Source organism: Sciurus carolinensis, chromosome 3 (genome assembly GCF_902686445.1).
Source record: "Sciurus carolinensis chromosome 3, mSciCar1.2, whole genome shotgun sequence".
Classification (NCBI taxonomy): Eukaryota; Metazoa; Chordata; class Mammalia; order Rodentia; family Sciuridae; genus Sciurus; species Sciurus carolinensis.
The window spans coordinates 171743496-172021117 of NC_062215.1; the positions used below are offsets into that span (position 1 = coordinate 171743496).

The 277622-nt window shown below is 40.2% G+C and overlaps 4 protein-coding genes across 18 annotated transcripts; 3 read left to right on the top strand and 1 right to left on the bottom strand.

Moving 5' to 3' along the window:
* Positions 1-15921: 15921 nt before the first annotated feature.
* Positions 15922-150521, top strand: Col4a3 (collagen type IV alpha 3 chain). The gene is given in 53 exon segments (XM_047546603.1): positions 15922-16510; positions 83081-83137; positions 84994-85083; positions 88712-88756; positions 89338-89382; positions 89961-90023; positions 90679-90732; positions 91512-91538; positions 91908-91985; positions 93647-93709; positions 93829-93864; positions 95326-95367; positions 95580-95657; positions 97241-97303; positions 97667-97726; positions 99421-99465; positions 100361-100414; positions 101281-101322; positions 102878-102962; positions 104397-104432; positions 106017-106181; positions 107237-107329; positions 107812-107907; positions 109775-109845; positions 110526-110708; positions 112574-112742; positions 115721-115813; positions 116423-116524; positions 118430-118527; positions 119271-119421; positions 119771-119884; positions 121391-121558; positions 122871-122960; positions 123280-123414; positions 129495-129593; positions 130519-130608; positions 130924-131063; positions 132950-133076; positions 134188-134268; positions 134660-134758; positions 135216-135263; positions 137449-137634; positions 138122-138252; positions 141370-141442; positions 143740-143811; positions 143902-144027; positions 144992-145090; positions 147244-147456; positions 148023-148200; positions 148320-148434; positions 149615-149787; positions 150436-150487; positions 150489-150521. Coding segments are annotated over 53 exon segments (5013 nt in total). The 5' UTR covers positions 15922-16423.
* Positions 150522-159293: 8772 nt separating this feature from the next.
* On the top strand, positions 159294-217045 carry Mff (mitochondrial fission factor). Of its 15 annotated transcripts, XR_007107852.1 has the most exons (15): positions 159294-159468; positions 162560-162671; positions 163463-163641; positions 164924-165144; positions 166723-166892; positions 171669-171757; positions 174199-174273; positions 178866-179024; positions 182456-182488; positions 183968-184027; positions 187238-187322; positions 191064-191197; positions 196768-196803; positions 214162-214256; positions 216944-217045. XR_007107852.1 is itself a non-coding variant. In XM_047546554.1 (12 exons), exons 3-12 carry the CDS (start codon positions 163604-163606, stop codon positions 191193-191195), a joined length of 1062 nt encoding a protein of 353 aa, XP_047402510.1. In that variant the 5' UTR covers positions 159295-159468; positions 162560-162671; positions 163463-163603; the 3' UTR covers positions 191196-191901. The 15 variants fall into 15 exon arrangements, 14 of the variants coding, with proteins under 14 accessions (XP_047402510.1, XP_047402515.1, XP_047402511.1 ...); XM_047546554.1 differs by lacking the exons at positions 196768-196803; positions 214162-214256; positions 216944-217045 and having other exon boundaries at positions 159295-159468; positions 191064-191901; XM_047546559.1 differs by lacking the exons at positions 196768-196803; positions 214162-214256; positions 216944-217045 and having other exon boundaries at positions 159295-159468; positions 178983-179024; positions 191064-191901.
* Positions 194874-207912, bottom strand: Tm4sf20 (transmembrane 4 L six family member 20). Its single transcript, XM_047543904.1, has 4 exons — positions 207686-207912; positions 201766-201890; positions 197684-197884; positions 194874-195911 (listed from the first exon to the last, which is right to left on the bottom strand). Exons 1-4 carry the CDS (start codon positions 207866-207868, stop codon positions 195653-195655), a joined length of 768 nt encoding a protein of 255 aa, XP_047399860.1. The 5' UTR covers positions 207869-207912; the 3' UTR covers positions 194874-195652.
* Positions 217046-217548: 503 nt separating the features above from the next.
* On the top strand, positions 217549-227999 carry LOC124980702 (uncharacterized). The gene is made up of 3 exons (XM_047546569.1): positions 217549-217683; positions 217775-217817; positions 226306-227999. The coding sequence occupies exon 3, from the start codon at positions 226457-226459 to the stop codon at positions 227165-227167; it is 711 nt and encodes a 236-aa protein (XP_047402525.1). The 5' UTR covers positions 217549-217683; positions 217775-217817; positions 226306-226456; the 3' UTR covers positions 227168-227999.
* The last annotated feature ends 49623 nt before the right edge of the window (positions 228000-277622 follow it).

The following is a 277622-nucleotide window of genomic DNA, read 5'->3' on the forward strand; positions in this document are numbered from 1 at the left end:
GAGCCCTGTGCCTGGGTGTGACCCTGAGGAGGACGCGGGCAACTGGGGGCAGGCTTTCACCCGGAAGTCCCCTTCTCCCAGTCACTCTATTGGAATTCATGATAATTCCAATAAAGTCCAGTTGACATTTCAATGTAGTAAATAAGTAAATTAGGGAAAAATATAAAGGAGATGTTATACCCAGGGAATCAGCTTTTAAATCAAGTTGAACTTGTATTGACAACCACCGCTGTTAAATGAGTTCTTATCGCTTGGGACATTTGTAAATAGGATATGTCGCATCTTACGGCAGTTCTGGTGGCCACGGAAGCTCATTAATACTGTGGGCACCTTTCACGGAAGCTCTGACTCAGAAACGTTGGATAATATGCACCAGAGCCTGCAGGCAAAGGGGCCCGCAAGGGGTCCACACATGTCAGGTCTGAACCCCATTACTATCCCTTCACCCTATACTCTGTTTTTTCCCCTGAAGTAGATATTAAAAAACAAGATCCTTCTTTCTTTTAAAAATCATCCACAATTAAGATTCCTTTGCATTTTCCTTCATATCGACTCCACATGACATTTCTGAAATAAACAAACTCCTTCCCACCACCCACTCTTCCTTCATTTCCCATGAACATGTTCATCACCTTCAAAACTTTTCATCTTCCTGTTAGTGAAGTCTGAATCCTCAACACCCTTTCCAGTCCTACTTGACAATCTCACGTGAGCTTCCTACATCTGCGGCAAGACATCACCGCAAACTCCAAGGTTTAAACACACAGATCTATCATCTTGTACTTCCCAGCATCAGAAGCTCAACGTGGGTCTCAATGGTGAAAATCAGGGTGTTTCAGGGTTGTGTTCCTGAGCTCAGGGAAGAATATGATTCCCTGTCTTCCCAGGTTTTAGGGGCCACTCACATTCCTTGGCTCATGGTCCCTTCTATCTTCAAAGCAGGCTGAGCGTCTCTCTTGCTGCATCCCTCTGGGCTCTGCTATAGCTACATCTCCTCTGATGCTGATCTCCCTCTTTGATGTCTAAGGACACTGTGATCATACTGGGCACACCTGGATGATCTAAGACCATCTCTCCCGTGTCAAGGTCTACCGACAGGCAACCTTAATTCCATCTGTAACTTTAAGTCCCTTTTGCATGTAACATAACATCGTCACAGGCTCCAGAGATTAGGATGTGGCTGTCTCTGGGGGTTGTTAACCTGCCTTCTGCACTAGAGAAGAGCTTTGTCCTGACTCTACTGGTTTCAGGAACTTGCTGCCCTTGGCCTATAAGCCTTCTGCTATTCAAACCCAGTGAGTAAGAGAGCAGGAACCCAGAATCTTCAGTTGTGCAGCTTCCCACTGGGTGTTCTGTGGTGCATTGCAGGGAAGGTAGAGAGTGTTATCTTCAATAATAAGAATGAGTCAGGCTTTACATAGCAGGCATAACCCCCAGCTTTCTGGAACAATTTGGCTTTTTGATGCTGAAACATTTAGATAATCTACACCTATAAAACTAACACTTAGGAAAAATGATTTGATAAAAAGCAGGTGATCACACAGAGGACACTCACCAGGGACCTGTGACCAAGGACTTGGTCCATCTCAAAGAGTACCTCAAAAATACCATGTGCACAGGGGCTTCGCAGGCCAGCTGGGGACGAAAAACTGCCGATCTCTTCTCTTCTGGAAGACTCGCTGGCAGGTGAGGTTCTGTGTCCTGGATTAAAACCTGCATGTGTTAAATGTAAATATGTTTCTTAAAATGCAGTATGCATTATAATGTTGAAAGTAATTACTTGCATTATTTGTAGTAATGGAGGTGTTTTCTAAAGGGGAAACTCCAAAGATTTTTTTTTTTTTTTTTTTGGTGGTGCTGGTGATTGAACCCAGGGCCTTGTGCATATGAGGCAAGCACTCTACCAACTGAGCTATATCCCCAGGCCTCCAAAGATTTTTGACATAACCATCTTTCCTTAGTGATGGGTAAACTGAATAAATGTCAATTTTTATTCTTAGAAATATGAATATTCTAAAATCCTTTCTATGTCACAAGTATATTTTTGATATGATGATACATATTCGTATAAAATAACTGCTACATTTGGCTAAGTAGAATTTTCTTCTATTTGATCTAGAAAATTCCAAGTGCTTTTTTTTTTTAACTCTTTGAAATTAGGAAAGGAAATTTCTAGTAAAAAACTATATTTTGTACACTTATAGCAAATACAAGTAAGAATATTTTTATGTAAAATGATACAATCTTTCTATGGAAAACATTTCCTCAGAAAGCCAAACATAGAGTTATCAAATGATCCAACAATTCTGTTTCTGGGTATATACTCAAGATAAATGAAAACACATGCTCATATATAATTTTGACATGAATACGCCTAACAGTCAAAATGTGGGAATAACCCGATATCCATCAACTTACGAGTGGAAAAGCAAAATGTGATCTCTCCATATAATGGAATATTATTCAGTCATGAAAATAAGTGAAATATTAATATGGGCTACAATGTGAATGAACCTTGAAAATATTGTGCTAAGTGAAAAAAGGCCAATATTTTATGATTCTATGTATATAAAATGTCTAAAATAGACCAGTCCAGAGAAACAGAAAATTGATTAGTGGTTGTCAGGAGAAATGGGGGGAAAATTGGAAAGTGTAGGATTTCTTTTGGGGATGATAAAAAATGTTCTAGAATTTAGAACATGGTTATGGTTACACAGCACAAAGACGTAATAAAAACTGTTGGATTATGAACTTCAAAAGAGTTAAAACGGTGAATTTTATTTTGTGAATTTTATCGCGATAAAAAAAAAGAGAAAATATTTTTAAACTTGACTCAAAGAATCCTATACTTTGATCAAAGATCTCTTTGGCCCCAAGAATAGAGATGTCTCATATTTTAAAATCTTTGGCTTCTTTGAAGACCTGTCCTTATTGGAACTGGTAGAGAAAGGAAATCAGGAGTGTTAAATGTTGTAGGCTATTTTTAAATTTCCGGATAAAGCTGAGTAAATTAATTCAATGCTGTATTTATGGAACACTAGTTTTCTGAGTAAGTGGTAGAACCACATTCCATGATGCAGTTTCAAAACCAAATAGAAACAGAATCACTCTGAATACCTAGATCTTTTCTGCCCTTAAATTCACAATTTTAAGTGCCTTTTTTCAAAAGTCACATTCTAAAAGCAAGTCTCAATAAAACTATTGTGTTGGAAGGAAAACACAAATTGGTTTGAGTCATTCAAATTATATTCAATAATTTAAACAAACTGGAAACAGTCTAAAATTGAAGAAAGCCAGAGATCCTCATATTTTAATCCAAAATTAGGTATATGGTGCAATTAATCTCTACACATATCCACACATATTGTGATAAAGGGTGACCACAGTCACCTTCGAGGGAAGATAGACTGATACGGTCTAACCCTGGGAGTTTCTCAATACATTTTAATTGAAAGCATGCCTGGGTCAGTCTGCAGAATCCCAGTGTGTCTCCATCAGCCAGAGAGAGTGAAAGGACAATGGATGCTGAGAGCAGCCTGTGCATTCTCAGCAGCAAGAATTTGGTTGGCACATAAACCATAGGACAACGGGCTTCTGCTATTTATATAAGCCACAGGCTTATCTCCAGTGCCCTTGGTGCCTGCAATATATAGTGAGTGCTCAATATGTATTTGTTGGATGAATCAACTTGTAGAAGACACACGGGACCTTGGAATGGGAGTATATTTAATGGGGCAGTTGTTAAAGACCATAAAGAAGGCTAACTTTGAATACACTTGAGGTGGTGGAGAGAGGAATCATACCCACCTTGGGGGAAGTGAAGAGAAACTGACACTTTCTGATTATTTGTAGGGCCCTCTTCAGAGCATTGCCTACATCAAGTCAGTTACCTCTTTTTTTTTTAGTTCTTTTTTATTATTTATTTAATTTTTTTATTATTTATTTATTTTTTATTTTTACAGACTGCATTTTGAGTCATTGTACACAAATGGGGTACAACTTCCTCTTAACATGATTTAGGAGAAGTATCATCTCCATGGTACAGGAAAAGCAAAGGGGGTCAATTTACGTACTTCGTGCAAAGTCACAGAGCCACTAAGTCACTGCAGGACCAGGGCTTTTCTGTCTGGTAAATATCCCTTCTCCCCAGTGACGCTTTGGCTTGGTGGCCTTCGAATCTCTCTCCTCTTATCCTCCCATAAGAATTTTGAAACTATGCACCCTGCCCCTCTTTTTCTTCTTAAGTTAACATTTAAAAGCTTTCATCTTCTCTTTAAATAGTTGCAAAGCAAATGATTTCTGAAGTGTCATTAATGGTGACCTTGAAAGTAATACTGTTCCAGCCTTATTTTGATTTATCCAGTGGATCATAGTGCCACAGCAATCTGATTTTCACCACTGTCAGATTAAAAAGTTGCACACGAATTCTTTAACGGGAATTTCATGTGGCTCATTTTTAAATTTTGAATTCATACTTCCATGTCACTCCCACACATATATTTTAATGCAACATATTTTATACTTGAAAATCTTATATCGATCACTCATGCTTCTCTGCAACAAAACAGGTTTATAAAATATTTTTAATTTCCCAGGATCATATGTCTCTAAGTTTAATTTTTTTCTACTGAAATTGGTCTTTCATTATAATTATTAGCAGTATATAATTCATCAAAAACAAAACAACTTAAATATTGATAAGCAATTATTAACCAACAAAAGAATTTTATTGGAAATGCAGGCTCTTTTGTTTCTCAATTAGTTCAGTTAGCTCTAGGTCAGCAGGTCTTCCTACTGGAAAGACACAGTTTCAGCAACAAACCTATTTCCTTCTTTATTTCCAAAGCTGTAGGTTCTGGGTAATCTTTTCAACAGAAGTTTTAAATAGAATTTGTTATTAAAATGTCATCTCTTCTTTAAACTGTTCATAGTTGTATACGACAGTTGAAAGTCTAGTCACCACCACCACCCCACCCCTGCCACCCCAAATTCATGTATTGAAACCTAATCCTCAGTGTGTTGCTGTTAAGACCTGGGGCCCTGGGAGGTGACAAGGTGGTGAGGGTGGAGCCCTCTGCGGGGTATTTATGCCCTAGAAAGTTCTGGGGGACCTTCTTTTCTTCTTGTTTCTGCCACATGGGAATGCAGCAAAGAGGAAGCCCTCACCAGACACCGAATCTGCCAGGCCTTGATTTTGGACTTCTCAGCCTCCAGAACGGAGGGCAATTTCCATCGTTCTGCCTGAGGCCTTGTGTGAGAGCAGCCCGAATGAACTAAGACACATATCAAGGCTAGAGTCGTCTTTCATTATCGAGAATTATTTTTGAATTAACCACCAGCTGTAAACCTTCCATAGTGATGAAAGCTGAAGTTGGAAACAGTGACCAGGGACCGATGGAGCCAGTAGGTGGAGCACTTCCTGTTTGGATGGCCTTCCTTTGTCCTTACAGATGGCTCTTCAGTTCTGGGACAAAAGCAGGGTGGCAGTATCTGGGATGGACGGGTAGAGGAGCCTGTGTTTCTTTTGAAAAGTAGGAGAAGGAACATTGTAGAACTTTGACGGAAGGCAGAGCAATACTATAAAAGAATGTACACAGCAGCTGAGCATCTGAAAATAGGCTCTTTTCATTAATTTTCCATAAAATTAATTACATAACTCTTGAGACTCTCTTTGCTTCTCAAGGATCCATGTACCTCAGTTTGAAGATCTCTGTTTTAAATGAGCTGCCAACAGTCAAAATCTGTACCGTTCACTGTTTCAACTGGAACAGACCCTCGCTGACCATGACCGTGTGCTTACTCCATGCATGTCTAGCCCCCAAACAAACTACAAAGGAGTCACAGAGAATTTTGACCGTTTTCCTGCCTACAGTGCAGCTATTAGGTCACAGCTGAGCAAGCCCCCGTCTCGCTGTCAGCCCGACACTGGGAACAGCCATAGGCACTGTGCTCTGCAATTCACAAAATGCGATCACGCATGCTATCCACAACCATCTACGAGCAGCTTCTTTGTTGCAACCACCTGTGTTACAAGCCTAAAAATGTTTGCATCCACCAAGATTTTGACTGCACTGAACAAAAACACCCCATCACTCAGAACAGCATGCTCTAACCTACATTCCCACAAATGAATGGCTTTTGTCATGTGGGATTAGAGGGGATAGAATGTTTCTGTTCAAGTTTATCACTATTACAAAAAAACAACCCAAGTGCTATGCCACTAAAATGTATATAAACAACAGCTTTAGGAGATTGCCTACGTAGGAAACTTCTGGAGAGGTTTCAAAGGACATGCTTTATTTTGCCAACTGTTAATCTCAAGAAGGGACCATTGTCTACAGCTGCCCCAGGGCAGCTCTGTGGAGGCACAGCCAGGATCTTGACACCTGGTCCCGTCTCCCCAGCCACCCAGAAAGGATGGAGATAAACCACTGGACCAAAGGCAACTCCATGCCAAGTGTGGCTCAGTGACAGACAACCCTGACTCTGGGCTGGGGAAGGAGGTACACCTAGAGACTAAAAAGAGAGGCAGAGGAGGGAGGGGGAGGCATCAAGAGAGGCTCAGAGGTAGAGGCCAGCATTAGAGGGCTGGGGCAGGACAAGGCCAAGTGCAGTCCTGAATTTAGAGGAAACAGATTCTCTGAGCAAACATAAAATGCTGTTTTCAGTGAGGAAAATGCAAAAAGAGAAGGATGATTTCAGGAGAGGATGAAAGATTGCTGAGAGCGATGTAAAGTCACGGAGTCCAGGCGCTTTCCTTAGGTGGGCTGACCTGTGAGACCCGGGTGGACAGGAGACACCACCCTATCAGGAAGCTTGCTTCTCCCCTCTGAGAGGGAAGCCAAACCTCAGCACCTGGGCCTTTGACCAAAGCACCTGTTCACTGACCTCAGTAAGGTCCACAGGCTCTTTCCCACAGAAGATAGACAATAGTAAGTTCTAGTATGAATGTTCAGCGAATGTCATCTTGCTGTCTTCCTCTGATTCCCTGGGATTATTTTTTCCCTTCACTCCTTTATGTAAAGTCCTGGACTCCAAGTCCCCTGGGACTCCTTAGGAGTCTCTGCCCAGAGTTAGAATCTCTCCCAAATGCTAGTTTGGGGAACAAGAACTGAGATCTTCCAAATCCTATCTCTACCAGGGAAATTTGTTTTCCCTGCAACATGATCCTGAGATGAAATACACCCTGCTGGGGCTCTCATCAATGGAATGGGGGGATGGCCAAGATGGGGTGCTGGGGCAGCAGGATGAACAGGAGACTGAGGATTGGACCTTTCCCGTCACAAAAAGCTAACAAAAGTTTAGTGTCTCTTCTCTCCCAAGCAACATGAAATCTTTGAGTTCTGTTTAATGATTTTTTTTTTCAGTAAAATAATCTACTAACTCAGTGACAACATGTACTTTCCTTTTGATCTTCTGACACTGAGCTATCTGAAGACTCTTCCCAGGAATACATTTTTCTGATGGTCTGAACTCCTATTTGATATACCTTTCTCTTTCCGAAATAGAATTCCTTAAGGTTCAGGTCTTATAAAGAAATAAGCAAAGACCTCGGAGGTTAGGAAACTGCTTCCCAGAACACATGTTTTGTCACCTGGCTTCCCTGGGCATTTGCCCTCAGTTCCTGCACTTTCCCTGTTCAGAGTTAAGTTGACCTTTTCCCAGTATATAAGCTGGTTACTTGGTTTTGCTTTCTTTTCTTTAAAAAGAAAATTGTTTTAAATTTATTTTTAACTGATACATAAATACATAAAAAATCATACTGCTGAGGTACTATGTAGTATTTTGATACAGGTATACACTGTTTACAGTTTAAATCAGGCTAAACATACCTACCCCCTGAAACAGTTATCATTTCTCTACGAGGAAAACCCTTGAATTATGTTCTTGGAGCTTTTTGAAATAAACAGTACATAACTACCATCTATAGTCACCCTACTGCAAAAAGCACACCAGGAATTCCTACTCCTAACTATAACTTAGCACCCAACCTCTCGCGTCCCTTTGCCCCATCTCTCCCAGCCTCTGGTAATAATCCCTCTACTCTCAACTTCCATGAGATCCACTTTGTTAGATTTCATATATGAATGAGATCGTGTGGTGCTTGTCTTTCTGTGCCTGGCTTGTCTACATAATACTCTCCGGTTCCATCCATGTTTTGCTCTTTCTAACATCTCATTTGGGTTGATTCTACCGGCAGACTTTCAAAGAATTTAGTGTGGTTTGAGCTCTTTAGCAAAAACCAGTTCATCTCATCACATAGCCCCAGGTTTTTACTACCGGTCGTGAGTCTGTGTGGTCCAGGGGCCAGGCATGTGGCTGGAGCTTCCTGTTCTCTGAGAGGCAACAGAAAAAACTTGACAACTACTCAACTAAATTCTTGAACACTACTCTGAGTTCCAACTTGAACAGAACGCTGCTGGCCTGGGACCAAGCCCGCCCCAGCTCTCTTTCCCTCCAGATTCCATTGAATTGTCAGGGGACTGCGGAATCCTCAGTTGACACCGGATGGAGTGAATCCTGGAGTTTGTCACCATAGCTCAGCTACCCTACCATTCTGGCAAAGTAGGCTTCTATTACCATTCTCTCCTTGAGGTCTCCTCCCTTTATCAACAGAACATCTGACAGCAGTCATAAAATGTCACACTTGGGAATCACATGAAGGGGATGCATGTTCCAAAAATATACGTCTGATTTTCAAACCCAGACAAATCTTTTAGCTCCGAGTCAAGAATGACATTGAGCTATCTGAAGACTCTTCCCAGGAATACGTTTTTCTGATGGTCTGAACACCGATTTGATAGGTCTGAATACCTATAATTGAATGACATTCTTGACTCATAATGTTCTCACATCTCTTATAAAAAGACTATCCTCCCAGGTTTCCCTTGGTCTGTGATTGTTCCACCCTGGGTAAGGCTGGAGAGCCCAGCTAGACTCTCTGGACTTTTCAGATTTCCCAGAACTGCCGTTAGGATGAGCTCTGGCGGTAACTCCTGACCACTGCACTGCCAGCTGTGAATCGCGCCTTTGCTCTCCCCAGTCCACATCCTGGAGAAGGGTGTAGGAGAAACGGGCAAAACCCGGGTGGGTCTTGGGAAGGCAGCAGGTTGATTTAGAAAGGAAGGAAATCTGGGGAAGTGAAAAAGAGGAATATGCTATGATCACATCTCATAAAGCACCTGTGAGCCAGCTGGTGTGTTTGAGATGGGCTCTGGCTCTGCTGCCCAGGCTGGCCTCGAAACCCTGGGCTCAGGGATTCTCCTGCCTTGGCTTTCCAAATAGCTGGCTCTACAGGTGCCCACTGCCTGTCCTAAAGTATCTTTTAAACACCAGGAGAGAAAAAGAGGGATGAATCTGCAGGTAGTGTGAAGGAAGAAAGCAGACAGAAGGACAGTTCTAGGCAGAATCACAGAATTCATTTAAATGCACTGAATACACTAGAAAAAATTGGCATTGGTTTCATCAGTCAGTGACAGCGGCTTCCTCCCCTTCTCCTCCCCCTCTTCCCCCTTCTTCCTCCTCCCTTCCTGCTCTTCCTCCTTCTTTCCTGATCCCTCTTTACTTCCTCTGTCTTCCTCCTCCTCTTCTCCTTCTGCATCCTCCTTCTCCTCCTCCTCATCCCGACCATAAGAAATGGCAACAATATTTACAGAGGGCTACCTAGATGGTAAGTTCCATGCTAAGGGCTTTACACAGACCTGCAAACTTCACAGTGGCTCTGGGTCACCTGATTTCCTTTTTCCACAAATGAGTCACACAGTAAGTGACATTACCAAAGCCTTCCTTCTTAACCACTACACAAGGCAGCTTCATAACTTATAAGAATTCATGAGTGAACTAACCCAGGGAATGACAACGTTAGCCTCTAACCGTAAGTGAAATTGTGTATTGATGCAAAGACACCTGTTCTCTGTGAATTCCCGGATGGAGGCTTTTGTATTTGAAATTTCAAGTCTAGAAACTCCTCTGGGACAGGTGGAGGACTTCAGGCACCATTCTGCATAGGATTTGGGAAAGTCAAATGTTTCAGTGCTTTAATTGTTTAAGCAAAAGCAGGAAGAGATTTCATACAAGCATCCAAAGGAACTTTAAGGTCAAGAAGAAGTATTGGGGCAGGGTAGAAAAACAGGACAGCTTCGCCCTATTAGGAGGGGAAACGAAACGGTGCTCCTGTGAGTGAGTCTCGGGTCTTTCCTAAGAAGAGCTTTGCCACATTTTTCTCATGGCTGCACTGGGGGCTTCTGCAGTCTCTTAGCCTCCCTTGCTTCTGGTAGGAATTGATTCCTCCAGCCCTAAAATCTCCATAGTAGATCTGTCCATAAAAGACAAGACTTGGAACTGAACTTCAGATGGCCACTCTGGAGCCTATTAAAAGATTCAAGAGCATCCCCCAAACCTAGGCTTCAGAGCTATGCCATCCCACAGTTTACCATGGGCCATGAAAGCACACGGAAACACCTAAGAAATAGAGTCTAGGGTGTGGACTTAGATGTCACTGAGTCACTGAGAAAAGCCAAAAAGTGACTCTGTGCATGAGACATTGTGTGGACAGCTCGGTGAAAAAGTTGACAGCAAAAAAGGTCACAGAAACAAGGGATCCCTGGGGCTATAATTGTGGCTCAGTGGTAGAGTCCTTGCCTAACATGTGAGGCACTGGGTTCTATCCTCAGAACCACATAAAATTAAATAAAGTTGTTAAAAGAAAAAAAGGATTCTAGAATTAAAGTGAGGGTCTCTTCCTTTCCTGAATCATGGAAACAGGTTTATTTATTTATTTATTTTAACTTCAGAAATTTAAGCTAGAAAGAAATCTACATTAAGTTTTTACAGCAAAAGAAAGCACACACATAAGTGTAAAACTAAATATAGTTAACATATATAAAAACTGTAAGAGCTGGGTACAGTAATCCCCAATGGCTCAAGAGAATGAGGCAGGAGGATCATAAGTTCAAAGTCAGCCTCAGCAACTCAGCAAGGCCCTAAGCAACTCAGGGAGACCCTATCTCTAAATAAAACATAAAAAATATAAAATTTTAAAAATATTTTAAAAAGAGCTAGGATTATGGCTCAGTGGTTAGGCATATCTGGGTTCAATCCTCAGTACCCACACCCCCTCCCCAAAAAAAGGACAAAACAAAAAAAAAACTGTAAGGAAAGATTTCTAAATTAAAATCATTAACAAGATAATAATGTGTAAAATTTGAAGCGATTCTCTGTAAACTAGTTTGGAATTAATGAAAAAAATTATTTCTGATATCACTTTCAAATACTTAATTCCACATAAACGTCTATGTATGATTATTAATTCAAGAAATACCTATCAACTTCTCACTTTGTGCCAACTCTCATTCTAGACACTGTGGGAACAAAAAAAAATGAATTTGATTTATCTGAAGTGATATGGTGTATGTGCACGTATGTATGTGCATATTTTAAAACTATAGTTTTAAAAAGAACCTCTGTACTTGCCCTCAAAAGCTGTGTAATCCAGAGAAGTCAATTACCTTACCCTTTCTCTGTGCTATTTCATAAAGGTCTGCATAGGGGTCTTCACAGGATCATGATCTTTGATCTTTTTATTTTCCTTTGCTTTTTTATGGAATTTTATTTTTTAAAATTAAAAAAATTTTGTTCTAAGCACATTAGTGCATTATAATTATACACAATAATGAACTATATAGTTACATATTTGTAGACGCATGCAATATAATAACATAGGTCTGTCAATTTCATTCCCTAGGACCTGCCCTGTGATATTTGGTCTAAATCTTCAAGCAGGGGTAGGTGCTTCCACAGACATGTGGAAGTGACAGATGGCAGGGAAACCAGTACAAAGACAAGAGTCTGGGGGTGTGTACCATGAACTTGAGAAAACATGAGGAGCTCGGGTGACTCATGAGGTAAAAAGCAAAAGAGTCGACTTGGGACCACTCCATTCTATCCTAAGAAGTGTGCAGTTATGTGTGAAGGTGAAGCCCAAGTATGTGAAGCCATGCGTGTGGAAAGTATCACTAACATTCACCACCCACATCTGGCACATGGCTGGTTTCCTTTCCCAGTCCCTTCCAGAATGAAATATGCTCACAGGACCCATTTGGACAATGAAGTGTGAGTGGAAGTAGTCTACATCCTATGCAGGGAAACTTTCAGGACAGTTTTTGATTTGGCACATTCTCTTCCCCTTCTGAGGCAATCATAGAAGATGCTTAGAGTCATGCTGATCATGACTGTGAGATTTTAAAATTTCCAGGAGGTTCCTGAGTGATTGTAAGCAGAGCCCCCACCCCCTCCACCCTGCCCCACCCCACCCAATCCCACCCTACCCCTCTGCCCTGCAATGAACAGGTAGTGTGACGGAGGAAAAAGCAGTCTGGGTTTGGAGGCGTGCTTGTTACTGCCCCAAAAGGAACCTGTCCTTCCTGAAACACGGTGCAATTTAAAATAATAGTTCTGAAAATAATATACATAGAAGATGGATTTCAGAGAACCTGCAGCCACAGCAACCAGCTAGAGGACTCCCAAAATCCACAGATGATAAACGCACGCACCCGGGCTGGCTCTGTGAGCTTAGAAAAGCAGCAAAGGAGCCCAGAGATGTGAGGGCAAGAGCTGACATGAATGGATCCTGACTCTGAGATTACAAGAGCACCAAAGATCTAATTGTTTCAGAGGTGATGAAAAGAGAAAGTTCTTGAAAGAACAGGAATGATTAACAGGGAGATAAAGTAAGAAAAGATTAAAGAAGGAGCTACAGGCAGCCTGGAGCAGATTCTCCCATGAAAAACAGGGGCACATCCCTGTGCTACAGAGGCTATAGGAAGGTCAGGAATTTTGGAAGAAAACAGACCTGAGTGTGACTAGGGAGTGAGTTTGACAAGTCATTCGCCTTCGCTCATTCATTCAACAACAGAAAAATACCAAAAAAGGCTCCTGCCCTAATGGCTTATGCTGAAGTATAGAGAAGCAGACATATTTGAACACTATGCAGAAAACAGGATATTGTGATTTTTAAAGGGGTGCAAAAATAACTATATAGGGCTTGTCAAAGACAATGACCAATTCATTTTATTCAAAATCCTTATCTGATGTCAAAATCAAACACAGACATCTCTGTGTTTTCAAAAAGAATTGCTACCCTCCCTTCCTTCTTTCTCTCCCCCCACCCCACTTTAAGAAGCCAACTGTGAAAAAAAACTCAGTTTTATTGACCTCAAGGTTATTTTTTTAAAAATCAAGAATTTTGTTTACTTAGGAAAACAGATAAGCAACCAAACATTATAGTAAAGTTGGGTTGCATGTATTGTGGGAGGTGGATTGATGATTAAGCGTGACTTTTAGAAAAGCCAATTCTCAAAGCTTCTTGTACATATGAATCACAAGGTCTTGGAGAATGTAGGCTGATTCAGCGGTTCTGGGGTGGGACCTGAGATTCTTCATTTCCAACAGCTCCCTGGGATGCCAAGGCTGCTGGCCCCAGGAATGCCAAGGCAAGGTTCCAGATGCCTTGAAGTACGTCAACCTCGAGGAGCTAGCAGGCTGTGCCGGGCTCTGACTCCTTTAGTAAAGTGCTCAGGAGCACCTCTCCCTTGTGCCACCCTTTCTCATCATGTCTATCTGTCCTTCCTTATGCAACTGAAGAACCAGATAGCATATGTGATTGTCATGTGAAGACCAGGGCAAAGGGCCTCTGATGGGTCATTAAATTCCTACAACTCCCTGAGGTGTTACCATGCCCAGAGAGGTTAAGTCACACCACTGAGTGTGGGAAGGATTCAAAATCAGAATCCACTGCAGAGACCAAGCTCTTCATGGCTGCCTCCTCACTCTGTTTCCATCACACTTCCTTCCTATTCTGCTACTGCAGCATGAATAACTGGCAGGTGATTGCTACCCCCCATTCCAATGCTGATAAAGCCAAGTGTGTTCTCCCATCAAGTGACATGGCTTCAAGGAAAGGCAATGCAAATTCAAATTGAGAAATCTTCTGGGATCCAGCAAATAAAAGGAACAATTAACATTGGGATGGAGATTGTTTTTGTTTTTCAGGAAGCAATGTTGGTTTCTAAAAGATTATCATATGCCTTTCAGAACTGTCGGACATTATCACTGCCTCAACAGGGCAGCTGCTTTTCTACTCCACTGGGATGACAGAAAGTTCCATACAAACCTTCCCTACTGATCGGGGAAGTGACGGTGCACCACACTGCAACATCTATGGTCTAGACACAAATTCCAGTGTTCCTAAACCTTAATAAAGAGTTTTCTATCTGTCCTTTTCATTATTCTACTGAGAAGAGACCTTAGTTCAATGTGGTTAGCTAAAATATGAAAGTAAAAGCATGGCTTTCAGACTTGACGGCACGTGGTATCTCTAGGAACACTGGTAGCTGAGTTCTCTAGAGTCTGATGTTATTGGCTTCGGATCCACTGGGTATCAGAACTTTTAGAGAAGCCTCAGGATATTCTAATGCATAGCCACAGTTGTGATTCACTGGCCAAAAAACAAAAACAAAAACAAAAACAAAAACAAAAAAAACCAGAAGACTCTTTTCACTCTGTGGTCAAAATAAATAAGTAAATAAATAGCGGGATAATGTCTTCACTCCCTGTCAGGGTTTTGCCTATTTATATAATTATATATCTCTAAAATCCTATTAGACATTGATTCTAATTGCAAGCAAGTGGTTCCCTACAATCAGTGACCAACCAGAGTTCATACTGGTGTTTGATAACCAACCATCGCAGATGTCAGCAATACTCCTTCAAAGCAAGGGATCTTACCTGGGAATGGAATTCAGATAGTTGGTGAATTTGGATGGGGAAAAAAAATGACATCTTAATTTTCACTAATCTTTCACAGAAGTTCAGCATTCCCTTCAGTTACAAATATAGATAACAGGCCACAGTAGTATTGGCAGTTCTTGAGAGTTTGCAACCACTCGTATCTTTATGTTATATTTCAGTTTGGCCAGTTTTCTCAAAATATCCATTACAGTTGTCACTCCAATATTACAGTTGCTTAATAGACCTGCTCTTAGATCTAGCTATTTAATGCAACAATAATGATGCATAGTTGTTATTATATCATAACTTTGGTACCGTACTTTGATGACTGTATTCAGCAAAACTGATTCTGATTTCATTGTACTTTATGCATTTAGCAACATGCTTCTGAGAAGAGCTCTAAATTTTTCAACCACTGTGCCAATTTGGTTTATGGCACAGGAAAGAATAAGTGCCCTGCTGGAAGACGAGTCCTAACAAGATAGATGCAACACAATTGCGTCCAAGGCCTCCTCCAACAAGAGCCTCTCAGGAGGGAGACATCGTGGACCAGAGTCCGGTCTTGTTTTCCCCTGCATTTCCGCAGATAAGATGTAGCCTGAAAAGCCAGTTCGACTCAGTGGAGAATAGGATGGGCTTTCTCTTTCCCCTCAGCTGCCTCTTGCTCTTGGCATTTTGGAATGCCCCGACTGCCAGGCTGGTAACTCGAGCCTCCAAATTAATCAAAACACACAGCGCCCAGTTCAAGCCCTGGCAGACAAGCCTGGGAGCTATACAAGCTCTCCTCTGGTGACCCCAGGGCCCAGAGCCACTACTCCCCAGCCAACCCATCCGCACCCCTGTCACCCTTGGATGCCTAGACCGCCCACCGGGTTCTTCCAGGCAGGTGGCCTGGGCCCTTGGCCTCCGATTGCCCGCTTGCGGGCGACTTACCTGGGGGGTCGCCTCCCAGTCCGCGGGTGGAACGAGTACCCCCGGCTCTGCCTAGCCCGAATCCACCCGCGACCCAGCAGCCTCTTCACGGCGCTCTCACGGCCAAGTCTGTCTGGCGGCTGCAAGTTGGAGGTGGGTTGGAGAAGGGAAGGGAGCCAGACGCACGCGCGCGGGAGCTGGGAGCTAGCGGGGCCTCCGGAGTGCAGACGCCCGGCGCGCCTCCCGCTTAATCTGGGCAGGGCCGGTGGCCACTCCCTCCACCCTGTGCAGCCACCTCCCCACCGCACACACCCCCCAATTCCTCACCTCCGACCCGCACCTCCTTACCCCACCTGGGCCCCGGGACCTTTGGAGCATCACCTCCTGAACCCCTATCCTGAATGGGCGCCCACCTGCCCCGCAGTCGCCCAGCCCTTTCTCGCTTCCTGGGCACGATGCCCAGTAGAAGGGACAGTGCCTGGTGAGTTGGGAGGGAGAGGGACGAGGGCGGGACCTGAGCCACTTCTTCCCTCCCTTGGAGCCACAACCAAAGCCTGGGTGGGGAGGGACGGACGGCGCGGCTGAGCCCTACAAAACCCGTCCGGGAGGGCTGGCCCAGCGAGCTGCACACCAGGGGCTTCCCAGCCCGCACCGCGCAGGGGACGCGGTCGCCTGAGCGCCTGTGGGTCCCTGGACACACTGGAACCCAGAGCCGGCGTCCACTATGCGCCTCGGCTCCTTGCGGAGGCCGCCGGCCCTCCTCCTTCGACTCCTGCTGGTGCTCCTGGCGGCCGCGCCTGCGGCGAGCAAGGTGAGTGCGAGCTGCGCGCCCCCCACTGCCGCGCCCGGATCCTCGCCCCGGGTGTCCGCGGGCCACGCGGACCCCACCGGCGGGGGCTCTGTCCTGGAGCGGCTGCGTGGCCACTGGCGTAGCTGGGGCTCCACACAGGTCCCGACCGGCAGCGCGCAGAGAGCTGCCAGTGGATATGCCCCGGAACAGGTGGACTGAGCCGCACTGGAGGAAGAGGCGAGGAGGGGGCTTGTCCAGGCCGTTAGGAGACGGGGATGAAAAGGAAAGTTTTCCAGAGGTCAGTAAGAGACAGATCTGTAGATGGATCTATCCAGCCATAGGTAAGGAGATGACAGCCGGGTGACACCTGAGAGCACCGGATGCAGGGATGCGCACGTGAGGTTGGTGAATCACAGCAGGCAGCGGTGGCTGCTGGAAGCACGGAGGACTGGGAGGACAGTCCCAGCCCCGCTGCATCCCAGTTATGACCTCACCCTCACTCTGACTTTCTGGGGTTTAGTTTCCTCCTTGTCAAAATTTGGCCTTGGGTATTCCATTGACTGTTGGGAAGCAACACCACTGAAAAATTAAGAAAGAAAAATTAGGATAAATTAAGCAATGTCACTGATTTGATTTCCATTCGCAGTTGAAGTGATACTGGGTTCATTTAAATCCACTCCATAGTTCTTATTCCTTAGCATTGAAAATAAAGTCTCCTCAAAACTATTACGCCTCCTAGAGTTGTCTGACTCTATTTTAATTTGTGGAAGTGAAATTTAACTTTTCAGAAGCTTTATGTTATTTTTACACTTAAAGGTTAATTTGGGTGATAACATATTGTTTCATTTCTAAAGATGAGCAGATGTTTTACAGATTCTGTGATTGATAATGGATTGGAAACTAACGATCACATTTTTACTTGTGTGTTTCAAGAAAACGTTTTAGAACCTATGACCTCCTATAATCCCAGTTTTTTTTTTTCTATTTAATTTAAGACATTATAGATGCAACCAAAACTCTTCTTTCATCTACCCAATTTTCCCAAAGGTATCCACTCTTCCACTTCCATTTTTTTTTTCTGAGTTTCTATGCATTTACATACACATATATGAACAAACAGTATGTTTATGTTTTTAATGTAGTATGATTTCATGCTACATATATGTATATATAAATGTATCTTTTGCAACTTATAAATCTATGTCAGTGTTTAAGATCCACCTCTTTTCCATTTTGCTTTGTTGCATAGTTTTTCCCAATATGCCAAGTTAATTGAACTATTGCCCTATTGATTTACATTTAGGTTATTTAGTGTTTCACTTTCTAAAGGATTTTTGTAGTTCACTTAATCTCTTCACGTACTTGGCTTTAACAGAAATGCATTTTTCACAGATGGGGAATGTCCAGTCGGGGTGGTTAAATACTGCTGGGCATGATGGATACAACTCATGCCAATCAGTGAGGATTATCTACTAGCTTCAACTAAGAACAAACAAATCTTGAAAGCAAAAGATCTAAGAGGACTGTATGTTGTGGGAAGGCCTGGAAAAGGGTTTCTGGACTCAGAAGAAAACGAATGAGATTGGGGAAAAGTGGAGGAATCATATTTGTATAAGAATCAGCCTCTCACCATTCACCTGCAGACAAACCATTTTAAATCATATTGTTGTATGCACTTACATTTTGCATGTAGAATTTCTGTTTTGAGTTTGACCAAATCTTGGCACCTTCTTGCTTTAATTAATATCATAATCATATTATAATGAATCTATATTATTTTTATCATCATTTAAAGTAAGTCTTTGTTATAAGCTTCAAGGATGATCATCTCCGTTGCATCTGCTGAAAATATGCCATTAAAACTGTGAAATGGGTCTTTCCCTTGTACAGAAAAGGAATTAACAGTTAAGCAATAAGTGGGTGACAAGTGCTAACATGACTTCCTCCACAAATGCTGATACTGATCAGGACAGTTGACCACTTTGGGACTTAGTTTCTCACCTGCAAAGTGGGCCACCAGGCAGGGTGATAAGAGAGGCACCCAAGTCAGGGGAAAACTTCAGAGCCGACCAGCTGTTGGCATTCCAGAATTCAGGCCCCGCTGTGTCCAATCACTTCCAAGGAGAAGCTGGGAACCTATTTTATATTAGAAATGTCTTCAATTCTATGTATTAGCAAGTACTTATTTTTTAAAAATCCATCTTGAGAGCCAGACACTCTATAAGCGAAAGCCTTTGGGCCATCATGTTTATCATCTTGGTGCTAGTTTGGTAAGACTACATCTTGCTCTAAATTTCTCCAGTTTTAAGCACTGAACAAAACAGGAAGACAGCAGTGATGTTGACCCTGCGAGCGAGTTTAGACAGGGTGGAACTGTCCGCCCACACAGTCTGTCCTGGAGCACCCAGAATGAAAACCTCTGCCCCTGGCTCAGCTTTGGCCCCAGGCCTGGCTTTCCGCACACCCTCAGGTTTTACAGCCATCTCCCGCCAGCTCCCCACCTGGGACTGCCAGGCGCTCTGCTGTTGCCCCAGGTAATCTGTGTGGCTGCACAGGTACAGAGAGCCCTCTTTCTCTCTGGGTGGGTGAGGTTCACCAACTGAGATATGAAGGGTGATCCTTCCACTCTGGGCCGTCAGTGCCAGGCAGGGCAGGACTGTGAAGGGCAAAGAGCAAGAGCTGGCACACAGCTCTGGGGAGGATGCTCTCTCACCTGATGCCATTTTAATTTAGGAACTTCTGGCGGACTCAGAGTCATTTCAGACAAGCAAAAACAATGCAACATGCACCGTGTATCTGTCTCTGAGATTCAGCAAATGTTAATAAACTTTGGCTTCTTGGCTCAGATTTCTCTCTTCCCACACACAATTTTGTACTTATGCTGTGTGTGTGTGTGCGTGTGTGTGTGTGCATGTGCTCGCTCAGTCCCAGGAAAAAGTAAATATTGTTTGATCTTTCTAATGTAATAAATAGGTTCACCTTGTATATACATATGTCTATGGTACTTGCCTTTTAACACTCATTATTATGTCTCTGGGTCCATGCTGACACATATTGATGTGATTTATTTGTAGAAATAGCTGCTACATAGTATCCAGTTATATAAATAAAGCCATTTACTTTGTTATCCCCCTAAACAGGGTATTGGTCTTCACGTTCTCATTTTACAAAGTTGCAATGCATATGTTTGTATATGTACCATCAAGGCAACCAGAATTGAAATTCCTAGGTGGCTCATAGAGAAGTATATTTTAAATTTATTGGGAACTGCCACTCTGATCTCCAGAAGAGTTGTATCAGCAATGAATCAGAGTTCACATTTCCCTACATCCTTGGTAAAACTTGGTGTACCTGGATGTTGATGAGTGTAAACCGAGAGTTTGTTTGACTGAGTTTGTGAACCGTTTTAGAACTTCATTGGCCATTTGTATTTCCCTTTGCATGAATTGCACATACCACTTTCTGCCTATTATCAGTTGTGAGCTTTACCCTTTTGTTGCCAATTAGTTGGAAGTTATTTATATATTTGGATACCAAGCATTTGTCATTTAACTGTATAGAAATCATTTTATTCTGATCTTTGGTTTATCTTTTCATTTAGTTTTTGATACTTTCATGTGTAAATGCATTCTTTTTTTATATAATCCTAATCTCAAACTTATCAATTTGTCTTTGATATTTTGTCATTTGCACCTCATTGAAGAAATTCTTTCCTGGGATTCTGATGATGTTCTCCTGTTTTGTTTGTTTTTTGTTTGTTTGTTTAAAAAGAGTTTTACAATTTAAATTTTTATTTATCCTGGAATTATTTTCTACTTATTGAGTATGACATTACCTTTTTCTACATAGATAACAAGTGATCCCAACTTTTTTTACCAGCTAGAATATGCTTTCCTTCAGCTCCTCAGTGTTACATCTGCAAACATGTATATTCTGAGCACTGATTCACATGGCAGTTAATTAGTAATCTCTCTGTTCTGTCCTCCCCCCCACTCCACCCCCACTTTTTGCCTCTGCATTGATACCATACTAGTTCTGATTACTAACTTTATGTTAAACCTATACCTGGTAGGACAGAGTGGTTATCTCTGCTATTATTATTTTCTTCTAAATTGTCTGGTTTTCTTTCCTCTGCTCCACTGACTGAAGTGTAGCATCTGCTTGTCAGTTTCATCTCCTTGTGTCATGTAGCTGAAGACCTTCATTTTCATTGCTAAGTAGTACTCTGTTGTATGAGTAAAAAACATGTATTTTTCCATTCTGCCATTAATTAATGGATTCAAGGCAGAGACCATTACAAGCAATGTTGCCACATGCATCTTCATTTAAATGAGTTTATTTTCTTTCAATGTTTTAGTATTTTTTCTTTAATTTCTAATTATTTGATATTCTTGGTGTTATTGTAAATGACATAATTTTTAAATTTTAATAATCTATTAAAGACATAATAAAACATGGTTGAAGTTATAAAAAAATGTGTGTATATATGTATATATATATTTGAGATTATTTGAGATTGTATATACATATATTTGAGATTATGTATATATATACATATATGTATATATTTGTATATTTGTGTATATGTATATGTATATATGTATATATATTTGAGATTATTTGTAATATATATAGATGTATATATATATTTGTATATATATATTTCATATTGCATGTATGTGTATATATGTGTGTGTATGTATATATATATATATATATATATATATATATATATATATATATATTTGAGATTATTTGAAATTGACCCAGTGATACTTCACCACTGAGCTACACCCCCAGCCCTTTTTAATTTTTTGTTTTGAGATAACTTCTCACTAAGTTGCTGAGGACCTTGCTAAATTACTGAGACTGGCTTTAAACTTGTGGTCTTCCTATCTCAACCTCCCGAGTCACTGATATTACAAGTGTGTGCCACTGTTCCTGGTTTGAATTCTATACTTTGATCAAGCAACTTTGAAAAGTTCAAATGCACTTAAGTTTAAAAAATTTCTGCCTTAGCTGCATCACACAAATGTTAATAAGTAGTATTTTAATATCACTAAGTTTAAACTTTTTCTCTGTTATTTGTTGTGATTACTTTGTCCTGTGGGTTTGGTGTTTATTCATCTTCATGTATTTGTAATTTCCAAATACATGAAGATTTTCTAGTTATCCTTTTGTGACTGAGTTGTGGTAATGATTATATTGTGGCTTCAAAGGTTTCTATGTAGGTCGAGGTTTTTGATCATGTCATTAAAATTAGTGGGTGTGTGCACAGATATTTAATTTGCAATTCGGTTTTTAATCAAACCTTAAAAATTCTCAACCATCACGTTTTTTAAATCTCCCTTCCGTATTCTCTCTAATCTTGTCATTCTTGTTAGACATAGGCTGGGCCTCTTCTTTCCTTCCAGTTCTCCTAACTTCTGGTGGAGAAATAAGATACCTTTCATATGCTGCTCAGATATTCTTGGCCTCCTCTTTATGGAACTGTGGAGCTATGGGTCCTTCCCTCATCTCCCACCTTGACCACAGTGTGACTGTCCCTCAGCTTCCCTATTATATGCTAGAAGTGCAGGGGTTTAATGTCTGTGGAGAAAATCTTTCACCATGGGAGATGGCAGCCATTGAATAAATTCTTCTTCTATGGTAGAACTGTCCTGAGTGCAAAGTGTCACTCAGACTCTGCAACAGTCCCTTGAGACCAGCATCATTTTTCCTTGATACCGAATTGTATAGTCCTCATCAGCTTTATCTCAAGGGCTGCATCCTGAGGCTCCAGGCCCAGACCCTTCCCCCATGTTTTAATCTCTTTTCCCCCTCCAGGCCACATGCTGTGAAACCTCTTTATGTCTGTTTTCCAATTCTTTAATTCTCTCTTCTGCTCTTTGTAACTGTCAGTGGATTTTCAATCAACTGTAACTTTTCAATAATGATAAAGCACTCTAAAATGATTTGATGTACATCATGACCCAAGTCTATTAATTAACAGCTCTTAAATGTCCCTTTACTCATCTTAAAGCAGAAGCAACAGATTTAATCCTCAGGAATTTATGAAGATCAAGTTATTTAATACAGATAACACACACTTCACCATACCTGATAAAGGAGTCATTCCGTTCATGCTGTGATCATTGTTATTCATCCATCTCAATTTTAATGACTACTCTTATTTCTAGAAGTCCTCTTTGGAATCCATCTGTTCTTTTTTTTTTTTTTTTTTCATGTTTTTCTCCCCATATTTTTATTCCTTCTTCATGCTCTTAGTCATCTTATGAATATCTATATTATTTTTCTACTTCTTGTTCTATTATTTCACCATCTGGAGTCTGTCTTGTCTCTTCTGTTTGTTGACTCTTTCTCATGAGGAGACATTGTGAGAGAGAGCCTTGGAGAAATAAGGCTCCTCTGTCTTCACAGCCTGAACCACTCATTCAGCCTCACAGCTCACAAATTGGAGCTTGTCTCATTCTGGAGACAAAAACACAACGTGATTCTGTGGCTTCCTGGGGATTTCTCTCTAGTAAGATGGAATTACATGGTCTGGAGAGAGGAGCATCTGCTTTGGTCTGGATATTTGTATCTTCTCAAAAATTCATGCATTGGAGTATAACCCCAAGGTGATTGTGTGGAAGTAGGACCTTTGGGAGGTGAACTGAATTAGTGTCCTTACAAAAGAGGCCCAAGGACCCTTGTCTGCCCTTTCCAATGTTTGAGGACACACTGAGAAGGTGCCCTCTTTGAAGCAGAAAGCAGCCCTCACCAGAAACTGAATCTGCTGGCACTTTGACCTTGAACTTCTTAGCCTTCACAACTGTGACTAATAAATGTCCGTTGTTTATTACCCAAACTGTTTAATACCCAAACTAAGGTATTTTATTATGGCAGCCTGAAGGTACTAAGACAGGGTCACCTCCCATCCCTCTCTTGCTCACTTTCTCCAAACATACTGCGCTTCTGTTTGGTGAAGCAGGGGTCAAGATCAACAAGGACACATCCACTCACTCTCTCCCCTGACTTTTGCAAGGCTTCTGCTCCTTGACTATTTCTGTGAGGTTAGAGCAGTTGTTTTTTCATGCCTGATCCTTGGAAAAATTGTGAATTAAGGGAAATTTGTCTTCATGCTTCTCTTGCACTTTCTGCTATATTACCCAGAACATGGCATTGACTGCCAGGTATTAACAGCAAGGAGTGTTAGCTCTGCGAAGTGTTGCAATTGACTAAAGCATGAGAGCAGGACAGCGTTTGACTCTGGTCTGGGAATGTCATGCGTCCTTTCATCTGAGTGGAGCTGACCATACTTGTGCTGTGGTCTTCAGGCAAGAAGCCAGCCATCCATCATGGAAGAAAAGGTATTCCAAGATCAGGAAAAACACATGGTCTTCTGAGCAATTTTGTTCCACCAAGTTTATATCTGGCTTCAGCCTAAACTTCTTAGTCATAACAGATTTTTACCACAGGTCATTTATTTCACCTCTGCTTTCAGTTTGAAGGACTGAGAAAACTGGGATTACATCATGCTCTTAGTAGAACAGGCATTTTCCTGAGCTCATGATCTTGGGTTGTCTTCATCTCTGAAAACCTGGACAACCTGAAGGTTTGTGGAGAGACTTTGAGACTATGTGGGTGAACTCTGAGCACCTGTTAAGTGTGTAAGGGCAGATGGGCCCTGATGGGAACCCACCTAGGGTGGGCATATGGTGCTAGTATGTTTGCCAACACCTTCAAATAAGAAACTTGAGGCCTTAATAACTAGTGTGGATGATGGAGAAAAATCCCCATTTGCAGTGTTTTGTAGCATTAATCTGTTAGTGGCTGCTAGTCACAGTACTGTACAGTGGCTGGCTTGAATAAACACTTATTTCTCACAGTTCTGGAGGCCAGAAAGTCTAAGATCTGGGTGCCAACACGATCTCGTGCTAGTGAGGATCTGGTACTAGTGAAGGGTTGAGAAAGACAGTGGCTCTCTGACTTTCTTCTGAAAAGGGCACAGATCCCAAGATGAGGACTTGGCCTTCCTGACCTCACTTAACCCTAATTACTCCAAAGGCCCCATCTTCAAATACCACCACATTTGGAGGCACAGGTTCAACATACGAATGCTGGTGGCATATGAACATTTCCCACAGCATTCTGTCCCTTATTTCAAGGCTTATTGCAAACAGGGAGTGTCTTGAAACCCTCTGACCAAAAAAGTGATGAGAGAAGATTTGTCTAATGAAGCAGTTGAAGCTTGGTTGACCTTCTGTAAAATCATAGTTTATAACCTTAGTTTTAATGTAGTTAGTTTCTGTAATAAAAATTCTCAACATTATACATCAGTAGAAATCAGGAACAATTAAAAAGTATCAATATAAAGAAAACTCTTTGTTTTCCTTAGCAAAAAGAACTAGAAGTGCGACTTTGTTGTGACAAAATAAGTGTAAATCTGGAAGAAAGCAGCTTATTCCAAATTCTGTTTGTCTCAGGAGATCTCTGGCTATTGTCTTCTCAAAGCACCCAGGTCAGTCTTTCCGTTCTTCCTGAATTCCTCATGCAACTGCTAGTTAAGGTCGCCAGCTTCAGTACATTTTCTAACCAAGACTGAATTAAATTGTAGAGGCTATATAATGTTCCACCTCACACACTTTCAGAACTCTGGGTATATAGAAGTACAATGTGAGCCATCCCTATGATCTACATATGTCATTTTTAATTTTCTAGTAGCCACATTAAAAAGTTAAAAGACAGGTAAAATTAATTTGAATATATATCCCAACACATCTATAATATTATCATCTCAATGTGAGATGATACAACATTGTTGAGATATTGTATTGTCTGTGTATTAAATTATGGGCTGGAATTGTGGCTCAGTGGTAGAGTGCTTGCCTGGCTGGTTGAGGTCCTGGGTTTGATACTCAGCACCACATATAAAGACATAAAATAAAAGATCCATTGACAGCTAATATATATATATATACATATATATATATATATTATATATACATATATATGTTATAATATATATACATGTATATAATATATATATAATGCATATATATAAATGAAACACCTTTCTTAATAAAAAAAATTATTGGTCAAATGTCATTAATGTCCAGTCAGGTAAAAGGCTTAGTGTCATTCCAAACAAGTTAGAAAAAGGAGCTATTTTTAAAAATCTGAATATGGTAATGAGCACCCAAAGTGCTCAACAGAGTGACTGGTACCAGCCTTTATATTCTATTGATTATAACTTCATTACTCTTATTAACAGAAGGTAATAGGACAGGACATGGACCAGGTGCTGGTAAATGGACAGCCGCCCAGTTAACAGATAAATGTGTACCTAGGGACTGAGGTGCTGCTGGAGAGAACAGGATGGAGAAGGAGCAGTCCTGACCACAGGGAGGGTGGCTGGGCAGCCTTTCTGAGGAACAGGCACTCAGGCTGAGGCTGCACGTGGAGACAGCCTTGTCCAGCGCTGAGGGATGTGGTCCAGGCCACGTCCTCTCATAGATGGAGAGAGGCGAGACACTTCTGATTTTATCCTAGGTTGTCAAAGAATAAAACTGAGAACTTAAAAATAAGAAAATAAAATTTAAAATTTAAAAGTTGAGCTTATGTATTTGCAGCAAAGGGAAGGCTGGCTATTGTCTTCTCAAAGCACCCAGGTCAGTCTTTCCGTTCTTCCTGCCCTTACACACCTAACAGGTGCTCAGAGTTCACCCACATAGTCTCAAAGTCTCTCCACAAACCTTCAGGTTGTCCAGGTTTTCAGAGATGAAGACAACCCAAGATCATGCATGAAGGAATATGCTGAGGGTCTTGTTAGATGTACAGTGAAGAAGCAGCAGCATGTCAGGGTACCACAAACTGGGTGGGTTCATTGTGCTTAGTTTAATTAAGGATTGAAAATTTGTTGCACAGTGTGTGGACTACACAGCTTTTCATTACTATAATAAAATATCTGAGGCAGGTAACTTCATAAACAAAAGAGGCTTATTTTGGCTTGTAATTTTGGAAGCTGAAAGTCCAAACAACATGGCTGGCACAGGTTCTGGCAAGGGCTCCCTTTGGCTGCATCACCTTATGGCAGGAGTGTGTGCTTATCCCTGCGTGTGGTCTCTCTCCCTCTCCTTATAAAGCTACCAGGAGTCAATCATGGGGAATCCACATGAGTGACATAATCTAATCTAATTGCTTCCCAAAGGGCCGTCTCTAAGCACCATAGTTGGATTCTGTTTCCGACCTCATAATCCCATTAACATAAGACTTTGTGGATGAAGATCTTGCATGAGTTCTGGGGGACAAATCATATTCAAACTGGGGCTAGTCTAAGTCTGCACACCTGTATGTGGGCTGATTATGATATAATTTTAATGTTTACTCTCAACAAATTAACATGTTAGCAAAAGAGAGACAGCTCAGGACACTTAGGCCATTCACAAGACAGCTGTTGCTTTGGTAATGACTTCACAGTGTGGCTTGGGAGTGAGCCCACACGTAAAGCGTGTGATAAAATGTTCCTTTGTTCTTGTCAACATGACCCTGTTATCCTCTCCGCAATCTCATCGGGATGGGTCTGAATTTGCTGAATGTGACTGTGAAGCCCAGGGCAGGAATTCTGAACTGAACCAAAGAACCCTTGTCTCAACTAATGTAGGACCAGGACAGAGAGGTTCTAAGGCGGAAAGATGAAACCCAGTTAAAGGAGGTGGGAGGAGGGGAAGAGCCCCTCGGAAGGAGAGGAAGGAGGGGGTTCCATCCAGATCCACAGAGCCGCTGCTCAGCCTGTCCCTGCTAGTAGAGTCTGTGCAATTAATTTGATAATCATTACATTCACAGAGAATAAGATTGAAACTCCAGCTCTTTGTGAACAATATCAGAACTATCAAAATGTATCCACACATCATGTTTGGTATTTTATGTGTATAGACAAAAATGTGCACATACATATATCTAAGGAGTATTTCATATTCTCAGCATTTTTTATTAATCATTGCAGTGAGCAAATTATTTTAAATAGTGCAATCTTCAGAGCTATTTAAAATAGAGTCACATAAAATTATTTAACCTTTCTGGCAGTAATTTGGGGTAAGTTAGGAACCTTCCACTTCTAATCTTAAAGATCCATGTTTGTTAATTACATAGTCTCTCTTAATTGGTTTCTTGGAGGAGTGATCCCAATGTTTAAACATGAGTTTGAGCATATTTAGAAACATTCAGGAGATTTGTCATTATGTAGACAAAACAGTCAGGTCACTGGATTTTTCCCCTCACTAGGATATTTTTGTTGTTATATAAATTTCCCAAGGAAAAAGTTGTATAAGTGGGAAGTTGATAAATCCGTCAGAGTGTCCCTTTGTATCAAATGACAGAGTACATCTGAAGAGATTCAAAATAGGGCAAGATTTTTGTTTGTTTGTTTGACTGGGATGATAGAACAATTTTATGCTGTTTGTTTATATGTAATATTCAAGTCCTGGCTTTAAAAAAAAATCTGTGTGTGTTGTACAAAATTTGGAAAATGAGTCAAAATGTATACAAATAAATAAATAAATAAATAATTTATAATCATAATACTCCAAAATTGATTACTGCTAACATTTTGGTCTCTTCCCTTTCAAAATTTTTTTTCATTCAATTTTTTCAACTAACAATAGACTAATGAGAATTTTTTTTTTTTTTAATAATATTAGGGGTTGAACCCACAGGCACTCTATCACTGAGCTATATCCACAGTCCTTTTCTTAAATTTTGTGACAGGGTCTTGCTAAGTCAGAAAGATTGGCCTTGAACTTATAATCTTCCTGCCTCAGCTTCCCGGGTAGCTGGGGATTACCAGCATGTGCCACTGTACCTATCTCATTAATTATTTTAAATATATTTTTCAAATGTCTACAGAGGACTTCACTGGGGGTTGAAAGCATCCTTTATCGAGTAACTCTCTCTTATTGGATATTTTATTTCTAATTGTTTGAAAATATTGCTAAATAGCACTTTGTGAAGAGAAACGTTTACTAAAATCATATTTTAATGATTATGCATGCAGATATTTTCTTACCAAATGTCTGACTTGTGCATTTCTGAGAGTTAGATGATAAACTAATATCATTCCTGATCTGCAGATGAGTCTGATCCAAGGGTACTCATCAGGTTAATGGAGGAAACAAGTTTTTAATTGGGAGTTCTAGTGCTTAGGAATATTCAGTAGAACTCTTTCCTACCAAAAACTTCCCAAATAATTGAAAGAATACCAGATGCCGTTTTTGTTCATGGTATTGGTACCAAAATAGACAGGTAGATCAATGGTACAGAATAGAGGACATGGACACAAACCCAAATAAATACAATTTTCTCATACTAGACAAAGGTTCCAACAATATGCAATGGAGAAAAGATAGCCTCTTCAACAAATGGTGCTGGGAAAACTGGAAAACTATATGCAATAGAATGAAATTAAACCCCTTTCTCTCACCCTACACAAAACTCAACTCAAGATGGATCAAGGACCTCGGAATCAGACCAGAGACCCTGCATCTTATAGAAGAAAAAGTAGGTCCAAATCTTCAACTTGTTGGCTTAGGATCAGACTTCCTTAACAGGACTCCCATAGCACAAGAAATAAAAGCAAGAATCAACAACTGGGATAGATTCAAACTAAAAAGCTTTCTCTCAGCAAAGGAAACTATCAGAAATGTGAAGAGAGAGCCTACAGAGTGGGAGAATATCTTTGCCAACCATACTTCAGATAGAGCACTAATTTCCAGAATCTATAAAGAACTCAAAAAACTCTACACGAAGAATACAAATAATCCAATCAACAAATGGGCTAAGGAAATGAACAGACACTTCACAGAAGAAGATGTACAAGTAATCACCAGATATATGAAAAAATGTTCAACATCCCTAGTAATAAGGGAAATGCAAATCAAAACTACCCTAAGATTTCATCTCACCCCAATTAGAATGGCAATTATCAAGAATACAAGCAACAATAGGTGTTGGCGAGGATGTGGTGAAAAAGGAACACTCATACATTGCTGGTGGGGTTGCAAATTAGTGCAGCCACTCTGGAAAGCAGTGTGGAGATTCCTCAGAAAGCTTGGAATGGAAACACCATTTGACCCAGCTATCCCACTCCTTGGCCTATACCCAAAGGACTTAAAATCAGCATACTACAGAGATACAGCCACATCAATGTTCATTGCTGCTCAATTCACCATAGCCAGATTGTGGAACCAACCTAGATGCCCTTCAGTTGATGAATGGATAAAGAAACTGTGGCATATTTATACAATGGAATATTACTCCGCAATGAAGAATGATAAAATTATGGCATTTGTAGGCAAATGGTCGAAATTGGAGAATATCATGCTAAGTGAGATAAGCCAATCTCAAAAAACTAAAGGATGAATGATCTCGCTGATAAGCGGATGAGGACATATAATGGGGGGTGGGAGGGGCTAGCATTAGGTTTAGGGTTAGGTTTAGAGTTAGGCGAAGGAGAGCGGTAAGAATGAAGGAAAGAAGGACTGTGTAGAGGGAAAAGAGGGGTGGGAGGGGTGGGGGGGAGGGGAAAAATAAAATAAACATCATTACCCTATGTAAACGTAAAAAAAATAAAAAAAATAAAAAAAATAAAAAATAAAAAAAAGAATACCAGATGCTACTCTGCTTATTATTTAAATAACTAAATAATATTTGAGGTAAGATTAATTTTTAAAATGCTTTGGTTATCAAGGATGAATGATTCTTGATACCCTTTTCCAATTAAAAACATCAATTACTTTTATTTCCTAAAATATTATTTGTCTCTGTAATCTAGAAATAGTTTAACCTGTTTCCATGTTGTTGCCTAGTTCTTAGCACCACAGTTGGCATTGCTGGCCCTATGTGAGCATTTGTGGAATTGGACCAATATTTTATAAAGCACTAAAACTGAAATGTCAGTGAAGATTTAGTAGCTCCTTTAATCCTTTGGCATAAGAATGTAACATTTTTTTTTTCAGATGAGATATTGACTATTGCATTTGTTAATTCAACTATTCAAATACTTTTCTACATTTTAGTACACATGGGGTACAGTGCTGTGCGCTGGGAACAGGGCGGTATCACAAACATGATTCTTCCTGTTCTTGCAGGACATGCAACTGAGGGACTCAGTGAGCATGCAGACAAAATTTTACATTGCACAAGAGAATTAATAGAGAAAAGCAAAATCAGAGTAGAGTTTAGAAGGAGGAATAAGGATTGGTACGTGTACAGAACAGTGAAATGGCAGCACTTTCTTTAGCAAGCTTAGAAGTGCAGTGGAGCCATGAAGTAGTAACACTTTAATGACTTAAAACCATAGTTTATCTTCCAAAGTAAAGTACTTAAAAAGGTCGACCGTGAGTTCAGAAAACAGCAGGCAGAGCTAGCGGGTGGACCTCACGCCTCTTCTAGCTCCTATGCAGGCTCCTGCTCTTCTTGGCTATGAGCAGCTGTGCTCCAAGGCTCACACACATGAACTGGGCTCTTCTCATCATGCCATCCAAGCCCAAAGCAGATTCCACAATCCCTTCCAAAAAGTGATTAAAACTAAGAACAACCCTATATCTGAAATCTCATGAGATAAAGTTCCCACGGATGGGAAGCCAGATGATGTGTCCCATACAGGTAGCAAGGCTCTCTAATTGCTGAAGATAAGGCTGGCAGAGACCAACGGGGGGATTTATGGAGAATGGCAGGTGCCAGTGTTGTGGCCATGGAACTGTTCAGAGTTTCCACTCGCTACAACCCACACAGGCCTTTCAGAGACTGAATACTCAGAGCCCATGTGACCTGAATGGGCAGCATCCCCAGACCTTTGAGGGCAGTCATGCGGACAAAGCCATCCAAGGTGTCCAAGACAGGCGGCTCAGAGCCCTTCATCATGTGCCAGAGAAAGATACTGCTCTGACGGTTTGGGACAAGTCACTCAAATTCCAAGACTCTCCATTTCCTCAATCATAAAATGTGGCAGATAAAATCTGCCCCCTTGTTTCCAGAAGTAATACAATTGAGCACATTTGCACACAACCAAGCATTCCACAGATGCCAAGTATGACCGAGACAGGAATGAGTTTCAATATCAGAAAAGCAATCGTCCAAATATGTTTCTTATACTCATGTAATTCTCCTGTTATTTTGTGACCTAGGACTTCCTGGAATGTATTAAGGAGTTTTTTATTTTCAAAAATATTATTCAGAGCATTCTTTACTGCTGGTATTTTCTAATAACTTTATTTGAAAACATCAGCAGAAATGACATCCCTCCCTTAACACTGCACCCACAAAAATGGGCAGTTTATTTACCTTGCACCATCCCATGTAATACCGATGCTGAAACTCAGCCAGTGATTTCAATGATTTTATGGTGTTTACTGAATACCTCAACTAAAATACTTGCTAATTATAGAGATGTTCCTGGGTTACATTTACTATTAATGATTGTTTTCTTTCTTACCTTTAAAACATGGCTCTCTTTGACCTATATTTAAAACAGAAGCCAAGGAACCTGCTTTGGTACAAAGCCTCCCTCAAATTGCATTTATTTGCAACTAGGTCAACAAGAAGGTCAACAGTGTCAATTCATCTTGTACACATTCACAGAGCAGCTTAGGTACCATGTCCTGGGATGAGGGAACTCTTGAAATAGCCTTCAAACAAAGGAAAAAGCCTTGTGAAATTTCAGAACAAAGCCACTGGAACCGAGTGTCGGACTGGGCGTGAATATTTTTTATACACTGACCTTCTTTCCTAGCAATACAAGTAATGCAAGTCATTTGTAAAGATTTGATTATGTGATAAATGTAAAAACAAACAAAACCAAAAGTTACTTCTGTTGTAAGAACTAGGGGTAAGAAATGTTGGTAGTTTGATATATTTGTATAAAAATTGAATCTTAAGGCATAGGGAATTTGCCTGCACATCCCATATTTTCTAAATAGACCCATGTAGTTGAATTATTAATTGGCCCCAACTAGTATAATGCTTTTTTATACCACAAATTCTACCTGTCAAATGCCTTTATTAATACTGATAGCAAAAAAGTGGAATTACCCCAAATCTTATCTTGTTAATATAACTAGAGTTAACAATTTTTAATATATAGTCTATCTTCTTTTCTTAGTAATGAAATGTGTGATTTGCTGGGAACTGAAAATTGAAGCTTAAAAAAATTTCCCCAAATTATAGCCAGTTTTTCCAGTGTTGATTCTATAATAACCTATCCATGCCCCATTGACTTGTTTCGGTTCTACCCCAAAATGAACCAAAGAAATATTTTAGATGGAACCAGTATTTTCCTAGAACTCAGATCTTACAATGGAGCACACAGCCTAATGGTCACAGATAAAACATGGAGTTTTCTGGTTAGTTTCCTTGTTATGGACCTGGAGTCAGCCAAGTGTCTGATAGATAAAAAGACCCAGGTCTTGTCAGTCCATCATTGCAAGTGCCCTCCCCTCTCATGATAGCTAGGACTCTGTAATGAGTAGGTTCAGAGACCTTGCACTGGCCACCACCCTCAGACATTCGAATGGGCTCAAGATCATCCCAATCATTGGAAGAGAATTTTCAATGTGTCAAAGAGCAACTTTCTCTTTTTCTGTGTCACCTCACTCATCCCATCCCCTCTTGCTCCTCTTGCCCATTTTTATGACTTCCCAGCAAGGGACAGTTGAGCATAGAATCTATTAGACTTTTCTCTAGATTTCTGGAAGGTGGACCTGGTTCAAATGATGCATCTAATGGTTCAAATGTAACACTAAACTGGCATCCTTATATAAAGTTGAGCAGTAACTTGATAATCATGAGAATGCATTATAATCTTAGAAGTAGATTGTATAATGACTGCATCAAAATCTCAGAAGTAAGCATAGTGTGAAACAAAACAACCGCTACCACCCCAACAAAAACAAACCAGAGTTGAAATGGAAAAGACACCATGTACCAAGGTTTTGCAATGGAGGAAAATGTAGGCAATTTTGACCTGCCCCTGTTGAAATAAGATATCAATCTGCCTCCTCCTGAGCTATCATGTATATAATTCAAAACCTTTTCATGTAAGCAAGTTAGCATCTGCAATGTGTTTAACATATTATAATATGAAAACAGGAAACTAATACCAAATACCCTAGCATCCACCAAATAACATATTGTAAATGATTTACTTGGTCATTGGTTTCAATAAAGTCTACCTTCAGAAAGCAGCAGAGAAGTTTCCCTGATGTCTGACTTCTTTTCCTCTGAGAGAGCTGTGCTTTCCAATGGGCTAAATCACTGACTCGGTCTAAATAGACTGGGCTCTGTGTTGACTCCTTGTTGTCATTATAAGCTTTTCTTGACCTCTAATTTTCCTCTATATTCAAGATGAAGGACAGAGCATTTTGTTTCTGACATTGAAATTGTAGTTGCTAAGCAGATTGAATACGAGGGTGTTCATCGTAGCCACCATAGCAAGCTGCATGCCCGCAATCCACTCTGGTGGGCCCAGCGATGCATTAGAATAAAAGCAAAGGACAGTTGATCCCAATCACACTTCCTCCCTGAACTCTAAGTCCCTCGTTTCTCAGTATTTTTAATATGAGGACACTTTTCTCAGGCTCAACTTTGTCACAGAGCCAAACTCACTTGGGATGAACTTACAAAGTTCATCCTTGTATAACCCACACCACCAAGAACGAGCTCTGTAGTCAAGTTGTTAAGCTGATTTCCTTATCTGTAAAATGGAGATAATGACACCAGCCTATGGGCTTGCTGTCAGGATCAAATGCTTGTAACTGCTTAGCAGGTGCCAGGCATGTCTAGGAGTTCACAGGAGTGGGTGGCAGTATTTGGTAGTATTTGACCAAGTCACCCTTCAGTTTTCACCTAAAGACTTGGGAGTCAGAACTCGTTCAGCTTATGTTTCATCTTCTCTTACCACAAGCAGTTATACCGTGGTGATTTCCATGTCCACATACCTGTACTGAGAGAGCAGTTTAACTGCTCATTTTTAAAATGAGATTCTGATTTAATTTTAATTTACCAGTAGAAAGAAATGTGAATTAAGTTAAATTAGAATTATTCCATATGACACTTAATTCACTCACCTTGGGTTTGTGAAAAACCTGACTTTGAAGCAATTTCTACATGAACAGATTCTCAGTGTTTCCACAGGAAGCAAAGGAGCGGTTTGCTGTATGTTTTACCAGTTTTTAAAGTTTGGAATTATATCGCTAAAGATCTTAAATTGCTCTGCTTAAAATTAGTATGGGGGGTTAAAAAAAAAAAACTCAGGGTAACCATGGCAACCATAAAAACAGGATGATTTTGGAGAATTTTTCAAAAAATTGTGGTCCAGGAATTTCACAACATGGCGATCACAATTATTAACAATATATTGTATTCTTGAAAAATGCTAAGGAGTAGATTTGAAGTGTTCTCCACAAAAATGAAATCTATATATATATATGTCAAAAATCCTGATTTAACCATTATGCAATATATATATGTACATATATGTACTCCAAAGCAACATGTTATGCATAATAAATTCATACAATTTTTATATGAATTCAAAGAAGAGAAGAAAATGGTGCACTGGAATGGTTTTTGGTTTAAGACTTCAAGTCAAATCAAGAGTTGGAAAGCAGACGGGAAGATTGACTTAAATTGGGTAGATATTAAACTTGGCCAGCAGGACCCCAAACTAAGAGGAAACAGTCTGCCCAAGGCCAATGGGCAAGCAGATGGAAACCAGAAATACCGGAAAACAGTGCTCTGAACATCTGCTCTTTTGTCCTGGGTGCCACCTCAGTTTTGGAAACTACCCTCCTTTCATGCCTGTGTGCCCCTTAGCCCACAGGTTGGGCACGTGACCTAAGCCGAGTCAGACTAGTGCCCTCTCCCAGAAGTTTGAATCCTGAACTGACAGAGCAAAGAGCTTATTCATCCTGACAGCAGTGCCCTGCACAAACTTTGTTAGTTCTTGTACCTTGATCCGCACAACAGCCCTGGGGCTGGTCTTTTCTGAGGCTTGTTTATTTAGCTTTTCTTCAATATCCGTGGGCTGCCCTGTGTCATTCCAACAAATTCCTTTTTTATCATTGCGTTAGCCTAAATCATTCCTGTTGCTTACCATCTAAAAACCCTGGCAAGGTGTCAGGAATCCACACAATAGTCTGGCAGCAGAACTGGTGGGTCAGCAACGTTCTACTCCAGCCAAGGAGCCTCAGATTAGCATGTGAGGACAGAGGTACCCCAGGAGGGACAAATGCAGGGCAGCGAGTGCACAAGGGTAAAGCCTTGGGAGGAAGCTCCTCCCACGGTCACCCGAGATGAACTGGGGGGTGTGAGAACTGAGTTACTGATTCTTTATTGCTTGTCACCAAACTCCAAGTATTTCCAGTTTCATAGACATCTAGTGAGAGTGAAGGTGTTAGCCCTGATAAAAATCAAGATTGAGCCAAGGAGCGGTGACGCACACCTCTAATCCCAGCGACTCAGAAGGCTGAGGCAGGAGGATGGCAAGTTCAAAGCCAGCCTTGGCAAAAGGGAGGCGCCAAGCAACTCAGTGAGACCCTGTCTCTAAATAAAATACAAAATAGGGCTGGGGATGTGGCTCAGTGGTCGAGTGCCCCTGGGTTCAATCCCTGGTACAAAAAATAAAATCAAGATTGACTCAATCAATCTATGAAGAAAAAGCAATGGTAACTATTGAAGTATCAGCTACTCCCTAAAGGTGGAACTTGGAATTGCCACTTGGCCTATAATGTTCCTAGAGGTGACTTTGATTGCCAGCTTGGTGTCAGCTTCAGCTTCTACTCAGCCACGGCGCTCAAGAAGCTATGATCCTTACTTTTATCTCAAGAAGGACAAGTCAGTATTTTTGTTCTATTACTATATTTTGGTATTTATTTCCAAGTTTATTTTTATTACCTTCTACTTTGTTGGGCATGACTTTTCTTCTCCATGAGCAATAATTTATTTAACTGCTTCAAATAACTTAAAATGTGAAATAGCAATGTATTTAATTAATACAGCAAAATCTGAACATGCTCAGAGTTCACACCTAGAACCAAACAAAACAAACAGAACAATTTAAGTATATAAAAATAACTAATTTTTTCATTAGGCACATTTTGGAAAAATTCTCTCTAAATCTGTGTACACATTCTTGACCTCTGCCTTGTTGGACTTTTGACATTGGTTTTAATTTTTTTTTTTCAGAAGTGGATTTGGTCAACTAAATTATAAAAAATAAGAAGCTCCTGGCTAAGTGCAAGGTTTAGTTGATTATTTATTAAGCAAAGGACGGTTGCTTTCAGGTACTTTGTCATTGGTCTCTTGGCAAATACCCCAGAAATTTAGCATGTGGTGCTGCTGTTCCCTATGCAAGATCAGATAAAATCTCCATATGGACTAGTTAACTTTTAGCTGTGTGAGAAAAAGAGCAATCTTACAAAATGTTCTTCCTCTTTAATATAAGGCAAACCAGTCACTACTCCTGGGAAAGCATTGTCAAATGCAGGTTTAAGGTAGTATGTTCTTCTTCAAATACAAAGGCAACAAACCCTTCGGTGAGTTTGTTCTACAGTGCATCAATTCCCCCATGCCCATGACCACCTTGCTATTTTAGTCTCTTGTAAATATCCAACCCTGTAGAGTCCTGAGAGTGAGCCACTACCTCATTTGAATAATTGTGATCCCTAAAGAAAACTGTACTTTCCTGTCAACAGACAGGAGAGAAGCAAAAGAACTGAAATGAGGAAAGAAAGCCTTCATCCAGCAGTTCACAAACATTTGTGTGAATAGCAGTCCTTTAGGGAGTTTATTTGACCATGCAGATTGCCTAGCAAAATCCCTAGGGATTCCGGCTCAGTAAGTCTATAGTGTGGCCTCGAAATCTGCACTTGACACAACCCAGTCCATTGTAGTACAGATGGTGCTTGGAACTCTCTTGTGGAAACCTTGCCTCAGACTAGGGGAAGAAAGGAAATGCCTGCCTCTCTTGACATTGCCCTCTGGGGCCTGGATTCCAGACCCTGAGTCCTTGGAAGAGTTTCCAGATGCTCAGGGAATTGCATCTCTTACAGGAAGTCTGCCTTGAGTTGAGCAGGAAGAGTACCCAGCAGAAGAGCAGTGAACTGTAATTTGTTCACCAGAAGGGTTGGTCGTGTGGTAGTTATTCTTCTGTCTAAACTTTATTTTTCCCCCTTGAGGTAATGGGTGGTAGACAAAGGAGGTTATTTGATTTGGCTTGATTTTTTTTTTTAATATTATAACTTTGCTTTTCCTACAAAAAGGATTGGAAACAACACACATGTTCGCCAACTGAAGAATACATAAATAGTGATGCTTTCTCAAAAAGGAATAGTGCATGGAATCAAGACTGATGAACTATCAGCATGGATCCATGGGGACAGGGGAGGCAAATTTTGGACAGATGCCTACAATATGATTTGGGTTGATTTTACTATGTCTGCCTTCATGTTTCTTTCATACCCTCTGCTATAGTTTGGATATGAAATGTCTCCCAAAGTTCCATGTGTTGAAGTCCTGGTTGGAGACCTGTGGCACTACTGGAAGATGATGGAAACTTTAGAAGTGGGGCCTAGTGAAAGAAAGTTAGGTCATTGGGAGCTTGCTTTAAAGCTGTAATGTCTCCAAGGGGACACTGGGACCCTGGCCCCTTGCTGTCTCTGTTTGCCTCTAGCTTCTTCTACCATGCACTCCTGTCCTGATGTGCTGCTTCACCGCAGAACCAAAGGCAGTGGGGCCAATCTACTAGGGCTTAAACTTCCAAAATCGTGAACCAAATAAACTTTTCATCCTGATAAGTTGATTATCTCAGGTATTTTATCACAGCAATAGAAAACTGACTAGCACACCTCTCATAGAGCAATTATGAGAACTGAATGAGATAAAGCACATTCCTTAAGGATACAGCAAAGAAACCAAGAAAAACAGTTGATGTTAGGGTCTTTTGATGGTGAAGTTGGTGAGGACTGTCCAATAGTGATGATCACCATGACACCATCATGTTGGTTCCCCAACTGGGAATCCAGGAGAGAATGCAATGTCACACTCCACAATCCCAAGGTAGGCCCGTGTTAAAGTGGCTTCTGTGGTTTTGCTCTCCTGAGACCACAGTAGTGCAGGAGCAGCTAATATTGAGACACACTTTGAGGAGTCTGAATTTGGTTGACCTAAGATCAGCATTACAAGGCTGTCTGTTCTCACAGCGAGGTGCTTCCTCCAGGCTAACCTTGGAGGATGCCCAGCTTGGTTTCATGGCGTCCTTAAGCTCTGCTATGTGTAGATGTTTAGATTGGTGTGCCATGGTGGAGAGTGTAGACCAATCATTTCTGAGGGCTATACTATCAGATGAATATGCAGGTGCCATGACTTAGTTTCCCCACTGTTCTTTCAACAGCAGGAATTAGAGCAACTCAGAAGAGGTTTCTGCTTCTGCTGTTCCTGCTCCAGTGTCTTCAGGGACACCGCTGGAGACTATAAAAACATCCTGTCAGGCTGGGGATGCGGCTCAGTGGTAGGGCACTTGCCTAGCATGCGTGAGGCTCTGGGGTCCGTCCCCAGCACAACAAACAAACAAGCAAACAAAAAACTACCCTGTCTTAGTCTGCTTAGACTACAGAAACAAAACATCAGAGACCGTGTAGCATATAAACATCAATGTATTAATCACAACCCCAGAGGTCAGAAAGTCCAAGATCCAGGCACTGGCAGATTCGACATGTGTTTAGGGCCTGTTTCCTGGTAAATAGACGTCACCTTCTTTCTGTGGTTCCGCATGGCAGAAAGGGCCTATTTTAAAGTACACTAATCTCCACCCTCATGACATAATCATCTCCCAAAGTCCCCACCTCCTAAGACCATCCCCCTGGGGGTGAGGATTTCAACATGTGGATTTGAGGAGGGTACCTGGCTGTTCCTTCATCATTTCCCTTCATAACTCAACGCACAAGAACCACCTTCATATGGACTACATAGATTTAATTAGCCCATAATTATGTTTACTGTTCAGTTTTGTTTCAGACAATATGAAATGCATGTGAATCTATGTAACGGTGAATCAAGTAAAAATGAGAGTTTATTCAAGTGAGTTAAAGAAAAGTGGACCTAATTTAGTTGAGTATGGAAAGTAGCGTTTGGTCATCATCTGGAACATACTGCACTCCACACAACAGGTGCATACTAGAAAAAACTCCAGATAAACATCTGTCCCCAAATCAAACTTTATATTTAAATTATTACATATTTTTGAAAGAAAACTTGAGTGCACCAATAAGCTTTTAAGAAGCAGATGTATATTTAAGCATGTACTATAGATTCATGCACTTAGCAGGAAAATAAAATAATGCGTCAATCTTCGCCAAAGAGCAAACAGGGAAAATTTCATTCTCGATGATACTGTAAAGCTAGGTATTTGTCAGTGGTAGAGAAAATGTCTCCTGACACAGCGAGTAGACACTTCTTAGAACAGCTCCACCCATCGGGGTTCTCCCTTTATTGGGGAATTTCCAGATATTTTTAGTCCACACTGCAATTGTGGGTTCAGAGCTGTGCATATCTCCTGGCTTTGTAATCCAGAAAATACTCCACAAGTGGAGAGCTTCCTCCTCAGGACAACCAAGTACTTCATGCATCTTCTTCATCTGTCTGGATCCCAGCAGCCCTGCAGATAGTGACGGACGGAGTTGCTAAATCAGGTCTTCTACAAACGGAAAAGCGGCGGGAGGAAGATGAAGGTCCCTCTGCACTAGCTGGGAGGAGGCCGGTAACCCGGGCAAGACTTTCGAACAGTAACGGGCTTTGATGGTGTGGCCGTGGCAAAGGAGGAGGACAGCAGCTGAACCCTGAAGGGCCTGCACGCTGGTTTGCACCTGGACGTCCTGATGAGACTTCTTCCACGGTGGGGGACAGAAACTCGGTGCTCAAGAAGTGGAGTCACACACCTCATGAGAGAAACAGGGATGGACAGCGAGGCAGGCTTCATGGACAATGAAGTTATTTTAGGGATAGGCAGGTGCCATGACTTAGTTTCCCCACTGTTCTGTCAATAGCAGGAATTCAGAAACGTTCTGGAACAACTCAAAATAGGTTTCTGCTCCTGCTGTTCCTGCCCGAGTGAGTGTTCCAGCTTGTGGCTCCTCCTTGCCCTTCCTCGTGGCTTCTCTCACATCTTCTGCCAGTCTGCCCTCTGCCTCCTCTTACTTCCCGCTCCCACTGCCAGCACCTGGTTCCTCCAGAGAGAATCTCACTGGTGCCACCTCATGTCACCTTTGCCTTGATTCTGCATTCAAGTCAGGGCGTGCCACAGGACACGGGACCAATCAGCTGTGCCCGGGGAGTATGGTTCTCAGCAAATACCCAGTCACTCTCCATTATTCTATTTTTATGAGGTTCATAAAAACAACATCCCCAAACCACTTCTTTTTAAAAATTAAAGTAAATGTTAGTAACTCCAGATATGATCTCATTTTTCTACTCCAGTGTAAGAACGGTAAGACCAAATCTAGCATTTTAAAAATGATTTCTTTTTCACTCAGTTGTTAAAGGACTTGTAAAAAAAAATTGTTTTCAGTATTAACATTGGAATTTTTAAGTATCTGGAGTCAGAAAATGATAACTATTTGGACATTGTATCTTTTTTATCCCTAGGAGATTTTTAGTCTGGTCCCATTTATAAGCAGATATTTAACACTGAAAAGGGACCCCAAATAGCCTTTTCAAAGCTCAGCGATCCATTGTGAGGCATTGGCTTAACACAAAATACTTTTACATAACCCAAGCCACCAAGAGGGATATCCGGTCAGCTATTTTTAAAGCGCTTCTCCCCCCCACACCACCACATCTCATGTAGCAGAGTTACAGCAGTTTGCTTAGAAATTGGCACAGTTTCTGTGATTCATGAAATCAAACCCTGAATGAAATGTTTTTAACTTGTTTAAAACTGGAACCATTTTCACTCATGCACCACCATAGCAAAGAAATAACTTTCTGAATTAGACACACATATATGCAGGTAGAATGGAATTTTTTTATTGATCTGTATAAGGTATTATGTACTGGTTTGCAACATGATTACTTTTCTAATTGGCTCATTAAATAGATATTTATAGAGCGTGCATTGTGTGCTAGGTGTTACGTGATCACTGGAGATAAGAGAGTGAGGAACATGGACTTGTCCTCACAGAGCATTCAGTCTAGTAAGAGTCGGGACCAGTAAATAGGTAATTGTCTTGTCGTATGATAGGAGAGGAACGTGGAGGTGGAGAACGTCTGCTGAAGGAACACCCGGGGGGTGTTAGAGAACCCTCCCCAGAGAAACCACTGTACAAGACAAGAACTGAGATTCCATTGGGAGGGATGGTGGGAAGAATGTTCTAGGGAGAGAAGACAACCTGCACAGTGCTGGGGCTTCCTGTGCAGCCAGAGAGAAGCCAGAGTAGCTGAGGCAGAGAGCCAGAGAGAGGAAGAGGAAGGGAGCCCGGGGAGGCCAGCCAGCTCATCTGCAGGCTAGCATTTTAGAGTTCGAACTTGATCCTTAGGGGGGATGGGGGACAAGGAAAGTCTTGAGCAGGAGAGAAACACCATCAGACTGAAGCTTGGGAAAGGGCAACCTGGTGGGAGGGTAAGGAGTGCATGGAGCTGAGCCACAGAAGAGACAGGGGGAGCCAGAGGTAACAAGCGACCAAGAGAGAGACTGATGGAGGTGACCAGGGAGAGACGGGGTGAACAAGGGAGAGATGGGGTGGTCCCAAGGAGGAAATGACAGGGAGTGGAGGGAAGCAGGTGGGTCCTCAAGTTTAATCAGTGTAACTTTCAGTTTAATCATATCAATATAGTCAATATAAGTCAGTGCCCTCACCTAGGGACTTACATTCCATTCACATGACAAACCCACATCAGGTCCGAGATTGTCCATTTTACCATATTAGTATGCATTCTTGTTATCAAGTTAGAAATTAAAAAGCCCAGAATTCCAATAAGCAGCCGTGTAATTTTAAGTAACCTAAAACTCTCTATTCAAAATGGTGTGAGCAAATAAGTTATGAGTTACTCTCATAACTTAAAAATCCAGAGGTTGTGAGGTTTTCAGGTGAGGCGGATCCATGGTTCCAATGCTGTCAGCAAAGACAGGGTCCTCTCTGTCTCATCTCTTCACATGATGTCTGTGACCTCCTGAGGTTGCTTTCCCCCGGTCTCAACAGCATACTTCTTTGTGCATATTGTATCTACTCTGAAGAGAAACCATCCTTCTCAGTCATCGTCCCCACCCAAAGCCCAGGAAGTGTCATTTCCCAGAAATCCTTAGAAAAAAACATTTTTTGAATCACATGTTCTAAAGCAGTCACGGTGGCTCGAGAGATGGATGCACTTTTACCAAGGGGAAGAAGGAAGGATGTCAATTGTGTGTGAGCGTGTGGTGGGGAGATATCTTCTACATTCAGAAAACTTCCCTTTGCCTCTTGTATCTTAACCGTGGTTTTTCATTGACAGATAGTTGGATTATTTGCCAAGCTAGGAAATATTGAAATAGAACATTCTTGATGCAAGGTGCATGCCAATCCCTCAAGAACTAGAGGCATGTTCAGGAGAGCCATGAGTCTCCCTTCCTGCCGCCCTGGTCTGTGTCTCCATGACACCTTCTTACCTTCCCTGCTGGCTGTGCAAACACACCAACTCTCTTCTGCAGATCCTGATGCCCTTTCAAAACATGGACATACAATAATACTTCTCACAAGAGTCTGTGTACATCCTGAAAAGCTAAAATGGAAATACTTCAGTCTAAAACAAACACATAAATAATAACAAATGGATTTTATATATTGAGTAGAAACATGTGTTTAGTATTTCAGATTGAAATATATGACAGATGGGGTATCTTGTGTATTCTTTGAGGTTGAGATGTATGATTAGTTAATCTAAAATGTCTCGATCTATGGCAAATTTATGTGTTCATTAAATAAAATGTGCAAAATCTCGAGAGTTTGAAAGGAAAAATCATGGTTTCACTACTTAAAGACATTAACATCATTAATGTTTTTAGTGTTCTACACTTTTATTATGTATAGGATTTTAAAATATAGATGTAGCAACAGAAACAATTCTGTATCTTTTTTCTTACAAAAATATACTACATAGTAATATGTTTATGGTCTTGGAAACAATTTAACATTCAAGCTTTCTTAACCACCTTATTATTTTAACTAATGCTGCTGGGATCACATTTATATATGACACCCTGCTCTAGCTTGAGAATTATATTCTTTGTACACAGAAATGAAATTCCTGTGTCAAAGATGCCAAAGTTGGACTCCTGGATGTGTAAAAAAGACCCATTTTCTGGGCTGGGGAGATAGCTCAGTTGGTAGAGTGCTTGTCTTGTCCTCGGTTTGATCCCTAGCACCGCAAAAAAAAAAAAAAAAAAAAAAAAAAAAAGATCCATTTTCTGAACTCATTCATGCAAAAAAATAAAAATTAAGTGGTGAGGAGGTGAGAAATAATGTCAGCTAAGAAGGATTTTGAACATCAGTCCACAAAACCTCTCTGCATCAGAGCGCCATGCAAAAAGGATGCAAGGAACATGTCAATTGGCCACCAGGGAAGATGAAGGGACAACAAATGAGAATGCTCAGATTTCAAGGTCTGCCAGATAACTCATCTTGGATATGGCTAGAATTTTACACTATTGCCTTCAGCTTCAAGAAGATTCAGTGTGGTTAACTTTTCAGTGGAAGTCGACCATTTGCAACTACAGGTGAAATATCAGGTTACTTCCAGCAGAAATCACCTTCCTAGTCTGGTCATTGCAAAGACTAAACAAAAAGATTTTTTTTCATAACTTAACTTCTGGAACACTAATAATAGTAAGAACTTAGAATATCAAAAATGCTTTTACAAAGTCAAAGACCTTCAAATAAATTTGGCAATTTCTTCAAGGGAAATCCCCTTATTAAAAATGGACTAATGAGAGCTATGGAGAATGAAAAAAAAAATCATTAAGAAAAGAAAGAATTTGTATTTGCTTAAATTTCTTTGTGAATAGGTAACAGTTAACTTAGTCAGTCTCTAAAGCAAACCTTTTGAAGGAAAGAATATATTTGCTCTAAAATCAAGTATTTATTTTTACCTTGGTTATAAGATGAAAAGCCAGACGTGCTTTGGGCATGAGTATTCATGTCTGTTTTTCTTTTTGTCAATGCTGTGACAAAAATACCTGACAAAAACAACTTAGAGGAGGAAAAGTTTATTTTGGGATCATGGTTTCAGAGATTCAATCCATAGTTGGCTCACTCAGAGATGAGGCACAGAATCATGGCAGAAGAGTGTGGCAGAGGGAAGCTGCTTAGTTCCAGGCAGCCCAGAAGCAAAGGAAAAGCCAGTGGAGTCAGGGAAACAAGATATAATCCCCAAGGGCATGCCCCCAGTGACCTACTTCCTCCAACCATGCCCCACCTGCCTACAGCTACTAACAAGTAGTCCATTCAAATTATTAATCCACCAGATGAATTAATCCACTGATACATTTACAGTTTCAGAATCTAATCATTTCACCTCCTAACATTCCTGCATTAACAGGAGTTTTGGGGGAACACCTTATATCCAAACCATAACAAGTTACATTATACCATTCAGATGCAAAATGTTTTTGAATCAGATGGCAAATTTCTCCCAGACAGTTATTATTCCAGGTTCTGATTACCTACTTCATCTCGAACATCTTGTCCAAACCTAGTTACAGAATTTTGTTAAAGGTCTGCTTGTATCTGGTTGTAACCTCTTGCTCCTATCATTTAGTTTCATTTTTCTTGTGTGCATAATGCCTTTAAAATGTTAAACAAGATTTAGCATGCACTGTCACGTTTAATGTGCTCATTTAATTTTTCCCAAACTCTGACAAGGGCAGGATGAAAACCAACCTCAGTCCTCAGTTTTCTCATCCACTCTCTTTACATCTCAGCTCACTGTGGGATCAAGGATAGAGTGAGTGTAAATAAATGCGATCCATTGTCCCAGGGTTGGTATTGGGTTGGGAAGGTCTCTAAGACCCTCAGGAATGGTCAGTGCAGAGACTGCATGACAGTCTCCTGTGCCCCAAATCCTCACTCTCTGCAAGTGTCCCTGTCCCTGGGACTTGGCTCAGTGAGTGCTTGTGATAGCTGTGGTCATGGGGTTTGAGAAGCAGTGAGCTAGGTGTACCCTGGAGGGCCGGGAGAGAGGTTTGATTTGTCCTCTGGGTAGTGAGTGAATGTAAATAGAGATTCTTGACAAATTAGGTACTCCAAAATTAGGATTTAGGAAAGTATTTCTGAAACTTTTTTTTTTTTTTTTGCAGTTCTGGGGATTGAACCCAGGGCCTTGTGCTTGCGAGGCAAGCGCTCTACCAACTGAGCTATCTCCCCAACCCTCTGAAACTTTTTATAGTAAAGAAAGTTTTATTTTGTTTTGTTTTGTTTTTAAATTTCAATTCCTTTTGGGGCTAATACAAAATATGATAATAATGAATTATATAAAGAATAAAAAGATATTAAAATAAAAGTCCAAATGTTTTATTTTACATTTAATCATCATAAAGTTTCTCCATCAAATGGTTCCAAACTTTCTAAATGCTACCTATCAATTTTTGTACTTAACCTCACCACAGACAGGTGAGAAACTGAGACCTATGCTTTGAGTTGAGTGGGTTAGAGGACCTGGATAATGCAATGAGTTAGCACCACCTGCATGTCTTATTGTTTCTCCTACATACAAAAACACATCTTTTTTTCCAGTGTTCATAGAATATAAAAGTTGATCATAATTTGATTACAAAGAAATGATGAAGGAATTGTACAAATTAGACCAACTTATAGAATTAAAAAAACAAATCTGTTTACCATGCAACAAAATTAGAAAGAAAAAAAAGCCTACCTATGCATTTTAAAAATCTTTCTCCTAAATAACTGTTAGTTTAAGGAGAGACAAGATCACAAGGAAGGGGATGTATGTAAACAAATAGTGTTAATGAAAAAAATTGAGTAAGATTATATGGGTTATATTTAAAAAGTCTTCTGAGGAAAATACTTAGCAATTGCATGGTCTGTGTCCCATTAAGAAAAATATGACATATTCAAAGTCAGATAATATGAGTAGATAATTTATCTGTAGAGACTGTTAACAAAGGTGAAGTTCAGGAAAGCCATCAGAAAGAGGGTAGCCATCAAATTGCTTTCCCTTCTGCTTCCTCTCCTGCAGTCCAGAAAGTGGTTTTGAGTTGGTCACCACCTCGAGGGTCATGGGGGCAAAGGTGGAGGGACCCAGGAGCTCACGGCAGCTTCAGGGGGAGGAATCCAGGGAAAGAGAGCCCATGACCTTGCTCTTCCCTCTCTGCTCTCTCTTATCTCTCGACAGAACCTGAGAGTTCTGAAGCTCCTAGTTATGGGACTCCTCTCTTGGCCCCTGCAGTCAGCCTGGAGCGGGAGCAGGGTAACTGTTGCAGCTATGAGCTCGTTCTTAACAAAATGAGCAAGATGACCGCAGGGGACAATCAACTTAGGAAGGTTTTTGTGTTTTTAATCAAACATAAAAAATTAAATCAGAAGGAGGAAATGAAAGAAAAACATGAAGTGAGTACAAAAGAAAATAGGAAAACTGAAATTCATAAATAGCTAGATATTGGGAAAACACTCAAAATAGAAAAAAATACTAAGAAAAGACTCTAATACTCAAAATAAGAAAATGGAAACAATGACATATACAGGTGACAGTAAGAACAATTTGCACTCTCCACACTAATGATTTTGAAAATATGGATGAGTTGAGATGATTTTCAATTAGACTATCTATTATCAAAATTAAGAGACAGAAAATCTAAATAATCCAATAATCTTGGAAGAAGTAAGAAAATTCTCTCTTAAATACCCTTGAAGGAAAGTCCTATCCCAAGGCTGTCACAAGTGATTTCTTCTCCATTTACAGAAATAGTTAAAGGTAGGCTATTGAAGGGTTTAGTTCATAGACAAACATGATAGGCATCCTCATCTTTTGTTTCTACTTTTATTATTTTACAAAGCATCATAAACCAATCCTGGAGTTGAGCAAGACAGTACAGAAAAATAAAATTGTAATCCAATTTCGCATATGAAAATGTTCTGCATAAAGCATTACCAAAATAAAACAATGAAATAAAAATTCGGTGTATTCAAAGAAGAAATCATCAGACCAAGTAGTACTATTCCCGAAATGCAAAGTTGTTTCAATACTTTTATGTATGAAATTGACCGTGTTTAGGTCAAAAGAGAAAAACATAACCTTATCCCTAAATTTACTGGAAAGCATTTGGGGAAAGGCCTGGCGCAGCTCAATAGTAGAACATGTATCTAGCATGCGCAAGGCCCTGGCTTCCAGCTCAAGCACTAAAAAGAAGGAGAAGAAAGTATTTGGGGAAAATTCTGGTCTTTTCTCATAATATACGTGGGCACACACACACACACACCATGGAAAAATAAAATTAGGAATGTAATCACAATAGGTAATGCTTACTGAACCACCTACTATGTGCAGATATGGTAGGAAGCAATTCCACATGCACAAATCAGAATGTCCCCAACACTCTTAGTACTCATGAAGAAGTGGCAGAGAGAGGTGAGGCAAAATACAGGTGAGGCAGGATTGGTGGGTGGTGGAATTAGGAGGCTAGTCCAGCCATCCAGCTAGGAAACTCGGGCAGGTGACCCCTGAGTGTATTCTCTCCCATGTCCTCTGCAAGGTGTGGAAATCATGTCAATAAGGAAGTGAACAACTGAAATGCCCAATCCCTGGGACAGGGCCCTCGTTTGGCTTTTCCTCAGGTAAGTGAGGCCCCACCTTCGGCATTTTTCTCTTGGAACAGATTTAACTCAGTTCTTAGCTATCTATGTGGGCCATCTTCTGTAAGTGATCGCAGGGACAGCTGTCTTCAGCTTATTGTAACCACTAGTGTCCCAGGAGCGGAGATGTGTGTTTCCTGCATCAAGATTTAACTGCACTGGACTTTATGAATGGCTATTAGTGTCTGGTTAGAATTAGGTTCTTAACCTTAAATGTCAATTTTTAAAAAAATTATCACAATGTTTGTTTGAAATTTAAATATATCATTAATGAAGAACACAAGCCACTATATCCCAGTACTAAACTATATTTCAAATGAATCAAAGTTGAATGTGTTGCTGCAAATACATTGGTTATGTTAGCACTTCAAATGAAACACGAGATAAAACATCCTTTTTTAAGACAATTGTCCAATAGTTTCTTCATTCATTCTTTTATTTGTTCTTTTGAGTTATGACTGACAATATATTTTGATATATTATGCACACCTGGATAACATGTTATTCTAAGTAGGATCCCAGTCTCATGGTTGTACGTGATATGAAGATTCACTGTGGTGTATTCATATATGTACGTAAGAAAGTTTTATCAAATTCCTTCCACCGTCTTTCCTATTCCTATCCCCCCTCCATTCATTCTTTCTTAATAAATATATTTATATAGCAAGTACTCCAGGCCACAGGCTAGTACTGGAGATATGAAAAAGAATGAAAGAAAGAAAGAAAGAAAGAAAGAAAGAAAGAAAGAAAGAAAGAAAGAAAGAAAGAAAGAAAGAAAGAAAGAAAGAAAGAAAGAAAGACCTCTGACCTCAGAATTCTCATCATAGTGGTAAATGCAAAAGTTCTGAAAGTGACTGTAAAACTATAGCAACTGGGTAAGTTTTACAAAACAGGAGGAAAGAGCCTGTCGAGCAGGGAGAGAGAGATATCCCTTTTTAATGAAAGGGAATATTTAATGAAAATATTCCTTTTCCCTCTGGCCATTTAAAGTCATTGTAATTGTGTGTTGAAGGCAAAGGAGAGTCAGTGTAAGGTTTTGAGCAGGAATCAACAGGTTTGCGTTTTTAGACAGGTGCACTCTCTGGAAGGGGAAGTGAATGGACTAGAGAGTGCAGCAAGTGGGGTGGCCCCACTGAGTCCCAGGAATCCAGACAGGTGGCCTGGGACTCTTCCTTCACTCCTCTCCATCATCCGCAGGAATGTGACCTTGAACCTCCTTCTCTCCTGCACTCCCCACCCCCACCTAAAAATACAAGAAAGTTCACAGAAGGCCTAAAACAGGGCTCACAACACTTAAAAATAAGACGCACAGCTGAAGGGTTATTTTAGTATTCTATAGAAATGATTTTTCTCTGTTTCTTTGTTAATTTTCCAGAGGGGAGTACCAACTGAATTCTTTGAGGTTAGGGAATTGTGATTTTTTTCCTCATTCATTTTCATATCTTCAGTACTAGCCTGGACTATTTGTTACATAAAACAGAACTAAGGAATGACAAATTCAAGTTAGGCACACAGAACAGCACACTGGTCGTAAGTGGAGATGGGTAAGCTGCACCACTGAGTGAGATGCTTAACACAAGAAAATTTGCACATTCCACTGGAGGATTTACCTGTGGAATTGCAAACTGAGAGTTTTCTAGCAGAGTTAGTCAGCAATTTCCTGGTCTGTTTCTCCTCCACCACTAGCCCCAGGAATGGGTTGTTTCTATCACTGTTCCCACCTGGAAATTTTCACTGCTGGAAATTCTTGCCTCTGGCACACAATTATTCTAGAAAAAGAAGTCTTTTAGAAATTTAAATACAACCTAGTAATCCATGGCCTGTTGTAGTTCATTTTGGCAGACTCAGCCTGCAACTGCAACTGGATCAAACAGATTCAGGGTTTTATCTCTAATCTGAAGCATTCCAAAGGGATTGATTTGAAATTTCCCTGAAGTCTCTGCAAGTCTTCAGTTTGAGAAATGACCCCGAGTCAGGCTAATCCTTGCTTCAGTGTTCCTGAAATGTCGCCCACGACCCACAGGGATCACCTAAGAGACCCTCTTAAATACTCAGATTCCTGGGACCAGCCCAGACTAAACATTCTCAGCCCTGGCTCCTGTCCAGGTTTACTGAGTCAGAATGAGGGCAGGTTGTGGACAGGGGAAGTTCAGAAGGGCCTGTGCTTTTAACAAACTCCTGGGATAATTCTTATGCACATAACATAAGAATGTTAGAAAAGTCTGAAAGATGGTCATGCCTTCAATGGTTTCTAATAGGAAGGTTGAACAAAGTGCTTATTCTTATATTTACACGTTAATTTATAAATGTTTACTCACAACTTTGAAGCTAGCATGCTCGCTCTGTAGGCAGATGCACACTGTGAGCTCATCACAGAATGCTAGAAAAGGAAGAAACCGTTGAATTAATCTTGCTCAATCTAAGAAAGCCGAGGACCAGAGAGATGGAGGAAGCATTTTCCAGGTGTGCACAGCTCAATGCCGGCAGCAGCTGTCTGTCACCTCACCCACTTCTTTCCTCCTGTGATTGGATGTAGATTGAAGAAAATGCAGAAACACAGGCATGTGTATGTATATACAGTTGGAAACCAGGCTTTCTTATTTTTTTAATCCACAATTGCTTTCCACTAGGACATTCTTCAAATCCCACTGAATTGACAAAGTTCCCCCCCCCCCTTTTTTTTGGTGCTAGTAGTGCAAAGCACACACTCTGCTATTCCATTCCATGCTGGTTCCACACAGATTTTCAAGTCCAAATTTTTCAATCGTTGGTCCTCATCTCACCTCTGTTCTAAACTGCTAACTCCTTCAATGCACCATGGGAATTTTTCATAGTTCCAAATAACCTGTGGCACACTATTGGTGCTTAAAGAGTGCATGTGGATTTAATAGTCTCCCTATTTTAGAAAATAAGAAAGGTGCTGGTGGACATTTCTAGACGTGCTGGGGCTAGGACTCACAAAACTGCTCAGACTCACAAAGCCATCCATAGCTGACTCTTCAGCAGCACAAGAAGAGCTAAAAGTTTTCAGGTCTCAACTATAAATTTTAGACGTTTACACGCAGACTCCAAAAACAGGCATTTAATTTCTCTGTGATTTGTGCCTGTAAAATTGTCTTTGTTACCAATCGATGATGTCAATTCACAGTAAAAGGTTATGGCTGCATTGTTCAATTACAAAGGTCAAAACTCCTGAACTCTCTGCTTATTTTTTGTTTGGTTTTACTTTGGATTTTTTTTTCCCTAAAATATTATCATGAAAACATTCAAATATTCAAAATGTCAAAGAACTGTTCTTCAATGTACTTGATTTTAGAAATTATATTTCTTACATTTAATTTTAATGTAAAATAATGAAATGCCTAGGACAGCTTTAAAAATAGTTTTACTTAGCCTTGTATGATGGTACAGGCCTAGGTTCCCAGGTACCCAGGAGGTTGAGGCAGGAGGATAGCAAGTTAGAGGTTAACCTGGGCAACTTGTTTTAAGATAAGAATAAAAACAGCTGGAGATATAGCTCCGTGGAAGAGTGCCCCTGGGTTCAATCCCCAGTACCTGAAAAAAAAAACAAGTTTTACTTTTACAAATACATTTGTTTTAATCAGATTAAGATGTTATTTCAATAAATCTTTTTTAGAGCTGCTCATCAACTCCAAGAAGAAAGAAGAAAGTAAGAGTTGAGCAATATTTACTTAGCATCCATATAAAGAGGAAGAGAATATTTTCTGTGAGAAAAATGCTCTTATTTATAAATTCGTGAATAGTTTTAGGACATGAAACTTTTCCACTGAGGAAGAAAACAAAATCCTCTGTTGCTAAAATTTTGCATTAGTTTAATCTAGGTTGACATAGTTAAGTAGAATCAAAAAGCAAAATCCAAAAGTATCCAAGATATTTTGGGTTGAAAAGGCAAATCTGTCAGATCCAGAGTTAGCATTGTGTTTTGGTTTGTCCTCTTGGTCAATGGTTTTAGTTCAAGTCTCAGGCACCTAAAGAATGCAAGCCCGGTATTCCTTTCCATTTGACCTTGATTTCAATAGACTGTGAAATCCAAGGTGTGAGGTCGTGTGTTTAGAGAAACAAATAGTTCATTCTAAAAACTGGGAAGTACCCGATGTTACTACAGACACTGACCAGAAACTACCAAATCCTTTTCAGCTATAAAACAGAGAGGATTCTGAATGGGAGGAGAGGTTTAAAAGCATCTACAGTTATGAAGTTGCAATCCTATGTGCTTCTCCTATGGAATTGAATGACTCTTGTCTATCAGAAAGGGATGACCAGATTTATTGTGTCTGAAGCACCTCCTGATCCCAAAGGCATTGGTCTAGTTTGCCATTGTTTCGACATATTCTTCAGACACGGTGGAATGAAGTATCGGCTAAAATAAAAATACCAAATGGAAACTACAGTGCACTTTAAATGCCAACCTTTAACCATTAACCTGAGTGCTGGCAAAAGGACTTCAAGTGATGTTTCCAGTGGCAAAGTTCCTTCTAGCAGGTTGATTCCAAGGCTGGTTAGCAGCACGGAAATCCAAGTGCCGCATTTTCCAGCAAAGTGTTGCTGATATCATGTACTAAGAAAGTTTCATTGGAACTTTCTATCTCAAATGTATCATAACTTTGCAGGAGGGCTGGGATCAGGGCTCAGTGGTGTGGAGCTCTTGCTTAGCATGTGCACAGCCCTAGTTTCAACTCCCAGGACAGGAAAAAAAAAAAAAGTTGTAGAACGTCAACACCGTAGAATGCGTCAACGTTCACGTGTTCTAGCTCATCTGTGTTCACAGCACGGAACGGCATGATTTGTACTTGTTCCCAGTTCCTTGTGGCAGTTTCCATGTCTTTTTTCATGTTTGATTGTTCTCCCTATCAAATGATACCATTTCCTACTTTAGATGTTTGTTGAAACCCTAACTTTTATAGTGAGAGTTGTATTTCTTTGGCACCCAAGTTTGCTGCCTGTAGACCCTGGTATGTTTTTCTTTTCTTTTTTTCTTTTAAGGCAGCAAATACTATAGGAGCAAAGCCCCATTTTATCTCAGAGTTTTTATTTTCAGCAACAATATTCCACAATGATTTCCCACATATCAAAGACATACATTCTCTTAGAATACAAGTGTCTTGAGAATGGGAAATTTGTCTAATGTTCACTGTGGGAGGTAAATATAAATACATAGAAGCTGGGAGCTCAACTGTGAGGGTGACCAGCCCCTCGGCAGCCTGGAGCTCAGATTGCATTCACAGCATGGGCATGAAGTGGCACCTCCATAGCCCTCGCAGACCTAAACCACCTGGATTCCAATCCAGGAAACCAAGCTTCATCATTTACGAGGCGAGGGACTTCAGGAAATGAGCCTCTCGGTTTCTCCACCTCTCATGTGCTGCCGTGGATTAAATGAGTTTTTAGAAACAGTATCTTGGAACAATTCCTGCCAGGCAATGCCAGTGCCGTCCCACCTGGGGTACCCTCTATTGCTCTATTCTTCTCCTTTCATCTTTTTCTCTCTGTCCATCTTAAGTCCTTCCTTGCTTTTTTTTCTTCTCCTTTACCCTCTCTGCTTCTCCTTTACTAGAATCCTGCCTGGGACTCTCACAACATTAATTAATCCTTCTGGTGATACTTGAGGTTAGACTCCAGCATGCCTGCAGGGACCCAGGCAAATGTTTGCTCAAAAATACAGACGCTTTGAGTTTCTGAAGACAGAATTCCTAGTTGCTATTTTCTCTCTGAATGCCTCTTTCTTAGCTTAATCCTATTACCCAACAACAGCCTAGCTGGACACAGGACCAAGTAGCCAGGGATTTTCTAATTCTATCCCCAGACCTGCCTCGGCCATGCTTTCTCTAAAGCTGCTCACGTGTAGCTCTCCTATTTAGACAGGAAGACCTAAGATGCTCCCACACTGGGTCTGGATCCTCAGAACCAAAACTCACAGTGCCAAGTGCTCTTGCGAAAGTGCTTGCACTTGTAATCACAATCTCCAAAATCAGGCAAGTTTTTAATATTCCCAACTCACTTGACTAGATGACTGGTCATATGTATACCCCGTGCATGCACTTGCGTAAAGGTGCAAAAGCAGAGATGGAAAAAGGGATTCATATGTCCTTCTGGTTCATCTTCTAAGATGGGAAAAGTGAAAATAATGGAAATGTTCAATTAGATTCCAAATACAGAACAGAGTTTCCTTTAGACAGAAATGTAAATTTGGCAAATTTACAAAAAGTATATAATACTTCCATATGCTCTCTTGAAATATGAAGGACTGATAAACTTTCTTTTATTTCAGTTATAAGTAAACTTATCTATATGTTAAGATAAAAGTTACTCAAAAATGATATGTGAGGTTATACATAAGTTATTTAGGCACTCCATAATGCATACATGTTTCAAAACATCATGGTGTATACAATAAATATATACAATTTTGTCAATTAAAAACTTAATTTTGGGTTGGGGATATAGCTCATTTGTTAGAGTGCTTGCCTTGCATGCCCAAGGCCCTGGGTTCAATCCCCAGCACCGCAAAAAACAAAACAAAACAAAAAAAAAAAAAACCTTAATTTTGCCAGGTATAGAGGTGCTTGCCTGTTATCCTAGGCACTTGGAGACTGAGGCAGGAGGATAAAAAGTTTGAGGTCAGCCTTGGCAACTTAACAAGACCCTATCTCAAATTTTTTAATTTAAAAAAAAAGGAAAGGAGCCAGCAGCGGGGGTGCAGGGACTGGTTGGAGTTGGAACTCAGAGGTAGAGTGCCCTTGGATTCAATCTCCAGCATCACCAAAATAAATGAATACATAAAATAAAAATCAATAATAAAAGTCTGTTGTTCCAGATTGATGATAAATGTAAAGCACAAACTTGCTATTCCCTGTGACACAAGAGAATTTGTTTTTAATGTCTAGGGATGCACAGTGCTTTTATGTTGTTCCATAGTTATATAATTGATATTTTTATATTCAACATTGTTTCTATAGTTGCAAATAATCCCAGGCCTATGCATGTTTTCTTGACAACATACGTTTATAGCTGAAATTACTACTGATTAAAATTAAAATGATTTGAAGCAAATAAATTGCTTCAAAAATATTTACCAAGGACAGTATTCCTTCCCACAATTCTTGAAACTGATGTAGATATACAACTTAACAAGTATCGTTTATGGTCTACTAAGTTTTAAGTTTGAAATGCTGTCTTAAGAGCTTTGTGAACTTTAAACATCAGTAAGACTCAGCTTCTACTTAAAAGGTACGTTCATTTTCTTAGACAAGGATCTATGTCACTAATTAAAACAACAAGATGCCAATGTCACAAGAGAAGCGTCTTGGTGAGTCAACGCTTCTTATTGGGGAGCCAGAGCACAGACTGCCTGAGGCTTCAGGTTAATGGTCCAGCTCTACCATGGAAAACCACTGGGAAGCTGCGGAAGGACTGGTGGCTGAGTGCAGCCTCCAGAGACTTTGACTCAGAGTTCTGGGTGTTGCCTGGGGCAACGTAATTTTTAAAAGTTTCTTTAGGTATGGGGCTGAGGTGTGGCTCAGGGGCAGAGGGCTTGCCTAGCAGGCCTGAGGGCCCGTCCAATCCTCGGCACTGGGATGGCAGAGTTCCCCCAGGCGATAATAACACTGCCGTGATCAAAGTTTCAGAAAAATTGGAAAATCATCTAAGACTCTGGTTATGAAGAAAGAGTGAGATCTCGACAGGCCAGGAGAGCTGCAGGAAGACAGCCCAGTGAGCAACTCCACTAAGTAAAGAGGAGGACATCAGGGAGCAGGAGGAACTGGCTAGTCCTTCTGCTCAAAGTGAGAGTCACAAAATCACACCTGAGAACCTGTTTCACCTGGGAACCTGTTTTACCAAGAGCACATTCTTGGGACCCTTCCCAGATCTAGGAACTCAGACTCTTCATTATAGCAAGATCCCTGGGGATTTGAATACATGTCAAGGTTTGGGAAACTTGGGATTTGGTCCCAGGTGCTATAGTTTCTATCTCAAATGTCCTGCAAAGGCCCAGGTGTTAAAGGTCCCAACTTGGTACTATTGGAATGTGGTGGAAACTTTTAAGAGGTGGGGCCTAGTGGGGCGTCTTGGGGGTGTGCCCTAGAAGGGGACATTGGGATCCTCTTCTTCCTTGCTTCCTGGCCAAGATGAGGTGAGCAGCCTGCTCTACCACGTGTCCCTGCCGTCATGTGCTGCCTTACCACAGGCCCAAAAGTACTGTGGCCAACTGACCATGGACTGAAACCTCCAAAGCTGTGAGCCCAAATAAACCTTTCCCCTTTTTAAGTTGATTATCTCAGGTATTCTGTTACAGGAACAGAAAGCTGACTAAACACAAGGTAATAATAATGATGACAACCACTCGCTTTCACACACCTAGTATGCACTTTGCCACAATAACTCATGGAAAAGGTGAGCCTCATACCAATCCATGAAGAGATAGTCTTCATTATTACTTCATTTTGCAGATGAAGGAGCTCAAATTTGCAGGCTTGGTAGTTTGCTCAGTTAGAAAGTAGTGGAGCATGAATTCAAATCTGTCTAACTGCTACAAAGCCCTTGCCTGGCTTCCCTGTAATGGGTGACCACTTCTGTGTATAAGAAAATCCAAGGAGACACCCTGGAAGGGGAGGGATTTGTGATATACCCCAGTGGGAAGGAAGCCTGAGGCCTAGGTTAGGAAGAGCAAGACTGAGAAGGGGAGGCACTACCCCATGCCCCAAGCCAGAGCCCAAAGGACAGCCCCAGGGGCTTGCTTCCTGCACCCCAGCTCTCCTGTCCTCTCTTGTCTCTCTTGCCCTGCACCTGTTACCTGTCCCTTCCACCACCATCTTTGGTGATTGTTCCTGCTGTCTGCTACCTCTTCCCCAAAGTGTTTAGAATCCTGAGATCTTTCTAGCCCAGTTCCAGCCCATGTGAAGCCTCTGTGATCTGATGTTCTGGGAACCCCACTTCCTCCAAGTTAGGACATTAAGTGACATGACCCCTTCTCTTGTCCTGCGAGTTACATTTTTATATGAGTATGTGCTGACCAACCTTCAAACGCCTGATGGGATGAAGCTGGTGATGAGGATGACAGGCAAGTGATTTAATCCCTTTTGCCCCCAGTTTTCTTGTCTGTAAATTGGGAAAAATAATACTATATACTCTCAAGTTTGTGGTAGGGATCTAGAGTTACTACAAGTGCTTAATACAGTGACAGGCACCTAGGAAAAATTCTGTCAGTCTAGCTACCTTTGGTATATTGCTGAGCCAAACCCAACTGATGTTAACTGTTGTTGCAGAATGACTCTGTAAGTATCTCTGTAGGTTTCTATCACAAGCATTGCCAAGCTGCTCCCCAGTGTATAATGCAGCATACAGAAGAAAGGACGTATATATTATACTCACAGTATAGAGAATAAACACCCAGATGTGTACAAGCAAACACATACATACCAGTACATTTGGAACTCCAGTGTTATCTGCCAAGTATGTTCCTTTCCATGGCCTCCCCACCACCAAATGCAATCTGGAATTTTATGTTAGTTAATTTCTTAATAGTTATACCCTATGTGTATTTATTCCTGAGTAAATAAGTATACACATACATGTATTTGTTTTGTCTATTTTCAAATGCTACTTAATAAAATCATACTGCATGTACATACTGTATGTACTTTATTTTTTCACTCTAAAGAAGTCATCTGTTCATTTTCACTGTTATGCAATATTCCATTCTAATCAATACAATGAGATTTAATTTTCTATTCTACCACTGAAATCATGTGTGGGGTGTTCCAAATTTTACTATTACAATCAGCTCTACTGCGAATGTTCATGTGTTTGTCCTGGCACACACGTCGGGAGTTCTTTACGGAATATACAAGGTGTGGAACTGCTATGGGGGAGGGAATGGATTGATTTTTCTCCATTAGGAAGTGCTTCACATTGGAAGCAGATTAGTCTCACCTGCAGGAAACATGTTCAGCTTACCTAGTCTTCACCAAACTTTGGCCTTCCAGACTTGATTTTTGCCAATTTGGAGCCCACTTTAAATTTTTGCCAAAATGGTTCATGTGAATTCATACCTGAATTTGGATTAAATATGTCATTTTTCTGATTATGCATGACATTGAACATATTTTTATGAATTGTTTATGTTACCTCTTCTGTAAAATGACTGATCGCATCTTTTTCCTGTGTCACTTGCCTTTTTCTTGTTGATTCCTTGGATGCGAATCCTTTGTATTGTATACATGTAGCAAATATATCACAGTTTAGGACTTTTCTCTTCAACCCCCTTTTGGTATCTTTTGAGAAACAAAATGTTTTATTTCAATATAGTAAAATTTATCAAACTTTCTTCTCTATAGTTTATGCTTTGGCATCTTTTCCTACCTTGAGGATATAAAGATACCCTTGAAATTTCCTTCTCAGAGCTTAAGTGTTGTACTGGAGTCCATTTGGCATTGACCTTGTCTCAGGTCTGAAGTGGGAAGACTGCGTTGTTGTCTGTATGAATGACCAGTGGGCTCAACCATTGTCCGAAAGTCTCTCCTCTCCCTAGGGACCTGAAGAGCTGTATCTACTGTCTATCAGGTTCCCATATTTGACAGGTCTATTGCTACATTATCTACTGCCCTTTCAGCCTGTTTGTCCATTTCTCCACCAACACCATGATGTCCTGATCACCCTAGTTTCATAGAGTAAGCCTTCCCATCTAGGCAGACCCCTCCCTGGCTCATGTATTTAGATAGACTTTGGTTATGATGGGCCCATTGCCCTTACGTGCCCATTTTAGAAAGGTGCTTCACACTTGTCCTGTCTCTCAGTCATCCTTAATGTACGTTGCTCTTGTTTTACTGCTAAGAGAACATTCTCAGTCTCACTGTGAGGCTGTAGCATAAGACAAGCACCCATGATGGAATGAAAAGTAGTTGAGGGATTTCAAAGTGATGATATACCCCTTGCTTGATTGTCTTATTGGAAACTACAAGCCTGTTTTAAGCAAAACTCAAGACCCTTGCAGTAGGCATGGTTCTTGCCCTGATCAGGGTAGCTTTGGCCATTGACAAACAAATCTACTTTGGTCAAACTTTCTTGTTTGACATTTAAAAACTTGTAAACACCATAATTACTTCCTTTTATCCTAACCCAACTTGACTTCTTCCAAAGCAAATCAAGGTCATAGTGCTGAACTTTGCAGTGAAAGTTAGGTCTCTTAGGTTTTCTTAAATAGTTAAGTGTGGGCCGAAGCACAATCTAGAGTTAAGTTAAAAGAGGTGTACATAGAGCTAAATTATGGACTCAACCCAGATGCCCATCAATAGATGAATGGATTAAGAAATGGTTGTCTATACAATAGAGTTCTGCTCAGCCATGAAAAGAATAAAGTTATGTCGTTTGCCAGTAAATGGACAGAACTGGAGAATATCGTGCCGAGTGAAATAGGCCAAACTCAGAAACTCAAAGGTGCAATGTTTTCTCTCACATGTGAAATCTAGAATAAAATAAAGAAAAGGGAGGGGATAGGATGAGAGAAATAACCAATCAAATATAAATTAATAGACAAGCAAAAAGAGGTCTAGTAGAGTAGGGGGAGGAGGATGAGAGAGGGAAAGAGGGTTGGGAGGGGAAAATGAAGAGGTAAAAGGGAGCATCATGAACTGAAATCGGTTTCCATGCACGTATGAGTTTGTTGGGATGAACCCGACTGCTGTGTAGAACTATAAAGCTCCAATAAATAAATAAATAATAAATAATCTAAAAAAAAAAAAAAAAAAGAGCCACGTGTAATGCAGTTTTACTTATTAGCCATAGGGAAGAATGAAATAATGACATTTGCCAGTAAATGGATGGAAGGGGAGACAATCGTGCTAAGGGAAATAAGCCAGACTCAGAACATCAGGGTTGAATGCTTTCTCTCCTATGTGGAAGCTAAAGCAAAATAAGGGAAAGAAGGCGGTTGGGGAGGGGATCAGATATGACGTATCATATGTTACATCACAGGGAATATCAATGGAGTAGAGGAAGGAGAATGGGACGGGGTAGAAATAGAATGAATTTAACACAATCTTGTCCTATTCACATGTAAGGGCACCAAAGGGAATTTTGTCTCTATGTCCATGTAGAAGAAAGGAAGTTCAGTGGAGTAGAGAAGGGAGAATGGGGGATGGAGGAGGGAAGAAAAAGAGTTGGGGAAGAGGGATTGAGAAATCAAATTCCTTTTATGTATGATTTTGTCGAAATGAACTCAAATACTATGTCTAATTACAATGCTATAATAAAAAATTAAAGTTAAAAAACAAAGAAGAAAAAGCCATGTATATGAAGGTAGAGAAACTCAGAGATCAAGGTCACACAGCCCAAGGTACCAGCCCACATTCTTCTGTGATCAGTCTAAGGTCACACAGTATGAAACACAACTCTGTCCAGTTCCAATTCTTTGTACTCAATAATATGGGTTGGCAAACTTTTTCTGGAGAGTCAGATCAGAAATGTATTGGGTCTTGGGGGCCAAGAGGCAATGTTGTCAATTCCCACAGCAACTATTCCTGGCAAGATTCTCTTTTTGTTATTATTGATTGACACATAATAATCTAAAGATTTTTATAGCTCAAGGGCCACATAAAATCAGACTGCAGACAAAATTTCCCTAGTAGGTGGTAGTTTGTAAACCCTCCTCTAAATCACATCTTAGAGATGTAAATTCTTATATTAGTACTTTTGGTGATCAAAGGCATATGAAAATACAGTTATAGTCCCAATACAATAATTGATTATGATTGAAAGTTGAAACTGTTCCTAGAAAGAAACTAACTCTGTACTTCATGCATTGGAGCTCAGTTCTGAGGACACTCAAATAAATTGGGAATATGGTCCATTTCATCTTACACATATTGAGAAGTTCATTAGCCTCAGGGACATTTTGGTACCATGATTGCAAGACCACAAAAGGTAATTGACATGAGAATTCTTAGTAGTTTGGTAAAATACAGTATGGGTGTGCAGTCCCATATGTAGACATGAAGAGAAAAGAGGGTTTTAATATCTATTATTCTCTTTCTGCGTTTAAGGATTAAAAAGTTTGGTTGAACTATTCTTAGAACTTCTTCAAACCAAGTGTATGTACTTGTGAGCATATCAGACATTCTGTTAATACTTCAGCATTCTACTGGAGAGATTTTCTTATCTCACCATTTGTAATTTCTCTGAATTAGACATATGTCATTTCTCTCCAGACATTTTCAAGGAAGTTGTATGGGTTGTTTTTTTGTTTTGTTTTGTTTTTGTCTTTTTTCATTTGTTTGTTTATTTGTTTGTTGGTATCAGGGATTGAAACCAGGGTCTCTTAACCACCGAACCACATCCACAGCCCTTTTCTGTATTTTATTTAGAGATAGGGTCTTGCTGAGTTGCTTAAGGCCTCGTTAAATTGCTGATCCTGGTTTTGAACTTGAAATCCTCCTGCCTCAGCCTCCCTAGCAGCTGGGATTACAGGGAAATTGCATTTTCATGAGAGCTCAGCATCTTAATCTTTTCTGTTTCTTGCTCTAAATGCAAGTCACTAAAAAGCATGGCCTAGTGTGTCTTTTCCTGTATTTTTTTTCCTTATCCCTAAAACAGAACCTGTAAAAATACTTCACAGTCCTAATGCTATCTCTGGGCACACGACTGGCTTTCCATTCTTCAAATACCTGCTCATTAGGAATTATAGACACTAGCTGTGTAAAGTAAAAAATATCTCAGAGGTTTGTGTGTGGAGGACTTGAGAATTGCCACCCAGCTCTTTGAAATGTGGTCAGGAGGGTACCGTCAGCCTCCTTCTCATTTATGCCAGGTACGATGTTCTGAAGAGCCTTCTTGCAAATGCCTAAGACTCGTCTGGGTGTCTGGTTTAAGAACTTTCTTATCACATCCTTACCTATGGACTACCACAAAAATGAAAAGTGTACCTGGCAATATTTGCTTTTGGACTGACTCATTCTTGAATGTTTGAACTTTATATTGTATATTTTTTGGTTTCTTTAATTGGCTCAGAATGTATGTGTGAAATGAGACATGAACATAAATTAAGCCTAAAACATAGGTTTTTCTCAGCAATGCACTTTTTAAAAAAAATGTCAGGTGTCGATAGGCCTTTATTTTATTGGTGTATTTACATGTGGTGCTGAGTCTCGAACCCAGGGTCCCACACGTGCCAGGCAAGTGCTCTACCGCTGAGCCACCGCCCCAGCCCAGTCAGCAATGCCGTTTTATCTCATTTTTGTGGACAGGGTCACAGTCTACCATTCCAACTCTATCATCATCATTTCCTTTATAAAAAAAATCAAAAAGTGATGTTTCTTTTGAGTTATGAATTAATACACACTCAAACGTTTTAAGATAAGCCAATAAAATATAAAGTCAAATCTGAAAGTCTCCATAAGCCCATCCCCAGAAATAACCATTTTAAATCATTTAGCATTTTAACCATTCTGTATACATACTTTGAGAATTCCCATTCCAATGCATATGTAACATGCAAAAGCAAGGTTCGTGCTGCTTAGCAGTCTACTCTCCTCATTTTATGAGCTATAAAGTGAAAGAAACCCAGTGCATGAAGAGCTAGCTCATCTTTCTTGTGTCACTGTACCATTTCACTGGATGGATGGCTTTGCTCTAATGTTTGTAGCTGACCCCCTATCAGGGGTCAATTAATAGTGCCTCAGTTTTCCCTAGCATCCCAAGTGCAGGTATGCATATTATGACCTTAGCTTTCAATAACAGATATTTATAGTACTCTTTGGAAATTTAATTCTAAGAAAACAAAGTTTTACAACTGCAACATAGATGAACCTTGAGAACACTATGCTAAGTGAAATAAGCCAGTCGCAAAAGACAATACCGTATGATTCCATGTATATGTGGTTAACTAGTTAAATTTATAGAGACAGAAAGGAGAAAGGTGGTGGCCAGAGGCTAAGGGGGAGGGGGATTGGAGAGCTATTATTTAATGAGTATGGTGTTTCATTTTTGCAAGATGAAAAGAATTCTGGAGATTCCTTGCACAATGTGAAAGTACTAAATGCTATTAAACTATACACTTGAAAATGTTGAGATGGTAAGGTTTATGTTGCACATACTTTGCTACAGTTAATTTTTTAAAAGCAAGGGCATTTAAAACATTAGTGCATGTATATTATTGTAACATTTGCTGATTATATAAATACCCCACTTACTTCCCTAACAATTTCAAACACTGGGCAGAGCAACAAAGACAAGAAAAATACTACAAAGCTCCTGAACTTCACTTGTATTTGAGGTCCTCAGACCTTACTCAGAGTCTTTTTATTCTGAATTCATAAACAATTATACTGAACTTTGGTTGACTCTTTTCATTTTTTGTATTTTGGAGGGAATTGAACACTGGTCCTTGCACATGCTAGGTAAGAGTTCTATCTCAGAACTATAGCCCCAACCCTAATTGCCTGATTTCTTAATTCGTAGTATATACGAAACTGAAGTACAGAAGTATCAACAGCTACAGACAGGAAACCAAGAATAGAAAGAAAGGAAGGGAGAATGTCTAAAACCACAAAAAGACTCCCTCAAAAAAACAATAAGCATATTTAACAATTGAAACAGTGTGCCATCCTAAGAGCAAGTGATACAGATTCAGATATTTCTATACATGCACTAGTGTTGTTCAGCAAATATTTATTAAGCGTCTGTTATGTGTCAAGAGTTCACTATGGTATGAAACTGTGCACAGCATCAGTAAAGGTTTAGAAAAGGAAAATTCTATCATTTGTGGTCAATTTAAAAAGAGAGAGCATATGATACAATGACAGGTGATCACAGTTTGGGCACTTTAACAGTAAATTTCAGTTATCCAGAAGTTGGACTTACTGAGAATACCTGGTGTTTCCCAACAATCCCGGGTCCACGTGTGATTCTCATCTAATAACTGTATATGGCTAGTGACCTTACCTACCTACATGGACTTCAACCTCCTTGCTCTTGTGCTGAACAGGCAATTTGTAATCATATCACTCACCAGGTAGCAGTGTATGTTCACCAGGAAGGCATATTTGCTAGTTTTAAGCATTTATGATAGCTCATTTTAATCATATTTCCTTGACTACTGTTCTCTTTTATTGGGGTATTTGTGCCAATAGCCATGGTTGGATAGATTTGGAGCTATAGAAAAATCTGATATCAAAAGAAGAAATGCTTGATGTGCTATTGCCACATGATGCCAATTTTTTTTTTAAATCTCCCTACTTTTTTTCCAGGGAAGCTACAAATTGTGAAAATTATCTATATGCCATTTAAAAAGCAGTTTATTTTTGTTTTCAGTAGTTGAATTCATTAATAATTAGTTTTTCAAGAAAAAAAATGTGTTTATACAGAATCCTTCATTTCCATAGTCTGTGATGGAACCTAACTATTTTTCAGGAATGAAATCTGGAGGGCTTAAAGCTAAGCATTATTTTGGACACTACTGGCTTTGCTTGTTTCATTGTGCATAAAGTGCAAACAAGACTAAGCATGCTCGAGGAAGAAGAGACTCGGCACCGCTGTCGTAATCATATTCATCCATTAAAATGCATAAAGTCCCAGAGCAAGGACAATTTGGAAACACCTGAGCATGCTGCATATTAACACTGGAATGACCATGGTACAGGCCACAGTGCTGAGGCTCTTAGGAGCCCTCACTGCCCAAGCCACCAAAAGAACAGCTGCACTATCTTACACATCTGATTATTTTGAATTTGTCCTAATTGCTAAAACCCCTTTGAAGGTTTTCTCAATGCAACTGCACATTTGAAAGGATGTTAGGTAAAAATACTGCTTCTTATTAGGATATGATACTGATTCCATCTCTATCCTAAGAAAACTAATTAAGATGTGCTTTTGTTGTTCTTTCTGTAGTCCATCTTCCAAAACTAACAGTGAAGCAAGCCTGCTATGTTGATCCAACTGGAACAACCAAACTCTATTTTAGCAATGACAACAAAACATTTTTAATATTAAGGAAAAAAAGCAAAGCAAAGCGAATATTAGGAAAACATAAAAACTTAATCATCTCAGAGAGCTCCCCAAAGATATATTGACATTCAGAAATCTGGTGACCTGAAATTCAAAACTTTGCATTTGAAATTATCTTATATGGGTCTCCTTGCATTTGGGTTCTAAAATTCAGAATGAATAAAAACTGCTTTTTCATATCCTTTTGTATTCCTGCAAAACAGATGTTACCACTGTGCAGATTCTCTCATCTTCCAATCTACAGTGAAATACCATGGAATGCAATCTCCGTCCTCTGACCTAGTATTTCCATCCCCTCTGCCTTTTCCACCCACTCTGCTTTCCAGTTTCTGATTATTCTGTTCTTTGTGCCTTTCCTACTGACAACACTATGCCAGCTGCTGGATTTCTTTTCCCCGTTGCCAATCCTAAGGACTCTGGTTATTTCTCCCTTGACTTTCTCATCTGCTTCTGAGTTTCTATTTATTTGATATTAGTCATCTGGACAAGAAGAAAAATTCAGTCTATCATCAACATGTCTAAAATATCCAAATGTTTGTTTTTCCAGAGCCATAGCTTTCTTTTGCTTATTTATTTTTATATGACGTCTCTACAGCTGTCGTCATTTGTATTTATCTGCTTATCTCTCTGCATAGTCTGTTTTCAGTGACATGAACCATTCTGTTTTTCTTAATATTTTTCCAGTTTCATTTTTCATCTTCTTTGGTTGCTTGATTAATAGTTCTATATCTTAAATACAATGGAGTGTTACTCAGCAATAAAGAAGAATGAAATTATGGCATTTGCCAGTAAATGGATGAAAATAGAGAACATCATGCTAAGTGAAATAAGCCAGTCTCAGGAAACCAAGGATGAAATGTTTCCTCTCATATGCAGAAGCTAGAGCAAAATAAGGGGAAAGGGTGAGAGTGTATCATAAAGATTTAGGGAAGATGGGTGAAGTAGAAGAAGGAAATCAAGAGACGGGGAAGGAGGGATGGGAAATGAGAAGAAACGCAGAATGAATTTAACAGAATCATGCTGTGTGAATATATACCACAGTGAAGTCCACCTTTATGTGTATGTATAAAGCACCAATCAAAAATAAACAAGTGGAAGGAAGATCAGTAGAGTAGAGGAAAAAGAACAGAGGGAGGGAGGAGGGAAGGAAAGGGCAGAGAGGTGGACATGGGGGAGTACAAAGGAGAACATCAGATTCCATGCAGGTATGGTGGTGTCAGAATGAACCCAACTACTAATATATAACTACAATGCTCTAATTTTAAAAAATAATAGTTGTGTATCTTATGTAGTTAAATCATTGACACCTGTGACTTCTCGTATGTATTCAGCACCCTGTAATCTTCTTTTTCCCTCAACATCTGCCCAGCCTCTTCTCTTTGTGTGTGATTGTAACCCCAGTGATGTTATCTCCATCTGCGGAGAGTCCAAATTCCCCAAGATGCCTGTACCTCACTGGGGTGTGCATTTCCTTGGGGATTCCTCCTGCTTTTCTGGACCTGTGGAAGACTGAACCTTACCAACATCTCAATTTCCTCAATTATTCTTCCATTAATGGACCAGAGCAGGATGGAAGGCTTCTTATCCAACTTCCATTGATATAATGAATTTGGCTGAAGATTCTGAGACAATACAGGTACCTTCAGCTTCACTGGCACGTGGTGATTTTGAAGCTGTGATAGATGTCAGGGTATTTGGACATGATTCTTGATTGTTTTTCACAGAAAATTCCACCCTCTTGCTTGTTTTGATCATCTGGTAAAACAAACCTGCTTAAATCCCATTGCCTCCCTGCAGCCAAATGTACTGTTCCCTCGCTCCCTGCTGGTCTTCACTCCGTCCAGAAGTCACCTTGGCAGGTGAGCCCTTTTCTCACCACCCTATGTAATCGTTCATAATCTACCGTGGTTTTTCATTTGCTACTTTCTGGATTCAGTTTTCCTCAATGATTATAAACTATTTAAAATATGCAATACATATTATGTATTTATCTTGTCTGTTTTTCCTCCCCATAGAGACTAGAATGTAAACTACCATGCATCCCATGTCTAGAACATTGCCTGGCACACAGTAGGTACTCAATAAATATTTGTTAAATGAATGACTAGATAATAGCACTTAGGGACTTGTTGATATGCTTGAAGTTGGAAACCAGTGGGGGAAAGGTAGTTGAGGGGAAATGGTTTTGAGGGTGAGACAGTGTGACATCATATCACTGAGCATGGCAGGACTGGACTCAGCATCCCTGTTTTTAAACCGCTCCCTAAGTACCCTCAACCCAGGGGGCTCCCACTGCTCACCTTGCTCCTGAGGTCCCCACACCCTGCCACTGAGCTGGCTGTCCTTCGAGGGTCTCCTGCACATTCGTCCTTTCCGGGACTGTCTCTGCTCCCCTTACTTCCTGTCCACTTTTAACACCGTGCAAGTTACATGTTCCTTGGCCCATTCGCAGGCCAGCGCTGGCTCCCGCCCCTCAGGCTATGACAACAGGGCTCTTTTCATAACCGACAGGACCCTTCAGTCGTGGGTGATTAAGAGGACAGTTTCCTGCCTGAGAGAACTGCCCCTCTGCACCCACATGTGAACTGGTACCCTTGCCAGCAACATAGAAATCAGCAGAATGTGGCTGTCTCTGAGAAGCCAAGTCAGGTGATGCAGAAAGGCACGTAAACAAATAACGGCTGGGCCATCAGACACCCTTCCTAAGAGCCTTGTGCACAAGACAGGTAAGGGCAGCTAACCACCGTGAGATTTAGGGAAGTAGTAGTCTTCCTGAAAGAGGTAACTTTTGAACTGTGCTGGAATGAGCAAAACAGCCAAGCAGAATAAAGGCAGAGCAGTGGGCACTGCCAACCAAAATACCCTGTGGAAAAGCCCAGGAATGTGGAAGAGGGTGCAGGTGTCACTGGCAGGAAGAGCACACACGGTGCCATGGGGACCAAAGGCCTCAGGCCAGGGAAAGAGGGCAGCAGAGCACAAACAGCCTCCTATACCACACCAAGGAAAATAGATGTGGCACTGATTGCTGTGGGTGACAAAACTCTTCATCAAGGTGACATGATCTAACTTGGATAGTTTGCTTAGTGTTGATCATTAAGCCCACCTAGGCTATATTTTTAAAAATAAAAATTCTATTAATCATTTCATAAATCTCCCAGAGGTTAATATTAATCATTTTTTAAATGAATCATAGTTTCCTTCCATGCTCGCTATGTGAAGGTAGTTCTCAAAGTGAGGTCTGGGGAACCCTAACTGCTGAATCTCTGGGGCTGCCTGTTTCAAGGGCAGATTCTAGACCTTTCCATCAGACCACTCACTGAGGATGGGATCTCAGAGAAAAGAAGGGTCCTGGGGGCTCCAAATAACTTAGGTATATTAAAAGTTAGGGACCACTATCCTCTTTTAGGAATGGTGGAATACCATGAAACTAAAGAGAGGATTTTTTAAAAAATCATAATTCCTTGTGAATTGATGCTATCGGATACACATATTACTCAAAACAAGTGCAAAAAATACCATCCTGAACATTTATATCTTATGTTTGAAAAACAAATTCAGAGTATCAGGTTCTCTTCCTGTCCTTTATGGACAGTTATGGTGGTCATTCATTGGCTATGTCTAGCCCCGCTCAGACTGTTAGATAGAAAGACAGCATCTACCGCCCTCCACTTTTAGGAGAAGATATTTTGCATAGTAATGAGCAACTTGGACAGGAATCAAAACCAAGCCCACAGCAGCCACACTGAGCTCTCCTTCCCTACGGTGAACTTCCTGGAGACAGAGCTGGCAGGTTGGTGGGATCTGGCTCTCTGGGTGGGAACAGTTAACATGCATCTTGGCTCTGTGCTTTGAAGTTTGCACACAATCCTTCCCAAATGTTCATCCAACCAAGGGAAAGTGGAAAGTTCCAAGCTTCAGATAAAATCTGGACCACCTGGAATGAGGATAAGACAGATGGCCTCAGAGACCTCCTTCAGTTTTAAGGTCCTGTGATTTTTAGCAGGGGTCTCTCATTGGCCACACCCATAGCTCCCGTGACCTCTGGGATTTACCTGTGTTCACAGAGAATTGTCAGCTTTAAGGTTTTCTTCATCAAACATCTCAATCATTTTTCCTTAAAATTTTCCTATGTTTACTCTTACTATATTTTTTTTCTACAAGGAAGTCAAATGAAGTAGTTTTCCAAATGGAAGAAAAATAAGATGAACTTAGAATACCTTTAACTTGAGGAAACAGTCAATAAATTATAGGCTTTTACAATGTAAAATAGCAGGAAATTTTATGTTTTCAAGATGAACTTTTTACTATTTTGGATGAATTTCTTTTTATTGATCATTTTGATTTTTAGAAAAATGATAATGGGTAGATTTTCTTTTTATTGGTGTTTTTAGCAAATATGACATGCACATAATAAAAAAATGATAAAATGCTTGTGATATTAAAGGCTCAGAACAAAAAACCAACTCCTCCTTACTGCTCCTTCCCAAGTTCCCCTCCTTCCATAGTGGCAACTGATTTCAACTCTTACAGACATTTTTCTCTGTTTATTTACCACCATATTTCTGAAAAACAGGTTTATAGAGCTCTTTCCAACTTGCCAATTTTTGCAGTTATCTCTTGACTTGTGTGGTAGCTGAGACTCACATGATTTGCTTCTCTTCCTTGAATCTTTCCAATAGTCTCTTACCACAGTTTTTGGTTAAATCAGGGTGTGTCACAGAGGAAATTGTGTTCACTCCCAAGCCACCACTTTTCACATCTACACTATCTTGACACTACAGTTTCCTATGGTCACACTGTCACACAGCCTGTTTACCCCTTGATTTTCTTGGTGTTCTCCCTGTGGCCCTCACCCAATGGCTCCCATAAGGCCAGCTTGGCATTGACTTCCTGGGGACAGTCATTCTGAGTTAGGTCCTGTCTCCCAGATCGCCTTTCTGCTTCCTGGCCCAGTCCCTCTTCTGGTGGAGCACACCCGCTAGCTATTTACTATCCAGATGTGCTTGGAAGGTTATCTTTCTGATTCATCACATATCTAAAAATGTCTTCATGCTTCCTCAAACTTGAGGAACCATTTGATTAACAACAAAGTGTGGACTGAAAATCAACTTCCCATAGAATTCTGAAGCTTTTATTTCATGTCTACCTGGTGATATTGCTCTTGGCACATCCAAAGCCATTTTGATTCCAAGTCTTTTGTGTGTAGCTCTTGTCGTCATTTACTTTTAGAATCTTCTCTTTGTCCCCAGCATTCTGTAATGTTATGATGATGTGTTTGGTTGTGTGTGTTTGTGAGAGGAGATCATTTTGTGCCTATTGATTTGAAAATTCATTTTCTTCACTTTAGAAAATTGTTTCTTATAATAACTCTTCAGTAATTTCCTTCTCTGTACCTTTTGTCTTTTGTCTTTTTGAAACTTCTCTTGGTCAGACACTGACCATTCTGGATGGATTTTAAAATCTTGGTGCTTTTTATTAATTATTATTATCGTTCACCTCTGTTCCTTCTTGTCCAGTTTTCTGGGACTGTTTCATGAACTTATTTTATCTTTATATGACCTAGTCTCAGAAGTGACATATTGTCACATCTGCCTTATTCTGTTGGTGGCCCAGGCTGATCCCGACACTGTGACTACCAGAGACTCTGGATCACTGGGGCTGTCTTGGAACCTGTCACCACAGGCTTGTATTCTGACTTGTGTTGTCTGCTTATTTGCTGCTTCCCTTCTGTGTGTACCCACCTCTGGGCGTGCTCTCTCCTGGGAAGCTCTAGCACCAGCAATTCAAATGGTATTATATGGTGTTTCTTCAATTGGGGGTGCGGCTCAGTGGTAGAGCACTTGCCTAGCATGTGCGAGGCCCTGGATTTGATCCCTAGCACAGCAAAACACAAAACAAAGAAAAAAAAAAAAAAAAAAAGAAAAAAGAAAAAAAAAAAAAAAGAAAAGAAAAAACAAGCAAATAAAGTCAGTACTTTTTGGTTCAAGACCTAACCATGCACAGGAGCCAAACTCTTGGAAACCATAGTTGGTTTCCAAACTCAGCCCAAAGACTGGTGGCATTGGCCCCACCCATCACTTTATTTCTGTTCCGTTTTACTCTCCAGAAACATTCATCTTGTTTTTGAGTTTGTGTCTTTTTTCTTTTTTAAAATATATTTCATCTTTCACTGGAGCAAAGGAAAAGAGTGGAAGTGCTCACAATCCTACTGTTGCACCTGACGTGAAAACTCGGCTTGCCATCCATCTTCCAAGCATCAGTTGACACTTTTCATCTGCTTCTGTCTTTCTCACCTGTTTGTCTTGATGGTTGGTGCTTTTTTATTCTCTGTCCACCAACGTTTCTTGTTTTCAAAAGGAGAGGACACATATAAATTACTTAATCAACTCTTTCTGGATTAACTCTCGCACATATAAGGGAGCCTAGTTTTCCTGTTTATTATTCCAAGTGATATTGCTACTGGAGCCATGTCCGCGTTTCACAACAATGCAGCCTGAGTTTTCCTCGGAATCTGAAGGAGGCATCTGCAACAGTGGCCTTGTCTTGTGGCTGACCCTTGGCATCTTGGCACTCTTCTCTTTGTGTTTATAGGTTCACAGACACAAATGGATGTTTCCTTGAAATGTCTTACATTTCTGTGACTGAAAACAGGCTTCTAAGAATTTCTAGGAACTCTCCCAGAGTCCAAAACGGAAAGATGTAAAACTTTTGCACAGCATTTGGTCCTTGTTCCTGACCATTGCTGTATTTAGCCAAGTGAACTTGTAGAAGAGGGGTGAAGCATCCGGTCATTCTCTGCATGGACAGACCTAAGCGTGGCCTCACTGGCAAGAAGCAGACCCTGGAGTCATCCGGAGAACCCTGAAGGACTTGGACCAGTGGTTAGTTAACAGAAAGTGCTCCTTCACAGATCATCAATGGAAAGGGGCCAGGCAGGCTTATATACAAAGCACACATGCTTTATTTCTTTTCAATAACATTTTCAGAGATGTTTTCTAAAAGACCTGTTCCTGTAAAGAGGTAAGCCAGATGTGCAACATGAGGGGCTTCCAGGTACCCCCACACCTGTCTCCACTTACCAGCCTGGAGTCTTTCTATCATTGGGGCATTTGTGGCAGTTTTTATGATAAAAGGTATTGATCCCTGAAAAATCATGCCAGCTACAGGTCACACTTTAAAAAATTAACATATTAGCATCATGATTTTGTGTGAACTTCTCTTTCACCTCAGAGAGACAAAGCAAATAGTGGCTGCTATGGTTTGGAAGTGAGGTGTCCCCCAAAAGCTCACATATGAGACCATGCAAGAAGATTTGGAGGAGAAATGACTGGGTTATAGCCTTAACCTCATCAGTGAATTAATCCCTGATGTGTAACTGAGTGGTAGCTGGAGGCAGGTGGGGTGTGGCCATAGGAAGTGGATCATTGGGGGTGTGCCTCTGGGGAATATATTTTGTATCTGGAGCTTGAGTTGCTCTCTCTCTGCTTCCCGATCACCATGTGAGCTGCTTCCTTCCGCCATACTCTTTCGCCATGATTATCAGCTTCACCTTGAGCCAGAGGAACGGAGCCTGCCTTCTGTGGACTAAGACCTCTGAAACCATGAGCCCCTCAGATAAACTTCTCCTCCTCTACAATTGTGCTGGTTGGGTCCTTTGAGTTACAGCAGTGAAAAAGCTGGTTAAAACAGTGGTTGTCAGGAAGGGATAGGGGAAGGTGAGAGACTCCACTTGAGGCAGTTCAGTGCTTCCCTGCACTGGCCAGGGCAGACTTTCACCCGACGGAGAGAAGTGAGAAAAATGAGAAGAGTGGAGAGATTTTTTTTATGAAACAAAAGTTAATTGTTTCCATCTTGAAGGATCATCTTTTATTCCATGAGCATTTACTTGCTTCTTTTATAGTATTTTAATTTTCTTTTCTTATAAAATGTGATCACAGTACATAATAGGTTTCCTGTTGACTGGCAGATGGGAGAGTGGGTTGGCTCGTTTGTGTCTGGAGTTGGTCATTGCCCATATGTAAAAAATGTGAATAAGACAATCCTATGTTGGTCTGCATTTTAAAATGTTTTTATTTCACTGCTTTTTCTGTGAAGTTCAAAACATTAGAGACTTCTAAATTATGTGGCACACAGGGTTCTTCCAATCTCCAAATTGCATTTCCTGTGCCCCCCACAACCCTGAACCAGAGTATAGTGGAAGAGGGGAGGCAAGTAGGGAAGAGATGGAAAGAAGAGGGTGATTCCAGTCTGCAGTTCTGAGATAGAATCCATCCCTCACTGAAGTTCAAAGGCAATTCTTGTTTTAGTTTCGATCTTAAAGTTTTAATCCAGCTTTTATACTGACACAGAAGGAAAATGTAATGAGCATCATTTATCCCAGGGGTCAGCAAACTTTCCCTGAAAAGGACCAGATAGTAAAAAATTTAGACTTTGTAAGCCAAGAGGCAAAATCAAGGATATTATGTAGATATCTATGTAATAAGAGAGAAAACAGATATTCACAACATTTTTATTGATGAAACACAAACTTCTCCTTTAGGACATTGAAATTTGAAGTTTATATTATTTTCACATCACAAAATATATTTTTATTTATATATACATATATATATTTATTTATTTAGTTGCAGATGGACATACCTTTATTCATTTTATGTGGTACTGAGGATCCAAACCAGTGCCTCACCATGTACTAGGCAAATGCTCTACCACTAAGCCACAACCCCAGCCCCTCACAAAATATTTTAAAATTTTGTTTCAACCATGTAAAACTCAAAAACTGTTCTTAGATTACAGGCCACACAGAAATGGGCAGAGAACTGAAAGTGGTCTGTGGGCTGCCATTTGGTTAATTTCATGAACCACCACGTTACACTTATGCTTGGGGGCTTACAATGCATCATTGAGGACACAGTGACAGGGTGATGAGAAACATAGTCTTCTTCCCTCCGTGCCATGGTGGCCCACAGAGCCCGTCAAGAAAACCAGCATGGTGGCTGAGAACACAGCTCTGAGTCAAACTGCCTGGCCTTAGACCCCATGCTCTGCTGCTCCTTGGTATCCCAGTTTCCTCATCTGTCAGGTGGCCTCAGCTGAGTGGAACAGTGCATAAGGAAGAGCGCTGAGCACAGAGCTGGTCACGGTGCTCAAAATGCACACACATCACTACAACCACGATGAGCGTTTTCCCTGCGGCACCCTTAGCAAGGGCTCCTGTAGAGCCTATCTACCTCACACGCATGGTGACAGCCTCTCAGTTCTTCTGGATTTAAAACCTTTCAGGGACCAGAGAGAGAGAGAACTATTTTAAAAGCTTGAGTGCACGGTCACAGGTGTGCCTACCACTCCTTGCAGTAGGTTAGACAGGCAAAGTTTCCCCACGTATATTTCTGAGTGTACCCCAAAACTCTGATTGCCACCGTCTTTGTCAGAGCCAGTAATCTGCATGCTTGCTGTCATCCAGAAAATCACAAACGGGCGGCTGGCTCAGATGTCTAGACTACTGATGTCTCTCTGGACGGGAGTTGAAAGATGGGAAGTGGCAGTTGCCGTGAGATGTCTGTACTACCCAAGCACCCAAGCGAGGTGAGGGAAGCTTCTGGGCGGGACAGGAGGGGCACTGCAGCGGGCAGCTCGGGTGTCCTTCTCCTTCAGCCGGGGCAGGCTGCCAAGCCTCGAGGTCTGTGCTCCAGGCAGACGCGGCGTGCAGGCGGCCTGCAAAGCACGGCTCATGGAGCCTGTCTGGCACGGTTTGGCCCACACTGGTCAGCTCTTCTTTTCACACACAAAAACTTTTGCCCCTGGCGATTGGCTGGGCAAAACGTGCAGGGTCAATAATCATAATGCAAAATCAACAGACCTGCTCAGCAGGGTGTTAACCAGCTGTGAATGGTGCCAACTTCCCCTCCTACTGAACCAGGCTGGCCTGGGTGTGGGGGAGGAGAGCTTGGGGAGAGGGCAGGGGAGGCCACCTCTGCTTCATGAGCCTGCACAGAATGGGGCACACCATGTTTGGAGAGTAGAAAGGAAAAAAACAGCCAAGATGCTTTGGAAGTCATTTTCTGGACTACCTATGAACAACAAAAATATATTTACTTACTTAGATCTTGGATTAGTTTTAAGAGTGAAAAAGATAATTTTTTACTGATGCCAGTGTTGGGGCAGGTACAAAATTGGGAGACAGTTCTTACATGTGGTTCAGTGAAAGTAAAGAGCTCTCAACTCGTGAGCATTTGAGGAGCAACAGTCCGTTGATAAATCAGTGATGCCCATAGTAACAGACATCAGTAAGTATTCTATATACCTCTACTCTGCCAGCACATTACCTGTGCTTACCAGTCAGACCCCATTTTCAGGATATTTTACAGCAAGTGTCCAAAGTCACACAGGTGATTCGACTGAGCAAGGATTTAGACCCAGGAAGTCTGACGTGGAAGCTGGAGCCCTTCATGCCTCTGCCCACTGCCTGCAATGTTCGGGTGAGGCCTTGGCACCATGAGTTGAGATAAAGGCAGTGCTTTCTGCCTTTGTAGAGTATATTTGATTGGGTATCTGTCATTTATAAGCATCAAGTACCATTGGAATCTTTAACCAATATTTTGTTCGATGAATAAAAACTAATTATGGTGTCTGTGCTGGTGTACAAATTGAATGTGATTAATCCACTCTCTACTCAGCGTACTCTAAAAACACTTGTAACAAATACTAGTTAAATCACTTGTAGCACAGCAAAAGTAATTTTCAGTCTTTTACCCTTACTCTTTGAGTGGGGGCCATTTCTCTGGCACTGGACGAACTTGAGGAGGAAATGTCTGGAGGCACGTGGCTGGTTCAGACTGACCACAGGAAGGATCAGGAGGTCTCACGCATATCCTCTGGTATAAGGTGTCTTAATGAAGAGGGGACCAGGGGCTGCCACACTGACAGGGACCTTATTGATGCACAGAGATCTGTAGGCAGTTTTGACAGAATCTCAAACCCTCACAAAATGTTGCAAGGGAGATTTTATCATCTTCTTTACAAATGAGGTAACTTGGAAGGATTAAGGAATCTGCCCAAAATTCCAGATAGTCGCTGGCAAAGCTGAGAGCAGATCCTGCACGGGTGATCCATATGGACAGAATAGGTCCATACGTATGTGACCTGTGATTTCTGAAATTCTAAACCCTTCTAGATTCTCTGCAGTGAGTTTATTTTGCATTCTAAGTGAGGTTGCAAAAAACTGAAGGCAACTATTAAAAAAATTATGACCACATGGTGAACTATCTAATATTTTAAAAAGTGCTAAAACATCCATATAATCCGAAATCAAGGAATTTCAAGGAAAAGAAAGCCACAATATCACTTTTTAAAGCTTTCTGCTCGTGACAAATGATTTCTTACTCCTCCGAGGTGTGATCCAAGGAAATTAAGAGGCACTTTATGGTTGGAAAAAGAAAAATCATTAAAATGTTGCTTAAGAAATATCCATCAGTTATGCTTCCTGAGTAGCCTTAGGCCATACTGGTTTTTAAGTGATTTAGCATTGGAATACTAATTAATTGGTTATATCCCATTAAAGTAATTATGGTGTTTCAAAAACAGGCCCCCCAAAAAAGTGGACCAAAATCAACATGAATGAAAACATGGCCCCTGTATCATTTGGTCAAATAATCTATTTGAATTATTGAAACATATCTGCAACTTTTAAATTTTATGTAAAGAAAAACAGCATAATGAAGAGAATTTACTGGAGTCTTGGGCCACTGTCCTCTCCATCTGAAATCATTGGATCATCCAAATGACTTCACTAGGCCTGGTGCCAGGCTCCACAGATCACACAGGCCTGGTTTCCTTTCTAGACCAGCAGCTGAACAACTGCCAGCCAGCTGCCCTGATTATAATTTTGAGTTCATTCAATCAGGTGGAGGATCTACATGTCAGCAAAATAGTCACATACTCTGAAGTCCTCGTCAGCCCCATTGTGCAGATGTATAGGCAGGCCACGCCTTGCCAATTTAACTGAGAATTAAAGCTGGGGCAATTTTGGAGCAATTCTGCTAACCAGGACGTAGAAAGACAGCTGTAGACCTGGCTTCAGAGTCTCATCAACAGACCAGGCCACATGAACATGGATGGTAGGGTGACACATAGGAACAGATATGGCAGGTCTTCTCACAAAGACTCGCCATTTGATTGACAGCTGCGTGGACTGGAACTCTCCACACCTTCTATGCAACAGGCTCAGTGAGAACTCGGGCTTTTCCCCAGCTCATTAGCTCATGCCTGTACCACACCCAGGTTTTATGATTGCCAAGGGTTAGTTCTTTCCATTTTCCATGTGATTGGGTTCCAGTCAGTTATAAGTACCAAGTACCATTAGGATCTTTAACTTATATTTTGTTAAATGCAGAACAAAAGAAAGAGAGATAGAGTGGACATATCAACAATTAGTGAACCTAAAGAAAAGGGTATAGAAGTGTTTATTGTACTGTTTCTCAACTCTTCTGAGGGTTTAAATTTTTCCAAAAATATTTTTAATTAATTTCTGCCAAGTATGCTTTTCATTACAACCAAATAATTCCATTAAATATTAATAACGGTTTGATTAAATACAGGTGCATAGAGAATTTTGTTTCTGTGGAAACAAGAAAGATGAGATAAAATAAGATTGAGAGAAAAACTGCTATTCAAATAGGTATGGCTGAGACAGTATTGAAAAGTTAGAAAAAACATGGATTAATATCTGGAAGGACTCTACACTAGATTGTTCCACAAATATCTAAAAGACACCAAAACTTGGAATTGTCAAGGGTGCATTGTGGGTGTGATTTATCAAGAATAAAGGGGTAGAACTCAAAGTAGCAGACCCATTCCCAAAGAAAAGACACAAATGAAGCATCTGTGTGCACTTATATATTTTAAATTAAAATGTCTAGCGTTTATGTATCTCTTGGCTTGTTTATTTATTTATTTATTTTTCTTCACCTTGACCAGCTTTTTCAACCATTCAACTAGCTGGTGCCAAATGATCAAATAAGACTTCTACCTTAATGTGAAAACAAACCAAATAATATAACCCAAAGCTCAACATGTTGCCCCTTAAAGTTCAAGATCCAAACTGAGGGACAATAATGGAAAATACCAGGAAGGGTAGTTCTAACAGAAAATAAATTAAAAAATAAATAAAAATAAGAATGGAGAAGCGAATAGCTGCATGTGGTGATAAGTCACACTCTGGGCAGGAAGGGAACGCAGAGGAACGTGAGTTCATACCAAGTTCTGAAACTACCTGAGTGGGTCCTAAGAATCCTGGGGAACTCTGAGAGATCTTGTTGATATCAGATCACAGGTAGGTGGAAAGCCTTAACTGAGAAGAAATCTCAATACCACATCTAAGATTTGCTAAACACTAAACAGCTTCTCATTTTCTATAGTCATTAAGGATCTTGTATAAAACTGAAGATCTTACTTAAAATGAGAAACTTGAAATTAATTTCTTTATTTTATGAATATTGCTGTAATTGAATAAGAATATACTCTTTGAGGGAAGTGAATATAGAAGTATTAGGGTAAAATGTCAGACTGTGTACAGTCTATTTTTGAATGATTAGGCAAAAATGTGGTGGGGGGCATGAGAGAGAAAGAGGTGCAGTGGTTGGAACATGTCCACAATGGCTGAACCTAAACGAGAGAGTATGTAAGTACTTATTGTGTTGTTTCTCAACTCTTTTAAGGTTTAAATTATTTCCAAATGATGTTTTTAATTGTTATGGTGTGGATGTGAGACATCCTCCAAAAGCTCACGTGTGATACAATGCAAGAAGGTTCAGAGGAGAAGACTGGGTTGCAGTCTTAATCTAATCAGTGAATTAATCCCCTGATGGGGATTAACTGAGTGGTAATTGAAATGGTAGGGTGTCGTTGGAGAGGGTGGACTTTGGGGGCGTGGCTTTGGGGTATATATTTGTATCTGACAAGTGGAGACTCTCTCTCTCTCTCTCTCTCTGCTTCTTGTTCACCATGTGAACTGCTTCCCTCTGCCACACTCTACACCATGATATTCTACCTCACCTGGAGCCCTAAGGCATGGAGCTGGCCTGCTATGGACTAAGACCTCTGAAACCATGAGCCATTAAGTAAACTTTTCCTCCTCTAAAATTGTTCTGGTCAGGTCTTGTCACAATAGCAAAATAACTGATTAAATCATTAATATAAGCAACCAATGAATAATTAGCTTTATGTTGACTTCAACATGTATTAAAGTAACCAAACTTCTAGTTTAATCCTTCACCATCTCAACCATAATTGCTCATAATTCATACATATAGGAAGAATTTTAGTCATGGCAACTATTGTAGTTAGCTTTTTCTCTGCTGCGATTAAAAGACACAACCAGCACAATTGTAGAGAAGGAAAAGTTTATTTAGGGGCTCACATTTTCAGAGGTCTCAATCCATAGGCTGCAGACTCTATTCCTTAGGTCTCAAGATGAGACTGAACATCATGGCGGAAGAGTGTGGCAGAGGGAAGCAGCTTACTTAATGATCAGGAAGCAAGGAGAGAGGTATCCACTTGCCAGGTGCAAATATATACCCCAAATCCATGCCCTCAATGCCCACCTCCTCCAGCCATTCCCCACCTACCTTCAGTTACCACTCAATCCCATCAGATGGTTGATTCACTGATTGGGTTAAGACTCTCACAACCCAATCGTTTCTCCTCTGAACCTTCTTGCATTGTCTCACATGTGAACTTTTGGGGGACACATCACATCCAATCCATAACAGCAACCCGGTACAAACATATAGTTCATGTACTTTAAAATTCCAAGTCCAAATTCAACATAAACAAATTAGTAACTGTGCACTCACTCCCTGACCCATTCACTCATTCCTGAGTGTTGGTTCAGGACATATTATATGGCAGGGATACTGATGCAAACAAGACTGTGTAACTCCTCTCCTGGGACATACAGTCTTCAGGAAAAGTACGCATTATACTTATAACCACAATGATACGTGAGCACAGTAAGAAAGGGGGCCATGTCCAGTGTGGAGATGTGCAAACACTGATTTACTCAAGTTGAGACAGAAAGATTTCTAGTAGGGAATGGTGAATATGACTTACTCCAAGAAATAAAATTAAGCCTGTCCCATGACCTCTACAAATTCTCAGGGGTTAGAAGGTTGCCATCTGCCCCTCCTTTCTCTGACCCTGGATGCTCAGCATCCAGGTGCTAGATGGCATCTGGGAGACAGAAGAATCAGGATGCTCATGGTCCATTTGAAACAGTGGCCAGCGCTCTGGGTACACTTCAGCTCAACCTCCCTGCCCAGGTTGAGCTTACTTGCCAAAGAATGCAGTGCCCTTGGGTGCAGAACTCCAGGTCTCCTTGCTGAGGCTCTGCACTGTGGGGGAGCAGCACACTCAGCCCTCTCCTCCTGAGACCAAGGTTCCAAGGTCACTTAACCAGCAGCAAAAACCCAAAGGTCTAGTCTTCAAGCAACTTCTGTCTGATCCCAGTGACAAAAGCATCCCCAGGCAAAGAGGCTCTCAGGTCTGACTACTTTCTTGCAATTGCAGAGCAAATATATCTCTTTATGTGCATATATGAATATGTCACATTGAAATCCACGGACATGTATAATTATAATGCATCAATAAAAACCATTAAAAAAATCAGATCTTTGACAGCCCTCCCACACTCATTCAGCGAGTCAGAGCAGGACTGAGAACTTGCATTCCTGACAAATTTCCAGGTGATGCTGATGCTGCAGGTCTGGGAACCCAAGCTTAGAGAACAACTGCCTTAAATACTTAAATATGTGACTGACATGAATGCAGACATTTAAAAATCCAAAAAGGCAAGGTTGGGCGAAGTCAACATACGACTTAATGACCCCAAATATCTAGGAGGAAAATTGGAACTATTTGGTCTCCTAAAAATACCAGATACCTTTAGAGACCCTTTAAGAGACTATAGACTCTCCTTCTCTATCAGTTCCTTTCCTGGCATATAAAGTACAATAAATAATCTGGTGCATAAGTGCACGCCTACTTCCCAGCTACTCAGGAGGGTCAGGGAGGAGGATCCCAAGTTTAAGGCCAGCCTGGGTAACATAGTGAGACCCTATCTCAAAATAAAAAAATAAAAAAAAGGCTGGGTATGTAGCTCAGTGGTAGAGCAACCTGGATTCAATCCCCAGTACTAGGAAGGAAGAAGAAAGGAAAGAAGAAAGGAAGGAAAGAAGGAAGGAAGAAGAAAGGAAGGAAAGGGAGGGAGAGAGAAGGAAGAAAGGAGAGAGAGAGAGAGAGAGAGAGAGAGAGAGAGAGAGAGAAAGAGAGAGAAAGGGTGGTGAGGAAAGGGAAGAGAAGAGAGGGAAGGAAAAGAAAAAAATTACAATGTATATAAATGTGAGGATCAATGATGAGTGTGTGAAATTCACTATGCAGTCTCTTCTGTGAATGGTGGAAAAAATTCTCTGCTTCAGAAATATCTCAGGAAATTTCTTTCAAAAATCCCTACAATTAGTTAGCATATCTCCTAGACTTGCCCTGCCTCTACTATCAATTAATATTTAACATTAGCTTAATACACTTAATATTAAGCAGGAGAAAAAACAAGGAAAATGGTTAATACATAACCATAGAATATATCATCTGTGTCAAAACACATATTAAACACACTTTTAAAACTATTTTTCTCTTCATTTCTCTGCTGGCAGGTATGTTTTTTTTTTTAAAACTTAACCTTTGTTAGAGTTAATGTGTGCAAAAGTATTGAAGGCTGAGGTTGTAAATGTGTCAAAGGAACCAGATAAGGGCTGGGGTGTGGCTCAGTGGTGGAGCTCTTGCCCAGCATGTGTGAGGCACTGGGTTCAATTCTCAGCACAAAATAAAAATAAATAAATTGCATAAAGGTATTGTGTCCATTTCCAACTAAAAAAATTTTTTTTAGAAAAAAGGAACAAGAGTTCCCCATCTCACTGCTGAATTGCTGTTGTCATTAAAAAAGAAAAAACTTTTTGACACTAGCATTAGTGAATTAGTTTGTTCTCTTTAAAGACGTAATAGGTATTGATAATCTTTCCTCAGTTTCAAATATTATTTCAGGAAGACAAAAGTTTATCCCCTATGGAAGATACTGTGTGTTAAATAGCTACATATACATTATGGTATACACATTAGGCACATGTACACATACACAGTGCACCTATATGCACACACAAGGATAACGACATGTTGAATCTGAGAATTTGCCTTTTTTTTTTTTTTTTTTTTTAATTAGCTTTCTACCTACATCAGTGGCAGTTTCATATGGTTCATTTATTATTCTGGGGGAAAAAGGAATAACTGACTTTTTCCCACAAATAAATTATTTTAAACTCCTAAGTACAATAAAAAATGATGTACATTCATCTGACATTTTGCTATAATATAACTCTCACTTTAATGACTTTTACTTTTGTTTGTTTGTTTTTGTGGTATTGGAGATTCAACCCAGGGCCTCATATGTGCTAGGCAAGGACTCTACCACTGAGCTACATCCCCAGACAAAATTGAGGAATTGTCCAGGCTGGTCACAAACTTGTAATCCTCCTGCCTCAGCCTCCTGAGTACCTGGAATAGTATCCACACCCAAAGAACAAAGAAATGTTTGCTGTTGCCCTATTGAGGACCAATCAAGCTGTCTTAAAACAAACCCTTTCTATTTTCTTCTTCTTAGGGCTGTGTCTGTAAAGACAAAGGCCAGTGCTTCTGCGACGGCGTCAAAGGGGAAAAGGTAAAAAAATAATAATATTTTATCTTCTTGTTATAAGTGTCATCAAGTAATTAATTCATGCGTCTTCAGTGGCAGAAAGATCCTCAGTGTGTGATTCCATTTCCCAAATCCAATTTTACAGTAATCGGATATATACATTACCTTAAAAAAAAAGAAAGAAAGAAAGAAAGAAAGAAAGAAAGAAAGAAAGAAAGAAAGAAAGAAAGAAAGAAAGAAAAGAAAAGAAAAAGGAAAGCCTTCTAGGAAGATTCAAAGAACTTGCCTAATCCTGGCAGCTAGATTGTAATTCTTTGGGCCTGTAAAAACTAAGTAGCAAGTTAGCAGGGAAAAGAAAGTTTACAAGAATCGTCTATAGTATACACTATTTACAATGTTGCTAAACACAAGAGAAGAAATGAAAACAACTTGATTCACTCACTTTAACATAAAATAAACATTGAAGCCTGCAGATGTTGTCCTGCAGCTTTGGTACAAGATCTCCCCCTGGTGGAAGAGTTCTGCCTCAGCACTCTAGTTGAGGCCAAAATTCAGCAGAGGGAAGTAGAAGTAGCTCCATTGCAGAATTCAAGAAAAAAAGAATACCGTGAAATCTCATTAGTTCGCTCCATTAACTTGCAATTTGTGATAATTAAGACAGAAGAAGAACTAAAGTTTTTTCTTTGTTTGCAAAATGCTTTCCTCTGAGACACTAATTATTTAACAATATTAAAGGGTGACTATGTAGAAATTTTTTTAAGAAAACATGTTTAAGCTCTTTAGATAAAACAATTCACATAAGTTTTATGCTTACTATAATACTTATTACATTTAGTTTAAATCATTTTATAATTCACGTGTAGTTTTGTTTTGGCTCTTTCCCAAATCTATGAATGTAGTATATTCACTTTCGTGTTGGAACATACTCTCTCTGTGATTCATCATGCATTGAATCATTTACTGAATCCCAACTGTTTACAGGATGCTATTCTAGAATGTATGAAAATGAGTCGTGAGAGGAGTCTAGCACATTTTCTTTTTATTGGATATGCAAATGCAAATACACTAATGTGAAATAACTAAGCTTGATTTTTTCTTTTTCTCTCCCTTCCCCCTTCTCTCCCTATCTCTTTGCCAATTGTGTGACAAAATTGACCAAGTCGATCAGTAGTCTTTCCTGTTAGAATAATCCCAGGATCTGTGTCCATGAGAAGATATTTGTTGATAAAACCATCTGATGGCTAATCAGGTCTAAAGTCCTTTGATTCACTTTTACCAGGAACTTTCCCATAAAATCTTCTGACTTCTAAAACAAAAATTCTTCAGCCCATGTTTTGGGGCATGCTGCGCTTGATATCTCTCCTGCATCTCCTACTGACTAAATTGCTGAGGCTGGCCTTGAACTTGCAATCCTCCTGTCTCAAACTCCTGAGCTGCTGGGACTACAGGCATGTGTCTCCACACCCAGGAGTGCGTCTTCTGTTTTTTAAGCTGCATGATAATCTTGTGCACTCTCAAAACATTCTTGTGCCTTACCCTCACCCTCTCCATCTCCATCAAAAACATTCGGCTAACTTTGATTTTTCCAACTACTGTCCCCTCAATTGTTGACCCCCTCTTCCTGAATCTTGTTCCTGCACAGCTCCACCATTTGGGAAAAGAAGTTTCTATAAGACCAAGTGCCGGCACTCTCAAGCCTGCAGACAAGTGCCAATAGCTGGTAGCTTTCTAATGACTCATTCTGGGTGCTAATTATTAGTTAAATAATAAACAACATGCAAAATGTCATCAAGAAATCATAAAGAAGAGAACATGATGGTCATGGGAGTGTTAGTTGTTGGATAGTTGCTGTTCTGTGTCTCTTGTTTTGGTTTTAACAGGGGGAGAAAGGCTTTCCTGGACCCCCTGGTTCACCTGGCCAGAAAGGATTTCCAGGTCCTGAAGGCTTGCCTGGACCACAGGGACCCAAGGTATGTCTCCTGTGGGCTTGGAAAATTCTCCGTCCACATAACCCTTCTTCACGCACAGGCTGCTGAGACAGTGAGGATCCACAGGTGAGTCAACTGGTTGATGCTGATGAATTCCTGGTCTCCCATCAGCTGAGCCCTTGGAAACTCAGCCTATTCAGGACTATTACAGTAACATCATGATCCTCAGCTCCCCACTCAGCTTCCTTTGCATCGCCCACCTATGCAGTTTCTACACCTGCATCTGCTCGACCTTGAGAGGTTGTGCTCTTTTCTCTTTCCATTCAGGACCTATCCCCATCCATCCACCTGCACCCCAACCCCTGGGATTCCCAGGGAACCTCATTCCAGGACTCTGCAGCCTGACTTTCCTCTTTACACTGACTTTTCTCTTTCAGTCCTGAGACATGCAGAGATTTTATCAAATTCATACAAACCTGCCGCTAGATTTTTTTAGGTCCTGTGGCCAGAGGAGTGCCACCTCTCCCTGACCTTTGTCAGCTTCTTGAAGGGATAGTTAAACTGCCGCTCACTCCTTCGCCAGTGATAATTTGCCTTTTGCCCTTTTCCCCTAAACATATCCCTGCAAAAATCACCAACGACCTTCAAGTGGCTACTGCCAAAGGGCGCCTCTGGGCCTTTATCTGACTGGAACCCCTCTGCTTTGATTTCAGTGGCATTGATCCTTCTCCTCCCCTTGAGTCATTTGTCTGCCTTTGCTTTTGGAATCCCCCTTCCCAGGTTCTCCACCTACCTGACTCCCAATCCATTACTTCCCGGGTTCCTCTTTTGGGTGGGGGAACTGGTCCCTTAAGCATCAAGTTCCTAAGAACCTGCTGCACTTACATTCACCACACATTTTTATCCTAAAGTCTGTCGAAGATTTAGTAAATACATGCATAACCACTAGATCTGCAGACTCTTTTTTCCTGCTGGGGACACTAACTAGACTTAAACCTGGACTCTTACACATTCACTCTGCCGATGACAGGCTGTGAACTAACCAAAAAGTTGTAAAAGATAATGATAATTCATCTATACAGAGTCTTTTAAAAATTTGATACTGCATTAGAATATGTACTAGGATCATGTAAAGAACATGTAAATGACAATAACGTACTGTATATTGACTCTGTGCCATTTGTTCCTAACTGAGCCTCATTCACTCCTCACATTGACCCCAAAAGTCATGGCTATGGTGACTCATCAGCTCCTAATAGTGTCTCTACTTTATAACTGAGGAGACAGAGTACTGAAGTAATTTTTCCTGGGTCACACAGCTAATAAGTGACAAAATCAAAATTTAAACCTGCTTTTATATTATTTTTCTCATATCAAACAATCCTTCAGCTGTCTGCATTCCAGCTGGGTGTCCTATAGTTCAGTTATAATGCTGCATACCCAGAGTGAGAGCAGACTTCATGGGTTAAGGACTCAGTTCCACAGACTACCCCTCCCCAATTTAGATGTCAGTCACAAGTGATGGGTCCCCAGGTTGCCTACACTTCTTTTCAACATTACTACAGATTGGGGGTTCCTGTGCCCCGCTTCTCAAGTTTGATGATTAGCTATGACAGCTAGTTGAACTCAAGGACACACTGATGTCAACTGGCCAGGAACAGCCAAAGAAAGAGCTACATAGGTCAATGTCCAGAAGGGTCCCAAGGGCAGGAGCTTCTGTCCCTCTTCTTTCTGGAACAGAGATATTCACTAACCCAGAAGCTTTCTGAAGTATCCACACTAAGGGGATTCTCAGGAAGGGCTCCTTTCCAGACCTGACCTGTCATTAACTCTATCTTCAGTCCCTGTCCCTCCTGGGAAGATCAGCTAGGGCTGAAAGTTCCTCCCTTCTAACCATAGCTGGTCTTTCTGGTCACCAGGCCCCATCCAGGAGCCCACCAAGAGTTACCTCATTAGAACAAAAGACATTCTGTCACCCAGGAAATTCCAAGGGATTTAGAAGCTCTATGCCAGAAACTGGAGTCAAAGACCAAGAACTAGGACAAAAGATGACCTCAGCATCCATCACTCAGGAAACAAGGAGAGTTTTTAGAGTTCTGTGCCAGGAACTGAGGGCAGAGACCAAATATGTACTTCTATGTCACATATGGTGACCAAATCAAACTCTTGAAACCTAAGAAACTAAATCCAAACTTCCAGTTTACAGTAAAAGTGCAAAAGGTGGCTATTTTCTAGGAATTCTACCATTTCTGTGTCTATCATTTTCATGTATGTGTTCTCTTTCTTCATCTCTCCTTTGGATTCTAATTTTGAAAAGTTCAGCTTCTGGGCAGACTCTGAATATTCCATTGACTTGCTCTAGGGCTTGAGTTTGGATTTTTCCTCCATCTCAGTGAGTTTACCTTTTCAGCCTCCGACTTAGGTCAGCATAGGGCTCCCTCCTTTTTCCCCAGTTCTCTACGCCTAACTCTACTTGAGGCTCTTCAGTCTTTCTTTAGAGATGCCCCATTCAATTAAAATAATAGTTGATAACACATGGTTCTTGGTTTGGTTTACATGATGTGCAAGAATTCCATAAAATTAATCTAGAAAATGGGTCAGTCCTCTTTTAAAGCTTACTATAACCTCAGAAGAAAATCTAACCAAAGGTAGATAATTAGAAAATATTAACACCTGAACAAAAAGATTTTTTAGACTTATAAGATACCTTTCTTAATTTTAAATATTTTCTGCATGAGAAAATTTACAACAGGGAAGTAAAACCTTTAAGTCACCCTTCTGCCTTCCTCACAAAACAAATAGCATTCTGCAAGAAAGGCAACCACCTCGACCATGTCCATGAACCCAGGAATTCCACCTTAGACAGAAAAGGCTGACTTTGGCCTTGACAGTCCAGTCTCAGAAGGCTCTGTAACGCCCTTTTATCAAATAATCAAAAATACCAAAACATACTGGAACTCTCTGTAATGATGAAAACAGCTGTTGAACAATGGGATTTTCACAGCAAGTGGCTTGGTTAAAAGAGTTTCCATTTAAGGTTACTCTTCAAGAAAGAAACTCTCAAAACTGTATTCATTATGTGTCCAAAGCAAGTTTATCTCTAGTTCAGACAGTCCTTGCTTCGTTATTTACTTGTGCATGTGAGGGACATTTTGTTAACAAAGTATTTCTCCTGCATGGAAATATTGGCTGCTAGTCTGTTCTGCCATTGTAATTGTGACATTCATCCTTATCAAACCTCTGCAGCTGTCTGGCTAATGCGGGACTTTTATAGTAGCACTTTAATGTGCAAGAGAATCCCCATAGAATCCGATAGAAATACAAACTCAATAGGTCTGGGGGTGGGAGGGGTGGTAAGGGTGAATGATGGGCAGTTGGGTAGGTTCTGAGATTCTGAATTTCTAACAAACTCCAAAGTGATGCTAATGTTGCTGACCCCAAACCCCACTTTGAGAAGCAAGGGTTTCAGTGAATTTTTGTTTGTCATTTTGAACAAATATTTTGGCTCCAAACAAGCAAGCAATTGAACCTTATTAACAATGAAATAATCACAAGAGCAAAACAGCTTGGCTGTTTATTATGTGAATAATACAGGGATCATGAATGTCTGGGCTTCTCAGTGCCAATCATTTTCATCGTGTTTACTTTTTCTTTTCTCTCTTGAATCTAGGGTTGTCCAGGACGTACAGGACTCACTGGTCCCAAAGGTGTAAGGGTTAGTACTCCAACCAGTCCATCCTGATTGTTCAATGAGCATTATTTTCAAAAGATCAACTCTGCCCCATATAAGTTATACACATCAGAAGGGAGTAAGTAGATTGCATATGGTTCCGTAGAGGAAGCTCAGGAACAGGTAAAATTAATCTGTACTGGTCGAAGTCAAAGTAGTGGTCACTACATCCGAGGCAGGTGTTGACTGATGGAGAAGGGCATGAGGAAATCTTCTAGAGTGATGGAAATGCTGTTTCTGTGGGGGTCATGGTCATTCAAAAGTGCACAGTAAGGGAACATCCATAAAGCTATTCACAGAAAACAGAAGCATTTTACTGAATGCAAAATATACCTTTAAAATGTATACCCCAAAGCCAAAACAACCTTAACCTCTTTTTAAAAGTTGTATAAATGTCAGACTTACAATTATCTGTTAGACCTTTCTGGTTTTTGTAATCATTTTATCTATTCCCAATGATAGTTGCAGGAAGAGATTATTGCAATGGTGAAAAATTTTATGTTAACAAAGATGAACATTTTTAAACTATTTTCCCTGCCAACTCCTCCTCTTTTCTATGTCTTTAGGGAATAACTGGATTACCAGGATTTTCAGGCCCTCCTGGACTTCCAGTAAGTAATGCAAAAAATATGTGGTTGGAAAATGAAAAATAAGTTCCTCTTAATAAAGATGTGAAGACAGTAGCACAAGAAAACAAGTTGTGACACATTTGTCACATGAAGATATGGTACTCTGGAATTTAATAATATGCTAGAGCATAGATTTTTTTTTTGTATGACTTCTGAGTCAAATCATATTTCCTGAAATATAAGCAGAATTGAAAAGAGCAGATAGAACAGGATGATTCTGCTTAATAGTAGAGAATAATAAAAAGTTTAACCTCTATCTTCACTTCTTTCTCCTTTTTCCTCCCTTTTCCCCAGCTTAAAGAAGCATATTAAGGGACTTTATTTTATGTAGAAAGAACTTTTTCTAAAATATCCACATCTCACTTGATAATCTCAATTTTAATTTGTCTGGATGATTTTGTTTTGGTTGTGTTATTTAAATTATATCTAAAACCAAGATTTAAGTTTATTACTTAATTATTTAAGCATCCATTTGTATTTCAGTAGCTGTTTAAATTTGTTCATGTTTTCCCTTGGGTCCCTTCCTGGTTTACCTGATCTGAGTCCTATTCTCCTTGCAGGGCATCCCAGGTCATCCTGGGCCTTATGGACTTGCTGGTTTGCCAGGGTGCAATGGCTCCAAGGTACGTACTACTCACACATGAGATAATTAGTAGATGCTCTGCTGAGTGAATAAGTCAAGGAGACTTAGCAACGAGAGGGAAATACGCTTCCTGGAAACATTCTTAAGTTAGGACCGACAGTGTGATTTTTGAACCAGAAGCCTTCCTATTGCTTTCCCCTTGTTCCTTGCTTGTCAATCAGAAGGACGTTCTCCTATGGAAAGATGAGGATCAACTGGTTGTGTATATTAATGAGATCGTATATATAAATCAGAAACTAAAGCCTTGAGCACAAAGTTAATCTTTGGGAAGGAAGGCCTGAGAATCTCAGGGTTTAACTGCCTCCTTTTGTGTCCTAGCTGAACGCTCCTCTTCTCCAGAATGGTGGCTATGAATGAACTAATTTTAAAATTTCAAGGAAGCAGCAATTAAAAAGTTCTTGGTACAATCAGACCGCCATTTATGCACAATTTGACGAAAAGTGGATTCTAATCCTATTTTCAGTTAAGATACTAGTTTTCTGGCCTTCAGCCTCATGACCCAGTAGCCATCAGGAATTTGAGTGACTTTGCCTCAATTTATCATTTCAAGGCTGAAAGAGAGAAATGGGGATATTTCTCTGAATAGACTATTCAAGAACAAGTAACAACAACAACACACTTTTGATATCTTCCAGGGGGACCGAGGATTTCCAGGACTTCCAGGGACACCAGGCTACCCAGGGGTCCCAGTAGGTTTGCATTTCTAACTGCTCAACACAGATATAAAGTATGAATAAAAGCCGTGTGTTCAAATGTGTGAGGATCCAGGGAAGCCTGGGGAATCCCATAATAGGTGCTCAACTAGCGGGAATGAAGAATGCGTTGTGAGTCCAGGTCTGGACTTTCGTCCAGGTGGAGCCTTCTAAGAAGGGATGCATGATAGGTCGATTCACTAGAGGGGAGGCCTGGGTTTCTACTCAAGGCCTGCGAGTGAGAAGAACAGGGACTTAGAACCAAGATGGCTCCAGTGCACAGTGTCTAGGTTAAAGGAAATGAGCCTATAAGAGGAGGCCCTGTGACAGAGGCAAAGCCAGGAGCAGTGTGGTGGGGAAGTTCAGGGAAGACACATTTCAGTAGGAGGGAGGGGCAAGTGACTGCCTAATGTGCTGAGAAATCCAATAAGACGGGCACTAATGTTTGGCAGTGGTCTTAGCAATATCAATAGTAAATGACTGACTTCAGCAAGGGCGACTTCCATGACAGATGGAGCCAGAAGGCAGACTTGGAGCTGAGGAATGAGTGGGAGATGAACAGAATGGGAGGTTTGCAGGGGAGATGAGAGAGAGACAGGGGGAAGGAGGAAAAAGATGAAGGGGGAAATTGTTGGTTTGTTTAAATGAAGAGATTTGAGCATGTTGAAGAGCCAGTGGGAAGTAAACCGTGGGAATGGAGGCCGAACACAGCAAGAAGGACAAGAAGGAGGGTGTTTGGTTTGCCCTTGGTGGTTAATACGCTGCTTTGCCCCTAGGGTGCTCCTGGCCTGAAAGGACAAAAGGTAAGACATTTGTGGACTATTGCTATTGAAAGTCTCTAATTGTATGAAAAGAACATAACAAATAATGAGACAGAAGCCATTACTAATTAGATTTCACAATCTAGTCCTTATCAATTTTGAAACCAAAATAATTAGAACATGATACCTACTCCTATTAAACAGCTCCTTCTGGTTCTTGTCATACATGGATCTTAAGGATACAGATTTCATTGCATTCTTTAAGGACATGGGGTCAGGAGAAGAGAACTGACCTCTTGTCTGTGTCCTGGAAAGCACCTTTACCATTGAAGCAGTGGAACCCTCAGTCACTGTGGGAGACTTTTGAAAGTGTAACATTGATTAGGTTTGACGAACTTCCCCATTTTCCAGGGTGTTCCTGCTAAAGGAGAAGATAGAGAACTCAATGGAAGAGGTGACCCTGGGCTGCCAGGACCCCCAGGATTCCAGGTACCACACTGCAGCCTGTCCTCCCCATTGCTCCTTTCCCCTCCATGTCTGTCTCAGTCTCTTAACCTTTTAGATATTAGTGTTTATTCTTATTTATATGTCTGCCGCATTTCATTGTAAAGCATTCACCTAATAAGACTCTACACGGTCCTGATACACTGAGGTGATTTTGTATATGTGCTTTTTAATCTCTTCTCAAGTCTCCGTCCTACGGGTGTTCCTGAATTGAAGGAGATTTCAAGGAACAGATTATGTTCCACTTAAACTGCTTGTTGAAATTGAGGCTGGGTTTGTATCACACACTAAAACCCATTTAAAACGGTAGTGATCAATAACTGCCCTCTTCAAAACTTGCATGATATTAAATAAAAGGGCTTCCTTTAAATTCAACTTTCTCCCTTGGCCGTTGAGTGGTTTGCTATACTGAGCTGTTTGCAGGTAGCCTGAGAGTAATTCCGAGTGGGCACAGAGACAGGGCTGTGTTGGGGCTGTGTATGCTTCGCTTTGTGATTCAAAAGATCCCCTTTGAAGACCTAAGTGTGACTTAGGTCCTCCAGGATTCCTTGTGAGTACAGGATTCCTAAGTGTGACTTAGGTCTCCAAAGGTGGCCTTTTAATTTAGTTCAGAATTAAAAGTGGAAACTTTGGGGTGGAGACTGGATAGTCGCCTAAGTGAGTCAACGCCCGAGTTGAGGCTGTGGAATGCCTACTTGGTGCAGCAGGCCGGCCGATGATGAGCTGTGAGGTGGGACTAGAAGCTGAACAACTGCAGCGTTGCAGTTAGAAGTCATTGCCGCTGCAGAGAGAGGATAGAGAATATGACGGATCTTGCCTTTTGCTTAAGAAACAAGGATCCAGCTGCTAAAGGCAGGGAATCTGGTAGGAAGGGACAGTAGTAGTCTGGGACAGGAGTATGTCCTTTCAATGTGTACTGATTGACATCACTGTACTGGTCATTGTGATAGCACTCAAGACAGTACATTCATTTATACAAGAAATATTTATTAGATGCCAGTTACACAGCAGGAACTAGTCTAGGCTCTGGGGATACAGCGGGGGCACAAATCAGTCAAAAAAATAGTTTCAGAAAAAATACCCCCCGGGGATTACATTCCAGTGGGGAAACAGAAGACAGATTAGATTAAGGCTTTCTAGAGTGTCAGGCGGTAATGACGGCTAGGGAGAGAAAACATGCAGGGAACGAACGGGGTGGGAAGTGTCTGGGCGGGGAAATGGGTTTGGATTTGGATAGGCAGAGAGGCTTTGTAGGAAGGCAACTCCATGAAGAGAAGGGAGAGGGAGAGAGTCACACAGACACTTGGGGGAGAGGATTCCAGACCAAGGGGGCGCAGGGACAAGGCCCTGAGGGAGGAATGTGGTGGGCCAAAAATTGGGGGCTGGGAGGAGAGGCGAAGGAAAAAGCAAACTTTCAAAACCAGCAACCATTCCTCTCATTTCCCTGAAAACAGTAGGATCAGTGTGGTTCTGGCAGCTGGTCACAACGACAACATGCTTTCTGGCATTTATTGTTATTATGGCCACTTAGAAGGGAGGCATTATATTCTGATTCTATTAAAATAGTTCAACACATGTAATACTGGACTTTGTGCATAGGCGAGAAGGGCATTTGAACTCTCTTTTTTCCTTCTCTTATTTTCAAGGGTTTGCCAGGCCCCCCAGGTTTTCCAGGACCTATGGGCCCACCTGGTCCTCCAGGATTCCTTGTGAGTACAGCCACCTTTGCTACAGACACTGAAAACAAATGAATACAGCAAAACGTTTTAGGGAGTTTTCTCACTTGTGTGTGTTTCCCCTTATAGTTTTAATCTGTGGATCTTTCTAGGGCTTTCCAGGAGCTTCAGGACCTAGAGGGCCTAAGGTAAGCCACAGATGTGCGTTGTATCAGTCAGAACACCCTCACCGACCCAAAAGCCTAGGCTGCCTCTTCAAGGGGGTCAGCCCCTCTCTGGAGCTCAGATTCCCAGCAGGGAAGGGGGTGAGGCCAGGTTCTTACCTCTCTTCCCTGTACTTCAGCAACTTGATCCCTGATGCAGAGTTTTGATCAAAGAAGCTTCCTATCAGGGAAAAGGCAAGGATTCCTAATCCATAGGCTTTCCCTTTCTGATAATCCGACTGGTCACCCAACACTTCATCCCATAGGTTTTGGCAGTGGGCTTCTTTGTAATATCCGCCTGATCTTCGGTTAATAAGTAGATGACTATTTAGAGCCATCGTTCAGCGGGCTATTTTTATGTGTTTCTATTAAAAAGGCAATTGTTTGTCTAAGGATTGTTTTATTTTATATTTAAGGATTATTTATTACCCAGCCACAGACTGGGCAATTTATTTGACAAGGCATTTATTTCTTACGTTTAGTTTTTACAGTTCTGGATGCTGGAAAGTCCAGTGTTGAGGGGCTGCATCTAGCATTGGCCTTCCTGCTAGTGGAGACCCTCTGCAGAGTCCCATAGCAGTGCGGGGAATAACCAGAGAGAACTTGCTTTTATAATAAAGCCACTCCCAGGGTAACTCATTACGCCATTGATCTACAAACAGTCCTGATCCACCTCTTCATGCCTTTCAGTGGGATTTAAATTTCAACACGAATCATCCTGAGGATTTAGATTCAGGATGACATTTAGCGGGTCTCTGTCATTGTTTTACTAGTGAAGTCAGGCAGTGAATTTCATCCTTAGCTCCTCTATTAACTTTTCAATTTCAGAATCCATCCCTCTTATTTTTAGAATGACAAAACTGGGGCATCAGGAAATTCAGCAGCCAGCTAAGGAAGCTAACCAAACAGGAAGTTAGGTGGCCAACCAGTGGGATCAAAAACACCTACTGGCCAAGCCAGAAAAAAGTCATCTGTGCTGGGTCCTTTCCCCACCTCGCACGACTGGACACCACCTGTCATCATCCCACACACCAAGTAAATCTGCTAAGCTTTCTGCTCTTCAAGGTTTCCACCTTTATAGGAAGAAATAGCTAAAATTACTTTCATAATTCTAAACTTAAGATTAAAATATAAATGTTCAGTTGCAAATATTGGAACTTTAATCAAAATAGGCTATTCCCATTTATTAATGTATTTATTTCTGGTACTGGGGATTGAACCCAGGGGCACTTAACCATTGAGCCACATCCCCAGTCCTTTTTTTATATTTTATGTAGAGACGGGGTCTTGCCAAGTTGCTTAGGGCCTCACTAAGTTGCTGAGTCTGGCCTTGAACTTGCAATCCTCCTGCCTCAGCCTCCTGAACTGCTGGGATTACAAGTGTGCACCACGGGCCCCAACCCTACTTAGTTCTTAAATACAATTTTATTTTGTGTTTTCTTACAGGGTCACATGGGCGATAATGTGATAGGGCAAAAAGGAGAACAGGTAATTTAAATAAATGGTTTCTTATGGGGTAAGATACTTTAAGGTCCTTGGTGTGTTGTCCTCTATAGTTTATTCACTGGCCAAGTAGAAATGCATGTGTTTTCACTGCTCTGTCTTCTTGCATAAGCACTAAAATTGATCTTTTAAACGTAGTCATGTTGAAAGGTTGATGACATGGTTTGGTTTTCATCCTGGGGTGTGTTCGCCTTTAGGGTGTGAAAGGATTAACAGGACCCCCTGGACCACCAGGAACAGTTATTGTGACGCTGACTGGCCCAGACAACAGAACGGTAATGCTGCCATTGTGTGATTAGGGTTGTGCCTTCCGGTTTCTGGAACTCCTTCCCTCCCTTGCAGCCCAGCCGAGCCAGCCCAGTCCAGCGCCTCAGCAGTCGGTGCCTGTAGGTTTTATTCCTCCCCCAGCCTTCACTCCTCAACCTGGAAATGTGGGGTGGGAAGACCTGAGCAAGGGCCTCCGAAGCTCTTGGCATCTGAGTTGGATGCCAAGCTTCACCACCCACTTTTACTGTCCCTCACACCAAGTGTGTGACTCCGATCCAACTGGATGGTGACGATCTCAAGATGGCGGTGAGGAGTACCATAACCAAATGGGAATTTTCAACCCAGCCATTGTAACCCCAAGGGCACTGTGGACCCGATTCCTCACCAGGAACACTGTTCCTGTCATTTTGACAATACATTTGCTTCGTGCTCCCCCAGGAGAGTGACTAGAAAGACCAGGACTTGGAACTGCTCTGAATGCTTAGAAAAAATGAATCTGCATTATAAAACACCAGTCGTACACACTAGTGCGACCTGGGATGTCTGGAAGTGAGGATGAGGAATGAGAGGGTAGCTAATAAATCTATCACGGATTAACTAAGAAATAAACACAAACCATACTTTCCTTTGAAACCTATTAATCGTTTGAAATATCTGCTTCATTAGGCTATAATTCACATAACATACATATGTTTTTTTAAAGTATGCCTTCCACAGGTTTTAGTTATAACTAATCTTCCACAGCTTTATTTAGACAGAATTTACATGCCATAAAATTTACTCATTCAGGGTATAATTCGGGATACTCGCTGAGTGGAAAATTGGAAAAATAAAATTTCCCTGAGGAAAAATAACTGAAGTTTTCAACAAAAAGAAAATAAAGGCTAAAACTTCATTGTCTGATAAATGACAGGAAAAAATTACATTTACAAAATCAAGATTTGGATACTTTAACCCTGTAAAAATAATCAAGGTCGGAAAAAGTGCCCTAGAGACAAGAATTCTATTAGGAAAAATATATATAGTCAGAAAATGTGATTATAGTTCAAACAGAATTAAAATGGACATTAAAGTAAATATCCTTTATGGATATATAGGTATATATGTATCCATAATAATTAATCCAAAAGCCATGTCTGTTTAGATACCACAATACACATTTTATATGTACTTAAATATGGGAATATCTGGGGTTTAGGAAATTACCAATCATATTATCATTATAACATTGACAGAAAACCATTGATCCCAAAGAAAATAATTTTAGTGTATTAGAAATGAAAGTAAAATACATTAGTAATGAACTGATTGTGCTTATACAAAGCTGATTCAGAAATTCAATTAGTTTATGTACCTTGATCCAAAAGATACTTTTTTTTTAAAGAAAGTCTGCATATAGTTTTAGAGGGATCTCAGGTAGAAAGTTTGAAATGTGAGAAACAGGAAGAGTTACTGGGTTGGTTGATTGCGAGGCCCATCGGCAGTTTGTAAACCCAGTTTATTGAACAGAGAGTGGACTTTTCCAAGTGTAACCGGTATGATCTTAATGGATTGGTTTCTTTTTAATGATTCTGAATTGTTTTTGTGGCAGGACCTCAAGGGGGAGAAGGGAGACAAAGGAGCCATGGGAGAACCTGGACCTCCCGGATCCCCAGTAGGTCACTCTGGTCACCTGTTCCTTTCACACATAAGTAGAACCATAGGACAAATTTTGATGCACGTTCTACCTTTAAATACCTGAAACACAGCCTTGGGAACTCAGAGATCATGAAAACACTAAAATTATTTTATGGCTATTCCTAGCTGAAATACTTGCACTATTTCAATGCATGATTTGTCTTTAGCTTCTGCTTTTCAGCATCTGTTTTAAAAATACTTATAAGATTTCTCTTCTAGATGACTTATTTTTAAATATGGCCAAATAATCAGAAGGGACCAATTAGTTTTCAAAAAAAAAATCCCTGTAAGTGAAAAAATCAATAATATATACAACTTGACATAACTCTGATTCATACAGGGACCACCTGGAGAATCATACGGATCTGCAAAAGGTGCTCCTGGAGAACCTGGCTCACAGGTAAATTAGAAGAACTTTAGATTATGTAGAGGGAAATGGGGGAGGGGGCACAGGGGTATGAAAAATGGTGGACTGAAACAGACATCATTACCCTATGTCCATGTATGATTATGGTGTGAATCTACATCTTGCACAACCACAGAAACGAAACGATGTACCCCATTTGTGTACAATGAATCAAAATTCAGTCTGTAAAAATAAAGAAAGAAAGGAAGAAAAGAAAAAAGAAAATTCAGTGTTATATGGAATCTATATTAGTTAGAACTCAGGACCCTTGAGGTTGCAACAATGAGATGCCCAACTCAACTAGCTAAGGTTAAAAAAAAGAAAAAGAAAAAGAAAAAAAAACTTTTTTAAAGGTTTGGGTAGTAGGAATTTTTGTTCAATTATCTGAGAAGTGCAAGACTAAAACTGGCTTCAAGGACTTTAGCGTCTAAAAACAATAAGAACAGAACTCTCTGTGCCTCACTTCTGCTTCTGTCTGCCTATAAGACAATGGGATAGGATAGAATTTATAGACACTTATAATTCTTATAAAAAATTTCACAAATTTATTCATAAATAAATAATAAATATGCATTATTATAAATAACCTATAAATTATTTGTATAGTATAAATCTGTAAGATGTATAGACAATGTCTGCTATCTTTTGGCAGATGATCTTCTGTGGGAGGGGACAAAGAGTGAAGCCACTTCAGACTAATGCCACTTCAGGCCAGTAGACCACTTCAGACTAAGGACATCTGAGGAGAGAATCTTTTTCTCTGTATCCACAGTGAAATCCCAGATAATTAATCTGATTGGCCTGCTCGGGTCATGTGTCTCATTTTGGAACAATGACTGGCCATTGAAAAAGGTTTTATGATTGGCCAGGTCAGTGGGGGAGTGAGCTTCTGTGATTGACAGCCCTATCATAACCACCTTGAGGGAGGGAAGAGTAGCTCCCCTAAGGAAATGGGGTATAATGTGCCTGGAAGTAGGAAGTTAGCAAGACAAGCAATAGGCACCTACTTCCCCAACCTAGTTCCATTTTGGAAAGATTTAAACACATATATTATATAAAAACTTTTAAAATTATGTATTGAGAAATGCTTTTTTTCTAAAAAAAAAATTAGTCGATACGATTTTTAATTCTGTCAGAAAAGGTCTGACAGAATTAAAATGGACATTAAAATAAATATCCTTTATAGATATATAAGTACATTTGTATCCATAATAGTTAATCCAAAAGCCATGTCTGTTTAGATACCACAATACACATTTTATATATATTTAAATATAGGAATATCTGGGGTTTAGGAAATTACCAACATTTGATATTAATAAATTGACTGTGAACACCTCCCTCTTTCTAGGTTTCTTTTTTCACTTCTGCTAAATACTTTCTTGATTTTTCCTTCCAAGCATAGAAAGGACAGCATCAACTCTAGGTTTAAGCATAGCCGCCGTTAATTTCCTCTTTTCCTTCCTCTGACTCTTTCTTCTTTTGACTGACTGACTTCGACCTTGTTAAGGGAGAGTCAATGCTGTCTCTGTGGTTAAGTTTTTCCTTATAAAATCTGCATAAGAAACCTTGAGCAGGCTTTCTTGCGTGAGATCAAGAGGAGATGATCATATCATTTAAGTATTTCATGTTTATTCCAGTTACACATATTTATTAACTGATGGGTTTTTGTTCTGTTTTTGTTGTAGGGAAAACCTGGTAAAGGTGGTACCCCTGGCTTCCCTGGCACTGAGGTACATGACTCTATCCATTGGTATAGGGGAAAATGGCAACCCTCCTTACCAGATGAATAAGGACTTTGGGGAGTTACTAAGTAGTTATGAACTAATAAACAGTATTGCTTTTAAAAACTATATTTGAGAACCATGATTTTATGTCTTTAGGCAAAGAGAAGTCATCTGAGCACCTTATTTAACATGAATGAACCTAAAAGACATGATAAATGAGATTAGCCAGACACAGAAAGACAACACATGATCTCACGCATACATGCAACCTAAAGAAGTTTATCACCTAGCACTGAACAGGCTCTGGGTTCATTCCCAGCACTAAAAAAAGAAAGAGAGAGAGAGAGAGAGAGAGAGAGAGAGAGAGAGAGAGAGAGAGAGAGAAAGGAAAAGAGGAAAGGAGGAAGGGAGGGAAGAAAAGAAAGAGAGAGAGAAAGAGAAAAGAAGATGCTAACTTCATCTAAGTAGAGCCGAGAATAATGGTTAGGCTAAAGAGGGGAGGTGAAGAGGCAGGAAGAGAGAGGCTGCTCAATGGGTACAAAGTTAGATAAGAGGAATGAGCTTTGTCATCTACTGCACAATAGGGTGAATGTGATTAACAATAAAATAAATTTCAAAGTATCTGAAAGAGAGGATATTGAATACGTTACCATAAAGAAATGATAGAAGATTGAAGTGACAGATATGCTAATTAGTCAGATTGGATCATTACAGAAGTACAGTGTGATGAATACAATCGGTGCACTGTATAACTATGTACCCCATAAATTTGCATAACTATTATGTGTCATTTTAAAAGATAAATTAAAAGAAAATTTTAAGAAGTTCAGACTGCTCTCGCTTCACACAGAAGCAAGTGATTTCTGTCTTCTGACCCTTTTCCTTTTGCTCTTTTCTTTAGGGAGCCAAGGGCAACAGGGGCTTCCCTGGGTTAAGGGGTGAAGATGGCATTAAGGTAACCCCTTTCCTAACAGCCTATCTTCAGGCATTTTTAATTGATTCAGTATTGCCTGCCTTCCTGGGAACAAGGAATCTCAATGATGTCATTGAAATACTTTGGCATATTTGTTAAAAAGAAACTAGAGATACAGCAACTTTACATAAACCTTTGAAGGGTGTTCCAAAGGGAAAATAAGAAACTGGTTCTGTGTAGTGGAAGCTGGCCGACTTAAGACCCACTAGCCAGATTTCAGTTCCCCATGAGAAAGTGTTGGGAAAGGCCTACATAGCAGGAGGTGTCTGGTCAATTGAAGTCAAGTGTAGAGTGGACCTCTGAATCTGACTCTGGTCCATGGGTTGCTGAAAGGTCATGATTAATTGTGAATGCACATCACATCATTTGTTTCTGACAACACATTGCAGACATTTTTAAATAATTTCTATATGTGTTATATGTGCAGATTCTTATCCTTTATAAGTATTGTTTCTAGTAGCATTCTTAAATGCCCTCTGACACTAAGGGGGATGGTGACGACTGAGCCACTAAGAATTGCACACAGCCCATGGCCTAGTGGTCCTGTGCCTTTAATCAGAGCCGGGACATGGATGTGCAATGAGATCCAGGAAAGGTAGTTGAGTAGAAGCCTGGAGAACCAACAGATCTAGCAACAACCACTTCATGGCCTTGTAGATGGAATTCCTGACTCTGCTACAGGCTTTCCATGAACAAGAAACGTCCTTTAATTTGACTTATAGAGTATACCTAAATAACTCCAACTGTCAATTTTATTGTCCAACTGTCCATTTTTCTTTTCAACTGTACCAAGGATGTAAATGCTTTTGGTTTACATGTTCGTAATCTGTAACTGTCTTTCAATGTAGGGTTGGAAAGGGGACATTGGCCCTCCAGGATTTCGTGGTCCAGTAAGTGTAACTAATGCTGATACCAATGTCATCTTTGATGAAGTTCTTCAAAGTTCTGAGGAAGTTTCAAGTCAATGTCTCTCATCAACCATTGTGATAAACATGATAGCATTTATCTTTTTATCAACAAGGGCTAAAAATAGCTGTCAGCATTATTTGTCCATTTGGCAATGGATAAATATTTCTATTTGATTCTATTTGGTCCCTGGGATGTGCTAGTAATGTCCTTTGGGCTCTGGAGAGGACAAACCTGGTGTAGTCAGGGTTAGACCAAAGTGATCCTGCACAACTTGAGTGTAGGACAGGACACCAGTTCCTTCTTACCCCCACACAGGCCAGTTTTGACGACTCTTGTGCTTTTGGGCAGCGGAAGAGTGTGCTGAGCAGAGCTGCTATGTCAGATTGTGTGGGGGTGAGGATGGTATTTTCCTTGTCAGAAATGCTGTCAGATCCCCAAACTAAGTAAGTTAGCTCAGTAACTGAAGATGGCTACAAAGACTGTTCATCTTTATACTAAAGCAAACCATTGAGATACAAGTAGTCCCCAAATACTTCTATGAAGTTTCCAGGAAGATTAAAGGGACTATTTTGTGCAAGTACATAGCCATGTCCAACACCAAGCAGGTGCTCACCTACACTAGAGGTTTTATAGAGATTATTGTTATTATTATTAAGACTTTTTTGTGATTTTGTACACATTGCTTAACCACAGGTTCTTGTTACCTCATCTTTAAACAAGACAACAAAGTAATTGGTTCAGGCAGCATATGAGAAACAAAACAGAGAGTTCTACATATACATACATGTATTTCCATCTTTTTTTCCTTCAAAATAAGAGCAAAATAAATGAATTCTATACACGATCTATTTGCCATTGAACCTCAGAGGAATTCTTAGCATTCCCAGCTTCTGGTGTTTTGGTATGCTCAACCTTGACAGAACTCTGTTTGCAGCCTCTACTAACTTCAAAATAAAGTCTGCTTTGGAAGTAAATGGTTAAGAAGGCCAGCAGGAGGCCCACTGGGCAGGTCAAAAGCAATGTCCCTTGCTCCTTGCAGGCCAATGCTGTCCTAAATTTAACGAATCAACATACATAGTATTTGTGGAGTGTGTGTTTCACCATACTTTGAAATAGAGTGTGTCCATCAGGATCAGCATTTTTAAACTGTAAAATAAAATAGAATAACTTTAAAAAGAACTCAGAGTTGATCATATGTCATAGTGGTAAGTCACCATTTTGTGAAATTTAAATATCTGTATTCATATACGTGTGAACTTGTATATGCACATATCTACGTGGACCACATAATAAATGTATTTTCAGTTGAAAGTCCATAAAAAATTATGAAACCAAAAAAACATCAACTTTCTCTTTAGACTTGTTCATCTACCTGTACATGACCATCGTATTCCTGCTAATATATAAACATATGAATTCATAAAATTAAGGAAAGTACCATTTTAGCCCAAATGAAGAAGTTGAAGTAATTTTGTATTTGGTGAGCAATTCATAAATAGCTATCCTTTCTTTTTATTCATTTCCTTTTCCTTTAAGACAGAATATTATGATGCATACCAGGAAAAGGGAGATGAAGGAATTCCAGGCCCACCAGGACCCAAAGGAACTCGTGGCCCTCAGGGTGAGGATACATTTCTTCCTAAAAACTTTTGCTTTGTTCTTTCTTTCTTCCAAAGTAACAAGGACCATGCCCTCATAGAGCTAGGATTTTGAGGGTAGGGAGAGAAGAAATAAATCACCTAATGTTGACAAGTGGTGGTATTTTTTCTGTCTTTCAATTTTCCTATTTTTGCATGAAAACTTTGTTAAGTGGTATGCCATAGAGGCTAAATTATCTTTATATAGCAGAGCATGAAATTCAAGTTGTCAAGAAGACACTAATATGGCCAGAGAACATGAAGAGGGAGTGTAAGAAATCAGTGATTTCGGGCTGGGGAGATAGCTCAGTTGGTAAAGTGCTTGCCTTGTAAGCACAAGGCCACGGGTTCGATTCCCAGCACCACCAAAAAAAAAAAAAAAAAAGAAATCAGTGATTTCACTGTGATTGCAAAAGAGAAAAGAAGGACCCCAAAAGCTGTAACTCGAGAAAATCCACACAAACAGTGACAATGGCAGGGGACCGAAGCCCGGTTTCCTCACTCTGCATCTAGACACCATGAACCTAAGATGTGTTTGCATATATGCTATTTCCTTTCATAGACCTGAAAGTTCTCAGGCAGGAGCGCTCATCCCAGGCCACATGTTAGCGTCCCTGGGAACTTCTGACTAATGACCTCGTCAAGGTCCCCTCCCCGGCATTCTGGTCTTATTTTCTGCAGAAGAATCCTGAGCACTGGCAGATTATAAAACTCCCCAGATCATTCTAATGTATAGCCAGGATTGTACTGATTTAGGCAAATGATTGATATAAAGGAGAATTTTACTTAGAAAAGTAAAATGACAGATTAAATATACACATTGAGGACAGCTAGAAGCAGTCAGAGATGGAGCACAGAGCCACACTGCAGATCCTCACGAATTCCAGTGATGTTTAGTTTTCTCCCAAAGTACCAAACACAGAGCATGTTCTTAGCAAATCTCTGCTAAGTTATGTGAAGAGAGAGAGAGAGAGAGAGAGAGAGAGAGAGAGAGAGAATGATGGTAGGGGAGCTATTAAGTAGTGGAATTTCGTGGGTTAATAACAACGGACCAATGGCTGGCGAAGAGGTTCACAATCTGGACCAATCACTGGCAAGGAAGTTGGTGGGCTAACAATCTGGGTTGTCAAGTGGTGTGGGGGAGGCAGCATAATGCCAGCAGCAAAATAGCAGATCTGATGCCAACAAAAACAAACAGGTGGCGTGATTTACTTTGGGATGTGAGACGCTTAAGAATAGTTCCCTGGCTCCAGTTTGTCTAAATAAGTGTTTTCTAATTTTTATCCATATGAAAGCAGGGAAGAAGTATGAAAAACTCTTTATTAATATGATTATTTTAGTATCACCCAAGATTTCAACAATGGATAGGGGTACATTTGCATCCTCGTGAGTAATTAATTAATGTTATGTCTTCTCAGGTCCCCATGGTCCCCCTGGAGTTCCTGGAAGTCCTGGTATGTCCTCATTTCTTGGACTACAGATAGATATGCTATTAAAAAGGGAAATACAGAGCTCTCTTTTAAGTTTGCATGATTTATGTAAGATCAATGTTCTATTAATTGAGCTAAATGTGTTTCTAACTTCTTCATTTTTATCTCTGTGGCCCAGGGTGGAATAGGGAACAGAAGGTGATACAAATTGACATAGAAATGCTCTTTTGTACTTTTCAGTGATTTTAATCAAGTGTGAGGGTCTCATTGTCAGGGAGTTTTCACAGTAACTTTGGGATATGAACAGGGACCTTGAAATTCAGAGGAGGCACAGAAACAGAAAACAATGTTATTGAAATGAGTTTGGTTGCAGATGACAACTTTTATTATGTATCACAAAGTGCATAAGGAGACCTAGGTTATACTTTTTCTGTAAAATTTTACATTTTAATCTGTGAGTTATTTGAATGTTTACCTTTTCAAAAAAGAAAAATAGGATTAGGGATGGGTCTACAAGGGTCCATCAATTATAATTGTTATTTTTAAAGGAAACAAAACTGAGAAAAAGGAACAGGGACTTTATAAACCAGAGTAGTGGATGCCCTGGCATTGATTATATTTTTCTCTATACAATGCTTTATATTAAACTATTTCATAATTTTGATAATGAATTAAAATGAATCAGATTGCAGAATGATTTGCTTACTATAATCTCACTGCAGAAAATACAGACATAAGTGGATAGATATATTGGTGTGTACCTATAATGTATCCCTGCCTGGAAAAGCATGCTTCAAACTATTAACAGTTGGTGTATCTTGAAGTTGGAATGGGCAAATGGATATTTCAGAGGCCTGGTCAAAGATCAAAGAAGACCCCCTTACCCCACCAGGAACCTAAGCAATGAATAGGCTCCTTTAAAAAACCAGTAGGTGGGAAATTACAAAGTTCTGAAACAGAACATCTGAAGGATTTTCCTTTATGCTCATGTAATAAGAAATGATCAGATATGAACCTCCACTGTGTCCTTGGTCCTTAGGTGGTGACATCTCTCCTAACAACTCAGCTCCATGAAAGGCAGAGATCTGAGACTGCCCCCTCCTCACATCCTGGTATTTTAGGATTAGGGTGGAATTTGCACCACCTGGCTCAGTTCCCTATCCCCCAGCCTCTTTTATACCTAACACATCTGCAGGAATGAAATCCAATTACAACTTTCTTTCCTCTCGTTTGGCCACTGAAATGTAGATATCCTCTAGTCTCTAATTAAAAAGAAAAAAGTCTGTAAGATAGCATATACACAAGAAGTTCCCATGGGTCCTTGTAAACGAAAAGTTTGCCGTGCTTCCCAGACTCTGTTTCAGTTCCTTGTAATAAATGACACACGTTATCTCCCTGGAATGGAGTGTTCTGTACTTTGCCACACTGTGATCTAATTTAACAAGTCCAAAGATGAAGAAAGTAAGGATGGTCACCTTTTATTTTATATATCTCATAATTACATAACTCTTGTAAATAAGAATATATTAATTTTTTTCAATTTGGAAAATAAATATATGTGCATCAGGAAAAATATTTAAAATAACACAACTGATTTTTTTCTCTAAGGATCATCAAGTCCTGGCCTCAGAGGAGCCCCTGGGTGGCCTGGCTCGAAAGGAAGCAAAGGGGAGCGAGGCCCCCCAGGAAAGGTCACAGTGGGGCTCCCTGGGGCCCCTGGCTGTCCTGGTTCACCAGGCCCTGCAGGGTCACCAGGACCTCCAGGACCTCCAGGTAAAGATGTATAATGGGGCCCTTTGGGTGTACATTGCTCATAGTGCTTAGCCATCAGTTTGGTGGGGGGGTTGTTATCTTTCCAGTGGTGTTTCATTTTAGTAACTATCTGCAAAAGAAACTATGGGGGAATGATGACATTGCAAGTCTTCCCCTGACTTCCCAGGAGGGAGCAGGAACAAGCGGGGAGAAGCAGGGAAGGAGAGCTCCTTATCGCGTTGGCCTTGGCAAGGGCACGTCCTTGCTCAGCCCTTAGAGTCTCTGCCAAGAAGCCTGTCGCAGGATAATCTGTCCCCGGGGAGGAAGAGGCAAGAATTTATCCACCAGCTCCTGTTTCCCATGGGTCATAACTTGTCCCCCAGGACAGGACAATCCGTTCCTGCCCACTACCCCCACTTCCAAGCTGGGTTTGCTCGATTCCCAGGGGTCCCATTCCTTGGCATCAGCAGGAAAGTTCAGGGCAGGAGGTCAGAGCTGTGCATCCTGGGTATGAGACAGGATGCTGCCAGGTGAAGTGGGTCAGAGGCCACAGAGCTGTGGCCCAGAGGACTTGGAGAGCATAGAGATGCTGACAATAGCGTCCTGTCCCCCTGCTAAGCCACTGAGCATTCTGTATTGGCTCATAGGCCCTCTGGGTCCTCTTGAACATACAGCTCAATTTATACTTTAAAACACCTTTCCTGGAAGGCGCCTGGAAAGGTTTTGTGTTTCATATTCCACTCTCCTAAGATACTTAAGAATCTTCTATATGTGAGGGATTTATTATTATCATTTGTGTTTTAGAAGGGAGGAAGCATTTATTATTCATAGACAATGCAATTATAAACCTAGAAATACAAAATATCTGAAAAACTCTTAGTATTAATAGGATCATTCAGTTAAGCATCTGATTATTTGAAAAAATTTTTTACACTTTCCTTGAAGGTCAGCTTTCAGACTCATTTTCCCATACAAAGATGGGGAAAATGTATATGAAATAATATATATATTAAAGCATTAACCAGTTGGGAAAAGAAACACACATGAAGATGACCTTTGATGTTGTCCTTGCATAGGTGACACCATTTTTCGCAAGGGTCCACCTGGTGATCATGGCCTGCCAGGTCATCTAGGGCCTCCGGGAGTCCCAGGAGTCGATGGACCCAAAGGTTGGTTCAGTCCATACTGCTGTTCTGTCAACATAAGCCATTCCTGTTAGCATTGGCACTGATTTCTTCCCCCCGAGACAACAGTGATCCCAAACAGCTGTCCATCCAGCTTTGGATTCTTTTCCAAAAGTATCAGCTAAAAATACTCCATTTTCTGTCAATCAAGAATTCACTTTGCACTCACTTAATTGTTGAGTACCCCTAGAATGTGCGTTTTATCCTACATGCAAGGAGAAAATCCCTGAAATAGTTGATGTTTAATGCTAGATCCTTAGAATTCCTCTCCCAGAAGAACGATAGGGCTCTGAACAAAGTAAGCAGATAGAGTATGTGAACTTTTCAGTTCATTTGTATAACATCTTAGATGATTTTGGGCTACCGGAAAAGTGTTTAAATGTAATAAATGTGTGGATGGAGCACATTCATCCTTTCCGTGGATCTGGGGTATGTTCCCAGGTAATGCAAACCTGCTCTCATTTCAGGAGAACCAGGCCTGCTGTGCATAGAGTGCCCCTATATTCCAGGGCCCCCTGGCCTCCCAGGAGTGCCAGGGCTGGATGGTGTCAAAGGAATCCCAGGTACCAACAATTTGCACAAAAATTTATGTTTATGCAAAGACTGAAGGGTAATCACACCGGGAAATTTAAAGAGATATTAGATTGCCAGATACAGCAAAATTGGAGGGAGGTTTTCAGAAACATCTACGCTGTCAACCAGAATCAGATAAAAGCTGGTATTTTCTCTTTTCCATTTTCATCACTGAACTTTAGCAAAATTATTGTGTTAACCAGGAATCGTGAGCAGATTCCTACAGGGTTCATCAGAGAACTTAAAGCAGTGAAGCAACCAGACCAAACATACAAGGCTTCTCTGCATTTTCTCGTTCCCACTTTTGACAAGGGTCATAGCGGATTTCAGTCTCCCACTTTCTTTAAGGATACAAGTGAAGTTACAAAAAAAAATTATAGCCATGTCCTCAGAGCAGGGGATGACGGAGAATGGTTACATGTTTCCACGGCCCAGGAGACATTTGCATTGGCATAGGGTCTTTGGGAGGCTGAGTATCAGTACAAAGAAGAAAGGTTGACGGTGTTGGCCATGGCCAGAGAGGAGGACATGTACCTGGCAGACATCCTTTGTCACCTTCAAGTCCCACCCACTTCTTTATGAAGGTCTCAGCTACCCTGTGAAGACTGCCACCCTGGATTCTTGAGACAAGTCTGAGAGAGAAAGGTGGTGGGACTCTTCCTCATGCAGCTCCTAGGTAGTGTCCAAGTCTCTGGGGGACACGTTCGACTAAAAAAAAAACTCCAAGGAAAGGAGGGAGCGGGGAAAGGAGAAAGAGATGAGAGACCTGTATCTCCCTACCCCTCTGGAGCCTCACCTCTGAACCAAGGTACATAGCTGGGCAAGTTGCATTATTGTACTCTCCTTAGTTTCTCTACATTTGGCATTTACAGCTATAGCCAAAGAAGTTATGGAAACAGTAAAATGGTTTGGATTGCTATAGAAAAAAATGTATTCTGACTCGGCATCTTGCAAAATATGATCTGAATGAGCATTTGTTGACTAACTACCCTGAGAATCATCCAAAGATCATTAAAAGGATCATTTCACAGTGATATTTAAACATTCACAGGAGGCATAAAATTACATAGTAAAATGCAATATGGCAAAAGAATCCAAAGCCTCAGAAAATTTTGTGTTCATTTGGACTTGCAGTTATCCTTGTAAGCATTTACTATAAAGTAAATACTTACATAAATTTGAAAAGTATCGAAATTATTTACAACAGCTATAAATTGAAAAACAACCCAAATATCTAAAAACAGTAGTTAATTAAATAAATGACGCTAACCCACATAGTAGGTTTCTATAGCAGTCCTCTAAAAGGAAGCTCTAAACCTATATTTATTGACATGTGTATGGTAAGCTTCCAAAATAGTGTATGTATATATGAGTCTTATGCATTCATGACCTAAAAATTTATGAATAATATACATTAAAATTAAGTAAGTATTATCTTCTGATGATAGATTTATGAGTCACATTTTTGTTTTGTTTGTTACCATTGTTACTGTTTTTGCAGTGCTGGGGATAGAACCCACAGTCTTGCTAGCAAGCGCTCTACCACTGAGCTACATCCCCAACCCAATTTTTATTCTCGTCTTTCTGTATAATTTTCTTCAATGAATATATTGTTAGGAAAAAAAAAGTCCTTAAAATTGTAAAGATGAGAATGTTAGGAAGCCGAGATCTAAGAGTTCTTGCTTTTTATATTATCTTATTCCAGTCACTTACGCCCATTCTCTTATGGCTCCGTTCACTTTATGGTAGGAGTTGTCTTTCTTTCTTTGTAAGGAGATGCAGTGTTTTCTTCATATTCTGCAGTCATCAGGGCACTCAGAGTTGGTGTTGCATCGCTGACTGTGGATTTCTTTGCAGGAGGACGAGGTGTGACTGGACTGAAAGGAAGCCCAGGGTCCCCAGGAAGTGCGGGTCTTCCAGGATTTCCAGTAAGAGTTCATGATTACAAAGCTTTAGCTTCAGTTTGAAAAACTGGTTGCTCTGGAAATATGGCTGCTCCACCTGCAGATTATTAGTTTGTTTGGCAAAGTGCGTATGTTTAATTGATAGGCAAACAATAGGTGCTCATTAGATACTTGTCGATTAAATGAATAAACAAATGAATACATGAATGAATTAACAAACTTAGAAATAATTTTCAATGGTATCAGACAAAGAAGATCAGTCATTGCCTGGGGCTCAGGGTGGGAACAGGGATTAACTGCAAATGGATTTGAGAACAACAGGAGTGACGGAAATATTTTAATATGATGTGGTGATTATGGCCTAATTCTATACATTTACTAAAAATTATTGAATTGTTCTCTGACAAAGGATAGATTTTATGGTATGTAAATTATACCTCAACAAAGCCATTTAAAAAATTAACATTCATTAACATTGTAAATCAGGAACTTACACAAGGATAAATATAATATATGTGTATTATATTGAATTATACTGTCTAACTAAATTCTTTTCCCATTTTGGAAGTTAAAAACAAGCAAAAGGTTTGAAATGATATTCATGGGCCAACGAAAATGTGCGTTAAAAAAAGTCCACAATTCATTAAAATTGAAAAGTTCTTGTTTCTAAGACTGATGTAGGACAACTCTGTGTACTACCCTAGGGATTCCCAGGAGCCCAGGGAGATCCTGGACTTAAAGGAAGAAAAGGTGAAACATCTCAGCCCCGGGGGCCAGTGGGTGCCCCAGGGGATCCCGGACTCAGAGGGCAACCAGGGAGAAAGGGCTTGGATGGAATTCCTGGAACTCCAGGAGCTAAAGGATTACCAGGACCTCGAGGAGAACCGGTTGGTGTTTGACAACTTTTCTGGATTACCCCCTCCCCCGTAGATGAAGCACTGCTCCCCAGGTACTGAGATAAGATGATTTCCTTCCATAACACTGGCCACTCAGCATTCTAACTGCAAATGGGGCATCTTCAAATTAGTAGCAATTACTCAAGCAAACATGTATAGCATTTTGACCAAGTAAGTAGGCAGCTTTTTTACTTTTTGAAATTCCACATTGATAAGTACTCTGTCTCATATGCAAGTTACATTTTAATATCAAATAAGTTTCCAGAAAAGTTAGGAAAATGACTAATAGGGAAAAGTTTTAGTAAATATTTTGGGGGCAACGTTCGTTCTTTTAAGTAAAAAAAAAAATGCATAAAAACATTTATGGGTACGAAAGTCAAAAAGATCAAATATTTTGCATTTAAAATATTTCAGCTTATGTAAATTTGACTTTGTGCGATAGAAGTTTTCACAGGTTAATAAGAAGTAATCTACCATACCTATTCTAAAATGTCTTGAAGTGAAAGACCGAGCCCCTCAGACAACATATCTGTGAGAAGTTTGCCCAAACTAGTCTACAAAATACCAGTTTCTTCTAAAGTTAATCAGATTTATCCAATAAAATGGGTCCCACCTTGAACAGATTTGGGGAAATTTGATAAGCAAATCTAAAAATTCATTTACAGACCCCAGATATCATTATATAAATGTGACTCCCAACAGGTAAATATGGAAAATCAATTTCCTGGGGGCATCTAGGATTTCTCAGCCCCTGCTTGAGCAAACCTCTAGGCTGCCCATTTGGTGGTAGCCAGGCATATAGCAGAACGGAGTCTGAGTTCTTTTGATCTAGTATTACTAGAGTTCACATGATGTCACCATTGGCATCTCATTATTTTCCTTTTATAGGTTTGGAAAAGATATTCCAGAAAGTAAATGAGAAAAAAGTCAAAGAGGTGATTTGTTGAGTTAGGTCCTGTGATCATTAAAAAAAAAAAAAAAAAAAAAAAAAAAAAAAGACTGGGCATAGTGGCACATGCCTGTAATCCCAGTGACTCAGGAGACTGAGGCAGGAGGATTACAAGCTCAAGGCCAGCCTTAGCAATTTATTAAAGTCCTTGGCAATTTCGAAAGAGCTTATCCCCAAAATTAAAAGGGCTGGGTGTGTGGCTCAGTGGTAAAGTGCCTCTGAGTTAAATCCCTAGAACCAAGAGTTAAAATAGGAGAAAAATCACTTAGCCACCCAATGATCTTGAACAGTGAAAATGCCAGTTAAATTTATTTCGGCCCATCATGCAACAATCAAGCAGGAGGGCTTTGATTATTTTGTCAAGTTCAAGTTCTTTTTTAAGCATACAACTCATTTTTAAAGTTAAAGTATATGAATTTATTTTAATAAGAGTAGGTATTTTATGAGAAAAATAAATACAGGGAGAATATCTCCTTTGTAAGAAAAACACCTGGTGAAAACTATACAAATAAAGGTTTGCTATATAGGTTTTATTCTGGAAATGTACCAACAATATGAACGTGACCTCTAAAACCATTCGAACTGATAGTTAATTTGCACTCAGTTTAAGTTGCTATTATCATATGGGACACATGTCCTCGGAGGACATTTCAAGTGGGACTCAAGACAGTTTCAGGATGATACAATATTGCTGAATTTCAACATAGCATAAAACAACAGGAGCCCTTGACCATCTTATTTTTAATAACTCCCATCCAATGCCAACTGCTTTTTCATTCAAGGGCTTCTCAATGACAGCCTAGCTGCAGTTGCTAGCCTAGCTGGTGTTCATATTTGGCATGAGATTAACCTGTAGTTAGGAGATTGTGGCATAAAGCACTATGCAAACATGTTCTTATTGTCACAGGCCTTGAGTGGTGAGAAGGGGGACCGGGGTCCTCCAGGGGATCCGGGTTCCCCTGGGTCCCCAGGATCTGCAGGACCCGCTGGACCACCTGGCTATGGACCCCAGGGAGAGCCAGGTCCAAAGGGCACCCAAGGAATTCCTGGAGCCCCTGGACCACCTGGAGAAGCCGGTTGGTTAGTTTTCTTTCCAGTCCTGTTTTCCTATGGAATGGGTTGATGGTTCCCAGGGCTAAGGAAGTGCCTTCAAGACCAATGACTATGTATAAACTCTTTTCTAAAAATAGAATATGTCAACTTACACTGGGAAAGAATATGAAGGATATATCAGAGAAAATCCATTTTCCCTGTTACTGGATAATTTAGAGGATTATTCCTGATATAAGTATAATGAATGAATAGATCCTAAGAGTGAGTAGAAGTCATTCACGATACACCACGAGGAAGCAAAAAATAGAACTTGACCTTGAGAAATTTCTATACGAAGGTGGTAAATAAAACTTTATATTACCTAAGACAAATGAAGAAAAGTTGTTGAATAGTAGTTTTGAAGACCAGGTGACATTTGGAATTCACAAGTACTGAACACAGCTCTGTAATCAGGAGAAATTAGGTTCTTAATGTTTGTGATTGGGAGTATAGTGGAAGATGAGATCAGCAGTTACAGAACTTGAACCCTATAAAAACTTAAACCGAGCAACGATTAAAGTCACTTTGAAATAAGAATTATATTTGCAGAATTGAAAACTTGGGACTTAATTGGTCCCTATATTCCCAAATAATGCCACCATGGTTATCTTTTACTTCTAAAATTACTTTAAAGGGTGAGAGTCAATGAACCCAGGGTCTCCAAATCATTTCATAGTATCTCCCTCATTACTAAAAATTTTTGAGTGCACAACTTCATAGTTATTTATATGTATTATAAATTGAATGCAACATTTCTATCCATACATGTATATGTAAAGCTTATTTTATAATATATATATATATACATATACACACATGTATCTGTCACATATATATGTGTATATAAAATGCTTATTTTTGTTATACTTACTTTGGAAGCTGTTGTTCCAGTCCAGGGATTAGCAAATTATGATGGTCTAACCCACAGACCAATTTCATATGGTTCACAATCTAAGCATGGTTTTTACATTTTTAAATAATTGAAACCCTTCTAAAAATATTTTGTCATACATTAAAAAATGTATTGATTCAAATAAGAGTGTTGATAATGGACCACAGCCACACTGGCTCGTTTATGTCCCCTCTCTGGTTGCTTTCAGGACACTGTGGCAGACTTGCATAGTTCTGACAAAGGTCTGCATGCACCACAAAGCCTAAGTTATTTATTATCTTACATAAACAGTTTATTGACACATGTTCTGATCTCTCACTCAGCCCTCTTCTGTTCTCAAGTTTCTGAACATGAATCTTTAATGAAGAACTAATTCATTGTCATAAAACACATTATTATCAAATTTTCCCCATCGCATACTGTAAACTATGTATTTTTCTATAATATATGACTATATGGCCACATCTAATCACCAACCTGATGTAATGTTGGCTACTGTGGTCATAACATTATCTTGAATCCTTATCTGTCAGGTAGTTATTACTTCCCTGATGACAAATGAGGAACTTAACAGAGATTAAGAAAGGTGCCCACCAAGAACTAAATAGACACTTCTCAAAAGAAGAAATACAAATGGTCAACAAATCTATGGAAAAACATTTAACATATCTAGCACTTAGGGAAATGCAAATCAAAGCTACATTGAGATTTCATCTCACTCCGGTCAGAATGACAATTGTCAAGAATATAAATAATAAGCATTGGCAAAGATGTAGAGAGAAAGGTACACTCATACATTGTTGGTAGGACTGTCAATTTGTGTAACCACTCTGGAAGGCAGTATGGCAAGTCCTCAAAAAACTAGGAATGGAGCCATATGACTCGGCTAATCCCACTCTTCTATATTTCCCAAATATCTAAAATCAGCATACTATAGGGATGTAGTCACATCAATATTTATACCAGCACAATTCACAATAGTCAAACTTATGAAACCAATCTAGGTGCCCTTTGATGGATGAATAGATAAAGAAAATGAAATGTGAAATATATATACAATGGAGTATTACTCAGGTATAAAAAAAGAATGAAATAATGTCATTTGCCAGTAAATGGATGGAACTGGAGACTGTAAAACTAAGTGAAATAAGTCAGACCCAGAAAGGCAAAGGACAATTTTTTCTCTGATATGTGAAAGACAGTCTAAAATAATGGGGACCAAAGGGAGAAAAGAAACAGGGTGGGTGGTAGAAACTCCGTCAAAATAAAAGAAAGATAGGAGGCATACAAGATGAGGCTTGTCGGGGAGGGAGGAGGGATGGGACACGGGAAAAACCGTGGACTGAACCTGAACAACTTTCCAATGTGCGTGTATGAATGGAATCCAGTGAAACTCACCATTGTGTACATCCACAAGACACTAATTTTAAAAAATGCAAATAAATAGAAAGGTAAGTAGAGCAGAGGAAAGGGAACAGAGCAAGGAGAAGCGAGAGGATGAGGGTAAGTGCCAGGCACTGAATTGGAGCAAATTATATTCCACGCATTTATTAGTATGTCAAAATGAATCCTAATGTTATGTATAACAATTATGAACCAATAAAAAATTAAAAAAAAAAAGAAATGTGCTCAGGTTCACAGATCTTATAAATAGCAATGCCCAGCTTCAAGTCCAGACCAGTGTGCTGGGCCACACTTCCTGTTTTGTTTGATGTACCGTACTGCCTTCTCAAGGAAGCTAGTCACTAATAGAGCACTGTCCCATCAGTATTCATCAACTTAATTTCATATTATTAATTTTAGAGAAAGGACACTCAGTCAATAGGCCAGCTTGTTGGGTTATTAGTTGAAGCAAGCTTTAGATGATAGCAGAAGCATATAAGTATTTGTTGATGGTATAGAAAAGTTTCTATGAATCGTCATTCCTAAGTTAGTTTTGATCTTTTGGAAACAGAGACATTTTTTATTTTCCTTGGGAGAATATGTATAAGTCCCTTATAATTATATTCTCCCCCATCATCCAAGAAAAGCTTCAATATGCACCACAATCTTATCACAAATTTTCTTAAGGTCCTAAGGGAGAATCCAGTGTTTCAACACCGGTCCCAGGCCCCCCAGGACCTCCAGGGCGCCCTGGCCATGCTGGTCCCCCAGGTCCACCTGGTGAGTACCCCTCTTGCCAAGTCTCATGCATGACATCAGATAGCACCCTTTCTCTCCTGGAAAAATATGTATTTGTTGGTTCCAAAAGAGAACACAAGCCAGACCTGTTAGGTGAGCAAGCAGGCAGGGGACTCTGTTCTGAGACTCCTTTGAAATTATCCAAAGTATCCCTCCTGGTGCTTCTAACATAAAAGTTCCAAAGCATACTGGCATAATGAATTATTTGAGAGCAAATAATCTTCACGGATTTTTGGTGGGTCAGCAAGGAATGTTTGCCTATGGTTGATCAGGGTATTTTCCACAGCACCTTTTCTTTGCCAATGTGATCTAAAACTTTATTTTTTATGCATGAGGGAGACATAGAGTTCGAGATATCTAGACTATTTTTTTAAGGAACTAAGTTATGTTTTTAAAATTCTATGCATCTCCTAATAATTAGTTCATTGGGTAGGGGTGAGGAGGAAGGGTATACAGTTGGGGTTATGTTAAAATTATCTCTTAGTTTCCAAAATGGGCTGGGATGACACAGATAACTTAGACAATTTCTTTTAAAACAATTGAAGAAAAGTTGCTGATATGTGTATATATGTGTGTATGTGTGTCTTTAAGGTATCCGTGGATCCATGGGGAAATGTAATCCTGGTCTTCCTGGACCTGATGGTGAACCAGGAATTCCAGGAATTGGATTTCCTGGACCTCCCGGACCTAAGGGTAAATAAATTTAAAACTAAAATTCAAGGTTTATTGTGAATATTTACAGGTCGTAAGTATATATAGTGAATAAAATAGGAAATACCTATAACATCCTTGAAAAATGATACTGAGTCTTAAAAATTTACAGTAGTGTTAGGTACAAAAGCACAACTCACATTGATTTATGCAATCACGTTATTTTTTTAAATGCATAGGAAAAAACTGGAACCAAATTCATCAAAATAATAGTGATTCTTCTCAATCATGAGATTGTAAGTTTTTTCTGTGCTTTCTACATTTATGTATTACTTTACATATTTTTAAAATAAGAAACGAATTATTAAATCACTAATAGGACTGAGGGTGTAGCTCTGTGGTAGAGTATGTGCTTACCAATTGAAAACCCCGAGTTTAATCCCCAGCAAGCCCTCCCAAAATATCACAAATAACTGATTTTCCTGTGCTCTCCATGATAAATTAAGAAGTTTAAGAAAAGATGCTATTTCCCAAGAAAGTGAAAAAATTCCCCAAAATCCATACGCTGCAGTTGGGCATGGTGTCACACTCTTGTAATCTCAGTTACTTTGGAGACTGAGGTGGGAGGATCACAAGTTCCAGACCAGCCTCAGCAACTTAACAAGAACCCATCTCAAAATAAACTAAAAAAGGTTGGGGATAGAGCTCAGTGATACAGCCCTCCTGGGTTCAATCCCCAGTACAACACTAAAAAAAGAAGAAGAAGGAGAAGAAGGAGAAGGAGAAGGAGAAGGAGAAGGAGAAGGAGAAGAAGAAATCCAGATGCTGAGAGATGGAATAATAACTTTGAGGTTCCTGCTGATGAGTATATCAATGTCCTGTCCAGGACACATATGAGGAGCCTCCATCCTAGCATTGTAGCATAGAACTTCAGACTTTATGATAAGTTCATGCTTGTTTCAGTATTATTTAAAATGTTGGTCAGAATATAATCTATTTTTGGGGTTTTGTCTCTTGGGGTAATGTCATCAATTTTTATCATACATCAATTCTGCTCAAATATGGGAATATTGATTTGAATTTATGAGTATTTAAAATGGAAAACACGATCACATTTCTCATGGAGTTTCAAGAATGGCTCTGATTCCTCTGGGTGGGTTTCTTCCTACTGGCCCAATGCCCTGCTCCTGCCTTACCGATGCATTAGTGAGTTGCCTCCTAGCTTTGTAACTCCATGGATTCACTCTCCGGAAGACAATGGTCAACTTTGGAGCCAGAACTAGTCTAAGCTGTATAAAAGTGGAGATTTACAGGTCACCGTTGAAGCTAATGAATCCCACGAATAACTATGAACCCAACCTTGGTCAAGTTAGGGACATGACGGCAATCTCCAAAGGTGGCCTCACTCCACCAGGGTTTCCTTTTCAGAACGTAGAAAATGTCCGACTTTAAGTGCATAAAAAGAGGTTAGCTCATTACCTAGAATGGATGCTGTAGGACATCAGGATTTCATTTTCTTGGTTGCCTCTGGTGAGAAAGGCCCCCGGGGGTGTTGAAAGCTTTCTGATCTGGGCCATGCTTGCATGTATATATACATCAAAATCCTTAAGCTGTACGCTTTGTCAAATGTACTTCAAAAACAAAGTCAAATGGTCAACCAGCATCACTAGTTTGAACAACTGCTGAAACAAAATTATGGTCATATCAAACAAGAAAAATGAAAGAAATATTTTTTTGTTTAAATTGGGAACCAACCTAATCTGACTTGGAACTGAATTTTTTTTTCATTGCTACTTTATCCATTGTTTTTTCTTATCATTCCAACTTTCATACAAACATTTCTAGCTGGCTGCCTCAGAAAAGTATACAAAATAAGAGAGATACTGTTCCAAATCTTTCAATAAGACTAATCTCCAACATTTATTGTTTTTTTGTTTTTCTTTGTAGGAGATCAAGGTTTTCCAGGAACAAAAGGATCACCAGGTTGTCCTGGGAAAATGGGAGAGCCCGGGTTAGCTGGACAGCCAGGCTTCCCAGGAGCCAAGGTCTGCAGGAATTAACACTCAGACTAACCTGGGGGAGGAAAGGGAAAACCATAATTGCCCAGTAGGAATGCCCCCATTAGCCAGCATGCTCCAGATATAGAAATTACCAGTATATTTGTGGATGATGAAGATATCAAATATTTTTAAGTGTCTCTGGACCGTCTTCCCTTAGAAGGTATTTGAGCTGGGCATGGTGGTGCACAACTGTAGTCCCAGCAGCTTGGGAGGCTGAGGCATGAGGATCACAAGTTCAAAGCCAGCCTCAGCAACTTTGTGAGGCACTAAGCAACTCAGTGAGACCCTGTCTCTAAATAAAATATAAAAAAGGGCTGCGGATATGGCTTAGTGCTTAAGTACCCCTGGATTCAACCCCAGGACAAAAAAAAAAAGTGTTTGGAGGAAGGTTTATTTCTTCCTTAATGACTTCATGAACACCGAGGGTATATAAAATGAGAGATCCCTAGGAAAAAGTGTAGAGAGCCATGAGAAAAACTATCAAAAGTGGAGCTATCTAAATCCATGCTCTCAAAGAACAGAGGCTACATATCCTGAAGCATAATTGCATAGCAAAGTCAGCAACCAGAGTGGAAAAGGGAGAGTTGATCGAATAGCAGTGTCTGTGCAGATGGACATGGAGCCTAACAGAGGGGTTATTTTCAAGTCAACAGCCTTAGAGACTAGCCAGTATCAAGGAGGGTTTGGAAGCATTATGTGGCGAAACTAACGTAATTTCTGTGCTATAGGGAGAACCAGCACTAGCCAGGCCTGGAGAACCAGGAAAACCAGGTTTTCCAGGAGAAAGAGGCAATTCTGGGGAAAATGGAGAAATTGGACTCCCTGGACTTCCAGGTCTCCCTGGAATTCCAGGAAAAGAAGGGCTTGATGGACCACGAGGTACAATAGCAAGTGTGATTACTTTTCTCCACTGTGAGCTCGACTAAAATGCAGCCAGCTGAATGTGTAGGTGCTCTAGCAATGAAGAATTCTTCTCAAAAATAACTTCTAGTTCAATGAATAGAACCTGCGAGGCCTAATTATTTTCCCATTCAACATGGCTGCCCTGCTTTTCTTCCTCCTTTTCTTCTCCCTCCCTTTCTTCTTTTCTTTTCCGTGAGTATCCTCTCTAAAAGGCACATTAAGGTATTAAATACAGGTTGATGGGGGAGGTTATGGAAGAATGATTGGAGTAGCAACTTGGACCTTGAGTTCTGGCAATTGAATATTCTCCTGGATTCTTTTTCAGGAGATCCAGGGCAGCCTGGGCCACCTGGAGAAAGAGGACCTCCAGGAAGGTGCCTAGAGGGCCCCAGAGGAGCCCAAGGACTTCCAGGTCTAAATGGATTGCAAGGGCAACCAGGTAGGAGGATGTTTTAGTTAGCTTTTTCCCTGCTGTGACTACAAGATCTAATCAGAACAATTGTAGAGGAGGAAAAGTTTATTTGAGGGCTCATGGTTTCAGAGGTCTCAGTCCATAGAAGGCTGGCTCCATTCCTCAAGGCTGAACATCATGGAGGGAGAATATGGCAGAGGGAAACAACTCACATCATGATTAGAAAGCAGAAAGAGGGGTCTCTCCTTGCCAGATACAAATATGTACACAAAGCCATGCCCCAATTCCCATCTCCTCCAGCCATACCCCACCACTTCAGTTACCACTCAGTTAATTCCTATCAGGGGATTAATTCATTGATTGGATTAAGACTCTCACAACTCAATCATTTCTCCACTGAACCTTCTTGCATTGTCTTGCACGTAAGCTTCTGGGGGATACCTCATATCCAAACCATAACAGAGGTGGACCTCCAAACCAGGCAGGAGGCAGGTGAGTGCCAGGGGCCCCTGGTTCTGCACTTTGCTGTTTAACATGGGAATTGTCCAGCAACAAACCCTGATTGCTATTCATTGAGAAATGCTATTTTAGAAGTGTAAACTTTGCTGTAATAGATTGGTTGCATATAGCAGTGTACACCACCAATAGAATAAGAAACCTGAAGTTAATACAGCAAGTTGGTTTGTATCTTTTATGTGAGAAAATATGAATTCCAAAGACAGAGAAATAAATAGGTAGGTAGCTAGCTAGATATTTTGCATGTGTATTTACATACATACACTCTCAGGCAACATTTTACTTTTAATACTTTCATAAGTATAATTCGAGTGGTGAATTTCTTTTTACTGAAATAGAGAAAATTTAACAAGTTGTAAGCTAACATATGTAACTGTTTTACAAGCAACATATAAGAAAGGACATGCAAATAAATCTAAAAGATGCAGGTTATGTGTTCCAGAATGGGAAACTTTATATTTTAGCTCTTCTTGTCCAAATTTGGTGGCTGTTTCTGGGAAAAATTCCTTAGAACTCAGTTAATGTCTCTGGGCTATCATATTGCTCATATGTTCACAAACAAGGTCTTGGACAAGACCTTAATTGTTAGAGTGGCACTGTTGTTTCCAGAAGCATCCAATGGCTCTCCTCATAAATGGATCTATATGTCTTGTACAAGTGAAAGATGGAACCAGTCAGAAAGTGTAGTCCCAGAATGTGCCACTGAACTAGGAAATAGATGTAAATATTACACTTCTATTACTGGATGAATCATTGAAACAGAGGATGTTAGAGCCAGAGTGGAATCTTAGAAATTTTATCTTGCAAAGGGGAGACATGAAACACACATACAGAGAAAGGAGAGAGAGGGAGAGAGAGACAGAGAGAGAGAGAGAGAGACAGAGAGAGAGAGAGAGAAATGTGCAGTTTACTTAGAATCACACAGGTAGAAAATGCAACCACAAAATATTTCTGGGTTTGGTGGGGAAAGCATGTTTGCTGATTCACTCATGCACGTATGTATTCATTTATTTATAGGCAGAAGAGGAAGAACAGGGCCAAAGGGAGACCCAGGCATTCCAGGCTTGGATAGGTCAGGATTCCCTGGAGAACCTGGCCAACCAGGAAAACCAGGTCATCCAGGTGAGATGGGACCACCTGGTCACAAAGGATATCCAGGAACTCCCGGATTTTTAGGACCACCAGGTATTGTGTGTGCGTCTGTGCGTGCATGCATTTTTGGTTTTCTTCTTATATCTTCCTTTGCATTTTCCCCTTAAGTTCTTCTTATATCTTCCTTTGCATTTTCCCCTTAAGGTGGTTCTGTAAACTGTACCTAGGTATAGACTTGTGACTGTATGCTTTTCAGTTAGTGCAAGTCATTTGTTCCAAATTATTTGTAAGGTACAGGGACCGAGGGGCAGGGAGATGGTGGTAGTGGGATGATCACATTTCTTAACCTAGCTATTTTTGCTGTATACTCCTTTTCATAGACCACTATTATATACTTACTAGTATTTTTTGAGATTTTTTTACATTTATATTTACAAGGGATATTGGTCTTTTTTTTTTTTTTTTTTTTTTTTTTTTCTTGTGAAGCCTCTGTCAGGTCAATGTTGGCCTTATAGAATGAGCCAGAAAGTGTTTCCCCGACTTGTATTTTGTGGAAGACACTGTGAAGAATTGCTATTTGTTAAACATTTGGTGGAATTTATGAGCAAAGTAATTTGGGCCTGGGCCTTGCTTTGTGGAAAGCCTTTATTTTAGCCATTAAGTCTCTTGTTACAGGTCTATTTGGACTTTCTATTTCTTCTTGAGACCATTTTGGTAATCCACATTTCTCTAGGAATTTGCCCATTTTGTCTAAGTTACCTAATTTGTTGCCATAGAGTTGTTTATACTATTTCTTTATTATCCTTTTTATTTCATGGCAACTTTCATAGTTCATATATTTGGGGAGAAAGGCATAAGGACTTCACTGATCTCCCCTCCAGAGTGAAGCCCAGGATATTAACTTAAGCAGACCATTTACTGACCCATCTTCTAGACAAGTAAATGATCTTTTTTTTAACCTCATCTACATGGGACCTGATTGGTTGTAAATCACATTCGTGGTTGAAAACGAAATCTGTTGAAGTTCTGGAGCATTCCATCCTTCTATCTCCTCTACAATAGCTTTCTATTGTATCCCTTTATTTCATGCTTTCCCTTAATACTTTTATCTAGGGAAACTTGGTTTTTCAATGTACTTATTGAAAAGTGAGTACTATGAGAGGGAGAATTTATCAGCTGATGTGTCTTCAGTGCTGGCACATGATAGTAGCCCAACAGTATAAACAAAAGGATAATTTGTCCATTAAGTTATTATTCTGTGCAACTCTCCAGAGGGAGATCAGTGAAGTCCCTGCTACTCCTTCGATTCCCAACATCTTTTTCTAAGCACAGTTTATTTTACAGAATACTTTGTTTTTCCCGTTCTGTACAACATGTTCTGCTTTGTGTCAATTTGCTTCCACAGGTGGAAGGGGCATGGTTGGGTCGATGGGCCATCCTGGAGCCACTGGCCCTCCGGGGCCTCCTGGGAACCCAGGCATTCAGGGGCAGAAGGGTAAGTGTCCAGATCTCAGGAGGTATGGACCGCATTCATTTATTTAGCAATAAACTACACTTCATTCTTTGGGGAGAAGATAGTTCTAAGAGACCAATGTGTTTGACCTTCCTGGTTTCTGTGTTCCTTTTTCCCATTTGAATGGAACCCTATTTTCTTATACCACTCCCCTTATGTGTCTTCTGATTTGGGGAAACTTTCAAATTCTCAGCACGGTTAACCTTTTTTCATTCTCTTTCATTGCAAGTCCTGTTAACTTTGAATTTCTGTGAACTACTTGAAGAATGAAGAATTTGATGTTGTTACTCCTGTCTGTTAGGTAGCCTCGGAATACCAGGAATAAAGGGTGAGAGAGGACCTCCCGGAGCCAGAGGGGAGCAAGGAGACAAAGGAAACCAGGGTCCTTCGCAAATAGTCCACTTAATGGGAGACAAAGGAGAACCAGGGCCCAAGGGTAAGGAATTTTCTACATTTAGAATCAGAACATTAGAGCTGACGGTGGGACTAAGACACTATCCAGGCAAATTCCTGTAGTTGACAAATGAGAATAATGAGGGTCATGTTTAGGGTTCTATCCAAGCCATACAGCCAGCTGAGAATGCACTGGATCTGAGTTTAGTACCTTCTACAATATGTGTTACCTCCTTGATGCACACCTTTTTTAAATTTCTGAGTTAATCTGCATTTTGCTTTGCTGTACTTAAGTTATCATTAATAAATAACTAAACTATAAACCTCAAAAACCCACTTTTGCCTAGTGTGGGGGAAATGAAACCCTTAGAAAATTCCACATTAAGAAACTTCCCTGGCTGGGCACCGTGGTGCAGGCCTGTAATCCCGGTGATCTGGAGGTTGAGACAGGAGGATCGAGGGTTCAAAGCTAGCCTCAGCAATGTTGAGACACTAAGCAACTTAGTGAGACCCTCTCTAAATAAAATACAAAATAGGTCTGGGGATGTGGCTCAGTGGTCAAGTGCCCCTAAGTTCAATCCCCAGTACTCCCCCAAAAACAAGAGAAAAAGAAACTTCTCTGACTGAAATAAAAACCTCTATCCCCACATTCTACTCTGTCAATTACCAGAATAGATTTTTCTTTTTCTTTCTTTCTTTCTTTTTTTGGCGGGGAGGGAGGTATTGGGGATTGAAAACAGGGGTACTTAATCACTGAGCTAGATCCCTAGTCCTTTTTTATATTTTGTTTTGAGACAGCATTTCCCCAAGTTACTTAGGGCCTCACCAAGTTAGTGAGACTGGCTTTGAATTGTGATCCTCCTGCCTCAGCCTCCAGAGCCACTGGGATTACAGGTGCACACCACCATGCCTGGCTTGGGATGGATTTTTCTGATTGCATCTTAAAACTTCTTCTCATGCTTAGAATTCCTTAGAGAATAATATGAAGAAAGTGTGTTATGAAAAATTTATCCTTTAGAAATACTGTTGATTGTAAGGTATGGCTATTAGGCTAAAATTTAAGTCCATTAAAATTACTTCAAGTTATTTGAGTGCCTCTCAGGGCAATTTTTGTCATGTGATTAATACAAGCAATATAAAACCAAATTTTTAGGAGACTTCCTTTGCAGTCCCCCTGACTGATTTTTTTCCCCACTGATGCATCTTAATTACACAGTGTAGAGGATTTCAGCATGCCTCTTGACAATCCCAACTCTAGAAAAACAAAGAACTACTGGATAAAATGTTACCTTTGCAGATGAAAGTTCCATAGCAATGGAGCAATAAAATTAAAATGTGTTGTAGTTGTACAGCATATCATGCTTTGAGAAATTTGTAAAGAATTTTGAGAAGTAAGATCATATTCAACAAATATTTATATGCTTGGCAAGTAAGGATTTTTAGTCCAGGAGATTTGCTTTAAAAATTCTGCACAGGGTGCTGCAGACCATACTAGAAGGACTGAATAACTCTGTCCAGGAGTTAGGGCAGATTTCCCAAAAGTGACATCTGACAAACTCTTAAGAGTGATTGACAGAGAGAGAGATTGAATCCAACTCATTTGCCAACTGAAAAAAGAATCACTGGGAAAAATTTTATCACAGGTTTTTGTTTTTGTTTTTTGTACCCAGTGATGCTTAACCACTGAACTACTTCCCCAGCCCTTTTTTATTTTTATTTTGAGACAGGGTCTTGCTAAATTGCTTAGGGACTCACTAAATTACTGCCTCAGCCTCAGAAGTCACTGAAATTACAGGTGTGTATCACCCTGAGGAAGTTGTTTTTTGTCTTTTTTTTTTTTTTTTTTTTGCACAAAAGAAATCTAGGAAGTAAAAGCCTTTTGTTATACTCCCACTCAAGCTACTACTGGAGAGATCTTTTACTTCTAGTGCAAACAGAAGATTGTACACCATTTTTAGCAATGGAATAGAAAGTAAGATGGGTTTCAAAAGACTCTACTAGATCTAACTTAAATAAAGATATGAAAAAAAAATACTAGCCCAAATTTCCAGTCCTCACTGACTGTCTGCATGGATACCACTTTACTATTCTACGTTATTTGGACAGTGTTGGAAACATTTGGAAAAAAATATGAATAGCATATCTGTGCCTACATAAGCCAAAATTTGGCTCTCACAGCCTAAATGTGCAATAAATACTAATTTTACAATTAAAGAATTCCTTTGTAAAATATAGGGGGACACATGCTATTCTATGCTTCCAACAAAATTCTTCAATTTACTCACACAAATTACAGCATGTGTCAAAGCTCTTAGTGTTTCGAATGCATAACAAGGAGCACAGATTGAACAACAGAAATGAAGCAAATTATCTGGGCCTTTCTAAATTAAGTATGCTCCACTTACAAAAATTTGAATTTCTGACACAAAGATATCCACTGCAGATATGAAAGAGACATCAAGGTCACAAATGAGCTGTCTTCTCTCTGAGAAATCCGCATGGGAAACTTAGTCATATGTATGAAAAGATAATAAATAATATGATATTGCAAATTAGTACTATTCTGTTATGTAACAAAGACCTACATAGCATTTACTATGTGCAAGCACTATTCTAAATTTTTCAAATATTGACTCATTTAATCTCACGACAGCCCTAGGAGGAGATACTATAATTGCTATGATTCCATTTTACAGATGGGAAATAGGTCAAGTTACTTATAATGCCACTCTGACAGGAAGTGGTAGAGATGGGCCTCATGCTGCTGTGACTCATTGGCAAGGTCATAACTGGTCTCCTCTCTGTGCAGCTGGGTACCCCGGCAGGGGGCCTTGTGGTTATTGAAAGAAACAGAAAACACTGCAACTAGGCTAGAGAAACTTCCATGAGAGAGAATTTAAATCATGAGTGAAATTCAGATAAGCTTCTGAGTTTATGCTTGAATAATTACATCAGAATGAAGCCCAATATTATGTATAACTATAGTGCATTAACAAGAAGAAGAGAGAGAGAAGAAAGAAAGAGAGAGAGAGAGAGAAAGAGAGAGAGAGGGAGGGAGGGAGGGAGGAAGGAAGGAAGGAAGGAAGGAAGGAAGGAAGGAAGGAAGGAAGGAAGGAAGAAAGAAGAGAAGAAAGGAAGGCAGGCGACTCTTTCCAAGGCTCTCCTGGCTTTAAGAATTGACCGCAACCTGACATGGTGGTGCATGTCTGTAATCCCAGCTACTTGGGAGATTGAAGCAAGAGGATCACAAGTTTAGACCAGCTTGGGTAACTTACTGAGACATTGCACCCCCCCCCAAAAAAAAAAAAAAAACAGAAAAATAAAAAGGCTGTAGGGTGGAGGGTGGGGATAGGGGTGGTCAGGTGGCTCAAGTGGTAGAGCCCCCCTAAGTTTAAGGTCCAATCTATAGTACTGCAAAAAGAAAAAAAAAAAAAAAAGAATTCAAACTCCTCAGCCTGGCATACAAGTATCTTGACCATTTGCCCTTTGCCTATCTGCAGCAACATGACATTTATGGGCTCAAAAAGCATTTTTTCCAACAATTATTATTATTTATTTGTTCTGATTTGTTGTACATGAGAGTAGAACACATTTATACATTTTGATAGTTCATAATAAATGGAGTGTAATCACAATTATTTTTTGAAGTCTATGGATTAGGCATTTTATTAGGTCCTGAATACGCAGAAGTGACAAAAGCCAACTTGGACTCCCATCATGGAGAAATTTATTGTTAGTGGGAGAAAAGCATGAAAGGGTCTATAAATATTTGTACAAACCAAGTGTTATGGGGCGCAACTTAAGAACAGACCGATCACCACTGATCACCAAATTTGAGAGTCTTTATTAAGTCGACCGGCTGACTGTCTCACACAATGCCCCAAAAAATGGCTATTGGGAGAACAGCCCTGACCAAAGGGTTGTAGGGGTTCTTACACCAAAAATCACATCAATCTGTTGCTATGATTCAAAATTACACACTAACATCATGAGATCACCAACAGAGGGGGAAGTGGGTCAAAATGACCCTTACCTAGGTACAAACTAAATAATGGTTACTAACATCCACACAATCACTGTTCACCTGGTACATTGTTTAGCAGCAATAGGAATCAAAAGAGAGCAATTTTTCTTTACATCCTGTCATTCTGTATTGTTAAACATGTCACACTAAGTAACTGATGATGGGCACAGAGGCGGGGTGTTCCCATGGGAGAAGCTTATTTCCTACGTAACATGGAGTCTCAGAGCAAAATGGAGTCTGTTTAGTCATTTCTCTTAGAGTCTGGCCTATAACATTCTCATGGAGCCAGATCTGTCAGCCCATCACACCAAGGAGCAAATATCTGATACTTTGTGGACCACATATAGCCCCTGTTGTATACTCTTCTTTGATTGTGCTTATGTTTGTTGTTTTGTTTTGATATCCCTTTAACAATGTGCAAACCATCTTTAGCTCTCAAGTCTCATAAAATCAAGCCAGATTTGTCCTGCGGACTGAAGCAAATGAACACACTAAACAATATGTATTCATAGATTGTGATAAATAGCACAAATAGAAAAAATAAAGACGCAAAACAGAACAATCTACCCCCTGCCACGTACCAGTCCTCTGCATGTGCTGTGTTCTTGCCTGGGAAGCCTGTCTCGTTCCATGCTTTCTCCACCCAATTAACTCTCATTCCAACTTCAAGGCTGAGCTAAAAAGCAGTCCTTCTTCCAGAAATTCTTCTCTGTGGCATTTAGTGCCGAATTCTATTTCAGAACTTATCTCACTGGTGGTAATTTCTTGCTTAGCTGGCCATCTTCCCAATTAAACACTAAAAACTTGGGAAAGGAAGCCTGGTTTATTTTTATTTCCAGTGTTCATTACAAGACCTGTCTACTACTTAAATGCTCAATCCATATGTGAGTGGATGAATAAGTTCATAGGCAGGACAACAGTCAAGGGAAGGAAATTTGCTTGAGAAAAGGTACAAAGCCAAACCATGCAGACCGGAATACCCTATCCAGGCAGGTGAGTTTGCCATGTACTCTGTAGGCAAAAGGGATTCAATGAGTATTAATGAGCAGGAGAATTATATGACCAAACCTGTAATTTTAGGACGAGTGGAATGGTATCCTGGAAAGTTCATGAGCTTTTTACTGGATTCTGTAAGCACAAATGACTGAGACGGGAACAAACTTCACGGATCAGCATTGTCTTTTATTCAGCTGTGGAGTCAGGCACTGAATGGCTTCACTTTCTGGGTAGAAAATGGCCCCCGGGTTCAGAAGGGATCTGTGTTTTATAGGTTTCAACGAGGGTGGCTTCATCATTGGAGACTGAAGCAGAAGGTGTTGGTTTGGGCTGTTAGGGGAAAAGTTATAAGAAGTCTGAAACTTATTGTTGCTGGGAAGGGATGCACGCTCAGTGCTGGGTCAGAGCTCTCTGCTGATCTTCCTCTGGGACACACTGCTACCCAAAGCTTCCCTATTTGCTTTTCTTCTTCCAGGACTCATTGGCAATGGGAAAGGTTAAAGTTCAGGAGCTAGCGCTCCGTCCCTTCAGGTCTCATTGTTACTGGGAAGGATTAATTTTTGCCTTATTATCCCTCCCTCCTCCCGGGCCACACTGGTCCTCCTGTTTTCCCTGGGGGTTGTCTTGGGGGATGTTATTTTCCATAATCCTTCAGGTTCAAACCCCGGAGTTGTCACTGATTGACAGTCTGATTCCAGGTAGGGCTTTTGACTTAATTAATACTTAGAAAATAATCTTAATGTTTTGAGAATAAAATTGTTTAGATGAGAATTGTGTAGTACATAGTGTTGTGCTTTACTATAAAAAAAAAAGAAAAGAAGAGATCTCTAGGCCACTAAAGCTTAAAACATTCTTAACATTTGGATATTATGATAATTGTTAGTGCGCACTGGGAACTAGTTCCTGCCAGGTACTGTGCTAGTGCTTTACACGTATTATCTCACTTAATCCTCTTCTGAAAAAGATACAGACCCTCATCTGTCCATGCTCATAATAAACATGCTAGGCTATAGTATAATAATATCCCAGCAGTTTAAACTGGGATGGGGATGAGTCAGATAAAATTCCAACCTGTACTTTTAATATCTGGTTTTTAACTTTAGGGTTTGCAGGAAATCCAGGTGAGAAAGGAAACAGAGGCATTCCAGGGTTTCCAGGTTTAAAAGGCCGTGAAGGACCATCTGGACCCCCAGGACCACCAGGTATTGCTGATGCTCAATAGAAATGCCATTTTTTCAATTTTCCTAGCTCTACATGTAATAAAACTTGCTTCTATACTTATTGGGTAGAATATGAAGCCTGTTTTAATAGTGTTCCATCAGAAATTTTCTTCTAAATTAAACCAAAATGAAGGTGTTTCATAGTTGGCCTAAAAAGACTAATCTACACATAGTTCCTTTTCTACTCAAATTTTATTTTGAAATGGCTGATCTGTATTATAAATGATAATTTGTTATAATATCATATGTAAAAGTTGAAAATTAGTGCTCTAGAGGTTTTCAGATTTGCCCTTGCTTTATTAAACAACTTATTGAGTTTGCAAAGTTGTGTTTCTTGTTTCATTTTGTTTTTTGTTGGTGCAGTATTGGAGATGAAACCCAGGAGCACTCTGTCACTAAACTACATTCCCAGTCCTTTTTACTTTTTATTTTCAGACAGAATCTTGCTAAGTTGCCCAGGCTGACCTCAAACTCTTCCCTGAATAGTTGGGATTAGAGGTGTGTGCCACCATGACCAGTTGCAAAGTAATTTTTTAAACTATTAAAGTGGTCCCTCATTCCCCAACCACTTCAGTAACAAAGATGTTTCATGGCAATAAAATTCCAGTATGCAATTGGAAATATATTACTGTATAATTGAAAGAGCCCACCCTTTCCTGCTGCTGTTGGTTCTAGAATGACTTTGATGTTTGAAATCTAGACCTGCTGATGAGAATATCACTTTCTCTAGTTTTACGTGTTTTAAGTACCCAGGCCTTTATCAGAAAGCATAAAGAGAGCTAAACAGGAACTTATACCAGCAGTCCTGCTGTTTTGGATTTTCATTCATGCAAGCAACAGATATTTATTGAGCACCTACTATGCCTAGGAACTATGCAGGACATATTCCTCTTCCTTTGTTCTTAAGGCCCTCGGGGAGATCCAGGAAGCCCTGGGAATCCTGGAGAACCAGGACCACGTGGTGTGCCAGGAAGCATGGGGAACATGGGTGTGCCAGGTAAGGCATTAGGTCCTGTTATGAGTCCATGAGCTGACAACAGGTTACACTTCCAGATTTTCTATGCTACATGTTGTCCTACTTTTCCACTTATAAGAATGCTCATCGAAAATAAGTAGATTTTCTGTTAGATGCAGGTATTCTGTGCAACTAGAACATGAATGAGAACACAATAATATTTATGCTGTATAAAAATTACATATCATAACTTCTTGATGTATTCGTGATTCTGAAAAACCAAGTTCATGAAGGCACAAGAAGAATGCTTAAAGATTTCCATGTTACCTATTTTATCTGATATGGTTCTTATTTCAGGTTCTAAAGGAAAAAGAGGACCTTTAGGACTTCCAGGTCTTGCTGGAAGACCAGGCTTCCCAGGTACTCATGGTCTCCAAGGAGATAAGGGAGAACCAGGTTACTCAAAAGACACAAAACCAGGACCACCAGGACCAAAGGTACATAGGCCACTGAAATATTTATGTTTGGGAGTGAGGGAAACCCACAGAAATATTAATAAGCATTCAGATTCAATGTGGGCAAAGAAATTGAAAATCTTATTACTTTTAGGCACAACTGAGATGCCTCTCTAGCAGTCAGTTGTCTACCACAGAATCCTGTTTCAGCCACCAAGAAATTTCTCTGTCCCTGCAATTTAAGTGTGTTTCCAGAAGGAGGCAGTGATGATAAGCCCACATTATGTGATAGGGCAGGGTTTTTTCTGTTGTGAAATAAAGTGTCTAGTCTCTGCCACGGACCTCATCTCACACAGACTTACAAATCTTATAATCAAAACATTTGTCTTATTAAGTCACCATAAAAGACATAAAGAAGTTTAATTAAAAAGCAAATGGAATTCTAAGATGAATACATTTATCTTTCTGGTTGATAGAATGTATTTTCATTTCATTATGCAGAACATTTTTATCTTGTTTCATGTTCTTGTGCTGTGTCTGTCAAATCGAGGTTGGAGGTTAAAGCTCTTGATAGTGTGTTGTGTGCAGCAGCAATCAAATGTTTCAGGAGGCTTTGGATGCTTTTTTCACCTTTCTGTTAAGTATAGTTACACTAACAGCCAGAGCTAGACCATTATAGAACAACAGTAGAAATTCCCACATAGGGGTTTTTAACATGGGTTCCCTGGATCCCTAGAGGAATCTATGGAATCCCAAGAAACACACTACCTCCTGAAACTGGATGCAAAGTGTTTGAATACAAATTTTGTATGGAAGAACCTGTATTTTCCATCAGATGTTCAAGAATATACAACTCCAAACATACAAGTATTGCTTATGGAACCTTCTCCCTCTCTTTTGGGCCAACAAAATACTACTTTTCTTAAAATTTTCATATTCTCCAGTAGTAATTATTAAAAAAAAAAAGAAAAGAAAGAAAAATTTTAGATCCTGCATGGATCCAGGAAAATAACCCTTTATTAGTTGGAACACAAATTTTCTTTTCCCTTTTCATTTAGACTGAATTCTCAGGAATCCAGGAAAAGACTCCTTCCACTGAGAAATTTTCTCAGTGAGGAATTCTACTTGACTTTATTCACATTCAGTTAATTTGTTGTTCTATTTAAATTTAAGATTTTCACAGGTAACCATAAGAAACAATTTTTAGAATTGTGCATAAGCTGGTCTTACGAGGTTAGCAAAAAATAATAACAGTTTAGCTACAGTGGAAATTTTACAAGTCACCATCAAACCCATGTATTCTGATTTATCGTTAGACTGAAGTACAGATTTAATGACTATTAAATCACTCAAAGTATTTTTTGCATGTGTGATTGACATACCTGAGTCTATATGCATAGTAACTATAGTACATATATCCATTTGGTTTAGCTATTTCTTACCCCCAGTCAGTCATCATAGTTTATAATTATAAATTTGTGTGATTGTTTAATATTTATCTCCCCCCTGGTCTCTGAAGCTCCATGAGGGCAGGGCTGTATGTATCATGTATGGATATGAGATGGTATCCGTACATGATACACACGGATGGGAATCATCACGTGCTGGTAAGAGCCAGCTTCAAGGATTTGCAGCCTGTGTCATCACAAAGGTCCCCTGTGAAGAAGGACCTGGGCTTGGTTTAATATTCTACTGTTGCTGTTTTGAATTAATTAAAAAAAAACAAAAAGAGAGAGAGCTACATTTTTATTTTGCATTGTAACCAACAAACCATGTAACCAACTTATTCCCAGCACCTTTTGTGGTACTGGGTATAGCAGATAACTTGATACGAATTGATGAATGAATTAATGAACAAAGTTTATTCTTAATCCTAATCACATATCCTGCTTATATGAGAATTTTAAAGGTGTTTGACTGAATTTAAGGGGGATCCAGGATTGCCAGGTGACGTGGGAAAGAAAGGAGAAAGAGGGCCCCCTGGCCTGCCTGGAACATCAGGGCCTGCTGGACCTGAGGGAGCCCCCGGAAGTCCAGGAAATCCTGGCCACCCAGGTGAGCCTTGGCTTTAAGGTTCTGAAAGTTGGAAGCATTATGGGTGGTAATTCGAGCCTCCTGGAGTATTCTTTGTAAACAGAATGCTTACATGCTACCATTGTTTTCATTCGACTTGGATCTTGAAATTCTAAGATACTAAGAAACAGTGAATTATCCAAGAGGAGTCTAATTTTAGTGTTTGGGAAACTGAAATCTAAAAACATACTTCGGTGGGCAAAATTTCTGAACTGCTACCTCAACAAATTCAGCCTATGATATGAAGTGTTACTTACCTGCATGATCTTATGTTTGTATGGATTTACAAACTTCCCTAATAGATACCCAAGGTGGAGTGACTTAAGCAATAGAAATTTTTTTCCTGAGGGTCTTCAAGTTCAGAAGCCTGAGATCAATTTGCAGTGTTGTATCTTCTGAGATCTCACTGCTTGGCGCATTCTTCTCCCTGTCTTCCCGCTGAGTGTCTAAGTCCTAAACTCCTCTTATGAAGACACCACTCAATTGGTGTTTCCATTGGATGAAGACCCTCCCTAGTGACCTCATTTCTACTTAATTTTCAACAATTCATCTCTAAATACAGTGACATCCTGAGCTGTGGGTTAAGGCTTCAACATATGAATTTGAGGACAACACAATTCAAACCCTAACACATCATTCTGATTCTTTTTTTCTGGCATATTTCTGCGTTAAACAGTGGATTGCTTTCTTATTAGCATACAGCTTAGGTTTGTTTTCGTTGTATTTTCTTGAAAACAATTGCTTTGACTATTGGATTGCAACTTCAGGTCTTAATTTAAGACAGCATTTAAACTATCTGTTGGAACACTACAAGTTTCAATGTATTTGTAGTTAACTACAATGGAAACAGCACTTCAGATATTGAGTGGTCCACGTGGTTGGTATACGTGCGCTTTGAAAATGATTTGACACCTCTCTGCTGTGGGTCCCTGGGAGAACAGCTGCCAAGACAAAAGCTTGAGGGGACCTATCACCAGAGATTCTTTGAGGCCAGCTGGAGCACAGGTGACCGCAGGAAGTGACCTTTCAGACCCTGCTATAAGCATTAATTGTTCCGTGTTTGCTTTTCCTTCCACTCTCTCTCCATTTGTAGGAAAGCCAGGTCCTGATGGTGACTTGGGACTTAAAGGAATCAAAGGTTTCCCAGGCCGTCCAGGAATAAAAGGCCCTCCAGGTTTCATTTTTGTACTTGTTCTGCCCCTTTTCTTGAGGGAAGCACATTTTCTCCTGAGGTTCACTTACTGCTCCTCTAGAAGGAAATTCCAGTTACTCAGCACCCAGACACAAAAAATAGTACAGCAATGGAGTTAGATGTTTCCACTTCTCGAATTCTGATCCTCATATCTTCCCGCTGAGCATCCAAACACAATCACCTCCCGTGATAATACTAATCTGTGCATGCTTTCCACTATGAGTCTAGCTTCATGTAACTATAGCTCTGAAAGCTAGCACCTTTGACAAAAAGCTGCACATTTCCCTGTATTTACACTAGTCACCTGGTAGGAAGTAAGTCCTCTCTTCAAATGCCATGGATTTGTTTTGGTTAATGATTATTTTTTTTCCAGGTCTTCCAGGATTCCCAGACTTCCTGGACCAATAGGTGGTAAGAGGTAACCAAGGACATGATGGAATTCCTGGTCCAGCTGGAGAAAAAGGAGAAACAGGTATAACTTGCTCATTACCTACCCCCCACACACACACACACATTTGCTACTGGGGATTGAGCCACTGAGTTTCATCCCCAGTCCTTTCTACTTCTGATTTTGAGACAGGATCTTATTAAGTCACTGGGGCTGACCTTAAACTTGCATTCCTCCTGCCTAATAGCTGGGATGACAGGTGTATGCCACCACACCTAGCCTTGATCATTATCTTTGATCCACTAATGTTGTTTTGAGTAGAATCATTAGGAACATTTTAATCCTTCATTGCTCTAAAGATTTTTTTCTGTGATAGAACCAATGTTTTCTAACATGTCCTTGGTATGTGATAAACTTCCTTCATATGTATGTGTATATATACACATATATATGCTATACACATGATTTATACACATATATAATCATATTTATAAAGTAATGAAATTAACCAAATATTAAATGTCAAACTTCTCTCTTTCAGGCTTGCTGAGGGCCCATCCAGGTCCAAGAGGGAACCCAGGTGCTCCAGGTAAGCAGTTCTTTCCTGACCTAGAGAAGCACATGTCCAATGACAGAATCCAGTTTGATTTACTTGCTGTATTAAATAAACTTAACCTAGTGAATTGAAGAAGTCTCAATGGCAACATAACTTATTGACAGTCTTAGTATTCAATTCAAAGTGTTCACTGTCACCACCACAAAGAGAATGGATTAGAAACCGTGATCCAATTTTGGAATTTCCTTCTATGAAAGTCTGTTTTTAAAAATAATTCTTATGTTATTGCCTTGTTGCCATATGATTTCCGTGTGGCTCCTCAGAGAAGGATGCAGGTAGAATTGCTGGCTTCTCAATGAGCATGCCTCCCTGGGGCTCAAGACACAGTAGTAATACCAGTCCCTTCCCACCTGTTGTCCTCACAGGTTCGATCCTGCCCCCACATTGAGTTTGTGGCTCCTGCTATTGTTACCCAGTCACTCTCTCAATGACTCAAACGTGACAATTTACCAAACATGTCATTCAAAGTATATACACAGTTTTGTCGTTTGAAAGACTGCAAGTCTGCATTTCTTGTGCCAGTGTCTTACAAGATAGGTACCTTCTTTTGGCTCCATTTATTTATTTGGTGCTGGGCATTGAACTCAGGGCTTCACATGTGCCAGGCAAGGGCTCATCACTGAGCCACGTCCCCAAAGGAAATATCAGACTATTTGCACCTTTTCTTCTCAGTCTTGGGTCCTATGCATAGAAGTATTTCATTAGCAAAGAACCTAGACCCACTGAAAGCCTCAGCTATTGCTGCTGAGAAAACCAGCAGAGAGGAGCCCAATGCTGTTGAGAAACTCACCAGAACAGGAGCAGCCTCTTGACCCAAGAGTTCAATATGAAAGTAGACAAGAGTTGCTCTTTTCCCTTTGCTTCCTGATGAATGTCCTTCCTATTGAGCTGTGTTTCCATGTGTCCCAGATCCCTCCTGCCCCAACAGCAGAAAACCCTCCCCTATCCACTCTCTAGTTCCAGAATTCTGGGAAAAAGGAAAAACTTCTGTTCATATTTTTAGGCTAAGCTCAAAATCTAATCTTTTGGAATAAAAACATTATAGCATTTCATCACAAGTAAAATTTGACATAAGATGATCATACCTCAGGTAAAAATGCCTTTAAAATAACAAATGTGTAAGTAAATGAACATGCACCTCAGTCCCTCCAGGGTTGTTGAACATGAAGAGTTCATTGAGACTTGGAAGGTATGAATCCATTCAATTAGTTTATCCTCCAAATCCTAAGAAAAAATCATTTTGCAGAACAAGGAATTGTTTTAATGAACATAGAACGTACAACCCAAGCATCTGGGTGCTTCAGATCATTGCTATTCAAACACAGCATCACAGAGCTCAAAGTGAGCTGAAGTCACCTAAATACTTTGTCTGAAAAAAAAAAAAAAAAAAGAGCACTAAGAAGCTGAAGGATGTGGACGGACTGGGGCTAGATATTTAACATTCATCAATTTTATTTTCATCATAACTCTTCAGTTTTTTCCACATAACAATGTCCCAAGTCCTCCCTCTGAGCCTCCAGCCTCGCCTTTTGCTTTTCCCCATCCTTCTTTGAATTTGTCTGCTATTTTCATGCCATTTACTCTCTTCAAGATCAGCACAGAGATGGGAAAGAGGAGGGAGAGATTATTTGCAGTTTGTACATTTTTCATCACAAATGTCAAAGCACAATCTCTTGAAGATTTTCTGAGATGAAAGAGAATAAATCAGCGTTAAGTTGTGACTTTTGGGGGCTCTTCTTTGATGAATCAAAACTCTTGCTGAATTTGACCATTCCAGACTAAGTGTTCTCATTTTAAGGAAGAATTAACCAGAAGACACAAATGGGACTGTAACTCTGTTGCTCCTTGTCTTGGTCTAGCTGGACAGTACTTGAAATGCACACATCAGTACCATGAAGTTTCACTTTTAATGCTCTATTGAATTATCAGTAATGGAACAATGTCATTGGAATTAGAATCCATCAGATAACAGTAGTTGTGGCTTACATTGAAGGAAGAACTGTAGACCCATATTTCCATTACCAGTCTCTTCTAAAACTACCTATGTTGTGAATCTTGATACTCTCAAGCAAAGTGCCTACACTATTGAAGATAACCCCAAACTGAAGTTCCAGCTACAGAAGCGTGACAGAAACTTACTGAGGCTTCTTGTTTGCAGGTGCCAAGGGAGACAGGGGAGCCCCTGGCTGGCCTGGCCTTCCTGGCAGGAAGGGAACCATGGGAGATGTTGGGCCTCAAGGACCCATTGGCATAAGAGGACCCCCAGGGCCACCAGGTCAGCCTGGGGCAATCATCCCTGGCCAGAAAGGAAATCGTGGTCCACCAGGTTCAAGAGGAAATCCAGGTAGAGGGCTTACTTTTAAGCAAGATAGAATGAAAGTCACATTTGCCATCTGAAGTTTCATCCTCCCCGTGTGACCTCACTGCTTCTTTTTTGCTTCTGGTCTCCGTTCTTCCCGAACCCACTGTTCTCACAGCTATTAGACTGTTGGTGGTGGTGAGGTACAGCAGCCTGCTTGAAAGATTAGTAGGTACAAATCACTGGTTTGAAGAGAGAAGGGCCTATATTTATTGAGCTTCTACTAGAGATCAGGTCTAGGGCCCAGGCATACTAATAGATTATACGCAGGGAGGAGCTGTTCCTAACTGTACTGGGTGCTTTCCTGGCATTATCTTAGTCTGTCTTTACCACAGTACCATCACACACAGCGGGGGAAAGGATATTTGCAATGATAAGGTACAGGGTTTGCACCTTATTGAAAAAAAAAATCTCTGATCGAACTTTCCAGGATCCCTTACTGGCAATAATGACAGGTTCTTTGTGAATTCAGGTGATCCAGGTCCCCCCGGACCTCCAGGGAGTCATGTAAAAGGCATAAAAGGTGACAAAGGATTTATGGGCCAGCCTGGCCCAAAAGGTCCACCTGGAACTATAGGGGATACAGGGCCACCAGGTCATCCGGTAAGTGTGGAAAATTATTTTGAGTTATTACTAATGCAATTTTGACTTGTTATAACTATATTTCATATGGTCAATTTTCATACTTGTTCATTATTAATCAAAGAGTATTATTTTCTCTTGTGAGTCATTTACCAGGATCAACGCACTTGGAGGCAACACAAGTTTAGCATTTGTCACGCATCTGTGCAGTGCACTTAAGAACAAGAGTTCAGGAAATCAAAGAATCCTAAGAGTTGGGAAGATCTGGCCCTGGAGAAGCCTCTAAAACTTTGGTCTCTCTGGGAATCACCTCTGCAGCATTCCTGACTCTTGCTTACTTAGACTTTGAACAGTTCCAGTGGACAAAATCACCTAGTTTAGAACTGTCCAAAATGACATCATGTTCCCCTCTATTAATAGGCTTTCCAAGCAATCTGCACTATCCTGTCTGTTTATTTTCTCCCCGCCACATACTTCCAACATTTGTAATAGCTGCCATTCTTCCCAATTATTTTCTACACAAATAAATACCTGATTCTTTCAAAGTGAGTCAAATTGCTGATCAACCTGGCCTCTATTCTAAGTATGCCCTAGTCTGTCAATCTCCCTTTAAAATGTGGCCCCTGAGAAGAAAGTCCTCTGGAAGGAGCACGCCCATGGGTGACTAAAAGAGGGTTTTCTAGATCTCACTGTCCTGAACACCGCCATGGTGGGAATCCAACCTAAAATATTTCGTGGGCCCTTCTGCTGCCCGTCACCACATCATCATACATTGAACTTACAGTCAGATGAGCTCATGTGCCTTCTCCTCATGAACTGCTTCTACATTTGCTCCATGTTTTTCTTGTCCTGCTTTGTGTTGTTGGTATTTGTCACTCATGTGCAGAACTCTTACATTTACCTTTTGGGGATGCCATCCCATTCATTTAGACCCACCCACGCTCCCAGCCTAAGATCTCGCTGCCCCATGCCCAGCATCCTCTTAGTAGCCTATTCAATGTGCGAATTCCTCTGTGTGTGTTAGTCTCTTGGAGACAAGTGGGACAGGTCAGTGTGGCTTGATGTTCATTATAGAGCATCTACTCTGTACTGATGGACAGAACAGTAAATGCACACAGTCCTCTACCCCTGAGGAGCCTGCAATAGAGGGGAACAAGATAGACACAAGACAGGCATGCTGAGAGGAAAGGGGGAGGACTGAGGGAACACGGGACGGTGTTTCATCCCTTCTGTGGAGGGAAGGTGCTTGGGAAAAGTCACCCCTGGCCTGAGTCTGAAAAGATGCATAGCAGTCACCCAGGAAAACAAGTCAAGGTGGGAGCTGGGAGGAAAGGAGATTCCAGAGCAGAGGTGATGAGTGTTATGAGCGATGACCCAGCACACAATCCTGTCCCTGGAGGCTGAGGTAGCAGGGAGAAAACATCAGGAGGAGGCTGCAGGGCTAAGCAGAGGTCAGTCATGAGGTCCAGTTTTCTAGACTAAGAAGGCAAGACATCATTTATTTATTCAAAAACCATTGACAGAGCAGCTCCATGTGCCCAGAGTCCTCTCTATAAGTTAGAACTAATCCCTGAGTTGCCTTCTGATCTGGCCACTCACCAAGCTTTAAATCCATCCCGGTTGCCCTGTGCAGCAGGCATTTCCACACACAGACATGACAGAGACCCGTGCTTCGACAGTTCATAGGAAAATACAGAACCCTGTGCCGAACTCCAGCTGCCTCCTCCCCCACCCCCGTGAGTGACGAATGTACAGCTACTTTTTGTAAGACTGTTGTCAGGGATCAAGTTAAGCTGTCTTCAGTCCTCTTGGTATTTAGGTTCTAGAATCTACCTTTTAAGATAATTTATTTTGAAAAATGAGGTATCTGTCTGGTTCCACTCTGTGGGTGCTTCTCATGTTCTCCTTGATACTTTGACAATTGTCAGCACTGATCTGTGATGGCCTCTAAGTTCTTCCAGGGACTCCAGAGATTGAAAGTCTGCTTTATAAATGCAATCTCACCTTTCAATCCCCTAGTACTTCACGTCAAAAGCTTCCACATTTGCAGTTGAAAGATAATTCTTCTTGATGGGTGTCTCGCCTGACCCTTAACAGTTCTCTGCACAAAGCAGTTCCTTCCCACATCAGGACTGGTCCTGGCACCAGGCCCTCCTTAGTTCCCTTGGCTCAAGATCAGAGGCAGATATCAGAAGACAGAAAGTCCTTGAACACATGGTCGTCTTTCCTCTCCCTCCTCTTTTAGCCCCACACTACCTCATCCAAGCAATAGGACTTACCACTTCTTGGCCCTTTGGCTAAGGTAAGTGAAGCAATAGGACTGTTCTTTCTTTGCTCTTCTTCCTCCACAGAGAGTTGGCTCAAAGGCAGGTTTTGTCATTCTTGGCATTTTTCATGACTTTCAGCTCACTGTTCTCAATAGCATTCTTTCTAATTCCTGGGGACCCTGTGAGAGTAGATTTAACAAACACTTAGACATATAGCTCTTTTCAGGAGCTCTGCTGGTCTCCCCTTGTATGGTCTCGCTTGAGTATCTCATGGCCTCAGGAGCAACATTGGGAGCCTCACATGATGGTAGCATCTTCTGCCCACTCAGGTCATTGCGTCCCAGTCAAATGTATCTGTCAAGAGCTTTCTCCCTTTCCACTGCCATCTCTGGACATTTCACTTCCCCTATCACTCTCACCAGGAGGAATCTCTAGCTCTAGCCTAATAGAACCAGCAAGGCACCCTCTTCTCTGCCATGATTCCAAATGCAGATAATAATTCTCATTCTGGTGGTCTGGTGCTTATTCTTCCTAAAAGCTCCCCCAGAACTGAGCAATCCATTTAGGACACAAAATAGCTAATTGAATTCAATACTAAAAAACATATAGTGACCTTAGAAAGTATGTTCAGATCTGGGATCTAAAGGAAATTTGTATTTCTTTTAATTATTTTTTTAAATAGTCCTAAGGAGAGGTCTAGGTGACAGAGTTATAGGTAGGTGAAACATTGGATTGAATGGTAAAATATGATGTCTGTCAACTTCCTCTCATTCTCATCGAATATAAATATTGCATTCTTTTTGCTTAAAAAATGCCGTATTATGATTTGAAAATTTCATCTGTGGTTCTGCTCCCTTCTACTTGAATATAGGGAGCACCAGGTACCCCAGGTCTTCCAGGGCTCAGAGGTGATCCTGGGTTCCATGGATTTCCAGGCATGAAAGGTAATGTTTTTGTATACTGCTCTTTATATACAAATACAATTTTTATAATTCACATTTTAGAGCACACAAATATTTGCTGCACTCCTGTGGACACCACAGACATGAGTCTATACAAATAGGACCTCAACGTGAATAGACTCCACCAGCACCCAAGCCTATGGGACTTAAGGATTAGAACTATAATTTAAGGATGGAAATGAGAGAAAAGCTTAAAACAGAAACAGCTTAAAGTGGTTACCTTTTAGGGTATTGACATTTGCCCAGATGCGGAAAGGGGAGCTACATTAATATTAAGAGTGCTATTTTCAGACCGAGGATATAGCTCAGTTGGTAGAGTGCATGACTCACATGCACAGGCCCTGGGTTTAACCCCAGCACCTCACAAAAAAAAGAGTACTGCTTTCTAGCTGTGTACTTTACCATTTGTGCTTGTTACTTTCAAAATTTCGAAAAGTTGAAAAATCTGAAAGTGTTGTCACCAGATTGTTAGTGGGGGGAGTAAGAAAATGTTTATATGCAGATTTTTCTGGGGCACGCATGTGCGCGCCCGCACGCGTGTTTATGTGTGTGTAGTGCTGGGGATAGAACCAAGGGCTTTGTGCATGCTAGGCAAGTGCTCCACCACTAAGCTACATCCTTGGCTCCTATATTCTTAATCTAAAAAAAATTAAAAAATAAAATAAAAAAAACATGTGCTATGACCTTCAATAAGGTTTAGAATATTTGGGTCACTGTCTTAGCTGGTTAATTCTTCTGGTGTTGGTTGTGTCGGGCCAGGAATCTCCCTCATCACAGTCTATAGGATGCTAAGTAATGAGTGTATATAATGTGAACAGAGTCCCATTTTCATGGAAGGAAAGGGAGGTCCCAAGGAAGACAGGTGGGTTTCTAAATACACTCAGCCGCTGAGTCTCTAAGGTGCAAACGTGCTAAGACTAAATCACAGCAAGTCATTCTCAGACGTCTCACTGGACATTGGAGGGTGAACACTGCAGGCAGCCTGGGCAAAATTTGCCAAACCATCACCTTTCCCAACCTCAGAAAAAAATATCTATAATTTGAATATGTATAAAACATCCAGTAAATAAAACATTCTGGTGAAATATTTAGAAATAATTAGAAAGGAGATTCTTTAAATCAGTTTTTTTTAATATTCCATAATCATATTCAGATGCTCTTCTAGATTTCAGAACAAGTCCATCAGCTGAAGCTACTAACGAGCTTGCTTTTCTTTATTTGGAAATGTTTAGTCACCAAAGGGAAAAACAGTTTGGTTTCTTGTGGATACAAGTAGGCACTCGTGCTTTTCCTTCAGTTGTTGTATCAAGGGGACAATTTATAGTGTATCTGTCAGTTAACTTTTGGTACTCTAATTATTTTATTTCTCTATTAGTATCACATTTAGAATTAAAGTCTTCCTAAGTAATCAGTATAATGTCTACAGTATTTCAAAATTCTTCAGAGAATTTTTCCAAATAAAAAGCTCTTGGTAACCTTTTTCGATTGTGTAAAAGATTATGATTATAAAGAAAAATACCAACCAATTTGTAGTTCACATCAAACGAACCTTCTCTGTATGCTCCTGAGAGTTCCTGACAAAACGTACTCGGGGTTATTGGTAAGGCTACAGTAATAAGCTGAGAAAGTAAACAACTATGACAACTAAGCATTATAACTCACCAGGTGTTAAAATAGGTTTTAGTGTGACTTTGTATTTTGCCTTAAATATTAAATTGGTTTCTGACTAAAAAAGTGAACTTGTAGGAACCTTCAATGTTAAAATAAAAGTTCATGTTTTTCTTTCTCTTCTTCATCTCCTCCTCCTCCTTTTCCTCCTCCTCCTCTTCTTCCTCCTCTTCTTCCTCCTCCTCTTCCTTCTTCTTCTTCTTTTGTACTGAGGATTGAACTCAGGGTGCTTTACTACTGAGTACATACCCAGTCCTTTGTATTTTTATTTTGAGATAGGGTCTCACTAAGTTGCTGAGGCTAGTCTCCAACTTCCCATCCTCCTGCATCAGCATCCCAAATAGCTGAAATTACAGGTGTGCACCACAGCCCCTGACTAAAATATGAGTTCTAAATGCCTACTTTGGGGCATTTTTTTTAATAGAATGATGATTATGACTCATTATGTACAAACAAATGCCAGAACCCATGTGAACATATTTAAATTGTGGCCATCATCATATTGTGACATAAAACTCCAATTATAACTTCCATAATTTATCCTTAGAGCCAGGAAATCAATTGTCCTGAATTGAATCATTCTTCTTTTCCTTCATTTTTTAATTTTTAAGGAGAGAAGGGTGATCCAGGATTTCTGGGAACAGTTGGACCTCCAGGACCAATTGGGCCAAGAGGACCACCTGGTAAATATATCTCCATACTATTTATTGCTGTCCATGAAAAAAAGAGCGACTTGTCCATGAAGCCACCTTATTATTATTTTATATCAATAGGTGCACGTGGAGATCCTGGCACACTTAAGGTCATCTCCCTTCCAGGAAGCCCAGGGCCACCTGGCCCACCTGGACAACCAGGGATGCAAGGAGACCCTGGGCCAGCGGGGTCACCAGGAAACCCAGGTGTGAACCTGGCAGCAGTGACTTGGATCTCAGAACTGATTGAACCATGATACCTAGAAAGCATTTTGGAGGCAAATGATATAACTACACAGAAAATGTTAAACATTGTAGTGGGTTTTGTTTATAATCAGTTTTAGGATTGAGCTCATTTACCCTTGACCAGCAAATAAAAGACCTTGGAATCTACTGAAAACTGATGTATATAGTATAAACTTGGGTGCTCACACACACACACACACACACACACACATACACTATCTCTCTCTACCCCATATACATATATACATATATATACATATATATACATATTTATATGTGTATATATATATATACATATATATACACATATGAGTACATATAAATATGTACTTTTTTTATTTAGATAAAGGCATTGTGTCTATCTCCTCTGACAGCTGTCAGCCTTGGAGCTCTGATTTGAAATGACTGCCTAAATAAATACCCAAGTTCTATGAATTTAGATTTTTCTAATACTTTGTACAGCATTATGTTAGGAAAAATTACTTTAAAATATTTTTTAAATATTTGTGTTTGGAAATTGAACTAAGCCCTTTACAAATATTTAACATATTACAATAGACTTCTGAAAAGAACTATTATGCTGTAAATGTGTGTGATCAATGGGAGATAAGAGAGATACTACCTATTAGTTCGAGCAATATGTGGCCATAGTCAGTTCTGGAATAGGATAAATCAAAATGGCAGCACAATTTTAATCTTCTGTATTTGATATACAAATAATTCGTTTTAGGGTCTTTTAGAGGGGTGGGCAGAGGTAGCAAGTTGGATGAGCAGCCATCCCACTTTACCCAGGATGGGGGGGGTCATCCTGGAATGCTGCACATTCGCTGCTGAAACTGAGGAAGTTCAGATTAACTAGGATGGTGGTCACCTTACTTGTGATCCTGACATGATGAAATGTAAGGCACCATTGGTTTTTGCCTAGGACCCTGTGGGCCAAGAGGTAAACCTGGCAAGGATGGAAAACCAGGAACTCCCGGACCACCTGGAGAAAAAGGCCACAAAGGCCACAAAGGAGAGCCAGGTAAACCAACACCCCGCCTGGTTCCTTTGCTGGAGGAGTGCTGTTTCAACATAGAGGGAGGCCTTACGTGGGTGTGTGAGCACAAGGGTAATATGGGTCTTTCAGTTTGTTTTGTTTGGAAGTTCGTTTGGAAGAAGATGGGAAATTAACAATTACTGGAACACACTGTTTTTCCTGCCTTGAGCATATGTACTTCAAGCTTTCAGCCTGATGGACAACTTAGTCTCAGGACAGATAGAATTAATGAAGCTCTAATGGGTGTCCATTTTCAGAAAGGTCAATATTTTAAAATATAGATATAGTTAGTTAATAACTACATATAGGAGAGTTATATGAGTATCAAGTTAGGAAAATATTATCTTGATATGAATTAGTATCCTTATTTAGGAAAACCATCTTTTAACTACACCATTGTTGAATATCACTTGCTTTAGTCAGCTTTATGGCACTGTAACCAAAATACCTGACAAGACCAACTTGGAGGAGGAGAAGTTTATTTTGCGCTCACAGTTTCAGAGATTCAGTCCATAGTCAGTCAGCTCCATTGCTTTGGGCCCAAGATGAGGCAGAACATCATGGTAGAAGGGTGGCGGTGGAGGAAGCTGCTCAGCTCATGGTGGCAGGGAAGCAGATAGAGTGGGGGAGGGAGCCACAGGGAAGATGCATCCTTCCAGGGCAAGTCCCCAGCGACCCACCTCCTCCATCCATGCCCCACATGCCCACCATTATCACCCAGTCCATCCATTCCAGCTAGGATGGACTGATTAGGTTACAGCTCTCACAGTCCAGTCATTTCACCTCTGAATATCCCTTCATTAACACAATCCATAACCCCACTCAACAATTCCTGTGTGTATCCTGGAAAGGAGCCTCTTAAATATGTCTGAACATAAGCTGTATGTGTCAGTTTGACACCTGGATCCAAATTTACCTCTGTAAAAGTTTCAGAGTACCCCTCTGAGAAATACTGAAATATCCCAATCTTATATTTTTAGGATTGCTGACTTTGTTAAAGTAAGAAAAACTTCTACATGTGATTTCCCAACTTATTTGTATGTACATATGCCCAGATATAATAAAGAATGGAAACTTAATCTTAAAAATGCAAATATGATGCTATTAATATTAACTACATAGTTACTTTTGATTTAGTGTTTTCACAAGTGCTCATGAGAGTATTATTAATCTTTACATTTTTCCTAACAATGTGTTTAAAGAGACAAAAAATAAAGTCCTAATGAATAATTCCATTAATTTATAAACTTCAATGACCAAGGCAGGGTTTCAGAATGGGGCAACATCAAGAACAACCATAGCCATAATACAGTTAGGGTGAGAATTATTAGTAAGTAGACACAGTCCAACACTATGGAGGCCTCGTGAGACTGACCAACTGACAGCCTCGGCCCTTTTCTTGGAGGTGCAGAATAGCCTTGGACACCGAACATTAGCATAGAAGCGCACCTCCATCTCCTGTCCCACTCAGCTACTCACATTACAACTCCTACGCAGATATTGGAAGGCATCTGTTGCTTGGAATCGATTATAGCCTCCTGTGAATAAAAAGTAGCGGTTAGGAAAAGTAAAGAATATGAGCCTCTCCTATATTAAAAGTGTGGCAACTGTGGGTTTTTTAAGTAACACATGAGAATTTTTGCCTTACTAATGGATCAGAAATTTTATTGAAGTTTACACCTTTAAAAAGAAGTTCCAGTATTTTCTATGACTGTTTATTGTTATCCACAGCATTAGTAATGTCTTAGTATCTACTTGAACAGACTTTCTAATTGTAGATATTTGGTTTCTTTTCCCTTGCATTGTAGGGGGACCCACAATCTGTTCATAAAAGATGTATATGACACTTACCAACTACAGGCCATTGTGCTAGGCATCACGAGGGAATTCAGAGATAAAGAAGGCCTGGTCTCAAAACATCATGATAACACACACACAAATATCAATCATAAGAGGATTGTGAGACTAACTGGTTAACATTTAATGATAAGTCTTGATCGTTTTACAAGCCATACTTCTCTAGGATTCCTTTCTGTATTTGAAACTTAACAAACACACAAAAGCATTTAAATTAATACTTCGGAAAACAAGTCTGAGTATCTGTTTGTGTTGCAACACTTATAATGTGGTTTTTAAAGGACCACCTGGATCAGATGGATTGCCAGGTTTGAAGGGAAAACCCGGAGATCCAGGCTTGCCTGCAACCGAGACAAGGAGGAGGGGCTTTGTCTTCACGCGTCACAGTCAAGCGACAAAGATCCCCTCATGTCCAGAAGGGACAGAGCCTCTCTACAGTGGGTTTTCTCTTCTCTTTGTACAAGGGAACGAGCAAGCCCATGGACAAGACCTTGGTAATGCTCTGGTTGGAGTTTCCAGTTTTTTTGCTCCATAGGCCCATTGCAGACTTATTAGTGTGGGGTGCTTCCTCTGAAGATAAGTGAAAACATCCTAGAGTGTCCTCCAGTAGATTTTAAAGAGAGCAACTGACCTGAAGTCTAAGTTTCATTCTGGTATGGAAAATGCTAGAAGGAGTCAAGCTTGTCAGGTTGAATGGAAACCATTTTCACTTAAACCACCTGTCTTCTTTTTAATCCCCAAATGATCTTTTCTAAGAAAATTTTATATGGCTATTAGCTATTATGAGTAACTGTCACTATTTGAAGCAAAGACATTGTTTCAACCAAACTACAACAGCCCCCAAGTTCTAGACTGATTAAAAAGGGTCGTAGGAAGTATTAAGGATAGGAAAAGGAGGATTTGCTTGCAGCTGGGGTTTTGATTTCTATCATTACTAAAGTCTTTCAATGTGACATTTTGCAAACAACTAACTTGTGTTGCCTTTGATCAGGTTGCCTCTCTGTCTTAATAGAATAATCTTAATTTACTTCAAGTAATATTCAGTTCCATGTTGAATTAGGAACTCTTGGGAGCTGTCTGCAGCGATTTACCACGATGCCATTCTTATTCTGTGACATCAATGAAATATGTAATTTTGCATCTCGGAATGATTATTCATACTGGCTGTCAACACCAGCTCTGATGCCAATGAACATGACTCCAATTACTGGCAGAGCCCTGGAGCCTTTTATTAGCAGGTAAAAATTCAGTCCCTTAGTTTTGCAATATGACCAAATGAATTGCATTGCTTGCAATGGAATGAAATGTAGCAGAAAGTGGCAATGCCAGCCAGCATAATGTTCATTTCATGTCACAGATGCACCGTTTGTGAAGGTCCTGCGATGACCATAGCTGTTCACAGCCAAACCACCACCATCCCCCCATGTCCCCATGGCTGGGTTTCCCTCTGGAAAGGATTTTCTTTCATCATGGTAAGGAGAAAAGGAACAGCAAATCTATAGTAAGGATTCCTTGCAGAGTCTTACATTGTACTGGGTGAAATATGGTCCCCACAATGGATGCTGATACTGTGCACAAGACACCATTATATTTGACAATTTATAAATATAATTTAAAACAAACAGTGTTACCTGTGGTGAGTAATGAAGCATTAAAATAATAGACTTCTCAAGACAATACTTAGATGAATAGCAACTACCACATGTTGGTAATGCCTTTTTGTCTTTTGTGTGTGTGTGTGTGTGTGTGTGTGTGTCTGTTTCTGTATATCCTATAATATTCTGCCTCTATAATCCTAAAGACATCCCTGAAAGGTAGTTTGCATCATCTGCAGTTCACAGATAAGAATGAAGTAATTTCCTCAAGGTTTCATGACTATTGAGTGGTAAAGCTAGGATTTGAACCCAGCCCTGTCTGCTTCAGAATCTTTGTGCCTTGTGCTTCTTTGACATTCCTATGAAGGTGAGAATGAAGAGAAACAGCATTTTTAAGAAAAATATCTCAGATATAAGTGCTAATGAAGTCTGGATTGACCATGTGCAAAGCTGACCACTGCACACGTGATCATTCATACTCTGTAATATGCTCACTCTGTCTTTGCTCAAAGTTCTCTAGTCCTGTACTCATTAATTTAAAAATTGTATTGAACACTCCCATGTGCCATGACTATTCCAGGTGCTAAGAATATCAGGGGCCAGAGTTCCTGCTCTCACAGAGCTTATATCCTGGTGATGAAGACAGGCAATGGGCAAACAGACAAAATCACAGTAATAGTAGCAGAAGTCCAGTGGCAATGGGTGCTATGGAGGAAAACAGGCAAGGTTCCGTCAGAGGCTGGATAGAGATGAGGTCAAAGACAGCCTTCCTGAGGTCACCTGTAAGCTGATGCTAGAAGGACAATAAAAGCCCATCAGACCTGGGAAAGGGTAATTACAGGCAAAAGGAACAGCTTTTCCTTCTTTTTGATGATATATCACAACCTGAAAGCTAGCTAGAATATTAGCAAATCTGGATAAAGAAGCATAAGTTTAATTCGCTTTCTTTGGTTTGTTTCCCTGCAGTCTTATATTAATCCCTACTCTCCCAAAAAGTAGATAATTGAACATTTGAACACCAGTGGACAGAGATTTTATTCAGATTTTATTGTGACAGTTCACAAGTGCAGGTTCTGAGGGCGCTGGGCAAGCACTGGCATCCCCTGGCTCCTGCTTGGAGGAATTCCGAGCCAGTCCGTTTATAGAATGTCATGGAAGAGGAACATGCAACTACTATTCCAATTCCTACAGTTTCTGGTTGGCTTCATTAAACCCAGAAAGAATGTTCAGGTAACTATTCAACGTCAAGCTTAATCCATGACTCAATTACAGAACTTTCCAAAGGTTGCTCTGTTAGCTATTCTTCACCTGTGTATTGATGTTCTCACATTTAATTCCCCACCCCATGCCAATAAAAAACCTGTTTAGCTTGGCACTCCTAGTTCACAAGCGTTTTGAAGTCAACAAGTAACCATGGTTTTGAACTATAGACAAAATGTGGGATTTTTACTATCACTAAACATAGTTAATATTTATATATAAATTTATAATAAATTACCAAATAAAGCCACAAATGATTGCGTACTGTATTAGAAGATTTGTGAATAATACAGATTATTTAAAGGGTGGGAACTAGTTTTTATTAGAAAGAAGATGATTTGTAAGTTTGCATCAAGGCCACAATGTTTTCCAAGTGACTGCCTGAAATACAACTTTAAATGATAAATGATTATATATATATATACTATCAGAGAGATTTATAGATTGATATCTATACACATATATCTCATCTTTCCAGAAATTTACCTCTTTTATGAAAGATGTTCTTGTAATAAATTTACAACAGATATATTAGTAAAATTCATATCCAGCAAGTACTTCCCTTTTATTTATAAGTTAATTAGGTTTTTGTTGTTGCCACTGCTTGTTTTATTTCAGAAAACCTGTTCCATCAACTGTGAAAGCTGGGGAGTTAGAAAAAATAATAAGTTCGCTGTCGGGTGTGCATGAAGAAAAGACACTGAAGAAGTAAAAGAAAGAGAACTGCTGGGTTTTTTTCTCCTACATAACAAGTAATACTTGGAAAAGGAATAATTAGGTATTTTCTCTAACCAAACATATGTGTTGATAAAGGCTGAGTCGTACGGTTCAGTTCCCACACAATGAAGCTTTTCTTTCAAGTTAGTTCTGTGATCCTGGTCTCTAAAACTGGTGTTGTTTCAAAGTTCCTTGGTAGGGCAACAATTGTCAGAAAATATTAATGGAATTGCATGCAGATCGATATCTAGGTGGTGGCTGTATAAAGCTGGAATGTGCAAGAGAAGAGATTTTGGCCCGCTGGACTTCCTGAAACTTGTCCTCTCTCCTCTTCTCGTCTTTGAGGCTTAGGGGGGCTAAAGCAGTCTTAGATTGCCCTGCCACCTCCCTTCTGAAACTTCAGAGACAGAGGTCTCATGAACAGTGGAGCATCATGAACAGAATTGGAGGAGCAATAGGCCGTGGAGCAGCCTACAGCCTGAGGGAATACAAGATTGAACGATGAGGTTCATGGATTTTCCAGGCACCATTTCGAACATATCCAAAACCAAGGCAAAGAGGATTCCCTGAATGAATCACAACAGCCTTGGAATGATGAATGGTCTTGGTTCATATTTCTTGAAGATTTGTTTTTTACATTGAATTCCTCTGATTCTATCTATACCCTGCCTGTAATTCAAAGTAGATAAGAGTTCACGCTTAGTGAATAACTATAATAGGACATTGCAACACACACACTCAAATGTGACAACTTTTAGCTTCTTTTGTTAGTGTACCCACAAATTACCCAGGAACTACTTATTAGATGTGCACTTATCCCTATCCCTATAAATGCTGGCACATATCTTATAACTAACTGGGTATAGTAGTTCAGTAATCATGAAAGATTATGGCATTTGTTGGTTTGTCATGTTCAATATTTTTGCTCTAAATATTCCATATTTGGGTTTTCAGATTTATTCCTTTGGTACTTTTCTTTCTTTGTGACAAAAAAAAAAGTTTTTAGGTTATACATTTTACAAACCATATTGTGAGAGACCTTGTGTAAAACCTTAATGTATAAATTGTATAATTTGTAGCTGTATGTCTAAGATTTGTTTTGATTTGTTGATACATTTCCCAGGCTTCCTCAGTTCAAATAAGAAATATTGTACTTTCAGCACCACGCTATGTTCCAGGCACTAGGCTAAATTAGAGAAAGAGAGGGAAAGAAAAGAGGTGGGAGAGATTGTTTCTGATCTAGTATCTCAGAAAAGGTAGATTATTGCTTCTCTTAAGAATCTTCTGTAAGGGCTGGGGACGTAGCTCGGAGGTAGAGCGTATGGCTTAGAATTCAATCCCAGCACCAAACCCAAACAAACAAAAATCTCACATACATGAGTTGTTCTTTCTCTCTTTTTTTCTTTTATCATTGCTTTTACATTTCATTTTCATAGCTCAGAATGGCCCAAGGTAAAGGTTTGAAATAAGATCTCTGCCCAGGGAAAGCCTAGGATCTCCAGCTACTCTTAAAATCCCATAGAAGCTAAGGTTCTGAACATGGAAGAAAGCACAGTTCTACAAAACATTTAAAAAATCATTTACATGTGATGGTAGTACAGTTTTGATGAGTGTTAGGGGCCAGGCATCATGAGACAGTTTTGAAGATGCTTCTTGATCCACTGAGGTGGGATCAGTGGTGCTAGAGTCTAAATTCAGGCTATTGCTCTAGTCTCAGTTGCCTTGTAAGGGAAAATGTGACTTTGGCAGCACTGATATGGTTTACATTCTTCATTTTTCATATGATTGCTTTCAAGCCATTTTTACACCCAAACTGAGACATGCAGCATTCATTTCAAATTGTACTTAGATTCACTTACCATTAAGACTTAACCTGCCCCAAATATCCTACTGTCCCAACTGCACTATAGTGGTGAAGAGGGCTCAGTGATCTGCATAGGCCAGTAGTTCTCAAGTGTGGCCCCTGGATTGGCAACCTCAGCACTGTCTGGGAACTTGTTACAAATGCAAATCCTAGGCCCCTCCTAGACTTGGGAAATCAGAAACCGTTGTGGGTATAGGCCCGAAATCTGTCTTAGCAAGCCTTCCACATGATTCTGATGCACTCTAAGACTGAGGAAAAGCTGCTCTAGGCAAATGCTCAAGATACTGGCAACAGCTGCCTCTTAATTTAAAGTCCAAACTCACAGATGACCTGAAGGTAATCCACTTTGCTCCTAAAAGGTCCAGACTGGTGCTAATGGCAAATGACTGGCACTCACTCCTCGCAAGCTCCATCTCCTCTTGCCCTCTTAACAGTATTTAACTTCCAAGGAAGACAAGTGATTCTAAGACCTTAAATTCCAAGGAAGTCACATGAACAACAGTTGTTCAGTCCTAATTCGAAGAGTGAGCATTAAAATACAGCTCATGAATTATTTTCCAGATATTTTTGGTGTAGCTTAAAAGTTATGAAGATTTAACTTTGTAGATAAAATATAAGTAACTTGTTTCTTTTAAATTTGGGGCTTCAACTTTGGAATTTCACAGTGTGCTAAAACAACCAATTTCTCAGAGTTCTTTGTTTCTACAAGATAAACGTTATTAATTTATTATAAAAGTATTAAAATGTCTAAATTTGAGTTTTATTGCTAACTTACAGAGATTTTTCTATGTATCAAATGTAACTGCTACTAAACTTAATTTAATATTTACTCTATAACCAAATGAAATATATTTAAAATATATTGAATATTTTATATTGTTATATCCTGACAAAATTACAATATGTACTAATATTTCTGTAATTATAGCTAAAATATTATTTTATTGTATTGTCAGAATAAACTGATAAAATATTTGGTGTTTGTTTTCTTCAAAATAGAAATAAATTTATTTTGGATTGTAAAATAGATGTGCTCTGTGAAAAAACAGACAATACAGAAATTATGATGAAGAATATAAAGACCATTATGATCTAATCCTCGCCCCAACCCAAGATAATTGTCAAATTAAGGTATATACCCCTCCAGAATTTTTCCTATATTTTTAAACAAAAATTAGTAAGAAACATGCTTTGTTATTAGTGTTTTGGATTTTTTTTTTCCTTTTCAATTCTGGGGGTTGAACTCAAGGCAAATGCTCTACCACTGAACCACAACCCCAGTCCTTATCTTTTTTTTTTAACTTAATACACTGTGGACAAATTTTCATATCAGTAGATAAGTAGTAATCATTTATATCATAGTACATCATGGGGATATGCAATGTAAGTCAATGAATCCTCAATTATGGACAGTAAACAGTTTCTGTAGACATACAATAACTATGCATTCCGCATTTGTCCAATTGTTCCCTCAGTATAATCTCAAAAGGAAAATTAAAGATTCACATAATGTTAGGTCTTTTTTTTAAGTGGCTTATTTACTGAATTTTTTATTTGTTCTTTTTAGATAAATGACAGTAGAGTGTATTTTGACGTTTACACATACGTGGAGTATAACTTCCCATTCTTGAGGTTGTAGATGATGTGGAGTTACTCTGGTCATGTATTCATGTATGAACACAGGGAAGTGCTGTCTGATGCATTCTACTTTACAATGTTAGGTCTTCTGTAGATATGCAAAAATTCTCTGTAAAAAAGTTAGCTTTTTATTTTTTTGAACTGGGGTTTGAACCCAGGGGTGCTTTACTACTGAGCTACATGCTTAGCCCTTTTTATTTTGAGATAGGTGCACTAAATTGCTTAGGGCCTTCCTAAGTTGCTGAGGTTGGCCTCAAAGTGTTCTTTTACATTTTTGCATTCTGTTTTAATTTACATTTTCCTTATTATGACTAAGGCTAAACATATCATTTTAATTAGAGTGCTTTTTAAAAAATTTCTGTAAAAGCCTTAATCCTATCTTTGCTCATTTTTCTATTGAAGCTTTTAAGGGTTTTAGAAACCAATAAGAAAAGTATATAGATTATAGAAGTTATGAGGTCATATGCATTGAGAAACGATATTAATACTCCTCATCCAGGAAAATGATTTATAAAATTTCATATGTTGAGACTTGAGAAAAAAGAAGTGAAATCTCAGAGGTAAGAAACTTTCAGGCCATATTAAATGGCAATAAAGATATAACCAAGGAATGAAATGGAATGAATGAACTGATCTTGGGCAGTAATGTTTACAAGATAAAGAAAATAGTTGTGCAAATAATATCTTAGAAATACTCTCATTTGTAGGCTAAAAATATGATTTGTAAATTCCTTGGTTAAAAAATGTACAAAACCATTTTAATGAACTTATTTTTACTGCTGGTAAGTAAAATTAACCCTGTTATCAAGCACATTATCTTTCTCTCCACTATAAGCCTGTTTGGAAAGGAAAATTATGATCAATCTCTAATGGAAACTATTAGCAGGGCACTTTCAGAACATTAAGATTAAGTTCCTCCTCTGATTTATGTCATAGATATTGGAAATTAACAGAAAAGCAAACACACAGGAAGAAGTAACGAATTTTTTAATAACCAGGCTAAAGTGTAAACATTCAGATAAATATGATCCTTCCTAGGATTTTAATGGCTCTATGATTTTTTTTTAAAAATGTTGCCATTGCTCAAACTCTTTTTAGAACTACTGCTTTGGAATTACCTTCAATTTCAATTTATGAGCTGAATAAGGAAATATGTCTTATTACTTTATATCCAAGATCTACAACATGCTCAATATGTCTAACTCCAACTCCACAGTATATATGTTCAAATGAGAAAGATTCACAACTTTTTCTCAAACACAGAATTTATTTTATGGTAAGAAAAAACAAGACAAATCCATGAGCAATTATAATATTGGACAGAATATGTAAGCGCTATAGGAGACAACAAATACTGGTTCAGGGGGTAGAGGCTACAGCAAATAATTCCTAAAAGAGGGGACATTTTAGGTGATCCTTTAAGGAAATTAGGATTCTAAGAAGAAGAAATAGTCAGAAGCAGGCTGGCATTCCAGGTGGCAGGAAGATAGTAGATAATAAATGCTTATGAAAGAATTAAACAATCTCAGCGAAAAATTAATGGTTAAGAACAATATATTACCTATACCATGTAAATAGAGTTGGCAAAGTTAATTAAGAATACCAGGTTGATCTTTACTTCATTATTGGTACTGAAGATTTGGTGAAGATTTTGAGCAAATGAGTGGAATTATTATATGAATAATAATCCGGAAGGTCCAATATGTTATCAGATGCTCCTCAACTTATGATGGGGTTAAGTCCTGATAAACCCACGCAGGTTGAAAAAATCATTGTTAGAAATGCATTTAATACACACAACCTACTAATTGTCATAGCTTAGCCTAGCCTGTCCTAAATGTGCTCAGAACACTTACGTTAGCCTATACTTGAGCAAAATAATCTAAAACAAAGCCTATTTTATAGAAAGTATTGGAAATCTCATGTGGTTTATTGCATACTGTACTGCAAACAAAAACCAGAATGATTGCTCTATATTGCTAGCTTGGGAAAGATCAAAATCTGAAATTCAAGGTATGGTTTATTACTGCATGCATTTTGCTTTCATACCATCATAAAGCTAAAAATCATAAACTGAACTATCATAAGTTGAGGACTTTGTATATACTATGCTTGTCAGGCTATATCAAAGATTCAAGTTTTTAAAAAAAAATTACTGGATTACTGTTATAGACTTTTGGACTTATATATAGTTAAAAAGCAAAATTTCTTTCAAACCTGGGACTTCAAATTTGAGATGTCACAATTTTTAAAACTAAGTTCCTTGTTGACCCGATGTGTAGGAGGAATTAGAAAAAGATTGGAGATGGGTAGGTTAGTTAAAAGAGTAAAAACCCAGATGACAGTTAGTGGCCTAGATAAAGTAGGTAACTGGCACTGAAGAGAGAAAATCTAAAGCATGTGTTAGGTATTAGGATTCTTTAGAAAAACAAGATCAATAGGGTAAAAACAGGCAGAGAAATAGATAGATAGGTAGACAGATAGAAAGTGAAAAGAAAAGAGAAGAGAATTCATTGTGGGAAATGACTTATGTGATTATGGAGGCTAAGTCCCAAAACAGGCCATCTGCAAGATGGAGAACCATGGTTCAGTTCAAGTCCAAAGGTGTGAGAACCAGGGTTGCTGATGTGTGGAACACTCGCTCCAAGGGCAAAAGCCTGAGAAACTGGGGACCGCTAGTACAGTCCTGAAGTACAAAGACCAGAGAATCCGTAATTCCAATCTTCCATGGCAAGTGAAGACGGGTATCTCAGCTCTGTTGTGTGTATGTGTGTGTGTGTGTGTGTGTGTGTGTGTGTGTGTGAGAGAGAGAGAGAGAGAGAGAGAGAGAGAGTTCTAACCCAGCCCTTAGTACAGTGGGAAGTACCCATCACACTGGGTGACGGTGATCTTGTTTATTCAGACTTATACCCTCAGAGGCATACCTGGAAATAATGTTTTACTAGTTATCTGGGTATTTTTTAATCCAGTCAAGTTGATACCACAAATTAATTGTCATAAGGGACTTGGGAGACAGTAAAAGATAATTTCAGTAGTTTGAACTTTGTTGAATAGAAAAATACATCTTTCCATTAACTGAAAAAAAAAAAAGTAATTGGGAAAGTATCTGGAGGGAAGAGAAGAGGGGAAAGTTTTTGAGTTTGAAACCCTACTGGGATCAAAGCTTCAATGGGACACTTAAGTAGAACTGGCTACAACTAGAGCATCAGGAAGAGACTACAAGGATGTACTAATTTAGACTTATATACTATGAGGATGCAAAGGCAGTCAATGATGGAATAAATCATAAACAGAAATAACCACATTAATGAGGGAAGAGAAGGAAGACCCAACATGAAGCTATTATCACACAAAGGGAGGGAGCAGTTTCTAAGCACAGTTGAGAAAATGCCACCTGCCCTTAAAAGAATCTACTACCAGAAAGTGTTAGGTACTTTGACATTTTACAACACTGTCACATTTAATTTAGCAGAATTGTATGATGTCAGAAGATAAACAATGATCAATGTTATGGGAGAAGACACTGAGTTTGATAACTGGATCACAATCTTCAATTGGAAGTTATTAAAAAAACATTTTGTTTTGGGGAGGAAGGCAGGAGCAAAACACAAATTATAAGAATTTAAGAAGTGGAAGGGTTACTGAAGTAGTAGGACCCTCATTTAAGGTTTCCATTTTGATCAGTTAGTTTACCCAGTTTGCTTTCTAACCTTCCAGCAAGATGCTGACTTGGACTGACTGATCATTACTACTGAATCTATTCTTAAAAGAAGGATGGTTTGCCACTATAGGATAGCAGAATATACTATTTTGGCCTAAAGATTATTTCAAGTCAAATGTGCTTGAGAAAACAGCAGATGCAACAGAGCACTCTGGCCACCTCTTTCTGAAAGCAAGAGCTAAAACTCCCACATGAAGGGCGACTTCCTTATTCTAGGAAGAGAGACATTCTTATTGTCAGAGTCAGGGAGTCAAGGCTGAGAAAATGCATACAAATCAACCTTTTTAAACCAGCTGTTATCTGCCCAGTCAGTTCTCCAGTCAGCTGCTCTGGCCCACACTCTTGTCGTCTCACATTTTCACAATATACTATTCTTTGTTCGAAGCTTTGGACCCTAACTGCTTCCTAGGGTTTTCATTTTTCTAGTGAAGACTCCACTAAAAATTACTAAACAAAATGTGTATGCTTTCCTCCTGTTATCTGTCTTAAATCAATTTGATTATTAGACCCGGTTGAGACTCTAGGGGAGTTGATAACATTTACCTTCCTTATATCAATATTAAGATGGGGCCCAAGAACACAATTGGAAAGTTTCCCAAATTATTTTAAAGACTGGTAACATCTCTGAATCTAGAAAAGTACATCACTCATGTGTAAGTAGTATTCCCTTAGTAATTTCAGTGCAGGGATGAGGGACTTGGTTCCATGACCCTCACAGATTACCCAGATTTGTAGATGTCCAAGTCCCTTATAAAATGGTATAACTTTTGCATATAACCTACCTGCATCCTTCGATATACTTTAAGTCAGTATTAGACTACGGATAATACCTAACATGATGTAAATAGTGGTCAATGTCTATTGTTTAGGGAATAATAACAAGGAAAAAAAAGTCAGTACATATTCAATGCAGACACAATTAAAAATAAATGTTTTCCATCTAAGGTTGGATGAATCCAAAGATAAACAGCCCATAAATACAGAGGACCGCCCAATTCTTCCTCCGTTGGTTGTGGTTTGGAGTCAGTATGTCCTTAGGTTAGTGAGCACCATTCTCCTTATGCAGTTCTGGGCTCCGAATTTCCAGAAATTGGGTCGGAGAGAACTCCCAGGAAGCTAAACAGTGCTCCGAACCACCATGAAGCCTACCTTAATTTCCCCTTTCCAGGGTCCTTCACTGAAGGGCTTATATCAAAATCGGAGTGCAAAAGAATCATTCCTAGGGTTGTTTAAATATGCAAATTCTTAGACTTGTACCCTGGACATTTTGGCGCAGGTGGTCTGAAACACTGCTGTCTTAACCGACATCGAAGGTTTACCTTGCAAACGTGATCTTAAAGATCACGAACAACTAATTAGCGCTAACCGTGATCAAACTTAAGTACCTCCAGTATTACCTGCGGTCGGCGTATTTTGCCCACAACAAAGATGTCTCCCTACCGCCGTCTCGCGGTTCCCCACTCCTGTGCGTGAGCCGTACGTCCGCCCTTTCCCACGTCACATGACTAGAAACCTGCTTCCTCTACGGCTCCTGCAAGGGGCCAATCCTGGCCGTTCTCGCGTCTCTGCTGGCCCGCTGAGGGCCGCTCGGCCGGTGCTTTGCCCCGGCGCCTCAGTGCGCTCGGCCAACGGCCTCTGAGAGCGCTCGCCCGAGCGCCCCGGGAGCCGGCGGGCGGCGGCCCTCTCTGGGGACTCTCCAGCGGGCCCAGGGGTGAGTGCTGACGTCTTCGCGATCCGGGACTCCCGCCCGAGCCGTCCTCCGGGCCTAGCGCTGCGGCAGTGACCCTCGGGTCGACCGAGAGACCGCGATGGCCCGGCCCTCCCGAGGTGTCGCCGCGCCGCGCGGTCCGGTGCCTGGGCCTTTCCTCCCCAGCGCCGTGCCGCCCTCGGGTTCCGAGGAGAGCGTGGGCGCGGAGCCGCGGGCTGCCGGTGCCGGGCCAGCCTCTTGGCCCTGTCTGGTCGAGCGCCCGGTTGTGTGCAGAAGTTCGGACCTGACCGCCTAGAACCCGGCGGGGTTTGGGAGCCCGGGAGAGGCGTGCCAGCCCGAGTGCCGCCGCCGGCCGGCTTCCCAGCCACTTGACCTTGAGCCTGCTGTGTTTGAAGTGGCCTTTGGTGGGGTTTTGTGGAAGATAACTGTTCGGAAAGGAGGGCCAGTAGGGAGCCCGGGTGGCGGCGGCCGCGGGTCTGTAAGCATCCTTGCTGCTCGCGGGCCGCGGGAGCAGGGCGTGCGGAGACCGCCCGTCAGGAGTCCCCTCCTGCAGCCGAGAACCCCGGCGCGTCCCCCACGGCAGAACCAGGGGCGTCTCCGGGGAAGAGCGCTCCATCTACAGCGGCGGCGTCTTTTTACTGCAGAAGATGAAAAAAGCTAATGCCAAATATCGAACCAGATGTCGGGAATGTTTTCTCTCCCGGGGCGGAAGACGTTTCTGCCTCAATCCCCTTGGCTAAGGAAATCCCACAAGAAGAACCCTGGGGGAAATTAGGACCATTTAAATTGCACTTAGTAGTCTCCCCGTGCAATTAAATTGGGGGAACCTTCCATCTTTTGGGGTTTCAAAGTCTTGTGAATTCATAAGCTGTTTGCTTTTCTTTCCAAAGGAAATTGCGTGTTGTCTCCCTTCCTGTCTGATAGGGCTACCTCATGTCCGAAGTGCAATTTAGCTGTTGCTACCTTTCCTTCTGGTGTTGACATTTTTCTGGGGCTAATAGATCTTTCTCCAAGTGTTCTGTGACTTTTCTTAAAAAATAAAGTTAACCCAGGATCTCAACAATTTGTTCTTCTGATACATCCATTCTTTAAGTACAGTTGCTTGGAAAGAGATCCCCAAATAGGGTTTCCTAGATAAAAACCTTGAACTAGGTCCACACAATACCTGTTAAAAAATTGGATTTTTTTTTTTTTTTGTAATTGTAGAATTATATAAATTTTTGCTGTCACCATTTAACTCAAGTTGTTTCTGTGACTTTCTAGACTTAATGGTTTCCAGTGTTCTGGTTAGAAAGTGAGAAATTAGGCTTGAATCATTGTATCCCCAAATTGGTACACTTTTCCACCTGTGGTTTATAACTTCACTCTGGGTTCAAATATGGATGATGGATGAGGGTTTTTTGTAATAGTTATGTTTTTGTTACATGTATTTATGTGTGTACATCAAGTCCATGGTTTAAGGTAGTTATCTAAATTTCCTTTAAAATACAGTATTTAAAAAATTTTAAATCAAGTTGTAGAAATTAAGTGTAGCCAAGATAAATCAACTGTGTGAATACTGGGTGTGGGGGATGGAGTTTGAAATTATCTTTGATTCTACAGGGGATTTTGTTTTCATTAGTTATATAACAGAGAATCGTACTTGTTTCCTAGTAGATTCTAAGTAACAAAACTTCTGGAATTAATATGGTAAGCCCCATTGAAAAGTTTATCTATTGCTAAAAGTGTTTACTCAAAGTGCCCTAGCCGGATGAGGGAGAGAAATAATCAAATTCTGATCTGTTTTATTTAAGCAGAAAACCCAGTAACTGAGACAGTAGTGTTAAATCTTAGTGGAAAAGTTCCATTTACTTTTAAATTTAAATAGTTCAAAATAGGAGATTTTGGATTTTTCCAGAAGTTGTCTTTTCACTATCCACCTTTATGTTCTAAGTCCATGATTCTTTACAAACTTAAGAAGAGTCTTCTTATAAATGATGCTGCTGTAGAATGAAACGTTGAGACCCTTGAGATAACCTAGTGTAGAGTTAATATGAAGACTGAAAGGCAATGAAGGGAATACGGAGAGCAGCACATTTCAAAGAGATAATGTGGTTCTAGCAACTTGTGTTCATTGTTTATTATTATAATACTTCAGTTTGTAATATCCCAAAGCTGTTATTGTTTTGGGATATATCTTTTCAGTGTTATTTCTGAATATAAGCTTTTACTATGCTTCAGATAGATTTAAGAATTTGAAAACTATCTCAACTAGAGCTATGCACCAAAATTGATAATAGAAGTTGCCTTTGGGGACCTGGGTGGTTGAAGAAGATTTATTGGAACACTATTTTCTCCATATGTTCTTATGTACTTTGTGCCATGTACATTTATTACTGATTCCATTTTTGAAACATTTTAAGTGAATGGAAATTTATTTCTTATGCACATATATAAATATATATAATATATTGATTTAAATATATTTTTCATCTGCCACATTTTTCTAACTACAAATCAGAAACAATCATAGCGATGTCTTACTTGATGAATAATCATAGGGCTCTGTCTGTGGGTCCAAAATTGATGGTAAGCTTCTTTCCTTCCTTCCTTCCTTCCTTTCCTTCCTTTCCTTCTTTTCCTTCCTTTCCTTCCTTTCCTTCCTTTCCTTCCTTCCTTCCCTCCTTCCCTCCCTTCCTTCCTGCCTTCCCTCCCTTCCTTCCTTCCTTCCCTCCCTCCCTCCCTTACTTATTTATTTATTTTTGCAAATACTGGGCAGTGAATCCAAGAGCCCTTAACCACTGAGCCACATCCCCTGCCCTTTTTTGTATTTTATTTAGAGATAGGTCTCACTGAGTTACTTAGTGAGTTACTCTCAATAAGTTGCTGAGGCTGACTTTGAACTCTTGATCCTCCTGCCTCAGCCTGCCGAATTGTAGGAATTACAGGCATGCACCACCACGCCTGGCTCTTTATTCTTTTATTTGTTTCTTAATCTAGAGTTGTGTATCTTTGGGACTTTCATCATTTGGAGAATTTCCAATTGAAAATTGGAATTTCTAATTAACATTGATATTATCTAGTTTCTCAATTAGCTCCTGTTTTTCTCTCCCAGGAACCAAAGTGGCTCTAACTCCAGCACATACACATTGAAGCAAGTTGAAGGATGTAATATGAAGCACAGAAGCAGATAGTGCCAAACAGCAAGCAGTAGTTGGTACACATTTGTGAGTAAAATTTTCTCTTTTGGCTTATTTTCTTAGTCTTGAAATTGTCTGTATGCCTAATCCTTAAAATTCAGACATTTTGGTAAAGAATAAAAGAAACTAGTTAGCATTCATAATGAAACCAGTTGTCAAGGCTCAACACACTAAACAACCTTTGAGAACTCTCTCCTGAGCATCTCAGTTAGGAGGTATCTAAGGAGTACATCTCTGACATGGAGTTTAAGAACTATCCCAGCTACGATGAAGACATTTCTACTGTCTTTAATTGCTTATTGCCCTAGACTTTTATATATAATATCTTTTACTTAAAGCATAGTGTAATTTGATTTTTGAAATTTACATGTTTTTAAGAAGCCATTACATATACATCAAATTTTAGGCTACCTCTAATACATTTACTTTTACCCTTTGCAGTCTCTTTATGATTTCTTCATTTGTATTTTGTCTAAAAACTTAGAGGTTTTTTTCCTCTTTTGGAATATAATAATTAGATAAGCTTTATAGCAGTGTTGAGTTTTTTCTAATTTGACTCCACATCTGTATATCATCAGTACAGTTTTTCTTTATCCTGCTTGCAGAATTGTAAAACAATAACTATGCTTAAACCCATCTTTATTATTTTTGAGATATAGAATAACTGTTGAGGAGAGATTTCAAAATTGATTTCTTAGCTCTATCCCTAAGTCATGTTCAAGTCCAAAAGGAATGTTAAGTAGATATTCACTTTTATTCATAGTTTTCTTATGAAATGAATTGTCAAAATACTGATTTTTATTCTTTCTTTTTTACAGCTGGAAAAGCAGTGTCCGTGTTGTTATGTACACCTCCAAAAAAAAGTTCAGATCTGTAGGGGAATTGTTGTGTAAAGTAAACTGAACTACAGGGTAGCAGTATTTTAATAGCTATTGTAGACGTGTATTTACTGTATTAAAATGAGTAAAAGAACAAGCAGTGACACACCATTAGGAAGGTCAGTGAAATTTTTTTCAGTTGAGTTAGTATTAAAGGTTTGAGAGACAGTGGCTTGAAAGCTGTTCGCCGTAGGCTAACCATGCACTTTTATGCTTTTATCAGCATTTTGTACTTTGGGGCAATATTTTTCTATTGCATTTCCCTGGGATCATGGATCCTTCTCCGATTTAGAAGGTTATGCGATGCATTTGTACTGTCTTTTCCCCAAGGGCGTTTGATGCTTTTGAAAAATACTCATATAAATATGATATTAAATATTCATTAAGCTGGGCATATTGGCACACGCCTGTAATCCCAATAACTTGAGAGGCTGAGTCAGGAGGATTATAAGTTGAAGCCAGCCTCAGCAATGTAGCAAGACCCTAAGCAACTTAGTGAGACCCTGTCTCCAAATGAAAAATAAAAAGGACTGGGGTTGTGGCTCAGTGATTAAGTGCCCCTGGGTTCAATCCCCAGTACCCAAACAAATATATAAATAAATAATGTAATTGTTTTAGTCCATCAAAAAATGAATGTGTACTTTAAGGGTTTATTAATATTGTATATTTGCTATTCATTGCATCTCAATCATCAGATATGTGTTCAGTAGGAGAGGTTTTAATTTGTATTATGTGATTTCAGGGGATTGCATCTTTTTAGTAAATTCAGAATTAACATTATTCACTTTTTGGGTCTGGTTTTCATCGTGGAAAGGTTTTGGGTTTTGCATGCACGACAGCAAATTCTAATTTTATTTTTATAAAGTCCAAGAAGTTTTCTCTTAAATAATTGTTCAGGGTTTTTTTGTTTATTTGTTGCTTTGTTTTGTTTGCAGTGCTGGAGATCAAGCCCAGGGTCTCATGCATGTTTGGCAAGCGCTTTACCACTAAGCTACATTCCTGGCCTCTTGATAAGAAATTTTTAATTTAAATTTTATTTCAGATATTTTTAAGTTATAAACCCTTTGCATTTATGTTTATGCAGAGGGAGATTATGTGTTTGCATATGTATGTTTATGCACACGCATGCATACACGTTTGTGTGTGATTATACAATAATTTTTAAGATTTGTTCCTAAGCAAGCAATATCTTCAAGGTGCAGCTTCAGCCAACAGGTGAAGGCATTGTGTTGAGGAAAACACTTTCTTTAATCTTTAATTTTTCTTTGAATGTATTCAGTGCTCAAAAATGAGATGTTTCCTTTTACTTTATTGTAAGGTATTGTCTTCTGATATGATAGCATAGAGAGGACTGATATTCTTACACTTAGTCATCCTGGTCTTAAAATTTTCCTCCCACAGGGTAAGTGGGGCAGCATTTCCTTCACCCACTGCTGCTGAGATGGCAGAAATTAGTCGAATTCAGTATGAAATGGAATATACTGAAGGTATTAGTCAGCGAATGAGGGTCCCGGAAAAACTTAAAGTAGCACCACCAAACGCTGACCTGGAACAAGAATTTCAAGAAGGCGTTCCAAATGCTAGTGTGATAATGCAAGTTCCAGAGAGAATTGTTGTAGCAGGTATTTCACATTTGTTTAGAAAGTTACCTCATAATCTTTGTTTTATGTATTTTTGTGAAACTTTTCGGGGGTTTAAAAATATTACTTAGAAAATGGGTTGGGAAACACAACTTTGTTTTCAGAATTTTCTACTCATTACTGTTGTTTGAACTTAAAACAATTTTTAAAAACATTTTGACTAATTATTGAGATTACATGTATAATATGTATACATTTAGGTGTATACTAGATGAACTTTGATAAACATATGTGGCCATGTAGCCACCTCAGTTGATATAACCATTTTTGTTACCCCAAAATCATAAATTATCTATTCATTGTAGAGAGCAGTGACAGAGGATGGGAGAGCAGTGACTGAGATTGGAGGTCTCTGATGACCTCATGGCTGTGGCATGCCTGGGAATGTTTCTGTGCCAAGGGCACAGGATGCTTAGCTGCTGTGGCAGTGCCCTGCATGAGGAGGCTCTGTGCAAGAGTGCTATCAGCTCTGACCTTGATCTCAGGCACACAGCTCCGGGAAAGGAAGGAATTCTTATGCTAGACAACTACAGTGTTTTACCTGCTCCGCTTCTCCAGTTCCTGCCCGCTTTATAGTAACTTTTAACAATGCACTTTCTTGAGGGCTACACAAAGCTCCTAACATTGCACTTTGCAACGTGGATTGCAACTGTGGAATCCACAGTCCTAGTTTCTGTAACTTTCCTAATACAAAGAAGATGCTTGCAGAGTCTTTAACCTGATAATGAGACTTATATAAAGATTGCTGGAGTAACTCTTTAGATCTGCATTCCTTCAGAGAGCAGAGCTCCACCTGATCCCAACTTAATCTTCAAAATCTGTGTTTGTGAATCTTTATTTTCCAATTCCACTTCGCCTCTCACTGTTCCTGAGAGTTTGGCCATGCTTGTCATGGCAATTCATCTGTTGAACATTTGAGTTGTTTCCTTTGGGAGCTTTTAGGAATAAAGCTGCTATGAATATTCATATACATGTCTTTTTGAGAACATATGTCTTCATATCTCTAGAAATGAAATTGCTTGGTTATAAGTTATATTTAACTCTTTTAAATGCTGGCAGTCTATTTTCCAAATTATTGTACCATGTTACATTCTCATCAGTGATATAGTGGTAAGGTTGCTCCATATCCTTGCTAACAGTTCATATTGTCGGTCTCTTTAATTTTAGTCACTTGAAGGGGTATGTGATAGCATTACATGATGATTTTCATTATATTTCCGTGCTAATTAATAATTTTGAATATCTGCTTGAATGCTTTTGGGTCATTTGTATTTCTCCTTTTGAAGCATCTATTCAGATATTTTGCCAGTTTAAAAAATTGAGTTTTACAAAAAGAGGTCTGTACATATCTGTACACTGGGGTTTTTTTAAGTCATATATGTAGATACTGCATAATTTCTTGATAAATGTCTGTACCACAATATCACATAATAGCAAAATATCAATCTTACACTGAAAGTGTAGTTATAAAGGAACTAATGCTATTGAGTATGTTATAAAATTGAGAGAAAGTAAATACATTTAAACCCCACCCCCTTTTTTTTTGTTTTTCCTTCTTAGGAAATAATGAAGACGTTTCATTTTCAAGACCAGCAGATCTTGACCTTATTCAGTCAACTCCCTTTAAACCTCTGGCACTAAAAACACCCCCTCGTGTGCTTACACTAAGTGAAAGACCACTAGACTTTCTGGATTTAGAAAGATCTCCTCCAACACCTCAAAATGAAGAAGTGAGTAGTTTTCATATCAATTGAACTTGAAAGAATATAAACAAAAATAAAAGTTAAGGAGAAATTAAGAGGCTATGGATCATATCATTAAATCTTTCCATGTGGAACATTGCTACCATCAATTCTGATTCATAAGTTCCCTAATGTTTTTTTAAAAATACTTTTTGTAGATGAACACAATACCTTTATTTTATTTATTTATCTTTATGTGGTACTGAGGATCAAACCCAGGGCCTCATGTGTGCTAGGCAAACACTACCGCTGAACTACAACCCCAGCCCTATTATTTTTTTAAATATGCATCAGGAAAATGAAAATGTTGTGGGAAATATTATTAGCATTCATGAGGACTTGAAGAACTTTTATATCTTAAACAATATAGAGAAAGTTGGAGAGTTTTATAGTAGGAGATGTTAAAGCATCTTCTTTTTATAAAATCAGCCTGACACACAAAGCTAAGAAAAAAACTTTCTTTTCCTTTCTTTCTTTCCTTTTTTTTTTTTTTCCTTTTTCTTTTTTGCAGTACTAGGGATTGAACCCACAGTGTTCTACCATTGAACTACATCCTTAGCCCTTTTATCTCAAGACAGAGTCTCACTGTAAAGACTATGTGCAAGCATTTCTGTTTTTATTGGTCCTGCCTGTATCTGTTTTCATTTTTCATGGAGTCCATTCCAAAGGGGGTTAAGCATTCATGTAAACTAGGGGAATACAATTCCTAGTATTAACTTTTGCTTTTTTCTTTTCTTTCTTTCTTTCTTTAATTTTATTTAGAGACAGGGTCTCACTGAGTTGCTTAGCACCTTGCTGTTGCTGAGTCTGGCTTTGAACTTGTGATCCTCCTGTCTCAGCCTCCCAAGCCATTGGGTTTACAGTTGTATGATACCATGCCCAGCAGGTTTTGCTTATTTTTAGATTTAAAGTTTCTGCTGAATTAATTGAGATAATATCCTCTTAGGTGCCAAATTGAACATTCTAAATATGCTTAGTGAAAAGCACTAAATTTGACTCTACATGACAGAAAGGCACCAAGGCACCTACAAATTTTATTTATTTACCAACCATTTTTTGAGCTTCTATGTGTAAGATACTGTATGTAGTAAAGGAATGAATGGCATGTATCTCCCGTTCTTAAAAAATTTGCTGTCTTGCCTAGTGTTATGGTTTGGTATGAGATGTCCCCCAGAAGCTCACAGGTAAGACAGTGCAAGAAGGTTCAGAGGAAAAATGATTAGGTTATGAGAGTCTTAACCCAATTAGTGATTTAATCCCCTGATAGGGATTAATTGAGTGGTAACTAAAGTGATGGGTTGTGACTAGAGGAGGTGGGAATTGGGGGCATGGCTTTGGGGTGTATGTTTGTATCTGGCAAGTGGAGACCTCTCTCTCTGCTTCCTGACCACCATGTGAGCTGCTTCTCTCTGCCACTCTTCTGCCATGATGTTCTGCCTCACCTTGAGTCCTGAGGAATGAACTGGTCTTCTTTATACTAAGTCTTCTGAAACCGTGAGCCCTCAAATAAACTTTTCCTTCTCTAAAATTGTTCTGGTCAGATCTTTTAGGCACAGTGGCAAAAAAGCTGATTAAAAAACCTAGTCACAGCAGGATAATGCTATGAGTGAGAGAAAACATCAACACAGAGAAGATATAAAGTTCTTTATTAGAAAAAAATTATGACGGTTATTGAAGATGGCTACACAAAGCACAAGATGCCACAGAATGCTCCCAGTTAGAGGTCTAGCTCTCCAACTACCAAGGTTCCCAGTGGGAGTGAAAGCTGTGAGAAATACTGTCTTGGAACAAGCATTCCAACAGGAGGAGAGAGATGCTTCATTTGTTATTTGACAAGTTTTGTTTTTCTTTTGATTTTTCTGGAGATAAAAATAATGCCAGTGCATAAGATTATTGTGAAAATGCTTTTAAAACTCAGTATATATAAATATTATTGTTATAAAAGAGTAAACATCCTACAGCAGGATCCAGGTCCTGAAAGAGAGAAGTTTCTGAGATTAGTAACAGCTGCCTACTGAAATGCTGTGATGATGGTCTATACATCAAGTTGACAGAAGGGTCAGGTAGCCCTCAGGAGGTGATCACCAGTGAACGGGAGAGGGAGCCAGAGTCCTTACCGCTGCTAGATATGGGCTAAAATAAAAGGGCAGTAGGCTCTGCATGCTGATGACATTGATTCATTCAGTCTATAAAGTGACATCCTCAGAACCATTTGCTCTGTAGTAATCATTGTCCAAGAGATGCCAGGGTTTCTCTACCTCAACTCTATTGACATCTTGGACTGGAAAACTCTTTGTTGTGGTGAGGGCTATCCTTTTGCATTGTGAAATGTTTAACTGCATTCTTGATATCTAGCTATAAGATGCCAGTAGCAGCCACCTGATCGTGACAATAAAAAGTATCTCCAGCAACTAAAAGATGAAAGCAGTTCAAATTTCAATCAACTAATGAATGGATAAATAAAATGTGTCATATTCAGAAAGTGACTATTAAATGGTAAAAAGTAATGTAGTACTGCTACATGGTGCAGCGTGAATCAACTTTGAAAACATGCCAAGTGTAAGAAGCCACACAGAAAAGGCCACATATATTATTCTACTTATATGAAATGTCCAGAATAGGCAAATCTATAGAGCTGGAAAGCAGATTGGTGGTTGCCAAAGGATTGAAAGAGAGAGGAATTGAGAATGACTGCATAATCTGGGTGGGGTTTCCTTTTGAGATAATGAAAATGCTCTGGAAGTGATTGTACTAAATGGCACTGAATTATATACTTAAAAATGGTTAAATTGGGAATTATATGTTATGTGTATTTTATCACAATTAAGTAAAAATGTCTGTAAACATCACCAGATATCTTCTACAGGGCAAAATCAGCCCTAACTGAAAGCCATTGGCCTAGGTCAAGAAAGGAGACTACTGGGAAGACTTATGAGGAAAAATGTAAACTTGTTGTTTAAAAGCCTGGGTAATGATTTGGATATGGTGATGCACGCCTGTAATCTCAGCCACTTGCAAGGCTGAGGCAGGAGGATCTTGAGTTTGAGACCAACCTGTGCAACATAGTGAGACCTTGCCACTGAATGAATGAATGAGAGAAAGAAAGCATGACTGATTTGAGGAATAAGTTTGTAGAAAGCAAATGCCCTTAGTTTCATAAACTGGCTTAAAGAATCCAAACAAGTCTCCATGAAGGGCTTAAAACCTGACACAAATATTCCCCCTCAACTGGAGCCAGTGGGAGATCTTCCAGAGGACATGAAGGGAGTGGTATGAGGAAAAAGAATTGGGAAATGATACATGTGAGATTTGGCACAACTTTGAGGAGTGTGACCAAGCCAAAGAGTTGGACTCAGCATTATCCTATCAATGAGGCAGCAGTAGCTTTGTAAAGTTCAGCTACAGTAAATGCCAAGAGCTTTGTGAGAAGTCCATTGAAGTAGGAGAAGAAAACAGACACTAAAGGATAAATGTATGAAGTTTTTGCCCAGATTTGCAATTCCTGCTTCAAAGAAGAAAAGTACTGGAATGCTATCCATTTCCGTAACATTGAGAAGAATACTAAACCCCAGTTGTGTCCAAGAAATGTCTGTTAATCAGAGGTGATCTGGAAGGAGCAAACCTATATAAACTTTAGCCTGACTTTGGAAGAAAAGAGCAAAAGCAGTGAAAGTTTTCAGAAAGGAAACTTGTCTCCAAGCCATGTCAAATGACCAAATTCTACATCATTCCTATACAAAGTGTGCAGTCAGAACTCTGAAACTAGAAGAAATATTACCCAGCTAGAGCCAACCTCATCACCAGTTATACTTAGAAAGTGATGGTTATAGAAGCTCTAGAAAACTCTAGACTCAGTAATCCTGTAAGGGAGCAAGAGATGGTAATTAGTGCCTTACTGACATGAACCCTAAGGAAGTGAAGCCAAAGACCATAGCTAATCTGAAGTGTAGGGAGTCACTCAGCCATGCAACAGTCTAAAACAAATACAGACGACTCCTCCGACTTTCAGTGAGTACTCAAGAGGGCCCTGCAATAGCTAGAAAGAAAGGGAGTCTCACTGACCGAGTACTGCTTACTCTGCATGAATAAAATGCACCTGGTTGTGGAATTGTTGAATTTTACATGCAGTTGCCTACAAGTAATTTTGATTTGGGGGTTAACCATAATATTCTTCTGCAATAGGCTCCAAATGGACTCTTCTGTTTTCAGGTGTTATTTTTTTCACAGCTCCTCCCTCAGTCTTTCTCCAGTGTCCATTGTTGACCACTATTCACCTCATATACTATCTGGTTAGGCCTACAGTGCTGGTGTCTGTATTGAACACTTCAGATTTTTTTTTCTTGTTCTAAGCAATACAGTATAGCATCTCTTTACATAGCATTTATTTTGTTTTGCATTAGGTTACTTAAAGTATATGGGAGGATTATATAGTACTATGCCATTTTATATAAGGTGCTTGAGTATCTCATGATTTAGGTATCTGTCAATCCCCTACACATACCCAAAACAACTATGATTATACCAAGTAAGACTGATACTCCCTCTATAAACCAGAGGAACTTTTATCCAAAAGAAACAGGCATTCCTAAGTTTATCAGCATTATAATAAGGATTTTTACTTTTTATCTGGCAGCCATTCTTGGTTGCTTTTCCTTGGCTCCTTGTAATTTTCATGAATAACCTTGGACCAAGATTCTTTTGATGCTGAGCAGTTACTAGGCTACTAAGAATATTTTCCGTCCTCTTCCCTTTGTGCCTTAACAGATCCGTGCAGTTGGCAGGCTAAAAAGAGAGCGCTCTATGAGTGAAAATGCTGTTCGCCAAAATGGACAGCTGGTCAGAAACGATTCCATGTGAGTAGAACGACTAAGCATTGTATCGTGTTTGTAAGTTTTCTCAGTTTATTGTCTGTATGCATCTTTTTCTAAATAGTTATTTCCCACAGTTTTTGGAATCTGTTTTACATTTACATCAGTTTTGTATTTTTGCAGTACTTTTTATAGTCTTAAAATTTGGCCATTTTGTTAGTTGTGTGAATTTTTCAGTAACATTATCTTCTATATGTGTCTTATACTCTTCTGTAAGTATGATTGGCTTATTTGGGAAATCTATGAAGTGTACTTATTGATAAACATAAGTGCTTAGTTATAAGCAGTCTTAAAAATGTTTAGCATATACACTGAAAAATAAAACACAGAATAGAATGTCTTTACTTTCAAGTTATTAATGTCATAAGATTGTGAGTCAGCCTTTTCAGTTCTGTCTTTAGTTAGCTGAGCTGTGGCAAACTGCAGCATAAGAAGTGGAATTTCACATACCTTTCCAGGAGTAGTTTTAGCCTTCTACCTACTAATTCTTGAATTAATAGATCCCTTTCATTTAAAAAAAAAAAATACACAGATGTTGCTTAATGAACTATTTGTTTAAATTCTTCTTTCTTATTTGGTTATATTATATTATCACATTCTAATCTTAAAGCTACCCTAAGGTGTTTCAGATCAGGAAAATGCTTTTTATCATTTTGTTGTAATTAAATGGTTTTTACAAGTAAAATATCCCTTGAAAACTGGTCAGAATTTTAAATCTTATACCATTGCCTTTTAGATAGATCACTTAGATTATTTATATAAATTAATATTCTTCCTTGTTAATTTTTGGTCAGTTTCCATGAACTCATCAGGAGCCATATGTGATATCAACCATTGTTTTAGCTTCTCTGAGAACTGTGAATCAGGTGGTGTTAGATCTTTTCTGGGAACTTGCAAATCTAGATAAAAGCAAAACATTTAACTTTGTATACAAAATAAGTAGAGCACAATACAATTATACATAACATTAAGTTCTAGTTTGGACTAAAGAGTATTGTGTGCAGAGGGACTTTGATGGAGGGTACAACCTTAATATTCAAGTTAGAAGGAAAACTTTTTTCATATGTTTTTATTCTTGCTTTGAAAGAAGTCTTATGAACAAGTTCACTGCCATTTCCAGTCAATCAGTGAAATTTCAACTTAAGCATAAATTATTTGCTTGCTTTATTGAAATTTATAAAATGTCCTCTAAAGTAGTTGTTATTTTGTCGGCTTATATAGAAAGTAAGTTAAAATGAATGTATCTCCTTTAGGTATCTAAAAGGTTTAACTATTATTGATATGAAAGTTTTTATGATTAATTGTATCTTTCCCTGAAGGTATCTGGTTGGCAGGTGTGATGTCAACAAGTTCATAAAATCCATTTTTTCCCAGAATATTTCCAAATATATCATACAAATAATTAAAAGCTATATAGTTAATGGCTAAGTTATATTAAACACACCTGAAGTTTTTGGTTATTTTCTTTTTTAAAAAAAATTTTAATTTGTTCTAATTAGTTACACATAACAGTAGAATGAATTTATACGTTGTGATAAATCATACATAAATGGAGTATAATTTCTCATTTTTCTGATTGTACATATTGTAGGATCACATCAGTCTTTCAGTCATATATGGACATGAGGTTTCCAGTAAACTTTCTCACTATATCAAGATGTGATTTACTACTTAGTTCCTTAATTACTTTAACAAGTTCCTTATAACATAAAAGATTAATACTGTTAATTTGTACCTTAAATAGCCTTGATGGCATTTTCCAGATGTCTAAAGAAACTAAAAATTTTATTTTGATAATCCCATTTTTGATAGTGAAAGTAACATAAATCTTTATATATTTTCACAGTGAAATGCTTGCTATTATTTAACTATACTTTTTGTTATAGTTTTATACATGTTGCCATGTTATAATAGGATACTAAACTCTTTATGTTAATAATGAAACTTTGCCCTTTCTTCTCCTACCATTGTTAATTTTAAATTTATAATTGAATTCATCTTTAAGGATCTATATCTCATTAACTTTAGGAATTTTGTATAATGAGCATATTTAAATATTCAATGTTGTTAATGTGGTAAGAAAAACTATTAATATACTACAACTATAGTTATCTCTATTAAAGTAGTTATTAAACTCTCATGCCTTTACCTACTTAAAGCTTTTCTTTGTAGTGGGAGACTATACATCATTATGTGTGAACCTTTGCCTGCCTCCACTTTATTTTATTTTGTGACTTTAAAAAATGGAAGTGTGAACAGCTATAAAAGCAGGGGCATTGGCCTTTATTTTCTTATTACTTCAAAGAGGCAATAAGATTGATTATTGTCACTGATTGACAAAAATGAATTCTGACAATAGAATCATATCTAGCTTTTTTTGTGTTATGAAAGCTGAATATGTAAAAGAAGCGTAATTATTATTTAAGGTGGCACAGATCAGATTCTGCCCCAAGAAATAAAATTTCAAGGTTCCAGGCATCGATTTCTGCACCGGAGTACACGTAAGATTTTATCTGCTCTGCTTTTCACAAGTAGGAGTTGTTCTAATTTTGCAGGCTTATGTTAACACTAATCTATTTTAATAGGTAATTGGTGTGTACTACCCTAATTCTCTTATTCTTTGTCTTTTTAAGTACTTCTCTTTCAGGGTTTCTCAAACTGTCATCATACATTTTATTAAGGGAAAAATAAAAGACCAACCAAGGAAGTTGTATGTGGTTATATGTATTGGTGAAAGGAAAATGGAATGATTAATGCATAAGCATCAAGCACCTTTATCTATTTTCTTTATTTTGCTTTGGTTAGTCTATTAGTATTCTGTAGATTCAACTTACACAATTTCAGTAATCCCATTTTTTAAATTTTAGCATCCTACCTTTTCTTGTTTTATTTTGACCCAGGGGTGAATGAATCCTTTACTGAGGTTTGTTATTGAAGTTGTCTGCTTTCATTTCTTTTTAATTCCATCTGTTAAAATTATGCTTGGAAGAAATTTTTGAGATCCTTAAATTTGTATAAGTGTGACAGAATAAAGTGTGGAATGACTGCCCTTGCAAAAGAGGAAGCAGCATTTTGGTGTGGTGTGGTACAAAAGTTCAGCAGTGAATATGGTTCTTTAGGAACTGAAGAAACCACACCAATAGCCAATGGTTTTTCTCTTACTCTGGTTTTATTGTTATGCTTCTAGGAACTAGTAAATTACCTTAGATAGTGATAGCAAATTAAAATTTTCTCTGTTTCAAATTCCAAGAGAATTTGTGTTTCAGTCAAAAAAAAATTGAATTCTCTCTCACCTTTTACCACTGAGCTTCACTCCAATTCTTTTTATTTTTTATTTTGAGACAGGATCTCACTAAGTTGCTGAGACTGGTCTTGAACTTGGTATCCTTTTGCTTCAGTCTCTTAAGTAGCTTCAATTATGGGTGTGAGCCACCATGCCTGAATTTTCTCTTTTTTTTTTTTTTTTTTTTTTTTTTACTATTTACCTATATTAATATCTGTAAAAGGCTAGAACCTCAGCAAAAAGGTTACCCTCACAGTTTGAGAAACATTATTCCTGTGAAAACCCATAGGGAAGAAGTACTTGACTTTGAACTTACCTTTAATAATAATGTAGTTGTGCTAAGCAAATTTAAATTTTAATTCTGACATTCACTAGCATCATTTATTTAACTCTTATAAGATTTTTATGTAAGCATGTGGTAGAGTTGCTGCTAAGAACTGGTAAACCTCAGTGCTGTCTTCAAAATTTTCTAATCTTTTATCATATACTGATACCTTAAAAAAATTAAAGTTGAGATTTTTGTTGTTTTATAACATTACTAGGATCATTTTTCATCAAAATGCACTTTTATTAAATTACTAATATTGTGGATACCTGCCTAAATAATCCCAGTGCCTTTGCATTGTGTTTACTTAGCAGTAAAACAAACCAAAAATCACCAAACCTTGGCTTGGATACAAGAGTGGACAGAGATGAAATTCAACTCTAAAAAATCACTGTTTCCCTCCACAGATAATACCAGCAGAGAACATTCCAACTGGTATCGGATTGACTGCTGTTAGGGCTTCTTATTTTTTGTTCTTAAATTTATTTATAAAAAGATGAGACTTCTTTTATAAAAGAAAAAAGGAATTGCTAAATTATCTATTACTTCAAATTATGAAGGTAGTTTTTGTTCATCTCTGATGTAATCAATTGGCTCCTCTGTAGATGGGAATACATGTAAACAATCAAGGGCACTTAATCTACATATACTGTCAAAAGTAGTCTTCACCTTAAAAATATACTTCCTATTCTGTTTTCGCTGGTTATGGAAAATTGCCATGTAAGTGAATGAAAAGTTATTTCTTACTAATTTTTGAAACTTTTCTTCAAAGAAACAATCAGACATCCAAATACTTTTTGTCATCGGTCTTGATGAAATAAATGCTTTTACTAGTATTAGTAACTACTTAATTTCATCTTTTCCTTCTACATAAATATTTTTTCTTAAGTTCCAATTGATCATTTAAGGTTTTTTCTGTTTATTATCATATTCCAATTTCATATAATCATAGAATCTTAAAATTAGAAGAGATTTTATAGACTTTTAAACATTTGTAAATTGATTTTTATTAGTTGATTTCTCAGATGTGATATTTAAATTAATCTTTGATATGTAACAAGTGCCTATAGATTGTTTTAGAATCCAACCTTCTGTTCATTCTTTGCCATTACTTTGAAGTTAGTCTATTCTTGACTATTTTATAACAACCTCATTTCCTATGAATGGACAGAAAATACTTGTACTTTTACATTTAAAATATATAATTCCTTATTGTTTGTTACTAGCATGATGGTTTCTCTTGGAGGAAATAACTTTTAATTTTTAGTGGGCAAGAATCCATCCAGCACTATGCATAGATTTGGATTTAGTTCATTGATGTAGTTGCCTTAACATTATAATTCTCAATATCGATTATTATAACCTTTAGTATATTACTATCTAGCCAATTTTTTAATACAGAATGATGAACAAAGTCATTGATTTCAGCCCCCAAATTCAAAGTGCTAATTAGTTTTTTAAAAACTTAAAAATTTAGCTACATACACAGACAGCTCTATGAAGAACATAAGATGTGCAGGGCGTGGTGGCCCACACCTGTAATCCCAGCAGCTTGGGACTGAGGCAGGAGGATTGTGAGTTGAAAGCCAGACTCCAGCAAAAGCGAGGCACTAAGCAACTCAGTAAGACCCTGTCTCTAAATAAAATACAAAATATGGCTGGGGATGTGGTACAGTGATCGAGTGCCCCTGAGTTCAATCCCTGGTACCAAAAAAAAAAAAAAAAAAAAAAAAAAATATATATATATATATATATATATATATATATATATATATATGATGAATTGTTTAGTTATGTTGACATAGAACTGACCATTTTAAATCCTGCCTCTGGTGATACTTTAAACATGAACTCACTCTGACTTCTCACAAACAGCAGGAACTTCAGGTTTTTACTATGCTACCTAAAAAAAATTCTGAGTGCAATACTAGCACATAGTCTTTGTATCCCAGATGTGCTATTTTTGTTTGTTTACATTCTTTTAAGATACCAAGGCCCGTGGCAGGGCGGGCACACACACACATACACACACCGGCTTGTGTATATTCAAAAAGATTGCCAGTCTCTCTGAACAGACATTTAGGGTCACTAGCCATGAGATTGCATCTGAAAATTGGAGTTTATCTTGATACCATTACATCTAATTCTTATGGTGCATCAGCCTTGATAGATTAATTTCCAAATGTGCCAAAATATAGCTTGGAACTTTCTTTTGTAAGTAGTCTTTGGAGAATAGTTTTCATGTTTATTGTACATCTCTCTTCAGAGCAACAAGATGCTAAAAGTTATTACCAAAGTTATGGAGACTTTTAAAATTTTTCTGGAAGTCTGAGAATAATATTAAATGACAGTAACTATCCTTTCAAAATTATCTCACTTATTTTGTGGTTTACAAGCCAGTACATGTTAAGTTAGAAAAGATTACAGTCAAAAGATTTTTCTATTTTCAGTTGTTCGCCATCTGCTCTGCCTTCATTCTTTTTAAATGTAACACACAGGGTTTAGTTTAGCCTAATGTGTTTTGCACTGACATTGAGAATGCTGAACCCTTGTCCAGGTGTGTCATATTCCTCTTATTGTAACAAGTGAAATGCCAAGGCCACTTATCTGTTAAATGCCTCATATAGTGAACTATGCTCCAATATTAAAAAGCTCTCTCAAAATACTCACAAGGATCTTAAAAGTTTAGGTTAGAACTGTGCAGAATGCTTCATTCAAATGTGGTCAGCTGTCAAGAAGCCCAGGCAGTGGAACCAAAAAGAAGAATCTCAGCTCACACCTGAAAGAATGGCTAAGAGTACTTCACTGAGAAACCCAGAAATGGTTAGCTATCTTGGTAATTTAGGAAGTATCCTTCCCTTCTTTCTCTTTGTTGTCAGATTTGGAAATAGTTTTTATGTTTTAGTCAGTAAACTAGAGAGCACATGCTTTATTATAATTAAACACTCAAAAATCTCAGTTTCTGAGACTTTAATTTTTAAATTAATTTCATTTACTTGTGAATGTAGCATGCTTTGTTGCCTTTGTGGTGCGTTTGAAATAGCATTTTTATGGAATCATCTTTGATTCGTGTGTTTGGATTTTGACACCTGTGTACCAGCATTCTCTGTTCTATTCTTCTGATTATAAGTTTGCAGTGTTGTTTCTTGGAGGTCTGGTTTACTGAATTGCAGAATATACCACCCTGAATAAAGAATGCCACTGCTGTGATGCTAGGAGTTGAGAACATCCATTGCTGTGGTTCTCTTCCCTCTCCGAAGTCATTTTTTATTTTATGTGTTTTGATGTTTAGGGTTACAGAGCTAAAAGTACTACTTTGTAGTTGGTTTTTGAAAACAGAATGTTTATTATTATGGTTTCTTGGGAGCGAGTAAAAGGTGGGAAAAGGGGGACAAGAAAACTAAGATTAAAAACTGCTCAGCTGAAGTTGTATAAAAATCTGACTTAAGTGTTTTTCTCTTCGTTTGCTGTGCTTATGTGAACAGTGTGACACCATCGCCACAACAGGCTCGGGTCTGTCCTCCCCATATGTTACCTGAAGATGGAGCTAATCTTTCCTCTGCTCGTGGCATTTTGTCGCTTATCCAGTCTTCTACTCGTAGGGCTTACCAGCAGATCTTGGATGTGCTGGATGAAAATCGCAGGTGATTGGCCATCAGTGACTTGCCAGCTTTGTTGCATATTTTTTGGTGCCTTATTTAGTGGATTGTGGTGTCTTTTATGTTTGCACCTTCTCAGTCTCTTTCTAAGATGCAATGGTTTGAAATGGCTTGCTTTGCTTTCTTTTAATTTGAAATTATTGTCCAAAATTCACATTTCACAAGATTACGTTAGATTTTCTTGAATCAGAAAGAATATTTAGTTCCTAAGCACAAGATATATCATGATTTTTTTCAAAGGCTTTGCTGACTTATTTGAAGTACTTGATTCCATGTGGGGATATGCCGAAGGTTACTATTGGATTGATTGTGGAATGTCGGACTGAAGCATACTAGTTTTCTTTTAGTAAGTTTTTTTTTTTTTAAATTTAATCACTTATGCAACTAATATGATCGAATAAATAAAGCATGTTTGAGATGGCATTCGGCTGCCAGTCATTTTTTTGTCCTTTCCCCTTAACTGCATACTAAAAATTCCAGGTGCTGTTTTGAACATCTTCAAGTAAAAAATCATTAGTAATATACTATTAGTTGCAAATACAAACTTTTTTTACTATCATTTTGAGTACTTTTATCCCTGCCTTATTACTACATAGTATTTAAAAAAGATGAAATTGGAGAAACTTTTTGGCATAGTGTGGGAAAGGCAAAGTCAGTTTCATTTCAACTCTGAACATGTAACTAGTGACTTCTGAGAGTCAGTGTTTGAATTTTCATTGTCATTTTATTAGACTATTAATTTTTGCATTTTGAAGAAGAATTCTCATAAATTAAGCTGGCCTTTCCAATAAACCATATTTTAATTTTTTTTAACCTTAGGTACTGCTGTGTCTTCTGGCTTACTCTTACTGATTACTTTTAAACTCACACAGACACAGGAATTTCTCTATAATTCTTGAGCACTTGTCCATACTGTTTGTCATTATCGAATCTAGTGCCTTTTCAAGTCTTCCCAGGGCTAACCTAGTGGTATATATTTGGACCCAAGGACTTAAAAGTGCACTAAAAAGAGCTTATAGAAACAACTCCTAGCATGGCAAGAGAATTATGTATACTACAAATGTATATGTATGTGTGTGTGTTTGTGTGTATACACACACATACATTTGTTTGTTTTCCCCAAGTGTTTAGAATTCTTTAAAGCTTCCAAGACTATCTTGGAATATTTGGAAACTATAAGAAGCCAGCCACAAGGTTCCAGAGGAAAAGTATGGATTTCAGAGAGTCAGATTTATTCTAGATACACCTCACTAAATGGCTGCATGATGGCCTTGAGCAATTTGCTTAGCTTCTCAGGGCCTCCTTTTCCTCATCTGTTAAAAAAAAGGTGAAAAGGGGATAATAATGCCGAACTTTCTGGATTCCTGTGAGCAGTCTTCTCTACTTCCCTGTCTTTACTGAAGATATAGGACTACAACTTCAAATTATTTGTGTGGTAGGAGAGCCTTCAAAAACTATTGAAGATATAAAGTACCTGGCCTTAACTAATAGTCACAAAAAACTGCTTTCACATCTCTCCTTTAAACACATTTAGTCTCTACCAGATATCCTCCTTAACTTTTTCATTACAGTAAGTTCTTAGAAGAGATCAGATCATTAGGTCATAGTGTACCATATGAAATGGTATTATAGTAAAAATATCAAGTGAGAAAAAAATTTCTGAATTCTGTGTAGATTAAATAATAGCTAGATGATGAAGTTCCAGTATGATTGTTTGTTCCACCTTCCACCAATACGTACACAGTTCACATGCATTGATATGGAATTTGAAAAAATATGGACTTTTTCCATAATGGAAAAATAATTTACCTGAAGGTCAGACATACAAAATCTGAAATCTTACTAATGTAAACTTTACCTTGTATTTCTTTTATAATGAAAAACTGATTTCTAAGTGAAATTTCATTTTATTTTAGTTTGTAATGAATTGCTAACTTTAAAATCCCTTTTTTGGGAAGGAATTATCTTATTTACCTAAAACTTGTTTTTTAATTGAGAAAGAAGTTACAGTAGTAATACTTTGCTCTTGGATATAATCCAATAGTTTTTACCATTGAACTTGAATTAGGTTCTCATTAGTCTTACTGATACTTTTATTATCGAAAGGGTCTTTCAAAGTTATATTCAAATATCTTATGATCTAAATGTTGAGCAAGATTTGATCAGAATTTTAAGTAACAAATCAGTTTTTATTTTTGCTATGAGAAGTATGTAGCATAACTTTTCAGATATAAGAAATAGGAATGTGAAATTTGGATAATATTCTACTTGCATGGTGTAAAATAATCCTGCTTATAAAATTTTAAGTGCTTTTATGTTCCTTGCCCTGCGCATCATTTTTCTTTTCTATTTTATTACTCTTGGCTATTATGCTAATGCCGTATCTTATCTTTGGTCTTACACCATCACATTGAATATAGTTAATTTTAGCTAGAACTTTTTCAGAAAGGAAAAAGCTTTCTGCCTAGTTTATTATCATAAAATAATGCAGTTTTATATTTGTTCAACATAAGAATTATTTTTGGTTTGCATCTTAAGGGACTCTCAAAAGGTTTTTGTACTGTACTTTCTTTTTCTCTGCTTGCAAGAACTTGGTTGATCTAAAGCAAGCTCAACATGAAAACCAAGTTGAATCCTAGGTACTTATTAGAAAAGTTCATTGACACAGGTCAGTGCTGTACACTTGGAAAACTAATATATTAAAAATTTACCAAAACACCTGGGATAAGCACCTGTGTACTGTTTGCTCAGTTGGCAGCAGGATTTAAAAAGTTGTTATGATTTCATCCTTTGTTGGTTAGACATTGCCCATATCTAGTTACTACATCTATTGCAACTATACATCTCATTCTCCAATGTAAAATATTAACGTTTTTTAAAAACTTCATTTGTGTGTAAGAACATTATATACTGATAGATGTTATTTTTAGGAGGGGTTTGATTATTGCTATAGTTTTTTTCTTAGCAGATTATACTAGTTTTGAGTGAATAGAATAAGAAACCAATATGTGAATAATTTATATTTTTAGCAAGTATCCCTATAAAAACTTAGAAGACCTAGAAACAGTTACAGTTGATATGATATTTAATTTGTAATTTTTCTTTTAAAAATGTGTACTTCCACATTTCTAAAACTACTTATTTACTATAGCAATTTATATTCTCATAACAAAGAAACATATATTCTGGTAGTTCGGACCATATATTTATTCAGAAACATCAGTGTGGAAGTTAATTCTGGAACTTGGTAGCCTTGGATGTCCTTACTTTTTGCTACTTTAATTACAAAACATCATTGAAAGATTTCTTTTATGTATTAAATCATACTTATGATAGCACGTGGTACTTTAATGAAGTTTGTAAGTTTACCAAATACCTGTCTAATTTACTTTTATATTATATGTGTCAATTGCCAGTGTGAGAAGACAAAATGAAATACGTTGTGAAAGGTAACTGTATTATTTTCTGGTTCTGCATTATAAAAGGGAAATCTCTGTGGTGGAATATGTTGGATACAGCAGACCCATTTGAACATATTAGTACACGTTTTAAAAATATTTTAGGAAGCACAAACAAGTGACTTCATTTAATAACCATCCTCATATTTGCGTAACTTAAGATAAGTTGATTGACAGTCTTCCTAATATCACAGAATAAATCTGATAGGAAGATGAGATGAGCTCAAACATATGTGATTCCTCAGTGTACTTTAACCAGCAATGTAGCAGTCAGACATATGTCTCTAAAAGGCTCTGAATCCTGTGTCCTCGAGGCTACAGAAAATTTTATTAAGCACCAGTAGTGCCTTTAAAATATGTGCCTTTAGGACAGGTAGAAGTTAAACATTAAATTTTTCTAGCATAAATGAAGTTGTCAGAAAATAGTAATTTGTAGTCTCCAGCTATGCCAACTTACAGAAAAGAATTAGTACAATGGTATTAAACATCTACTATAGTTATTGCTTCCATACTTAAGTTTAGGCAAAAACCTAATTAGTTTAAAAAATGAGACATTCTAAAGCAGGATTAATAATTCTTAAAATCCTTACATGGATCCTCTACCCTAGTCTCCTTTCTCTGGTTAGTAAATACAGCTGCTTACTTGGGGGCAGTTGACCAGTGGATATGTAGAGCTTTTGTTTTCTGATTTTAGCAAATAAATTATATTGGAAAGGTTACTGCTTGTCTAGATAGAAAATTAATTATCCTCTAGAACTGTCATATGTTCTGAGACTGTGTATAAAGCCCCACAAAGTTTTCCACTGCACCTTGGTCCTCATTTCCAGCAGCCCTGTATGTTACTCCTGGTTGTCTCAAGATCAGACTCAACGTATTTGTTTGCACTACCTGTGGTGGGCTCTAGCATGTCCCCCAGTCTTCTCAGCTCTGGAACTGAGGTATGCATTTACTCTGGAGAGCTGAGTGTTTAAGTGAGACACATCAGACACGAATCAGGTGTCACTTAATGAGGTGGGAGGAAAGGAATTGTGGGAAATGAGGAAATTCAGTTTTTGAGATAGAACTGTTGATATTGATGAGCAACCATGATCATGCAGGTGCCACTAATAGGTTCTTAACATCTTTTAAAGTTGTCAGTGACTTATTTTTCCAACCAGAAGAAAAGAATTGCACTTTTTAAAAACAATTGTCCTGTCTTGAATTTCATAAATTATGAGCACCAAAACAATTTATGTTGGTGCTACTTTCCTTTGTTTCTTCAGTCAATTGAAAAATGTTAAATTTATGAAAATCATAAAATGGAGGATGTATGAGACAAAGATTTCCTAAGTTTTTGAGAGATATTATATTGTATTAAAGCATACAATATAATCTTATTTGACATTTATTTGTCTTGTTTTTGCTTTTATTTTATCACTTCTCTGTTTCCTGACTCTGTCTTGTGCCTTCTCCCGCAAAAACCTGCCGTAGACCTGTGTTGCGCGGTGGGTCTGCTGCCGCCACTTCTAATCCTCATCATGACAACGTCAGGTAACTTTTGAGACTTTGTAATCACCAAGGGAAGTACAGAGTTGGTGGGATTTGTCTTCTGCAGCATATAATGCATGTAGTAGCTCTGACTTTGAGTTGCAGCTTGGACTTGCATGTGTTTCCCTTATGAGTAATCCTGCTTCTCAGAACAAGGAATCGAAGCAGTCACAACCTTTAACCACTGGAGTCTGAGGAAAAATGTTTAATAATAACGGGTGGTATAAATACAGTTTTAATAGCTTGTAGAAGATCACGCTAAAACGCAGGAAAAATGATCTTCAGTCATGTTTTATCTGCAGTTTAATTGTTGTTTGGGTTCCATGCAGCATTTCCTTTTTAGTTGTTAATTACAATGTCACGTTCAGAGTGTAGATAATCCAGTCTGTTAGGCATTATCTTAAATTGGGAAAAATCATCATTGACAACTCAACAGATCATTTATTTAAGAAGGTAATTTAATTTTAAGCCTTTTTATCATCCGTTTCAGCCTCTCTCTCTCTCATTTAGCCCTTTTTGCACTTTCAACCACAGCCTGAATAATTGTTTCTTCCTCTTATTAACAAGGATATTTAAAGTTTTCAAGTGTCAAAATTCCCATTTAGTATTCCAATCTTCTGGGAAAACAAAAGCAAAAGCTGATTGGTATTTATAGATACTTCTGATTTTTCAGAACCAACTTTGTTTAGTGTAAGCTAAAATGTATTACCTGTAGCAGGAGATTTTAAAATGGCAATTTTGTTTCTGTTAGAGAGACTGGCACCTTGTTATGCAAGAGAAGTAGGGCGACATCAGTTTATAATTGTCAGTTCAAGTTGGAGGAATTGAAGTGTGCCCTTGATGGCCTAACTGTGCTGCTAACTTACTTTCTTTGATAGTCATAATTTTAAACATTTGTTGTTTTCTTTCCTGTTTTTCTCTAAGTTCGTTATTACTTTATCTTTCTGTGAAATTGTTTTTAGCCAGTGGTCTGACTTAGCATTTCTACAAAGATTTTAGTTCTGATAAATACAGGTTTTAGGTTAAGATACTTAAAGTAATTATTTTGTTTTAAATTTAATTACTACCAGGCACAGTGGCACATGCCTGTAATCCTAGCTACTTGGGAGGCTGAGGCAGAACAGTCACAAGTTCAAGACCAGCCTGGGCAGCTTAGAGAGACCCTATCTCAAAATAAAATAAAAAGGGTTGGGGATACAGCTTAGAGGTAAAGCACTATTGGGTTCAATCCCATGTACATAAATATATACATACATACATAAATTGAATTCTATATGTAAAGTCTTTTGTGCTATCCCTAGATTTCTTTGCAAATGAAGATTTCCTTTACAAATTTTTAAAACTTTAATTCAGGATTTAAATTGTAAATAATCCCTTTAATTTATACTTAATTTTCTATGTTCAGGTGAAGTCCCTTTGAGAATGAAGTATAGAAAAGAGGAATCTTGAGCCCCTATGTTTTCCACTAATGATTTAATAATTCTGTTTTTTGCAATGCTAGGAATTAAACCCAGGGCCTTGTACATGCTAAGCAAGCATTGAACCACACACCCTCTGTCCTAATAATTTTGTTTTAATGCTCAAAAGAATAATTAACTTAGGTGTTTGTAAACCCATAGTTTGTAAGCCCATGTTTGCATGTTCATGTAAATACGAACTGACGATAGTTGCAGTGTCTCTTTCTGAAAAGTGTACTTTTCTAACTGATGTAATTACCCTCAGTATTCCAAGAATACTTACTTTATTTCCACAAAGAAAGGGGGAGCTAATTAACAGCAAGTGAATTTAACTCTTTTAAGAGGATCATTCAGAGATTCTTGTAGATTATCTAGTCAGTACACACTCTCTTTTATTTAAGTTCCATTTTGCATACTTTATTAAAGTGTTTTTAGATTTTTTTCAATAACATTTGAAACAACAGGATTTTCTACATAGACTTGTCTTTATATACCTAGATGAAAAATATAATTCTATTTCATATCCCTTTATGGGATGATGTGGTTTTTGTAATGGGAACTGCTGGGGAATATTAGAATATATGATCCATTAGCCAGTTCTGTGGATTGCATAGTAGCAGCTTTTAATTCAGTTTATATTCTGCTTATTCAGAAAAGTTAGCATGTCATTTTATTGAAATAACCATACTGGATATAAAATAGGTACACATGTGATACAATAGATTGCATGGTATATAAATTTGTATCTCAGTATAGCTGTTAATTAAAATAAAATTTTAAATGTGGAAATGCAGGCAAATGGTAGGAATGGCATTTGTATATATTTGTTTTTCAGAAGTTTATTGTCATTCATTTAAAAAAATCAGTGCCCTTTTAAAAGTGATTGCATTTGAACAAAAGGTACTGTTTAATGTGATTTCTCTGGATTCTTAGTAGTTCTTCAGCATTGTTTTATACACAGCCTCTTCATTTTTATTGTTGAGCCAATTCTGGATCTAAATATAGTGAGTGGCAAGATGTATTCATGTCTGGTGTAGTGGTGCATGCCTGTAACCCCAACTGCTTGGGAGGATTGTAAATTCAAGGCCTAGGCAACTAAGTAAGACCCTTTCTCAAAACAAAACAAAACAAAACAAAACGGTGGTGGGGTTGGGGGGCGGTGGTGACTATGGATGTTAGCAGTCAAGCTTCCCTAAGCCTGTGGGAGGCCCTGGGTTCCATCTACAGCACCACAGAAACAAAGCAATAGTTGTATTTAGGAGATTCTGTGATTACTTCTGTTGGAGAAGTGCAGTCAAGACTAAGTAATTGGAAATAGGAATGGCACAAGAAGAGGAAGAGAAATAAATTATCACTGTTTTTTTTCAATGGTTAGAATTAGTTCATTCCCTGCCTGCGAGTCTCTGCCTGTGGAAATACATATGGTGTAAGTCTGTGTAAGAATTGTGTGTTGGCATATCGTAGAGTGCTCTCAGTCTTTTCAGCCAGAGATCCTTTTTAACATTGCATCTCTCTGGTTTGAAAAGTGTCTTCGGTCAGGGTTTCTCCTCATTCTCAGTTTCGGTACATTTTCCCGGTATTATAGATAGCTATCATCTTAAGCTTTTTCTTTTAGTGTCAATTCAGACAGTAAAATGTTTTCTAATTTATATTATTAAATATCTGTCTTTTGAATGTTTCTTTAGCAATACACAACACTTATGACTTGCTAATTCTGTTTTAGTATTAACTTATATTTTTATGTCCTGTCTACTAGGTATGGCATTTCAAATATAGAAACAACAATTGAAGGCACATCAGATGACATGACTGTTGTAGATGCAGCTTCATTAAGACGACAGGTATTTAATGAACCAAACAAGATATAGTCCAAAGTTATAGTCAAATAGATTTTTTGTGTGTGATTTTAATTTACCTTCATTTTCTTTTCACATTTCATGTAATATTTTAAAGTGATAGTTGGTAACATTTTATTATTTTTCTCTTCTGTGGAACCTATGAATTGAAGTATTTTATCTGTCAAAATATTTAATAATACTCAATTTTAATGAAGAATGAAATCATGGCATTTCCTGGTACATGAATGGAGTTGGAGAATATCATGCTAAGTGAAATAAGCCAATCCCCAAAACCAAAGGCTGAATGTTTTCTCTGATATGCAGAAGCTAATTCACAATAAGAGGGTGAAGGGCTAGGGAAGAATAGAGTTACTACAGATTATGTAGAGGGAAGTGAAGGGAGGGGAGGGGAGGGGTCTTGGGGGTAGGAAAAGTAGTAGAGTGAAACACATTAATTACCTTATGTACACACATGACTGCATGACCAATATGATTTTATAACATGTACAATCAGAAAAATGAGAAATTATACTCCATTTATATATGATATATCAAAGTGATAAATATATTCTACTGTCATGTATAACTTTGTAGAACAAATTTAAAAATTTAAAAGAAATTATTTAATCCATAATTGATTTCCCATTTTTGATTAAAAACCCATTAAACCACCATCTATATGGTTTGTACTTTTTGTACTTTTGGTTTTTTGGAGGTTTTTTTGGTTTTTTTGGCACCAGGGATTAAAGCAAGGATGCTTAACCACTGAGCCACATTCCCTAGCCCTTTTTGTATTTTATTTAGAGACAAGGTCCCGCTGAGTTGCTTAGGGCCTCCCTAAGCTGCTATGCTGGCTTTGAACTCTCACTCCTCCTGCCTTAGTCTTCCCAGCCACTGGGATTATAGGCATGCGCCACCAAACCCCCCTTGTCTACATGTTTTCGCTCAGCATAAAATACTATTACCAAATGAATTTATGTTAGTCTGACCAATAACAAAAGAATCTTGACATATTAGCAAACCAGTATATATTGCTTGTTTGACTTTTGACATGTAGTAGCCACTTTGGGGACCTTTGTTTCTGTATTTGATGTTCACTTTGGAAGCCACTGCTTTCATGTGTACAGTGTCTCTACATAATATTTCTTAGATTTTCTAATAAGTTCTATCTTTTAAAAAAATTTTTATTTGTTCTTTTTAGTTAGGCATGACAGTAGAATGTATTTTGACATATTATACATACATGAAGTATAGCTTCCCATTCTTACGGTTGTACATGATGTGGAGTTACACATTGTGTATTCATATATGAACATAGGAAAGTTATGTCCAGTTCACTATACTATATTTCCTATTCCCTTCCTCCCTCCCTTCCCATCATTCCCCTTTATCTAATCCAAAGTACTACTGTTCCCCGGCCTCCCCACTTTTGGCTTTTGGTTTTTGGGAATTTGTTTATTTCACTAAGCATGATAGTCTCCAGTTCCATCCATTTACCAGCAAATACCATAATTTCATTCTTCTTTAAGGCCGAGTAATATTTCATTGTGTATATATACCACATTTTCTTTATCCATTCATCTGTTGAAGGGTACCTAGTTTGGTTCCATAGCTTAGCTGTTGTGAATTGAGCTGCTATGAACATTGATGTGGCTGCATCAGTGTAGTATGATTTTAAGTCCTTTGTGTGTCACTGATTTTAAGTCCTTTGTGTGTATGCCAAGGAGTGGGATAACTGGGTCAAATGGTGGTTGCATTCAAAGTTTTCTGAGGAATCTCCATACTGCTTTCCAGAGTGGTTGCACTAATTTTCAGTCCCACCAGCAATGTGAGAGTGTATCTTTTTCCTCACATCTTGCTAACATTTATTATTATTTGTATTCTTGATAATTGCCGTTCTGACTAGAGTAAGATAAAATCTCAGTGTAGTTTTAATTTGCATTTCTCTAATTGCTAGAGATGCTGAGCATTATTTCATATATTTGTTGACTGATCATATTTCTTCTTCTATGAAGAGTCTGTTCATTTCCTTTGCCCATTTATCGATTGGGTTATTTGTTTTTGTGTGTGTGTTAAGTTTTTTGAGTTATTTATTTATCCTGGAGATTAATGCTCTATCTGAGGTGCAGGTGGCAAAGATTTTGTCCCATTCTGTAGGCTCTTTCTTCACATTCTTGATTGTTTCCTTTGCTTTGAAGAAGCTTTTTAATTTGATACTGTCCCAGGAGAAAAAATAAAATATTTGGGAATTAATTTAACAAAAGAGGCAAAAGGCCTCTATAATGAAAACTAAAGAATGATGAAGAAAGAAGTTGAAGCAAACCTTAGAAGATGAATACATCCCCCATGTTCTTGGATAGGCAGAATTAATATTGTCAAAATGACCATATTACCAAAAGCGCTGTACAGATTTAATACAGTTCCTATTAAAATTCCAATGATGTTCCTCATAGAAATAAAAAAAGCAGCCATGAAATTCATTTAGAAAAATAAGAGGCCCAGAATAGCCAAAGCAATCCTCAGTCAAAAAAGTGGCAGAGGAGACTCACAATACCAGACCTTAAATTATACAACAGAGCTAATTGTACAAATGGCATGGTATTGGCACCAGAAGAGACATGTAGACCAATGGTACAGAATAGAAGACACAGAGACAAACCCACATAAATACAGTTGTCTCATACAGGGCACAAAAGCACCATAAACATACATTGGAGAAAAGACAGCCTCTTCAACACATGGTGCTGGGAAAACTGGAAATCCATATGTAGCAAAATAAAATTAAACCCCTATCTCTCACTCTGCACAAAAATCAACTCAAAGTGGATCAAGGATCTAGTCATTAGACCAGAGACCCTGTGTCTACTAGAAGAAAATGTAGGCCCAAATCTCCATCATATCAGCGTAGGAACCAAATTCAACAAGACTCCTAAAGCACAAGAAGTAAATAAGTTCTGTCTTGAAGTTACAGTTGCGTATGCCTATTTTTAGTATGCCTGTAGCTTCTAGAATCACACATACATATGCACATGTAGAGAAGGCATACCTGGTGTTCTTATTATGTATATGAAACAAATGTAGAAAAATTGAATAAAATAAAGTATTTAAAGATCAATAAGGAAGTGTGAGATTCAATGAGACAGTTCAGCCCAGGGCTATTCATGGAAAGGATGGACCTTGGAGGATGGTGTGTTCAGCCAGCAGTGTTTCTACAGCTGAGGAATCGTTAGCCAGTCAGACCTGCAGGGTCTGGTGGCATAGGGCCCACTACAGTAGGTTAAATTATTAGGCTTTCTCGGTAACTCATAGAGGTGGGTAAAGAATGCAGTTAATACCAAACTGAAAATAAACAATTGAGTCTGAGTGACAAGAAGCTCATGGAAAAGTCCTAGAAAGGGGCAGGAGTCCCAGAGTCTTTCTGCCGTGGTAAGCCTGCCTAAGTGTATTTGTTGTCTTACCAGAAGAGCTTAGCTCTGACACGCTGCCCTCAATCTAATCAGGCAAGGAAGGAAGTATGCCCTTCCTAACTCAGAAATTTGGAGAAGGGAAATGGATAAGAGTATTTAAGTGAATTTAAGCAAGCTATCATGGATAACATTTTTTTCTGTTTGAGCTGTCTTTTTGCTCCAAGTGAAACTTTCCACGTTTGTAATAATTCTTTCTAAAAATTATTATACTACTAAGAATAGAATTGCTCTATAATTAAAGCTTCTATACTGTATTTTATGTTTATTTTTCACATAGATAATCAAACTAAATAGACGTCTACAACTTCTAGAAGAGGAGAACAAAGAGCGTGCTAAAAGAGAAATGGTCATGTATTCAATTACTGTAGCATTCTGGCTGCTTAATAGCTGGCTCTGGTTTCGCCGCTAGAGGTAACTTCAGCACTCAAATATATTGTTTCAACAGCTGGAAATATAAAAGATTTGCAAACTTCTTTGTTTCTGTCTTGCATTGTATGCCGTTTATAGTTCATGCTCTGAAAATGTATTTCTTCAGAAAGTAGGGGAAAGGGCCTATATTTGTAGAAGTAAAGGTATATTCTGTCACTCAGTTGTAGTCACCTTAAATCAGTTTTGCAGTAACACCTACATAAAATTCTCCTTTTGCATGTTTTGTAAATAGGCTCCAGTTTGTGTTTTTTAAATGAAATTAATTTTTTGCATCACCATTCTGAACAACTAATTCTGTGAAAGGAAAACAGAATGCATAAAGGGTGGATTTAGAAAAAGTATCTGTAGAAGAAAAACAATGTTTGTCCTGTTTCTCAGACAGTTTCATTGGTAGACGTTTTGCTTCCATGTTTTAACATTAACACTTGAAGTCATGGTCTGGTGACAGATTTAAGAAAATCAAACCACCTAATATTTCATGATCACCTGTACAGATTAAATTAAAATATGCCTAAACAGTTCAGCAGTTTAATATGTGTGCATTATGCTGCATTTTTATTTTTCATTTTAGTTTTGCAGATGGTTTTCTATAAAATACGTTTTTACTAAGTCCATGTGTGAATGATTTAAAAACTACAGAAAAAGGTACAATTGTAGTGTATTTAATAAACTGTCAACCAAAGCAATGTCTGTCTATTGAAAAATTTGTTTTCATCCTATTGGCTGTGAGCTATGTCCTGTTAACCTCACCTCAGTCTTCTTGTCTCAGGAGCGAATAATGGAGTTAATGACATGTCAGGCAGCAAGTGCCTCCCGCCTTCCTTTCAGATTTTTATCCTCCTAATTGTGGGCATCTTGCATTGAAGGTGGTTGTCTGATTTTGTTGTTTGGGGTTTTGGGGTGGTACTGGGGTGTGAAACCAGGAGCGCTCTGCCACTGAGCTACATCCCAGGCCTCCTCCCCCACCCCATCCCCCGCCTTTTTTTTTGAGAGAGGCTCTCACTAGGTGCCAAGGATAGCCTGAAACTTACCATTCTCCTGCCTCAGCCTCCCTGGTAGCAGGGATTGCAGATGTGCACACCATACCAGCTGTAGCAGTTTTCTAATTTATTGTACCTATGAAGTGCTGCAGATTAAATACCATGAATTGTGTATCTTTTTCTCCATCATAGTATTTTCTTTATAATGTGCTAAATCTCATGACAGTTAACACACCAATGAAAACTATTTTCCCTTTTTCTGGTTCCAAAGCAGGTAGAATTCAAGGAGGTATATTATCTCCACACATTTTTTCGAGGCGGGGGTACCAGGGATTGAACTCAGAGGCACTTGGCTACTGAGCTGCATCCCCAGCCCTATTTTGTATTTTATTTAGAGACAGGGTCTCACTGAGTTGCCTAGTGCCTCGCTCTAGCCAAGGCTGGCTTTGAACTCGCAATCCTCCTGTCTTAGCCTCCTGAGCCACTGGGATTACAGGTGTGCGCCACACAGCACCTGGCTCCACACATCTTAAGTTATCTTTCTACCAATGTCGTAAGTTTTAGAAAAGACCATTGAGGGATATTTCTTAGGTATAGGTAGACTTCTTGTTTCTGCCCTTGCTTCTCCTTCATCCCTTCAAACAAATATTAGGAAGAAGACGGGCTTAATGGTGCACACCTGTGATACCAGCAGCTTGGGAGGCTGCAGAAGCATTGCCAGTTAGATTTCTGCCAGCCTTGGCAATAGTGAGACCCTGTCTTAGAAATAAAAAGGGCTAGGGGTGTAGCTCAGTTGGTAGAGGGACCCTGGGTTCAATCCCCAATACCAGGAAACGGGGGGAGGCAAAATTAGGAGGAAGATTCTTCTTTGTACTTATTTTTCATGAGTTGATGACAATATATTTTTCTGCACATGGAAGGTCTTCTGACTTTTGGTGATATCCTAATGTGAAATTGCTTTATTAATTCCAGCTTTGTGTATATCACAAGGTAATTCTGTGAATCACCCAGTTGAGACCACAAAAGTGATAAAATGGTGGATAAAATTACCACCTTCTTTGCTGTACAGAGAAGGACAAAAATTAAATAAAAGCAGGAATCCTGGGAGATTAGTGCAAAAGCTGTTTTTCTCCTTGATGATTTTCAACAAACCCCAGAGACCAGGAGTTTTCTCAGTTAATGGTTGTGCAACGGACAGAAGATAGAATTCTCTATCTTGGTCAGGAAACTACTTGTAACAGGAAACTCGTGACTGAAACTGGGACTCCAAAAACCACTCCCTCAGTGACAGATAAATGAGAAATCTTAGGCAAAGTGGACAACAAAAAAGTAGAAGAGCTGAACCTCTGACTCCAAAGTTGAGCTCTGTATTTTTCTAAAATGCTTCCCCCAAAAAAGTTGTTAATCACTGAAAGTAAAAAAAAAAAAAAAAAAAAAAGTTTGTGGGATTAAGAAATGACTTCACTCCTGATCAAGATAATCAAGAAATACCTCTTAGATATTTGAGCTGAGCCTTGAGATAAATATATGTATGATTTCAACCAAAGAGAATGAAGAAAAGATGCCAGGTGCAGGGAGCAGAGGGAGAGAAGGACGTAGTGAAAGGCACAGCAAGGACAGCGTGTGTATTCTTGTCACTGTATGTCCGGAACTATCAGGTGCCCGTGCGTGCACGCACGCGCACACACACACACACACACACACCCTTCTGGGAACACTCCTTGAGGCATTGCAAGTTGTTTACACTTCAAGGAATGATTTTATGAAAATGGTGTATTGTCCCACATGAGTCTCTGTCAGTTTTTTAACTATATTTGTTTGGCATTTAGGTTGAATTGTTTTCTGAGCCTTGAATGCAGAACTGTTTGTCTTACGTTTTTTAATTATAATGTGTTTTCTCAAAAGACTTCTGTGTGCACACACTGCTCTAAAGTAGGCAGTTACAGAAGATATGCTACATTCCTGCTCTTAAGGAATTGATACATTAATGGAGGTGGGAGTAAAGCTTATTAAAGAATTATATGATTATAAAAACAATTTTACTAAAGGAGAAGAACTTGAGATATGTGCTGAAGGATTGGTAGAATTTTAGATGGCAGTTGTGGTTTTTTAAGTATAGATTTCAATGTGAGATTGTATTTGGGGATGGAATGAGAATTAAGAAAAATTGAGCTTTGTAAAGACAAGGTGCATTTTGGTAGGAGGTAGAAGGTGCATGCTCACATATGTAGAGGACACATTGGCAAGTTTAGGTACCAGATCAGAGATTGTAAACCACAGTGGCTTTAGGACCTTTAATTCATGGCAGCCGTTTCGATCAGAAGAAAGAGTGAAAGAAATAACCTATCAGCTGAAGACGTCTGGGGCGTGGAGCAGGGTATGGGAGAGGAGCGGCCTTACCAAGGACCTAAAGTAGGAACGGATTGATGAATAATGGATGAGAAGGGAATGGCCCCTGTTTCTCCTTAAATTCTATACTGATGGATGCAAAAACATGTCATGTGTTGGGTACGATGATGACTGGGTGAGCGCTAACTTAGATTATTGGAATCGTGCACACTGGGTAGACTTCCTCAATTAGGAGATATTTAAACTAGGTCTTCGGGATACATAGGCAGTTGTAGGAGTGGATTATCTTCATATGGTAAGTGGGTTTAAAGAAAAGCCTTAAAAGTTCTATGTTACTAATTTATTTTGGACAGCTATAATAGATATTGTAAGTTATTTCTAGAAAACTGAAGCCCAATGAACAGAAAAATTGAATAAAATGGAGGAGTGATAGCATTCAGAAAATTGTACTTTTAGCTTTGTCTCTTTAATAATTTTAATGTGGTAAATACACTGTTTAGTTGTCCCATCTTTAAAGAAAGACTGATTTTTTTCTTGAACAGGGCTATTCTCTGTTCACTGTTCCCTGCAATTTGGGAATTCGATTTTAAAAAAATTGATTGCATGTAGCTTACATTTTTATGTACATACATATTCTTTGTTTTCTTTTAAGTATAAAAAATACAATAAATAGACCACCATACTACTTTCACCTCCAGAATCACTTCCGTCCTGTCCCATCCTCCCACCAAAACTGTTCCTCCCTCTCCACACACACAAGACTATATAACTAGAGAATGGGAATAACACAGAAGAACAGAAAAATACAAAACAATTGTAAGCTTCTCTCCACTTCTCCCTAGAAGTCAACCAACAATGATTTTTGTCTTTTCATAAGAAGGTGTTGATGCATTTACAACATGCTTTTTATGTGAAAGGTTGGGTTTTTTAATCACCTCAAAGATGACTTTGAAAATGTTTTTTACATAAAGTGACCTTACACAGCTTTCTAGATAATATTCCATTTTGAACTTCTAAAGGCATGTATTTTAAATGTAATTCTCAAGTTATTCCAAGTACTGATGCTTCTATTTTATTACCATTAAACTACACAACTCGGCTTCTTTGGCTAGAGACCCCACACAGACAGCCAAGAAAACCAATGACTATCTGGCTGAGCCCAAAACAGGAGTTCAAGGACTCCAACAAGAAATAGACTTAAAAATACTGAAAAGTGGAAAATCCTCTGTCTGTCTGCTTCAGAATCGGAGTTAGGTATTCTCCAGTGACTGCCCATCTTGTTGATGGCAGAGTTTGGGGAACTGGTAGGAGGTACACAAGAATCATTGAAGAACCACTGCAGATTGAAGGATTCTGGGTGAAAGTCACTGAAAAACAAAAGAATGATGAATACTGTGTCCTGAAACTATGGCTTTCTGAACATGGATCCAAAACCCTAATAGTTATAAAACTTTTATTCCTTATACACCCCATCTTTCAAAAGCATTTTTATAGAACACTACTCCTAGCATGAAACCACATGAAATTGCTGTTTTTCTTTGTCAGAAATGGCAGATTATCAGCTGGTCGCAGGTGGGACACACTTGTAATTCCAGCAACTCAGGAGGCTGAGGCAGGAGGATCTCAAGTTCAAAGCCAGCCTCAGCAACTTATTGGCACCCTAAGCAACTTAATGAGACCCTGGCCCAAAATTTAAATAATAATAAGGGCTGGGATGTGGCTCATTAAGTGCCCCAGTGTTCAATCCCCCCGTACCAAAAAAAAGAAAAAAAAAAAAAAAAAGCAATGTCAGGATAGCAATAATGTCACATGCTTTCACCTACTTATACAGGCACTTTCACTTGCTAAAGATGTAAAAACAAAAGAGCTCCATTTTAGGAAGCTCAGGTCTTCATGCAAACCGCAGTGTTGCATCTCTCTTAACCAAGTGTGTGGTTTTAACTCACCAGACATTTCAAATATATGTACTTGGTGCCTGTTCTAAGGTTATGGAAAATGACAAGTTTACCCCTGGACACATGTATTTTATGACTGTTTTCTCTAGTTCTTCCTGTAGTAAGACTGAGTGTTCCTAGGGAGTTTGCATTTCTGGGTTCCAACAACTGATTTTTTCAGCTAGGAAACAACAGTATTTGCTGCACATGGAATGTGGACCTGCTTTGTGGCAAGCAGGATCACTGGATTGTAACTGCTGGTTAACCTTTCCCTTCCCTTCCTATACAGGTCACCTGAGAGCTGCTGTCTCCAGAACTTAACCCGGTACGTTGGCAGGCTGTTGTCACTCACGGAGGGCTAAATGTGTGGGGCCTCTGTGTTGAGATCTCTAATCTCAAGTCTGTTGGGAAAATTTCTTTGGGTTTTAATTCAGAACTTACTATGCTAGACAAATTTTGAAAGATTTTTCCTTTTTAGATTTAGCAAGATAAGGGAAAAGGGGGGAGTGAATTTTTTCATGTAACCACAAAAATAAAATCTGATTATTTTCTAAACTGAGCCACCCTGTACAGATAGCTAAAGAATTAGATTGTTCTAACGGTTTTTACCAATTATGCCTAGACAGGTATAAACCATCTTAAAAGATAAAGATAAATGAGCCATTGCATGTGATTTTCAATATTATTTGTTATTACATGACTCATTTTTATTTCCATTTATAGTATATAATATGTCTGTACAAATCCACTGGCTTTATTTCTTTTAGATCAGCAGGCAAGGACTCTACATTATTATTATTGAGGTTTATTATTTTTTTTAATTATAAAGGGAGTTACAGCCATAGTTTCCCAATTAATTAGAAGGGTAGAAAGAAACATTTCCTTCACTCCCCAGAGCATCCCACATTACCATTTCTCTAGGATGAAAGTTAAGTTTCAAGTGCATTTACCAGAAAAAAATTTATAGACCTACACATGCAACCACAGGATTTAAAAATACAGCATAAGCCAACTGAGATCAGCTAAACCAGCACATTCTGAATGTAGGAATTCCTTGTACTATGTAAGATTGTACCTGTTGAGATTAAGTGCTGAGTCCTAAGCTTTGTCCCACTAGCTGCATCAAAGAAAATATTGGCATTATTTGCACAGCACACTCTAATCTAGATGCATCTGTGTAAGACAGTCAATGAAAGGTTACTTACGTTAAGTTCTTTAATGAAAATTCACAAGTGGCGGTGCTGTTGCCTGGAGAGTCACAAATGAGAGGGCCTTCCGAGAGCGCCTTGAGGGATACCAGCATGCAATACACAGCACCAAGGACTGTGATCACATTTAAAAGTGATGAAAGAAACATCTGGAAAATAAAGCAGAGCCATTTGCATGCATGATGACACCCCCTCGGTCTGATTCAAGTTTCTGCAGCACGGTGGCGGTGTTAGTTATGTGCTGGGGGTGGAATCCAGGCCCCTGAGCATGCTGGGGAAGCACTCTGCCACTCCGGATGTCCCCAAGCCCATAGAACCCTTTTAGAAATGAGCTGCTGTTGTTCTCTAGTCACTTTGTAGTACTAGATCTTTGAAGATCATGGTTTGATTTGTTGTGAAAAAGGCCTAGAGGGTGAAGTGTCTGCCATTTGATCACACTCCTATAAAAGAGGGCTGGGCTTGCCACTGTCTCTGGAAATTTTTTTCTTTTTTTGGTACTGGGAATTGAACCCAGGGGAGCTTCATCACTGAGCCATGTTCCCAGCACCCACCCCCGCTTTATTTTTTCTCCCCTTTTTGGTGCTGGGGATTGAACCCAGGGCCTTGAGCATGCAAGGCAAACACTCTACCAACTGAGCTATATCCCCAGCCCCTTTTATTCTGAGACAGGGTCTCACTAATTTGCTAAGGCTGGCCTCGAAGTTGTGATCCTCCTGCTTCAGCCTCTCCAGGAGCTGTAACTACAGGTGTGTGCCACTACCCCTGGCTGAAAACAAAGCTCACCTCGGGTATTCCTGAGGCTTGTCTATTTTGTCCAGCCATCAAGCACTGGTCCCTTCTCCCTATATTGTGCACTTCCTCCCTCATAGAACCTCAGCTGGATGTTAACCACCCACACTTGGGCTCCCAACTCTTTGATTCAGATTTGACCCTGCTGCTTCTGTGACAGTGGTCAGCACCCTGCAGCGAGCAGCTGCGGAGCGTTGGAGCAGGACTTCTAGCTTGGCACCACTGACTGGCATCCCTGGTCTCACCACTGGAAGCTAGCATCTCTCCTCCTCCAGCCCAGTGTGTCAACCAGAAACATCTCCAGACATGCCAGACACCCCCGTGGGGTGGGCATTGAGGGTTAAAGTCGCCCACGGTTGAGAACTGCTGTGTTACAGGGGAAAACGATAAATGTCTTTTATTTCATGAGTCAGCCATGGTAACAGAAAACAGCATGGAATTTGGCATGGGAGAGAAAAATTAACATGTACATGTTTTTTTTCCAAAAGCAAACTCTCCGTTGTTTCAGAGAAGTCGTTTGTGACAATTGTGGTATATATCCAAATCAGTAGAAACGAAGTGAGAGAAACGTCCCTTCTTTGATGGAAGAATACTGCAGCTCCCAGAGGGATGGTGGGTGTGCTCTTCAGACCTTTCAGTGAGTGGGCAGAGTCCCCTGGCTGCCTGTACATTTGATCTTACATATAGTAATTACCTCGCTCAATCCTTTGAACAATCCCAGGACAGAGACACTATTATTATTCCCATTTGAAGAGGTAACTGCAGCTCAGGGAGGTAGACAGATCCCCAGGATGTCAGCTGGGAAGCATTGGTGACCAGACGTTAGTCACCACACTGCACTTCTGCCAACTGAATTCAAATCCTGGTTCTCCTGCATACTGTGACTTCTGCCAGTTAATTTACTCATCAGAAGATGTTGCTGTGAACCAGGCAATAGTGGTGCACACCTGTAATCTCCGCTACTCGGAAGCCGAGGCAGGAGATTACAAGTTTGAGGCCAGCCTGGGCAACTCGGCAAGATCCGGCTCAAAATTAAAAGGGCTAGCTGGGTTAGGGGTGTAACTCAGTGGTGGAGCACCCCTGGGTTTCAATCTCCAGTACCAAAATAAAAGATACTTTGTTATTTTCTGGTCACTAGAAAAGAGTCTGGCTACAGAAAGTGATCCAGGCTTTCTGTGTTGACCTTAGAGTGGGGGATTTATTTAAGTGATTTAGCAGAGGCTATTGCATATTCAGAAACAAAAACTGGAAAGGAGAAGGAAGCAAGGAACGGTTAAACTAGGGAACAAGGCCTGGGTAACTCCTTTCCTGCCCTTCAGAGATCACACCTTTGTTGCTTTTATGAGCTTTGCTCTTTTCTAGACTTAGAAGATAGCAGGTGTGACTTCAACAATAGTCCTCACCTGCCTGCCAACAAGTAAAAAAAGTTGCTAAGAAGGTTTTATGACATTAACTGATCATCAGTACAAACTGACAACTATGGTTTAAATAGCTAGCCTGATATTCGTAGAGCATCACCAGTATTTGACAGTACCCCTGTGGCACTCCAGGAGCTCCTGAAGACCCTCAGCATGGAATAATCGAGAATCCTGCCCAAGCATGACTTAATTATTTCAAGTGGGTGTCAAGAGCAAAGCCACTACTGAGTCAAGCCCAATACCTTGTGAAAAGTGTCCTTGGTTATTCCCACCTTGCTGTAGCCTCCAAGGATAGAGAACTCAGTGACCTTTGAAAAGGATGATCACTTGCTTATGAAATGATACAAAGTCAGACTAAATTATTGTAGATTATGAAGCAAAGGGAAGGCCGGAGAAACTGAAGACTAATGTCTGTTGAATACCTATGATGTGGTCATGACAGAGACAAACTGGAAATACTAATTAATTTTTGTAATCCTGGAGAAATAGCAAATGCCAGAAGCAGATAGTATTTTTTAAAAATATAAGTGCAGTTATGGGTATAATTATTTCTTTGAAACAGTGGCTGTCATCCAGCAGCACATTAGAATCACCTGGGGGCTTCTGAAAATACTGATGCAGAATCTTGCAGGGTCACCTAGGAATTGGTAATTCTGTCAATCTGCCTAGCTGGTGTAAATGTTCTCATGTGATTGGGAATCGTTGCTTTAAGACCTCCTTTAAATGTGCCAAGCTCTGCCCGGCATCTTTACTTCAACTGCTTGTTATTGATCTATCCTTTAGAGAATCACAAGAGCCTGCCGTGAAACTGTGGTTAGCAACATCACAGCATAAACAGTGTATGGAGACTGTTGGAGTCTGGTGGATTTGGAAAAACCCACTGACCTAACTGTGCTACAATTGGCAAATTACTGTTTGGGTTTTTGTTTGTTGTTTTTGTTTTTGTTTTGTGGTGTTTTTTGGTCTTTGTTTTTGTTTTGTTTTTGTTTTTGTTTTTGTTTTTTTTCCAGTGCTGGAGATCAAACCCAGGGTCTTGTGCATGCTAGGCAAGCATTCTACAACTGAGCTACACTTCAGCCCCAAATGATTGCTTTTTCTGAGCATCAACTTTCTTGGTCAATAAATCCCAGCTCTTTCTATTTCCCAATTAAAGAGTTTTGAGAAGATTAAATAATATTGATAACATATTTGAGTAGGTATTAAATGTTTGAAAAAAAAAATAACGGGCATTTCCTTTTATTTTAATTGGATAGGGACAATTATCATTGAAATCCTGGCAAAGCAATCTCATATGCATGAGAGAACTGAGGAGTATTTTTTCTCTAATTATTTTTTTACACGCCACAAAACCTAATGCTTGTTTGACAGTTATGAGATTGATCACAGCTCTGAGTATGCCTTATTAGTCTCTCTCTCTCTCTCTCTCTCTCTCTCTCTCTCTCTCTCTCTCTCTCTCTCTCTCTCTCTCTCTCTCTCTCTCCTGGGAATTGAACCCAGTGAGCTACATCACCAGCCCTTTTTTATGTTTTATTTGAGACGGGGTTTCGCTAAATTGCTTAGGGTCTCACTAAGTTACTGAGGCTGACTTTGAACTCCTGATCCTCCTGCTTCATCCTCCCAGTCACTGGGCTTACAAGCATGTGCCCTCGCAGCTGACTGTAAGTCTCCTCGTTGAACTCTTTTGGATAAGTGACCTGAATAATGAGGAAAGGAACCAAAGGCTAGCTCCAAAGTTAAATTTTATGAGGAAAAAAAAAAAATCCTGCTTAATTTCCATACTATCATCTAATCATCCTAATCCTGGATTCTAGCACTGTGACCCTGCAGTTTAGCCCTGCTGTGAGTCATTAGGGGTAGATGACTCAGGGTGGCTTTGCTTGGATGTCAACAGCTGTAATGCACCTCAGCTTCCAAAGCTCAGTACTCACGTCCGTGCTTGTTGTTTGCACACAGCCTCTTTTTCTTGCCGCCAAGGACATCGTTGTTGCTGGAATGACTGGAAATTACATTACGAGAAAGATGAGTATTGTTTCTTCTCATCTGATGAAAAGCAATCATCTTCACCTTCTGTTACCACCAGTTGTGGGAAATCAGGTCTCCAGAGAATAGAGAGGAAATTTGGCAACACACTTATCTGGGAGCTTGTGATCACAGTTTCGACCATAAAGATTAAAACGGGGGCAGTGTTCAGATGGCATTTATAAAGTCTCCCGTCTACACTCAAGTTTCCTGAGGCATCTGCCAAGAGACTTGCATTTTAACTAGATTGGGGTCATCTATTCACTCCAGTTTCATCACGGGTATGAATGAGTCTGGCAAGCCTCCAGGAAGAACCCCGTGGTTCTCCTCTGCCTGGCAGTTCTATCACCACGTCCCCCACCACCCCCATTTGCCACCACCCCCATGTCTTCCCTCGGGGTCACGTGCACCTTGCTCATCTGCCAAGCCTCTATGTGAGCATTGCTTTGGGTTCCACCTTGTCTCTTCACTCCCATATCCACCATCTGCAATGATCCGACTTTACCCCAATGTTCAGAACTCTTGTCTCCATCACGTTCCATGCAGAGGGAAATACCACGCTGCCAGGAAAGCTGTCACAAATGCTGCCATGTTTGGGAACTTTCAGTATTTAGAAATATTTAGTCAGCAGCTATGACTAGAAATTCTTACTAGAAGGAGTTTTGTCGTCATTGAGGGGTGGAATGTAAATTGCTTCCTTCCACTTGTGAAATTTTAGCCCGAGGTGTTTCTGCCATCTCAGCCCAGCTGTCCCTGAGTGGTTCTGTCTCCTGCTCTTGTTTCCTAAAATCCTGCTGAGCTCTAACTGCATGCCGGCGGTCGGCAGTGGTTTCCACGCTGTAGTTCCTGCATCCTCACAACACTCCTGTGATCATCCTGTGATGTAGGACACCTACTTATTTATTTATTGGCACTATGGATTGAACCCATGGTTGCTCTGCCATTGATTTACTTTTTATTTTTTATTTTGAGACAGGGGTCTTGCTAAGTTGTGAGGCTGGCCTCTAACTTGCAATCCTCCTGCCTTAGCCTCTGAGTCGCCGTGCCAATGGGGAAAACAGAGGCACAGGAAGTTTGAGTAGCTTGCTGAATAAGGTGCAAGAGTTGGGACTCAAAACTAGGCTGTGAGGCTCTTAACCACATTGACTGATTGAGTGCTAAAAACCTCCCCGTTTCCCACGTAGAATTTGTTAGTTCTTATTTTCCTCACTAGCAAACTTGCTTATTTTGCATCCTTCTAACTGCTCCTTCCCTGGTCCTTTGTAAAGATATATTTTATACACACACACACACACACACACACACACACACACACACACATCTACAGAACAGGTCTCAGATTTACCTCTCGCGAAGGCATCTTCCTAACACTTCCTAACGTGATCATGCTCAGACTCTGGGTCACTTTGTATGTTACGATAACTTTGCTTACACGTTACCTTGAATACCAATCCTCTTGCAAATCAGAGGCCACATGTGAATATGGCTATCTAGCCACCTGGGAAGGGGGAGGCAGAGCTGAAAGCCCAGAAGGAAAGGAAAAGGAAATTTCAACCCCAAATAAGTATTGGCATTCGGTGCACTGAGTCTCTTGTATCCATAAGCTGCCTCTGAGCTTACAGAACAAGTCATTTAGGATAAGAACTGGCAAACTATTGTCTGCCATCTCTCTTTTGTAAATTAAGTTTTATTGGAACACCAACTGCACATTTCATGTACACATTGTCTATGACTACTTTTGCGCACCAATAGTAGAGCTGAATCATTGGAAGAGTCTGACTTGCGAACCCTAAAATTGTCACTATCTGGTTCTTTATCAGATAGACTTAGAAAAGGGAATGAGTCTTTTAAAAGAAAGTGGAGCAACATTAAATCACAAATGGATACATCATTCCATTTTCCCTGTTGGTATAAATTAAATTTTGATAACTTTTTTGAGGATTGATTTACTTCAGAGATACTAAATATTTATGCATATGATTCCCTAGTAAAGGGGGCTGTAAAGTAACGGCTTATAATGTGTGAATCATCACTGGGCAATTTCATGGCGTGTCAACACATCTTTATTTTGCCATGCTGGGTAACTTAATAACAACTCATTACGCTTCAAACATTTTGCCCATTCAGAGCTTTGGAAATGGAAGGAACTCTTTATGGGGTAGACATTAAAATGGGAAAGTGTGTGTGCGTGGAGCATGTGCACGTGACGGAATTACACTTCTACCAGGCAACCTCCTGCCAAAACAAGTTATTATGAGAATGCTCTTTCTCTTCCATTTCTAAGCATACTTGAATGCACGAAGTTTTTTTTTAATTAAAGTCTTGCTAGTCTGTCTTTTATTCAGTTTTAGAAGTAAGTTATGCAATTTTACAAAGGAAGTACAGAAGAGCTTTAGACAATTAAAAATTCTGTGACAGAACTCTGATTTCTTATCACTTGAACGTGAGAGCAACACGCTAAGGTATAGGTCACCATAAATTTAAGTACTATATTTTGCAAATGCCTGATATTCAGTATCTTCTAATCTATTTAACTTCAACATTTGTTTTCTGTGAAGACTTTATTAATAGACTGATAAATTGCCATTATATAATAAGAACTCAAAAAATAAAAGCCTGATTAAGTTCAGGCTTACAATTAACTTCAGGTAAATAAAATGGCCTTTATGTTATACTTTACAAGGAAACATTTAAATATTTTTTAGTACTTGAACAAATAACATTTGTATGAATCGCTAGAAGATAAGAAGTTAAAAATAATTAACTGCACATTTTTACTTTGTAATGGTTTCCAAAGATAAAAATGTTGCCTCTGTTTGGGGTAAGTCATAAAATCATAAAATGACAGTATTCATGAAGTAATCAATAACGAATTCCAGAGTTTGTATTATTAGCAACTTCCTGAAAAAATGCCCCATTTTCAAAGCGGCACTAATTTGACATGCTTCAGCAAGTTCCTAAAGACTTCAAGAACTAGGCTCAAAGTGCTTATCATAGGCAGGGATTTCTTCTTTTCAAATGTTTCTGTGTATTTATCAGTTTATTGTGAGGTCAATATTTTGAACTAGTCAGTATTTTGGTAGATGTTGTAAAAGACATTATTCCCTTTGGAAAAGATTCTTCCACATTCTTTAGAGAGCCCAGGAAAACTTTCCTGTCTTCTGGGCCCTTCTACCACCCACCTGTTTGCTCGGGGGCATAGCCTAGAGTCTGAAGTTATTTCATAAAGCGCATTTCAGATTTTCAAAGAGTTTGATGCTTAGTGCCATTCTGTAATACTAAGGAATACAGGGTAGTCTGGCATCAAAAGCGTTAGTTAATATTTATTGAGGGTGGTAAAATAGATTTAGTGGTGAACAAGGAAGTCCAGTTTCTCTGAAACTGTTTCACAAGCACATATAACCTTTCAATGATTCAGCTTCCTGGTCACTTAACTTTATGGATTACATTATGGATTGTGTCTTTCACCTCTCTCTCAGACAGGTGTTGAGGACTATGGTACTTTGCTAGCTTTGGAATCAGATGAATCTGGAATTAGCTTTCACACGCACCTGTGACCTTACTAACACTCTTTTCCTTCCTGTTTGCTGGTCAATAAAGTACCAATGGTAATGTCTGTTCAGATAACTGAAGAATTTAAATGAGATAACAATGTAATATATGAACCCCGTAGCTGGTACCTAGCAGATTGTCAATATATGGAAGATTTCTTTATGTCCTTCTGTCTTTCTCTGTGTCTTTCTCTCTTTTCTCCCCCTGCCCCTGATCTCTCTCAAAGAAGACTATAAGGGTTGTAGGTATGTACCATGACAACCTCAAGTTCCTTTAATAATAGTAAGAAAATGTTTAAAAAATTATCGTGGGGTTTATGGCAAGGTCAATTTGTATCCAAAGCTACATGAGTTGATTTGAATGGATTATCTTAACTCAGGAACTGTTAGGAACTATAGAAATTTCCATCATGAAGTTACGATGGAGAAGCCAACTTCTCCTGGCTTCTGCATAAGCCAGATGCAGAGAAGGCTCATCTACTCGGGCAGGGAGAAGCTTTCTACAGGGGGAGAAATAGTCACGATTTGCAGTTTCTTCATGATGCTCAGAAATGTATTTTCTCTCTTTCAGCCTGGAAGAGAGTTGTCATGGCAGTTTAAAGAAGTAGCCCAGAGTCAGGCCTCAAGCCCAGATTGGCAATTTAGCAAGCCCCTGTCTCCAAATAAAAACTAAAAAGGGCTGGGGCTGTAGCTCAATGGTAGAGTTCTTGACTATCATCCGTGAGGCCCTGGTTGCAATTCCCAATACAAAAAGTCAAAACAAAAACAAAGCCCCAGAACTTTCTAAAAACTTTCCTGTTGGTTCTTTCTACCTAAAGCAAGTGACTAGATTGCACATGATGGTAAAAGCAAAGTAGCCATCAACCTTTCAGGATGCTTCCTAGAATGGAGTGTTGATGACAGAGTGGTTTCAAATCCAGTGGGCCAACCAAAGGGTGAAGTTCCATCCGAAGTTTAGAATATGATGGCCTAAGAGTGTTTGTATGCAAGTCTGGAAATAAGGTCAGTAGCAGTATCTGGTCATCTTTAAGAATTAGTGATTCAAGCCGCGGGCAGTGCTACACACCCTTAGGGCCAGCAACTCAGGAGGCCGAGGCCAAGGGATCACAAGTTCAAGGCCTGTCTGGGCAACTTGGCAAGACCCTGTCTCAAAATGAAAAGCAAAATGGACTGGGGATGTGGCGCAGAGGTAGAGTCTTGCGTTGAGCATGTGAGGCAAGTTTACTCCCCAGTACTGGGGGGAAAACTAGGGATTCAAGTAGAAGACTGTGTCCAGGATTTTTTTTCTGTGTGTCCTAAATTTCTTTAGATGTTACTTCCACATTTTTTTCTCTCTAAAACACTGTTAATATCTCTCTCTCTCTCTCTCTCTCTCTCTCTCTCTCACACACACACACACACACAAACACACACAAACTCATTTCTGCAGCACTAACTCAGCCCCCTGAGTAGCACACAAGTAGTGGAACAAACAAAAGCAAACTTCCTGGGTGCTGAATGACCAACTTCAACACCCACTGCCCCATTTTACAAATATGGAAACAACACCATGTTGCAGATGCTTTTCCCGCTGTAAGGTGTTGGTGGCAGACCTGTAGCTGAGATGGTCTGAAAACAGTATTTCACCATACAAGTGGGTCCTGGCCAGGCCTGTGCATCAGGGTTCCTGGAAGGCGTCTAATCTCCCTGCGGAAATGCCTCGCTGTGTGATCAGGCCCGCTCATGGGTTTGGTATTGCACTGTGCAGCAAAGGTAGAACTGTAAATCACCACCCAACTATTAAAGTGCATGACATTCTGGGCCCTGTGTCATAGCCAAACCACAAAGTCCCTGAGATCAGAAACCCAGGATCTCAGGCTCCATTCTTAGGCCAACTCCCTTCACGTGCACGTGGTGCCCCAGCCACGCCTTGCCCTTCTCAATGCTCATCCTGCGTGGGAGTGTGTCTTCTCAGTCCCACTGAGCAACTTCCCGCTTTTATATTCCCTATAAGTCATTAGAGATGGGTGTGGGGCAGAGGCAAGTTGAGGGAACAGATTTACCTTGTCCCTATCAGCATCCCATAGTATATTTACCATTGTTCACTGATGACCAATGTAAATTAGTACTGTACCCCTGCTCCTAACCATCCCTGGCTGACTGCAAGGCTGCAAGACAGTCTTTAGGAGTCTTAAAATCGAGGCAGACCCTTCTCCAAATCAAGTCAAATAAACTTTACTCACCATCAAACCTGCTCCTATAATTCCTGGGAACAACCACTCATAGCAGGAGATGGGGTTTTGAAAACCTTTGTCTTGCTCGACTAAGTCGATACCCAGAGGAATGGCATTGAGCACTACTCCAATCAGCAGCAGGATCAGCAGGCAGATCCCATTGCAGGATGTCCACCCCTCACAGCACGTCATGGTCACTCCGGGTCTGGCGAGAAGCCTTGTCCAAGTGGCTGTCCTGGCATGACGTGGTCTTGCCTTTTATCCAAACGTTCTGGTTAAAGTTTAGCTCTTTTGAAAAATGAATTGTGGAAAGTAGTTCAGAGTCCAATAGGGTGGAACATTGTTATGAGGCTTATGATGGGAACTAAGGATAACTTTATATTATGATACGGTAAAGGAAAGAAGGCAGAAAAATATCTGTGGTTGCTGAGATAAATTTGCACATGAAAAAAGGTGCATATAAGCTGGAAGGAAAAAAGGATGGGTCTAAGATAAGCTCCCTTCAAATATTCTTTTACTCGTATGCCTTATGGAAAGTAAGGACAAGTATATCCAACTATCATTAACCATTTTTCCTATAATATTCTTATTATCAGCTCTGAAATTTCCTTATTTTGATATTTTTTTTTAGTTGTGGAGGGACCCTTATTTTATTTTATTGTTTATATTCAGGGCTGAGAATCGAACCCAGTGTCTCACACGTGGTAGGCAAGCACTCTACCACTGAGCCACAACCCCAGCCCCTCCTTATTTTGAAATCATTCAATAGAAACATGAACATATATGGGATTGGGAGAAAAATATTTTCTGCAAATGATTAGTCAATATATTAGGGTTCAGCCAGACTGTTTGCTCTCATGCACACAATAATTTTTATGTTGTATGATTCCATTTGGAAATAGGCCACCTAAGACCTGAGAGATGTTGGCTCATGCTAACCAGACTGAAAATGATCAGAGATGAAAACTGGAATGAAAGCTAGCAGCGGGAGAGAGGTCAGAGAGGAAGCTGTTTCATTTTATCCAAACCTTGAATACTTCCTTGACCGTGTACAGAACTTTACATTTCTGGACTGTGGTTTCCTAGAGACTCCTACCGGCTCAGTTGGACAGCCTTTCAAATACAAAAGTTCTCACACTCATTGGCCATCATGCTCCACCAGGGGCCTCTGTTCATGGCAGATCTGAGAGACCCAGATTGGCAGCAACTTCCTCTTGATCCAGCTTTCCATAGACGCAGAGGCAGGTCAAACAAATCAACAAACAGACATGGCCAGGCCAGAGCTTCAGTTTGAGAGGGGGGTGAGATTCAAACTTCCATGTTTCCAGAAGCATAAAATCAAACATTAGGCAGCTCTGATACCTGCAGTTCCTTCCTTCTACCTCTGTATGGTCCCTATCACAGTTCAGATGTTGTTGGAAAAGAGGTGCAAATGGACTGTAGCAGGCAAGGCCACCAGGAGAGATGAGAAGGAAGAAGAGGAGCAGATGTGGTGGAGTGGAGGCGAGAGACCATGTGACTTTAGGGGAAAGGGTAGGGGTGGGACTTCTCAGTGACTCTTCTTGATCTCTGCCTTATGAAGCCAGACCTCGGGTCCTATCTTTGTCTTCCGTTCGATGAATGTCCCTATAATCTCATAATAAATTATTCCCTTTATACTCTTTTAACTGGCTTTCTGTTTTTCTGCAACTAAAAGAGCTAAAATCAAAAGCTACTAAAAACCCAGGATAGAAAAGCATTTTAATAACTTGTCACGTGCACACCCAAACAGCAAAATCCTGGAAGTTCCCAAGAGGGTTCTGTCAGAGGCACTGGGAACCAGGATTCCACTCAGCTTTGGAAGATGGCTAAAATTTGAGATGAAAAGGTTATGAGAAGGGCATTTATTTCACCACTGTCTGTCACCTGCAAGAAAATCGAAGTTCTGCCAGCTGTGTTAAGTGATACAAGATGCAATTGGGGAGTTAAATATGCAAAATTGTCAAAAGGGCAGGAGGACAGGCTGGGGTCCAGAGTGGCTGACAGAATGCTTCCTGGACAACACAGCTGGACCTGGCCCCAGGGGAGCGGCGGCCTCTGCAGTAATCAGAAAGGCAAGGAAATCAAGAAGCTCCTTCTGAATGTTCCAAGTTCATGCACTGTAGCTACTGTCCAGGAGACCACCACCCTGTTCTCACCCTGCCACACACCCTCAAGCTAATGATTGCACCCTGAAACACGGAATTTAACCAGTATTGCCATTGCAACTGCTTCTTAACTTCCACAAAACTATTATATGGTCCCAGGAGTATCATCTGGATATAGGACTACAGTGCAGAAAAATCCGTGTGCTCCCCAGTCACATCTTCCTGTCAGTAGGAATAGATAAGAGTAAGAAGACAGATTTCACCTAGGTGGTCTTCCGTGACCCTGAAGGATTGGTCTAATTGTTGCAATATCCAGATCCCACATACAGAGGATTCTGGGAAGTGTAGTTTCCAATTATCCCACCTCTGCCATACAGAAAGAAAAACCAGGGCACTGAAATGGTTATTGAATAAGAGAGTTCATAAAGCCACCATGATGATCTCATTAAGTTGTATGGAGAAACCATCTTTCAGATTATCTAGGGTTACCATATACCAGATCCTTCAAAAATAATTTGAATTGTGTTTTCACTGTGATTCTGGAATGATGTGTAACATTTTAAGAACAAGTCAAGGCACACTAGTGCCTACAGTCTTCTGCTCAATCTTCTCACCTCTTGTCCCTGAAACTCCACACTATGGAAGATTCACATGACATTAAGATAGCTCCCAACGACACACTGAGTCTGCTGTCTGACCTGTTGGCTATCCCCAGGAAGGAACCCAAGTGATCTGAATGGGTAATAAACACCCACCCAGGTTGCCTTAGAACAACTTCTTTCAAACACAGTCCAGTCACTCCAGTTGAGAGTTTCATTAGAGTGTGGGTTTTATATGGCACACGTAGATAACTGTCCATGCAACACTTAGGTATTTTCCTTTTATATTACATCTCTGCATTTCCCCATTTCCCAGTACCACACTTTCCATGTAGGTAGGACCATATGACTACTTCTAGCCAATAGTAAGAGAGAGGAAGGAAGCTGTGTCACAAGTCAAAAAGCTTAAGAAGTGATGGGATTTGTCTGTCCTCTTTTATTCATAGACGGGAGACGCTAAGCTATATTAGAACAGATGTTTAAAAAAAATGTTAACACTTCTTTCAACCCAGATCCCTGAGCGACTAAATAGAGAACAGCAGCCCCAACCCACATCCCCTTTGCCCACCTGAAACTGCTCAGAATAGCTGATGTCAACAAGAAAAAACTTATGTTGATTCATTATCTGCTTTTGTGTCAATTTGTCACAGCAGCTTGCATTAACCTAATAAAGGTTAGTGTCCCGTGTTGTTCATCTTATAACTTTCCTGAGTTTACAACTCTGGTTACCAATCAGCTCCATCCCTTAACAAGCAATCAAAACCAAGACAGTGAAATGTTATATTTTCATATGTTTTATTAAGATGTTATATTTAAGAAAATAAATAAACATCTGAACCATGTAAGAAATGTACAGCATATAACCTATGCAAGCAGTCATAAAAAGTAGAGAAGTTTCACAAATATTTCAGATGAATGGACTATATTAAAAAGCATTATTTCATTCCACTGAGCTCATTAATGTAAATTTGTTTTGTCATATAAAGTGAGTTTTGGCTTGATTTTGTTGTAATACAGATTATGATCAATGGTTCTCATTGGATCAAGGGTGAATTTTTTATATGAATGGATGTTAATGTCCACCATAGCCAAAGTGTAGACAAGAGAAAAATGTCAAGCCCACAGAAATCTCCTCAGAGTTGTGTGCGGCCATAACACCCCAAATGTCCGTGATCTCGGAAGCCAAGTGGGGTCAGGTCTGCTTAGACTGGGGAGAAATCCTCAGAGTGGTGGGGGGAGGCCTGTGGCTTTAGTTCTGAGTACTCAGTAGGTTCACATGCTGTCAAAGATGAGAGAGTTCTTAGGGGTTCTTAGTTCACCCTCATTGTTTTATAGATGAATAAGCAAGACTCAAGGAGATGGACTCACTCTTCCAGCAGGTGGGCTAGAAATGCCATCTTCCGATTTCTAATTCATTTACATGACAGACAATTAGGTGAACCTGAGGAGATAAAAGTACAGAAGGATCTAGACACAGGCCAGAGCCTGGCCTTCAGCAGCACCTGCCCAGGCCAGGGGCGCCTAGCAGCAGCACTGCTTCTGGCAGCAGCACTTCTGGCAGCACTTCTGCTGGCAGCAGCCCTTCCCGCAGCCGCAGCCACAGGAGCCACAGCTACAGGAGCTGCAGCAGCTGCGGCGGCAGCAGCAGACCACGGGGGTGCAGCAGCCGCAGCAGCCGCAGCAGCCAGAGCAGCAGCCCCCACAGCCACTGCACCCACTGCTGCAGCCGCCGCAGCCACTGCAGCCACCACAGCTACCGCAGCCACCGCAGCCACCGCAGCCACCACAACCTCCACAGCCACAGCAGCCCATGGTGTCAGGAGAGAGGACTCAGGTGCAGTGAGGAGAGGACTCAGGAGAGGACAGGAGGTCTGGAGCCTCCTTCTGCTGGGCCCTTAAGTACCGTCTGTGGCTTGGGCATGACTCAAGCAGGTGATTAGTTTCCTGTTGTTGTTTATCTCATTCCTTGGGAAGATTCTGCTGTAAAACTTGGGTTTACTTCCTTCTTAGTGACTTTTCAACACAAATAACTTATTTTAGTTCTGAATGTATTTGTTTTGAAGACATGTTTACAATAGGATGGTAAAGCTCTGAAACATTTTGCTCTCATATTTCTTTTTTGCAAAAACCAAAGTTTAACTCTGAAATCTTGATTTAAACCATAAGTGTGATTGGCATTGTGACACTTTGCCTTTCCCATTTGTATTCAATGTCATCACTGATTTCTTAAAAGATGGTGCAAAGAAATGCTTTTCTCTTCAAGGATAAGAGTCTTTGGGGCCTTTTCTGTTTGTTTTGAGTTCCTTGCTGTCACTGGTTCTCCTTGGGTTTTGCAAACAAGAGACATGGCTAGGAGTGTAGCTCAGTGGCAGAGCACTTGCCCAGCTAGCATGTGTGAGGAACTGGGTTTTACTCCCTGCATCAGAACAGAGAGAGAGATAGAGAGAGAGAGAGAGGCAGTTCAAAACTCAGAAGTTAGGAAAAAGAGGACTGTTTCAGACTTGGAACACTTTGAGCTGCAGAGACCAGACCTGGAGCAGCTGTCCTGCAAGTCATGTCAAGATACATACACAAATGATGGTATAGGTGGGTCTACTCTTGGGATTGTGCATCCCAGGAATGTGACCCATGTAACAGCACAGTGACTTTCCATTGAACCACATAAATAGAACGGCAGAGTCATCAGAGAAGCATATTCAATGTTGTAATTTTGTATTCCACAAATTAAACATATATCACTTTTGAAATATAACCAAGAATGTTCCATAAGTAAGGAGACGCAGGAGGCTGTGTCTGAGCAAGGGCATCCTTATAAACAAAGAATTTCAATACCCCATGCTGAACCCTAGCTAGGGACAAGTGATCCTAGGGGAAGTCATCCCTCTTTCATGATGACATCACATGAGGTGGTTTTTCAATGATCACAGAGGTTTCCCATGCACCCAGCATCACCCTCAGAACTAGGCAAGAGGAGGTCCCTGCCTTGGGCACTGAACTTTAGGATCTCACATATCGCAATAAACCTATTAAAGAACAAATCTATTAAAGAGCATGAAGGCCTTCTGCCCCTTGGATCCAGAGCTTGGCCTGTGACTAACACTGCCCAGGTCCCAGGGAGGTGCTTCTCCACATCTTTTGCCCCACATCCCAGAACGAGAGCTGCCTACCTCTAAATACCATAGAGCGATCAGTGCTTGCCTGTTGATTGCTTCTCAGGGTGGGGAAGATTTGTATGGGAGAAATATCCAAGAAAGAGAAAGGACAGATGAAGTTGTTCAATCCTTCCTCTCAGCATGAGTACAAAATATTCTTGCATATTAAAATATCAGATCCAGTAAGCAGGCAAGATCCTGTGGCTTGCTTATCACTGTGTTCTCACATGTTGCTCTCAAGGTGCTCAGGCATTGTGAGGCATTTACATGGTTGCACATGGTAGCTGAACAGGTTTTGCAATGTTAAATCATTCATACTTTGCTAAGGTTTGCACACAGATAGTCTGAATATTGCATTATGAAACAGGCTATTAATTCTTTACCTTGGCAATAAAAGAACACTAAACAGTAGACATGTGAGGACTTCTACTTTCATTTTTGTTAAAATTTATGTGAAATAAGTACGGCAGTAAATAAGTATTACAACTTCATCTAAAATTTTTTCACTTAACATTTGAATGCTTATTAATTATAATTTGAATTTTCTCTTTGAATTTTATAGACAATTTTGAAAAAATTTTTTAAGAAAGTTAACTTTCTTTTTTTAGAGAGATGGTATTTCACCATGTTGCCCCTGATGACCCCAAACTCCTGGGCTCAAGGCCTCCTCCTGCCTCAGTTCTCTGAGTAACTGGGACTACAGGTATGTGACATCATATAAACATAAGAAAGTTAACTTTTAAGCATGTGAAAAATACTTTTTTATTGTTTTCCTTTCTTTAGTTTGTTCTCTTGATGAAAATACATTTAAGTTTGAGTATTGCTATATTTCATATTAATCCTTTACAGGATTAACAATAGAATACAAATTATTTTAAAATCCTTATTGTTTGCAAATATTTAATAACTTTGATGAAATGAAGGTGAGGAAAAACATTCTATTTCTATTCTATTACCCCAATATCCTGATCCATCAAGAGATCACCTAGCCATAAGACAATAGTGATTAAATTTAGTTGTCTTTGAAATTTTGCCCAAATCCACAGCTTTGCAAATAGTTCTTCATACGGTTGTTATGAAGTTATATTTGATAATACAAAGGATGCGTTTTATTTAGTAGTCTATTAGCATGAAGTATTAAGTATTTGGACATGCTGTCTGTAGGCTTCCATTTGTATAGAATTCTCCATCCTGCCAATGACCGAGCCAGCCCTGTGTACAAACAAAAATGGTGCTCATCCAGGTCCATTCAACTTGGAGAGGGCAAGGCATGTTCGGGACACCAACTGTGTGGAGAGACTACAGAGTAGTGAAGAAGGGGAGGCCTGAGGGAGAGGAGACCAGGGAGGAAGGTGGCTTAGAGCAACTCTGGGATGTTTGTGCTTATTCCATGACTGGCTGGCAGCACTGAAGAGGTAGGCACAGGAAGAGGAAAATCCTAATAGTCCAGGGAATGAACTAGCCATTCTCCCTGCAGGGGAGGTCAGTTAGGACGCTTGAAAGCATGTCTTCTAAGAGGGAGCCCCGTGATGCCATTTCCTTTTGTCTAGGGCTAAGCAGTATGGTCTGGACTGGTGCATTTCAAATCTTACTTTTATAGGAAGTTGCCTTCTTCCTAGAAAACGAGAGCTGGTTTTTCTTCTTTCCTAAATCCCCCAAAGCAGAAAACTATTAAGAAAAAGGAGAATGCTTTTTTTTTTTTTTTTTTTTTTGTACTAGGGATTGAACCCAGGGGTGCTTTATCACTGAGTCACATACCAGTGACTTGCTGGATGAACATACCCAGTCCCCTTTTTTATGTTTTATTTTGACACAGAGTCTCTCTGAGTTGCTTAGGGCCTTGCTAAGTTGCTGAGGCTGGCTTTGAACTCTTGATCCTCCTCCCTCAGCCTCCAGAGCCGCTGGGATTACAGTACCACTGTGCCCAGCCAAGGATGCATTCTTTAAAACTGAATATCTGGCTGGTTCCTTAGTTGTCCATGCATTCTGTAGGTACGACATCATTCAGGAGAATATTGCTGAATGTGATTGTGAGGTGAGGCATGATGTGTTTGGGGAAAGGGGATGTGAGGGAGCCCCTTCCGATATTTGGCATATGCACATCCTTTCCACTTCATGTAGCTTTCTCACAAATAGCTCCTTTAGGAATTGGGAGCATGGCGCAGTGGAAGAGAATTTGTTTAACATCTGCAAGACCCTAGATTTGATCCCCAGCACCACACACACACACACACACACACACACACACACACACCCCAGTTCTCTTAGTTCTAGTGTCTCTATTATCCCTAGTGTCCCATGCTCTTATGACACATTCCATATTTCAATGCCTGTGAACATTACTTACTGAAAACCAAAAATTGTTTATTTTAGCATGACATTTCATTATACATGAATCTTGACATTTATTGTTTCTCATCTTTCCCAAACACTCAACTCTGCTCAACTTTGAACAATACAAAAAAATAGTCAAGAGATTACAGTTCTCTACCTTCTGACTCCAGGGACAGAGTAAGGGTGTGGACTAGGCTGAAGAATTGTGTCCTCTTTGCAACAGAGCAATATTAAAACTTCCAGGAAAAGATCAGAGTAGTAATGCTAACCATCATTTATTATGCATCTGCAGTAAACAGTTACGAGCAAGATAACACTGAGATGTTGGGCTCATTTCTCAACAGAGGGAGTTTTCCACACAGCCTCTGATCAAGTCACCACCCCTACTTAGAGGTAGGGGGTGACTGCAATTCTGTGTATATAAAAGCACGCCTGACCATGTATGCTGTATGGTTGGTCTTAAAGACTGACACGGAGGTGGAGAATTGTTTGAAGCTCAGCTCATGAGCTAATTCAGTTCATCCAGCAATTATTTATTGAGAGTCTACTGTGTGATAGGTGCTGGATGTCAGTGAACTTACACATCACTGCCCCTGAAGCTTCAACATCCACGAGAAGAAACAATAAATACAATAGCTAGATATTGAGAATGCTAGAAAGTGGTCATTCAATGGAAAACTAAAGGAAAATTAGAAGATTGAGGGCTGGGGATGTGGCTCCGTGGTAGAGTGCTTGCCTAGCACGTGTGAGGTCCTGGGTTCCTTCCCTGGTGCTCCATGGGCTCTTGGAGGCACCATACCTTCTGCAGGGCTCTCTGATCCAGAAGTCCTCTTGGCCCAGCCCAAGGCAGCTGCAAGATCTAGCTGCAACCCTCTTCCACTTCTTCCCCTGGAGATGTCTTTATTCTTTTGAGCCAACTCTACATATAAAGAGGTCTTTGTTGCATTTTATCCAGAATTTCTAAATGTTATGCAGAGAGGGAGGCTTTGGGGGGTATCTAGTAAAAATTAAAGTTGAAAACAATTACATTTGTTCATTCACTATCTGTTCTTGCAGGAATATATGTACAACGACACACCACATCACAGGAAGAGAATTCTTTGCATGTCAAGGTTTTAGGAGAGACTTCAGGAAAACTGATAGAAACCCTGCAGCAGGAAGTGTTGTCAGGAAAGATATGCCAATACTTTGCATATAAATCCGAGTCATTCTTTGTTTTAAAAAACGAGTACCTTGTTGCAATTTTAACCTATGTTTTGTTAACTATAAAGCAAAATATTTTTTATTTAATACTTTTGTTTAATTTTTAAAGAAGTGGTTTAATCAAAGGTTACTCAATTATTTGCTGTGTACTTAAGTTTCCATCTACAGAGGCTCACGTGAGGTTTGTTTGTTTGTTTGTTTAACCTGAGTCCTTGGATGGCGAAGACCTCCAGTAGGCCCATTTTGAAAATGAGAAGAGTGAGACTTAAGAGTTCCAATACTTTGCCCAAGGTTTCCCAGGTGGTGACTTGGAGCTGCCCTCCTAAGCCAGGTCTTGGTGACCCGAGCAGGCAGGCTGTCTGTTCCCTGCCTGCAGCCAGAGAGGTGCCACCTCCCTCTGTGGCACTGTTCCAGTCCACTTGCCATTTTCCTTCTTCCTCTTCTTGTTTCTCGGTCCTCCTTCCTGAACCTCCGTCTCTGGCTCCATTTGGCCCAAGGACCTGAGGCCCAGCTTGGGGCTTGCTTCCTGAGTTTCCACCTTCAGGGCAGAAACACCCTGTCTCTCTCTTAGGCTCCACCTCTCATATCTCCAGGTAAGAGAGCTGATTCGATTGGGCCTACCTACCTGACAGGGCACTTGGAGAGTATGCAATCTTGTGACGTCACTGTGCTTATCTTGAATAGCGACCTGGAGCTGGCTCACTAAGTGCCTGAGTCAGTGGGAGAGGTAAGCTATTATTGCCTATTGGGGCTGCCCTGTTCCTTTTATCATTTCCCACCTATAAGTTTTATATTGATCGACTTATCACATGTTCGGTAAATGTTTTAATATGTGATGATGAAACACAATTTATAGTCTCCTTATCATTGTCAACGTAGTCTGTGACATACTTATGATGATGTTGTAAGGAAGGTAATTTCCAAATTTGTGTTTCCTGAACTTGAAGAATGCATATTATGCTCTTCAAGGAACTAGACTTTCTGAACACAAAGACGGTAATTGACATACAGCATTAGAATCAAGGTCAAATTTTATAGAGTGGATATAATCTTGAGATTAAATCATTCAAAATCATGTGTATTCAGTGGTTAGGGACATTTGACACTAATTTGTTCAAATTAGATTTCATTCAGCCAAAAATTATTTGGTTATCTGTCTTATCCAGATTCTTCAACCTCTCTCTGCAATCAGGGAATTTTTCCGTGTAACTAACCTGAATGTAATTAACCAGTTTGAGACGGGTCCTCTTTTGTCTGTCAGATGAGGTAGAAAACATTTGGCCATAGCAGAAATCAAATAGGCTTTAAGGCTTGACTAATACTTGCCAGGTTGGTTTTTAGTCATTCTTTCTTTTCTGTCATGTATTACTCTAAGCATGTCGTTATTATCTATACTTCCTTAGTTCCAGCTGTTTCTTATTTCTCATCTTGCCCATTTCTCCTTTTTTTCTGTTCAATTCTCTGCCATACCTTCACCTACTTAGTGCCTTTCCAGAGCATCCAAAATAAATCCATACTCTGGTTCGTTGGTCAGGCCTCCCCGAGTGGCGGATCCTCGGTCTTCCTTTCCCTACTCCCTCTCAGTGTGGTCAGCCTTCTCACTCTCCTCCACTAAGTGCCTTCTTTTCTCAGAACTTTACACTCTCTAAAGCAGATAAAACTGGACTAGGAAAAGAAAATCTATTCCAAGGACTGTTTTTGAAGGATGAAATTAATTTGGAGATTTCAATGCAAACTGATGAAAGAACTGGAATAGGATAGCTGCTCTAGGCTTTTCCAGAGAATCAGGGAGGCCAGGAAAGTACAAGAGAGTGTGCAGATGGGCACAGCTGCTCAGCTGACTGACAGGGAAGCCACACAGCCAGGAGTGTGATGCCCAGCCCTGCATTTGCCAAAGCCCAGACATTCACCTGCACCCTGTGGGCCACCTCTCACACCTCCCCTTCACAGAAGTAGAATATGCACTGCTTCTAGAACACTGGAGCTAGGGAGCTAGGAAATTCAGGTCTCCAGCTCTGGACCCTGGGGTCAGGCAGGAATGGGCAAGGGGGTGGAAGGAAACTGACCACAAACAAGACAGGTCCTTCTGCTTCATCACTCTTGCTTCACATCCACAGCTCCCGAAGGTTCTTTCCTTGTCATCCATTCACCCTTCCCAGAGGTCTTCAACAGTCCCCCCCCACAGATAACCCCCCCCAGATTATTTTACTATCTCTATTTATCACTGAAATGACCATACTTGCTTACTTGTTTGTTTTCTTGTCTTCCTTTGCTCTATACAGTTGCAGTAATAGCAAAGTCCCAGCAGTTGTAGACCCTGGACTTAGAGCAGTGGACACTACATGCTTTGCTGTGGACCCTGCAGGCCTTCTGGTGGGGGTGGGGGGAGGTCCCAACACTCATAGCTGTGGTCTCTGCACTGACAGGTATAGACTCTGCTCTGACTGCTCTAGTACCTGTTCTTATGGTTGTACTCTCTGCCCTTACAATATCCCCAGGACATGATGAAGATCATGTCCTGAGTCAAGAGGGAGAATTTACTCTGATTTCTATAAGTAATGAAAAGAGCTATGAGTGAATTCCTATTATAGAGAAAGTACAATGAACCCACAATTAAAAGAGTATGAATTTTAAGTTCTTCTCTGCATGTTCTTGAGACAGTAAAGTAGAACTGACCCTCCCAAGAGGTACTTTTTCTTTTCCTTTCTTCCATCTTTGACATCCATGATTGCCCCAAATGCCTTCTGCCCAGCTGTGGCTACATCAGACTCCCCATGACTGCTCTAAGAGAGTTTTATTTGGCATGGCAAGCTTGAGTTGTGAATCCATCCCAAATGACTCTGTTCTGTGGCCTCTTTTGATGACTCCAAAACTCTGTAGCCTCCTCAACTATTTCCAGTCTGGTAGGGACCCCTATCCTACCCATGATTAAGCAGAAGATCTGCAGGTAGCTGGCAGGACACTGCACATCTGTGAGTCTGCCTTTTTGTCTACAAAAGTAGCCTTTCCCATACCCTTATTAGAATAGCCCATGTACTGCTTTCTCTTATCTACAGCACAAGTCCTCATACAACTTCTTTTGGGTGGTTATATTTTGCTTTTTCCTGATTTCTATCCTGAGTAGAGCAGGCTGCACTGGTTATATTAATAGTGGTGACACTGAGGCTTGATGGCACTGAAAGCAGCCAGCAGCAAGGACTGGTAACACTGAAAGCAGCTAGCAACCAAAGAGCAACAGAGAGTTTCCAGAGCTGCAAGGACTGGCTGTCAGAAGAATTCCCAAGAGCTCTTGGGAGCTGCTGGCCCTGACTGCCGGGGGAAGATTAAAGAGAGCAGAGAGCTGCTGGCATTCAAAGCGCAGAGCTGCTAACACCAAGGGAGCTGCACTTTGCCTGATTGTGATTTCTATCCACATTGAGGAGGAGAACCCTCAGCTTATTGGCAACATTCTCAAAAGACCCTTGTTTGGGTAGTAACCACAAAGGAAACTTTTGTACATACTATGGTGTTTCTAAGAGACCCACAGATTATCTTTTAAAGACTGCTATTATACATTTCCTTAGAGAGATGAGCACTGTAAACTATAGGTAGGCAAAGAGATAAAGAATATGGTACCTAACTAGCACTCAGTGCAATCTATGCAATCTAGTATTAATATTACTATTTTTATCTTCAACAAAAGGTTCAGGGAAAACCAGATTACCACATGAAAAAAAAAAAAAAAGGAAAGAAAGGAAGAAAGAAAGAAAGAGGACCCTTATCTTACTCTATACATAAAATTCAACACAAACTGCATAAATACCTAAATGTAAGACCAGAAACCATAAAGCTTGTAGAAGAAAACATGAGGAAAATACTCCCTGATGTTGGCATTGTCAATGATATCTTGGACATTACACCAAAAGCTCAGGTTACAAAAGCAAAAATAAATGAACTGGACTACATCAAAGCAAAAATCTCCTCCACAACAAAGGAAACAAACAACAAAATAAAAGCCAATATACAAATTTGGAAAAAAACATATGCAAATAATATGGCAGATAAGGTTAATATGTAAGATTTATAAAAGACTCGTATCAATCAATAATACAAAAGCAAATAACTTGATTTTAAAATAGACAAAAAACTTAGGGGCTGGGGATATAGCTCAGTTGGTAAAGTGCTTGCCTTGCAAGCACAAGGCCCTGGGTTCAATCCCCAGCACCGCAAAAAAAAAAAAAAAAAAAAAAAAAAAGACAAAAAACTTAAAGAGGCATTTCTCTAAAGATAATATGAAAGTGGTCAATGGGTATGTGAAAGGTGTTTGATATCATTAATCATCAGAGAAACAAAAACCACAACCACGATGAGACACCACCTCACACGTATTAGAATGGCTATTATTAAAAGACAATAATAAGTGTTGGCAAGGGTGTCGGGGTGTATGTTGGTGAAGACATCATGGAAAAGAGCATGGAGGTTCCTAGAAAAATTAAATATGGAACTGTCATGTGAAACAACAACCCTTCTTCTAGCATAACCAAAAGAAATGAGATCATCACCTGGTAAAGATATCTGCTTTCCCGTGTTCCTTATAGCACCATTCACAATAGTCCAATAGAGAAATAACCTAGGTGCCCATCAGTGGATGAACAGATAAGAAAACTATTATGTATACGTAATGGAATATTACTCAAGCTTTAAAAAGAGATATCATGCCATTTGCAACCATATGAATGGACATGGAAGACATTGTGCTAAGTTAAAAAATCAAGGCTGGGAAGTCTGACTCAGTGATAGAGTGCTTATATAGCAGCTGTGAGGCCCTGGGGTTCCATTCCCTATCACTGTGGGCCATGGGAGAGAGGAATGTAAGTGAAAAAGTTAGACACGGAAAGAAAAATATTAGATGATCTCACTTATATGTGGAATTTTTTTTTTTCAAGGTAAGCACTCTACCAACTGAGCCATACCCCCAGTCCTGGAATTCTTAAAAGAAAAAAAAGTCAAAGAATAAAACAATGGTTACCAGGGGCAAGTTGGAAGAAAGATGGAAAGATGTAGGTCAAGGGCTACAAAGTTTCTAACATATAGGATAAGCAAGTTGAAAAACCTAATGTATACCATGAGGACTGCAGTTAATAATAGTGCATTGTATTCAGGGTTTTCGCTAAATGAATAGGTTATGGCTGCTCTTGTCACAGGGGGAGTTGGAGTAACTATGTGAGATGATGGTAGGTCAATTTGGTCCACCATCTTACTATATATGTATCTTATAATATCATGTTTTATATCTTTAATATACAAAACAATTTATTTTTTAAAATTACTATTCCTCTTTACATAAGGCAGGGTTCAGCAAATCTGTCCTTGGCCAAGTTTCTATTGTCCTTGAGCCCAGAATGGTATATATCATTTAAGGGCAATAAAAACAAAAGGAGGAAGGAAGGAAGGAAGGAAGGAAGGAAGGAAGGAAGGAAGGACGGAAGGAAGGAAGGAAGGAAGGAAGGAAAGAAGGAAGGAAGGAAGGAAAATACATAGGAGTCTGTGGAGTCTAACAGATTCACACCTGGTCCTTCACAAAAACATCTATGACTCTGTTCTAAGCTCCTTTTTTTTCAACTGTCTTGTTAAATTAGAATGAAAACTTTATTTCTTAATTAAGCAAATATTTACTGTTCTGATTCAAGGAGAATTTCCAAAATCTGATAAAAACAGGGATCCACAAGCCAGTTGGGTCGTTGGGGCCTCAGGAGCCTGACCTTGCTCATTCTGTATTCACCCCCATCCTAGAATTCATTCCCATCTAGGTGTGTCTGGGAATATGTAGATTAGCTATAAATATCTTTTATAGCACCTCTGTGGGGACATTGAATGGACTGCCAACTAATAATGAATCTTGGGGAATTTCCAAGGTGGTATTTATAGCTTTTGCTATTAGCCTGGGGTTCAGCGCATCCAGAGAAGAGAGGGGCACGCCCCGGCCACTTATGTGCCTCCCCCGTCCCTTTCCTCTGGCTTCTGTTTTTGTGCTTCACTTTCTCCCAGATCTGCAGTGGTGACGTTTACTTGTAGGTGGGACAGTCAGCCAGGCTGGGTGGCCATCACTCCAGATTCTTCTTGAGCTTGTCAGCTCCTACTGGTATTTCTCTTGCCTGACATGTCATTGTTACTTGGATGAAAATTCCTTTGTGGAGTCAAGTTGAAAGGGAGTTGAGTGACCCAGGGACATCTTTCCCATAGACCAGAGGATCTCAAGGGCTTGGGTTTTAAAAGAATCTCTATTAAATGTTATTTCTGTTCTTCAAAAGCTCTTTAAAAGTCACCTCACTAAAGCCAAGCTTGAGCTTTGATCCCACAGCACCTGTTCCACCTTCTTTTGCTTGGATTTCTGGGATTACCCAAAAACTCCAGTGCTGATGTTGCTGTTATTTTCCAGCAATACTTAGGGGATTGGAGGGTCTGGCTAATAACTCTGGGCAGGCTCTTGCAGGGTGGCTGGGGTTTGAAGTGCTGCAGCGTGCACAGTGAGTTGGAAAGGGGTAAACGTAGAGATGGGGAAACCCTTGAGGCAGCCCTTGCAGTGGGCAGAGGGGAGTCGGAGTTTGGATTTAGGTGTGACTGTGGAAGTGGACAGAAAGTCAGTGGATTTGGCATCTGTTTAGAAGGGACCTCAGATTGATTGAAGGAGGGTCCGGGTTCTAGCCTGAGTGACCAGGCAGTATTGGGAGCAGTTTTGTGGCTGGGATTGGTTTGGGTGAAGCAAAGCTGTCACTTCCAGTTGAGTTGGAAATACCTGTGAGTCCTCTGTGCAGAAATATCAAGGGGGTTGTTGGGAAGAAATGCCTGGGACTCAGAAGAGGGTCAGGGAGGAGGAACCCTCTCAGGAGTCACAAATGCAAAGCCAGAATAGCCAGAGAAGAACCAGAAATTGTCACAGGCACTGAAGAGAGTGTTTTAAGGAGAGTGAGAGTAATAAACCAGATGGCATTGAGAGCTCATAGAGGTGGAGGACTCGTGAGTGTGAACTGCATTAACTTTGATGAGAGGATCCAGGCTAGAGAAGAATGCATGCAAGTGATGACCGTGTGCAAGGGGACTTTCCACCCAAGAAGGGCCCTGCTTATGCCTCAGGCAAAAGTAATGTCTTCCAGAGTCACCTGAAATGCTAGTCGGGCACCCCACAACTTAGGAACTGGTCTGAGACAGTGGAGTGGGGTCAGTATGTTTTAATCTAATCTCCCCAACAGTTGAAACCCAAAAAACCAAAAAGCCTTAACCTTCAGGTGTAGCCTTGATTTACTCTAAAAGAAACCAGATGTGAAAAGAAGCAGTTCACTTAGCGCAGATCTTGCTCTTGGCAAATCTTGCTCTTTGCACGCTGCGGTTATGGTCCCCTCTGTGGTTGGGTCCCTCAGACACCAAGATCAGATTTATTTCCTGATGCTGGATCAAGTGTTCTTTGGTTTGTGAGATTGGGCTAAGAAAAGGAAAAAGGAAAAGACTCCTCCACTTTTCATAGCGATGACTGAGGCAGACGTAGAAAACACGGATGAAGTGCCATCAGAATTGTGGTCCTCTCCCAAAAGGGCTCCTGACCTGCTGCTGATTGCTCATATTCTCTAAGTTTGCCAGTGGAGTTTTGTTCCTTCAAGGTAAGGGATCATGTCCACTGAAAACGGTGCACCTTGCAGAACAATGGTTGGAGAAAGAGGAAGAGGTTTTTAGGAAAAGGCACACCTTTGAAGGAAGAGGAATTTCAGGGAAGGTAGGAAAGTACAAGCCTCACTCCAAAACAAAAAGGGGGGGAGGGTTTAAAGGCATAATCTGCTCACGAGTGCTTTTAAGTCAAGCAGATACTCTATCTGGGCCATCCAGGTCACGTACTACATGCCTACTGGGGCAACCTCCGAGGCCCCGATGGCAGTTTCTGGAGGGAAGGTCCATGCAGGTGAGAAGTGGAGCCATGAAATGCACGTAGATGAGGCATGTCCATTCCTACCAGGCAAATATGTCTTTTTTTTTTTTTTCGATTTTAATTGTTGGCAGTATTAGAGGTTGAACCCAGGGACGCTCTGCCACTAAGCCAAATCCCAGCCCATTTTATTTATTGTGAGACAGGTTTGCTGAGTGATCAAGACTGGCCCCCAGTTTGCAGCTTTCCTGACACAGCCTTCTGAGTCACTGGGGTTACAGGTGCATGCCACCACACCTGGTATCTTTTTCCTCCTCTATTTGTAGTACCTAATCCAGGACAATACATAACTGAGTATTCAAAAAATGTTTTTTATGATGTCCATGTGGCAGAATCTTTTATTCTGGTCTCTTCACTTTGAAAACTATAGACTAGAGGCTTGGTTCACCAGTCCCATCCAGGTCACCCTTGGGCAAGTGACAACAAAACTACAAATGTATTCAGATGCTCCTAAGGCTGGGCCAGAAACATACCTTGCACCTGCCTCAAGGGGTGGGCAAGAGAGGGCATGTTACCAGACGTGGGTTCAGAAACTCATACAGGAGAAATAGGCGCTGGGGAGGAAACAGATTTTATTGCAGATGCTAGCAACCTAGAAGGAGGCAGATGTTTGAATGTCTCAAGTTCTACCTTCCAAGTCTTCCAGGAAGTAGGAGATATTTATTCAAGGATCAGGTCAGGAGCTACTTGCAGAAAGCAGGATTTCCCAGGAACTTGAGCCAGGCAGTCTGGTGTTATGCCGCCGACTGAAGGTTGCAACTCCTGGTGGCAACTCCCTCTCTTATCTTGAGGGCAGTTTTGGGGTCAACAGTCGGTTTCTTACATCAGCTCAGAAAAACAAAGATCACAGGAATGAAGAGTGAAGCCACAGAGGATAAAGTGAGGGAACAGAACAGAACAAGATGGAGTCACCGATGGCAGCAGCCTGTTACAGGCAGACCAGGGATAGCGATCCAAGGTCCTTCTCTCTGCAGAGAAGACATGCGAGCAAGAGGAGCAACTTTAACGAGAGAATTCAAGCTCTGCAGATGGGTTCGCTCAGACACCCACACAACTCATCTGTCTGTCTGTGCGGCGGGTGGGCGACTCCAAAGAGGATCTAAAAAGTGGCTCGATAGGCAATACGTTGGAAAGGAAGGTATTGGGAAATGAGATTGATCAGAGCATGTTAAGTCCATGTACCAATGTGGTATTATGAATCCCACTGCTATGTATAATTATAACACACCAATAATTTTTTTTTTTTTTTTTTTTTTTAAAGAAGAAAGGCAACACTTTCACGTGGAATCGCTCGGAGAACACCCTCCGTTCCTGTTCGATGGTTGAACCAGGGCTGTTAAAAGGCTTCCTGGAGCTGCTTGGGCAGACGCGGGAAGCCGTCTTGCGGAGCGCGTCACAGACACCAGAGGGCGATGCAAGCCCACGCGGCACCCGGGCGGGACCGGGCTCCCTCCGCCCGGGATGCCTGGCGTGTCTCTCAAACCAAAGAGGCATTATCAATAAAGGGTGTTTGGAAGGCGCAAGAGCAGCCCCAAACCCTAATTCCCAGGCCGCAAGGGAAGCCGGAGCGTGCAGACATCCCGCTCCGAGCTCAGGAATTCCTGCCCGTGGCGTCCGAGCTGTGCAGCGATAATCTGCGCTCGAGATCACTATCGTGGAGACTCGTCCGCTGCGGGGAAATTCCGCAAAGCCAGGCTTTGAGATGCGGAGAATCAGCGACTGTGCGATCCCTGCTTACAAAACCTACTCTGAGAAAGCCCCTCATTCATCGGAGGGAAATGGACCCCCGTGCGCTTGTTCTGGCCCGGGCGCGCGTCCTGGGGCTCAGAATGCAGCCCTGTGTGGAGCCGCCCAGGCCCCTGCCCGCCTGGAGACGAATCAATGACCCGGGCACAGCGTCCACCCTGTTTCTTTTCTCCCCGAGCCAGTCCCCAACCGCAATGACTACACCATCTATTCTTATTCTGAAAGCGAATGCAAGTAACACATTCGGCTCCGCAGTCGTGGCTGCGGGCCACATTTTTTCACAGATACCATCTGGTTCCAGTTTATCTGACTGTCTAGTGGAGAGCGGTGATTCTATCAGCCTTCCAGCCTCCAAGGGGATGGTGGGGGAGGGCTGAGTTTGCCATCGAGGTGTCTCTGTGCTGGCCTGATCTCACTCGCTGTTTTGTTTTCGTTTTTAACTTACTCAACACACTGAGCAAGGCATGGCCCCTCTTCTGCTGGAAAGAAACTAAATCCCTGTACCCCGTGGCACTGCTGTGGGTGATCCCTGCTACCCCAAGGCCCAAAGCACCACCTATTATGTCATGACTGGCTTTTTAGTATTCTAGAACATGCCTTGCCATTGGCTATTTTTTAAATGGAGATTTGAAGAAGGAGGAACAAAAAGGGTACATCTGTCTAGTAAACGACCCGCCCCCCCCCCCACACCACCTGCTGTTAGATGGTAACAGCCATGAGGCTGCCCCATGAAAGCTGTTTTTATCTTGCTTGAATGATATCACAGACTCCACAGGGCCCTGCCATACCCAGCCCTGGCAGGGCCACATGTCGAAGTTTGGGGTGTGTCACTGGCAGCTGTGTCTGGCTTCCCAAAAAACGGTTAGAGGGTACAGCCAAAACAACTCTGGGGCACGACCTAATACCGAAACCTGGCACACGCTTGTCAACGGGCAGGTGGAAGCCCCCCTCAGCTGCCTGCAGCTGACCCTCTCCTGTAATTCCTGTTCTGGCATTAACCTTGCAGCTCTCTGGCACGTGGGTCATTATTGGACACAGGGAACCAGTGTACTGTAAAAATGAACCCCAATAACACCATGTCCCTTACTGAAAGTGGAACTCTTAAATTTTATGTCCATCGACTCAGAAGTTTTTTTGTTTTTAAACTCGAGATTGAACCCAGGGGCACTCTACCACTGAGCTACATCCCCAGTCCCTTCTGTTTTTAATTTGGAGACGAGATCTCACGAAGGTGTCCAGGCTGGCCTTGAACTTGCAATCCTCCTGCCTCAGCCTCCTGAGTAGCTGGGATTACAGGCATGCACTACCATGCCTGGCTAACTCAGAAGAAAGTAAAAATACCCTGCTATGTGTTGGATGAGAATGGAAGCTGGAGGCGAAGACTGAAAACATGCTGTGATTGGTTGGGTTGACAGTAAGGAGGAAGACATGGTTCTCAAGTGCTTTGAGTGTCGCTCTCCCTCAGTTTTGGCAAACAGTCCGACTTCTGCCAGATGTACCTTCCTTTGTCACCAGCACCATGTCTCTTCCAGGATTCTTCATTCTATCCATCAGGCATATCTTCAGACTGCCTTTCCTGTCAGAGAATTTAACTCATCATTTTTCTCAGGCCTTGAAATCATTCCTTACTTTAGAGGAAAAATAATGGTTGGGGATTTTATAACCAAAAAAAAAAAAAAAAAAAAAAAATGACAGATCTTTCTTTACACATAATTTTAAAGTTACTCATTTCTGAATAAGCAACACGCACAGAGTACAAAAGTCGAAAGGTTCAAAGGCATAAACAGTGGAAAAGCCTCCACACTCTCCCTCTCATCACTTGGTTCTGCTCAGCAGAGCCTGTACTAAGGCCTCACATCTTTCTAAAGTTGGTCTCTAAATAAATTAACACATATGCTGGGCAAGGACTCTACCACCAAGTTACACCCACAGCCCTTCATATGTCTTTTGAGAGCATCTTTTTCTAGTTTCTAAATCCAGATGGATTCTGAAAAGCAATAGATTAAATATACATAAACATATACTGAATGTATTAACATGGTTAGCCCAATTAAAACACAATTCCAGACTACATAATTTTTTTTTTTTTTTTGTTAAATCACTCAAACAAAAATATGTCTGTACTTGTTATCAGTCTGGAAACACTGTAGATGCTCTGGAGTCTGATGCAGCAGGCTTCTTTTCTCTCAGAATCGGATTCTTCATTCCTGTGTTAAGGCTTTTGTTTATTTCCCTCTGAAAGAAAGGGGCCTCAGAACTTGAAAATGAGGGACTAAGAATGTAAATCAAGGTCTTTTTAGATCCAGGGAACAAGGTAGTTGGAGATCCAAGTGGCCACACTTCAAGACAGGACACTTGGTCCGTGGGGCCTTGTGTGGTCTAGGGAAGCGATTGGGTCTAGGAGGGCAAATCTGGTAGGTTCCTGAAGCTTAGCGCTGATAGGAGCCACAGCAGCTGGTGTAATGACTTAAGTGCTTTGGGGAACTGGGTGTGGTGGTGCACACCTGTAATCCCAGTGGCTCAGGAGGGTAAGGCAGGAGGATGCAAGTTCAAAGTCAACCAGCCTCAACTCCTGCACAAAGCAAAAGTGCTTTGGGGAGTGGAGGTGTAACTCAGGATGCATGAGACCTGGGTTCCATCCCCAGCATGGAAGGAAGGTGAAAGAAGGAAAGAAAATAGAAATGTGGCTTGAGGGCTAGGGAGATAGCTCAGTTGGTAGAGTGCTTGCATTGCAAGCCCAAGTCCCTGGGTTCGATCCCCAACACTGCAAAAAAAAGAAAAAAAAAAAGGATTAGTTTTGATACGTGGACACAGAAACATTTGGGTTTCAGCCATCCGGGATTTGCCCCAGGCATAGAAGCATATCAGTGTGTAAATTTTCCTCTTCATCCTATTCAGCCATTCTTGTGCACATGCCCCTTGGCTGTGTGGGGAGTTACTAAACTGTAAGGACTTGGGACTCAGTGACCAATCAAAAGCTTCTAAAAAACCTCAGCTTCCTAAATCTTAATGTATCAACACCCTCACTAATTTCTCAGCTGCTTTTCACAGTTGAACCATTTATCTCACTGAATGCTTTATTTAGAGGTTGACAATTCTTGGTAGCCCCAGGCAGCCAAATGTGTCTCTTGTGATGGAGACCCACCTCCCGCTTGCTGCAAGCTGTTTGGCTAAAAAGGATTCTTGAGAAAGGAGGAAAGGCCTTCTGTTTGGCTTTATTAATGCTTCGGAATGTGTCTGGGTTCTTCCTGTCTCTTTCCTCCTCGTTCTTTCCGATGGATCAAACAGAGGAAAGTATGTGAGGCCTACTGGGAGATAGTATTGAGTCACGGATATTACGTCTTCAGAATTTTATTAAGTCCAATCTCCCAGGGTAATAACATAGCCATTCCCGCTCTGTAAGAAGTCACAAGCTTGGAAAGACAAGCAGACACCTCCAGGACACAGGTAAATTGACCATCTTGTCTTCTTAGACCCCTGGCACCTCTGTAGTCCTGGAGGTTTCCTGCTGTGGTCTTCAAGTTCTAGTTATTCCATTCTGGTTGCCTTTTGATTCATCTGGTTTTCTGTACATCAGCGAGCCCAGGCGAAACCACGACCAGTTCCTACCTCAAACCCACCGGAAGGAGACGTGGGGATTTCCTGAGGTTTTATTTTTATATACTTGCTCCCCAGGCAGAAGTTTTTACATTACACAGAAGTTTGCACATTAGCTGTTAGTAAAGAAGAAACTGAAGCCCAAGACCTTGACATTGAACCCTCAGCTGGGTGGAACAGCAAGGAACTGGAGTGAGCCATTCCCCATGGTAACCATGGGGATTAGGATTCCTTCCTGCAGTGGAGCAGAGGAGGAAGGCAAGGAAGGAACGGAATGCTTGTGGATCCTACTTCTATTCGCCTGCTTGGGAGGCTTCCCTGACCCCCATAGCTAAAATGTCACCATTTCTACCCTCTGTCACTAACCTGTATGCTCTCACCTGTCTTTATTCATCTTTGCTGTCTGTCCCCCAATTGCTGCGTCCCACCTCCTCTCCTGCAGTATGTGAGCCCCCTGAGCACAGGATATTTCTAATTTGCTTTTTGCTGTATCCTCAGTGCCTGAAATTGAACTCTCTTATTTGTGGGCACAAAAAAAGATTTGTTAAATGACTAAGGAAACTCTAATAATGCCAGGCACTGTTTCAGGCCCTGTTCACACTTACACATTCAACACAGGTATGTGGAGAATCTAAGGAGTAACAGATGAGGTCACGTGACTTACTCAAGATCACATGCTTAGAAACAGTTGAGCTGGGGTGTGAACCAGGATAACCTGTTCCTTCAGTCATCCACAAAAATTAAAGGACTGTTAGGAGGGGAGTATGTTTCACTCTTAGAATTATCTCAATTTTTTACACAGATAGAATTTAGGAAAATTGGAGAGATGGCAAAAATATAGAAAGATGGTCCTCAGTTTGATTCAATGCTGTGCAGGCGACGTGCATTCTAGTGAAAAGCATACTCAGAATTCTGAATTTAGATGTTTTCCTGGACTGGTGTTATGGTTTGGATGTGAGCTGTTCCCCTAAAAGCTCACGTGTGAGACAGTGCAAGAAGGTTAAGAGGAGAAATGATTGGATTCTGAGAGTTTTAACCCAATCAGTGATTTAAGCCCCTGGTGGGAATTAACTGAGTGTAACTGAAGTGGTAAGGTGTGGCTGGAGGAGGTGGGAATTGGGGCATGGCTGTGGGTATATATTTATATCTCACAAGTGGAGAACTCTCTCTGCTTCTTGATCATAGTGTGGGCTGCTTCCCTCTGCCACACTCCTCCACCATGATGTTCTGCCTCACCTAGAGCCCTTAGGAATGGAGCGGGACTTCTATGGACTCAGACCTCTGAAACTGTGAGCTCGCAAATAAACCCTTCCTCTTCTGTAGTTGGTCTGGTCAGGTTCTTTAGTCACAGCAGCGAAAAAGCCGACTAAAACCGCTGGTGATGTGAGTTATGAGGCTCTCTCACAATGGCCAGCTGTAGGCTGATGTAGGTGTTTTGCACACTTAAGGTAGCTAGGTACTTGCTACATTAGATGCTTCAAATGTATCTTCAAATTCTATTTTCATCTAATGATGGGTTTAGGAGGTATAACCTCATTTTAAGCCAAGGACATACATATAAACTGGGAAAAGCTTCCTCAGGGTCATAACTGACACTAAATAAGCACAGCTTCACACAAAATGCTCTGAACTGAGGTTAAAAAATTCTCAGTGTCCTCAAGGGTTTAACTTATTTACTTAAAGTTCCTTGATCAGCCATGTGTGTTATTGAGGTCCTCATTTATGCCAGGGTCTGTGTCAAGAGCTCAGACACAGAAAGAAGCACAAGACCTGTTGGGATTACTGTCCACCGGAGAACAGAGAACCCCAGAGACCTAAGATGCTGGGACCTGCAAAGAATGAAGGAGAAATGTAGTGTGTTCAGTGAGCAGGTGAGAGTCCCCCAGACTGAGGAAGCAGGTCAGGGAAGACCAGCCTGAGGAACTAAATTTACCCTGAAGATTATAGTAGTCCAAGAAAAGCAAATAGTAAATAACCAGAACACACAAGACAAACATTCTAGGAGCACAGACCAGAGGAAATGGAAAGGAGGTAGTTAGTTCAGGGACGGAAGCTCAGAAGAGAGGTATGGGCTGGAACTCTATACTTGGAAGTCATCAGCCTTAGAGTGAAATCAGAGGTGAAGATGAGACTACCTTGAAAGAAATCATACAGCAAGAAGGGAGGGGAGCCCAGCACTGGGCCTTCAGGAAGCCTACCATTTGGTGGCACGGAAGAGGAGCAGGTGCCAGCAAAAATTGAAGGAAGGAGCAGGCAGAGAAGCAGGAAGAAATGCAGGGGATGGGGACATGCCAAAGCCCAGGGAAGGAAGGCTCTCAGTGAGTCACCTGTGTGGGACTCACTGGACTGACTCTGCTCCAGGCAAGAGAGGAGGTCACAGGGATGCACTGGCAGCGGGAGGCCCCTGGTGACCGTGGGGAAAGGTCTTTAGGTGGACTGAGTGTCAGGTGAGAGCTGGGTGGGGAGCTGAGGGAAGTCAGGGAATGGAGACAGTGTCAACCTGGGTGCACATGCCCAACCTGGCCAGGGGCCTGTTTTTCTTTTCTTTTTTCTTTTGGCAGGATCCTGTTTTGTAAATAAGATTTCTTCAGAGCACTGGTATACCTATTAATTTACCTACCCTAATTTTTAAAATTATATATATTTAGGGTGTAGAACATAATGTACATACATACACACAATGAAATGATTTTTATAGTCAAGCAAATTAGTATATCCATCATCTCACAGGATGTGTGATTATGTCTATGGTGCCTAACATCTACTCTCTTAGTAAATGTCCAGTATACACTACTGCCTTGTCTGTTTTCTGTTGCTATAACAAAATACCTAGAACTGTTTAATTTATCAAGAAAAAAAAAAAGACTTATTTAACTCCTGTTTCTGGCTGGGGAGCTCAACAGTATGAGATCTACATTTTCTTGGCTTCAGGTGAAGGCCTGGGTCCTGCATCATGAAGTGGCGGAGGACATCACATGGTGAGACAAAGCAAGCACGCAGGACAGGTCTCACTATTGTAACAAAGTCATTCCCTTGATAACCCATTAGTCTGTGATTGAATTAATCCATCTATAAGGGCAGAGCCCTGGTGACCTAATCAGTTCCTAAAGGCCCTGCCTCCAAATATATTAACATATGAATTTGGGGATCAAACCCATGAAATCTGAGGGACACATGAATAATATAATAAGTGTAATATTATTAGTAAATTTTCTTCAAATTAATATGCTGAAGTCCGAGCCCCAATACCTCAGAATGTGACAGTATTTAGAGATGAAAATAGTCTTCAGAGAGGTGATTGAATTACAATGAGGTCATATGATAGGTCCTAAGCCAACAGGATTTGCATCCTTTAAAGAAGAGGAAATCATTATAGACACTCATGGGTAAGACCATGGCCACCCGCAAGCCAGGGAGAGAGACCTCATGAGGACCCACCCCGCCTTAATGTCAGACTTCCAGCCTCCAGAACCGTGAGAAGTAAATGTCTGCTGTTCGAGGCGTTCAGTCCGTCGTACTTTCTGATAGCAGCCCGTGTAGACTAGTGGATTTTTCTACACTTACAACAGTTGAGTAGTGGCGACAGTGGTTATATGGGGGATATGTGGTGAGACAAGCCAGAAATACTCACTAGCTGGCCCTTCACACATGTGGCTTGCTGACCTCTGGTGTAGATGGTTGTGTTGAGGTCTTGTTGCTGGAACATTCCACAGAGAGAATTTCAGCCCGAGCTGGCACAGTGAATCCCGTACCCTGCCCTCCACCGGGAGCCTGCTGCCTCTCCTTGGCCAGGAGTGCTGACGTGGGCAGAGACAGCGTGCTTTTTATTTTCTTCAGTTCCTGCTCTGACCTGTGGGCAGCTGTTGTGGGGAAATGCCGAGTCATAAATAATTCTTACATTAATACCAAGGCAGCTGGAAGGGAAATGTCACCAGGAAATGCTATTTCAAATAAGTACAAATTTCATAATTCAGCCAATTTTCAGACCATTTCTCACAGCCTTATGTCCTTAATTTGAGTTATGGTAAAGTGATAATCATTCATAAAGGTGGAAGAGACTTACCTTCCTTTGGTCATTGGTCCCCATATGCATATGATATAAACATGAAGCCATTTTCCTGTCATTTGGAACGGGTCAAACAGACCAGAGCAAAGAGAGGAACAATTGGTCTTATTTATAAAACTAACTCTCATATCTTTAAATCACCCAATACAATTACAGTATTGTGACCTTCTCTCTTGGAGCTTATGATCCAGAGGCTCCAGGAAACTTCAGTTCTATTAAAAAGAATGACTCGTGAGCTTAATTTCCTTCTTGCAGGAAAGTGTCACACCAGGCAGCTCTCACAACCAACACCGTGCCCACCAAGGTCCCTTCTGGGTGGTGCCCAGGAAGCAGGGGCTGCAGAGCCCAGGCCAAGCTGCTGGGTCGGAGGTGAAGCCCTCAGGTGGCGGGAGCATCTCCCCCACACCCCCAATCACTGTGGCCCTGAGGAAATGCAGGCCAGCTGTTGCTGTTCCCGAATCTTCTGCTTTTCACAATAAGCCGGAAATCCAGATTTCATCTGAAAGTTCCCAATTTGTAAATCTTGGCGACTAATCCAAATGAAAAAGGAAAATACCTAGACTAGACATTTTTTGTCTGCCAGCTGGGTGGAGCCAGCCCTCTGATGATCCCCGCTCTGGTCAGACCGTATTTCGAGGTTGAAGGTTCAGATGGCTCTGAACTGTGTGTGTTCATCATTACACAGGCATTTCAAGACCCTGCTTCTGTGTGTGGTCTTCTCGGGTACATTTTTGTGGCCCTATCTGACCACCCAGACTCATGCCCAATTTCTCTTTTCCCTTTATTTCTGGATACTGAAATTCCTGGGGTTATTGAAGCCATGACTGTTTGAAATGTCAGCTTCTGACCTCATGTTCCCAAGCAAGGATCTGCTCCATGAGCTGAGTCAGCGGCAAGGCTGGGAGTCACCCTGGCGATGTTGGCGACACCTGGTGTGAGGCTTCCTGAGGCCGTCCCTGCCCTTGGTCCCACAGGAGCTGCTAAGAAGCAGAAGAAAGGGTACTGAAAGTACACGTTTTTCCATCTTTCTGTTCTTTTCTCTCTGACAAATTCCTTACTCTTTAATCTCCATGTTCCTCTCAGTTGTTCATTCATTCTTCCATTCACTCAGCACACATTAAGCAAATATGTGTACCAAGAACCGTGGTAGGTTCTAGGAAGGCCCAGACAAAGAACACTCAGTCACTGCCATTGAAGGGACTTGGGTGAAGTGATGTTATGGGCTGAATGTTGATGAGCCCTGTGCCCCAAATTTGCATGTTGAGATTCTGACCCCAAATAGGATGGGCTTAGGAGGGGGCCTTCAAGAGGTCATGAGGGCTCCATCATGGGATTAGTCCCTAGTGGGATCAGCGTCCCGCCCTGTCTTGCTCCCTTTCTGCCATGTGAAGACACAGCAAAGGAGGCTGTCTCTAAATCAGGAAGCAGGCTCTCACCACTTACCAAACTTACCCAGCTTCCAGAACTACAAGAAAGAAATATTTGTTTTCTAAGCCACCCAATGGATGACAGTCCCAAAGGACTAACTCATGTAAACTTCTGGGATCATCCGAACTGCAGCTGAAGTGTTTGTGGTAATGCGACTCCCACGTAGCAACTCTTGTCCGTCCCTTGCCGCCTCCTCCCAGGTACAGGGAATCTGGGCTGGAAGGGTGGAGGAAAACATGAAATACCAAATTGAACAGGATACCATGGGAATCCTTAGGAAAAATATCATAGTCGCTGGCACAGTGGTGTACACCTGTGAACCCAGCAACTAGGAAGGACAAGGCAGGAGGATCGAAAGTTCAAGGACAGCCCTGGAAACTTAGTAAGACCATGCCTCAAAATTAAAACAGGGCTGGAATGTAACTCAGTGGTAGAGAGCCCCTGAGTTCTGACAGCAGCAGAAAAAGAAAAATTATGGTAGATGCCTTTAAGCCAAGCAATAATTTTAGTAAAGACATTTTTAAAATTTATTTTTGTTTTTCTTAATAGACTTTATATATTAGAGCAATTTTGTAGTAACAGCAAAATTTCAAGGCAGATTGAGTTTCCACATTCCCTATCTCCCCACATAACCCTGACCCCCCAGCGAAACCCCCCACCAGAGGGTGCATTGGTTACAGTGAACCTACATTGACCTGTCGTCACCCAAGCCCACAGCATGTGTAGGGTTCACCCGTGGGGTAGGCCATACAGATCTGGACAAATGTAGGTTGACATATGTCCACTATAGTATCACACAAATTCGTTTCACTGCTCTAAAAATTCTCCTATTAGCATTATTTTTTTAACATTGTAATGCTTAAGATCAGGCTCAGTAAAATATTCATAACCCAGACAAAAGATGACTGACCACTTCAGGAATTGGGCTGGTTGGCATCACATCAGAGTCTGGGGAAGTCACAGATTCTGCTGCAGGAACAGAGAGAAATCCCCCCAAAGTTAGTTAAGGTCATGGGATAGTGTTAAGGCAGTTACCTTTGTGAAATAGCTAGCAAGGGGTCAGAGCAGCAGTCCTGGACCTGCTGTCCCCTGCAACCCCATCCCTTCCCCCAAATGAACCATTCAAGCCATTAAACGCTTGGTGCTCGAGGTGTTGGCAGTAGCTCCCCCCACCAAGAAAATTTTCAGTTCAACTTGAGATTCCTGAGTCAGTAAAGAGCACCTATCTGTGCTAAGCAGATCTACAGGAACAGAAGACATCTCCAGTCCAATTACTGCTGGACTTACGTTTTAGGACATCTCAGTCAGTCCAGCCCAGGAAAAAAAGCCTCCTCAAAGAGATGTTTGTAAGCTATGACATCTTGTTTTATATATATTAAAATTATATATTCAACCCAACATTTGACATATTCTTCTATATTAACATTCAATGTGTACTTCCATGTTAAAGGTTTCACATTGCTAACTCTTTACAAACACTTCAGCTTGTGCTTTACTTTGTCAAAACGAATGGTTGTAGATTCATGGTTTGAATGGGCTCCTGGGTTTGGGAGAGATGGCGAAGCTTCAGCCTAAGCCAACTCCATTTGTGACTATTATTCAGGAACTATTAGGTCTTAAGGCTTGGGTCGCCTATCCTTGAACTCGCTTATGACGCAGTCGGAGAACAGGAGGTGCGGCAGTGGAGGAAGGACCTTCTGTGAAATGACAGGAATGGTGGAGTCAACTGTTTATTCCTGGGTCCAAAGAACTCTGGGTATGGAGACAAAAGAACAGAACCCAGAGAGGGGAGAACTGTTCCTAGTGGGTGGAGCGAGATAAGCCCCACTGGCCAGATTATGAAGAAGGAGAGATTTATACTGTCAATCTCTATGTAAACCATAATTCTCATTTAGCTTCCCCATCACTGTAATATCAGAGTAGCCACTGTTTCCATTCCACCAAGACCCACTGACGGATGCCCCTGTCCTATCTGACTGATGGCCCAGCTCCCAAACACTCTGCTTCCCCAGGTGAGACCCGCACAGACCAGGCCTCCAACCCTGGTTAGGCCATTTGTATTTATATTTCCAATCACTGGATAATGAAATATCCAGTGATTTTTCATTAATGAAATATAATGGGATAGTGTGTAAACTGGAAAATGTACTAAAAGGATGAGCATGATTTTTAGAAAAACCAGGTATGGGAAAGTTACTTTCACCAGTGACACAAGTAGGTAGCACGTGGGACAGGTACGTACCCTGGGTACTATTCTTTCCCCAAGTCCCTAGTGGTCTGATCAGGAGAAAAGCATCAGAAAACCCTACACTCAAGGTAGTCTGCATGACATCTGGCAGGTATTTGTCCAGACCATCAAGGTGAGAAACTGTCTCAGACCAGAAGAGACAGGGAGACAGGACAACTGAATGCAATGTGGAACTCAGATGTTGGATCCTGGGAGAGAAGGAGGACTATGGAAAAGGATATAAAATCCAAATGAAGCCTGGGTCTAGTTAATAATAATACTCCAGTGTTGGTTTGATAAATGCTGGTTTTGGTGAATGTGCCCTAGCAACAGATGTTAACAACGGGAAGCATGGGATAATTCAGGGATGAACTCTCTGAATTATCTTTGCAACTTATCTCAAAATCTAAAATTACTCCCAAATAAGATGTTTGTTGTAAAAGCAACAACTAAATTGCAGGCTTTGGGAGATTTGATAATGGTAGGTTGATCCTAAACAATGCTGTTAAATTAGGTGTGGGCAAGACCTAATAGTAACAGAAAAAGAAAAAAATTTTAACTTGCTTTACAAGGTTCCTATGTTCATGTTGCACTTTAAAGAAACTGAAACCAGAAATTTTAGAAGATTCTCTATGGATATAGTTTAGGCACAAAGGACAATGCCCAACTCCCACCCACAGACTCAGACTCGGGGTGATGGACTGGATTAATGCACAAAGGAATGTGCATTCATTGATGTCTCCACACAAAAATATGTCACTTACTGAGATTCCTGGATTTCAGTGCATTCTCAATCTACTTACTCACTACCGGTCTCACCCACATTGAATAGGATGGATTCTTCCCAAAACTAAAATAAGATAATCACAGGTTGTGAAGAAGAGCGCGCTGGAAGAAATGGGCAGGGTGGTGCAGCAGAGAGTGACAGGTGGGGATGGGAGGGCTTCTTGGGAAGGTCAGGGAAACTGGGGAAATGATGTTTGCACGGAGGTCAGTACATGGCTTAGGGAATTTGGGTTGACGAGTTTAATGAAGGCGAAAGTCACATTAACAAATAGAGAAATAGCTGTGCTGACAGGCGGTAGCAGATACCCCAAGCTGGGGGTGCTGCTTTCTGTCTGGAGATGTCAGAAGAGGCTTCCTGGAAAAGCCTGCCACCCCAGTGTGCTCTGAAAGAGAAGGCAGAGTGCTCTCAGGCAGCGGGCAGCGTGTGTGTCCCACATACAAGCAAATAAAATGGAGGTCTTCATTGTTTTGTTTTCATTGTTACTGCTGCATCATTGTGATTATTTTGCCCAATGGTCTTGGTTTGTCGGACTTCAGAAAGCAACAGAGAAAGTGTTAATAATGTGAATTTAACTTTCATGGGTTTCTTGTCTGCAGTCCCTACTCTGTGAACAGCATAAAACTTGAAATATCCTTCCAGTATTAAAAATCTACTCTTCTGATTCAGTTAAAAAGTCACTTGCATTCCTGATGAATGAATAAAGTTCCAACATACATCTCCCTTGCTTCATATTCATCATTACAAGCTAAAATGGCAACCCACATTCATACTGAAACCACACTTGCTTATCGGCAGCTCCACAGAATGGCTATAGTTACAAGAGTTCAGTAAAAACCATTGAAAGCATTCTGTAAGCGGGAACTTGCTGTAAGGGAATTTAGAATAAAGATTCCTGTCTTGTTTCTTCTTTCTGTTTATATATTTTTTTGCAGTGCTGGGGATCAAACCCCGGCACTGCACATTCTAGGCAAACACTCTCCCACCGCACCACATCCCTAGTCCTATCAGTAAGAAATATAATAAACTTGTGTGTACACAGGTCACAGGTATACTTTTCCTGCTTGGGTTTGCTGACTGTTTTTTTTTTTTTTTTTTTTTTTTTTTTTTGCAGTGCTGGGGATTGAACCCAAGGCCTTGGGCTTGACAAGGCAAATGCCCTACCAACTGAGCTATATCCCCAGCCCTTTGCTGACTGTTATGTATTCATCAGCTCACTGTCCCTCAGGCTCTGGTTTAGGTACAAAGGTGAATGTGGGTGGTGGGAAACTGGGGGAACAGTTTTGAAAAAGGAAAAAATACTCAAGTTCAATTTTGGATATTCCCCAATTATAAAATGTTACTTTCAGATGGGCCCACTCAGCGTCCAACCCATGAGTAACCTTAATTTCTTACTAACTCTTAAGTGGAACAAAAGATTTTCTGTCCTTCTTTCCTCTTTTTCCCTTTCTTTGTTTCCTCCCTCCTTCTTTTGCAGTGTTGGGATTGAACTCTCTAAAGGTTTTCTAAAGTCATCCAGTGTCCACCCATAACCTCTGTCCCTAGTGAAGGAAGCAGGCCATTGTATGTGGCTCTTCACTGTCTACCCTGAAGGAGTCCCCAGTGCAGTCCCACAAAACACAGATTGAACTCTCCTCTACCTTCATTTTCAATGGAGGCAAAAAGCACAGAACATAAAATTTACTATCCTAAGTGTACAGTTTGATAGTGTCAAGTACTCACATGGCTGCACAACAGATCGCCATAACTTTATACCCATCACACGACAGATGACTGTTTTTTAATTTTTTTTTTTAATTTGTGCATTATGGTGGTATATAATGGTGGGATTTCTTGTTACATAGTAGTACATGCACACAATATATGTAACAATATAATTTGGCCACTATCACTCCCTAGTACATCTCCTCTCCCTCCCCACTTCCCATCCCATGGTCCCTTTCCTCCTGAACTTTTTTTTTTTTTTTTTTTTTTTTTTTTTTTTTTTTTTTGCAGTACTGGGGATTAAACCCAGGGCCTTGTGTTTACAAGGCAAGCACTCTACCAACTGAGCTATATCCCCAGCCCTCTGAACTCCTTTTTAATAAAATTAAGAATTTAATATAATTCCTAGAAACTAATTTGTAGACTATGAACCAAGATTTCTAAATATAAGGTATACAAGATACTTTTTTTTCCCAGGCTATACCTACCTGTTCAGGCACTGTTTAATGAAATTGTGACTTTCTTTCCTACTTTCTTCACTGTTTGGACAAAAGAGCTTGGGTCCTAGTTAAAGATTCTCTCCAATACAGAAGGTACTCTTGCCACTTACTATTTTGTGGTTTTTATTTGTGCTCCCCTCCCCCTCCCCCTGATCCTCTCCTCCTACTCTACTGGTCTCTCTTCTATTATTATTTTTAATTAGTGCATTATAATTATATATAAAAGTGGGACTTGTCCTATATTCACACATGAACACAGAGTGATTTGGTCAATTTCACTTCCCAGCACTTCCCCATGCCCTCCCCTCCTTCCTTCCTCCCTCTAGATCCCCTTCCTCTACTCTATTGGTTTCCCTTCCATTTTCATGAGATCCCTTATTTTATTCCTTTTTTCCCCTCACTTTTTCTAACTTCCACATATGAGAGAAAAAAAATTGACCTTTAACTTTCTGAGTCTGGTTTATTTCATTTAGCATGATGTTCTCCAGTTCCATCCATTTACCAAAACAATTTCTTTCTTCTTTATGGCTGGGTAGAACTCTATTGTGTATATATACCCCATTTTCTTTATCATTCTATTGGTTCCATAACTTGGCTATGTGAATTGTACTGTTATGAGCATTGGTATGCATGTGCCACCGCAGTATGCTGATTTTAGTTCTTTTGGAGAAATATCATGGAGTGGGACAGCTGTGTCTCATTCCTAGTCTTTTGAGGAAACTCCATAGTGCTTTCAAGGTGGCTGGACTTTTGATGCTACCATTTGCTGGTGTTCATGGACTTATATTTTAGCTGTATTTTTGCCATTGGTAACAACAATCTCTAACTTTGCTTAGAGTGCTTTAATTTGTTCCAGGTATTAGACTAAGTCTCTTAACTTATATTTCATTTAATTCTTCTAACAATCAAAAGAAATCGATTCATATCTATTATACAACGAGGAAGCAAAGGCATAGAATGTTAAATAACTTGACAAGGGTCACATAACTAGCTAGTGGCTGAGCCAAATTTGGACCCTGGAGTTTGGGAGCTTCATTGTGAAAGTAAACTATGTCTCAGATCAGATTTTCAGGTGAAGTTCTATAGCTCGGAGTCTCAATTTGGGGTTAATTAGTCCCAAGAAAGGGTCGGAATATTCTTTTTTTGTTTACCCTTATCTCATCCAGCCCCCAAACCATTTCCTACTTCAAAGGATCCATGTAGCTTGTTGAACCGTTTCCTCTGCCCGTGCTGAATGGTGCTTCCAGGATGATGGCTGCCCTGTGTCCAAGGTCGACTTCTGCTCTGCCAAGGAAGTGTATGAGTGACATACTCACGGAGCCAGCTCAGTCAGTATCTGGCTCTGTTATGCACACTTTTTCAGTAAAATTAACCCTATGTTGAGTTTCCCCAAACCGTATTCTGCAGAACAGGAAGGGCTTATGTGGAAGAAGTATTTAGGATATAAATGCTTCAAATTAAATACTGTTAATGTCAAAGTTAAATGTATTTTAATGATTGCAGGACATCTCAGAACCTTGAATGAGTCAATTTAGATTGTCATTCTCTCACAGGGGCTAGAACACACAGCATGTCTCTGCTTACTTGCTCACAGGATCTCTATTCTGTACACCTCTCTTTTTCATGGTTATTTGCTATGTACAGTTCAGATCTTTGTGCTCCCCAAAATTCATGTTGAAATTTATTTGCTATGTAACAGAATTAGGAGGCGAGAACTTTTAGAGGTTATTGAGCCATAAGGAATCTACCCTCATGAAGAGATTAAGGCTCTTATCCTGGGAGTGGGTTTGCTATAAAAGGTGAGTTTGGTCCACTTTTCTCTTTCTCACCATCTCTTTTCCTTCTGCCATGTGAGGATACAGCAAGAAGGCCCTCACCACGTGCAGCACCTTGATGTTGAACTTCCCAGCCTCCAGAACTGTGGGCCAATAAGTTCTGATCTCTATAAATGGCCCAGTCTGTCATATGTTGTTATAATAGCACAGAACAAACTGGAACACTATTGTTCTCAGGATGACAGCTTGACACACAAGTCCTGGGTTAGTCCGACCAAATGACAACATTGGGGATAAAAAGTGACTTCTTGACTGGATGTTGTGGTGTGCACCTGTAACCCCAGCTACTGGAGAGCTGAAGCAGGAGATCTTGAGTTAGATGCCAGTCTATCAAGACCCTGTCTCAAGAAGGGCGGATGGGGGTTACTTCTTTCATTCCTCCATCAGTCCAGATGAATCTCTTTTCTTTAAGGCAGAAATGTTTGTTCCAATGCTTTAGTTCAAGCAGGGCACTTTCCAGCTTCAGAACCCGGGTTAGGTTTAAACCAACCATTTCCACCACAAGTGATTCGGAAGCTGGAATTCGAAATGGCCTCATGCTTTGGCTGGAACAGTTCTTTCTATGTGTTTCTTAATTATATTCTAAGAAAAGAATGTTCTCATTTTAAGCAAGTCATTTTTTACACTTGGAATTTGCTAATTTATAAATGGGGATTAGAGAATCCACAGCCCCTTCACACAGATGTTACTCTGTACTAATAATTCGATTCCTTAGAAATGCCTAAAGGGGGGCCATGGCTGTAGCTCAGTGGTACAGCACTTGCTTAGCACGTGTGAAGCACTGGGTTCAATCCTCAGCATCACGTAAAATAAATAAATAAAATAGAGGTATTGTATCCATCTACAGTAAAGGGGAAAAAAAGAAACCTGAAGGACTTTTTAATAAAAATTTTTTAAAAATTTGTTTAGTTGTCAATAGATTTTTATTTTACTTAATTTATTTATACGTGGTGCTGAGGGTTGAACCCAGGGCCTTACACATGCCAGGCAAGTGCTCTACCACTGAGCCACAATCCAGCCCAAACATGAGGAATTTTTACCTGTGAGCTGCTTCTGTAGCCTGTTACTCCACGAGCTACGGACAGCACTGTGGGTACTCCCAGCAATGCAGTAGAAACAGAAACATTTTCTCTCTCTCGATAAGCCAAAACTACTGTGGAAATAATTTAAATATATCCTTTTACACAAAGAATGTCCATTGAGCACTATAGACAATGAATATGACCATACTGTGAATTTGACAATATTGTCAGATTTTGTGAGAGAAATAACAGGAACTAAGGGGTAGGAAAGGCCTGGGGTCTACATGAAAGATCCTGGGATTCAGATTACAAGATGTTGGACAGTTATAAAGAACACTTAGACTTCTCATCTTGTAAATGGGGAAACTGAGCCATAGAAAAGGGTCTTGTGCAAGGACATCTGACCAGTCTGGTAGAGCCAGCATGAGTGAAAGCCATCACCTTCTCAGTAGACTTCTCTGTTACACTCTGACCCCTGGATTGGCCATATCCTGCCTTGCTCACATGGGTTGGTCCAAATCCCTGTGTGGGTAGAATTGCTTCTCGGACTTTCAGCCTTTCATTCCTGAGGTGTGAGCACCAATTTCTGTGTTATTTGCCTACCCTTGCTGCGCACCTTTCTTTCAGGCTTTGGTAACGCAATGTAAAGGCAACAGAATCTCATCACCGCAGGAAACGGCTCATTTTACAATGCCTGTCCAAAGCTGGGTGACTATCTAAGCTCCAGTGAGACAGAACGACTGAAATTCTATTATTTAGGATAAAAAAGGAGCAGAGTCCTAGTTTTTCATCTCTTTGAAGCAGCCAATGTGCTGTTTCCCCCTTTTTTCCCCCTTTGCTGCTTCTTTTCTTCTCTTTTTTTTTTATGTCATACAAAATATAGGTATTGTTTTATGTTGGAGAGATCTTTTAATAGTGGAAGAATTTTTTAAAAAAGAAAATATTTAAAAAGCAAGCAAAATTTTCATAAGAACCTAAAATCCTCATTGCAGACTCCTTAAAACAGATGAGATAAAATAACATGCAATGGAGAGAGTGAATTTCTAACAGTCCAGTGACAATCTATTGAATTTCATGCATCAGCATAGGCAATCAATCTAAAGATAAATATAAAACCATACACATAAAAACCATTAGGTTAATTTATATGACTTAATACTTGAGTAACTACTGTATTTGACAAAGCCAAAATGAATAATGTTGAAATGAACACTTTTTGAAAGAAACAGCTTTGAGTTACAAATACTAACATTCATCATTTAAACTCAGTGATCCTTGACAAATGTAAAGTGTTCATGTAACTACTGCAACCATCACCATAATCAAGATACAGACCATTTTCTTCAACCAGAAAGTTCTCTCATGCCCACCTAAGGATAAGTTGTATGTTTGATGATCTTTTTCTCCCTAAATATCTTAGTTTGTATTTCCTGAGAACATGAATTCCCTTGATATGACCACAGGACAGTTATCAAATTCAGGAAATTAACTCTGAAACAATGCTATCATCTCATCTAAGTGCTCATTAAAGTGGTACCATTTATGCCAATATAGTAAAAGGAACCCAACATTTGATTTCAGCTATCTTGTCTCAGGTCTCCTGGGATCTGGAATAACTTTCTAAGTCCTTTTCATGATGCTGGAATTTTCAAGGAATATGGTTCTGTTATTTTGTAGATCACCTTTCAACTACCTCAGATTTGCGGGTGTTTCCTCATGACGAGGTTCAGGTTTCGCACTTTTGGTGGGAATATCACAAGAGCAGGGCTCAGCTGTTCTTAGTGCATCCTATCAGGAAGCATCGTTGACTGAACCCATGGCTGGGAGGTGGTCATTTGGTTAAGGTGTCTGCCAGGTTTCCCCTCTGTATAATTAATCTTTTATCCTTCATCATTAAATAGTATTTGGCGGGGACTCTTCCTTGAGATTCACTGTATTATTCAGCATCTACTCATGAGCATTGGTCTCCTAAGATAGCAAAATCTCAATTGGTTAGAATCAATTAAGGGCATGTTTGCCTTTGCTTTTTTCTTTTCCTTTTTCTTTTCTTTCTTTTTTTTTTTTTTTTTTTTTTTTTGGTGTGTGTGTGTGTGTGTGTGCCTGCATCCTCGGGACAGGAGAGAACTTAATGTTTTATAGTTGCCATCAGGAATTATCTCTCCAAAAGGATTTTGTAGGGTTCGCTCCAAGTTGTGAGTACTGGTCAACCCTGGCATTCGCTGTATTTGGCTCATTATCCCAGACATTAGAATTCCTCAGACTTCAAGGATTAACTCAACTGTGAGGATTCTTGTGTTCAGAAAGGCTGTCTCTCCCTCTGGAGAAGGCCCACATTCTCCCTTGAACATGTATTTCTTACTTTACCCTAAAATGTGTTTCTAAATTTTTTTTAAAGTCAAAAAGCTTAGATAGTTTAGTAAGTTTCCACAATAGATATTGAAGTGCTACAAAAAAATTTCCTATTTAAATTTAAATAGAAGTGTTCTGATTAATTGAAGTTCATGAGCACACGGGTCTTTAACGAATATATTCCCAAGAAATACAACATTGTATCAATTTCGACAGGTATGTTTTATCCCGAGTGACAGTTTTATGCTTTTCTACACACATGTGAGATGGTATTAATGGGCCCTTGCTTTTGACCACAGTAAATTCCCTTGTCATTTGAACTTCTGGGCTAACGGTTTTTAAATGGGCATTCCTGGCATCAAATCATGTGGTGATTAATGGGTAGGCACCACATTCATTCTCTAAAATCATCTTCTAGAATATTTATTTCTTTTGTCTCTTTAGAAAAAGTGTGGGAGAACGTGATGCACACGTTTCTCAGCCAGGCTGTCACCACTTAAAAACAAAACAGAACAGAACAAAAAACCCCAAACGGACGGACTCTGAATGCTTACCCATTGCTGCAGACGCCTTCTCATCGGTGTGTTCACGGAAGCCCTCGGCCCTCCGGTTCCAGATGCCTTCGTTTTGTGTTCTGCGAAATAAAGAAATGAAGGCTTGAGGGGCCACGTGCTGAACTTTTTAGTAGGACTGAGTCTGTAGCTTCCTGTTCAGTTACATGAAAGGACAGCAGGGGAAGCATTGAAAACAGAACCAGGCCTGCGGCACAGAGGGCCACAGTGGGGCGGGGGTTGGCATCCTCGCCCTTCCCGGGCCTCCACTCCCATGCTGGCCATGGACTGCTGTCCTGTTGGTCCCACACCACTGACCTTCCATGACACCCGGCTGTGCTGTGGCACTCAGTAAACTGGAGACCCTTCTTGTTCTCAGGGGTATTTAGGACACCAACACAAGTTCCTGATCCACGTCAGGCAGTAAAAGGTATAGTGGAGGAAAAGGAGGGGGAACAGGAATAGGAATGACTGTAGAATGAACCGGACATCCCTTTCCTATAAGCACACATGAACACACGACCAGTGTGACTCCACATCACGTACAACCAGAAGAATGGCAAGTTTACTCCATATGTGCATGTATGTCGAAATACACTCTATTGTCATGTTCAACTAACAACAACAACAACAACAACAAACCCAAAGGGATAGTTGAACACTTCAGAGGTTTAACCAAGATCAGATGCTATTTTATAGCCATAAATTTAGAGACATAAAATAACCCAAAACAACACAACATTTTATGAAAGAGGAAAGCAACTCTGTCACCCACTATGTGATGGTGATAGCACAGGACTACAATTTACCTGGCTCTTTTTCCAGGGTAGCCTGTATTGAAAAATTTGATCCTTATCAAACCAGACAAAAACAAATTCGAGAAAATGTAGAATCTAGTCTCCCCCCATTCTTTATTTAGTGTTGACATAGGTCCTGGAAGAATTCACTTTGGGAAATGACAGACTCAAAGATCAGAATTGATGGCTAGTGATGGATAACCTCTGACAACCTTCACATCAAAGCGATCTTCCCCAGAGGACGGAGAGGAACCTGCTCCACTTAATGACATTTTTCACTTAAGTATGGAGTGCACAGACAACCCTAGAGTAATAGCAGTTTTAAACCCCTTTCCTAAGAGTCCATTCACTTGAAATGCTTTCTTCTATTAAAAAATTTCAAGACATGGATCTAGGGATTTAAAAAAATGTTGAATGCATAAGAAAGTTGCAGACAGATGATTATAGCATGATAACATGCATGTTTTCTTTACTTTTTAGATGCAGTAAAATTCCCTCTTCTTGGTCAGCAGTTCCAGGAGTCCTGACAAATGTATACAGTTGTATAACTACCTCCACAATGAAGATCCAGAACAGTTTCATCACCTGCCCCCCCAATTTCCTTGTGCTGCTTCTTTATAATCAAACCTTGCTCCATCCCCAGATCGCTACTGTCTGGCAACCACTGATCTGTAATGTGTCACTAAGGCCTTTTCCAGAATGCCACACAAATAGAATCACATAAAATGTAACATTTTCAGACCCACTTTTTTCACCCAACATAAAGCCCTGGAGATCCATCCAAGTTGTTACACGTATCAGTTGTTCATCTTTTAATTGTTAGGTAATATTAAATTTTGACAACAGATATAGTCTGTTAAGAGACATTTATCTTATGTTCAGTTTTTGATAATTATGTATAAAGCTTCTATAAATATTTGTGTTTGGTATTTGCATAAACCTAAGTTTTCTTTTCTTTTCTTCCTTTTTGGTACTGGAAATCAAACCCTGGGGTGCTTTACCACTGAGCTGCAACCCCCATTAAATTTTTTATTTTGAGACAGGGTCTCGCTAAGTTGCTTAGGGCCTCGTTAAATTGCTGAGGGTGGCCTCAAATTGTGATCCTCCTTCCTCAGCCTCCCCAGCTGCTGGGATTACATCACCATGCCCAGCTAAACATGAGTTTTTGTTTCACTTGGGTAACAATGTAGAAGTGGGATTACTATGTCCTATGGTAAGTATTGTTTACAAGAAACTGCCAGGCAGTTCCTCACAGTGACGGTATGAGAGGTTCCGGTTCCTCCACATCCTAGCCAGTGCATGGCATCATCAGGTTTGGTTGATAGAATTTCTAGCCTTTTTAGTTAGTACATAACAGTATTTCATGGTGGTTTAGTTAGACTTGTTCTAATTCCTAATAAGTTGAACATGTTTTATTTGATATTTTACTGCCTGTATATCTGTGCATCTTCTTAGGTTTAAAAACTTTGGCTCATTTTTAAAAAACAGATTTTTTTCTTTTCTTCTCCTTCTCCTTCTCCTTCATCTCTGAGGATTAAACCCAGGGGTGCTTTACCACTGAGCAACATGCCCAGAACCTTTTATTTTTTATTTCAAGACAAAATATTGCTAGGTTGCCTAGGCTGGCCTTGGTCTTGTGATCCTCCTGCTTCAGCCTCCAGAGGTGCTGTGATTGCAAGCATGTGCCACCACGACCCGGCTTGTTAAATTTTGAGCTATTTACGTAATCTATATGTGAATCCTCTGTCAGATGTGTGATTTGAAATTATTTTCTTTTTTATTCTCTTAAGGTTATTTTTTACAGAAGAAAAGTTTTAATCTTGATGAGGTCTAGTTATTAATTTTTTAATATGAATCATTGCTATTTGTGTCATTTCTAAGAATATTTTGATTAATTCATTTATCTTCATAAAATTTTATAGTTTTATGTTCTACGTTCAGGTCAGTTATCTACTTTGGAGTAATTTGTTGCATAAGATAGGACATGTAAATTTGTGAACCTCAAAACCCACTATGTGTAACATATAATCATCTAAGTGTAATGAGAATAAAAACTAACGTAGATGTTTGTTGGGATGAACCCAACGACTACGTATAAATATAAAGTTCTAAACCCCTCCCTCCCCCCCAAAAAAAAAACTAACATGGATGATAAATACATAGGGTAGGAAAGAAGATCATGAAATTGAGTAGAATTGACAAAGTCTTTAACACAAACTATAACATTTAATTTCCTTATAAATAATCAATCTTGGGGTTATGAGAAGATGACATACAATATTTTCCTATTCTTCTTGCTAAGTACAAATAAAAAGTTCAGATATTACAATAAAGTACAACTAAAAAGTCCAGATATTATAATAAACAGACATAAGATTGTGAAAGGTAGATAGAAAAAGGCAAATTAACAGGGATTATGGGGCCTAAGGAATGATATACTGGTGGCTCTTGGGTCTCCTTTATGTCTCATGTATATTCCAAACTTGAAGAAGTTGAAAGTACCAATAGGAACATATGAAAAAAATATTCCCAGGAAAAGCCTTCTCATACTAGCCAAAGGCCAGGAAAGAGGCAACCTAGCAAGACAAAAAATAAAATAAAATCCTCTTGGATAATAATTGCTATTCTCATCAAACTCCACTGAGAAAACACGTCCTCCCTCCACCATGCTAGCAAAAGCTAAGCATTGTTATAGTGCAAAATTCATGTTGAAATCTAACCCCCAAGGTGATGGCATTGAGACAGAGCCTTTGAGAGGTGATGAGCTCATGAGGCAGAGCCCTCACAAAGGTGATAAGTGCCTTTAAAAAGAGACCCTAAGGAACTTTCTCACCACTTTTACCATGTGAGAACACACTGAGAAGGCACCTCTTCTGTGAGGAAGAGGTTCTCACCAGACACTTCATCATTCCAAGAACCAGGATTACCTCAAATTGAATGAATAAAGGCAATCAATAAGTTCACCACTGAGATGAGAATTAGAATTATCTGGCAAAGATTTTAAAGCAGGCATGAGAAAAATGCTTCAACAAGGACTTACAAACATACTTGAAACAAATGAAAAAGTGGAAAGGCCAAGTAAAGACATAGAAATTTTCAAAGAATTAGAAAATACAAATGAAAATTGAATGAACATTTTATAATTGAAAAACGTCAGAACAGAAATTTAGAAAACACAATGCATGGGTCCAATAGCAGAATGGAAGGGACTGAGGAAAGAACCAGTGTGGTGGAAGATAGAACATAGAAAACACACTGAAATAAGTGAACAGAGCCTCAGGACTCGGGGAAATTATAAAACAAGATACTGCACTTATGTCTTCAGAATGCTAGAAGGAAAGGAAAAAGAGGGCAGGGATGGAAAATATTTGAATGAATAACGACTGAAAACTTCTCATATTTAACAAAAACTTGAGTCAAGGTGACTAACTGCAAATTAGATAAACTGAAGAAATTCATGCTGAGATATATCCTGCTTACACTCTTGAAAACAAAAGACAAATATTTTAAACATTAACACACAAAAATTATACATATTCATGGTGTACCATGCAATGTTTGGAAACATGTACACATTGTGTAATGTTCAAATCAGCATAAACATATCTGTTTCCTCAAAGACATTATTTCTTTGTAGTAAAAACATTCAAAATCCTTTCTTCTAGCTTTTTTGAAATACATAGTGTATTATCATTGCTTACAATCATTCTACATGCAACAGAACACCAGAACTTATTTCTATCTAACTATAACTTAGGATAGGTTGGCCAACCTCTCCCTATATCTTCTCCCCTGCTACTCTCCTCAGCCTCTATAAGGAACAATTTTGAACTATGGAGGTGGGGGGGACATCTTGTCTATAGGAGATGAATAATTCAGATGGCAAAAGATTTTTCACCAGAATCCATAGAGGATAGAAGGCAATGGCTTGACATTTTTCAAGCACTGATATATTCCAATTGTCAACTTAGAATTCTATACCCACCAAAAATATCCTCTAGGAATAAAGAAGAAATCAAAACAGTTTCAAAAAGGAAAATGAGCAATTTCTAACAGATCAACTCTAAAAGAATGACTAAATGGAGTTTTCTAGGTAGAGAAAAAAATGACAAAAGAAGGGACCATGGAACTTTTGGAAGAAAGAAGAGATATAGTAAACAAAATTATGGGTAAATAAAATAGGTTTTCCTTTTGAGTTTTCCAAATTATGTTAATCTGTTGAAGCAAAAATGATTACAGTCTGACGTGGTTCTCAAAGTATGTAGAAGAAAGTTTAAGGTAATGTTATAAGTAGTGTGAGTGTAGATGGATGTAAAAAGAGGTAAGGCTTCTCCACTTTACTGTAACTGCTAAAATGATAATATCAATAGACTGTGATAAGTTATGTGTATATAGCCTCATACTTAGAAAAACAACTAAAAAACTATGTAGAGAGTTATACTCAAAAATGTACAGATACATCAAAATGAAACTATAAAAAAGTTCAACTAACCCACAGGAAGACAGAAAAAAGAAAACAGAAAGATAAAGAACGGAGAGGGAAGAAAAAAACAAGAAGAAAACAACAATAGCACAATGTCAGACTTAAGCCCTAACATGCCAGTTAGTGGTCTAAATACTCCAATTAAAAGACAAAGGTTGGCAGCTTTGATAAAGAAACAGGATCCAACCGTGTACTCTTACAGGAGACTTCCTCTAAATACAATGATGTAGACATTGACTATAAAATGATGGAAAAGGACATTGTGTAAACATGAGTCTAAGGAAAACAGGGAATAGCTTTAGCAACATCAGATCCAATAGATGACAGTACACACAAAATCACCAGAGGAAAAGTGGGACATTTTACAGTGATTGAAAAGTTTCATCCTCCAAGAAGAAAATGCAACACCAAATGTGTACATGCTACAGAACAGAGCTCAAAATATGTGAAGCAAAAATTGTTAGAAATAAAAAAAGGAGGAGACAAATCCTCAATTATAGAGATGTCAACATTCTTCTCTCAAAAATGCTAAAATGAAACAGAAAATCAGCAAGTGTACAGAATCCAACAACACCGACAGCGAAGAGCGTCTAATTGTCATTTGTAGAACCTAAAAACATCAGAGTACACAATATTTTCAACTGTCCATGGAATATATACCCAGACAGACCATAGCCTGAGCCACAGTACAGACCTCAAAAATTTTAGAAGAATTGAAATCATACAGAAATCATTCCTTTCTGACCACAAAGGAATCCAACTCCAAATTGAAAATGATATAATGATAGCACAAAAATTTCCAAACAGGGCTGAGAAGGTAGCTCAGTGGCAGAGTGCTCACCCAGCACGTGGAGAACCTGGGTTCAATTCCTAACCCACAAAATTAAAAAATCTCCTAACACTTGGAAACTAATCCTCGCACTTCTAATTAATCCATGGGTCAAAGAGGAAGTTCTGAAGGAAATTTAAAATACATTGAGATGAATTAAAATGAAAATAGAAGATATCAAAATTTGTTCATGATGGCAACATGATTGTCTACATAGTGAAATCCCAGGGAAGAAACAATACAACAAAAACTCCTGGAACTAATTAGTGAATTAAACAATGTCATAGGATATGACAAACTTACTAAAAAATCTTGTATTTTTATATACTAGCAATAAATATATGGATACTAGGATTCAAAATACAATACCCTTTACAATAGCTTCTGAAAATAAAATAGGTACAAATCTATCAAAACACATTACAGGACTTGTATGCTGAAACCTTTACAAATCTGATGAAGAGAATCAAAGAAGATCTAAACAAACTGAGATACACTGTATTCACAGATTGGAATACTCAGCATAATGGTGATGTCAGTTCTTCTCAAATTAAAATGCAGTTTTAACACAAGATCTAACACAATGCCAGCAACGTATTTTGTGGTCATAGGCAATATTAGTCTAAAATTTACAAGGAAAGGAAAAGGAACTAGAATAGTTTTGAAAAAGTCAAAGTGGAGGGAATCAGTCTACCTAATTTCAAGACTTATCATATTGCTAGAGTAATAAAGACGGTGTAGTATTGGTGGAGGCACAGGCAGGCAAATCATTACAATGGACCCCAAAATATGGCTAAATGTTTGACAAAAGTGGAAAAATAATTCAGGGGAAGAAGTACAAACTTTTCAACAAATGGTGCAGAAATACATGGACAACCACCCACAAGCAAGAATAGGAATCTCGGTCTTCATCTCAAACCTTACAAAAATTAGTGCAAAATGGATCACAGACGTAAACCTGAAAGATAAAGTTACAAGTCGTTCTGAAGAAAATGTAAGAGAATTCTTTTATATGTAGGGATAGACAAAAAGTTTTGACAACAAAAATACAATTGTCAAAAGGAAAACTGATATATTAGACTTCATTAAAAAATGATAATTTTTTATCTACAAAATAAAACCTGTTAAGAGGATGAAAAGGCAAATTACAGAATGGAAGAAAATATTTGAAAACCATGCAAAAGACAGAAGGCTAGTATATAGACTATACAAAGAACACTCAAATCGCAACTGTAAAACCAAAACCAATCTAATTAGAGAATAATCAAAAAGACAGAAGGAGACATGTTACTAAGAAGGATATACTGATGGCAATAAGTACACTACAAAATGCTGAACGTCATTAGCTATTAGTGAAATGGTAATTAAGAGCACAAGAGATCTAGGGCTGGGGAGATAGCTCAGTTGGTAGAGTGCTTGCCTTGCAAGCACAAGGCCCTGGGTTCAATCCCCAGCACCGCAAAAAAAAAAAAAAAAAAAAAAAAAAAAGAAAGAGCACAAGAGATCTAAACACCTATCAGAATGGCTGACCTAGAAAATATCAATAGCTCAAAGATGCTGGTGATGATGCCAAGAAACTTTACCAGTCACCCTACACCGGTGGTATCTAGTATGTTAGAGTCCCTCTGGAAAGCAATTTGGCAATTTCTTTAAACATTAAGCATGTAACTTATATTACCCTGCAATTCCACTCTTGGGCATTTATTCCAAAGTAACAGACCTGTTTTCATGCAAAAACCTGTATGCGAATGCTGATAGCAATAGAACAATGCTTGTTAGTAATAGCCCCAAATTGGAAACCACCCAGTTGCACGCCAATGGAAGAATGATTCAACAAACTGTGGAATATCATGGAATGCTGGTCAGCAATAAAAAGGAATGAACCACTAACAGACACAACAGCTTGGATGAGTCTCTAGAGAGTTATGTGGAGTGAAAAAAGCAAATTCTAAAAGGTTACGTACCATATGATTCCATCTACGAAACATTCAGGAAAGGACAAAAGTCTAGAAATGGGGAAAGGGTCAGTGATTTCCAAGTTTATGGAAAAAGTCATGGTAGGGGAGACGTTAGCAGGGCTGGGAATGGACAGCATGAAGGACCCTTGGAGTGATGGAAACATGGGGTCTTGGGAATACCAATGTCAATGTCTGGGTTGAGATCTTGTACTACATGGCTCTGCAAGATACCAGCACTGGGGGAAACTGGGTTAAACTTACAGGGATCTCTCCATATCATTTCTTATGTTAAAACAGTTATTTGAGAGGCCATCAGGCTTAGAGGACCCCAATGATCTGGGGGTCGGTCCTACATAAGCAAACTGAAATCTGAAAGTAAATGGTAATATAGTAAAATGAAACTTTAGTTTAACCAGTCACAAACTGCTAACTGACCTCTAGGACTCTATTCCACTTTTTTTTAAAAAAATTTTTACAGACTGCATTTTGATTCATTGTACAAAAATGGAGCACATCTTTTCGTTTCTATGGTTGTGCCGATGTAGATTCATACCATTCGTGTGATCATACATGTACATAGGGTAATGATGTCTGTCTCATTCCACTATTTTTCATACCCGCCTCCCTCTCATTTCCCTCTACATAATCTAAAGTTCCTCCATTCTTCTCTCACCCCCACCCTCCACCCCCATTATATATCATCATCCACTTATCAGGGAAAACATTCGGTCTTTGGTTTTTGGGGATTGGCTTATTTCACTTATCATGATATTCTCCAATTCCATCTATTTATCTGCAAATGGCATAATATTACTCTTCTTTATGGCTATTTTATTGGTCTTGCTTCCATGAACATCTTTTTTTATTTTTAGTTTTTTGATACATGAGATTTGAACCTAGGACCTTGTACATGCTAAGAAAGCCTCCTACCATTGAACAACATCCCCAGTCCTTTTTATTTTGAGACAGGGTTGCCTAGGCTGGCCTTGAATTTGCAACCCTTCTGCCTCAGTTACTGAGTCACTGGGATGACCTGTGTGTGCCACGGCACACGGGGCACAGTGAACATTTTATGAGAGTTTTCTTTTTATGTCCCCTTGAAGGAACCACAACCACTGTGGTTTGCTGCTGCCTGATTCACGACTCCGTCTTCTCAAATAAAACCTTCAAAATGTTAATGTGCCTCAGTTAATATTTTAACATGACTATATGTACAGCTATAGTCATCTCAGCATAAAAAGTTCCAAGTCCCAGCCCTTATTTTGTGTTTTATAAGCTTCAAATCTCAGATCACTTATCTCCTCTTAAGGTTACTGTCAAGTAAAACTACACTAATTGCTCTTTCTCTGTGATTCTAAAGGGGTAAAATCAGAAAGAGGACCTCTTAGAAAGCATGGCAGTGTGGTCCTGTACCTCCAGCTACTTGGAGGGCGGAGGCAGAGGATGCTTGAGCCCAGTAGTTTGAGACCAATCTGCAGCATAGTGAGATCTTGTATCAAAAACACAAAACAGGAGGCTGGGGATATAGCTCAGTTGGTAGAGTGCTGGGTTCAATCCCCAGCACCGCCAAACAAACAAATAAACAAACAAACCCCAAAAACCCAAAAACCAAAAACAACAACAAAAAGATTGAGAGATCATCTCAGCAGGAATGCCACGTTCACTACCCATGGCTCCTTACACCTTCCCCCAACTCCCGCACTTAGCTCAGTGCCTTGAATGCACCTGAGACTCTTATCCACCCTGTTATTTGTATCAGCTTTGCTGTCTTAGGGTTCGAAAATACAAGATGAACGGGGAAACACCACCCAATTTGAGTCTTCACTCTTATCATAATCAGGCCCAAACAAACATGCTATATATTGCAAAAATTCAAAGAGAGCATAAAGACATTGAACGGTGGTCACAGTGTGCTTTTCTACAAAGCAGCTCCTTTGCCCAAAGGGACAGAATGTGGTTCACAGAGTAGAAATTGCACTTTTTCTCTTACTCTGTGTCATTTCCAGTGCTTTGGGAGTTGGGTTACAGGTGCTGCACCTAACTGGCCTCAACGTGAGCCAGCCTGGGCGTGCAGGCTGGAGCCCTGGACGTGTGGCCGGGGTCAGCCACATTCAGAGACTCCAGTTCCATCTCCTTGGGCTCTACTTTCCCCTGCGGGCTGACTTCCAAGCTGGGGCCTCAGATTCTGGCATGATGGTGTCCAGAGGGGGAGACAGACCCTCTCCTCATCTTGCTTTCTCCTTAGCATGAGGAGACTCCCCGGGGTGTCTCTTCACTCCTCCCAAATCACATGCCCATCACTGGGCCAGTTGCTGACAGTGGGCTGGGTCCCCATGGACCCCTCACTCAACCTGGGAACTCAGCTGCTGAGTTGTCTGGGGGAGGGGTCGTTACCTGAACAAGAATGAGGACTGACAGGAGCTTCTCCCCGTCACGCTGCAGCTTTATGTCCCTCTTTCTGTAAATTGCTTTGGTTTGGTTTCTATTAATGAGAGGGTGGGGGCGGGGGTGTTCGTACTCTGACTGACTTGAACTTAGAAAAGAGAATCCCAGCTCCCTGGGAGGCTGAGGTAGGAGGATCACGAGTTTGAGGGCAGCGTGGGCAAGTTAGTGAGACCCTCCTGAAGATAAACTAAAAAGGGCTGGAGAGATGGCTCAGTGGTAGAGTGCTTGCCTAGCGTGAGCAGGGGTCTGGGTTCACCTGCAGTAACAGACAAAACAATAAAAATAAGAAAAGAGAGAAACTTCCCTCCATTCCATGTGCTTTATGTTCAACGTAAAGTTGGCAGTTCTTCCTAAGATCACACTGGAGGCCGGAATGATGCCACAGAGAGCCTGAGGGGCAAGCTCAGAGCCAGTGGCATGTTCCCAATAGGTGTTTGAAAACATAAAGATTAAGATACCTCAGGCAGAGGATGGGCCAGGGCAGGGATGCATTCCTGTGTCGGATCTGGAGGGAACAGTGAGGTAGCAGCACCTTGAAGCAACAAGAAGTTCAAGGACACAGGGCCACGGGTCAGGTCTGTGACCCACTGACAACACCCCGGTCCTGCAGGGTGGGTGGATGTGTAGGAGCTCTGCTGGTCTAAGCCCCCACTTAGCTTTAGCAAGTGAAGCCTTTTTGTCAATTAAAGAAAAACAGCTACAAAATTTAAAATGAACTTGAGAGCCTAGATTAAAAACACACAAATACCCGAAAACGTTGAAGGCCGGGGGGAAGTGATTTGATCTGCCAGTAATAGTAATCACCATCTCTTACTTTCTCAAATTGTTTGGCTTTTTTTGGAATAGTTTGAGGTATTTATGGTACTGGCCTGGTAAAGATTTAGTGGTGATATATAGTACTGTGAGCTCTGGGGAAGAAAAAAAGAAATTGGGGCACAGGAAAAAATAATTTTTCTATTCTCCTTTCTGAAAATTTCTAGGAGAACATGTGAGGAACTATTAATAGTGCTTACTTAGGCACAAAGGGAGTCGGGGCCAGGCAGCCAGGGAAAGAAACTCCACATTCACCACCCTTCTGTGTGGTAGGCATTTAAAAATATATCATGAGTTTATACGACTGGCATAATTTTTCCAAATAAAACAAAAATAATGAGGTTATTAAATGTATCCCCGTCCCCAGCTGAAGGAGGGGGTTGGGACCTGGCTTACTGATTAGTTCTGCTGTGTTCAGTGCCACCGTCTTTCCTGTGAAGAACTAGTGCCTGAGTTATCCTGGGCAGCCTCATTCAGCAGGGGAGGGACGTGGGGGACCCAGCTTAACCACAAAAAAGGACGGATGCTCTCACTTGTTTGTTTTGCACAGATGTTTCACATGCTAAATACCAACATGTCTCCGCTAAGCCTCAGTTACACTGTGCTTATACCTGGAAGTGCCCAAAGACCAGACATAGTGCATTGGAGAGTGGAACAGAGTTCTGACCAAACACAAGTGACAAATTTTAATTCAAGTTAGTGCAATAGTGCAGAAAAGTTCAACCTTGACTCTCTTGGGGGAAAGCAGGGATGAGGATAGAAGACAAACCCACCTTACAATCCAGGAGAGATTTGAAGCTGGGGATGACTCCTCAACAGGCTAAAGAGTAAATAAATGTATTTAACATTTTAAGCACAATAATTATTTTGATAATGGGCTTGAGAGTTAAAAAATATATTCATTTGTATGTTTTTTGAGGAACGGGGTTTCACCATGTTGCCCAGGCAGGTCTCAAATTCCTGGGCTCAAGCGAACCTCCTGCCTTAGCCTCCCAAGCAGCTGGGACTGCAGGTGCACACAGCCACGCCTGACTGGAATAGGTATTTATAAGTATATGTATTTAATAAGGGCTCTCAGTAGGTGCAGCTTGCTTTCCATACTTTCAAAAGGCCGGGGCTAACTTGGGATTTATAAAAACTCTTTGGTCTTTGGAAATATTAATTCAAATTAGATTCACAAAACTGGGAAGTCTATGCAAACAAAAACACGATTACATGTGGTAACCTTATCCCAAGAATTTATGATGCCTGTTTACTTTTTTAATGCTCCTATTTTGGTAACAGTTCATAAAGCCGATTAACTTTTCCATTTTTGCCCTGACCCTGTAGCATTGGAATCTGTATCATAGAAGAGATCAAAGACCAGTGACAAATTCTACAGAAAGCTGGGAATAGAAGAGTCAAGGAGGAGCTTTAAGGTCCTTTTAAACCTGCAGAGACAAAACACGTGCTCATCTCTCCTCACCTCCCCTTTCTTTCCCGTCCCTTATTCTATCCCTCCATCCTACCTGTGCTCTCTTTTCCTTTTTTTTTTTCCTGTCCCCCAGTCCTGCAGATTGAACCTGAGGGCCCTTTACCACTGAGCTATATTCCCAGCCCTTTTATCTTTTATTTTGAAACCAGGTGTTGCTAAGTTGATGAGGCTGGCCTCAAACTTGAGATCCTCCTGACTCAGCCTCCTGAATCACTTGGGTTACAGGCCTGCACCACCATGCCTAGCCAGAAAGTATGTATTTCTATAATTACTTTATCTTTCCCTTTTCCTTTTTGTCCCCAGCACAGGGGAGTGAACCAGGCCCTTGTGCTTGCTAGGTACCAAGCTACCACCAAGCTACAGTCTTGGTCTTTTTCTTCTTAAAAAAGGGTGAATGGTGAGTGTTGGGATAAACAAAAGCCAGGGCCTAGGAAGATGTGCTGTACCTGGCAATGAGACAAGGACTCAGAGAAATATAATAATGAAGGAAATGGACAAGGAAACTGGCCACTTCCCTTGTCTCCAGTCTTTAGGTGAGCATCAAAGCAGAGTGATGTGACCTTGGTTGTAAAGTAAGAGAACTTGTATTCACAAAATATCTGAAGAAACCCATCTGTGCAGGGGGCAAGCAACCCATCCTACATGGCCCTTGTTTGTAGGTGCTATGCGGCCCTCCACGGGTCCCAGCCTGCCGGGTCCGAGGAGCCTGTCAAACCCCCTCCATGTTGAGTCCTCCAGGGTCTTTCTTTGGGATCAGTAAACGGCAGCCCTGGGGTTGAACAGAGGGCATGATGGGGGTGGGGAACCTATTAAAGTCTCTTGAGATATTTTTTTGCTATCAAGAGTTTTTCACTTAAGGTTTTGACTTTAAAGATCTGCTCTGCCTGTGTAAACTTTTATTTGAAGAATATATAGAAACAACAGTACAAGCTTCCAATGAACAATAGGGTTCCAAAGATCAAGGCAGTTGAACAGTGCAGTTAATGGTTTCTTTTCCGTAAGTCTGTAGAATGTTATTTATTTGATCTGGAGTCTTATAAAGTCAACACAATCTAAACCTTGAAATAACTAGAAGAGGTGGTTTTGCTTCTCTGTATGATTGTTAATACTTGCTGATCCGGGACTAAGAATTAGTTAAGAATTTTATGGAAGGGCTGGGCATGCTGCTCAGCGCTAGAGCACTTGCCAGTCGTGTTTGAGGATCTGGGTTCCAGCCCTACCCCTGGAAAAGAAATGAAATAAGATTCTTTCAAAATAACATGTGCTGGGCTGGGTTGTGGCTCAGTGGTAGAGCACTGGCCTAGCACGCGTGAGGCCTGGGTTCGATTCTTATCACCACATAAAAATAAAACAAAGGTATTGTGTTCACCTACAACTAATAATAATAAATATTAATATGTGCTCCACAGAACCATTTAGCAGGTCAGGTGACCTGCTTTGCTTGGACTTGAGTGATGAAAAAGTTAAGAGTAGACTTAAATTTGGGTTTCTCAATCTCAGCACCTCGACAAGTTAGGCTAGAATATTCTTTGAGTTAGGCTGGAATATTCTTTGCTGCAGAGGGTCAGCCTGTACACCCCCGGCCTCAACCTGCCTGACCTCTACCCACTAAGTGCCGGGAGCAATCCCTTCCCCCAGCCGTGGCACCCAAAATCCCTTCAGATGTTGCCAAATATCCCCAGGGGGACATAACTGCCCCCAGTCGAGAACCACTAATTTAAGTCCAGCCGCGTAGCTGTTTTATGATCAGTCTCTCCCCGACGGTTACTTCAGAAACTTTCAAAAATTAAAAGTGGGAGCAGGATAAAACTTTACACAGCTCTAAATTTTCCTTGGTGTCTGCCTGAGACAGCATGTCACAGCCTCTCCCAGACACTTGGGCCTGCTCCAGGAATGGACTTTGATGACCTAATAGATCTTTTTCCTGTCTCAGTATTCTGGCTAATGACAGCATAATCAATGCATTGAAGCTGAAAACATGCTGAGAAAACAATGGGAACAAATTCTCCTGAAGAGTTTTTTGTTTTTTTTTTATCGGTAGCCTGGGCCAGACATAAAATTGCAGTGTATATTTTTCATAGGGTAGAAAATTCCAGTTATCAAGAGAAAGCAAAAGCCAGTCTTTTTACTGCATTCAAGTCCAGCACACAATTATATATAGACAGAGTTAAGATGGAGTCATAAGAAGAGAAATCTTGAAATATGCTACCAGGTGGCTTAAAAATCACAGCCAAATCAACATATCCAATTTGGCAGTAAAGCGCCTTACTTATTTCCTATTTGGGAAATAAATCACACTATGCCTCCTAGATTAAACTGAATTATGAAATGTAGAAATTGAGACTTAAGAACAAAAACTATTTTTTCCCCTCTCTCCCGCTTTCTTTTGATTTTTTTTCCTTCCTGTCTTTTTTTTTTTTTTTCCTGTTTATACATACAAGAAGGGTTGATTCAATGCATCTGGATTGTGAAATAGCGCATGCAGTGTGGATGGGTCAGTTCGAGTACTGCGTACTGTTAATGTTTGAATGGTTATTTGAAACTACGCAGCTGCCTGTGCAAGTTCTGTGAAGAAGGGAGTGTGGGTTTTACTCGCTTCACTGTAGCTTGGACAACTAACCAAGGCCAAGTCTTCAGTTATAGAAGCTGAACTGCACCCTCCTAAGGGCTTCCTAGGGGGCGACCTTGGCCCACTGCCTGCACCGCCCACATGACCTTCTGGATCTGAAAACATCTGCTGGAAGAACCCAGAGGGGGCCAGACCAATACTTGGCTAACCTAAGAATTCCACCTTATTTTATTTTTTATTTTTGCGGTATTAGGGATTGAACCCGGGACTGGTGCATGCTAGTCAAGTGCTCCACCACTGAGCTACATCCCCAGGCCTTTTTATTTGTATTTGAGACAGGGACTTGTTAAGTTGCGCAGGCTAGTTTTAAGCCTCAACTCCAGATTACAGGCATGTGCCACTGTGTTCAGCAAGGAATCTGCCTTATTGAAAGATTCTTTTTAATGTTTTCTAAATCTCATTAACAGAGTTAGTGTTAAAGTTAAAAAACAATAATGATCTGACCCTTAAGCATCCTATGCAATAAATGAACTGAATTTTCTATCCTGTATCTTTATTTCCACCAACAGCCTTAGCCCAGCTTGTTTCCTCTGTGTGGGCTGCTTGTCCTCCAAATCCTGCTCATCGTAACTTCCACCTCCTCCATGAAGTCTCCCTTCCCTTATCCTCACAGACCAGGGGAGGTGCGTTTCCTATGAACTACCTTAGCACTTTATCTTACTGTTCTTGTATTTTGTCTTTTTTGAAGATCATTTCTGTGTTCTTTCCCACTGCACAGAAAACCCTTTGGGGAAGGATCTGCACCTGGTTCTTTGTTCCATTCCCCAACATGCAACTTTGGACTTTGGACAATGTTCAGCAGATAACATATTAAATAAATGAGCCATTAGATGTCATGTCTGTACCTGATATTTGTTCTACGAGTGTGTCCATCTGGAATGTGAGATAATGCAGCTGAGCTCCCCTCCAAACCCATCAGCATTCCCAGGTGAAGAAAGGCAAAGTGCAATTATAGATCAGCTCCCTGAGCTGATGTTGCAATCCTTCCCTTCACAAGCACGTGCCCACATTCCTGCCTCCATATCTTGCTACATATCTGCAGTGGACAAACGCCCTGGGAAACCCGGGCTACTTATTGAAATGGGGCATGTTACTGAAGACACAGCTGTTCTTTTTCCTCCTCCGTCAAATAACACATCCACCTGCTCTTTCACATTTAGAAATGTAAAAAACGATTACATCACCAGGTCCTATGCTTCTGTAAGGACTGCTGCCAGAGAGATGTTGAAATGACTCTGTCCCCGACCTTTCCGGACAAGAAGAGAATGCAAACTCCAGAAGAGAATCCTCACAGACGAGGGCGGCCAGCTCAGAGCTCTGCACAACCGCGTACGTATTTTAATTAAAGGAACCATTTGAGATGAGAATCTTCTCCCAGAGAATGAGAATTCAATTTCCTTAAATTGGCCTGACTCAGATCTGTCTTCCTCCTTGTGAAGAACTGAATTCCAGCACATCAGTCTCATGGTTTTTGTGAATTTCTGGACAGTGTCATTTTTGCAGTGTTTGAGATTCTAAATTTGTTGTCGAGGTATTATGCCACTCACTGGGTCTCTTCTGGTCTACTGGACAGCCTGTGTCTAAGTCCCAGCGCTGACACTGTTGGCAGTCTGGTTTGGGGAAAGTCAGCTAACCTCTCTAACTCCCAGTCTTCCCATTCAAAAAATGGAGAGGATGAATATACGCACCTTCAGGATTGTTGTGAAATCGCAATGAGACAGCGCAGGTGAAAGTGCATTGTTAGTCAGGCACGGTGGCGATGCCCCTAAGCCCTGCCACTCAGGAGGCTGAGGCAAGAGGAGTGCAAATTTGAGGCCAGCCTCAGCCATTTAGCAAGATCTGTCTCAAAAAATAAGTAAATAAGTAAATTAATAATAATAAATAAATCTGTGAATGGAGCTCAGTGTACCAAGTTTAATCTCCAGTACAACAAAAAATTAAAAAGTAGATTATAAAGTCTACAGTGCTAAATAAATACCAATTCTTTTTATTGCATCACCAAAATATGGCACCCAACAGTACATTCATTTCAAATCAACACTTGTGTTCCTGTACCCCTTCTCCATATGAGGTACAGGGGATAGAAAATTAAGTGAGAGACACTGAACTTGCCTTCAGAGAACATCAGATCTAGAAATGAAGTTAAGAAGACAAATGAGTTTAATCATGTCTGCTTGGTGAGTCTGCATTTTGGTTTCCCCATCTGTAAAACAAATGAGATGACATGCATAAGGCGTTGAGTCTAGTACCTAACACATCTATTTGCTCAGGAAACAGTACTTTTCCAAGGAATAAGAAAAGTGCCAACCTAGCATATCAGCATTGAAATTAATAACCAAGAACCATTTTATCAGGATGGAAAAATTCTGGAAAGCCATCATACAAGATTCAGAATCTGCCTGGAGGCTTGATGGATAAAAAGATTTCTGCTGTGAATAGTATCATGCATTGTTCAAAGAACTTTACATGTATTATCATCTCATTTAATACACAAACATGGTTAGTATGGTTTGCAAATGAGAAGACTGAGGCACAGAGAGTTGAAGTAATTAGCCCAAAGCCCCACTGATGATTCAGAGCAGAGTAGGCAGCAGATCCAAGGAGTCTGACGCTTGAGGCTTAACTTATAACCACCACTTAGAAAGGAACAGGGGGTTGGATGTAAGGGGATTGAAGAGGGACAAGAAAAGACAAATGAAAAATCTAAGCTCTTACTTTCCACCTGATGAAGAGAAGAAAGAGGCACAGTTAGAGAAAAGCCCCATATATGGAAAAAGTTGAGCACAGAAGGGCAGGAGGGACAGGATTGTCAGAGTCGCAGGCCACAGAGGGGTCAGGGAGTGGCCTGGCACTGAGTTCAGCTTAATGCCTGCTGATGGTGTAGGCAGCTAGGAGGAGGGTTCTAGATTTTGCAAATCTAGGTCAGTTTTAACACATGGCCTGGGTTTTCTTGGGAGGTTGCCTTGTCTAAGAAACCAAGATTATCCTTTCATCGGGTCTTGAAAATTTCATGCACCATTTTTTGTTTTTTTTGGCAGTACTGGGGGTCAAATCCAGGACCTCACATGTGCTAGGCAAGTGCTCTACCACTGAGCTCTACCCCAACCCTTTAACTTACTTATTTTAATTTTGAGACAGGGTCTTGCTAAATTGCCAAAGCTGGTCTCAAACTTGTGATTCTTCTACCTCGGCCTCCCAAGTAGCTGGGATTACAGGTGTGTGCCACCACATCTGGCCATCCGTAGTTGTTTAAAAGGTTAGCTTGAGATCATTTTCAAGCATGCATAGTAGAATGTCCTTGTGTACATGTTTAATTAATCATGTCAGAATCTAGCAATCCTGTAAAGCACACGGAAGGAAACAACAAACCCTCCAGTTTTTCAAACACAAGCATCAACAAAAATACCAGTTTTCCGGGGTTGGGACCATAGCTCTAAGTGAACACTTGCCTATTGCACATGAGGCCCTGGTTCTCATTGCATTGCAAAACCAAAACCAAAAATCAAAAAATAAAAACAAAACAACTTGCATATTTTCCTTAAGAAGCCTTAGGACTCAACGTACATCTACTTTGTAATGTTATCTTGCATGCGATTTCTCTCTGCTCAAGTTCAGGATGCTATGGACACATTTTTATCCCATCTCAAGTGTCAGACTTTCTCTTTGATGGAATCGAGATGTCTTCATAGGGCCCAGTATTGTTAGCATCTAGATTCAAAGTTGCTTCCTCTGCAAAATTTAATTGGGTGGGATGATGATTATTCAGTGATAACATACTACATTGCCTGAGTGTGACCCTTGGGCCTATCGTTTCTCTGACAGTTCAGAGGGCTTGTCTCACTATACGTTTTTTGGTTCCTAATCATATGAGCTCACCTCTGAATGCAAAAGTAGTGTGGCTGAAAAGTAGGTAGTGTACAGTAGTCCATCATACATCCACAAAAGAATATCTCTTTGGCAAAATATTCATGACTTTTAAGTAACTTTCTTGTATATTCATTTCTGTTCTTGTCATTGAAAGAAAAGAAACCTAGTGTCTGATTAGAGTAACATAAGAAACTGGTTTAAATTTTTTTTTTTTTTTTTTTTGTCAAAAAGACCCAAGGAACTGCTATGACCTTATTTCATTAAAAAATAAAAAAAAAAAATACTGCTTTATAAAAAAAAGAAATATTACTGTGAAAAATACCTGGTTGCAGTTTTGTCAGCTTTGTTCCCATTAAAATAGGTACAGAGACATGAATGCTGTGTCTGTAAGGGTGATGTTCCTGCATTAATCAACAGTGAACCCAGAATAAAGGCTTTATTCATTTATTCATTTATTCATTCAACCATGTATTCATCTCGTGTTAATTAAGCACCTATTAAGTATCTAGCACAATTCAAGCAAGAGACGTGGAACACATTAGTGAAAAATCAGGAAAAGATTCCTGCCCTCTTGGGCGTGCAGTTTTGAGGGGATAGTTAAATAATAAACAAGAATAATAAATAAATAAGAGAATTATAAAGTGTCTAGGAAGTTCATAAGTGCTCTAGAAAAAACAGAAAGTGGAACCGGGTGAAGAGTGGTGTGCACGGTGTGGAGTCGGGAGAGGGTGTATGGCCGTGCTGAAGAGGGCCGGCGTGGACAGCCCCAGAGGAGAAACGAAGAGGAGTTGTTCCAGCCAGCGTTTGACTTCAGGCAGAGGTTACGGTTCCCAGGCAGGAGCCCCTTGAGTTCCAGTGTGGCGAGAAGGTCACCGTGGCTGGAGGGAGTAAGCAGAGGAGCAGCCTTCTAGGAGGAGGGGGGAGGACAGAGGTGCTGGACAAAGGGTTGGAGGTGGTGTGGGCACTACAGGAATGTGAGTAGCCATGTGACAGGATCCTGACTTGTTGTTTAACTGGGCCTGGTGGTGGCAGCTGTAATCTTAGTTACTTGGGAGGCTGAGGCAGGAGGATCCCAAGTTTGAGGCCAGCCTCGACAAATTAGCAAGACCCTGTCTCAATTTTTTTTTTTTTGTACTAAGGATTGAACCCAGGGGCACTTTACCACTATGCTACATCCTCAAGTCCTTTAATTATTTATTTTGAGACAGAGTTTTGCTAAGATGCTTAGAGCCTCTATAAATTGCTAAGTCTGGCCTCAAGCTTGTGATCCCCCTGAGTCACTGGGATGACAGACATGTGTGCACCACCCTGCCCAGCTAAAATAAACATTTTTAAAAGGGGTGGGGGTATAGTTCAGTAGTAGAGTTTCAATGCCCCGTTCACTGTCCATAAACACACAGACCCACCCAGAAAAAAAAAAAAAGCTCTCCAGTACTTTGTTGAGAAAGGACAGTAAAGGAGGTCACTGTGGCAGTAGGGAGACCAATTTACTACTTTCTAAAGTCACATCAGAAAATATTAGAAGCCCTCCTTGGTTTGTATTGTTTTAAACCAGACTTAGAACTAGAACATTAAGCAAACAAAAAAACAAACCAAAAAATCCCCACTTCCTGCTAAGTCACTCTCTTGGACTGGCTCACTCCCCTGGAAACTGCACCACCCTCCCCGACACAGGGTGCGACATTGGGCTGGGGAGATAGCTCAGTTGGTAGAGTGCCTGCCTCACAGGGTGCGACACCTCGGGCTCACTGCTTCTTCCACTTCACCGATCCCTAGAAGTTAGCTAGGCAGCTCCCTCCCAGCGCGATGCAGTTATGTCACAGAAGACAATCACTGAGGGAGGACCACTGAGGCAAACACAAGGCTGGAATGTTCCAGAAGTAGTTTTGGAATGCTTGGTGATGCAAGCAAAGAATGGATCTTAGGAAGGAGGAGGCAGGATGCTTCTTGTGTCTCACTGATGCGATAGATACACAGTTCATCTTCTTCGATATTTAGTGATAAGATGCAAAAGAACATTCCTTCCTGGGCTTTTCTGTTGTTTTTGCTGCACTGCAGCCTTCGTCAGTCAATTGATTTTTCTTTTTCAAAATCCAATGGTAAAGATATAGTCCAACGAATAAGAGAGAAACAGAGTGAGAGAGCGACGGGCCTGGGGTGGGGGAGATGATCATATGTAAGAGGGAATCAAAAAAAAAAAAAAAAAGATTAAGACCCAGAACCTAAAAGCAATAGCAAGATTGAACTTAAAACTTTTGAAGAAAGGTCTTCGTAGTCTATGTAAACATACGTAAGTTATAAGCAAGAATGCTTAGGGCTTTCTTCATTATTTCACATGACTGAGAATGCAGGAGTACAGCTATTCCAAGAAATCCTAGGAGAGATTACTGCCCTAGAAAGAGAAATCTCCAGCCTCTGCTGAACCAAGTAAAGTCATACGAAAGTTTAAGTGGGACTACAGGGAAATATCCTGTCACCAGAGACTACAACTGAAGGTCGTTGAGTTGTAGGAGAGCAAATAGGGTGCACTGCCAACAGGGATCATCCAGGTAACCCTGGAGCAGCAAGGACCCCCAGGTCCCACCCCTGAGGGTTACAAACCGTCCGTGTAGTGAACGATGCCTGCTCCCTGGCCAAACAGCAGGATCAGTGTATGAAGATGTCGAACTTAAAATTCCTGACTGGTGGTACTCTTGCCTTCATATCTGTCTACGTTCAAGTCATTTTAGAAAGTTGAGCTGCTGGTTTATTTTTAAGAAGCCTGAAGAGGACATGATACAAGCTCTCTTCATGAATGCAAAGATTGTTACTTAAAATGAATCCTTGGGTTATCCAAGGCCTGCTTGCTGTAATGTAAAGCGGTTTTCTTTTGTCCTGGCCTTGGTGGAGAATGGAGAAGGGCCATGTCACACAAATCCACTGTGGAGGCCCTACTGCCGTCCATATCTAAGGATGAGATGTTGGACTCTGCTTCCTGTCTGTCTTCCTCCATAGCCTTCCCCACTACAGTGGTGCACACCTGTAATCCCAGCTTCAGGAGGCTGAGGCAGGAGGTTCACAAGTTCAAGGTCAGCCTGGGCAACTTAGTGAAACCCTGTCTCAAAATAAAAAAAATAAAAGAGCTGGGATGTAGCTCAGCGGTAGAATGCCCCTGGTTCAATTCCCAGTACCACAAAAAACAACAAAAACAAAAACTTTAAACCCAACCAAACCCAACCAGGGCTCTCCTGCCCACCTTGGTTCTCCCTGCAGGCAAATGGAGGACTTCAGACTGAGAGGAGGGAATCTGTCATTCTGTCATCACCAGGGAGATGTTGATAGGAAAATCTGGGTTCCTGTTCCAGTTCTGTCACCAGATCCTTCATTTTCCTCTGTAAGGCAGGGAAGATTTTAACCTGGGCACCTGAACCGAACTGAGATGATATTTTATATGTTGAGTGCACAGTTTAGGGAAGGGGGGTTGGTATCACTTGTCAGATTCTCAGAAAGGGCTGTTCCCTAAAGCTGTCAAGAGCCACTGGCCTGGGTGATTTCTAATACGCTTTCCATTTGAAACATTGTAAGTGAAGATCCCCCTTCACGTAGTTGATAAGTATGTGTCACGCTCGCAGGTGGGAAATGTGGCAAGGCTCACTTCACGTGGAAATTTCGTTCTTACAGAGAAGAGACCTGTATGAATCAGATCTGTGGAAGATGCCTCCAGTAGACCAAGAATGCAGCCCACGTGAAGAAAGGGGAAGTAGAAGTTGTTTAAAATGACTCTCAAAAACCCGTGGTCATGGAAAACGAGACGCTGTTCTTGACAATTTCTTGGGTTTTAATGACTGTAAATCAGAGGCAATGCTCATGGGGGACAAAGGTAGCTGGGGGCCCCGGGGACAGCAGTGGCAGCTGCGTGCTGGCTGTCTGTGTTCCATAGCTGCCTGGCTGCAATCAGGCTGAGAACATCCAACCGGTGCTGGGAAAGTGGTTTAGCCACGCTCGCCCAAATGTGGCTGCTGGCAATGAGGTGCAATAAGGTAACAAGAGCAGAGAGGGGCTGGAAAGGCAACAGTGACATTTCTGCTGGGGAGTGTGCAGGGGAGGGGTGGAAGAGCCAGATGACAAGGGACTTTGTACTGCTGTGTTGGGGTCCTGGGGCTGAGCGACAAACCATTACAGCCTAAGTGGCTGAAAATAACCAGGGATTTAATTTTGTAGCTCTGGAGGCTGGAAGTCCAGCCTCAGGGTGGCAGCAGGTCTGCCTCTGAAAGCTCTAGAAAAGTATCCTTCCTCGCCTCCTCCAACCTCTGGCGGTCCATGGCATTCCTTGGCTGGTGGCAGCGTGACTCCAGTTTCTGTCTCTGTGGTCCCATGGCCTTCCTCCCACACATGTCTGTATCTCCTCTGGACTGAGGGTCCACGCTGATCAGATGATTTCATCTTGAGATCCCCAAATAATTCCATCTTCGAAGACGCTGTTTCCAAAGAAGGTCACAGCCTGAGGTTCCAGGTGAAGCTGAAGCGTTGGGGGGTACTTCAGCCCACGGAAGCAACAATGTGGGCAGTTTAACCTAGACACACACGTGCGCGCGCGTGCGCACACACCCACCCACACACACACATAACATATATATAAACATATGTATATATAAAATGAGATTGTATCCATATATTATTTAGGATACTAAGAAACAAAATGAGCCAGGTGGTTCACGTCTATAATCCCAGTTTCTTGAGAAGCTGAGGCAGAAGGCTCACAAATTTGAGGCCAGCCTGCGCAATTTAGCAAGACCCTGCCTCAAGTGAAAATAAAACAAAAAGGGCTGCAGGTGTAGCTCAGTGGTAGCGGTCCCTGGGCAATTTCTAGTCCAGCAAAGAAAAAAAAAAAAAAAGTAAAATAGGTGCTAGAGGAAGCAAATATTGCTTAATCTAGTTGGAGTGAAGGCGAGGTGGTGGTTGGTAGGAAGAGAGGGGAACATTATAATCATGATAATGATCCCTAATGATCACTATCTGCCAGACACTAATTGATTTTGGTAGATTAAGTCACTTAACCCTCATAGTAATCTTATGAGGTAGGTGGTATCACGTCCCCCCAACACAGGTTAGGAAACTGAGACCCAGAAAAGTCAGTTACTTGCTCAAGCTTCCGGGGGGAGATCTAAGATTGGAACTTGACTGTTCACTTGGGACCCTGAGCTTTTTAATCATGGTGCCACACTGTCTCCTCAGGTACAGGCACACAGCGGAGGTAGAGGTCTGATGAAAGGGAAGTTGATGCCATTTCCTAAACCCACACACGCACACCGCTCCCCTTCCCACCCCACATAGAACATCAAGAAATGGGCATGCCGCTTCTGCAGTGGAGGGGCTGGAGCATTCTGTCTGCAAACTCGATGGAACGGAATGCTGTCAGGTATTTACTTAGCACAAATGGAAACTTGCAAGGACTGAGAACAGCGTGTGGTTCATGCACTCCCCCACGGCCTTTCCCACCACCAGAGATTCTGACCAATCAGAGTGCAGCAACACTCTAGTCAAAGGGTAGCCAGGAGGTGGCTCCATCAAGCAGCTTCTGGCAAGGTGGAGCTGAACTGCTGTGGTGGTTGACGTCCTACCTTACCAGCAGCCCACTGAACCAAGGGGGCACTGGTGGGTATGTTCAGAATGGCAGAAGTATCCACAGTGGTGCTTACATTTGTGCCAGGTGCCAGGAGCTTTTTCTCACTCCTTCTGAATCAGCAGTAGCCCAGGGCAGAGTAACGATGAAGCAAGAGGTTATCCTATGGTGAAAATGGCTGGGGGCGTCTCCCGGTGCAATTCCTCAGGCTCTCCCATTGCAGAATGCCACTCTGCTGTAAGGCTGTAGGCAAGGACCCATCTGCACAGTACAATTACCTAAATGAATCTTTGGGACATGTTCACCAGGGTAACTTGGTATGTTTAGCTTTTTAGGTGATGCCTTAATATAAGTAATATTAACTTATATAAGTAACTTCTTGAGTGAAAACAAGCCTGTTGTGTGTATAGTCGGAAGCTCTGGAGGTGGGCTGGCTTCCTTAAAAAGCAGAAACATCAGGCTACACAAGCCCAGTTCATGTCCCTGGGTGTTTGTACCACTGGAGCCCAGCTTAGGACCAGGAAAGCAGCATGGCCTCCTGGCTTTTCCTACTCTTGTGTGGAGCTGGGTTGCCCAGGAGGATCTGACAGAGCACAGTGCTGATTGAAGCAAAACCACTGCCTTCAAATCCAGCTCCACAGCTTCCCTTGTCCTTGGCAAGCTCCTCAGCCCATAGCGTTGGTTTCTTCATCTGTAAAATGGGTGTAACAAGAAAATCTACCTCCAAAGGCTGCTGTGAGGATTAATGGGGTTTTTCTACAGAAAGTGCTTTGCATACCACCTGGTGCTTAGCACTGGGAATGCCAGTCATCGTTTTTCAAGTGCCAGGAGCCAAGTCCTGTGCAATCAGAGCTCTCCTGGGGAAGGGGGCAGGCCACGTACCATCAGTCAGCACTTCCTCTGTGCCCAGCGCACCTGAAGTTGTCTAATGAACTACTACTTATTGGCGAGCACTTGGGGAGAAATAAACAGGGGAAGAGATGAGCTTTTCGTAAGAGACCCACTTTTAAAATACCTCCATCTGAACCCTTCGAAATGGAGGTCTGATGGGTAGGGTCCATTTTCCTTTCCTGTGGGTTGAGCAAGCACTGTGCGTGTTTCTTTTCTGATAACTAGAGCAGGTTTCTTTCCCCACAGGGGCCCCTTTCTTTCCCCTGAACCAGATGGGAAGATCCCCTTTCTCTTTTCAGTAGGGGTAGGAACAACGTCCCATTGACAAGGAGAATGGGGTGTTTCTTACCCAGGACGCTCGCTCTTCCTGCTGTGGAGGCAGGGACCTACCCTCTCTCCCTTGGCTTCTGAAGATTGTGATTCAAGTTCTCTACTGGCAGTTAGGGCAGCCCAGGATTCCCGATGCCGGCACCAACTGACCACGAGAAGGAGGCTGCTGGGTTGCCGAGCCTCCAAGCCAGGTGGCTTGGTCTGGGTTTTCTGATATGTGCGGTTCTGAGAACTTCCCCTGTCTCACCGGCCTGCACCTGCCCGGCCAGCTGGCGGCATCTCCTCTTTTCACACTACATTCCCAGTGCGGCTCATTTTCCATTCAAGCCCCGGGTCTGTTATATTAATGTGTTTATTGTCTTTTCTCACTCGTGGGAACACAGGCTCCATAAAAGTAGGGCTTTCGCCTTGTCCACTGCGGCGGCCTCAGTTTCGAGCCCAGGGCCTGGCAGGTAGTAGGTGCTCAGTACATCTTCAAGGCATGAAGGAAAGAAGACTGAAAACTACTTCCAGTTTCCCTCCAAAATGCAGAAAATGCCTTTCTGATAAATGGATACGTCTAAGTGCAGTTGTGGGCTTCCAGAACAGTCCCGCGCTGAGTCAACCAACTGAAACAATGGAGTATCTTACTAAGTGGAGACCTGGAGGGCTATGACCTGGTGCCTGCTCCCAGAGAGCACCAAATTCTGCTGGTGAGAGAAAGCTCCCAAATAAGTGTGGAAAAAGGAGTCCAGGTGGAAGACAAAGCAGGTCTTCAACAGCAGGGACAGCTGGAGGGCAGAGCCAGGGCGTCTGTGTTAGGGAGCTGGAGGCCAGGTGACCACCTGTCAGCACTAGTGCTTTGATGCTGAGGGGGTCCTGACCTTTGGGTGTCTAGCTCCTATGCTCCAATGCTCTGGGAGCTTGCTGCAGCGTGTACCCAGAAACCACCCCGGTATTTCCAGGAAGCACACACCAACTGCTTATTCTCTGTAGGTTTTTCCCCCTCTTCTTCTCTCTGCCTGCTTTTTGCAAATTAAAAAGCAAGTCAGGAAGCAATGTTAAAAATAATCAAACCACAGCTAAAGGAAGGCAGTATCAGAAGAAGAAAAGAGAAAAAAATCTAGATAAATATTATTCCACAGTGCTTTATGCTTGAGGCCCTGTGATAATTCACTCCAAAATCCGCTGGGGCCTGGGGAAGTTCCTGGGCCAACATTACTTTTCTTTTGCATTACTTACATGGGTCATAAAAATTAGCATTGGCTTCTTGGCCAAAAACTGGAAAAAAATCCAGCCATGGGGAGTGAAGAATGTTAATCAAAATGCAAAACTCAAAGCTCCATTTTCCCCACATGGCAAATGCTTCCTGCTGTCAGCAAAGTCCTCTTTGTACTCAGTCAGCTTTTGGTATCAGGGGTCTGAGGGAAAGGAAGAGCTGAAGACCCCAAGAACGAGAACAGAAGCTCCCTAACACCCTGACTCCACGGAGGCCGGGTGTCTGGGAGAGGATCTGGGGCTTCTGAGGTGCTCTGTGCTCCAAGGTTTGGGGAAGACGGGAGTGGGGGGCTCAGGAAGAAGGCCAGTGGCCTCAGACAGAACTCAAGGCCACCTCGATTTTTCTGTGGATCCCAGAACATTAAAAAAAGAAAGATATCAGGCAACTTTTTAAACAACTAAATTTAAATTAACCCTTTTCATGTGCAAATGGAGAAGTCAATTGGGCTGTTCAGGAGCTGAGTCCAAGACTTATGGATAGCAGGAACTCAGTGTTGGTCAACAGCTGGCGTTTTGCGGGTGGTCTCTGTCACGCTGCGGTAACTCAGGTATGGTCAGAAGTCTCAGTTGGGGTCCTCCTGAATGGGAAGCCCTCTTCTCTTTGCTCAGACTGAGCCACCACTGCTCATACCATGCCATCTGCCCTTGCTTGTCCTCCTTTGCTCGCTGGTGGACACAGGGGGCCTCCCCTGGGTGTGGAGGGCTGGAGGCTGAGGATGAGCTGGCAGCCCCCTTCCTGGCGGGCTGGCTCCATGAGTCCTCTGCAAACACCGGGTTTGTTCAGGACATTCCCTCTGACACCCTGGAGATGAGACAGGCATGAGCCTTTTAAACGAGTCCGTCAATCAGCAGTCGGGAGGGTTTAGATTCTTTACCCATTGCAGGTTTGCTTTCGGAATTTGCAAGTTCCTTAACAAAACTTATCCTAAGCCTTGACACAACCGTAGGCATTCTAAGAGCCAAAATAGAAGGGACAACAATAAACAGAGAACTGCACCCTTTGCATAACGCTGAGAGAAGCTTTAATCTTGAGCGCTCCACTGGTACATTTATATATTCCTTCAACCAATATTTATGGAGTCCCTTCTAAGTGCCAAGTCCCATGCTAAGTGCTGAAGAAAAGATGGTAAGCAAAGGCAGACCAGGTCCCTTCCTGAAGCCTGCAGTGTGCATGTGCAGGGGAATGAGAGACCTCACTGAAAATCACAAAGCAGCATAAACAGCCACAGCATCAAGTGCCAGCAAGGAGAGGTTTATGGGCTAAGAGCACATATTGTGGAACCTGACTTGGCTAGCAGGTCAGAGAAGGATCTCGGAAAAAGAATTACTGAACTGGATCTGAGGGATGAGAAGGGAAAAAAGAGACTGAAGAGTGTTTCTAGGAACAAACAACAACAACAACAAAAAGCACATACAAAGGCCCTATGGTGGGAGAGAGAATATATAAAACGAACTAGTTTGTCTGGAGCAGTGGTGGAGACTTAGGGTGGTGACTGTGGGACCCAGGGCACTGTAGGGTGGGCCTGGGTGGGAGAGGCGACTGTGGTGGGCAAGAGGCTTCCCAGCCTCCTGGGGTTTCTTTCATCCTGCAAACAATGGGAAATGACAGAAAGGCTTGTGTGTAGGGGGTGAAGGCTGGGGATGTCAGAATTACATTTGCATTTAAAAAGATTTACTCTGGCTGCAGAGTTAACATCTCTGAAGGTAATTTCTGTTGGCCAGTAAGAGCAGGGTCATTATTCAGTTACCAGAGGCAGAGGCTGGTACCTTGCAGCCAGACCTGGATTCGAATCCTGACTGCACGCCTACCTTGGGTATGGCTTCAGGAAAGCCCACTTTCCAGAACTCTAGTTTCCTCATTTATAAAAATGGGACTAATAATACCTGTGCCATGGTGAGGATGAAGGGAGGAAAATAAATAATCTTGCCGGATTCATGGCAAACTCTCCCTGGAATTTTTAAAAGCAGAAGGCTGCTTTGATATTATTGAAGGTGTGAAAGAGTCAACGTTTGGCAGATCAGTTGGACTTCCAGCTTTACTTGAAAAAAAAAAAAACCTTAGATTTCACCTGAACTTCACTTTCTTATAGATTAATAGTTTGGAAATACCTGCCTGTGCCTCTTCCAAACAACAAGCACAATAATAAAACCCCGACTCACTCACTGTCTGCATAAGGTGCTGTAGTCAGAGCTGCTGGTTCTGGAGTGTATCAGATGATGAATCATGGAGAGATGAACAACCTGAGCACAAATAGGGGACAAGTGAGCATGGCAAATATAGAAACAAGCCACCGGCTGTAGGGGGGCACTTGCTGGTAATGAACGAGAGACTGCTGGGTGACTTCTAGTTGCCAGAGTGAGGCTGGGAACTGTTCAGATCAGTACAGAATTCGACATTTTAATGCTCTCATCTCCTCAACAGCTCAGGGCCCTATCAGAGCAGAACACTATTTGACCTTAAGTCAGGGTCTTGTCAAAATGCCCAGCCAATTTTAAGAGGCTCCCACTGGCCAATGATGAGATGATGTGAACATCAAGGACTTCAAATCAGTCTAAATCCTCCGATTTATAATGGTACTTAAAAACAGTGATCTCCACTGGAAGGTGACATGAAAATTTGTAAATAAAAGAATCAAACATTTATCCTGTCCCTCTGACATGAACTGTACCAAATAGATGAGACATTTTCTCTTTACAGAAGTATTTCAGCAAAAATAATGAAGCAGGAATGATAGAATCAGAGTATCATTATTTTGTAATCCTTAGTGAATTACTGGATCTAGACATTAATCATTAAAGGTTGCTAACACCATAAAAGACCCCCCCCCCCCCATTGTGTGTGTTTGGACCGTTAGTTCTCTTGGTCTCCCTGTACTCCCTTGAGAAATAGGGGCAGGGATGGGGATCTAACGTCCTGCTGGCAGTTGATACTTGTAGATGGAGAGATTTGGGTTCTGCAGTGTGACTGGGTTGGAATCCTAGCTTCTGAACACCAATGCTTGGGTCAATCTGTTTGCTCCCTAGTGCTTAATCCTCTTGATTGGTGAAATGGAAATAACAATCATGCTTACCTCAAAGCGTTGATATAAAGATTAGATATGTTTCATGTATTCATTTAATCAAAACTGAGTGCTTATGTCTTCAGCTCTGGGAGGGAAATGGATGAAGCAGTGATGAAAATACAGGGGCTAGGCTTCGCCTTCAAAGGGTAGATCAGATGACACAGTAAGTGCTGAATAAGATGCAGTATTTCGAACAGCTGCAAGTATGAGGAAAATGCAACATAGCAATCTGACAGAGAGCCACTTCCAGGGAGAGGACCTGCAACATCACGCAGGTGGATCTGGGACAGTCTGGCTAAGGTGACAGTTGAGTCCTATGTGACTAATGGGAG

Bases quoted from the DNA above. Each gene is read 5' to 3' on its own strand.
- Mff (XM_047546554.1), top strand. From the start codon at position 163,604: ATGAGTAAAAGAACAAGCAGTGACACACCATTAGGAAG. The intron at 166,893-171,668 runs GTGAGTAGTTTT...GTGCCTTAACAG, and splicing joins CAACACCTCAAAATGAAGAA to ATCCGTGCAGTTGGCAGGCT. The intron at 174,274-178,865 runs GTAAGATTTTAT...TTATGTGAACAG, and splicing joins ATTTCTGCACCGGAGTACAC to TGTGACACCATCGCCACAAC.
- Tm4sf20 (XM_047543904.1), bottom strand. From the start codon at position 207,868: ATGACGTGCTGTGAGGGGTGGACATCCTGCAATGGGATCTGCCTGCTG. The intron at 197,885-201,765 runs GCCACCCTGAGT...AACTTGAATCAG, and splicing joins GCTGTTGACATCCAAGCAAA to ACCGAGGGGGTGTCATCATG. The intron at 195,912-197,683 runs GTAAGTAACCTT...TTTGTTTTTCAG, and splicing joins TTTTCATTAAAGAACTTAAC to TGACTTTCACCCAGAATCCT.
- LOC124980702 (XM_047546569.1), top strand. From the start codon at position 226,457: ATGCAAGCCCACGCGGCACCCGGGCGGGACCGGGCTCCCTCCGCCCGG.